At 35.9% G+C, this 252,045-nt stretch overlaps 9 protein-coding genes across 12 annotated transcripts; 6 read left to right on the top strand and 3 right to left on the bottom strand.

Annotated features, from left to right (window-relative positions):
• The first annotated feature begins 38,588 nt into the window (after positions 1-38,588).
• LOC120633667 (UDP-glucosyltransferase 2-like) lies at positions 38,589-47,636 on the top strand. Its single transcript, XM_039903973.1, has 9 exons — positions 38,589-38,799; positions 39,997-40,149; positions 41,290-41,380; positions 42,386-42,578; positions 43,703-43,900; positions 44,522-44,741; positions 44,974-45,193; positions 46,805-47,024; positions 47,372-47,636. Exons 1-9 carry the CDS (start codon positions 38,773-38,775, stop codon positions 47,634-47,636), a joined length of 1,587 nt encoding a protein of 528 aa, XP_039759907.1. The 5' UTR covers positions 38,589-38,772.
• Positions 47,637-49,262: 1,626 nt separating this feature from the next.
• On the top strand, positions 49,263-58,639 carry LOC120633742 (UDP-glucosyltransferase 2-like). 2 transcript variants are annotated; one of them, XM_039904072.1, is made up of 9 exons: positions 49,263-49,356; positions 50,931-51,083; positions 51,681-51,771; positions 54,061-54,253; positions 54,691-54,888; positions 56,403-56,622; positions 57,075-57,294; positions 57,843-58,062; positions 58,375-58,639. In XM_039904072.1, exons 2-9 carry the CDS (start codon positions 50,934-50,936, stop codon positions 58,637-58,639), a joined length of 1,557 nt encoding a protein of 518 aa, XP_039760006.1. In that variant the 5' UTR covers positions 49,263-49,356; positions 50,931-50,933. The 2 variants fall into 2 exon arrangements, with proteins under 2 accessions (XP_039760006.1, XP_039760007.1); XM_039904073.1 differs by having other exon boundaries at positions 49,263-49,352.
• Positions 58,640-60,955: 2,316 nt separating this feature from the next.
• Positions 60,956-91,655, top strand: LOC120633984. The gene is made up of 21 exons (XM_039904422.1): positions 60,956-61,144; positions 62,988-63,028; positions 63,728-63,811; positions 66,427-66,582; positions 67,388-67,478; positions 69,210-69,402; positions 69,794-69,994; positions 71,508-71,727; positions 72,424-72,643; positions 73,514-73,733; positions 74,089-74,347; positions 76,606-76,657; positions 81,576-81,694; positions 82,194-82,349; positions 83,288-83,375; positions 84,913-85,105; positions 86,091-86,288; positions 87,299-87,518; positions 88,285-88,504; positions 90,739-90,958; positions 91,391-91,655. Exons 4-21 carry the CDS (start codon positions 66,430-66,432, stop codon positions 91,653-91,655), a joined length of 3,288 nt encoding a protein of 1,095 aa, XP_039760356.1. The 5' UTR covers positions 60,956-61,144; positions 62,988-63,028; positions 63,728-63,811; positions 66,427-66,429.
• Positions 91,656-92,579: 924 nt separating this feature from the next.
• Positions 92,580-105,511, bottom strand: LOC120633744 (UDP-glucosyltransferase 2-like). Its single transcript, XM_039904074.1, has 8 exons — positions 105,318-105,511; positions 103,130-103,220; positions 101,089-101,278; positions 100,248-100,439; positions 98,113-98,329; positions 94,908-95,127; positions 93,824-94,043; positions 92,580-93,045 (listed from the first exon to the last, which is right to left on the bottom strand). Exons 1-8 carry the CDS (start codon positions 105,468-105,470, stop codon positions 92,775-92,777), a joined length of 1,554 nt encoding a protein of 517 aa, XP_039760008.1. The 5' UTR covers positions 105,471-105,511; the 3' UTR covers positions 92,580-92,774.
• A 10,260-nt stretch (positions 105,512-115,771) lies between these two features.
• LOC120633741 (UDP-glucosyltransferase 2-like) lies at positions 115,772-133,075 on the top strand. 2 transcript variants are annotated; one of them, XM_039904071.1, is made up of 9 exons: positions 115,772-115,785; positions 121,351-121,499; positions 122,753-122,859; positions 125,423-125,612; positions 126,784-126,978; positions 128,856-129,078; positions 129,553-129,772; positions 131,083-131,302; positions 132,081-133,075. In XM_039904071.1, exons 2-9 carry the CDS (start codon positions 121,351-121,353, stop codon positions 132,349-132,351), a joined length of 1,575 nt encoding a protein of 524 aa, XP_039760005.1. In that variant the 5' UTR covers positions 115,772-115,785; the 3' UTR covers positions 132,352-133,075. The 2 variants fall into 2 exon arrangements, with proteins under 2 accessions (XP_039760005.1, XP_039760004.1); XM_039904070.1 differs by lacking the exon at positions 115,772-115,785 and adding an exon at positions 119,059-119,166.
• Positions 133,076-136,534: 3,459 nt separating this feature from the next.
• LOC120633985 lies at positions 136,535-221,462 on the bottom strand. The gene is made up of 12 exons (XM_039904423.1): positions 221,211-221,462; positions 193,679-193,772; positions 150,321-150,467; positions 146,714-149,879; positions 146,491-146,551; positions 141,938-142,200; positions 140,977-141,145; positions 140,303-140,460; positions 139,472-139,568; positions 138,502-138,605; positions 137,189-137,247; positions 136,535-136,671 (listed from the first exon to the last, which is right to left on the bottom strand). The coding sequence occupies exons 3-12, from the start codon at positions 150,407-150,409 to the stop codon at positions 136,545-136,547; spliced, it is 4,293 nt and encodes a 1,430-aa protein (XP_039760357.1). The 5' UTR covers positions 150,410-150,467; positions 193,679-193,772; positions 221,211-221,462; the 3' UTR covers positions 136,535-136,544.
• On the top strand, positions 213,175-215,546 carry LOC120633787 (protein ALP1-like). 2 transcript variants are annotated; one of them, XM_039904136.1, is made up of 3 exons: positions 213,175-213,586; positions 214,428-214,826; positions 214,998-215,546. In XM_039904136.1, exons 1-3 carry the CDS (start codon positions 213,297-213,299, stop codon positions 215,308-215,310), a joined length of 1,002 nt encoding a protein of 333 aa, XP_039760070.1. In that variant the 5' UTR covers positions 213,175-213,296; the 3' UTR covers positions 215,311-215,546. The 2 variants fall into 2 exon arrangements, with proteins under 2 accessions (XP_039760070.1, XP_039760069.1); XM_039904135.1 differs by having other exon boundaries at positions 214,428-215,546.
• On the bottom strand, positions 213,577-215,940 carry LOC120633788. The gene is made up of 2 exons (XM_039904137.1): positions 215,546-215,940; positions 213,577-214,295 (listed from the first exon to the last, which is right to left on the bottom strand). The coding sequence occupies exons 1-2, from the start codon at positions 215,715-215,717 to the stop codon at positions 213,601-213,603; spliced, it is 867 nt and encodes a 288-aa protein (XP_039760071.1). The 5' UTR covers positions 215,718-215,940; the 3' UTR covers positions 213,577-213,600.
• Positions 221,463-231,885: 10,423 nt separating the features above from the next.
• Positions 231,886-236,470, top strand: LOC120633789. The gene is made up of 2 exons (XM_039904138.1): positions 231,886-232,451; positions 234,450-236,470. The coding sequence occupies exons 1-2, from the start codon at positions 232,250-232,252 to the stop codon at positions 235,076-235,078; spliced, it is 831 nt and encodes a 276-aa protein (XP_039760072.1). The 5' UTR covers positions 231,886-232,249; the 3' UTR covers positions 235,079-236,470.
• The last annotated feature ends 15,575 nt before the right edge of the window (positions 236,471-252,045 follow it).

Genomic DNA, 252,045 nt, shown 5'->3' on the forward strand with positions numbered 1-252,045 from the left:
TAACATTTTACAGAAATGTGTGATAATAAAGACGATTTTTCTTTCTTTCTTTGTTTTAAAGTAACATCAATATACTGAATGCCATTTCATGCCTTTGTCAAACAAGTGCCTGACATGAAAGGCCAATAGATCGTGCAAAAGGACACTTAACTGGAGTGCTCAAAAGAGTGAAAAGTGAAATGAAAAGTACATTAACTGGGAAATTTGCTCGGAACAGCTTTTGCCAATCAGTGCTGATTATTTCGGGTGATTGATTTTAAAGTGCTGCTACACACGTATCAATATATCACGCCTTATTATAAGCGAAATATTTATAATTATATTTATTTATTTAAAAATAATATAAAAAATGTTACTACTTGTACTATTGGTTTTTCATATTGAGACAAGAGCTGGCCTAACGTTAATAAAAAAAAAAAGTTGTAAATTAAATAAATAAAAAGTTAATGTTACCTTTATGTTAGACTGATGTGAACGGTATATACTAATTTCGGCATCGACGGTAGGAGAGCCGTACTTAATTGGAGAAAGCGTTCAGACCGCGATTGCCAGAGAGTCGCAGGTTCAAATTCTGTCGGTTCCGAAATTTTTTATATGCATTTTAAATTTATAAAATTGATAATTCCTTCACGTGTAGGTAAAAACATTAATAAAAATCATAAAAACTTTATGTTATAAATTTGAAAACTGACAGACTACAGATAGCATGTCTTCAAGGACAAAAGCCCGACCATAAACATTTTAGGGAAAAAAGTGCGATTTAATTTGTGAAAGAGAACGATTTCGGTTATGATTACGATTAAAATTGCGATTAAATCAAATATGGAGCATCAATTTCTCCTTAATCATCTGCTTTTTGTAATTAATTCTTCTGTTCGAATTTAAGAAGCCATATTTTAAAATATCAAACATAGATGTAGCAGAGAAAAAATATTTAAGAATATGTTATATTCTTATAAATCAATTTCAGGATTATCTGCAAAACTGGGCACCCAATTTTTTTGTCAGTGAAGTCGACAACCACCCAGATTTTTCGTACGGAAGTTGGCTCTTAACTTTTTCACAAATTATGTTTTTGATGGGATGTCTATTCCAAAACTTTCTGTATCCACTCGTATTACAACAGATACCAGTTACTTAATTAAAATACCTCCTAGTCATTTCGTTTATATAATTTAACTGATTGCCTCGTTGGCTTAGTTGTTAGTGGTTAGATCACGTGATCCTGGATTCTAATCCCGGGTTTGCTCTCCTGGTTAAAGAATTTTCAGTTCTAGCCCGGAGTTAGGAAGTTGCTCGTGTCAACCCCTGTGTCTCAAACAGCATGTTAAGCTTTCGGTTCCTATTATAATATTAAGGATTATTTAAATGATAAAAAAGCTTGGGTGTGAATTGCTCTAGCTTCATAGCTTAATATAAATTTACTGGAAGATGGTGATAACAAAAAAGCGTTTGGAACCCTCGTAGCTTTAGATTTAAGTTGGCGAAGTTATCACCATCTCGTTACAATTTTGTAAACAAATATGTATGAACGCTTCATAAGTGCCAATGATAGGCCTACATGAATAAAGAAATTTTCAATTTGAATTTGATTCCGGTAATTATCACTAAACAATCGTTAATGACATTTACAACTTTTTCAATAGCCATTAAAACCCACCAACTCGCTTTGAAGCAGCGTGGTGGCTCTACGAAGACCTGTGCTCGGCAATGGGACATTAATAGGCTAAGGTTTTAATGAAACAAGTAGGTACTCCTTTAAAAAATGAATTTAAATTAGCTCGTGACAGATCTCAAGGTTGTGAGAACACTCCAAGTTTGTTAAGGTCGTTACGTAGAGTGGCCCTCAAGACAAAGACCCTATTTTCGCTAAGTATTGTGCTTGTATTAGAATTGTTGGAACCACCCAACTATTTCGTTTATTAACAAAATGGAGTACCTACTTAGATAATTGAAATATATATATATTGTTTTTGTTATTTCTCATTTTCACATTTAATTTGTGCAATAAAGATCAAATCTATCTATCTATAATTCATAAAAGTGCTAGTGACTGTAAATGCATCTATAGAGAAGTTATACCAATACTATTTGGAAGGTAAATATGAAAGAAGACTCTTCCAGCTTCCATTTTCCCCAGTACTTTAAATATACTCATATTAAAAGGGGTGGGATATTGCATTCAGAGTGAATAGACATACATCAGCTCACTATCAGATATGATTTCAGCCAAGAACAAGTTATGTAATAAAATAAATAAATATACTACAACAATACACACATAGCCATCTAGCCCCAAAGTAAGGCGTAGCTTTTTTTATGGGTACTAATAAAGCTGATGAATATTTTTATGAATATAATACACATAAATACTTATAATATAGACATGAACACCCAGACACTGAAAAACATTCATGTTAATCTCACAAACATTTTCCAATTGGTGGGATCGAACCCATGGGCCTTGGACTCTTAAAGCAGGGTTTCTGCCTACTGCGCTAGTCGGCCGTCAATTATATTATATTAAAAAAAAATGATGAAAAATATGAGTTCCGAAGTACACAATAAAGAAGCGGTTGCCACAAACAAATCCTTCCTCCATATGTGCTTCGGATTCTAAAAAATCTGCGGAATAAATTTTTCTAGGTAAAAAGTATTCTCATGTCCGTTTCGGAATGCCAGATAAGCAAAATTAAGGCAACATCAGTTTTGCTACTAAGCGTTACATTGGTACCTTAAGATAAGTAAAATTCAAGAATAATATAAACCTTAAATTGTTGAATTCTTTAACGTACATTTTCAGTATTCAATCTATCCGTAATCTGTAGATTTATAGCTTGGCAACGTTGTTATTGTCAAAAAATATGCATAATATTCTTAATAAATAATAACTTCGCTAAGCGGCTTATCAACGGATTACGGATAGATTGAATATGGAAACCGAACGTAAGAAGACACCACAACCATTGATTTAATTAGTTCTGCGTTGTAGGCACAACATATGTCTGTTTTACTTATTTTTGTTTTGTTTTTTCTCTTACTTTCCTATATCTATCTATTACATAATTAAACTTATAAATATTTGTATTGATCTCATGTGTTACGCCTGTAATTGACACTCTTCTTTTCTTACGTTGAATTTTCTTCTCTAAAAGAAGAGACTGATTTAGAACGTTAACCCGGCGTACTGTGGGTGTTTATATGTATATTATAAGTATTTATGTATATTATTCATAAAAAATATTCATCAGTTATCTTAGTACCCATAACACAAGCTACGCTTACTGTGGGACTAGATGGCGATGTGTGTATTGTCGTAGTATATTTATTAAAAAAATATATATATGTTTTTTCGCTTACTTTCCTATCTTTATCTATTACATAATTAAGCTTATGTATATTTGTATTGGTCGTTTTTCACCTATAATTCTCAAACATACATTCTTGAATAAAGATATTTTTGACTTTGACTTTGACTTCTTCTCTTCTCTAAAAGAAGAGAGTGATTTAGAACGTTAACTGCTCCAATAATTGTTGCTTTTATAATATTTTAGTAATTGTAACCTGGATTGGCGATTAACGTGCTCTGTTAGGCACGGGTTCGGCAAAGCCAATTTCCTAATTCCAGTTAAAATAAAAGTTTTGCCGCTAAGCAGCATTGTTGCTGTGTTCCGGTCTGAAGGGCGTTGTTGTCGGTGTAATAACAGGCATATTATGTGGCTTAACACCTACGCCTCACATTGATGGACACAGGGCGGCATGTCGCAGGACGTGTTCCTTGCATGTCCTGTTAAGTACTGCTTTTTTATAGGCGATGGTCTTATACTTACCATCAGGTAGGGCATATGCTTGGTCCGTAAACAAAACTCTTAAAAAAACCCCCTAACCGATATTCGAGCCCGGGATGGCAATGTTCGAATGACATTTCCAATCTAAAATCTATAGATTTAGTATTGCTATTCTTTACCTTCTCGGCCTAAACAGTCGTCCAAAATTATCCATTTACTATTTATTGATTTTCATTTTTTTTTAAATTCTTATGCTAAATTAAAAAAAAAAGTACTAAAGATTTATAAAAAAAAAAAAATCCACCCTCCGCTTGCGGGGCTTTTGAATGCCCAAGAAACCGGCGGTCAGGGCTCCAGATTGAGGAACCTTCTCACAATACGCGCCGTTTCAAGGACTACTGCCTTCTGTATCCGACCCTTGATCCTACAACCAAGCGAAAGCTTCTTAAGATGTTGGTGCTTTTTATCCATTTTATTATTGTGTAGTCAGAATCAGCATGTTAGAATTATTCTACATTAATAGTGAAATTAAATTAAAGCATCAAAGATTTTCCTTTGTAGACAAATCAATTGAATTTTGCGTATGACAAAACTCGAAGTTGAAGGAAACACTTAAAGTCGTTTGGGTCGTTAAGCTGATTGGTCCTTCCGATATCGACCTTAATTCCTCTAACTTTTGTTTGATCACAACAAAATTATCTTCGAGATTAGCTCTTAAATAATTTTAAACCTACTTACTTTTACCATTTCTATATATTTTACTTCAAATTTGACACATACTTTTTTATTATTTCTACACTTTATTCGAACACCACCAAAAGAAAAAAAATAATGGACACTTAAAAAGTAGGACAAGACAAAAGGCGGCCTTATCGCTTACTAGCGATCTCTTCCAGGCAACCTTAGGATTAGGTAACCAAAAGAAACCGATTGGTGGGGTGTATTATTATTACATATATACTTACGAATAGTGACACACTAATCCCGATTACAAACATTAAATAATTCCTTCTGTATGCGACCCTTGATCCAACAACCAAGCGAAAGCTTCTTAAGATGTTGGGGTAGAAGCTTTTTGCGAGAAGACCATTGATTGAAACGACAATCGGAACAATAACGGTCGACTCAACATTCCACATGGCGGTAATCTCGTGAGCAAGGTGCAAGTATTTAGATACTTTTGCCTTTTAAGCTTATAGAAAAATAAAAAAAAATCTACTAATATATACTATAGCATACGATATATACTTTAATATTAGTAAGAATAAATCACCAAATCTTCATTGCTCAAGATAATGAGCTTTTTGTTGGTTCCTTATACTTTTTAACATCCATAACTTTAAATATATTACAGTCTTCTAACCCCGATTCAACTCCGATTTCCGTTATTTTTAATTCACCAACATTAAAAAGCGGAAGTTGAAAGGGCATTACAGATTTGAGTGCGTGCTAGACACAGGGAAGGAAATAAAAATTTTCGTAAGTACAGCTATGATATGAAAAACGTGACTGTATAGAACTTTCGGTGCTTCATGTTTTATCAGAGTAATGGTCAAGGAATCGTATATTTCTTGAACACACTTTCTATAATATATATTACTAATTGACTACCTCCTCCGCGCAACGGTGAGCGGACTGGGTTCGATTCCAGGCAGGGCCAATTTGGGAGTTTATAATATCTGAATTTTCTCTGGTCTGGTCTGGTAGGAGGCTTTGGCCGTGGCTAGTTACAAATCATCGACAAAGACGTGCCGCTAACCGATAGTGATATCACATCCATACTCCGCGGGTGTAAAGTGAGACGGACGCGGGGAGTTTTCATTGTTTTTGACCACAATACACTGCATGCAATAATGAGTGAATGTGGCTTCTGTATGTTCTTAATTCTGTGGTTTTCCTTTTATCATAATGAAAGCCATCTGTTTTGGCCGTCAATTAACACTATAACAAAAAACTAAATCGGCTGGCCATAGAACACACGGGAATCAAGTTTATACCCACTTTAAAATCCTTTTTACTACCAAAAGATAATAACGTTTCATATTTTTTATGATTGTACATTATGATGCTATTACGAAGACAGCAGTTAAATGTAAACCGAATGTTGCGTTTATTGCTCAATATAATATGTAGGTAGAGAGTAAAGTGGGAGACTGACAAATATAAATGGAACAAAAAGTCTTTCATGTCAATACAAAACTCATGTATTGCAAGTAGGCTTAATTTTGCACTTTTGACACGTCGAGTCTGTCAGTTTGTAGTGACTCTACCACTGGTTCGGAAGGTAGGTTCTACCGAGGAGGGCTAGCAAGAAACTCTAATTTATCCAACATCAACATTTAACAATCAATATTCTGTCTTGCGAGAGATTAAGCGGTGCGTTTCCAAGCTACTTTGTCATTATTTAGATTATTAAGAATAAGCTAACGTTCACGCCTAGAATCACTAGATAAAGTCTTGAAAATCCGCTGCTTTGTGTAGAATAGTTGTTACCTACAACAGTTTGGTTGGAAGTGCTGGCTTAGATATTTTTCGACTTCCGGTATGATAGGTAGTAAATTTTTTTTGTTATTTTCTCTTTCTTTGTTATGTAAGTATTTTTTTTTTTCATTTTCTTTTGTTTAGCGGCTAATATATCATAAAATTTGGTTGTAAACAAAGAGTGTCTTTTGTGTTATGCATGCAGAGTTAGCCTCTAAGTGAAGTGTACAGGATTAAAAAAAACAATTGTTAAATGTGTCCATATATTAAGATAGGTTGTATACACGTTGGCTTCCTAATAAATAAATAAATAATAATAAATCGTATATCTTTAAACGAGCAATTCTTGTATATATATGATTGGAATCTCGGAATCGGCTCAAACGATTTTCATGAAATTTAGTAAAACAGGGGGTTTCGTGGGCGATAAATCGATCTGGCTAGGATTCATTTTTAGAAAATGTCATTTTATTTGTGTTTTCCGGTAATAACCGATTTGGTGCAACGAAGTTGCACGGGTCAGCTAGTAAATAATAATTATAAGAAGTCTATAGTAGTACGTACTAACAATAATATAAACATAAAAGATTACTTAGGATACACTTTATAATATACCGCTCGCTTTTATATTACAGTAGCTAGGAGCTACCCAGTAATTTTTATTTTTTACATTTTTACAACACAAAAAAGATGTTGGAGAAAATATTTATTTCTGGCTTTTTAGTTGATATTTATTTCACTTATAACTAATGTTGGTTTATTTTTCTACGCAACTGAGCGATAGCATCGCTTGTAATATGCGAAAATAAACTTAAGTGATTCTAGGATTAGAGCCACCCGAGTATTCGGTTTCTACGAGGAATCCTAACAGAATCCTTAATTGTTTGGCGCTACGTCTCAACTAGAAGGGATGTAACTCACCCATGCTCAGGCTTTTCTGGCTGAGTAAAGAAAGTTCTAGAAAATGCATATGTTAGCTTTAGGTACTCTATTTTATACATTAGGTGATAGCCTAGTGGCATTGACTTCAGCTTCACTTTTGGGGCGCTGAGTTCGAATCCCAGCACCGACCTCTGACTTTAATAAGTTATGTGCATTTCAAGAAATTAAAATATTGCTTCCTTCAACGGTGAAGGAATACATCCTTGGGATGCCTGAGAGTTCTCTATAATGTTCTCTTAGGCGTATGGTGTCCACCAATCCGCACTGGGCCAGCATGGTGAACTACGGTCTGAACCTTTCTCATTGTGCGAGACCCGTGCCTTGTAGTGGATAGTACATGCAATAAATAGAGTCCAAATATAGTAAAAACGCCCCGCGCACATCTCTCTTCACCCCCGCGTAATGTTACTAGCTCACAAACTTTTCCTATACTTAATTTGCCTTTTTATATATTATACTAATTAAACTTATCTTTATCGGTATATAATTACTGCTAAGTGGAGTAAAGTGGCCGCCTTTTCGAGAAAGACTTCTAAAGTGGAGTGGTATTTGATGCTTCAATATTAGTCATGTACATGGATTCTGTACGTTCTTAATTCTGATTATGGACGGCGATAGACCTAACATAACGCTATCGGAGTTTAAGTTATAATTGATTTTATTTAACACCATCATTGGTGGAGAAGATTAAAAATATTCATCCCGAAAATTGCCATTGCAAAAGCTGTCCGTGTACAGTTACGTATTTGGCAAGCAGTTACAATTAATCTGGACATATTATCGCCGGTGCTACGTACTATTGGAATAATGCCAGCCCAACCAACGACGTTCGTACAGTGCCATTGTAGCTCGCATTATACTTTACCACGACGTGTTAAAGTGTCGATACACGTGGGAAAATATCCTAGGTACTTATGTACCTGCTCTATGATTACAATACAAAATAATAATAATAAGTAAATAATAAATATACTACTACAATACACACACCGCCATCTAAAGTATCATGTTGAATATTTTATGAATATAATACACATAAATACTTATAATATACACATAAACACCCAGACACTGAAAAAAAATCATGCTCATCACACAAACATTTTCCAGTTGTGGGAATCGAACCCACCGCCTTGGACTCAGAAAGCAAGATCGCTGCCCACTGCGCCAGTCGGCTGTCAAATCATATTCAATCACAACGTAAATTAAACCACAACATAAATTCGTCAACATATTCGTACGGTAATCAAGAAAACAGAGTCTCACCATCGTCTTCATCATCAGGTCAGAGGACGTCCACGTTTGGACTTTAGTGGGTTCTTTTGTAGCCCGGAGTTCCAAATGCCACAATCCAGCGGCTTCCTGGGATTTAGTTTTTGTACTAAACAGCGTCTAACCTAATATTATTATTATTCTATTATTCAATGTAAACGCAAAACGTAAACGCAAACGCAACGCAAACGCAAACGTAAGGGGAACCTTACCAAACAGAAAGGCTCCAGAAGATCGTGCTATCGAAGATTACTCAAATGAAGGTCTTATCCTATTAATATTATAATTTTAAAAGTGTGCATGTTTGTTACTCAATCACGCAAAAACGGCTTAACGGATTTGGATGAAATTTGGCATACATGCCTTTGACTTGGAAAAGAACATAAGTTATCTTTTATCTCGATTCCTTAAGTAGTACCTGATTGAAAATTGAAAGTTGTTTACGAGCTTAACCGCAGGCAGACAGCTTTGAAATTTGGTATGCATGTCACCTATGCTATGGAAAAGACATGTACTTTCTATATCAATCTCTCAAATTCACGTTGTAAGATTACTAATTCTTATCTAACTAAGCATTAGACCCAATTGAAACAGAAGTCCACGGAGGCAAAGTTGCGGGTAGAAGCTAGTTTTAAATAACTTTCAAAGCGCATCACCAGTTCTTAGGAAGATCTTCGCATTGATCTTCAGTCCAGCGCATCAGCATAACTCCCGAACATTGTTGACCCCGACGTGGTTATCGAAGCACCGCAACCTGCCCACACAACGGCCGCACGTTTTACGCACGTTTAACGCACGCAACGCACACACGCCCGACGCACGCATCGCACGCACGCACGCACACGCGTGGTCAAACAGAAGCACACTACGGCGGCAACTGTACATTGACGTAACGTCACTCGATCCTTGAAGCACATCGACGTTGCTCCACGACATTTTACCGTTGATGAGTAGATCAAAATGTACATGCAGAAAATTGCTATTGAAAGTATGCAGCAAACAGTTTTATTTAATTTGGATGTATTATTACCGCTGTTACCTTACCACGATGTTTATATACATAGATCAAAACATGTACATAATATGTTAAATAGAATATTCGTGCGGCAGATAAGAAAACAGCGTCTGGCCCGATTATTATTCAATTATTCAACGTTTTGCATTTTACCCGTTTGCGCAAGAGGTAATATTTTATACTGGCGACACTATGCTGAGAGGTAATTCTCGCTGTAAAACGTTTATTATGAACGTCTATTCTTTCCCTTAGGTCGAATGCACACTGTCACAATAATTTTACTTTTTTCGAATCTCGTAGCTAAGTGCCACCGAAATGGCACAATTTCAGAAAATATCAACCTTTCCCTCAAACGGTCGAACGTTACTTCCCACCAGATACACAGTTTGATAGTCATATTATGTAAATAGAAGTTCGTATGGTAGATAAGATAACAACCTCTAACCCCATGTATTATTCAACGTTTTGCATTTTAGCTGTTTACGGCTGGGGCAATATTTTATACTGGCGACACTATGCTGAGAGCTAATTCTCGCTGTAAAACGTTTATTTTTAAAGTGTTTCCTGTTACTTCGCTTTCTGAAAATTGCTATTAAAATTTCCCGCTTGTGTTAGAAACTTGTTTTTTTTTTTAAATCCATCCCATGGGTGAAAGTCGTAGTATAAATTTCAATCTCAAAGGTAATTAATAGGGATTTCAGGTTTATCAGTTAGAACATGCTAAGCTTTTATTCTTTTGAATTTGATAGCCTTATCTTTGAGGCAAGTTACAGGCTATTTTACCTCACGCTACGACTCTTAGGTATTATAACTCCACTATAAAAAAGGGGCGAGCGATGCAACTTGGTGGGTCGCAGATTATAAGTTTGTATGGGATAAATGAACTTAACAGAAGTTTAAGGTACCTGGATGAAGTCTGGAGAGACTAGCCCATTTATACAACGTGTAACCGAATTACGAAATAACGTTGAATAAATATTATATCAGAAGAAGCATTTATTTTTCAATGCATATGACAACCCTATTGAAGACAAAAGACCGACAAGCGCATAGTACCAGGACAGACTCACATGATTTTAATTTTGCATGTGATGACGGCTTTATCTGATTTCTTTCAGTATAAACTATGGTAGTGGTTTAATTTATTCTTTTATTAAATTAAATTTTTAAATATTTCTGTTTTTATTTACATGTTGTATATGATGGGTTCATGCCCGAATATATATTAAGAAAGCAACGAATTAATAACATCCTCCCTTTTAAAGTCGGTTAAAAAGATGAGAGATCGCTCTCTCGAAAACGACTGTCCGATTGCGAGCCTATAAATTTCATACTAAGGGTAGCAGAGTTAAACAATGCTCAATAATTAACCAACCGTCTAATAAAGTTTAGGGACAAACGTACTAAAAGGTCCTCAATCAAAGAAGTTTAATCCCGAGGGGGTTTGTAATAAAACAAAAACTTCCAACAGGTTCCAAGTGATTAATGGATTCTCAATTACTAGCTTTCTTAGAGGTCAATGAATTTTTAGGAGACGTTTTTGCAGAAAATGTTAGGTTTTCAAAGCATTCAGCTTCAAGTCTTTCAATAGTGCGTGTTGCTAGTGGCGACTTACGGATCTGAAACGTGGTCGCTTACTATGGGCCTACGAGTAAGTTTCTACTTCGCCTCTTAGCCTTCTGGCTAAGAGACATTCAGCGGGAAATGGAGAGATCTATGCTAGGTGTACGTGATCAAATCAGAAATGAGGAGATCCGTAGAATAACTAGATTTACCGACATAGCTCAACGATTCGCGAAGCTGAACTGGCAATGGGCGGAGAACATAGCTTGGCGAACCGAATTATAGTGGTCGGCCCGCAACGAGGTGGACAGACGACATTAAATAATAATAAATATACTACGGTAATACACACACCGCCATCTAGCCCCAAAGTAAGCGTAGTTTGTGTTATGGGTGCTAAGATGACTGATGAATATTTTTTTTATTATGAATAATATAGCTAAATACTTATAGAATACATATAAACACCCAGACACTGAAAAACATTCCTGTTCATCACACAAACGTTTTCCAGTAGTGGGAATCGAACCCACGGCCTTTTACCTAGAAAGCTGGGTCGCTGCACACTGCGCCAATCGGTCGTCAAATTAAATTAAATGAGTCGCTGCATTATATAAGCAAAAGTAGGTTTGTTGGTTTTTTGTTTCTCCTTCCTTCACGACCTAACTAAGCACCCAATCTTCTTGATTTTTGGCATAGAGTTAGCTGAAAAGACGATGAGTACCATAGGCTACAGTGTAAAGGATTATGTATACGATAAAAAAGCTTGGGTGTGAACAACTGCTCTAACCAGGTTGCTTCTTAAATATTTTAAAATGGCAATGTGAGATGGTGATAACAAAAAGAACACTCGGCTAGTTTGTTTTGCACTTATTCTTAGACCAGGGCGCGTCTGGAACCCTCGTAGCTTTAGTTTTAAGTTTACGAATGTAGTTATCGCCATCACTACTCACTGCTATGGACACATTTTATATATGATCAACGTCTTAAAAGTGCCATCTACGTGAATGAATGAATGAATGAATGAATGAATGAATGAATAAATGAATGTATGAATACACTTTTATTGTACACCACCGAGAAAATTTACAGAGATACAAATACAATAGCACAATAAGGTAGAACGTACAATTTGGCGGCATTATCGCTAAATAGCGATCTCTTACAGGCAACCAAAGGCATACAAGAAAATGCTGTACGAAATTAGTAGGTGGTACAACAATCATTAGTGAAATAATAGGATTATAAACTAAATTAACATAAAAAAAAACATAAAACATAGTAGGTACATATTAAACATAACATATTAAACTACAAAAATATAATATATATTCCATACAAGTATACAAACATATAAATACTCTTCTATAAATACATATTAAAAAAAATACTACGTGCCTATTTGAATAAAGAAATATTTGACTGAAGGCCAGCAGAATATGAAATTCTCAACTTAGTGTGTACTTTACGTATTTTTTTTATTGCAATTACATGTACAGATTTATTCAACGCAACACCGCGGGGCGCAGCTAGTGAAATGAATAAAGTTCTATTTATTTACTGGTTTATAAAAGGTGATGAAATGTTCACGTCCAGCTCATAAGTCAGTTTGCTCATAAGCGGCTTGCACAGCAATGTGTTATCAACTTTGAAGCTCTTTCTTTTATCAAGAAAATTCTGCCCAAACAAGATAAATAAATATCTTTTGTAACGAACTGGATGTTTAGATAGAATTGCCGTGTTCGCCTCAGTCAAAGTAAATTATGTTCCTTTAGTTCACTGTAATCAATAAAGGCGAAGCTCCCTCGTAATGAAGTTATTATTGTAGACTTTGGTAATATAATTTTGTTATTTCAATAATTCCAGCGCCTATTTCGTTACGGAGCTTCCACGAATCGATTTTCTACCGCATAGTGTTCAGCCTCAGAAGGTTCTGAGTCACTCAGCGGGCTATCGAAAGAGTTAGGAGTATCTCCAAGTCCCTAAGTCGCCACGTATGAGATCCGCGGGAAGAGGAAGGGTGGTGACAACTATGTCTTCCGTCACCACACGACCACACTACTTTACATTCATATATAAGAAAGATTTGTATTCAGCCCTTTCTAAGCATTTAACGTGGATATGTAATTTGTCAGCGGAAAACTGCCAACATAAGTTATGACCCTTGGGAGCCGATGATAAAAAGTCGTTCCGCGAGCATACTGTTATGCTATGTAATATTTTTTCCTTGCACGCATATTGGCAAATGTTTTTTAAGACATTTTAGTAGTTTTTTAAGGTATTTATTGAACAGTTAAAAAGTAATATATTCATAGCCGAAACTTAATACCGGGAGCATTTTCTACCAGTCTAACCTTTTAATAGTTATGCATATATAGAGAAGACTTCAAAGTTAAAGATGACAAAATAAAACTCAAGAGACATAAGACTTTGAGTTAAGTAAAAAAACAAAAAAGTATAAGAAAACATAATAATTCACTTTTTTATTTCACTTTCCACTTTTTTATCGGCTTCGTACGCTCAGGTTGCCTTTAAAAGATCACTTTTAGTGAAAAGACCGCCTTTGCACCCTAGCACTAAGTAGTATTACTGTTTTCTTTGTATTTTTCCTATTGTGTTGTGTTGCAATAAAGTTTTTCTATTCTATTCTATATTATTGAAATGAAATATTTATTTTGCTAAATATGGGTTAATTATTGGTGTTTTGGATATAAAGTTCCAACATATTCTGTAAATACATCAACATGCAATTTAGACATTAAGTCATATTAATAAAAATCTTATTTGTTATCTATTATATAAAATAATGTTCTGAGATTTATAGTGTCATATTAGATCATTGTATTAGTTATTTAATCCTAATTCTAAGTTTTATTTCATCAAATAAATCAGAAACGAAGTAAATATATGGCACTTTATATATTTACTGTGTCCATCGACCTGAGGACATCAACCTCATGTAATTACACCAGCTATCAATGCTGCTTGGCATCAGAAATAACAGTTCTGTCACAATAAGCTCTAATACTTCCAAAATCGTCACCATAACTAACCCATTGCCCAAAAGGGCCGCTTCCGAGGCATTAGCACTCAACAGAAAAAACCTATGCATCCTAGTGCGAGCGCTTACGTTGCACTGTGGGCTTAACAGGCACATGTTCAACCTAAAGCTGCAGGACACAGATCCATGTAGACTCTGTAAGGAGTCTGCGGACACGCCACTGCATTTGATCTGTTCCTGCCCCGCGCTGATGCATAAACGCAGCACTCTTTTGGGGAAGCACATAATGCAACCAGAGGATGCTAAATTTCTTCCAGCAAGGGAAGTGCTGCTTTTCCTGAAGGCGACTAATGCTTGGGAGATCTAGAAAGCGGCGTCACAATAGATCGTAGCCGGTCGACGTGACACCAGGGACCAGGCGAACCTGAGCCGCAAGCAGAAGAAGAAGAAGAACCCATTACCCGCTCATTTAATAGCACAGATCTTCTCTCGACAGGGCTAGCACAGACAGGAGACAAAAATTATATCCCCCGGTTATACCCCCTGACGGGGGATATAATTAACGTGTCCACCTGCCAAACAACGGGAACATGGAATGGAAAACAAATATATTATTTGGATATTATTTTCACTTGTGTTCAGTGCTCTGAGAGTTGATTAAGCTGTGGGAGAAGATAGGTTTCAAGACATTTATTACCATAAAAAGACCTGAATCACTTACATAGGAAACTTAATTATCGATAATAAATTAATACACTTCGCCATTAGACTAAGCTAAATTCAATTTTACTATTTTTTACTCATTCAATGTATTCGTCTTTAAATTTATTGGTATTACTTAATATATAAGAAACTAATTTAGTTTTGAATACATTGAATGAGTTTACATATTTTATAGGTACCTATAGGTATTTTATTATAAAATTTGGCGCCTTCAAAGGTAATGGAGTTTTTACCATAATTTGATCTAGTTCTAGGTAAGGTAAGGAAAATGTCTCGGCTAGTTTTATTTTTCTTTTTTGTGAATTAGGGAAGATAAATTTTTATTCCATTCCTGTCCATGCCTAGCCGTGCTGACTAAGAAGGATCTAGGCCGTAGTGCACCACGCCCAAGTGCGGATTCGTAGACTTCACTTTTGGATTTACAGGTATGCTTAAATGAATAAAAAAATAATTTTTAATTTCTTAAATGAATTAAAAACGCATAGATCTTCAACTAGCTAGAGATGCTGGGGATGAAACTTAAGCCCCGAGAGTGAAGTCGCAGCTCTAACCCCTAGGTTATCACCGTTTTTTGTACAAACAATAATCTTTATTAATATTATAAATACGAAAATGTGGTTACTTGTTTATTTGTTTTTAATTTTTCGCGCACTAACCTAGCAAAATTTTTTCATAGAATTAATTGAAAGAACGGAAGTAACATACGCTACTTTTTAATCCAGGATAACAAAGGCTTCCCGCGGAATTTTCACAACTAGTGTATAATTATAATATATATTATTCTACCAAAAAAACGTGAAATAAAATATTGGTTTGATCATCCCCCGATCTAATAGTCCTTCTATGGAGAAATGCATGGGACCTCGGATAAATAATGGCCTTCAGCCAACCGGTAAAAGGCAACAGTTCGTGCTAATAGCCTTTTGGCACTTTCGACTAAATTGCAGCTATCGCCTTCCAGTTGAGAGACTTATGGTTCCCCATCAATGTAAAATAGGGGTCAGGTTGGACTACAGAGGCCTAAATTAAGCTTTGCCTCGACCCTGTTGCCGAAACCACGCTGAACCTACGCTCCCCGTCATTACCATAAACAGCACTTTTTTTTATTCCTCAAGTTAGCCCCAGCACGGCTAGCATGGGCAGGCGACAATTATCTCCTCGGGAAAAGGACAAAAATTTATCTTCTCCGGCTGGATTCTCAGAGCAAATTCAAATTCAAATTCTTTTATTTGCATAAAACATTGTAGGTATACATGTTTAATCATAATATATGACATGCAAATCTTAATTTAAACAAATTCATTTATGTAATAACTAATGCCACGCCACAGGTCTGCAGCATTTCGTGGCAGTTTTAAATATCTTGCCACCAAATGCTGGAACGACATCACACCGCCTTTTAGAAATGCCAAATCAAAGTGTTGCTTTAAAAAATTATATCGCTATTATCTACTGAACATTCAAAAATCTAATGTGGCACTATCCTACAATAATAACTACTAAAAACTAAAAATTATTATCTGACTAACATACTTTTCCATTACTACTTAAATAAAAATGAATTTTCATCTCCTTTCCATTATGAAGTTTACTTTCTTTTATACAGTTTTATAAAGTGGGCTTGGAAATCAACCTAACAAAAACAAATGTCATGACGAACCATACTGAAAGACCAATATACCTGGAAAAATCACCCCTAACATATGTAAAAGCCTACATTTACCTGGGAAAGCAAATTTCATTTAGCCAAGAAAATAACGAACAAGAAGTAGAGAGAAGAGTCAACATCACATGGAAAAAGTTCTGGAGCTTCAAAGAAATACTCAAAAGTAAAATGTCCATACGAATGAAGACGAGAGTCATGAACACCTGCCTACTGCCCTCATTAACATACGCCTGCCAAACTTGGAAATTTACCAGAAAAGTAAAAAACAAAATTATATCCAGCCAAAGGAGTATGGAGAGGAGCATTATGAAAATAAGGAAAATCCAAAAGATCCGCCACACTCATATAAGACAGAAAACTCAAGCCATTGACGCTCTCAATTATTCACAAAAGCTCAAATGGCGATGGGCTGGTCACGTAGCGAGGCTAAGCGACGACAGATGGACAAGAAAGACAACACAATGGACAGGCCCACTAGGACAGAGAAAGAGAGGAAGACCAAATGCACGCTGGGTAGACGATATCATAAAAGTAGCAGGTCCTCATTGGTTACGAGCGGCAGAGAATAGAGAGTACTGGTCTTCTCTGGAGGAGGCCTTTACCTTTCATGGAGAGGGTTCTTGCCTAAAAAAACATTAAATTGATTACTGCGAAGATGTTATGCAAATTATAACACTAACTTAAATCGACAACTAATGAATTTACTTATACATTTTTAAATGAAACTACAAAAATAAAATGGATTTTAATATATTATTATTATATTGTAATTATTTGCTAATCATAATCACATTAATTTTAATTTATTTATTTCTAATCTATTCTATATGCACACTGTAAATGAAATTGTACTATGGAACGCAAGAAATAAAAGGCTTTTTATTTTATTTTATTTTATTTATTTATACAGTTTATATATTTTTTTGTTTTTATATGTGATTTCATAACTGGACTTCCCTCAACTAAATAGGTACTGAAAGAATACCAGCGTTGTGGGTACATTAGTAACCGGAACATTAAGCTGAGTCAGAACCTTTTTATTGGCACGACACATCATAGACTTAAGCTATTAATAATTAAGTACAAAATGTTTCAGTTACTCCGTATGTAAGTCTGTTTGTGTTGTTTTGGTAAATAAACAAATTCTATTCTATTCTCAATGAATTCGTAACTAAATGAATTTGCACTGTCGCACAAATGGAAATAATATCCAAATAATATATGTGTAATAATAAACGGGGGTAAACTACACTGAACCCACGTTCCCCGTCATTACCATAAACAGTACTTTTATTTTATTCCTCAACAAATTAGCCCCAGCACGGTTAGCATGGGCAGGGGCAATTATCTCCCCGGGGAAAGGACAAAAATGTATCTTCTCTCATAGGATCAACTCTCAGAGCACTACTGGTGCACAAGTGGAAAAAATATCCAAATAATACATGTGTAATAATAAAGGGGGGTAAACTTCTCGTATTCCGCGTTCCCGTGCTTTAGCAGGTGGACACGTTAATTATATCCCTTGTCGGGTGATATAATTTTGGTCTCCTGCCCATGCCTCCAACTATTGCTATGCTATTTAGTAAGGATGTAGTCTAAGATGGTATGTATGCCAGTTATATTAAACCTATACCCTAACTGGTACCCGACATAAGGAAAGAAAGGATAAATCACGTGGCGGCACGTCTTTGTCGGTAGGGTGGTAACTTGCCACGGCCGAAGCCACCAGACAAACCATCATCATTATCAAACCATTACCGGCCCACAACAGGCCACGGGTCTCTTCTCAAATATAGTCCACCACGCTATCAAGTTTGGATTGACGGACAACAATTATGGTAAACTCTTATGTATGCAGGTTTCCTCACGATGTAAAGCATCGTTTAAGCAATTTATATTTTAGGTAATTGCTTAAATTACAAACGCAATCCGAAAATTTGTTTTTTGTGTGCAATGAAAGTTTTTTTTATTCCACAGAATTAAGAACATACAGAAACCGTGTACACGACTAATATTAGAGCATCCAAAACACACCACTTTAGTAGTGGTTCTCGAACCAGCGGTTAGTAACTTCATTCCATTTTGCAGTTGACAGTAATTATTTTACCTCTAATGTTCTAAACGCTTACCATAGAATAACAAAAAAAAATTTGCGAGCTAGCAATATTCCGCGGTTTTGAAGACAGCCGTGCGTGGAGCGTTTTACCAATGCCCTATCTTGGGTGTCTAAATGAAACACGTCATAGCACTGGTATTGTTTATTGTGCGCACAATAACGACTGCACATGGTGGCGAGAACGGGTGAACTCCTCGTGTGTCGTCGTGCAATACATTTTGTAGTAATCAGCAAAATGCTCTGCACGCGCACATACTCGTATGTGTCGCTACATCAACCTCCCCCTTTTGAAAATCACTGTTTTTGAAAACAATGCACTTCATGCTATGTTGACTAAATGAGGATTCTGTATGTTATTCATTCTATGTTTCATTCCTTCGTTCACATATAAAAGAAATTACTACCAAATGTGTTCCGAAAGATATCACTTTAATTTACTTGCCAGATATTAAAGGGTGGCGCATTGTAGTTTTTCAGCCAATTCGACCTTTCGCAGCGACCCCTCGATAAAGACCGTCTGCGAGTACATTGAAGATCCCTTTTCAAGTTTAGGGGCTATTATTTACATACTAAGGAGGGTGAGACCTTCGCCCGCCTTATAATCTCTTATCCTTTAACCTTTTATAAACCTCTTTGGATGAAAACTAAGAATTATTGCGGCTTAGTTTTTCTTGCAATTTTTTTATTGAGATGTCACTTTTCTATAATAAGATTATAGAAAAGAATTAAAGAGTAGAATAGAAACATTTTCTAGAAGTGTTAGAAGTACCTAATATGATCATAAAAAGAGCAACCTGCTGAGTTTCTTGCTGGCTCTTCTCGGTAGAATCTGCCTTCCGAACCGGTGGTAGAATCACTACAAACAGATTGACTTGAAATAAAGGTATTTTGAATTTAAATTTTTTTTAGAATTTTGATATTCATGAAAACAATTGTGAAAGTGAATTTGAGACCAATGTCTTATTTCATCATCATCATCAACCCGTTATGGGTCTCCTCCCACAAAGATAAGGTGTTAAGGCCGTAGTCCACCATGCTGGCCCAGTGCGGATTGGTGGACCCCTATCTTATCAGGATAATAGCTGCAATTAACTTGAGTACCCGTTTTTTTTTTCACGTTATAACTCAGTAAAATCTTGAAAGCATTATTCACTCTTCAACATAAATTGAAAATTAATTACACACTTTATTGAAAATGGGGTTTCAATGAAGTGTACGTTAGTTTACTAGTCAAGCCCTTTCATTTGATAACCATGTTGAGGGACTTGTGAAAATAATTTAACTTGCCATTTTCTGATGGTATATTCGATTTGAAATGTTGTCAGTGTATAAGAATCTACTTCAAGCCCTGTCATTGGATTTCCATATTGAGGGTGTTGTGATCCGCCATTTTGAGGCGGCAGCCATCTTGGACAGATTTTCAATAAACACAGGTAAGAACACTCCCCACTGATTCAACTTTCAGGCATACGATGCCACTGACAAACACATACTGAAACAAATTTAAAATAACCCATCGCTTTACTGTAAATCTGCCCAATACTGCGTACAAAAATGGGAGACTACCATGGCTTGTATATTTGTTTTTGTCATGGCTTGTGTTTTTTTGTATTCCACTATAAGTTAGCCCTTGACTGCAATCAAACCAGATGGTTAGGGGTGCCAGTTATATATATATCATATCCCTAATCGGTTTGTATGCGTCATCGTACTATATGAAACGGCGGTAACTAGCCACAGCCGACGCATCCCGCCAGACCAGACCAGAGAAAATTCTGAAATTATAAATTACCAAATTGCCCCTGCTGGAAATCGAACCCGGAACCGCTCTCCGCTGCGCCAAAAAGGTCGTTGTATAAAAGCGGACGAAGAACGCATGTTGAAGATACTTCTTAAACCTACGAATATTCCACTCATTTTTTACATCACTTAACTAAAGCACCCTAGTAGCAGCGATAAGCTAAAAAAACTGCTTATTTGATTTCACCAGTTCAATTCTACCGAATGCGAGACATAAACGTTTGACATAACACTGAATTGCGGGTTACTTCCGCCTAATCGCCGGCTAAAGACGAGACCGGAAGTGGGTTGGAAATAAAACTTTATTTTTAAACTTGATTTTCTTATAACTTGTTATGGCAGTTTTTTTTTATTATTTATTTAACACACAAAACAGATCATGACAAAACATAAACATAAGAACAACGACCCATAAAAATAAAACTAGCCATTCTTCACAACATGCGTGTATAAATGTGTGTGTATAAATTCAAAATTGTTTTTATGACGTAAACGACCTTTTTAAATATGCTGCTAAGACCTCAATTACATGATATCTTAATTATTATTTCATCATCATCATCATCATATCAAGCGATAGACGTCCACTGCTGGACACAGGTCTTTTGTAGAGAGTTCCAAGTTCCACGGTTCCGAGCCGCTTGGATCCACCGGCTACCTGCGACGCGCTTAATGTCGTCTGTCCACCTCGTTGGGGGCCGACCAACGCTGCGCTTACAAGTTCGGGGCTGCCATTCCAGCACCTTGGGACCCCAACGGCTATTACGGTAATTATTAATTATCAATTATTAATAATAATGTGACATTAAATCCTTATTCCATAATTATTGTAAATCGAAATCTTATGTTTTAAAGTTGACAAATTTTAATATTTTGATTTTTTTAGTTTAATTTCTGTATTCTATCTGGTGAAAGCGCTCAGGCTGCGATTGCCAGGGAGTTGTAGCTTCAAATCCTGTCTTTTCCGAAAATTTTATATGCATGTTGAATTGATTAAGTAGACCAGATAAAATTAAGAAATTACTTTCCGTTTTGCCCGCTCCGGGAATCGGACCCAAGACTAGGAGGTCTTTCTGTGCAATTATTAACGAGCCTCTCGCATTAATTATTTACTATCGTGGAAATAATATGACGGGAAAAAATTGTGTTGGAAATAATGCTCAGGGAAAAAATTACAGCTTAAAACAATGCATAAATCCCACGAACTCCGGGCCACCAACAATATTATAAAACAGGATTCATGCAAATTTTAATTTTGCTCCAAATGCAGTAGAACAGTTCCCGTCTGCGCCACTCGCTCTAAATGAAAAAAGAAAGCGTAATATAAATGAAAAGTTATTGTGCCCGACAGTAAGCCAGTTGTCCCTAGAGAAAAGTCAGTGGACAAATGCTATTTTATAATAGCTTCCACTGTTCCGCTGAATCGTACTGGGACTAGATTTAAGTTTTAGACAATGGAAAATCTAAAAGTTCACGCATGATATTAAGATAACTAGCGGACCCGCGCGACTTCGTTCGCGAATGAGTCGGCTTAAAAAAATTGTCGTATGTTGTCGCGGACTGTTTTATAGAACTTTAAAGAAACAACAATTCCAATAATTCCGATACTTACTACATACTTCCGTCGTTTGGCGTTACGTTTACCGTTTACGCATCGCACGCATCAGAATCTCTCAAAAAGGATAGTCAAAGTCAAAGTCAAAAATATCTTTATTCAAGTAGGCATAGGTGGCACTTTTGATGCGTACATAAGAATTACACGGTAGTGAGATGATGGCGATAACCACATTCGTAAACTTAAAACTAAAGCTACGAGGGTTCCAAACGCGTCCTGGTCTAAGAAGAAGCCCACAACAAACTTAGCCGGGTGTTTTTTTTTGTTATCACCATCTCACAATGTCATTTTAAATTATTAGAAGAGCAACCTGGTTAGGTTAGGTTAGGATATTTTTTGCAGTTTTGCTATATTCCTCATTAATGATTATTTAGCCATTAGTCGTAGCGGGATATTATATCGCCATAATTGTTACTACCAATGCAAAAAAAAAAAAAAATCGAAACAGCATTTTCTGAGATTAGTGCGTTCAACCAAATAAAATTTTAAAAAATTATAACCTTTCAATTATGCTTTCTCCATTGCGTGGATTTTGAAAGACAAATGCGGAAAAATAGCGATGCTATCCTGTAGAAGCTGTTTGATTTTCCGGGACAGATAAGGATAAAGAAGCCTATGAGCTATTCCAGACTACTAGTCAAATCGATTAATTCGTTGTGGCGTTAAAGCGTAACAAACATCCATCCATCCATCTATAAATACATACATCCATCCATCCATACATCTATTCTCACAAACTTTCGCATTTATAATATTAGTAGGATGGTACGCATGTATTCGATCGTTGACAGCGACAGCGACAGCGAAAGCCTATATAGATATGCCTATCTAACAAACCTCCCTAAATCCGCGCAGCGAAGTTTTAGATTGACGTCAATCTAAAATTCCGCTCCGCGGATTTTGAAAGACAAATGCGGAAAAAATAGCGATGCTGTCCTGTAGAAGCTGTTTGCTTTTCTGTTTGTTTGCTTTAACAAACATCCATCCGTCTATTCATCAATACATACATCCATCCATCCGTACATCTTTTCTCGCAAACTTTCGCATTTAGTAGAATTGGTAATGTCATGGAATCAGGCGAATTAAAATAATATAATCCAGCGGCGTTCTGAAGCTATAAAATGGAATGGTCCTTATGATCGATGTCCTTATACATTCCGTTTGTTCAGCTAAATCGTCAACTTTTTAGATAGACATATACTTTTTTGTGTTATATATTAATAACTTAAAAGTTTTTTTTATATTTATTCATTCAAAATAAATATGCTCTAAACATTATATCGACTGTGCTATTGTATATTTGTAGCGTTCTTTACAGATAGATTTATTTTGGAAAGTAGATCTATGATCAGCTATTCTTCCATTTCTTCACGTGATTCCTACAAATAACCAGTTAGAATTCAGTATTATCTGGGGGTATAGGACTCGATTTTCGTCTAAATAAGATACGGCCTTACGTAAAGGCATACAGACATAACAAAACTAGATGCGTTCCTTCTTTGTTTATGGCACCTTGTAGGCACTGAGTCAGAATATCAATAGGAAATAGACAAAAACAGACAATGGCCCTGATTACTTTATCCTCAATTTGTGACGTATAAATTAACATGCACTTAGAACAATAAACATGGTTCTGAGGTTTTAATCTAGTCCTTCTATTAAAGTTGTCACAATTTACGTCACGATCGCGATCGCGATCAGGCAGAAATTGTTAAAAGATTTTCTCTTTCGCTTCTTCAGTGCTGAAGATTGAGGTATCGGTGTAATTGCAACCCCGTGCGGACCAGCCAGACCAGCTTCTATCAGAAGCCAGCCTAGAAATAGTGTAAATTTTGAACTTAGAGTCCCTCAGGTTGTGTGCCCATCTAGTTGGTGAATGAGCTCTCTTTCTCTTGCCTTCAATCTTTCCCTCATATTCCCACTTCGCATGATATGTTCCAAATAAGAGATCAGACATAAAAGCTATACTAAAAGTCTTAAGCTATACTAAAAGTCTAAAGGTTGCGCTAAAAGACTAGGCAAAAGCTATTACGCAAGCAAACTGTATCTGCCCGTAGTTATCTGCTGTAAACACTCGGTGAAGAGTCGTCCATCGTCCCGCGAATAATGGCGCCAAGCCAGCGGGGAATAGGCAACAGTTTGCTCTAATTGCCTATCAGCACTTTCGGCTAAATTGCCCCTATCGCCTTCAACTTGCGTGACTTATAGTTTCTGATTACAGTTTAAGATCCCGGGAGCATTCGAAATCTTTTTTTAATGTAACTCTTGTTGGATAATATAAATACTTTGAAATAAATATGGTAATTGAAGTGTACTCAATCGAAATTATTCGGTTTGCAAAGGATGTTCATATTAATTTGCTGGCTAAAATCTGGCTTATTCTAAAATCTATTTGATTAACCATAAACATATGATCATATCAACCCATCACCGCCTAGAAATAGTGTATGGACGTGTATGGTAATAGGGCGGTGATGGGTTGATATGATCATATGTTTCAACAATTAGAAGGGGTTAAGTTCATAGTCCACCACGTTGGCCCAGTGGGAATTGATGGACTCCACATACCTTTGAGAACATTATGTAGAACTCTCAGGCATGCAGGTTTCCTTACGATGTTTTCCTTCCCCGTTGAGGCAAGTGATATTTTAATAACTTAAATCGCACATAACTAGGAAAAGTTAGAGTGTGTAGTCGAGTCCTACCCAATGCGCTATCACCGCTTCAAATATTTTTTTAAATCTATCTTAATTCGTCGCACTGGTCAACGTGCTTATATCTCCTATCAGAGGAAAGGAAGCCGCGATAGCCCAAAGTTTAGAGCTCGACCTACCCTTCGGGTAGACCAAGGTCGATCTCTGGCACCTCTTTCTTTTCGGAGTTACTTTAACGGCAAAGGAAAACATTGTGAGGATACCTTCATACCTTAGAGATCCCTATAAAGTTCTCAATGGCTTGTGAAGTCTGGATCCGAATGGCAATCCGCCAGTGTGGTGGATTTAGGCCTAATAAGCCTTCTCAAATCACCCTATTAACTTATTTGTTAATAGTTTATATTAGTTAATAGTATGATGAGGATGATGATGAAAGTGAACCTTGTTCTCTTTCTTATGTCAAAACGGACGTTATTATACGCTATTTGGAACCATTAAGAACGTGAACAAAGTTTGGTTTTGAACTGACCTTACCTTTTTGATTACCTTTTTATCAAAACCGGTCTTTGTTATTAAGATAATGGCAATACGACTGACTGTACATGGAGTTCTACATAGTATTGCCTTGTTCAATTGAAAAACAATTTTGTGGCACCATTATGATGTGGCAATAAATTTGAACTTCGCAAGCTGAAATAGTACCTACTAGAAGCTTGAGTGAATTCACTGGTTTGTTCAACCGTAAACTTGGTTATGCTCGCGTCATTAGGACGACTGAATTCAGGTCGATTCGGTAATGCAATTATCTCTTCGATGAAACAATTTGCGGTTTGTTTTACTTTACGATTGCTATTTTGTGGACGAGGTTAGGATCCAACGTAGAACATACTACCGTGGAATGCCAGAACCATGTCGATTTCAAACATTATATTATAAGTATTTATGTTTCGTTTTCATAAAAATATCCATTAGTCATAAAGTCATTTGAATTTATATTATGTCTTAAAACTATATAACTACTCATATTATTACGTCTAGAGATCTCCCGTGGGTAGTTACTACCCTGATGACCAAGATGTGCTGTACCATTAGGCGAATTATTAGCACATTTGTATAAATGTTTATCAATGTCATAAAATATCTGGCACATAACAAATTTTATTTTATTTTTCTTTAACTTTTCTTTCATTGGAAAACCAACAGTTGTAATTAACAAATGGTGTGACTTAAAACTTTGACTTGACTTAAATCGTTGACTTTTAGTAGTGAAAACTTTTGTTATTTCCAACCCAAAAAAATGATAACGACACTTTCGTTTGTAGCTTGATCAATTAGAATGCGGCTTTTTTATCGGATTGGTATGTGTGAATATTTTTAGTGTTTAGCTTTTTAGTGCTGAATAATACAACTATAATATATGAATAATACAAAACATTTTTTTTTATCATTGCTTTATATACATATGTTTTTTTATATTTTCAACATTGTAAATTATAAAAGTAAAACAAAAACCACTATTAAATATTTATAAAAAAAAACACTCGGCTTTTGAGTACCCAAGCAACCAGCGGTCAGGGCTCCAGAGCGAGGAATCTCTTCACAATACGTGCCGTTTCAAGAATTACTGCTTTCTGTTTACGACCCTCGATCCAACAACCAAGCGAAAGTTTCTTAAGAAAACCATTGACTGAAACAACTATCGGAACAATAACTGTTGACTCCACATTCCACATGGCGGTAATCTCGTGAGCAAGGTGCAAGTATTTTGAGACTTTTTCCTTTTCAGCTTTCACTAAATTACCATCATGTGGAACAGTAATATCATTAGAAACCAACATACATATTATTATTATCATTATTATAAATACCCGTGTTTTACACGTGGTGCCAAATGAATATTTATAACAGAGATCAAGGAAAGCCTTCAATATACTATATTACGTTTGATGCCGGGATGAATCAAACGAGGCAAAAAGTAGTCATGAATATTCTATATTCGGGTGTTCAGAGATCACTCACATTGAATATCAAACGGATGTTAAATATCATTATAAAAAAAACATTTTCACGGAACGCCTATGATCAACAGATCGAAATTGTCTATATTAAGACTATTTTTAGTCAGCTATCGACTTTTATTTTTAAGTTTGATGTAATTTGTTGAAAGTGTTTTTTAAACTTGTCTATGTAACAAATAAGATTATTTTGCAGGGGAATGAGCACTTCCAAGACGTTTTCATACGGCCTAATCTAACCTGACGTCGCGCGTAGACATCACATAAGAGTTAATGAAACGTTTTTTTTCTCTAGGAATCACCTAGACCATTAGGTATCCGATCAAGGCAATCCCTAGGTTTTGTGAAATCGGGCATTATTCTCTTAGTCGCCCGTATGACACCCGTGGCAAGAGGGGTGGTGACAACTGTTTTTATTTATTTAAGTATTTATTTATCACTCTTTGCTTTGCGGCACAGCTTTCCCCGCAGGGTTTAAACTAGGCTCGGCAAAGCCTCTCACGAAATATTGTTTAGGTACTACATTAGATTCTAAAAAAAACAGACAGATCTATCAGCACTAAATTTTTGTTAACTTCTATTATAATTCAGACCATCTTTTCATTGATGATTTGAAAATATAATAAAACTAGTCATCCTCATCATATCAAACCTTTAACAGCCCACTTCAGAGAACTGGTCACCTCCAAGGTCATTCAAAGAAGAGTCACACTGACGCTACGCGTCCGAAAAAAAAAAGTGCGATAAAATAAATAAAAACACTATGTGGGTGTGTTTTTAATATTTTCTCAACAATTTAAAAATAAACTTAAGTAACAAAAAGGCATGTAGTATAAGACAATGAAAAATAAACTGTAGGTACTATAAAAAAAACCCTTCAGTTATTCTAATAGCAATGTTTCTTTGATACGTTTTATTGAAGAGGATAGTATAGGCGTTATATGTAAAAAAAAATACATTAAGAACGCAAAGATTACGTCTATGTTAAAATCTAGACCTAATCTTTTTTAAAAGTTTCATGCCTCTGGTAATTCGCCTTCGCCCTGTATTTAGTGTTATTTAACAAACAACATTATTGTCTATGCTTAGACACGTTCAAACTGTTGACTGTTGATTAGTACTCAACTTCGAATCTTAGCTACTAACGGAAAATGTAAAACTTGTAACATAATTGTGTTTCATATTCATAATAAACAGTTATTATGTATTATTACTAATGGGATTGTTATTGAGAGTTCCCCAAACCTAAAATAATCGAATTGGCACATTTTTGGATGAAAAAACAGGGGAATACGACACATGTTTTCAACTGTTTACAGATAAAATCTGTTATTTTTAGAACTTGACTGATGCAGTCTAACCTGTCGAAGCTTAGTGATACAACGAGAGCGCACCTAGGTGTACTAGATAATGCATTTTAACCACCAGACATAGAGTTCAAAATACATAAAGCCAGTAAAGGATAGGCTAGGCTAAACGGTTTAAATGGTTGCGAGCTAGCCCTTTAGATACGTATGGCAGTTATTTAAAGCACATACCCCTAATCGGTTTTTGCGTAACATTGTACCGGAACGCTGAATTGCCGCAATATTGTATAGAAACAGGCGTTACTTTGCGAAAATCTATAATATATTATGAAAAATAAGCTTAATTTGCTATACTCCGCGAACAGCAGGAGAATCTGTATGGTGTTATTTATATTTTATAATTACTTCAATCCGTATACTCCACACCAAACAGATCCTCGGCAATGTACCCTCTACGCACGTTTCGCTCCGAAACCGGAGCATCCTCAGGGGATGTTGACGAATGAATAATTGTTAATTGTTAACAATGATTCGCGGAGTATAACAAGTTAAGCTTAATTTTTATAAGAATTGCCGCAATCCAAAATATAAAAGCTTAGAGAAAATTGCAATTTTCGCAGTCCGTTTCAAGCCATTATCGTAAACGTAGTGAGAAAAACAAGCCAATAGTATTAGTAAAGCTTTTTGTAACAGAGCTCCTCAGGGGAAGTCCCTGGGGGAGGGGGAGCCCGCCATGCATATTTCTGCAGTAAAGCAGCATCGTTGCAATGCTGTGTTCCGGTCTGAAAGGCGGGTTTAATTACAAACACATAAGGTTGAACACCTAAAGACTTAAGGATTCGGCTTTCTTTTCGTGGAGAGCGAGTTCGAGCCTCGGCACACACCAATGACTTCCAGAGTTATTTATTTAGAATACTTTATTGCACAAACTTAGAAACACACAAGAAAAGAAAAAACAAAAAAATTAAATTTAAAATCAATAAAAAAAATGTTAAATACAGTTGTGTGCAAAGGCGGTCTTATTGCAAAAGCAATCTCTTTCAGACAACCCTTGGTATGTGCGTTTTTTAGTTTCAAAACTCTAAATGTCACTTGCTGTAAACGGTGAAGGAAAACATCGTGAGGAAACCTGCATGCCTGAGTTCTTCATATTGTTTTAGAAGGTGTGTGAAGTACGCCAACCCGCACTGGGCCAGCGTGGTGGACTACGCCTTGACCCCTTCTCATTGTGTTCATGATTTAAGGATTAAAACCTACTGCTCAGGTTTGTGTACACAACGCTGTACTTTGCAGAAATGTTCCTGGCATTATCTGTCAGTGAATAACTATAAAAAATCCGGGATCTTTATTTTTTTAGTACATATCTGTTAAATATTTAAATTAACCTTCTCGCGACAAATTTTATTTATTTAGTAATAAATATTGAACCCAGTGAACGCAGGGGAAACCGCGTTGAACAGCTAGTTAAATTACAAAATCCAACTATTGCTGCGTAATGCTGATGTCTGATGACTGGCAAAAAAGAACTTTAAAATAATAAATCGACGGTATCATGATGACGTCAACATTTTTAAAAAAATTTTTTCGCTACATGCTAGCCCTTGACAGCAATCTCACCTGGTCAATATGATGCATTTTATAATGGTAACGGGCTAAACTTATAACCTTACGGGGGTTTAATATAACTGCTATACACCCTAATGTGTTATATAAACCCCCAAACGGTTTCAACGCGACATCGCACCGGAACGCTAAATCGCTAAGTGTAACGTCTTTGTCGTTACAGCGCGGTGGTCCCACAAAACCAGACATGAGAAAATTAAGAAATTACAATTCCCAAATTGCCCCTGCCTAGGGATCGAGCCCGAAACCACCCACATTAAATCTACAACGCCCACTGCTGCGCAAGGTCGTTAAATACATTTTAAGATGTCAAAGTCAAAGTCAAAAATATCTTTATTCAAGTAGGCCCATAGGTGGCACTTTTGATGCGTACATAAGAATTACACGGTAGTGAGATGATGGCGATAACCACATTCGTAAACTTAAAACTAAAGCTACGAGGGTTCCAAACGCGCCCTGGTCTAAGAAGAAGTTAAGTTAAGTAATCTTTCCATCACGTACACGATGTTTTATGAGAAAACACCGCCATATCGCAATACTTGTTATGAATGAATGAATGAATACACTTTTATTGTTCACCACAGAGAAAATTTACAGAGATACAAATACAACAGCACAATAAGGTAGAACGTACAATTTGGCGGCCTTATCGCTAAAAAGCGATCTCTTCCATGCAACCAAAGGCATACAAGAAAATGCTATACGAAATTAGTAGGTGGTACAGCAAACATTAGTGAAATATTAGAATTTTAAACTAAATTAACATAAAATAAACATAAAACATAGTACATATTAAAGATATTTACAAAAATATAAAATATATTCCATACATCTATACAAACATATAAACATGTTATTGAACATTGTTATGTAAAAGAAAAATGTAAACCTTTCCATCGTGACAGTTTTGTGGCGCTGTCTTTCTGAGTACTTATCCTGAATTTTATCTAGGACTTCACGATGCTATCTTATCAGAAGGACAGGTGTTAACGAGGCAGCCCGTCTCGTTATGGACGCTTGCAACATTGCTTTTTATTATCGGTCAGCTACGGGGAATTTCACGTCCATTACGATGGGAATCTTCCTTCAAACAAATATATCGAGCTATTACCACTGACTTAGCGTAAGCGACAAAACTAACTCGAGGGCTTCCGGAAGAAATCTGTTGAGAGATGACCCTTGTGCACGTCCTTTTTTTTTCACGTTTAATTCAATAATCATCATCATATCGACGCATTACCGGCCCACTACAGAGCACGGGTCTCCTCCCACAGTGAGAAGGGGTTAAGGCCATTGTCCAAGCTAGCCCAGTGTGTATTGATAGACTCTACATACTTTTAAGAACATAATGGAGAACGCTCAGGCATGCAGATTTCCTAACGATGTTTTCCTTCACCGTTGATGCAAGTTATATTTTAATTATTGAAAAAGCAAATAACCAAAAAAAGTAAGAGGTGCGAGCTGGGATTCGAACTCGGCCCCCGAAAGTGAAGTCGAGTTCTTACCCAATGCGCTATCACTGCTAGTATGAAATACTTCATAGTGATTACCAACAAGGGCGTGCCGCTGTGCGATTTATTTTCCGATGCGTTGTTGCGTAGAAAACGATTAGGGGTATGACTAACATACTGCATCATCACTTACTACCTGGTGAGATTGCAGTCATGGGCTAACTTATAGTGGAATAAAAAATAAAAAAAAATTATAATCATAAATAATAAATAATAAATAAATATACTACGACAATACACACATCGCCATCAAGCCCCAAAGTAAGCGTAGCTTGTGTTATGGGTACTACGATGACTGATGAATATTTTTTATGAATAATATACATAAAATACTTATAATATACAGATAAACACCCAGACACTGAAAAATATTCATGTTCATCACACAAACATTTTCCAGTCGTGGGAATCGAACCCACGGCCTTTGACTCAGAAAGCAGGGTCGCTGCAAACTGCGCCAATGGGCCGTCAATCATGTTTCAAACAGCGTAACTCATGATAAACTGAAACATCATAAAACTATGTTAACATAACTCTTCTCATTTCCGTACATTTATGTAACATATTTATATATCTGTATTAAAAGTATAGTTTATTAGTTAGAGACAGACCGCCCTTGAGCTCAAGCTTAAGATACCAAAGATTACCGAGCAGTCACCTACAAATTCGATACTAATCAGTCAATGGATAGGTCTTTTATTACGAAAATACCTACGCGTTAAAGGCGAAACATTATTGTTAAATGTCGCGGGAATGACAATCCGGTGCTTTTTCGGGATAAAGGACAAGTCGTAGGATACTTTCCTACGACTTGTCCTTTGTCGGCTTCGGCCTTGGCTGGTTACCACCCTACCGACAAAGACGAGCGGCCAAGTTATTAAGGCTACTTGGACGATGTCGCTTAGAAATCGAATAAAGGTATGGGTTTCATAATATCTGAGATTACATCTTTACTTACCAGGTACTTTACTCAAATTGTAGTAAAAAAAAAAAATGTCCTGGCGAAGCTATCATCATCATATCAAATCATTAAGGGCCCACTAAAGGGCACGGGACTCCTCTAAAAATGAGAAGGCTATAGGCCGTGGTCCACCAAGCTGGCCTGGCTCAGTAAGGATTCGTGAACTATATGCAAGCTATATATTCGCCAAATTTGATAATCATATCGACCCATTACCGACCCACTACAGAGCACGGGTCTCCACAATGAGAAGGGGTTAAGGCCTTAGTCCACCACGCTGGCACAGTGCGGATTGGTGGACTGCACATACCTATGAGAACATAATGTAGAACTCTCAGGCATGCAGGTTTCCTTACGATGTTTTCCCTCAACGTCGAAGCAAGTGATATTTTGAATTACTTAAAACGCATAACTTAGAAAAGTTAGAGGTGCGTGCTGGGATTCGAACTCTGCCCGCCGAAAGTGAAGTCGAGCTTCTACCCACTGCGCTATCACCGCTTCCAAATCTGATAAAGATCGATGTAATAATATCTAATAATAATCAATCTTTTATTTGGGAAACAACTGACTATATATAAAGTACACATAACACTCAAGAATTACATAACAGAAGATCTTAAAATTCGGTACTAATATTATATTAAAATGAAATAAACCAAAAATAAATAAAACGCTTATGTAGGCAGGGACATAGTAAATAAATATGCCTTGTCATTTTATATTGACAAAGGCAATTATTATTGACGGAAGTGCAAGACTTTTTTGGCGGTTAGCGTCTAATATATAATAAGATTATTTTGGATCTTGCGGCAGTCTATTGTCGACCGTAGCCATGTTCATATAATAATATTAAAATTATAACAATTACCTATTGAGTTATATTGGGATTGAACTTAATAATAATTGTGCTAGTGACGCTGGGTCGTTGGACCGAGGTTAATTACGGGTGTTAAAGACTTTATTTTCCTCACGCTTTATGAACCATCTTTGACTTTTTGGAGCTTGAGTGTAGCTACACTTTTCCGGAAACGCTGGAATATACAGAGTAAGATACATGTGCGCTAAAACGGGTATAATAACGGGTATAAACGGGTCATAATAATTAGTATGTTTTATAGTCAAAGATGACGTCATTTCATATCATATTTCGTTCAGCGCTTTCGTTTATTTAGTGTTTAGTGATATGTATATGTTATGTCGCAGAGCAGATTTAAATCTTCGTGTTTTATTCGAAAAAATCTAAGACAATTTCAAAGGATCTGTTGACTGGAAACTAAGACAGTTGTATCATTTGACGGCCGATTGGCGCAGTGAGCAGCGACCCTGCTTTCTGAGTCCAGGGCCGTGGTTCGATTCCCACAACTGGACATTAATTTTCATTATTTGTGTGATGAACATTAATGTTTTTCAGTGTCTGGGTGTTTATCTATACATTTTAAGTATTTATGTATATTATTCCTAAAAATTATTCATCAGTTATCTTAGAACCCATAACACACTACGCTTACTTTTTGACTAGATGGCGATGTGTGTATTGTCGTAGTATATTTATTTATTTGTTAAAGCTCAGGTGATTAACTTTTAAAAATCAATGTTCTGACATAACCTCAGTTTTTATTAATGATAGAAGAGATGCGGAAATCGTTTTTGTTTTCCAAATATAAGGCAGGCATGCGACATGCGTATATCTCGCGATCACTGCTATCAAACGTCACTTTCGTAAATAAAAATTTCGTATACAAAAGTGAAGTTTGACAGCGGTGATCTGTCATAAGAAACGTAATCACCCTGGAGACCTTTACAATAATGATTTTAGCTAAGACTCGAGTTATCCATCTATCCAGAGACCTCTTTACATATTTTGCTAAATACTTTAAAAGCACTCAAAGTCAAAGTCAAAGTTAAAAATATCTTTGTTTAAGTAGGCCCATAGGTGGCGCTTTTGATGCGTACATTACATGAGAATTATATGGTAGTGAGATGATGGCGATAACCATATTCGTACGCTACGAGGGTTCCAAACGCGTCCTGATCTAAGAGCAAGCCCACAACAAACTTATCCGGGAGTTTTTTGTTGTTATTACCATCTCACATTGTCATTTAAAATTATTAACCTGGTTAGAGCAATAATTAACACCCGCCATCCACACCCAAAACCCACTAATAATGCAAACTACCCTTCGGATTTACACTAAAAACTAGGGTTTGCATTTGAAAGCCAATTATTTAAAAAAGTTAAAGGCGACGATTCAATCCTTAAGAGCGTATGAGCGATGCGACACGGTGGATCGTAGTATGAACATTCAGAAGTTGTATACGAATTAAGTCACGGGGAACTACTAGTGCCATATAAAATATTTCCGTTCCTACCCAATATGATACACGATTTTTTTCTATATTTTTTTTTCTATAAACAATACGATACAAAATCGTAGCCAAGTCAACCTTGGTTGCGTCATTATTTATAACTCTTGATTTTTTATCAGCTTCCGAGTGGGTTTATGATCACTAAAATTAATAGCAGAAAAATACTTTTAAAATACTTATATTAAATAAACAAAGTTTTGCATATAAATATTACCCTGAGAACATGCGAGATAAGACAAAGGTGATTTCCCACCAGTTTAAATCGCAATGAATTACACCATGCTGTGACTGAACTAAAAATATGTAAACCGGGCAACGTTTCATATAAGCTTTGAACTCATGGAGAGACACCTCACCAATTTCATCGGGTAATCATGTAATAGATAATTCCATTGTCACGAGGTTCATGAACTCCGAAAGTACTGATCCGAGTTTAACTTTTTGTAAGGATAGTTAATATGTCAGTATATAGTCGCAATACTTTTTTATTTACAATGATTTGTTTAGTACCTAAGAAAACGACAGCAATACCTAGTCGGGTCAGCTCGTTTGTTGTAAAATAATATACAATTTTTCGTGAATAAATTACCAATTTTATATGGCTGTCCGGTGGAATAGCAACTTTTGACGCTATAGTAGGTCTTCAACAAAAAAGATAACTGCATGCGTAAAAATTTTCTTGAGTAACGATGATACAGCGTATTTGTTGATAATAATAAGATAAGAGAAAAAAATATTTGATTACACAATAGAAGCGTTTTCACACGTCTTCGTTCACGTACAACTTCTGACGAACAACTTCTGTTTGTCGGCGACGGTTATCATCTTACCAACAGGAAGGCCAAGCTAGGTTCGTCGAATGTACGAGCAGTTCCTATTTTTAGGTTTTTCAGATAAACTGAAATCAAAATGCCTATTTTGATAAATTTGTTTAAATAAGGTTTATTGCTATGTGTATAAGGATGGAACACGTTTTTATTTTTGTGAGTCCCTCAGTATTTTAGCACACTTTTTTTTCTAAAATAAATCGCACTTCGAAATCCATGATATATAATGAAAATTAAGCTTCATTTGCTATATTCCGCGAAAAGCAGGAGAATCTGTTTTAATTTCTTCAATCTTTATACGCCACACTTGATTGATGACTTTACAATGATGATGCTCCGGTTTCGGTGCGAAACGTGCGTAGAGGGTAGGTACATTGCCGACGATCTGTTTGGTGTGGCGTATAAAGATTGAAGAAATTATAAATTACACCACACAGATTCTCCTGCTTTTCGCGGGATATAGCAAATTAAGCTTCATTTTCATAATAAATTGGAACTCTTAGTATTGGATTATCGGGCTAACTGATATAGCTCGTTAACTACTATCACTGACAGTACAAAAACAAAAAAGCATTTTTGAGCCAGTCTTCTTTTTAGCTTCGTCTATACTATCTAATCTTGGGTAGGAGACGAAAATTATATCCCCTGACATCAGATGTAATTAACGTGTCTACCTGCTAAAGCACGGGAACATGGAATAGGAGCAGTTTACCCCCGTTTATTTATATTACACATAAATTAATGTAATACAAAACACATTTGTTACAGCGAGGTTACTACACAATTGATGAATTTCTTAATGACAAGCTTGCTTGGAAGCATCCGGCGCCGCTTTCATCTCTCACAAGATAGAAAAATTAATGTTAAAATGTAAATTGTTGATGATGGAAAAGAGCAACTGCTGAGTTTCTTGCCGGCTTCTTCTCGGTAAAATCTGCCTTCCGAACCGGTGGTAGAACCACTACAAACAGACATACTTGACGTTTCAAAAGTGCTTTTGTTTTGAATTACTTGGATATTATTTCCACTTGTGCGCCAGTGCTCTGAGAGTCGATGAACCTGTGGGAGAAAAAGACGCGGGGGATCGTAAGTATAGATATCAAGCAGTATAACAATGTTTTATAAAAAAGCTATGATAATATTATGTGCTAAATATAATTTATTTAATAATTTTATCACTTTATTACTATGAAGACTAATAATCGAGTGTTATAACTAAACATTCAAGTATAATATTATCTATAGTATAGGAACTTAGGGTTTAAGTACCAGTACCCTTATGATTGTTATGATTGCCACTAACATATCAGCCGGTTATGTCTAGCATGAAAATTTGATACTTTCTTTACCATGGAGAAATATTAAAGAATGTTTTGACGACTTTGGCTTAGTGATAAGCAATGGAGTTTTATCAGTGAGAGGGCCGGGATTCGATCTCCGGATCGGCCCATAAGGGATTTAAAATTTAATTTTTATTCACGATCAATCCATTACCGGCCCACTACAGGGCACGGGTCCCCTCTCAGGATGATAAAGGTTTAGGCTGCTGTTCACCACGCTGGCCAAGAGATTTGGATACTTCACACGACCGGCCCTGGAGTACTGTATGGAAAACTATTGTTATATTTTTCTTCGCCGTTAAGGCAAGTAATCTTCTTCTTCTTCTTCTGGGCAGTTACCGCACGTAAGCGCTTCGCTTGTTGTACGTGAAATTTCCCATTGTTGCTCGCTACTCCAGCCATCCAAGCTCGTTCCAGAATCCCAGCATGCCGCCCAGGTTGCTGAGGACTTCTGGGATAGTGGCTGGTGATCCCAGGTAGATCTCGCGTTGCTCTGTCACGCCCGTGCACTCCAGCATCACGTGCGTAGGTGTTTCATTCTTCTCCATGCATGCTCTGCAAAGAGGGCTGTCGGTGACACCTATAATGGAAAGATGTCTGTTTAAGGAGCTATGTCCTGTTATGAGTCCCACCACCTTCCTAAGTTTGCTTCTATCCAGGCGGAGTAGTTTGTTAGTTAGATGTTGGTTTAGGTTAGGGAAAGCTATTTTGGTTTGTTTACAATCTTTTGCATTGGCCCAAAGTTGGGAATGCTCCCTTTGTGTTTGTTCATGTAGCCATGTTTTGTACTCACTGAACGGAATCGGCAAGGCAAGTAATATATAATTGCTTAAAACACGCGCATAACTCCGAAAAGTTAGATCTATACCTACGCGAGCATTGAACTCGGCCCCGAAACTGAAGCCGAATTACCAAGCAGGTTACTATCACTTATCATCTTTAAGCTTTATAATGTGGCAAAAACTTCGACTAATCGACGCTCATTTATAAAGTTACTAGCTGTCCCGGCGAACTTCGTACCGCGGATCATTTTTTCTTTTTTATGAATGTTATATTTTAATACTTATACGGATACTATTACGGTCTTATAGAAATCCAAAAAAAACAAATATCATAAAAATTGGTCCAGCCGTTCTTGAGTTATAAATGGTGTAACTAACACAACTGTCTTTTATATATATAAAACTCATAATGTAACAAATATGTTCACGGAGCCTACAATAATAACTGCCACTAGCGCTACATGTTTGGACAACATCCGTACCAATGTAATTCCCATAAGTAAAAATATAATTAGTTAATTAGATTCTGATCGTTGTGGTCAATTAATTCAATTTGGAAATGTCAAGAAAAATGTTTCTAAACGTAAAATAACTTTGATGAGATGCACGAGAGTTAAGACCAGTCAATGACTCCAAATGCAATGTACAGCTCCTTTTTCAATACCTTTAATAGACTTTTCATTCTACTAATGTGTACAATTAGTTTTTAGTAAGTAGGCTACAATTGGGCTACAATAAAATAGGCAATAGCTTTTTACGAATTGTATGTAGAACGTCAATGTAAATGTACTGATGATGAGATTACGGATTTGGGTTTTGGATTTTAACTTTGACTTTTACTTTATTGGCATCCAGGTGTATGAATTTAAAGTATACTTATAGACTTAATTTATGCAAAGATTATTATACAGACAGTCGGTCTAACGGACAGACGGATGGACAATGTGCAAGGTCACCGAATTACGTACTTAAATTTTACATATTTATCGAGATTTGAAGCAGATCTGTTTTGACGAATACATAAAGTTTCTTATCATTTTTTATCATCAAATACTTATTCATTTTTATTCAGTATTATTTCTGGGCGCAAGGCGAGAATTTTGATATTTTTCAATTAATCATATAATTTTTTTTTCTTACAAACTAGGTGTGTAATTCTTTTTTTATTGTCTACCCACAAAATTTGGAACCACTCCACTTTAGTAGTGTTACTCGAAGAGGTAGTTAGTCACTGTCCTCGATTTAGCAGCTGACAGTAATTATTTTACCGATATAAATGTTCTAAAGGAAAATGGGAAAAGTTTGTTAGCTAGCACCAATAGGCTGGTGTGGAGAAAGATGTGCATAGGGCTTTTTTTTACTGTTTTTGTACAAAATGCATGAATGCGAAATGAGGCGGCTAAATGAGTGTTCTGTATGTGCTTTATTCTGTAAGTTTACCTTGGAAATATTATGATATTTAAATGTAGGTAAAATTTACAACCTTTTTTGTTCTAGTCAAATCATAACAAAAGTTATTTTACCAACTAAAATGTTAAGATCAACGAGAGTTGTAGTTTTTAGTAACAAATATTTATTTCACGGTGTTCCAAATAATGTATAAAATAAGCAATTTCTGTGTTTCAATGAGTGCAGTGTTTAAAGAGTTGAAAGCGGACCAAAGCTACAAGAAGCAGCCCCCAACCTATTTTCACGTAACGCTTCTAGCGTGTTTCACACCCTTATATTTAATTCTTAATCGAAATAATAAATTTAATTAATTTGTACGGTAGGACATAGTTCGCTATAAGTTTTAAATATTTAACCATTTATGATCGTTATCATCATCAAATTAACCAACTGACGTCCACTGCTGGGCGTCCGTCTGGGCGGCGTCCCAAACTTCACGATTCTGAGCCAGCGGCTCTCCCGAGACTCGTTTGATGTCTTCGGTCTACCTGGTTGGGGGTCAACCAACACTGCGCTTACCACTCTAACACTTTGGAAACCCAACGTATGTCTGTTCTCCTAACTGTGTGCCCCGCCAATTGACACTTCAGCTTCACGACTCGTTGAGCTATGTCGGTAACTCTTGTTCTTCTACGGATCTCCTCATTTCTGATTTGATCACGTAGATATACTCCTCACATAGCTCTTCCATCTTCCGCTGAGTGACTCTGAACCTTCTTATGAGGCCCATATATATTTATGATAAAATAAAAGTTTTTTTTTATGTAAGACTAAATTTTTTCATGAAAATAGCATGAATTTAATAAATTAAGGTTGAATTCGATGTGGTTGAAAAAATTGTGCAAAACAACATTCGTGCTGCATGCTATCGTAAGAATTTTACAAAAATCAAATTACATTTTAATGAAAATCTAAGTATAGTAGCAAAATGTTAGGCAATAAATCCTACCTAATACTTTTAGGTTCAAAATGATACTATAATGTAATTAATTTTTGTGATAGGTATATCTTTAAACATCGGGGTACATTTGCGAAATATACCTACGCTGTTTGGAAGAATGCATTTTCCGAGATAAAAGTTGCCTATATCACTTTCGACCGACAAACAATTTGTTCTTCAAAAAAACATATGTAATATTAGAAATGAACAAGTAAATTAATATATTTTTACATTACAGAAGATGCATACATCGCTGACTTTTATTTTAATATTGGCTTTGTTGTACGGAATAAATGCCTACAAATATTTGGTTGTCAGTCCACTGCCGGGTAAAAGCCATGGAATTTTGGGAGAAGCAATGGTTACGCATTTAGCTAATGCTGGACACGAGGTAAGTGTTGCTTCTCAATTATACCGATTATTATGCTATGACCAAAAGTAAGTATAACCTCAAAGACAATCTGCAAGTTGTTGAAAAACCATCAACACGTACGAAGCGTTTTGCTTCTTCCTTTCTGTGAGCTAATGAACTACACGCAGACGGTGTTGCACCCATTTTCTCTGAATTTAATGCAAACAGCTATGAAAGAACCTCGACAAGGACGTTCCCAGAAAAAATAACGGTTAAAAAACCCAGAAAAATTGCAGACAGAAGTCACGGACATATGTAATATATAATAATACATAAAAGATACAATGCGAGATTTTATATCGATTCGATAAAAAAAAAGAATTTTCATCTATTCGATCGCGTGAAAGTTAACTGTGATTTGTATGGCGTTGAAAGAGCGCCATCTAGGGACCAGAGATGGCACTCTTTCAACGCCATACAAATCATTAACTTTTATGCGATGGAATGGATGAAAATCTCGCACTCAGCACTCTGATCCGCACTGAAAAGGGCTGGAATGCTCTCCCATCTTCCGTCTTCCCCGATACCTATAATATGGGTACTTTCAAATCAAGAGTGAATAGGCGTCTTCTAGGCAAACGCTATCTAAGGCTGCATCATCACTAACCATCAGGTGTGATTGCAGTCAAGCACTTTTCTAAACATTAAAAAAAACAGTCGTCACGGTTGAATATAACACAAAAAGCTACAAAAATCGCCCCTAAATATGGATATACAAATTCTACAGAACTAAAGCCATATCACCGATTTTTGGCCGATTCGGGCAGTGGGCAGCAACCCTGCTTTCTGAGGCCAAGGCCGTAGGTTCGATTCCCACAACTGAATAATGCGCAGAAATATTTTTCAGTGTCTGGTTGTTTATCTGCATGTTATAAGTTTTTATGTACATTATGTTCATCAGTCATCTTAAAATGCTCTCCGAGTCACTGGAGTGGGCACCGCCGATTTCCTAAGTCCGGGCTGTTACTGAAAATTCTTTAACAGAAAATACACAACACCTTATATACTTATTTCTGGCCCGACCCGGGTATCGAACCAAGGAGCCCGTGATCCGTAGTTGAACAGGCTAACCACTGAAACAACGAGGCAGTTATTTAACATATTAACGTTTTATTTCAGATAACTTATGTAACTGTGTTTCCGCCAAAGAAGCCAGTACCACGCGTAACTATTGTTGATCTAAGCGATAATCTGAAATATTTTCCATCAGGTACGGATTTACTTTAACAATATTTTGAACATATCTTCATTTAACTAATGCTTAACTTTTTAAGATCGTCTGTCTGTTAAGGACTCTTTATGTAACAACGGAACAACGGAGTGCATTACAAAAGTACCTACTTAGAGTTTTGATAAAAGAATATGTAGTGTTTTCATCATTCTAGACCGTTTACCGGGCCACTCCAATGAACGAGTCTCAGAGTGAGAAGGGTTTAAGTATAAGTTTAAGTATTTATGGTATGTTAAAGTATCTATTAGTATATTTATTTTTTATATTTATCAATAGTATTGTTGTATTTGTGTGAACTGGTTTATGTAGTAAGTAGTGATTCGTATGTATGTTTTTAGCAGTGTACCCCACCTTTTCGTTATTCTTTTTAGTTTTCCTAATCCTAAGGTTGCATGGCAGAGATCGCTACATAGCGATAAGGCTCTTTGTATCCTACTACATTCTTGAAGTGTTTGTCCTTTTTTTCTTGTTTTTCAAATACAGAGTATAAAGAAAGGGTTAAGGCTGTAGTCCAAGTGCGGATTGGTAGACTTCACACGCCTTTGATAACGTTATGGGAAACTCTCATGCTGCTTTCAATTTCGCTCGCCACATAACTCCGAAAAGTTAGAGGTGCGGGGCATTCAGCACGATCCCTAAAAATAGATCCGAAGCCCTAACCAATAGGGTAAAAAGGGAGAAATTTAGTAACTCTAAATAATTATGTTTTAGATATTATGAAAATTAAGCTCAATTTGCTATAGTCCGCGAAAAGCAGGAGAATCTGTAACTGGAGCGAAACGTGCGTAGAGAGTACATTGCCGAAGATCTGTTTGGTGTGTAGTATAAGGATTGAAGAAATTATAAATTACACCACATAGATTCTCCTGCTTTTCGCGGACTATATCAAATTAAGCTTAATTTTCATAATATATCATGGATTTCGGCAAAGTAGCGCCTGCAACACTGCCTGTAACATATTGAATAGAATTCAATATGTTTTAGATAGTGGCATGAATCTGAAGGTCGTTATGGATAACGCACACGATGGTAACAGTTTCTTAACTATAGTACCAAGTCTCATGAATATAAGCAGGAACACTCTGGAACACCCAAATTTACAAAAGTTAATAAGAGACAGAAATCAAAAGTTTGACGCTGTGATCACTGAATGGATGTTCAACGAAGTATATGCTGGGTGAATAACACTGTTTTATTATTATGATGCAATAAGTTTGGGCCTTGTGGTGACGGCAGAGTGTCACGGACGGAGTGCAGCGTACTGTACACAGTTGTACTGTGCTACTACTACCGTCTTTTTTTTTTTATTGTTATCGGGGGGAAAATCTTCAAAGATATCCGACCTCAGGGAAGATCGGGTTATGTGGGATTTTTACCCACTAAAACCCCCTCGGTGGCCATCCTCGGCACATAATTGGGAGGCTCCGGGATCTCCTAAGAACGCGCCGGTGCCTCCCTCGTACAGCGCATGAAGAGCTCGTCCCGGGAGAAAATATTCCCCCGACCTCATTTGCCTCGCTATCGCTACGGCAAGCTGTCCTACCCGGGTCGTGTAAATTGATATTAAACAGCAAGAGCCCCATCCTGTCCGATGCGACCCGATGTCCCTTCATCTGGGACTATTGATACCACCATCTACTGCAATCATCAACCTATCTGCCCAGCTTGTGGTTAAGGGCATTGGGAGTGGCCTTGTGCTGAGTGTCCTGCACTGGACTTATAAAGGCTATTGATGATAGTTGTGTTATTCTATCTATTGTAATCGTGTGTTATCATGTAATGTACACATCGTGTAACCAAATTACGAAATACAGTTGAAGGGTGCATTAGTAAATTTCATAAGGAATCACACTATAAAAATATAAAATCGAAAAAAGCATATTTATTATTCCATTCAAACTAATTCAAAACATTAATTGTTTACTTGTGACAACCCTATTGACGATAAAAGACCGACGCGCATAGTAGCTACGCAACGCGTACCCAATAAAGTGACAGGAGTCACTTGATTTTAATTTTGCATCTGATGTTAGGGATGTATCTGATTTCATTCATAAAAAATATGGCAGTGGTTTACCCAAAACCTATTAGCGTTTAAGTTTCACAGATAAGTCCCAGATACGGTAAATAATGGGCCCTCTAAAGCCTGTGAAGTATTATTTCGGTTTTCCTTTACACGTTGTTTAAATTGAGCAATAAAATAAAGAGAATGAATATATAAATAATGTAATAAAATTTTTGATAAATGGTACTAGTATTGGTAGCTGTTTCATTAAAATTTTATTTTATGATGAATTTCAGGTTTGCTGGAGTTTTTGACTGTCCTTTGATATGGTTCTCAACAGTACAACCTCACTGGATGGTTGTGCGACTGGTAGATGAGGTACCCAATCCAGCTTACACAGTAGACATTTTATCTGATAACATTCCACCTTTAACATTTCTGCAGCGAGTCGCAGAGTTGTTGTTACAAACGATGGGCAGGCTTATACAAACATTGTAAGCAATTTGTTGGTTAATGTTATATTTAATAACAAAATTTATCTTACTGTATAAATCGTAATCATCATATCAATTAATTACCGGCCCACTACAGGGCACGGGTCTCATCCTACAATGAAAAGGGGTTAAGGCCGCAGTGCAGATTGGTGAACTCCACACACCTTTGAGAACATTATGGAGAACTCTTAGGCATGCAGGTTTCCTCTCGACGTTTTCCTTCACCGTTGATTGAAGTTATATTTTAATTGCTTGAAACGCACATAACTTAGAAAAGTTAGAGGTGCGTGTTGACATTCGAACTCTGGATCCCGAAAGTAAAGTCGAAGTCCTACCCACTGGGCTATCACAACTACTATATAATTGAAATATTATTTTGATATAAAGTATATCATTCTTTGAAAGTAAAAGAACAGCACCATATCCTTCCGGACATGTTCCAAATGTGCTAGAACACTGACGTGCTACCGTTCTTGCATATTAATTAAAACACTTCATCTATATTGCTGTCAGTTCGTATCAAATGATCAAGCCAAGCCTCCACACCTATTTCTTAATCAACATTAGTTTCTAATTCAACATAAAAATGAAACTCTTCAAAAAGCTTTGTTTAACTTACAGTTGGGTATATGGCCTTGAAGAAGATATCTATAATGAATTTTTTGTACCGGTTATTCGTCATAGAAATAATACCGTACGATCTTTTGAAACACTGAGGTATAATGTTTCTTTAATTTTGAGCAACTCCCACGTTTCGATGGGTGTTCCAGCACGATTGCCATCTAATGTAATCTCAATTGGAGGGTATCATATTAGCCCAAAAGTGAAGCCATTACCTGAGGTAAGTTAAATTATTAATTTCTGAAATCAATTACAATATTTTTACGTATAATATGAATGCCGCGAAAAAGTACATTGATTTTATTAAAGAAACTGTTTTCCTTTTTTATTGTTAAATACATATTTTCTTTTTTGATTACTATTCATTTTCAATTTTCAATTTTAAAATTAATGAATCACGTAACAACTTTTTTTTTACTAAAGAATCGTTTATTTTTGTGTTTATGTTAAAGGATCTGCAAAAAGTTATGGACAATGCCAATCATGGCGTGATTTATTTTAGCATGGGTTCAAACTTAAGAAGCAATCAATTCCCAGAAGAGGTTAAAGCAGAGCTGATAAAAATGTTTGGTAAATTTAAGCAGACAGTGATATGGAAATTCGAAGAGGATTTACCCAATAGACCCAACAACGTTCATATTGTGCAGTGGGCACCACAACAAAGCATTTTAGGTAACCAAAGATTTTATATTTTAGAAATAATAGAATTATTTACATGGTGCAACATTGACTATAGTATTCAGACCATAAAAAATAATAGTTATTTATGTAACTGTTTAAGGGGTATTAAAACCCGAATGTGGGTTTATCACACGAGGCGATAATAATATCAAATTAGTGTTTTAATACCTAATTATCAGCAGTTGCATACAGAACTTTATCTACACCCATAATATGAATCCGATTTAAAAGAGTCTGAAACAGTTAGTTAGCTTACTAAAACAACCAGTCCTAGTAACCTTATATCATCCATTACTTTCTTGATTTCTCCGGTAGAAATTTGTTAGAATTTTGCAGCGTTTAAAATATCTAACGGTATACTGTCAACACTTGAATCGCTGATTGTTTTGTAAACAAAACAACAAAAAATCGAAGAAAAAAGGTATTCGAGTAACCTTTGTTTTACAGAGCTGGTAGTGAAGCCCTTAAATATGCGCCAACACTTTATATAAACAGGATTATTAAGCCTTAAGTTAGGGGTTTGCTGTTGTCTCCTGAGAAGTTCTGTCCTACATATCCATGAATGTGTTATTAATCAGATCCACACAAAATTTTGGAAAAGCTAAAGTGGTAATACAGCCCTTCCTTGAAAAATAGAAGCATTACAATCATTTCACATTTGACATAGTTATAGTAGTAAATCATCAAACTCTTTCATCCCCGCACCCAAGGGAACTGTGCTGAATTTCGGGATATAAAGTATCCTATGTCGTACCTCGTAGTATCAACTCAAAATATGCAAGTTTCATTTCAATTCAATAAGCAATCTCGGCATGTTGATGATCAGGATATAGACAGACAGACAGACTAATTGAAAAAAAATACTGTTTTGACTTCAGTAAATAATGTCTTCAGTAGGCAGAATTTGAACTGTTACAGTTTTATCATAAGTACCTACTAGCGATTCGATAGCTTTGGTTGCAATGTAGATACTAATGTGGGGCAATTTGGAGTGATTCATAATATTATGATATTGAAAGGATATCTCTATCATCATCATCACATCAACAGAGCACGTGTCTCCTCCCACACTAAAAAGGGGTAAGGGCGTAGTCTACTACGCTGGCCCCGTGCGGTGGACTCCTCACACTTTTGAGAACAATATGTAGAATTCCCAGGCATGCAAGTTTCTTCACGATGTTTTCCTTCACCAAGTTAAGTTAAGCAAGTGATATTTTAATTACTTAAAACGTACGGTGCGTACTGGGATTTGAACTCGCCCCCCCCGAAAGTGAAGTCGAGCTCGTACCCAATGCGCTATTACCGCTTCTCAATCTGTTTTCAATATATTCTATTTATATTGTACTAGCTAGTGAACACCGAAAGACGTTTGCGTTTGCCAACCGGGATGCACTTACGAGTCACCAGCCACTCTTCCCCCGCTTTTTAAATAACTCATATGGTCTAAGGTTCTCTGCAAATGCCTATTTTGATCTACATGAAATCCACAACGTATCTTATATATTTAGTTGGAAAAGTATTGTTTAGAATGGCTTTGTAAATAATCCATTTCTTTTTTGTAATATGTAAAATGTGATAATATTGTATCTAACGATTTTACAGAACACAAGAACTGTATTTTATTCATCACACACGGAGGTCTACTCTCAATAACCGAGTCGATGCATTATGGAGTACCCTTAATTGGAATACCAGTTTTTGCTGATCAATTTGTAAACGTAGCGCGAGCTGTTAAAAAAGGCTACGCGCTTAAAGTAGATTTATCTTATGTGATGGCTGCAGATATGGAAACAGCAATTAAAACAATAATTGATAATCCAAAGTAAGTTGCATTTTTCGGTGTTGCTGTATGTTTTGATTTTGTTAATATTATTTAAGTTAATGTTCATAGATTGTACAAAGTATATAAAATTATTTGAAACAGTGCAAAATAATAATGGTGGCATTTCTGTTGTAGATAAATCTCTCAACTAAAGTGACAAGTCAGAAAAATTGCATAATTTCTATCCTTTCCCACGGCAAACATTGTGAAAAGGATATCACTTCTTTTAGTTTTTACACAATAGAGTTGTGTACAACAGAATCGGCACCAGTGTCGATTAAAAAAAAACTTGTATTATAACTTGATGTCAGTTGGCAACCTTGCATAATCTGATTGTTTTCTTCAAGATATGCAGCGCGGGTGAAGGAATTGTCACAAATATACCACGACAGGCCCATACCACCGGCGAAGGAACTAGTTCATTGGGTAGACCATGTTGTAAGGACACAAGGCGCACCACATCTTCGCTCTCCAGCCTTCATGGTACCCTGGTACCAAAAGTTCTACTTAGATTTTATTTTAGCTTTAATAGTCCTCTTTTTTATTTTAAAACATGGTTCGAAATCGATAAAGAGTATGATATTAGAAAAAAGAAAAGAAAAAATTAACTAGTTATTATTTAATAATAAGTTTTATTTATTGTAAAATATAAAGATTTTAATTAAAACATGTGGTTTTGTTATTATTATTCTCCAAATAGAACAATAATAGATTGTGCTATCAAATTTAAAATCCTCGCCTAAAATCTTAACCTTCGGCTCGGGTGATAACGATCTCGGATTAAATAGGTTTTATGAACGAGTTATACAATGCTAAAGTTCTATTCCTGGGTTAGAGATAGGTTTATTATGTCTATTAACAAAAGTTAATATTTAAGTAAACGATATAATGGATTTTATGACCTTATTTAGCACTATTTTTTATTTCTTTCAATAAATTATTTCTAAATAGACCAAACAACTCGTAAAATATGGCGCATTTTTTTTTCTGTATCCCTTATACATTATATTTTACTTTAACTCAATGTTTAGTTATTATTTTAATGGTAAATAGTTACCTACTCGCACCAGAGTTGTTATTTTGAAAAGAATGTAATAACAAAGATTTCTCATGCAAAAATATCAACACACACCTGTAATAATACTAATAATTGGAATAGATTAAAAAAAACTACACCACAACTACATTAATTTTGTTCCTACGGTTACAACAACGGACGATACCTACGTTTTGATTTTTTGTTGTCACAGTCATTTATTTCATATATGTGGGTATTTGAAAAAGCAAGGAATAAATTAAAGAAAGTAAAAAGAACGTAGTAAATATCCTCACCTAGGTATGCCTTAGAATCAACAATACTTGAATCCGAAGCAAGAAAGTCAATTATAACTTGATATTTTATGCACAAGTGCAGAAAACTGAATTTTAGTCTGACTACACATACCCTAAAGTAAGACTTTAAGAGAAGTAAAAAAATAATCACCTCACTACAGTCTCACACTAACTTATTTGTACTTGGTTAAATTGGCACCTAATTTTTCTTAATAAGTATTACACCTCTTGTAATAAACTGCCTGGAATTAATATATAATCTTTATTTACAAATCAAATAATCTTTATCTGCCAAAGAAAAATGGAAAGGAGCATGTTAGGTTTAAGGGTAAAAGACCGAGTAAATAACAAGAAGATTAGAAAGAAAACCACTTCATCGCTTCATTCGTCGCCTGAACCGAGGTTCGGCAGTACACGAGACGTCCTCAGGCAACTCCTGCTAGCAAAGCGTCATTCCGAAACTCACCAATAAGCCCGCGTTACTCTGTTAAAATCATAAGGGTTAATCAGCAACAAACAAACCGGAAAAAACCTACATATAATATAAAAACTACATATTTGGAAATTGAATGTATGTTATTAAAAAAAATCTAAATTAAAGAAAAATGTGAGTGCAATAATTTGAAAATTAGAAATAAGAATAATTTGCATTGCATACAATTCTACAATAAACTACCCATTGACATCGTGAAGATGTCTGTTAAAAAGTTCAGTGTGTATTTAACATAAGCTTATATAAAATCCTATATATACGAACAGACAGACGTATATTTATTAACCTTTACAAATATATCGAGATTAGAAGCAGACCTGTTAACTATAATCAGTGTTTACGTATACAAACAGATTCTTATCATTTTAAGTATATCGAACTACTATATCATTCGTTCATTAGTACTACAGCTGTACACTCAATATTATTTCGTGCTGGATGCATGCAGTGTTTTTAATTAATTATATATAAGGTGTCTGGTGGATATAGTGTCTTGGAAATACGTGTGTAATTATTTTTGAATGGTTTAAATCGTAGATCTAATTATTTTGAATTATAATGGGAGTGAAATTTACGACTGGGTTATTACTAGAGTCGTTGCCGCAGTTGTTTAATAAACTTCGTTAAAATGATGATGTTAAATTATGGATCCTATTATAAACATCAGCCATATGTGTATCAAAATATGCATTGATTTAATCTATATAGCCGATTGGCGCAGTTTGCAGCGACCCTGCTTTCTGTGCCGGAGGCCGTGGGTTCGATTCCCACTACTGGAAATTGTTTGTGTGATGAGCATGAATGTTTTTCAGTGTCTGGGTGTTTATATGTATATTCTAAGTATTTATGTATATTATTCATAATAATATTCATCAGTCATCATAGGACCCATAACACAAGCTACGCTTACTTTGGGGCTAGATGGCGATGTGTGTATTGTCGTAATATATTTATTTATTTATATTTTTTGGAGAGCACTTTATTACCAGTACTAAGCCTAGAACTGTAATTTTTTTTCGTGTATGTCTGTCTTTATCTGGGTCAAGTATTACGCAGAAACTACTAAATGAATTCAAAAGAAAGTTTGCACAATTATAATTTATACTACGAGGTAGGGCATAGGATACTTTTTATTCCGATTCAGCTCAGTTCCTTTGGGAGAGGGGAATGAAAGTGTTTGACGATTTTACACCATAACTCCGCCAAATGTTAACCGATTTAAATATATCTTTTTCTACTGGATAGGTAGATGTATTTTTTCGTGTAGATCTGATAAATATGCAAAGTTAATTGCAAAAGTTTGTGCGTCTGTTTATTATCTGTGTTTGGAGCTACTATCGCAGACTTTATGTCCCGAAAATGCACAGGATTGGACAGTTTTAGGATGGTTAAAAAAAATTTCATTCTTGAAGGATAAAATTTCAATAGAACTGCTCCAGAATTGAGCAAATTGCATAATTTAAAGCCCGGGTAAAACTATAAGTAAAACATAAACAAACGATTCTTTTAAAACCGTGACAAGCGCGGACGTAGTCGCGGGCTAAAGCTAGTAAGTTAATAAAAATCTTAACTCAAAATAAGCGAATATTTTTTTTAAAAGTAACCAATGCCGACCAAAGTTTCAATGGTTTATTTATTTTTATTATTCTTTTAAAAATTTTGTTTAAACAAAAATATTTTATTGTTTTATAATTATAAAAAAAAAATAGAAAGGTACTTTTATCACAAAACGCTTCTAGGAATATCTTATCCTTTAATCATTATTTCAATAAGGGGCATGGCGATATTGATTATAAAATAAAATATAAGGAAGGTGCAGAGTCCGCTATTAGTTCTGATACAGATATAATTATAATTAACTACGATACAGAATAAAGGTATATACCTATTATTGAGGAAATGCTTGAGGGACTTGTTTAAAAACCCTCTAAAATCATTTTCTTTTTAACACATTAACTTAACTTTTTAATTATGAGAAGCTCTTAACGTTAAAAGCTAGCAACCCTAACTTCAATCAAACAAACACGTTTTATTCATATCAAATAAATAACTGAAAAAAAAATCTTTTTTTTTCATTGCAGAAGATGCATACATGGCTGCATTTCATGATATTATTGGCTTTGTTGTATGGAACAAATGCCTACAAATATTTGGTTGTTAGTCCAATACCGGGGAAAAGCCATGCAATTTTGGGAAGCGCCATGGTTACGCATTTAGCTAATGCTGGACACGAGGTAAATGAAAAAGTTGTGAACAAAATTTGTGAAATGTAGATTAATGTAATTCTCAAGTAAAACTTATAAAACCTTACACACACACAGCCATCAATACATACAACACACATATAAAAACTTATTTTGGCTTATTATGTATTTAATGTGAATGGTGACTTTAAGCCCTGCCACTGATACGTTGGTGACTTTAATACGAAATATATTTATACTAATAGTGATAAGTGAAGACATTAGTGGTCAAACTTCCTTGAAATTTTGTAATTTCTATGGAACAATAAATTATTTTATTATTATTATTTATTAATCAAACTATCAATGAAATGTTTACATACACAACATTTCTCCTAACTTGTCTTATAATGCACATTTTCTTTGATAACTTTTTTTATTTTTAACGTAACGTACTTAACGTTTACGTTTATTGATTAAGATCAATAAAAATAAACTTCAATCAATATATATATCAATAAAAATAAGATTTTCATTTATCTATTTCAATTTGTTTTTTTTATAGCTGTTTGTTTTCCAAAAATGACAACAATTTGTTTACTATGTATTTTTATGTATTATCTAAAATGTTACAATTTATTTCCTCAGGTGACTTATGTAACTGTGATTCTGCCAGAAAAGCCAATACCGAGAGTAACAGTTGTTGATCTAAGCGATAATCTGAAATATTTTCCTGCAGGTACGGATTTACTACATTAAATATTGCGGACATTATATTTACTTTAATACTATTAAACGATGGTAGATTCACAACAAACAGGCAGACGCGTCGTATCAAAACTTCTTGAATTCTCTTCAAGTCGACTTGAAATAAATGTATGTTCTTCTGATCGGCACTTTTGGTCCGGAAGTAATCAGGGGGTAGGGCTTTATTAATATATTGTCATGATGAATATTAATTTTAGATTAAAAAACAGAAGTATATTAAAGGTAGAGAAAACTAAATATGGCTTACTAAAATACTAAGTGAGCGAATTTATTGCGGCAACTTCAAATATTAGACACGGCCACTATTAATTATTTAATAAAATATTATTCCATGAATATTTATTTCCTAGACAACAAGATTAAGATGGGACAAAAACAATAATAGCTCATTTGATATAAAATTCGCCCACTCAGTATTTATTGTCACAAGTTTACTCAATTTTTCGCTAAACATAATTAAATTTCGCTTGGTTAAGTATTACAAAACCTTATTAGCTATGCAGCTTCTATATAACTTTTTATTCGTTCGATTTATAATAATCCATCTAAAAGGTAATCTATATATAGTCCGCTAGTAAAATATATAAAATACTAGCGGACCCCAGCGCCATCTGTCCGGCTAATTTCTGAATCTAAACCATCCAGGGTGCCACTTATATGGGATATATATAAAAGGCATGCCGTTTACATTCTTTAAATTATTCAAATTGGAACTATCGTTTAGAAGTTACGACGGGTATGGAAATGCTAAAAGCAAGAAAAATGCAGAGGGCCGCGTTGATATAGTTTGGAAACAAAACTTAAGATATTATAGCCGATTATAACCGATTTGAGTTGCGCGGGTCAGCTACTAGGAAATATGGTTAAAGCATAGAACCACCACTCTGTTATAATGTGGGTCGGTGAGTTTTAACGACTACTGTCACAAGTTAGTCATAATATTAAAATTATAAAATTTTTCACCACACACTCACAACAATTTTTCCTCACTCGTTTTTCTCGCACGTTCGAAGATTTGCTGGTCGAAAATGATTTAACATTGAGACCGACTTTTGTAAATCGTTGTTTTGGTTATGCAATAAGTTGCTCTTCGAGGCACGGGGGTTGAAACTGCCAATTTCCTAACTACATGCTAGGTACTGAAAATTCTTTAACAGAAAAAACACAGTTCTAAAATTTTCTGACCCGGGATTCAAACCCAGGAACTCTTGATCCGTCAATAAACATGCTAACCACTAGACTAACGAGGCAGTGAGTATTTCAGTTACCCTAATCAATAATGAATGAATGCTTGAATACACTATACACTACATATAGAAAAATTGTAAATATAAATTTAACGAAAAGTATACAATTTGGCGGCCTTATCGCTACATAGCGATCTCTTCCAGGCAACCAAAGGCATAAAACACAGCTCAAGAAGAGAGGTAGGTGGTGCATGTTCATCACCTCAACCAATTGACGTCTATTGCTGGACATAGGTCTTTTGTAGGGAGTTCCACAATACACGGTCCTGGACCGCTTGCCTCGAACGGCTCCCAGCTACTCGCCTGATGTCATCTGTCCACCTCGTTGGGGGCCGACCTACCGCATTTACCGGGGGTTTACCGCGCTGCGTTTACCGGTGCGAGATCGCAATTCCAGCACCTTAAGACCCCAACATCTATCGGTTCTCCGAGCTATGTTCCCCGCCCATTGCCACTTCAGCTTTGCGACTTGCTGAGCTATGTCGGTAACTCTAGTTCTTCTACGAATCTCCTCATCTCGGATTTGAGAGGATCACGTACAGGTGGAACTAGCAGACCCCAGCGCCATCCGTCGGGCTGATTTGTGAATCTAAGTCCAGCCATTTAGGAGGAGTTCAGTGACATACACACGCACACAAGAAATATATGTATATACTAGCTGTTGCCCGCGACTTCGTCTGCGTTTGATTTTGTTTTTAAAGTATTCAGTATCGCTAAGCCTTAAATGAGTACAGTAGTATATATATATAACATGTGAGTTGTGACTGTCAATTAATCATACACAAATAATTTGCAATAAAATAAAATTGCGACTATAAAGTGCTTATAATTAGGCCTACTTGAAATAAATGAATTAAAGACCTAAGCTATCCTATCTCTTAAGTTGGACCAGACTGCTCACGTTGTGCCAAATTAATTTAAAATCGGTTCAGTAGTTTAGGAGTCCATCGCGGACAAACATCGTGACAGGAGATTTATATATATTAAGATAATAATAAATAATAATGTTTTAGATGGAGCCATGAATCTAAAGGCAATTATGGATAATACGCATGAGGGTAATAGTTTATTAGCTTTCGTACCAATGACCATAAATATGAGCAGGAACACTCTGGAACACCCGAATTTACAAAAGTTAATAAGAGACAAAAATCAAAAATTTGATGCTGTGATAACTGAATGGCTTTTCCACGAAGTATTTACTGGGTAAATAACTAATTATTAATAAGTATGTTGACAGTAACAAAGAATTGCTCATGTATTATGAAAAAACGTATTTTTATTCATATTCCAAGTGAGATCTGTATTCATTTTCAATGAATATAATGTAATGTTGCTAAGTTTTTTGTTATCAACACCTAAATAAATAATCTTTAGTTATGGGACAAGGACTTACTTAACTCTAATTTACCTTTGCCATGATACCCAGCAAGCATTCGCGGAAAATATTATTTAAAATATATTTTGTATTCTATAATAATTTTCTGCACTTTTTATTTCCAAACATCATAGGGCAGTTTTTTAAAAGTAGGCATCATGCCTAATTTGACCTGAGACTTACTACTTATAAGACCCACAGCTCTTACCACTGCGCCACGGAAGTCTTCAATAAATTCATTGATAATAATTATGATAAATTTTAGATTTGCAGCAGTTTTTGACTGTCCTTTGATATGGTTCTCAACTGTACAACCTCACTGGATGGTTGTGCGACTGGTAGATGAGATCCCTAATCCAGCTTACACAGTGGACATCTTATCTGATAACGTTCCACCGTTAACGTTTAAGCAACGGGTCGAGGAACTATGTTTTCAGACGATGGGCAGGCTTTTACAAACTTTGTAAGTATATGCTTATTTAGACGAGGCTATTTTCTTGCACATACAAACGCAATCTTCTTAGGGTGCCGTCTACTTGCGGAAGTTGGCAATCATTAGGACTATCTCAACTGGAGACCGCTAAATAATGGTTTAGTGGCCTATCCATGATATTCTTCTACGGCTAGGCCTTTTTTACCCGCAACTTTACCTTGTATGATAAGTTTGAAGAAGGACATACTCGTACTTTTCGGTGTTTCGCATCGCAAAAGCAATATTTGAATTCGAAAAAAAACGTGCAATAATTATCCTTCAAGAATTAAAAGCTGATACACGCGGATGATAAGCATGAAATTGAACAGATTATCGATTATTTAATGAAAATGTTGACAGGAACGTTTGGAGTTTCGAGTTGTCTTTTGTTACACAAAGGGAATGGGGGTCCACGGACTGCAAAAGTAATCATAGAGGTTGCCACAAAGAGTTCGGCCATGTCAAATTCTAAAAACAACATTGTTTATTATGTTTCATTCGAATAATTTACATCGATAAACTGTTGGATTGTTTCGTGGATTGTAATTAAAGATAAAGTCAAAATCAAATGTTTCTTTATTCAAACAGGCACATAGATGGAACTTGTAATGCATTGATTACATACAAAATGTGTATATAGTAGTGAGTAGTGACGGAAGCCCTAAACAAACTTAGCCGTGTGTTCCGTTTTTATATCACCATCTAAAGTTGCCTTTTGAAAATATTTAAGAAGCAACCTGGTTAGATCAAAATTTGCGACTCAAGCTTTTTATCGTATACGTTATCCTTTATACTATAATAGGAATTTTCTATAAGCTTCCGCTGAATACAAACTTTGATCTTTTTTTGACACATCCCCAAGATATCAACTGGTAATTTATTATAAGATTGTATACAATTTCCTTTCAATGAATTGCTTATTTTGTGTACTCTAGTGTACACTACAAGTTTATTTTTGCTGCCTATGACTATCTCTCAATAATTTTATAAAAAGGATAGGATAAATAAAGCAAATAAAAATGTTTGACACCTCAAAGCCTGCAGAGTTTAAATTTTTAATCTTTGGTAGCCGTATAGCCCGCTCGCTTAATGGGCATCTGTTCGATAAACTTGCAGCGTGGATCCCCATTATGCTATTGCTCTCGAGTTTTGAGTTTCCATGAAAACATGAAATTTTATGTGAACGTCTTTCAACAAGCCGCATGAGCTGTTTGCAACAAGAACAGTTATTAATGGGAACTTGCGTCTATAGCAAGAATAGTACGTGATGTTTGGACTGCAAGATTGCAAGTCTTCTTCTTCTTTCACTTTTGTTCCTGGGCCGTCTCTGCACTAGGTTGGCCCTGAACCGTCCATTGTATATTGCATATCATTTATCACTCCAATGTTACTGTACTAACCAGGCATAATATGGGTCTTGTGTAAATGAGCCTTAATTGAAAACATCCTCAGTATTTATATCCCTTGAAAAAAAAGGTTATTTTAACATTTTGGTTTGTTTACAGTTGGGTATCTGGTCTTGAAGAAAATATCTATAATGAATTTTTTGTACCGGCTATTAGAGATAGACATAATACCGTACCATCTTTTGAAACACTAAGGTATAATGTTTCTTTAATTTTGAGCAACTCGCACGTATCTATGGGTGGTCCAGCAAGATTGCCAGCTAATATAATTCCTATAGGAGGATATCATATTAGTTCAACAGTGAAACCATTACCTGAGGTACGTTATTATTTATTTGCGAAATCAATTAAAATATTATGTATCCAAATATTTGAACTTTTTTCTTAATGTGGAATATCTCACGCGCCTTGGTAGTTAAATCGACACATTTTCCGTCACGCCAAACAAATTAAGCTCTCATATGCCTTGATAAAATATTTATCATGGAAAAATATATATATATTTTTTGTTTATTAACTAAATTACACATAATATAAATCACAGGTCATAATTTAAAGGTGTAAGCATAAAAAATTTTTTTTGCTTTGTTAGTCTAATAGATTAATATATTTGTTGTATATATTGAATTTTTTAGAATTCCCGCCATATTTTCTATTATTGTATATTGATTTTTATTTAAAAAAAGATCGGATATTCACTTAAAGCTAGCATGCAGCCCAGGATGACCAACTTTTTTTTATTAAAGAGATTTACTTATTTGTGATTTAAAGGATCTGCAAAAACTGATGGACAACGCAAAGCATGGCGTGATTTATTTTAGCATGGGTTCAAACTTAAGAAGCAAACAGTTCCCGGAAAAGGTCAAAGCAGAATTGCTACAAATGTTTGGTAAATTTAAGCAGACAGTGATATGGAAATTCGAAGAGAATTTACCCAATAGACCTAATAACGTTCATATTGTTCAGTGGGCACCACAACAAAGCATTTTAGGTAAAGATATTTTTTTTTTAATCAAAAAGAAGCGCAAATGTAACATAAAAAGGAACTCAACAAACTGGTTAACCAGATTTAAGAAAAATTTAACTTAAAACAACGAGAAAAAAAAAGAAAATTCTTAATAAGCATAAGTAATAATGCTTTTAATAAATAAGAACAAAAAAAGGCGTTAGAAAAGCAGTTAATATGGTCGATGATGGAACATCGGTAAAATTATCCATATTGGAAAACTCAGGTAATTTAGATTTAGAGAAGGTGAAGCTGTATTTTTTATAATCGAGGTTGTCTCAAAATAATATAAGGATAAAAATGTAATGTTTCTTTAATTATTAAACGTAAAACTAAAACATAATAGTCAAAACTATCTTTGCACTATTATACTGATTCATTATATCGTAAACAAATTTTTTTTTATTGAAATGTTAAATTAATACCACAAATATAATTTCTAATATTCAAAAGTTATACTAAACTATACTATACAGAAAAAGCAAAACAGTATACGAACGAGTTAATATAAATTAAATTGTATCATTTTACAGAACACAAGAATTGTATTTTATTCATCACACACGGAGGTCTGCTCTCAATAACTGAGTCGATACATTTCGGAGTACCCACAATTGGAATACCAGTTTTCGCCGATCAATTTGTAAACGTAGCGAGAGCTGTTAAAAACGGCTACGCGCAAAAAGTAGATTTATCATATTCGATGGCTGCAGACATAGAAAAAGCAATTAAAGAATTTCTTCATAATCCAAAGTAAGATAATATATTATATATTTTATATATTCATAGATTGTAAAAACTATATCTATTTAAATAAAGAGTGTTACCAATTCTGTTGAACATAAACCTATGTACTTAACTTAATTGACAAGTCTAATAATCGTCTCATATTATCTTAAAATTGTGAAAAAGATAACAAAGCAGGACTACTTTTAGACCATCGAGTTGACATACAACAGAATCAATAGAGACTATTAAAAATCTTAAAACTAGATACTTACTTGTATAATACATAATTATTTGACGACAGCTAGCAACCTCGCATAACCCGACTTTTTCTTTCAGGTACACAACGCGGGTAAAGGAATTGTCTCAAATATACCACGACAGGCCAATACCACCGGAGAAGGAACTAGTGCATTGGGTAGACCATGTTGTAAGGACACAAGGCGCACCGCATCTTCGCTCTCCAGCCTTCATGGTACCCTGGTACCAAAAGCTTTACTTAGATTTTATTTTAGTTTTGCTAGTCATTGTTTTAGTTTTAAAATATGTTTTGAAATTTATAAAGAGTTTAATCTTAGCAAAAAGAAAAGAAAAAATTAACTAGGGAGTTAGGTACTATTTTGTAAAACAAAAAATTTATACGTTTTTTTTGTTGTTTAAGGTGTTTTAATAAAACTTGAAGATATATATTTAAACGTGTCTTATTTTCATTATTCCCTAAAGTACAATTAAAATATTTTTGACATAATGTCAGGAGTTTCTTAGATAAGTGATCTGCATTATCGTATTATCGATTTATCAAATGTTCTGCAATTCTGAACTTATCACAATGCTTAAGTGCAGGTACAAATTACCTTTAATAATATGTACAAGTTAAGAACTTTAAAAAAATCGATAATACCTTTATCTAGATATAATTTTTAATCTCCACCACTGGAACTATTTCAGAGATCGAGAAAGTACATGTCCTTTTCCATAGCATAAGTGACATGTATACCATCAAAGGTGTCCGCCCGCGGCTTAGCTTGGAAACAATTTTATGTTTTCCCTCGGGAACTGCTTAAGGAATCGGGATAAATTGGCCTATGATTTTTCCATGTCAAAAGCTACATGCATGCCAAATTTCATCCAAACCCGTTCAGTCGTTTTTGCGTGATCATGGAACAAACATCCACACTTTCACATTTATAATATTGGTAGGATAAATAACTTTCTTTAAATGCTTAGGAAAACGTCGTGAAAAAACTAACTGCGTGCCTGAGAATGGTTAGTAATAATATTCTCAAAGGTGTGTGAAGTCTTACAATTTGTACTTGGCCAGCGTGGTGGACTACGGACTTATCCCTTCCCATATTATTATTCCACTACAAGTTAGCCCTAGACTGCAATATCATCTAGTGGCTGTCTAATATCATCATAATCATCATCATCATCTTCCTCTTCTTCTTCTTTATCATCATCGATATTGTACCAGAACGTTTACGCTTTGCGGGACGTCTTCTCAGTAGTTACTAACCGCAGCCGGAGCTTTCCACCAGACAAGAAACCGTGAACACCTCCACCAAAAAGAAGATTCCGGAATTATAATTCTCAAGAAATACATTATGCTTCTCAAGAAGATTTAAACGATAAAATAACAACTAAAATCTTTCCGTACGTGTGTTTGTAACACTTTAACCGACCGACCGACCGATCACGATGAAATTTTATGTGCATATGGCAATAGTTTTCTTGTTTAAAAGTTCAATTAGACCCGATAGGTGGCGCTGCTTTACCGGGCAAGATAATGTCTGCCAAGTCCACTAGGAATACCTACATAATAAACTACCAAATATTATTAGGAAAGTGACGTACATTTTTAGATAAAATCAAAGAATGGTTATTACGTTGCGATAATATCCAAGAATTTCTAATTTTATAGATTTCAACATCCCTAAATTTTTTTCTCAATTTTATATTATTGTAAAACGTATATAATAGCTATCATCATTTCTAAATAGATGATTAATATTTACGCATATTGTGTATGTTGTATAAATTTTGATAGTTGCATCAATTTCAATGCCATAACGTAGTAATCTTAAACATAACTTAATAACTTAACAGTTGACTGAGCAATTATTTAATTACTAGCTGTTGCCCGCGACTTCGTCTGCGTTTGATTTTGTTTTTTGATGTGGCATTAAATTTAGTTGTAGTTCAAAAAAAAATTAAAGAACTCAGTATCGCTAAGTCTTGAATGACGGGTTTGCTGCTGTCCGCTGAGGAGTTCTGTCCTCTATCTCCAACCACCGTAACTTCTATTACTTCTAACACTTCCAAGAATATGTGTACAAAGTTTCATGAGGATCGGTTAAGTAGTTTTTGCGTGAGAGCGTAACAAACAAACTTACATTCACATTTATAATATTAGTAGGGATAGGGATAGGGATAGGGATAGAGATAGGGATAGGGATTATATTAAAGTTGGACTTATTTATTTGACGATCTTTTAATAGTGACTAAATAATTACTCTGTCATGCATGAAATTGTATCCAGTAAGTGACAAATATTTTACCTTTAATCCTGAGACTGAAATCTTAATAAATAGGTTAGCCCGCTATCATCTTAGTAATTAAGCGGTGACAGCCCAGTAGGTACTACAGTAGCTACAGTAGGTACTCAGAGTAGGACTTCGACTTCACTTTCGGCCGACTTCGAATCCTAGCTCGCACCTTTAACTTTTCTTAGTAACGCTATAACATAGCATTTTAATAATAAAAATATCACTTGCCTCAACGGTGAAGGAAAACATCGTGATTCCTGAAACCTGACGCCTTTGAAAACATCGTTTTCAAAGGCGTCAGGTTTCCACCAATCTGCACTCGCACAAAAAAACCGCTATTCACTGAATTTTATCCGCCACACACGCGGGTACACACATAAAAATAATATTCAACTTCGGTGTCATTAAATGTCTTTCTGAATATTAGGCTTTTCGTGATGTGAAGTGAAGTTGTGACTTGTGAGCTGTGTAATATTTATTGTTTCAACTTCTTCTTTTGGCAGTAAGTGTAAACAAAGATATTTCGTGCTTATATTATAGATGTATTGTGTGCCAAATTAAAGGTAAGGAAAAAATTAATTTTTCTGCCTTTATAAAACGGGCGTAACTATCATATAAAACCTCGAAGTAAAAGTCCATTTGAATAACAAAAGTTTTTGGTTTTGACTTTTGGTTGAAAAATATCACAAAGAGAAACTCGTATTGATAACCTCTTCCGCTTCTCCTCCTCTTTTGGAAGTCGCAAGATAAATATTGAAGTATAAATAGCTTATCATATTTAGGGTACCTTAACGAAATTATTTTTTATAATAATTCGATTGTCGGTCTGCCTCTTATTTAAATTAATACGACGACTCACGGTTTTATTCATATTCATTTGGAGTGAAGTAGCGCTAATAGGTATTTTTCTTTTTTTTTTACTATAACTTACCATATATAAAGTGAAGATGCAGTTTAAGACGTCAACTTGTTTGAGGTGTGGCGATTATATGAAACCCACACGGTTTTTAGGCGACAACGTAACGAAATGCTAAATCGCTGGCGGCATGATCGCATCAGACTAAGACTTATAGTTTGAGCGTAACATTATGGCAACTAGGTAAACCAATAGAACTTTATGAATCTCGAAAACTACTTTTAGCCGCTTAATATACACATCATCTTCATCATCATAATATCAACCCATAACAGGCCCACTACAGCACGACTAGCATGGGCAGGTGACAATTAAGTCCCCGGGAAAAGGATAAAAAATTATCTTCTCCCACAGCTTTACCAACTCTCAGAGCACTGGCGCACAAGTCGAATATATATATTATTACACATATATCCAAATAATATATGTGTAATAATAAACGGAGGTAAAATTCTCCTTTTCCATATTCCCGTGCTTTAGCAGGTTTAATTATATGCCTTGTTAGAGGATATAATACGGGGATTTAGTTTTTATCCCTGCTAGCCCTGCTGGGCACCGCAGGGTGAAAACGTATTTTAAAGTTAGTTTGTCAGCCAACTAATGACAGGCCTAAGAAGGTGGCGTGCCGTGGAGCGCACGCCTCTCTGGAGGATTTGGCAGCGATCAGGCCATTTATGATAGGACCCACCATGCACTGGGGGGTCAAAACCTTGGCGAGAGTGCGGTGAATACGCAAGTGAACCACGTGCTCTCACTTATAGGTCTATCGAGGAACACACAGAGTTTTTAGTGGGTGCAAGTCCCACTACGTTTCCCCCAACGGAGTGCTATGCGTCAGGCATTTTCTCTGTATAAAAAAAAGGGTGAAAATGTATCTTGCGACAGGCGTAAATCTTGCAATCACTGCTGTCAAACGTCACTTTTGTTTATTTTTTGTATGGCAAAGTGGCGTTTGACAGCAGTAATTGCAAGAGCCTGTCGCGAGATACTTAATCACCCTGCGGGTCTCCTCCCACAATGAGAAGGCCCGTAGTCCACTATGAACTCTCAGGCACGCAGGTTTCCTCACGATGTTTTCCTTCACCGTTGAAGTAAGTGATGTTTTAAATGCTTAAAACGCACATAACTTAGATAAGTTAGATATGCGTGCTGGGATAACAACTCGGTCCACTGGTAGTGAAACCGAAGTCCTAACCACTGAGCTATCACCGCTATAATATACACATTATGACACCATATGCGGAAACTTATCCTAAGTGTATATTGTAAAATATATGTAATAAATAGAATAATAAAAATAAATAGAATATTTGACAGTATTCATAGACGCTGTCGGAGGTATACTCACTCGTCACTTCTCATAATTTGGTTGGTTATATTGGTTGGGTACCCGGCAGATGCCTTCAACTGCTTTTGTGAACACTGTCAACTAAGACTATTCAAAACCAAAATAAAATACTCAAATAAAAATGTTGCTTCTATCTTTTCAGGTCTTCAATGAACCCACCTTCTCTCACAGTCGGGTAAAAAGGTTATTTTAATAAACCATTATTTCATTCATATGTTCTATACAAAATTGTTGTGAAGTATCACACCTACCACTGGTCCCGTAGTGTACCCGAATTCTTATACCTAATATTGAACCAAATTTTTTAATTTTTATTCGTGTTTTTATAGTCGCTATAAGACTGATGTGAAAGGCATATACTAATTTTGCCATCGACGGTAGGAGAGCGGTAGCTTAATTGGAGAAAGCGCTCAGGCCGCGATTGCCAGAGAGTCGCAGGTTGAAATCCTGTCGGTTCCGAAAATTTTTATATGCATTTTAATTTTATAAAATTGAACCATATAATTATTTTAAGGAACCTTGTATACGCGAGTTTGTATCGCACTTGGCTCTTAAATGTTTGTTTGTTCGGTTATCATACAATAATATAACCCACACAGTCCACACACTCTACGTTAGTTATAATTGAAGTATTGTGTTAAATAATAAACTCCTTTGTGATATTAATATAGGCTTAATGCTAGGTATACAGAGGTCGTTAAAAATATTATTTTTTTTAACAGCAGAATAATATATAAAGTTTTTTTCTGCCAGTGTTAAGTAAACAAAGACTTGAAAATAGCTAGTGAGTGTAACCAACAATACAAATAATTGTGATAAAGTTAAAGTCTCGTTTACAGAACATTTTGATGTGTTACTAATAAACTAACTTCTTAATTACAGTGAAATAATGGTCATAACTAAATTCATTAACTTCACAATATTGACGTATTGAGAAATTCCTATATCGAAGAAAAAGGTCTAAAGGTATTTATTATATTATTTTTATGTATTTATTCTGTATTAGTATGTAGAATCTTGTTTTATTAAGTATATTGCGTATTTTTAGTAGTTATAATTTAGTATATTGTACTTTTTTTTGACTTATACCACAATAAAATCATCTTACTCACATCCTGTGGTAGCTCGAAGAGATCTCTTATAGAGATAAGCTTTCCTTTGTACACTTTTTCATATTTACACATTCACAATTTATGGTACATAACTACTACACTAGCTGACCCGTGCAACTTTGTTTGCAGCAAATCGGCTATTACCGGAAAACACGAATAATATGAAATTTTCTAAAATTGAATCATAGCTAGATCGATTTATTGCCCCCGAAACTTTCATGGAAATCATTGGAGCCGATTCCGAGATTCCAATTATATATATGTAAGAATTGCTCGTTTAAAGATATAAGATAAGGTTCCAAACCCACAGATCCACAAGAACAGAATACAGTTTCAACCTCGTCGTCCCATGGGTACGTTTACGTTTACTACCTACCTCGTGTACCTCGTACGAGGTGACAAAGACAATATAACAGCAGCGTTGTCAGTGCTAATCTCTCTCTACCATCCACTGCGATGACCTAGCGTGATGATTATGAGCAAAACCTCCCGTCACAAGAGGCCTCTAGTCCAGCAGTGCACTGTTATAACATGATGATACATATTTTTTACTCCAGTATCTCCAGTGTAGAAAACATTAGATAAAAATTAGATAAGTACGTAAATTGACTATGTGTGTATGTGTGTGCTAATACTCTACCATCTACTGCGATGACTAAGCGTGATGATCATGAGCAAAACCTCCCGTTAAAAGAGGCCAGCAGTACACTGTTATAACATGATGATACATATTTTTTACTTTTTACTCCAGTGTCTCCAGTGTAGAAAACATTAGATAAAAATTAGATAAGTACGAATATTGACTATGTGTGTATGTGTGTGCTAATCCTCTACCATCTACTGCGACGACTAAGCGTGATGATTATGAGCAAAACCTCCCGTTACAAGAGGCCAGTAGTACACTGTTATAACATGATGATACATATTTTTTACTTTTTACCCCAGTGTCTCTAGTGTAGAAAACATAAGGTAAAAATTAGATACGTACGTAAATTGACTATGTGTGTATGTGTGTGCTATTACTCTACCATCTACTGCGATGACTAAGCGTGATGATTATGAGCAAAACCTCCCGTTACAAAAGGCCAGTAGTACACTGTTATAACACGATGATACATATCTTTTTACTTTTTACTCCATTGTCTCCAGTGTAGAAAACATTAGGTAAAAATTAGATACGTACGTAAATTGACTATGTGTGTATGTGTGTGCTAATACTCTACCATCTACTGCGATGACTAAGCGTGATGATTATGAGCAAAACCTCCCGTTAAAAGAGGCCTCTAGTCCATCAGTACACTGTTATAACATTATGATATATATTTTTTACTTTTTACTCCAGTGTCTCCAGTGTAGAAAACATTAGATAAAAATTAGATAAGTACGTATATTGACTATGTGTGTATGTGTGTGCTAATACTCTACCATCTACTGCGATGACTAAGCGTGATGATTATGAGCAAAACCTCCCGTTACAAGAGGCCAGTAGTACACTTTTATAACATGATGATACATATTTTTTACTTTTTACTCCAGTGTCTCCAGTGTAGAAAACATTAGGTAAAAATTAGATAAGTACGTCAATTGACTATGTGTGTATGTGTGTGCTTATACTCTACCATCTACTGCAATGACTAAGCGTGATGATTATGAGCAAAACCTCCCGTTAAAAGAGGCCTCTAGTCCAGCAGTACACTGTTATAACAAGATGATACATATTTTAACTTTTTACTCCAGTGTCTCCAGTGTAAAAAACATTAGGTAAAAATTAGATACGTACGTAAATTGACTGTGTGTGTATATGTGTATTAGGATTATCATCATCATTACTACTTTACCGGCCGACTAGAGAGCACATATCTCCTCTCGGAATGAGAAACGTTCTTTGTCTTTCCTAACGTTAAAGGTTGTCTGAAAGAGATCGCTTTAGCGATAAGACCGCCTTTTCACTCCCCATTTTCTCTTCTGTTTGTTATGTACTATATGTGTTTACTTTATATAAAATGTGTGTGTGTGAATTTTTAAACAAACCAAAAAAAGGTTTAGATCGTTGTCCACCAAGCTGAATTGGTAGACTTCCACGCCTTTGAGAACAATAACAGTAGAACTTGCAGATATAGAGGTTTCCTCGAGATGTTTTACTTCGCCGTTAAAGCAAGTGATATTTTAATTGCATTTATTAAAACGCACATAAATTGGAAAAGTTAGAGGTGCGTGCCGGGGATCAAACTGGGTCTCCCCTGAATGAGTGGCTGAAGCTCTAACCACTAGGCTATCACCGCTTTATTAATTTTATTAAAATAATATTATATGTAAATAGCCTCCTGACACAGGTATTTTGATGCTCACTAGGAGGTCTCAAAATGTATTATTTATAATGTAAGAAACGAAATAAACGATTTTTATTTTATTTTTGTAAATTGGTAATATAATAAAATATGAAACCTAAATTACATTTTGCTATTACAGAAAATGTTGAAGAAAGTGCAGTGCTGGGTCTTGCTTTTAGCTTCACTCAGTGAAATAAATGCGTTTAAATATCTGGTTGTGAGTCCAATACCTACCAAAAGCCATGCAATTTTGGGTGATGCACTGGTCGAGCATATAGCTAATGCTGGACACGAGGTAAATGCGTACCTTAATCACAGAATTAAGAACATACAGAATACGACTAATATTGAAGCATCAAAACCAGTCCACTTTATTAGTCTTTCTCGAAGGCGGTTAGTTTTTAGAAGGCTTTCTCTTCATTCATTTAGTACTTGACGGTAATTATTTAACCTCTAATGTTCTAAACCATAAAATGAAAAAAATGGGATAATTTTGTGTGCTTGCAACATTCCGCGGGTGTGAGAGAGACGTGCTCCAGACGTATTCTCTGTTTTGGACACAATGCACTTCATGCAACGGCTGAATGAGGTATTCTGTTAGTTTTTAATCCTGTGACCTATATACAAAACATTAATATTACCTCTCAAATCAGGGGAACCGGTTTTTTTTCTGGCTAAAAGTAATCCTATCTCCTCGATAAGATTAAATCTATGTCTTTTTAAACATACAAAACTGTTTAATGGTTTATGTGTGAAAGATGTAACCTTTTACAAATATATATTCGAATATATGAATGGAGTTAAGGGTTTAAAATTGAAATACTTTTAATAATATAGGCGTCCTTACCGCTTGAAAGCTATCTGCGCCAGGTAGCTGCTGTTGGCTTCTTTTCGTTGGTTTGGAGTCTTCCAGTTCGAAGCTAAAAGACCCCAAACCCAAATAAAGCCCGCCAACCTGCATTGCAGGAGCATGATGGGTGAATGCTCTAAAACCTGCTCTAAATCTATAATATGATGGAGAATGCCTGTATATTGGGACATCAATAGGCTGATGATATTTTAACAATTAATTTATTTCATTCACGATTTTCGTTTTACAGGTAACCTATATAACGTCGTATGTACCAGAAAATGTATCACCTAAAGTAACCGTTGTATATACTGGTGAAAATATAAAGTGCTTTCCGTCAGGTATGACAAATAAACGTACAAATTTTATGTTTTAAAAATAAATAAATAATAAATAAATAAATAAATAAATATACTACGACAATACACACATCGCCATCTAGCCCCAAAATAAGCGAAGCTTGTGTTATGGGTACAACGATGACTGATGAATATTTTTATGAATAATATACATAAAATACTTATAATATACAGATAAACACCCAGATACTGAAAAACATTCATGATCATCACACAAACATTTTCCAGTCGTGGGAATCGAACCCACGAATAAAGCAGCTTTTAACAGAGTTTTTTGTGACAAAGCTCGTCCGGGAATTAGTAATGCCGTGCAAAAACTGCTGAACGGGAAATTTGGGATGGGGACAGATAAAACCCTAAATTAACACAAAGGTTACTTGATACCCATGAAAAATCAATGGTTTTCGCGCTATTATTGGGAATCTAAATTTCACGTGGAAGTTTACTATGACACACTGTATCTAAAGTTATACTAAATTTGTCGAAATACGATTTTAACTAGCTTCGCCCGCGGTATTTCTTGTGATAATCAAGACTGTAAATTCAATAAAAAATCATTATGTATGGACTTTAGCACGGGTAACACCGTGGAGCGCAGCAGGTTAATATTAAATGGATACATTTATATAGGTGTTTCGATTCATCATCACTTTTAGAAAGCGGTGATAGCCGTAGTAGTGGTAAGGGATTTGGGATCCCTTCCCGGGGGACCGATTCGAATCCCCGGCAAACACATCACCTTTTTTTTTCTTCCACTACAATTATGCCCCTGACTGCAATCTCACCTGGTAATTTGTTATGACGCAATCTAAGATGTTAACAGGACAACCTGTTAGGTAAGTTATATTAAGCAACTTAGGTCTTTGTCGGTAAGGTGGTATCTAGCCACGGCGGAAGCCTCTCACCTTTGACGGCCGACTGGCGCAGTGGGCAGCGACCCTGCTTTCTGAGTCCAAGGCCGTGGGTTCGATTCCCACAACTGGAAAATGTTTGTGTGATGAGCATAAGTGTTTTTCAGTGTCTGGGTGTGTATATGTATTTTCTAAGTATTTATGTATATATAATTCATTAAAATATTCATCAGTCATCTTTAGTACCCATAACACAAGCTACGCTTACTTTGGGGCTAGGTGGCGATGTGTGTATTGTCGTAGTATATTTATTTATTTACCAGACAAAAACCGGCCTTTAGGTTATGTGCGTTTTTATTACAATTTAATATGATTTGACGACCTCCCTGGCGCAATGGTGAGCGCTGTGAATTTAGGTAAGACGACCCAGGTTCGATTCCCGGAAGGGGCGATTTGGGAATTTATTATTTCTGTATTTTCTCTACGGTCTCGCCGGCAACACGTGCCGCTAAGCGACTTAGTGTAGCGGTGCGATGTCGTGTAGAAACTGATAAGGGGATTTGACTACCATAATCCCTAACAGGTTAGCCCGCTGCCATCTTAAACTGCATCGTCACTTACCACCAGGTGAGATTACACGAGGCTAACCTGTAGTTAAATAATAAAAAAAATGATTTAACGGTGAAGGAAACATCGAGAGGAAACTTACACACCTGGGAGTTCTCCGTAATGTACTCAAAGGCGTGTGAAGTCTACCGATTCACATTTGGCCAGCGTGGTGAACTACGGTCTAGGCCTATCTCATTCTGAACGGAGACCAGTGGACTGGTCATGGTTTTACAATGATGCTGGTCTTTTTTAGATGACAACTTCAATGTTAAGACTTCTTTGGATGGGACATTGAATAGCAATTCTTTCTCAACGTACGCACCTATGATGATGAACATCAGCAGAGCAACAATATCAGACCCAAAAGTACAAACACTAATGGCTGATAGAAGTCAACAGTTTGACGCCGTCATTGCAGAGTGGATGTACAACGAAGTATATGCTGGGTAATCGCATTTTTTTGAAGTTATGCTTCTTTGAGCGCGTTAGGAAAAAATTATGATAATAAATTTTGTCCCAAATATCGGCATCCTGAAGTTAACTATAAGGTTTGACAGTACACTTTGAATTGTCAAAGTCTGCGGACTTATTCCGGTCCGGAATTGATTCAATTGTTAGATCGGACAGTTGTCCGATTATGAGATTATTAATATTCATTGAATTATATTATCACTGTCTCTCTACGATATTATGCATATTTAATACATATAGAACTTTATCCTGAATCAATCTATCTATTTAAGAAAACCGCATCAAAATTCTTTGCGTAATTTAAAGATTTAAGCGTAGGGACAGCGGGAAGCATTGTTTTATACTATGTAGCGAAATCATTTTCAGGTTTGCGGGAGTTTTTAACTGCCCGTTAATTTGGTTCTCATCAGTGGAACCCCATTGGATGGTATTGCAGTTAGTAGATGAAATTCCGAATCCAGCGTATTCGGCAGACTTCCTTTCCGTCGACAGCGTACCTCCCCTGACACTGAAACAGCGGGTCATTGAAATTTATACACAGATTACGGGCAGGCTTCTCCAAATATTGTGAGTAATAAATCATTTGTTACGTGCTACCAAACCAAAGTACCCTACGTTGGTTTGGAATAAGAACATGATGACTCTTGTAAGACTTTAATCGTCCAAGCAGTATTAAGTTCGAGAACACACCGTCGTCCGGAATGGTAGCCGAGGTCACTATATTTTTAAATTAACACATCACTTCGATGTTAATTCTCTTCGCTCTCGGAGCAGACTCACTCAGTCGCGTCGAACATCAATCATCATCGTCATTGAGTTTTTATACCGCTTCAGAGGTACTCGGAAATCGTATGAAAATTAAGCTTCATTTGTTATACTCCGCGAGAAGCAGGAGAATCTGTATGGTGTAATTTATAATTTCTTCAATCCTTATATTCCACACCAAACAGATCTTCGGCAATATACCCTCTATGCACGTTTCGCTCCGAAACCGGAGAATCCTCAAGAGATGTTGACAATTATTCATTGTATTTCACCATACAGATTTTCATATCACGGTTTTCCGCAAAGGAACGCCTGCTTCTATCCAATACCGGAAATCGTAAAGAAGTAAACAAAAGGAACGTTCTAGAAACGTTTCGAAGTATACCTTTTTCGAAGTATGTATACCTTCTTTGCAAAAAATGTTCCAGAATCGATTCTTTTTGGCAACGATTACGTCGCTCTAATAATGAGATTCTCCTGGTAACGTACGAGCATTTAAATTTCGCCTTCTTCCGGCGTATGGGAAATAAACGTTTTTAGAATTATTTATCATTTATTAGAAAATTCGTAATTTTAACTTGAATTTTTTTTTTTATTTGGAATCTTAATTTGGTATTTTAAATTTTATGAATTTGATTTTATTTATATTTATTTTTGTTTAAATTTTTTCACATTGGATTTGGCCTGAAATAAAATCATTTATTATTATAATTTATTTTTTTGACATTAACACGTTTTAAAGTACCTACGTTCACGGGTGATTATAAACTTTACGCCCCTAGTAAACTTTTCTTCTTGTGTAAACTGCCGGTCGGAAAATAAACTGTTTACTTTTCCCAAAACAAGCCATAAAATACTTCATTACTGACACAAATATGCGGGTGGATATTTGTGTCGGTGATACACAATATTTCTGGGTTCTTGGTAATAAATTATACTAAAGGTTTATATTTTTTTATAGTAATATGTGACGGATCAAGCAGATGGCTAACTTGTTAGTATGTGGAAAGCCATCGCCTATATAAAAGAGTAAAGAGAGGTTTGAAGATCTTGTAAAAAAAAAAACAAAAGAAGTAAAATATTAAAAGAAAAACTCACACCCAAATTTGAAAATTTTTGTTTAACGGTTATTTTATTCCCTCGATAAACAATGTACCTACTTTAAGTTTCAGTAAAAGAGATTGCTTGCTGCAATAAGGCCGCTTTTGCATGCCTACAATGTGTTTTACTGTAAACTTCTCACTGTCTCTTTTCCTTTGTTTTGCGTGCAATAAAGTGTTTAACTTCAATTTCAACCTTTCTTATTTAATTACAGTTGGCTCTCCAAACTTGAGCAAGATCTATACGATGAATTATTCGTACCACATATTCGTCATAGACAAAACTCTGTACCATCTTTCGACACGCTAAGATATAATGGTTCTTTGATTTTAAGCAACTCACATGTATCTATGGGCATTCCCCTTAAGCTACCAGCTAATGTAATTCCTATAGGAGGATATCATATCAAACCTAATATAAAACCATTACCTAAGGTATGTTAAAATCTTGTCTTAGTTAGAAACTCGTAGCGTTTTTTTCTCTTATATAGGTGAAGGGTTGTATGTCATAAAATTCGAATTCAAATTAAATTCAAAATCCTATCATCAGTGCCTATCACAGGCACTTATGAAGCGTTTATACATATAATATGTTTACATAATTGTAAGGGGATGGTGATAACTTCGTTTGCTAACTTAAACCTGAAGCAACAAACTTAACCGGGTAAAATAAAACGCTTCACGCTGCTTCCATGCAGGTTGGTGGGAATTAACTTTCAGGATTTACGTGCTCTCCAAGATACTGGTTTGGTTCTGACAAAAAGTACTAACAGAAAAACATAGTACCTAAAATTTCTTTGCCTGACACGGGAATCGAACGCAAGATTTCGTAATCCATATTTAAACATGCTAACCACAACATAAACGAGGTAGTTATCCAATTTTTTTATTGGTTCACTACATGTTAGCCCTTAAATAAAATCTCACCTGGTGGTTAGTGATGATGCAGGCTAAGATGGTAGCGGGCTGTTAGGGGTAAAGCGGATATTAAACCCATACCTCTTGTTGGTTTCTACGCGGCATCGTACCGAAACGCTAAATCGCTTGGCGGCACGTCTATGTTAACAGGGTAGTAACTAGCCACGGCCGAAGCTACCAAACAAATTAACACTACTGATCTATTTATTTCAGGACCTCCAAGAGTTAATGGATAATGCCAAACACGGCGTGATTTACTTTAGCATGGGCTCACATTTAAGAAGTAAAAAGTTCCCAGATGAAGTCAAAGGAGATTTGCTAAGAATGTTTAGCAAACTTAAGCAAACAGTTATATGGAAATTCGAAGAGGACTTGTCTAATAGACCCAGTAACGTTCATATACTAAAATGGGCACCTCAGCAAAGCATTTTAGGTAACAACGGATTTGTAATTTTACAAATATTTAGTTTTAGGTTTAACAAATATATTTATGTCTTCTTAAACTTATGTTACAGTAAATTTATAAAGTGGGTAAATAATTAAACTTTTGATATTCATGACATTGAGTTGGTGGGTATTTTGAAATAAATTTGACTGCATTATCGATGCACCTCAGTTCTACATGGACTTGAACGATGCAAAGATACCTCCCGGTGTCTTAGTCGTTCATCACTAAAGAGCTACAAAGTGAAGCTCATGTCGGTGCAGCCTTTTCCAACCTTCTCCTCTCGGAGTCGTCCTCGGTGTCCCTGGAACTCAGGGTAACGGCTCAGGCCGCATTACAAACCTTTGAATCATACATATAAACCTTCTAGAAAAATATCCGTTGCATTGTTTAAAAGATCTAAGCGTGCCAGGGGCAGGAGTTACTTTATTGTGTAATATAGAATAAAATATGGAAGTACGGATTCGTACTCTACGTAGATATAGATAAACATCAGGCAAAATACAGGACATAAGTGTCAACAAAAACGACAGTCAAAAATATGCTTATTCAGTGACGTGGAATCAGTCATAAAAACCCGGATCGGAAAGGATGTGGCTTTACTATTGTATCCAAAGGTGGAATCAATTTAAGGTACAGAATGGAAAAAAGAGACAGCCCTAGATAATATTGTTAAAAAATAAAAGGTAGTAGAACGTCAAGGCATTGCTCTTTTAGGGTTTTCAATTTAATTTTAAGTATTTTATAACGGAAAAGTGAAATAAACACTGCTTGAATTTATTGATCGTGTTAGTCTTCTCAATTATTATGGTCTCCTAGTACTCCCTTTCTATGAATATGATTTTTTTTTTTTAACAGGACATAAGAACTGTATTTTATTCATCACACACGGAGGTCTACTCTCAACAACCGAGACGATGCATTATGGAGTACCCACAATTGGAATACCAGTTTTCGCTGATCAATTTGTAAACGTAGCGAGAGCTGTTAAAAAGGGCTACGCGCAAAAAGTAGATTTATCTTATTCGATGGCTGAAAATATAGAAACAGCAATTCAAGAAATACTCGATAATCCAAAGTAAGTTATAATATGCGACGTTGCTGTGAGATTTATTCGGTTTATTTTATTAAAATATTCATAGGATGTGAAAGCGTAGAATAAAGATACAGAGTATACAGTGTTACAGAGGTTCGGAAAGGAACAATACTATAGAGGCCAGTATGGGTCCTTATCTCGTCAAGAAGACTAGCTTAGATCAAGGCGCTAAACTATTTCATATAGCTCTTCTTTATAGCGTGGTACAAAAGTGTTTAAAATAAATTAAAAACAGTGTAAAATAAATTTAATCCCATAGTTAAACTTAGTAGATATTTATGTAGTTTATAATAATTTGTTGACAGTCGGCAACCTTGTATAACCCTAATATTTTTAGGTACACTACACGGGTAAAGGAGTTGTCTGAAATCTACCACGACAGGCCCGTACCGGCGGCTAAAGAACTAGTGCACTGGGTAGAACATGTTGTGAAGACGAATGGGGCAACACATTTGCGCTCTCCAGCATTCATGGTACCCTGGTACCAAAAGCTATACTTAGATGTTATTTTGGTTTTGCTAGTCACTGTTTTAGTTTTTAAATACGTATTTATATACACAAAGAAAACTTTATTCGAAAAAAGAAAAGAAAAATTCAATTAATTTAATTAAATATTAAAATCAGCTATTATTATTATTGTTAGTTATTTATTAAGCCAACTCATGTAACAAACACTTTAGCAAAATTATTAATAAATAACAAGTGTGTGATTTCTTGTTCATTATTTCTCACTTCTTTTACAATAAAAATTAATATATTAATACATTATAACCTTACTAAAAAAACTCTTATATATTCTTTATAAGTTCGGAATCTCAAATGTCTTTATTCAAGAAGATTCGATTAAATATTTGTTTATGTAGAATAATTAATTTTAATACCACCGAAATAAGACTTATTATAATCCTAACTAATAATTATAAATGCAAAAAAAAAATTGTTTGACTGTTTGTCCTTCCTTCATGCCCTAACTAAACAACTAATGGACTTGTTTTTTGGCATGGAGTTAGTTAAAAGGACGGAAAGTAACATACATTTTTTGTCCTGGAATCAATTTCCCAAAGGTGGTTTATATATTATTTGTATTATTGGAATATAATATACGATATTTATATATTATAGGAATAATCTTATTTATCTTACGAAAAATCGTCTTTCATTGACGTGCTAAGAAAATAACCAATCGATTTTATTTTTAGCATAGTTAAAACGGAGAGTAGCATAGGCTATTTTTTGTCCTTAAAATCTTATTTTTGTTTTATTGCGTGTACAGACTAATAATTTACCGAAGATAACGCGGTTCACAGCTACTGTAATATAAAAGTACCTAATAATGATACATGAGAATAGAAATTGAGAAAATAAACTCTAACTACATTTGGAAGTTGTAGCAAACTGTCATCTCGGGAACGCTAAATTAAATAAGAGTTTCTCGCTTCATAAACTTGAAACTTCCGACAATTCAAGTTGTCATTTTAATTTATAAATGTTCATTTAAGTTACAAACATTACTTAACTTTTCTTTGAAATAGAACGAGTTGTCATCTTGCCATCCGATTGTAAGAAGAACAATTAACTAGAAACTTCTATTTTATTGTTTTTTTTTTTCTTATCTTTGTAAGTTTTTTTAGTGCTACAGTTTTTTCATGTGAATGCTTTTGTTAACTATAACTGTAATTTTGTATATAGGGCAACGGTTGTCTGTATAGAGCGAAACTTTATGAATATAAATTCAATATATTCAAATAGTAAAAAAAATATGACTAAGTACGTCCTATGCTAAATTTTGTTCAAACAAATAGAAGTGTGTGAAAAAACATTCTGAGTCGTCATTATGTCACCATTGTATGTTCATAACCAATTAAGTATGCTTTTTGATTCCCTGCTACAGATGTTATTATTTAAAATATTATCTTAAACTACCTAACTTGTTTATGCGAGTTACGGAAGAATAAAATGTAACAGAATTATTGACATATGAATATTTTTGATGGTTCAGAGATGGCGTTATTGATTCGAAGCGAGTTTCAAAGTTCAACATCACTTATTGATTTAATATGTTTCTACACATAAACCATTCCCTTTAAATATTATGTACATTATTCTACTAGTCAAGCCTTTCATTTTATACCCCTTACATTGAGGGCGTTGTGAAAAGAAAATGTAATTAACCATTTTGTGGTTGCGGCCATCTTGGATTTAAAATTTATCATTGTGTATAGTATTGTAATAGTCAGGCCTTTTCGATAATATCTACCCATATTGAGAGAGAGGTAAAAAAGATGTAATTCACCATCTTGGAACGATTTTCTTCAAAGATTGTTAGCAATCTTAACATAGGATACTACATAATTCACCTTTCGCACAAAAGAAGGCTGCCACACAAACACCTATACACACACACACACACACACACCCACACACACACCCACCCACACACACACCCACCCACACACACACACACACACACACACGAACACACACAAACATACATACACACACACTCACGAACACAAGCACACACACATACATGCAAGTCCGACTACTAACAACCCGTCGTTTTTTCGTTTGGTGTTAAAAAACAAAATCTCTTTTTTCAAGTGGGCCTACCCTAGATTGGCAGATTCAAGCAAAGCCCGCTTTTGGCAACCAACCTTGCATCTACTATTTATACATGAAGTCATAGTAATTTTTTGTATAAGCGTTGCCACAGAATTCAAGATTTAAATTTTTATTTTTGTAACACGATGATAAATTTCAAGCCACGCCACGGGTTCCGCTAAAAGATAATTATAGTATTAGGTTTTTAAAAATGGCGCCATGACGAATAGGTCTATTTGCTCAGCACATCTAGATATTGGAGGTACTACACGTCAAACGTCGAGTAAACGTTAGCAACGGTTCATGTAAGGTAACTTAAACTTTTTACTTAATTTAACATACGCTTACTTTGATTTCATATATTTATCGTTGTTAAATAGTTAAACTGGTCTCAGTTTTCTACACAGTAGTTTTTTATCTTCGAACTGCGATAAAGAAAATAACTTCTAAAAAAAAAATTGTACTAAATAAAAATATTTAATGTGATAGATTTCCGATGTTTAAGCTATTACAATTTTACTGGTGATCTTCTGGCCTAAATAAATTTTTAGCTGAGTCAAACTTCTTAGGCTAGGACGCGTTTGGAACCCTCGTAGCTTTAGTTTTAAGTTTACGATTGTGGTTATCGCCGTCATCTCACTACCGTGTAATTCTCATGTACGCATCGAAAGTGCCACCTTTGGGCCTACTTGAATAAAGATATTTTAGACTTTGACTTTGACAAAGATTATGCCGACGGCTGAACGTGCTCTCAGAGGCATAGATACTCGTACTGTGATTAAATACTCAATTACCTGTAATTTACGGGGCTCGCCTATAATCGGGCCGTTATTAAGTTAGGTATCTACTTATATAGTTTCGGTGATTTCTCTGGCGCAATTATAAGCGCTGTAAGTAAGAAGTCTGGCAGGGGCAATATTGAATTAATAATTTTAGTATTTTCTCTGTTCTGCTTCGGTCGCGGCTAGTTACCACCCTACAGAAAAAAACATGCCGCCAAGATATTTAACGTTCCGGTGCGATGTCGCGTAGTAATCGATTAAATAATAAAATAAATAAATAAATATACTACGTATACACACATTGTCATCTAGCCCCGAAGTAAGCGTAGCTTGTGTTATGGATACTAGGGTAACCGAAGAATATTTTTGATCAACATAACACATCTAACATTTAGAGCAATAAAAAATATATGTGTTATAATAACTAAAACTTGGTTATTGAAGCAATACTTTTTTTGGCGCGTTAGGAAAAAATTATGAGAGTAAATTTTTTCGACGCGCGCTCATCGTCACAAAAACCGACACCCTGAAGTTAGTTACAGGGTTTTACAGTGTACACTTTTAATTGTCAAAGTCTGCTGGCTCATTCCGGTGCTTTAATTAAATATATAAATAAATAAATAAATATACTACGACAATACACACATCGCCATCTAGCCCCAAAGTAAGCGTAGCTTGTGTTATGGGTACTAAGATAGTTGTTGAATATTTTTATAAGTATTTATGTATTATAATACATAAATACGTATAATACATAAATACTTATATGAGTGTCTGGGTGTTCACCCAAACGCTGAAAAACATTCATGCTCATCACAAAAACATTTTCCAGTTGTGGGAATCGAAAGCAGGGTCGCTGCCCACTGCGCCAGTCGGCCGTCGTAATTGATTCAATTGTACACAAATCTCAAATTTTAATATGGAGTGAAACTTGATTTTCCGAATAAGTCTAATAGTATTCCAAATTTAATTATGTTTATTATGTCCATTTCTTTAATATGTAGAATTTTTTTTTGTGACATATTAATAAACTTAATTTAACTAGACAATTTGTTATAATAAAACTTTCAATGTATTAAATACCTTTTTTTCTATTGTAAGTGTTGTTTTTTCTACAAACGTAGAATAAGGCGAAAGATAAAATTTATGAATAATTTTTTTTGTCTTGTTATGCCAAAGAAGTACAAGTTCTAGCGTGTACATCAGAACACACGCGTTTTTTTATGACCTCTGTACCACAGCCGACATACATATGATTCTGTTCGAGTAACCACTTATAATCAATGGAAACTAACCTATCATTAAAAGCGGGGTTACTAAGGCCAAGCTTATAAAACCGGTGAAGTGCGTTTTAAAATTGCATAAGTAGGGTTCCATACCAAGAATTACTATACAACTAAAGATTTTGAACTACGATTTTCGTAGTTAATCTACATTTCTCAAATATAGTTAAACGGGTACAAACCACGATAATATTATGGGATTTGTCGATATTTCGACCCAATTGCGTGAATCGTGGTCACGACGGGCTGCGGAGGTAGGAGATGTAAAATCGGATGACACGTGCAGAATCTGACTACCCGTTTTCGTGTTCTTTTGTTGGTATTTTACGAACTGGTCTACATACTACATATGTTTTAAAATGAGAAGCTGTACGATGCTTTCTTACTTTGCATAATTCTAACAATGGATTCCACACACTTGCTAGTTTAAAACAGTCCTCACGATTGAAGTTTTTGTGCTTCCGAATTTCAATCGCTTCACGAACTAGTCTTGGTACATAGTGACGGTCGGTGGAGAGAACTTTAGGGTCATGTAACTCTATCCAGTGCTGGGTGTCTCCTTGGAGAATATGCTTCGCAATCCCTGACTTCTGTGCTTCATTGTCTCTAACCGTTTTTATATGTTCGTTGATACTTCGACCCAGTTGCACGGGTGTGTAACTGGTTCGAAATATCGACAAATCCCATAATATTATCGTGGTATTATTTCTTACATATAGTTCAACGGGTACATCCGTTGAACTATATGTAAGAAATAATACATAGAATTAAAATCATCTCTTTATTCTTATCTTACAGAGTTCAATCGTAAATCTCCAATTACAGTACAACTCATTATATAATCAAACATCGTAAAAACTAAATTGACTTTATCCTTCTCTTTTTCCGTCTGTACCTGCCTTTTTTTTCTGTCTGTGGATTCCTGTCATTCCATATTCCCACTCGAACTTATACCGATCACAGATAATGTATAATTTTGACCACACAGTTCATTTTTTTATTGAATAGATTCTAAGGCGTTTTGCTGGTATGAGTGGTAGTACCTATTAATATTATTAAGATCGACCAAAAAACCTAAAGAAACACGTTTGTTTTATGGGGAACTACTTGAACATTAATTTATTGTTTTTATTATTTGTTGCCAAATATACATCCAAAGTTAATGTCAAGTCTCGTGCTATTACAGTTCTGAGATTATGTCAAACAGATGGACAAATGGTCAGACGGATGGACGAAGAAACAGACAGTGATGGCTCAGATAATACATGTTATGTTGTCTTTTTTCCAAAAAAATAAAATTACAATAAAAAGGACAGGACGTGCATAAGGGCAACTTATCTCTAAAGATATTTCTTCTAGAAGCCCTCGAATGCGAGAAAAATTGAAGAGTAAAGCTGAGAAGGTACTTACTTATAGAAATGAAATGAAATTCAAATGAAAATTGAAATCATTCCTGATTAAAAGTTATCTTTGTTACCTTTCAGTAGGTACGGGTCAGTAGTTTTGAAAGTAACAAACAAACAGACACAGACAGGTTTGCATTTGAAATTTATCATCCGCAGCCTATTAACGTTCCACTGCTAGGCACAGACCTTTCTTGCAAAGGAAAGACAGTTTTGGAGCATAAGACCACCCCACTGCCCCAATGTGGCTTGGTGGGCTTATCGACTATTCTCACAGTTAAGTTATAATAACCGGGACCGATAGCTTAACGTACTCTCCGAGGCACGGGGATTGCCACCGCCAAATTCCTAACTCCGGGCTAGTTAGTACAGAAAATTCGAACCCAGGACTTAGTGATCCGTAATTGAACCTGCTAACCTCTAGACCAACAAGGCAGTTCAGTTGGTTTTGGTATTATCAATGTTATAACTGATTCGTCCTATACATTGTGCGCTTGGCCTTCTTCTGATTAGGCGATCCGCAAACGTAGTCACTTGTTTAACGACACGGGACACCCTCACATAAATATCATCATTTGACGGCCGATTTGCGCAGTTTGCAGCGACCCTGCTTTCTGAGTCCAAGGCCGTGTGTTCGATTCCCACTACTGGAAAATGTTTGTGTGAGCATGAATGGTCTTCAGTGTCTGGGTGTTTCTATTTATATTCTAAATATTTATGTATTTTATTTATAAAAAATATTCATCAGTCATCTTGGTAGGTACACAAGCTACGCTTAAATTGGGGCTAGATGGCGATGTGTGCATTGTCTTAGTATGCTCCAAAAAAAAAAAAATATCATATTCAAATTTCATTTATTTCAAGTAGGTCTGGTTTATAAGCACTTTTGAAACTTCAAGTCGGTCTGTTTGTAGTGTCTCTACCACCGGTTTGGAAGGCAGATTCCACTGGATATCAATCTATTTCCAGCCCCCTAAAAGGCACGGGCACTTCTCATAATGAGAAGGGTTTAGGCCGTAGTCCACCACACTGGCCAAGTGCGGATTCGCAAATACCACACGCCTTTGAGAACATTATAGAGAACTCTCAGGCATGCAGGTTTGCTCACAGTGTTTTCCTTCACCGAACAGTGATTCTTCTTCTTCTGTTCCTAGGCCTTTTCCGCACTTGGTTGGTCTGGGACCGTCCGTTGTACGTATCACCGAACGGTGATATACAAACATCGAGTGAATCGCATTCTATTCGACCAGAAAAGGCATAAAAAAAACAGATAATATATAAGAGTAGACTACACAAAGCTGTAGAATAGGTATTAATATTATATGACTTACTAGCTGACCCGCGCAACTTCGTCTGCACTAAATCGGTTATTAGAGGTTTTAATATCTTTAAAAAAACTAGAAACGAATTGCAGCGCTACTGTAGAAAGAGTTCTTTGCATGCCCTGCGAAATGTTGCTGTGTTTATAGTCCAGGGTTTTTTACTGCCCATCAGGAGGACCATCTGCTTGGTCCGTCAATGATAACTTAAAAAAAAAAACAGAAAAATCAGTGCATGTAGTCGCTATATCCTGTGTTGTTAGCAAAATGTGTCGACGTTTGCACAATTCCTATAATTATCTTTCGTTTATCATCAAAAATAAACACCCGTATTGTATTTGTATTAACTTTGCATTATAATATGTTATACATATTTTAAGTAATATTTTATATTGTTTATATACTTAAAACCAAAAAAGGCACATTGATGTTATAGATAGTTACAAGAAACATAAGTGGACAAGAAAACACTTATTAACACATTGTTCGAATCCAGTGGCCCGTTGCAGCGAAAAAGTTTCTAAAAGAAGAATTCTATTAGATAGCAGCAAGAAGGTAAATAAACTACAATCAAAACCATACATTGATTAAGACATTACCCTTCCGTAGTGGGTTAAAAAACATTAAGTACGCCTTTTAAAGCAATTCGTGAAGAAAATCCAATCAAACTCAAAACTCTGAAAGTCTTCGAACAGTGATGTTGCCATCGATGGGTGATGGAAGGAGCTCGGTGTGTCTCCACGTGATCAAATCATAAATGAGGAGACCCGTAGATAGATCCGACTTACCGACATAACTTAACAAGTCGGGCACATAGCTCGAAGAACCGATGCAAAAATGACAACCTCGAAACGGTAAACAAAGCGTTTCGTTGTGTACAGCAGCTTCCTGCGTTTCATTTGAGTTCATCTGTCCACCTCATCGAGGGTCTACCCCGACGAGGTGGACAGATTACCTCATGACCGTTGCATATCGGTTGATATATTCATGATAGTTATGTATCACAACTAACAAAAACGGCTAACATAATCATAAAATATAAGTTTTGTTACAGATAATGTGGAATCCGGTGCTGTTTTTACTGACAATACTCACAACGGTTTCCTTTTCAAATGCCTATAGAATTTTAGTTGTAGCACCTACTAACAGTAAAAGCCATGCTATTCTGAGTGAAGGATTAGTCAAACATTTGATCGAAGCTGGCCATGAGGTAAGGCGATACTTTTCAAGTTTTGCGTAACTGCTAATCTTAAAATGTTTAGCGCAGTGTTGGATTGGGGCGAGTGCATAAAAATCTGGTCTTAAATAAACTAAAGGAAACGTATGCCTGATAGATGCTAGATGCCTGAAAGTGTTCCTTGTTGATCGTTCACCCTACCTACTCCCAGAGCTTTTGAAGGTTCTCTGACGGGGTTTGGTTCTCACAGTGGATGGAGTGAAAGTATTCCGACACCCATATTTTGTTGATAGTAATAATTGACGGTCCAAGCCAATGGCCGCCAGATGACAAAGCATTTGTCATCTTGATTTTTTTGTTTTAAAGGTGAATTTTTTTGTAGTGTTCTTAGCTATGTTTGATGAAAATCGGTCCAAAATGGCCGCCACAAAATGGAGGTTTGCATATTTTTACACAACTCCATTAAGTAGAATGATGTACCTACTTAAATAGTGTAGGTACATTATTCTACTGGTCAAATAGAAAGTCGGGAGATTAATAAATTTGATATTTATCTAAGTAGATATATATAAAAGGGAAAGGTGAATGACTGACTGACTGACTGATCTATCAACGCACAGCTCTAACCACTTGACGGATCGGGCTGAAATTTTGCACACAGATAGCTATTACAACGTAGGCATCCGCTAAGCAAGGATTTTAGAAAATTCTTACCCTAAGACGGTTAAATGGGGGATGAAATTTTTTTTAAAATCCTTCATTTGTCATTTTATTTTTCAAGTTACATCCATGAAACTTTGATTCTAGGTTTTCTATTAAAAATAAAGGAAGACGTGTTAAAAAATAATTTAAAATATCAACTCCAAAAGTATCAAATAGGGGACGAAAATTTTAACCAAAACAAAAATCTAACTTAACGTGAGCAAAGTAAAAAAAAAGGGATTTTATTATTCTGATAATATTTGTTACAGATAACTTACATACCCGCCATTCCGCCAGATAAACCTTTGCCAAGAGTCACTGTAATCGATGTTAGTGATATTGTTTCTCCCCACCCAGGTATTTACTTACTAATTATCTATCACTAGTTGTTCCCCGCGGTTTTAAACGCTTAAACAAGGGTAACGCAACTGTTGTATTGGCCATGATCATCTTCATTATGGTCAACCTATTATCGGCCCACTACAGTACATGACTTTCTTCGCAGCATGAGAAAGGTTTAGTCCGTAGTCCACATAGCTAGTAGACGCTCAAACGCTTCAAACGCTCTTAAGAACAATATGGAGAACTCTCAGGCATGCAGATTTCCTTACCATGTATTTCCTTCACCGTTAAATAATAATAATAATTAGATTTATTGCATAATAACACGTAGATAATCAGATGTTACAAATTTAGCTTTTGTTGTTGAAACAGTGTATTACCATTAATTTGGTGTGCAACTTACAATCATATTATATGAAATAAAAACATAAAAGGAAAACATTACAAAAGAAATTACAACTACAATTTGGACGCAAAAATATTTAATTATAATATCGATAGTAAATATTATCTAATGAAATGGAAATAAGCCGTTAAGTCAAAATACAAGTATATTCTAATGAAATTAACAAAGTCATTCTTGAGTAATATCCATTATATTGTTGATAATACATGAATACAAAAATTATCACTTATATATAATACCACAAGAGCTTCAAAATTATCGGGTATTTCCCGATAGGTTCGTTGCAAACAAATGAAGGATTCAAGTTTTTGCTCTCAAAAACTTGACGACTTTATTTGTTTGCAGGGAACCTTGAGGGAAATGCCAGATAATTTTGAAGCTCGTGTGGTATTCGGGGGATTATTTTTCCGTCCCAAATGTCGGCCAATAGAATTGCACCATGAGACGAAATGTACAGTTAACAAATAAGAATTTCATAATGAATAAATATAGCAAAATATATATAGCAACTACCAGAGAAAATTTTCAAAAAATTATCATTATAATACCATGTAGGTTGTACCACGTGACGTCGAATGGTGCAATTCTATTGGTCGATATTTGGGTCGGAAAAATAATCGAGAATAATAATATTAAGTAAAGTCAAAAAATTCATTAAGAAATTACAACTACAATTTGGACGCAAAAATATTTAAATTATAATATCGATAGTAAATATCATCTAATGAAATGAAAATAAGCCGTTAAGTCAAAATACAAGTATATTCTAATGAAACAAATGATAATTTCATTGCTTAAACGCACATAACTTAGAAAAGTTAGAGATGCGTGCTGGAATTCGAACTCGCTCCCCCCCGAAAGTGAAGTCGAAGTCCTACCCACCGGGCTATCTTCCGCTTCTAGCTATATGTATACTGTGGATATATGTACATAGATTTAGTTTTCACTTCTATAAGCAGGTCCCAAAGACTACCCCGCATATTATCATCATGGCATTGTGGACTTTTATTAGATCAACTTCAGACATATATTTATATTACAACCCAGTATTCACGAATGACGAATTAGTAAGCGCATAAGTTAATAACCCACTCCCGTTAAGTCCTAAGTCCTTTTCTTCGCTCTATAAGTAATTTTTTTTTTCAGACGAATTTTTAAACGTAAAAGATTTTATGGACAGAAAGTTTGATCTTGATGTGGCAACCGGTTTTATTCCATACATTTTGGCGTTCAGTGAACAGCTTTTAGACCATCCTAATGTACAGAAATTCATGGCAGACAAAAGTCAACAATTTGATCTCGTTATTGTTGAGTTTTTATTTAATACCATACACGCCGGGTAAGTACGAATTCACCTTGTTTTGCATGAGTCTGACTGGCTAACCATGTATATATGATTGACTTAAAACAAATGAGAATCATCACCATCACCAGCTTATCTAAGGCACGGGTTTCCGCTACGAATAAGGAGGGCTTAATCCATATTCCACCAATCTTGACGGCTGACTGGCGCAGTGGGCAGCGACCCTGCTTTCTGAGTCCAAGGCCGTGAGTTCGATTCCCACAACTGAAAAATATTTATTTGATGAACATGAATGGTTTTCAGTGTCTGGGTGTTTATCTGTATATTATAAGTATTTGTGTATATTATTTATAGAAATATTCATCAGTCATCTTAGTACCCATAACACAAGCTACGCTTACTTTGGGGCGATGTGTGTATTGTCTTAGTATATATATATATATATATATATATAATATATATATATATATATATATAATATATATATATATATTATTGTAAAAAAAAAACTGGCGAATTGCGGAATTATGGACTTCACTTAAGAGAGCGTTATGAAGAACTCTCAGGCATGCAGGTTGTCTCAAGATGCCCCAACCTTCACTTTTAAAGCAAGTGAATTCCGAGAAGTTCAAGTGCGTGCCTCATACTCTGTCATTCTTAAACTGAGGACAAAGCTCTAAACACAAGGGTATATCACTGTTGATAATGAGAATATTGTAAAGATATTCGTCATCATCATCATATCAACAAATAGACTCCCAGTAAACTTCTAGACACAGGGCATCTGTAGGGAGCTCAAATACGGACCCAAACGGCACAATACCATGGTCTTGTGTCGTTTGGGTCCAGCTGCTCCAGAAGGTCCACCAACTAACCCAAACGTTCATCGGTTCTTTGAGCTATGTGCCCCGCCCATTGCCAATTTAGCTTCGCGAATCGTTGTGTGATGCAGGTAGCGTAGATCCTTTACGGGTCTTCTTATTCCTGAATTGATCACCAATAACATATTTTTTCTTTCCAGGTTTTCAGGGTTATATAACTGCCCACTGATCTGGTTTTCGCCAACACACCCTAACTGGATGGTATTTGAACTAATAGACGAGGCTACAAACCCTGCGTATAGCGTGGGTAGACTATCATCGAACGTTCCACCGCTGAATTTCAAAGAACGAGTATTAGAGTTAGGCAACTTTATCATGGAGAAGCTGATACAAATATTGTACGTATACCTCACAACCAACATCCAAACTAATCCATCCAGTATAATTGCGAAAGTATGTTTGTCTATTTGTTTGTTTGTCCTTACTTATCGGCCTTACTAAGCTATCCTTCAACTTTTTTTTCGTAGTTTCTCAAAAAGTCAGAGTAGGATAGGCTACTTTTATTTAAATGTAAACAAGCAGTTTTTACGGTATTTGTAGAAAACCGTTTTAAACCCCGACGAAGAACTTCAGTGTGTTTCATAGTCAGTTTTTTTTGTCCTTTCGTGACGCCTTATCCAAGCAACCCTTTGACTTTTGGCGTAGAGTTAGTTAGAAGGTCGCAGTAACGACGCATACTTTTAATCCAGGAAAAACATTGAATTCCTAAGACTGGTTTACAAGAACACAGAGGGGCACAGCTAGTAATGAAATATCTTAAAATAAAAATAGGTGTAGTTACTGTAAGCGCTGGTAGCCTAGTGGGTAAACTTCAGCCTTCCTTTCAACGAGAAGACCGAGTTCGATACCAAGCACGATTTCTTGGTTGTGTGCGCTTTCATTATCACTTATCTTAACGCTGAAGGAAAGCATCCTGAGAAATTCTAAATGACGGACACTTTACTAAACACTCATTTCCCATTCTGGTCGGTGTATTCCCGGCTATTTTCTAATCTACACTCATGGATACACTCATTTTTGTCATATTTCGGAAGGGCATTAGATGATTTTTATGATTTTTATGATGAGATTAGATGATCCGTAATAACCACCTTCAAGGTAACAGCGTCACCGGTAAGATGAAGCGAGCGCGAAAGCTCGCTATAAGAGTACCAGGGTTCTATGACATTGAGGGAAAAATTTGGCGTATTTATGCCTAATGGAAACCCGTTCCCTGTAGTTTGCGGGTTCATAATGATAATGATCCCTGACTCGTTCGTTTTATTATGAACAGAAAATATGGTAGCGGCGTTCTGTGGTTTTTGCCAGTGTGCAATCGAGGTTATCGACATTCTGTTTTACCTTTCAGCTGGATCTCAAAATCTGATAAGGAGTTGTACGAGAAAAATTTCGTACCGCTGATACGCGAGCGAAGAACTAGCGTGCCGTCTTTAGAGACCCTCGCTTATAACGGATCCCTAGTGTTCAGCAATTACCACCAATCCTTGAGCGTGGGCGTACGTGCTCCACCGAATCACATATCAATCGGAGGGTTTCATATAGACCAGAATGTCAAGCCTTTATCACAGGTAGGAATTTTTTACGAACTCCCTGGCGCAACGGTGAGCGCTGTGAATGTAAGTAGGATGTCCAGTTATTCCTGGTTCAATTTGGGTATGTATAATTTCTCTGGTCTGGTCTGGTTTGGCCGTGACTAAATTAGCGATTTATCTTTAGTTTAAGCATTGTGTGCAATCGAAGGTCGGTTTTGACTGACGATATTGTAACGACAGAGTAAATTGGAATTTATATCCCTTGTTTTAAAGTTAGAACTCTCGCACACTTTTATAACCAGCGCTCTTGGCATAAATATGAGAAACAGTTTTAGTCAATTTGCGACTCTGTAAAAAATAAAAAAGTAGTTTTTTCACGCTTTTTAGTGGACTTACAATCATATCTCAGTTACAATAGCCGAATGTCAACTGCTCCTAACCTTCAACAAATATTGCTTTTTTATTTCTGCCTAGTACCTCTTTTAGGTTTTATGTGCTTATTTTATTTATGCATATAAATAGCACTAGATTACATGGTGAGGGCACGCCTGAGAGTTTTTCATAAAGTTCTCAAAGGGGTGTGAGGTCTACGCACATGGCACAGCATGGACTATAAAGAAAATGATAGTGAGAATTTAGTTTACTTATTTATTACCTTTTTTTAAACCTTCTTAGTTGGTCTAATTGATTTGAATCTGGTTGGTGTATGCCCGACGGTTGTAAAAGGTCTTTAAATCACCCGGAGTTCGAAACTAGTCACCAGTTACCAGGTATACACCAACCAGACCTTTTTTGTAAACAGGATTTGCAAGAACTTATGGACGACGCCACGGACGGTGTGATTTACTTTAGTTTGGGTTCGAATATCAAAAGTAAGCATTTTCCAAGCGAAGTGAAAAGAGACATATTGGAGATGTTTGGTAAACTGAAGCAAACAGTTATATGGAAGTTTGAAGAGGATTTACCTAACCGTCCCAGCAATGTTCACATTTTGAAGTGGGCACCACAGCAAAGTATATTATGTAAGAACATTTTTTTAGCAGTAACACATTAAAGTATATATTATTCAATTGGCGGCGACCGTGATTTCTGAGTTAAAAGCTGCAGGCAGGAGATAAACATGAAGGTTTTTCGGTGTATGGGTTTTTCGATTATCTGTATATTATAATTATTTATCTTATCTTATATCTTTAAACGAGCAATTATTGTATATATATAATTGGAATCTCGGAATCGGCTCCAACGATTTTCATGAAATTAGTATGCAGGGGGTTACGGGGGCGATAAATCGAACTAGCTAGGATTCATTTATATTGGAATCTCGGAATTATTACTAATACTTAGTTTAGCTTCAGAAGCTTGTAGTAAAATAATTATTTAAGATTTTATGGATGCCCCATCCTATAAAATAAGAAAACGTTTTTACTATATTGTTTAGACTTAAGATTTTTGGAAATAAACATTATTTATTATTATTATTTATATTAGACATACGACTATTTTTTTAAGACGACTCATTCGCGGACGAAGTCGCGCGGATCTGCTAGTGTTTATTATATTCATAAATATTCGACAGCTTTCTAAGTACCCATAACACAAGCTACGCTTACTTTATGGCTAGATGGCGATGTTAGTATAAAAAAAACTATCTACTAGCAAAAAATGTATATATATAATAATGTATAATACTTTGCAGGAATGTACCATATTATAGTAATATTGTTTCTTTAAAATATAAATATAACCTAAAATAAACTATTTAAAACTAAATAAAATCTAAAACGTCTTCGAAACCACCGCAGCGAGGCACAGTTCCTAAGATGCTGGCAGCATTGCCTCTTTGGATGGCTAAACTAATTCGTTGGCCAAGGTAACTGCCCGCTCTAGGATCACCGGTAGACTCGATAATTCTTTGAAAAGGGCTCTTGCCTCCGGACCCCACGGTCCCAAAGTCTCTACTCCAAAAGGCACAAAAATGAAGCTGCTATCCAGGTTTTCATATTTACGCCTCTTGGCCTGCTCGGCATTGGAAGCAGCCGCACCTACCATTGACGAGGTGGCCTGGATGTGTGATGCAGCTAGGGTATCAACACAAGTTGCCTTCCAAGCCCACAGAAGTGACCTTCCAAGCCTCCAAGTTATGAGCGTCATACCATCAGGTCTCTTGCCATCGCTCAGCGCCAAACCAATAGGTTCTATTACAGCTGGTACGTTAGCGGTAGCAAGAGGTAGCATGTGTAATATATAATAATTATGGAAAAGCAGACGACATTAATTTTAAAAAATAATGCAAAGTGTCTTTGTCATATCAGCTAGAGATATTAAGTCCCTTCAATTAAATCAAATACGCACCGTTACATAGCAATATAGCTTACGTATTAATATTAATAATTACAAAGTATACAAGTATACGCCTTATTTTTATTTTATGCAGTTGAATATTTATCAAAGTAAATAATTATTTATTACGTAACACAACGGACGATCAATTCGCATCGTTTTCCTAATTGTATTGTGCCAGCGCTGTTTTTGTTGATGCCACGTCGAACCTGGAACTTCCACTTAAAACCACAGCGATTTCCACTGCCTCAAGGAAGTCGTCCAAAGTAGATCTGTTACTCCTACAGTGACTTTAATAGACCAATTAAGTAGTCAAGAATATTTTTGCGATAGTATTATCAAGGACGACTCGATGTGTGATCGTCAGCTAAGATCACCCAGCTGAGTATATCATAGTATTATGTGGAGTAAAGCTCACTCGAAATAAAACTTCAAAGCATAGCGATAATATCATCCATACAGCTATCACTTATGCACTTGCGTTGGGACCAAGCTTAATACACATTAATTAGTATTCTAAGGTAAGCAATGATCTATATCATTGTAATAAATACGTAAAAACATATTTATTAGTGGATAGCAACTGTATATACTTCTATCTATATATATAAAAGGAAGTTGTGTTAGATAAACAATTTATAACTCAAGAACGGCTGGACCAATTTTAATGATATTTGATTTTTTGGATTTCTCTTAGTCCGGAACGAATAGTAAGTATTAAAATATAACATTCATCAAAAAAAACAAGATCCGCGGTACGAAGTTCGCCGGGACAGCTAGTCCTCTAGTCTTTCAGGTCTTTAAAGTAGTAAGTATATATAACACATGGTAGCTGCGTCACCAGTTCCTTACTCTTAGCTGGCACGCCCCGCGTGTCTTGATATCAACGATCGCTCAAGATATTGTTTTGTTGCAGCATATAAGAACTGCATTATATTTATCACCCATGGAGGTCTTCTATCAACCACAGAATCAATACATTTCGGCGTACCTGTCATAGGAGTACCAGCTTTTTATGACCAGTTCTTAAACGTTGAAAGGGCCGTTAAAATGGGCTACGGGAGGAAAGTGGATCTATCTTATAAAATTGCAACAGGTTTGGATTTAGCGATCCAAGAAGTACTTGACGAACCCAAGTAAGTACCAATATTAGAATTTATTAGTTTAGTGTGCAATATTTGTATTTAAGTATGATTTTTTATTGTCGCACTAACCCGGTCCTTATAACAACTACTTTCGCCAAAGGTTGTCTGAGAGAGATCGCTTTAGCGATAAGACCGCCTTAGCACACCTAACCTAGTTTTTGTTATTTTATTTACTGTGTTTCTCTTTGTATATTGTTTTTGTGTGTGCAATAAAGTATTTTATAATATTAATAATGTTGTATTTTGGTACATAGGATACGTTAGGTTATGTTTGTTTATGCATTTAATTTAAGATTACAAATATAGAAATATATATATTTCTTTAAATGGGCACAATAAGATTAACATTATTTTCAAAAGAAATAGTATTTAGTGTATCAAATTTCATTTTTTAATTCCTCGTTTTTATTTTTGTTATTTTAGGTATACCGCTAAAGTACATGAATTATCAGAAATCTACCATGACAGACCAGTTCCTCCAGGAAAAGATGTAGTCTATTGGGTAGAGCACGTCATAAAAACGCGAGGAGCCCCGCATTTACGCTCGCCTGCATTTCTGACGCCCTGGTACCAAAAGTTATATCTAGATTTTGCCTTAGTGCTGTTAATCCTGGTTTTAGTGCTAAAATTTGCGTTTCGACATAAATTTAAAAAAAACGACCTTTGTAACGAAAGAAATCAAAAATAAATGAATACAATAAAACTTAAATTAGTTATTTCTAAACCTTTGTATGAAACCTTTCAGCAGAACGGAATACAATTGTCACCACCCCTCCTCTTGCCGAAAGTGCCATACGATACCCTCGTATGTCACTTTAGAAATATGGAATTAATTAGGAATAAGTATACTAAGGGAATATTACGGAGAGTACACTGCAGCGCCCTCTATAAACACCCCCGTTACGAGAGGACCTTAGTCCAACAATGGACTGCTATAGATATATTGATATTTATTGATGACGATGGTGTTAGAAACCATTCAACTGTTAAATTAAAAAGGTGCAAAAAAACAAATCAGTTTGTGGAAAAAGATAATAATACAGGTCTCATTACAAAATCTCTACTAACTTTAATCTCATATATATATTTTATATCTCTCTTCAACAACTGACAGGATTGAAGATAGTCTTTCGTACAGGAATCCGTAGGTTTTGATGTTTTGTCAGGTAGGCTATTACCCTTCCTGTTAGCAAACCAAACTGCATCAGCAGGGCTGGAGACAAAAATTATATCCCCCGATTATATCCCCTGCTAAAGCAAGGGAACATGGAATAGCAGAAGTTTCCCCCGTTTATTATTACAAATATATTATTTGAAAAATTCAAAATTCATTTATTTCAAGTACGCCTAATATAAGCACTTTTGAAACGTCAAGTCTGTCTGTTTGTAGTGACTCTACCACCGGTTCGGAAGGCAGATTCTACCGAGAAGAAGCCGGCAAGAAACTCTGCAGTTGCTCTTTTACATCAACAATTTACATTTTACATTTTAACATTAATTTTTCTATCTTGTGAGAGCTGAAAGCGGAGCCGGATTTTTCCAAGCAACCTTGTCAATTGAATATTATTTCCACTTATCTGAGCCAATGCTTCGAGAGTTGATAAAGCTGTGTGAGAAGATAAATTTGTATCCTTTCCCCGGGGAGATAATTGTCTCCTGCTCATGCTAACACTGCCGTAGGTAAAGTTTTTATTCAAAGCTTCGTGTTGTTTCGCTAACTTTATTCAACTACAAAACCCAAAATCTGTGTCACCAATTGTAATAAAATAACAATAATAAATTACTTATTATTTACACATACAATAAGTTAAGATTTTTTCTTCTTCTGACTGTCGTCTATTTTAATTAACATTAGCAGAGATTTACAAAGTTTAATGACTAAAATGAATCCTAATACAAAAACGAAGACTATATCTATGTGGAACTTTTTGTACCAGCTGGCAAGTATTGCTGGAGATCTAAGATGGACTGTTCCTTTAGTTTCAATCACGTATTCGACCCAGTAGGCCAGTTGCTGTCCCGGAGTAACAATATTGTTTTTGAAGATGGCAGAAAATTCCTTCGCGCGTTGTTTGTAGCTGGAAAAAGAACGGAGAGAGTATGATTAGTTGCCAGGGCTATTCTGTATCTCAGTTGACAACGAATTTAGCTAGGCGCTGTGGAGAGTTACCGTCAAATAACGCATTTACTATTATAATGCACTAGCGGTCCCTCGCGACTTTCTCCGTAGTCAACCTTAAAAGACAGACAGCTGTCCTGGACTTTTTTTTAATTTTAAAGCGTAACAACTTTGAGATACATGATTTTATCAAAACTTTAACCATTTACGCAGCGCACGCAGCAGAAGCTCTCAAAAGGAAAAAAATCCCGGTTTTGAAACATTATTTTTCTTTGCTATGCTCCTATTAGTCTTCACGTGATAATATATCGCTTATAGCCTTCCTCGATAAATGGGCTTTCCGACACTGAGAGAATTTTTTAAATCAGACCGGTAGTTCCTGAGATCGTCACGTTCAAACAAACAAACAAAATCATCAGCTTTACATTTTAGTAGAAGATATATTAGTGTAGATAAATTAAGTTTGAGATTACGTAATCGTATCTGCCAACCGAATTAAAATTAACTTAGTGGGAAACTTAGGTTTCAGAATAAAAATATGGATTAAACGGGTTATTTGGAGGCGTCTTACCATGGTGGCTACTGGCTAACTAAGCTAAGTGTTGACTGAGATACCTTATCGGCATTGTAACATTTGTAACGTGTAAACTTGATTAAAATAATGCGCATCTCGCAACGAGGGGCTTTAGTGTCTCAACTCTGTATCCCTATGACGTAAGTTACCATTTTGTATTTACCTAGGATTTTCCACCATCTCCTTTATAGCATCTCGCAGAAGATCGGGCGTCTTTTCATTAAAATCCATTGCCATTCCAAATCCTTTGGCAGCTGCTCTCTCGATATTAACATACTGATCAGCGAAGAATGGCATTCCGATTATGGGTATACCAGCGTTCAATGTCTCCATTATAGACAGAAGGCCCCCGTGCGTGATGAAGAGCACGCAGTTGGGATGTGCTGCAAGCAAAAAAAACATTTTTTGACGTGACAACGTCTTATAATTCGATCGTCATATAACACAAACATTTTCCAGTTGTGGGAATCGAACCCACGACCTTGAACTCAGAAAGCAGGGTCGCTGCCCACTGCGCCACTCGGCCATCAAAGTTGAAAAAAAAAAAAGTCAAGCTTCGAGCGTCAAGCGTCAAGCTAAAAAAAAGTTGTATATGCTTTTATTAACCTAAGACATACGATCCTTTCTAAGGTAAAAGTATGATTACTTCATCCACTTTTCCAACGTTATTTTACCTGCCCTTTGTTATTGCCACTAGCACTTTTTAATAACCGTATAACGCTGTTTTTGTACCGCTTTATGAGAAAAAGAAGTATCAACCCATTACCGGCCCACTACAGGGCACGGGTCCCCTCCCACAATGAGAAAGGGTTAAGGCCGTAGTCCACCACGCTGGCCCAGTACTGATTGGTGGACTCCACACACCTTTGAGAACATTATGTAGATCTTTCAGGCATGAAGATTTCCTCGCGATGTTTTCCTTCACCGTTAAAGCAAGTGATATTTTAATTACTTAAAACGCAAATACCTGAGAAAAGTTACAGGTACGTGCTTGGATTCGAACTCGGCCCTCGAAAGTGAAGTCGAGCACCTGCCCAATGCGCTATGACCGCTTTTTATGTTAATAATAATTAAACTTTTTTTTTTTATTTACTTCCATGATGTCATTTATCAACCAACAGCGGTCGATCAATAACATCAATTGCAAAGGCAGACTTGAGGCCCTAGACATTACGTTTCTTGATTAAATGCATATATTTAAGTAGGTAGGCCTTTTGATATAAGTACTTTTGATATTTGATACATACCCAATATACCTGGCTGTGGAGCCCAAGTGACAATATGCACATTTTCTGGTACATTCGGAATAACTTTTTCCAATTTCCAAATCACAGTTTGCTTCAGTTCGCTAAACATGTCCAGAAGTTTCCTCTTGGTTGCCTCCGGTATACCGCTGCCTTTCAGCATACTGCCCATGCTAAAGTAGATCACACCGTTCTTTGATTCATCCATCAGTTTTTGCAAATCCTACAAGTGAAATTTGCATATTTATAAGTTTCATTTTTGGAGTAAATCTTCTTTAGGCGCGACTAGGGAGTAACTCAGATGTTTTTCTGGCGGAAGTAACGCTTACGTCGGACGTCTGTGTAGTTTCCGCAATTTAAAAATAATAATTTGTATTGGTCGTAAGTATATGTCATATACTCCACGCTTCTTGACTTATACGCCAGCTAGTGGCAAATATCATAATCAATGAGGATTATTTATTACCAATATTTTCAAAGGGATCAAATGTGAATAGCAAAGTGAATAAAAATTCAACAGTTTTAAAAAAATATTTTAAATTGCAAAGTTTTTTGAAAATTTCTAAATAAAAGTTGTTTATTTATTACTTAATATTTTTTTAAACTACAAGTAAGCCCTTGTCTTCACTTGTTACAGGTATAGCAAATGCCAGTAATAAGCCATACCCCTAATCAGTGGCGTGCATAGAGGGTATGCACAGGGTATGCAGATTATATAAAATGAATTATATTAATCCAGTACGAGTTATAAAAACTTAAGGGTAGATTTTTTATAACTCTTACAATGCCAATCCCTAGGTTTTTTATAATTCGTACTGGAGAAATTTATCATTTTATATAATCTGCATAGTCTGTGCTTTCCCTATGCATAGAGATGCACGCCACCCTAATCGGTTTCTTCACGACATCGTACCAGAACCCTAGCAACATTAAATAAGTGACAGTGGGCGCGTGGACTGAGCGGACCGGCATCAGAATGATTACATACGACAGGCTTGCAACAGGCGTAAATCTCGCGATCTTTGTTGACAAACGACACTTTTGCTAACAACAAAATACAAAAGTTATGCTTCACAGCAAAGATGACAAGATAGCTACCATTGTTATAATATACCGACGTATCTTACATGATAAAAGTTTCGGTGTTTTAACCAATATAATTCTATTTCCGACAACACTGCTTCACGTAATTATTCGAATTTCTATAAATCTCATGACAAAATTGTTAGTCTCAAGGTGATCATGAAAACAAAAAAAAAACCAATAAGATATTTGAAAGGATAAATGCAGTGGAAAATTACAGGGACATACTTTTACCCTAAATGCTTTTGTGTTGGCTATGGAATTCCAGATAAGGCGTGCTCTGTCACTAGCAGCATGTAAACGACTACAGATAGCACACTTTTTACTCCCAAAACTATACTTTAACCCTTAATCCATTTATCCGTTTCTGTCGTGTTTAAACTATTCCAAATATATTTTCCTTGGCGCTTTAACCCGTCTTATCATCTGGTTTATTATATCATCATCATACCAACCAATTGCCGGCCCACTACAGGGCACGGGTCTCCTCCCACAATGAGAAGGGGTTAAGGCCGAAGTCCACCACACTAGCCCAATGCGGATTGGTGGACTTCACACACCCTTGAGAACATTATGGAGAACTCTAAGGTATGCAGGTTTCCTCACGATTTTTTCCTTCACCGTTAAAGCTAGTGATATTTTAATTGCTTAAAACGCGCATACGTTAGAAAAGGTGCCGAGATTCGAACTCCCTACACCGAAAGTGAAGTTAGAGTCCTACCCACTGGGCTATCACCGCTTCACACTTGCTCACTTTTGTATTATATATTTATATGTATGTAAGAATGTGTATATGTAAGGTTGTGAATCTGTATTAGTGTATATCTTAGTAGATAATTTTGTACCCTGTGGCTGGGTATCTGGAAAACCTACGCCTGGAGACAGAGTAACACTTTGCAGGGCATGCGAGGAACACGTCCTACAAAGGCGCGCTTTATATGCATGAACCTGAGGCTTGGATGTTAAGACTTATGTGCATGTTATTACACCTGCAACCACGCAGTTTAAACCGTATAGGCGGTTTAATACTGCTGTCAAACGACACTTTTCTATACCCACAACAAATAAACAAAAGTGACGTTGTTGCGACAGGCGTTAATCTTGCAATCAATCTTTTGTTTATTTATTGTACAGAAAAGTGACATTTTACAGCACTGATTGCAAAATTTACGCCTGTCGCAAGCTTGTCGCGGGATACGTAATCACCCTGCGGAAGAAAGCAATGCAGCTTAGCGGCAGAAATAAGCATTGCGGGAGACGAGCTCTGTTACAAATAACTCTGCTACTGCTAAAAATAACGTATTGTATGTGTTTATTGGTGCAGGTACAACACAGTATGCTTTCTTTATTACTTTCTTTAGTAATGTTGGTTTTTTAACACGGTTGTGAACGGGACGTTATTGATTAAAAACTTGAATTGATAGACGAGGGGAGATAACGTGGTAAATTGGCATACGATGTTATAATTTTATCACGTTATCACCGTATAATCTGATTGGCTATTATTAGCCGTTCATTTGTTAATAAGTGCTATTGGCTAACAATTATCTACTTAAAGGTCTATTATGTATTATAATATGTATTTATATTTTATCTTTGTTGGGCCAATATTTATATTTACTTCAAAAATTTAAAATATCAAAACTTCACTACCATGCACACCCATTATCTGTATCACAAATACCAGGTAAAAATGCCTCATGACATGCAGTTCTCCTTTGCACCTAGTTCTATTATGTTGATTTGAATGAATTAAAACAACAAACAAACAGCTCAGAATCGCTATAATTAAGGCATTCGTAAAATATTGTTCCTTTTATCTGGCTGCTATTCTAGCATCGCTCAAAGCAGTATTACTTTAAAATGACAGTTTATTTGACATACCTTGTTGATCTAAAAATAAAGGTAGATACTCGTAGATAGATAGATGAAAACTTTATAGCACACAAATTCACAGGAAAAAACACAAACAGTATTCAATATCATACATATATATATATGCAAAGGCGGCCTTATCGCTAAAGCAATCTCTAATAAGGATTATAATTTAACAAAACGTAAACAATATTAAAAAATATTTCTTTAAGCGACAGTACTAAGCTATTTGACATTGATCAAAGCCTACCTTTGGTAATGGTTCGGTGTCTTTGATATGGTAACCTCCAATATGTTTATAGTTTTCTGGTAAAGCGATGCCATCTCCCGTCACCGCATGAGAGTTACCAAGCATCATAGAGCCGTTATATCTGACGTCATCAAAATGTGGCAGCTGGTTGCCCCTCTTGATTGTTGCCTGCCCGAATATGTTCTTGAAATATTCATTGTATTCGTTGCGTTCTGACCTAGAAATAAGAATGTATCATCACTATCACATCAACCGATAACCAACTTATAAGGGGGCTGGCTGGAAAACCAGTGTCGCCCTTTTAAGTATGCAGCTACACTGAGCCAGCTCCTTTGTTACACATTTTTATTTTAAGCAAATTTATGACACAAATGTAACATTTTACATTTTATAAAGACGATTTTTCTTTCTTTCTTTCAACCCAATACATAGCACGCCACAGGTAATTACGTATCTCACAAAAGGCTTGCGTCTCTTCTTCTTTCTTTTTTTTTCGGATTGTGTGTTGTGTTATGACGCGGGCATGTTGGCGAGCTGCAAGAATCTTTCGTCTCGCGATCATTGCTGTCAAACGACACTTGCATACCTACCTACAAAAATACAAAAATGACATTTCACAGTAAAGATTGCAAGGTTTATTCCTCTTGCCTGCCACGAGATACGTAATCACCCTGCAGGGCATAGGCCGTAGTCTACCACGTTGGAAAATGGCGGATTGGTGGAATTATAAATTAATAAATATTATTCAATTATACACACTAGCCCCAAATTAAACGTAGCGTGAATAATTTTTATGAATACTTTAAAACATACAAACATACAAACATAAAAACCCAGACAATGAAAAACATGCATGTTCATAAGACAATTTTTTTTCCAGTTGTTGCAGTCGTTGGGGACACAGAATGCAGCGTAAATAAATGAAATCTGGTGGCGGACTGCGGCCTTAACCTCTTCTCATAATGTGAGGAGCCCGTACCCTGTAGTGGACCGATAAAGGGTGGGTAGCATAGATGACTGGCACTACCGTAATTAACTTCAATGTTATTAATATTTATTTTGTACAACCGTGACAATAACGTGTGACGTATTAATAGGTATTGATTTCAACCACTCGTTCAGTTGACGCATCTGTTTTCTAAATTGCTTTATCTTTGACCCAGTTTAAGTGTTTCGTATTTGTCGTAAAAGTTCACGTATAGATGGCGTTAGTTAATGTTATACCGCTATACCATTTTGTTAGTATGAAACAGTGTGTGTATAGTATTTAAATCGTTGTAGGAAAAGATGAAAGCCAAGGTGCCAATGTCTTAACCGTCTGCAGTCTGGACCACCATTAGAAACAGACAATCACACCATTACCGTTTTCGCAAATCGCCATTATTATAACTGTGTTTAGTTATGAACTACCAGCGGTATATATTTATACAGAAGGTCATTTGTGTCAACTCTAATAATATGTTACTTTAATAGCACGGTAATAGGCAATTTTGACGACCTCCCTGGTGCAGCAGTGAGTGCTATGCTCTAAAGTCCCGGGCCCCGGGGTTTGATTCCAGGTCTCATTAAATGTGAGTGGTATGGCAGTTTTATTAACCCAAACTTTCCATGCGGCATCGTACTAGAACGCCTTTTTTTAGTAGTAGTAGAGGATTTTTTTAGTAGTAGTAGATTGCAGGATGTATTCCTTGCATGACCTCAGAAGTGATTATCTGTTTATAGGTGGTGAAAAAAAAAAAGGATTAAAATTTATCTTTACCCCACAGCTTTATCAACTCTCAGAGCACTGAGAGTTGATAAAGCTTATATTATTTGGATATTATTTCCACCTGTGCGCAGGTGGAAATAATATCCAAATAATATAAGTGTATTAATAAACGGGGGTAAACTTCTCCTATTTCATGTTCCAGTGATTTAGCAGGTGGGCACGCAAATATATCCCTTGTCAGGGGATATAATCGGGGTATATAATTTTTATCCCCTGCCCGTGCTAGCCCTGCTGCGCTTACCATTGTGCCAGGGATCGTCAACCATATATTTACCTACACTGCTATAGTGCAAGCGAAACATAACTTTAACACCATAGGAAAAAGCTGTAAATTGCAAAATCAAACATAGTTGTTTCCGTAACTCACCATCTGTAATAACTAAGTTTAGCTATGAAGTACCAGTGCTGCAATCTGTCCCAGAAGGTCGTTGTGTAATGCCGAGATAAATGGTGTACGTTATAGGCTGGGTTCACGTGATCATCTATCAGAGAGAGTACTGCTGTGTGAGGAATCATTGATGACGACCAGATATACGGGCAGTTAAACACCGAGGAAAACCTGAAAATATTATAAAACCTTCATTATACCATCACTTTTAAAAAAAACACAAAATAATGGGGTGTTTTAAGTTGGACGTGTCTGTGTTTGTGTAGGTGTGTCTGTCAGGCAATCAGGTTTCTTTCCTTTGCAGTTGAAGCAAGTGATATTTTAATCGCTTAAACCCATCCAATTTCGGGGCTCGGCGTTTTCTTACTTGTCATAAAATGCAAACAATAATTTTGTTACTTTCAGGGTAAGGTTATTTTCAATTTGTTAAGATAAATTGATAAACCTTCTTAAAGAACATCTCATTTTATAGTTTTAGTTTTTATTTTATGGAATTTTTTCTTTAATATTTAATGAAAACATTGAATACATATTAAGACGAGTAAGTAAAATTTAGTGTAAGATGGTAGTAGGCTAACCTGCTAAAGATATAAATTGAAAAAATGATTTATTGTGGCAACATGATTACATATAGTAATACACAAACAAAAAGTATGGACGGTCTCTGCTGCCTAATTTAGGTAACCCTGTGCTATAGACATCAGCGATATAGCAGTTACAAGCAATATATAAATGGCGTCTGAATATTTCGTAGACGAAATACAGTTGTCACTAGTTTATTACCATTATTCAAGTAGGTAAGTCGATTTCGTATACGTACCCACTAGATAACTCTGAGTAAAGCCACTCAATCACTACAACATCGTACTGTTCCTTTGGGTCATTTATAAACTTCTGTATCACTGGCAGTTGATACGTTTTGTATAGCACACCGTGCATCACACCATGGAATAGGAAATAGTCCTGTAAATCTATTTCCTTGGTCATAAACTTCTCTACGTTGAAAATATCTGAAAAAAAAAACAAAAACTCTTTGAGTGCTAAGCGTATTTTAATAGGTCTGTGGTAATTACCTAACGGCTCGCTTACTATGTCGCTTACTGGTTCTCATAAGAAGAGTCAGATTCACTCAACGGGCAATGGAGAAGGTTGATAATATTGGTGGTATCTCTACGTGATCAAATAAGAAATGAGGACCAGTAGAAGAACCAGAGTTACCGACAGCGAGTCGCAAAACTTAAGTGGGAACCGAGACGTTTGGCATCCAAGGTGCTGGAATGGCAACCCTGCATAGGTATACGCTGCGTTGGTCGGCCCCTAACGATGTGGACAGACGACATCAAACCAGTCGCTGGGAGACGCTGGAAACAAGCGGCCCAGGACCGTGGATTTTGGAAATTCTACAAAGAGCTATGTCCACCGGGAAAGTGGACTTCAATCGGTTGAAGTGAGGATGATGCGGTCATTGGGATTACTCCATCCGGTCATTGATACTGAGATTTTTTGGGTCATCGGGCGAAATCCTTAATATCCTTACTAACTTTTTTTATAATTATTTATTAGTATTCTAACCTACACTTGGAGGAATTATCAATTTCATAAATTTAATATGCATATAAAAATTGTCGGAACCGACTCTCTGGCAATTACGGCCTGAGCGCTTTTTCCAATTAAGCTACGGTTCTCCTACCATCGATGCCGAAAATTACAGTCGCTATAAGACTGATGTAAAGGCAAATACTAATTTTCGGCATCGATATAGATATCGATACACTGTAACCCATTTTCTCAACTTGATATCCTGTGGTAGGTTGCCTGGTAGAGATCGCTGTATATAAATTATTCTTTTTAAAGTCAACGTAACGTGCGTAGAGGGTACATTGCCGAAGATCTGTTTAGTGTTGAGTATAAAGATTGAAGAAATTATAATAACTCTTGCTTTTCGCTGAGTATTGGAAATTAAGCTCAATTTCCATAATGTAACATGGAATCCCGCTAAGTAACGCCTGATTCTATCCAATATTGTGTTTTTTGATTGCTTTGTATATGGTTTAATAGGATTTGTTGTTGAAAAATTTACGTAAACGAGCCGGCAAAATGTTCAAGGATGTGGAAAAAAAAAATAGACAGTCGATTTGTTAAAGTATTCCACAGCATACTAGTAAACAGAGCAACAACGGTTTACATTGCATTTACTTTGGTAGGTAGGTAGTTGTAGCGTTTACCTTGGTATTCTAACCTTGAGAATACCTACATGTTAATAAAAAAAAATATTTAATGTAAATTGATGTCAATAAATTAAGGATAATCTTTTTTTAGGATAACAACGCACTTATCTTGAAATATAACTTAAACTTAACCTTTATTCTTAACCAATGAATAGGTATTACTACATTATTAGTTTTACGACCGGCTGGCGCAGTGGGCAGCGACCCTGCTTTCTGAGTCCAAGGCCGTGGGTTCGATTCCCACAACTGGAAAATGTTTGTGTTACGAACATAAGTCAAGTCAAACATGAATAAGATGTTTTTCAGGGTCTGGGTGTTTATCTGTATATTATAAGTATTTCTGTATATTATTCATAAGTATATTTATCATATATAACATATAGCACTACAATAAATATAGTAACAATTTGTGGAGACCTGCTAGTATGTGTAATATGTCGTTGTAAACAAATATAAAAATATGTAGGTACAATGTTTGAATAGTGTCTGGGTGTGTGAGTTTGTGCGTAAGTATGCGTGTGTGTCCATGCGATAGAGTTAGCCTATATAAATCAATAATCAACAAGTCGATTTGTATTGACCATGATCGTTTTAAGAAAAAGTCGGTGGTGGGTTTATTTTACTTAAACTCACCTGTAGGCATAAATTTAAAATTTTCCGATACATCCACTTGACGTAGCTTCGGGTGCGGCTCTTTCACAGGCAAAGGAGTTATGTAAGTCACCTGTAAACAACATAACAAATATTCTTATATAAATGGAAAAGGTGACTGACTAACTGACTCAAAACGACCGTTAATTATATCCCGTAGGCACCATTCCACGCAGGCATAACTCAGTAATTCGTTTGGTTATAAGGTTTATTGTAACATTATTCATAAAGAAATCCAGTCCAATAAGCTCTTTTGAAACGTCAGGTATATCTGTTTGTAGTGACTCTACCACCAGTTCGGAAGGCACATTCTACCGAGAAGAAGTCGCAAAATGAGCTATCTCGATGGTATAAATGAGACGCACTGGAAAGATAGCGGCCATTTTGTCACTAAGGCAAACGTCGTATACTTCTCTGGCAATCATGAAAGGCAGATGCCAGAGAAGAGTGGCGACAAAAAGTCAAGCGTGCCACACTACTTAAATAAATAAACTAAACTAAACACACATCGCCATCTAGCCCCAAAATAAGCGTAGCTTGTGTTATGGAAACTAAGATGACTGATGAATATTTTTATGAATAATATACATAAAATACTTATAATATACATATAAACACCCAGTTCATCACACAAACATTTTTTATGTGGGAATCGAACCCACGGCCTTAGACTCAGAAAACAGGGTTGTTGCCCACTGCGCCAATTGGCCTTCAAACCGTCCCGCGTCGTGACGACCACGACCGCTCTGAGCAGAGCGAACCGACTGAGAAGAAAAATCGTCTGAGAAGAAAATTCAGAAAGGATTTTTATAAATTCAACTCTTAGGGGGGGTGAAATAGGGATTTAAATATTTGACTTGACGCGGGCAAACATTAGATTGAAGTCAAATTTGGGTCAAAAGGGTATTCGTATAAAGCAAGATGTAAGCAAGATCTGTTATTGAAATCTATAGAAATAAATAAAAGCGGAGTATGTCTGTGTTTTAGAAATACCTTCCCACTATCATGTAATATTTGAGTTGCAATTACGGATAGGTACTGTAGTTTTTCACTGTACTTTAAGGAATGAAAGGTCAATAGCAATAATGACTGATTTTGAAATACTTCCATGATTTTCTGAAGAACATCATGGAAGTTTTTGACGGCCATACTTGACGGCCTACTTGAAATAAATGAATTTTTATTTTCTTTTTTTATTATAGACAAGGCGTGCGCCCAGCGACACGTTAGAAACTACAGCTGCAACTCGATGATAAAAAAAATAACATGACGGAACAACTTTTATTTACATTCATGAAAATAAAAGTTTACCTAAAACCAATTCATTAGATACGGCCCATACTCGCAATGACATTCGAATAATAAATGACATGTTTAACACAATTGTCTGTAGTGTAGTATTTACTATGATGTCACCAAAATCCAAGGTTTCTTTTTATTTCGTTGCCTAAAAACAGAGCAATACTTCGCAGGGCATGCAAGGAAAACGTCTAGGAAGATGCCACCCTGTGTCCATTAACCCGAGGCATGGGTATGTGCTGTAATTACACCGGCAACCATGCCCACAGACGAGAACACAGCAATGCTTCTTGGCGGCGGAAGTAGATACTTCCCTCGACGAGCTCCGTCACTATAATCTCTACTACTCTCTTCTCAGAATGAGAAGGGTCCACCACGATGGCCAAGTGCGGATTGGTAAACTTCACACGCCTTCCAGAACTTTATAGAGCACTCTCGTGCATACAAAATACCTCACGATGTTTTCCTTCACCGTTGAAGCAAGTGAAATTGTTATTTCATTAATTCAGAACGCACATAACTCACTCAACGAGTCGTGAAGCTGAAGTGGCAATGGGCACATAGATCAGATAAAGGATGGACGTTGGGGTCCCAAGGTGCTGGAATGGCAGCCCCGCAGTTGTAAGTGCAGGTGGGCGGACGACATCAAGCGTGTCCCAAGTAGCTGGATCTAAGCGGCACAAAATCGTGGAATTTGGACCTCCCTACAGCAGCGGACGTCTATCGGTTCATTTGATGAGGATGCACATAACTCCTATAATTTTTAGGCCGGGGTTTTAAATCGTTCCTCTCTGCTCTTCAGAGAGTAACGATTTAAAAGCTGAAGCCTTAGCGACTACTAGAGTATTGAAATGAATTTTATAATAATCACCTCATGTCCAGCTGCCAATAAATGCTTGACGTATCCCTCTCCGAGTATCGAATGACTCCTTCCAGGTATCGGGAACACCACAAGCACTTTATATCCATAGCAAAAATTCACAGCGACGGTCAGTAAAATAATTATTTTGCTATATACAAACATGATCGGCACTTGTTGTATCCACGTTATCTGCAGCCGACTGATCAGCGACGCTCGGGTATTATATTATATGCGAAAAAAATTACATTGTTTGAGAACAGATAAGGTCTCACTCATATATAAGAAACATTGAAATTCAAAATTGATTTATTTGTATAAAAACATAATATACGTGTTCTATACGTAATTATATTCTTATTTTTTTATTCCACTACGAGTTAGCCCTAACTCCTACCTACCTGTTTGTTAGTGATAAGGCAGTCTAAGATGATAGGGGCTAACCTGTTAGGGATACCGCAGTTATATTTGAACCCTTATCGATTATCAACATCATCAAACCGTTTACGGCCCAGTAAATCGCACGGTTTTCCTCCCACAATGAGAATATTGTAGGCCGTAGTAAGCCACGTTGGCCCAGTGCGGATTGGTGAACCAGTACAGGCAATTTTCAGATATTATATAGATTCCAAAATATCCCCTACCAGGGAACGAACCCAAGACTCCCGGTTATAAGACCACAGCGCCCACCACTAAGCCACAAGGTAGCCATTTGTGTGAATGCTACTTGTTCTTTCTTTGTACCTATTCTCCTCACCTCTCCGTCTCTCCGTAAGATGCCTGCTATATATCTCTTGAAGTATGTATGTTTTTGTTTAAGTCTGTCTGTTTGACTCAACCACCGGCCTGGAAGGTAGAATCTACCGAGAAGAAGCCGGCAAGAAACTAAGCAGTTGCCCTTTTCCAACTTAAAAAAAATTATTTTAAACATTCGTTTTTTTTAAACGAATGTTGAAAATAAAATTCGACGGCCGACTGGCGCAGTGGGCAGCGACCCTGCTTTCTGAGTCCAAGGCCGTGGGTTCGATTCCCACAACTGGAAAATGTTTGTGTGATGAGCATTAAGTGTTTTTCAGTGTCTGGGTGTTTATATGTATTTTCTAAGTATTTATGTATATATAATTCATAAAAATATTCATCAGTCATCTTAGTACCCATAACACAAGCTACGCTTACTTTGGGGCTAGGTGGCGATGTGTGTATTGTCGTAGTTTATTTATTTATTTATTTTAAAGAAAGAAATTCATTAATTGCATAGTTCGTTACGTGGCTGTAATAGACGGCTTTTAACACATTGTTCAAATTTATGCATTGGTAGGTGTACAAATACCTTGAGAAAAAAGCATATATTCGATGGTAAGCAAAGATGTTGGAGTATGCTGTATGGTAGTTAAATCAACTCATAATCCTAAACGGTTTTTACGCGACATCGTACCAGAACGCTAAGTCGCTTGGCAACACCTCTTTATCGGGAGGGAGGTAACTAACAACGGCCGAAGGCAAAATTCTATTGCGCACAAATTTTTAAACTGAAAAGTAAGTAGGTATAAGTGCTATCGTTCTCTACAAAGAACGAGATGAAAGGGATGACACTATTTTAAAATTTGAACCATGAGAAGGGGTTAAGGCCGTAGCCCACCACGCTCGTCCAGTTATTGGTGGACTCCACACGCCTTTAAGAACATTATGTAGAACTCTCAGACATGCAGGTTTCCTCACGGTGTTTTTCTACACCGTTGAACCAAGTGATATTTCTATTGCTTAAAATACGCACATAACTTAGAAGATAGAGGTGCTGGGATTCGAACTTGGCCCCCCCCGAAGAAAAAGACGAAGTCTTATCCACTGGGCTATCACCCATTCAAAATCTCTTGAATATACTTAAATATTAAAATATTCCACACTCCACTTCCACACGTAACTATTTGTAACTAAAGTGTATCATATCAATAATTATAATACTTTACTTTATATCCGTGTTCTGTATATAACTTAATTATTTATATATTATTCTATGTACAAAACTGATTGTAATTGAATAATTAAAAAATAATTTAACTTGAATGCCACACAATTTTTTTTCATTTTTTTTTTAGTTTACATTGCTGAGGACGTTTGCAAAAAACACACATACAATTTGGTATAATTAAGACTCAAGAGATTGAGACAGAATTGACATCATTTGAACTTATTAAGTGGCTCACAAATATCTAAATTAAAACTAATAGGTCTCAAAGAAGTGCTACCCAATGCCTAATATCGTTTGTGGTTAAACAAGGCACATTGTTTAGAGCTGTAATTCACGTGTAGTACCTATGTATTATGTACGTGAGGGCTGCATGGTAGACTATGGCCAGTGGCGTGCATATAGGGTATGCAGATGATATAAAATGATGAAAATCTCTGGTTCGTGTTAAAAATACTTAGGCTTAGGCTTTTAATAACACTTACAATGCCTATCCTTAAGTTTTTTATGATTCGTACTGGTGATTTTCTTCATTTTATATCATCTGCATACCCTATGCATACCCTCTATGCACGCCAATGCGTGAGTTCTACAATTAGTTAAGCATATACTACCATTGATGCCGATTACCGCACTAGGCCAGCGTGGTGGACTACGGCCTTAACCTCTTCTTATTGTAGGATAAGAACCATGCCCTGTAGAAGATATAAAGTGAAGAAAATCTCCAGTACGAGTTATAAAAACTTAAGGTTAGGCTTTTTATAACTCTTACAATGCTTGTCCTTAAGTTTTTTATCACTCGTAATAGATTTTTTTTTTCAAAGTCAAAGTCAAAGTCAAAAATATCTTTATTCAAGTAGGCCCACAGGTGGCACTTTTGATGCGTACATAAGAATTACACGGTAGTGAGATGATGGCGATAACCACATTCGTAAACTTAAAACTAAAGCTACGAGGGTTCCAAACGCGTCCCGGTCTAAGAAGAAGCCCACAACAAACTTAGCCGGGTGTTTTTTTTTTTTTTTTTTTGTTATCGCCATCTCACAATGTAATTTTAAATTATTAGAAGAGCAACCTGGTTAGAGCAATAATTTACACCCATGCTTTTTTATCGTTTACGTAGTCCTTTATACTATAATAGGACTTTTCTATAAGCTTACGTTTAATACAAACTTTGAACTTTTTAAGAGACATCTCCAAGATGTCAATTGGTAGTTTATTGTAGAATTGTATGCAATTTCCTTTAAACGAATTATGAATTTTATGTAACCTAGTATATTGCACTGTAAGTTTATTCTTACTTCTAATGTTTAAATTATTGCAGTCACATTTTTTCTTAAATTTAGAAATGTATGGACGTACATTAAATTTTCAAATATGTACTGACTATACACTGTCATTATTTTAAAATCTTTAAATTTATCTCTCAATGACTCTCTCGGACCCATTTTGTAGATAGAACGAACAGCCCTCTTCTGCAGCACGAAAATAGTGCTAATATCAGCAGCATTACCCCAAAGTAAAATTCCATATGACATAATGCTGTGAAAGTAACTAAAATATACCAGTCTAGCAGTTTCTACGTCGGTCATATGGCGTATCTTCTTTACCGCATAGGCAGCAGAACTAAGCCTGTTCGATAAATTATTTACATGAGGGCCCCATTGAAGTTTAGAATCTAACGTTATTCCTAGAAAAACTGTCGTATCCTCCAGTTTCAGTTCCTCATTATTAAGTAGTACAGTGGTTTTCACGTGTTTAACATTAGGTAAAGTGAATTTTATACACTTGGTTTTTTTTCCGTTAAGAACCAAATTATTAGCTTCAAACCACTGTACCACTTTAGCGAGAGAGTTGTTTACGTCGTCAAAAGCTAGTTCACGTCGATTTATTTTAAAAGTCAGTGATGTATCATCGGCAAACAGAACTATCCCGTGTTTATCCTTGGCAAGGTAAGGAAGGTCATTAATGTAAATAAGGAACAGAAATGGTCCTAATATAGACCCCTGTGGGACACCTATTTTCATAACTGATCCATTAGACCGTTTTCCATTTACGTCGACTTTCTGAATTCTATCGCGTAGATAGTTACTCATTAAGTCTAGAGCTACACCCTGAATTCCATAGTGGTGTAGTTTCCTAACTAACGTTTCGTGTTGAACACAATCAAACGCCTTAGATAAGTCACAGAACACACCAAGTGCATCACGTGACTCCTCCCAGGTTTCAAATATGTTTTGTATTAGCTCAACACCTGCGTCGATTGTTGAGCGACCCCGTGTGAAACCAAATTGCTTAATATGAAGTAAATTATACTTATGAAAATGGTAAAGTAATTGATTTAAAATGAGTTTTTCAAAGATTTTACTGAAAGTGGGTAGTACGGATACTGGTCTAAAGTTAGTGGGGTCAGAAGTACTACCCGATTTAAACAATGGAACTATTTTACTAAGTTTCATTAAGTCAGGAAACACACCACAATCTATACAATTATTAAATATTAAGGCTAAATCGGGTGCAACAATATCAATTAATGATTTGAAATGCCCCACAGATCATTTGTTTTTTTATTAATTAATAATTTAAAGGCTTTAATAACGTCAGAGCCACTAACATGCGTGAATTTAAAAGAATGGTTACACTCAGGCACATTTTCCTTTAATAGAGAGAGAGCCATATCTGGTGAAGAGTTTAATGATTCTGTTGTGGAGACGGGAATGTTGGTAAAGAAGGTTTCAAAAGCAGTAGCCACCTCGAAATCTGTTGTTAAGGCTTTATTATCTACATTAAGTTTAAAATTAATATTTCGTGGTGTTACTCTTCCCGTCTCCTCATTAATTATGTTCCAAGTAGTTTTGATTGCATTGCTGCTATTTTTAATTTTATTTTTGATGTATCGCGTCTTTTCTAAGTGGCAAGCTCGTTTAAAATTCTTGGAAAACAATTTAACATAATCCCCAAACTTATCACCAGTGTTAAATTGACGTTCAGCATACAATTCGTACAGCTTTTGCCTATTTTTATGAAGTTCAACTGTCGCCCACTCACTAAAATTTAATGTATCAGTAATCACAACCGACTTACTAGTAAATATAGAATGAAATAGTCTATTAAAGGTATTGAAAAAGGAGCTGTACATTGCATTTGGAGTCGCCCCTGAGGGTAGGAATGGGAGGTCATTTACTAGGCTATATCTCATTTTCTCTATGCGGTTGGATGTTACAGGAACAAATGTTATTTTACGTTTAGAAACATTTTTCTTCACATTTTCAAATTGAATAATTTGACCACAATGATCAGAGTCTAATTTACTAATAATATTTTTGCTTATAGGAATTATATTTGTAAAGATGTTATCCAAACAGGTGGCGCTAGTAGCAGTTATTCTTGTGGGCTCCATGAACATATTTGATAGATTGTAAGTTTTAAATAAATTCAATAACTTGATACTTAAAGAGTTATTTTCTAAAATGTTTACATTAAAATCTCCGCATATTATTAACTTTTTATTACACTTTGATATTTTAAATAACACTTCATCCATTACCTTTTCAAAAAGTTCAAAGTTTGACAAGGGTGGCCTATAAACAGTAACAATTATAAATTGCTCTAGTTCAACCGAGGCTAGCTCTATTGTCCGTTCAACAGAAAGGCTAACAATATCGTTTCTGTTTTTAAATTTTAAATTTTTATTTAATAAAATTAAAGAGCCTCCATGAATCGCTGTAACCCTGGTGAACGAACTACCAACCTGGTGGTTACCAAAATTAAACAAATATTCATGGGTTTTCAACCAGTGCTCAGTTATACATAAAATGCTAATGTTAAAATCATTTAAAAATAATTCAATCTCTAAGTCTTTTCCTCTAATACATTGAATATTTTGGTGAACCAAGTTGATATAATTAGAATTAGATTTTTTATTATATTTTTGGTTTAATAGTACATTGTGCGACCCCTTACTATATTTTTTTTCATATATGCCTGAGGGAGACTCAGTTGTCTGCTTTTCTAAGCAAGAGAAAGCCTCTGTTGTCTCCTTAACTAGTTTAAACTAAAATGACTTGGAATAATTTCCAAGGTTTTCATGTCAAAACTATTACACTGCTCAATAAAAGCAGCTGGTTTAGCCAAGTTCTTGGCTGTTATGGTAAAAAAATACGATAGCGAAACAGCTATCTGTTGTTTAAAATAGTGTGATAGGTAATATCTATCTCGGTACAAATTATAAGTAGGATTAGCACATTTGCTAAAGTCTATAACATGAAATTTCTTATTATATGTACATAAATTGTACAAAGTCATATTTAAATTATACCTAATAGTATTTTCTTGGTGTGGCAAGTTATGAAAATAAGGAAATGTGTATAATACAATACTATTTACATTTAATGTATTTAAAGAATCAATAAGTTTAATCAGCTCAGGTTTGTTAACATTCCCTCTATTTCCCATTATGATAATTAAATTAGTTTTACAGTCAAACATATTCCTATTTCTACAAATTGCAGCTACAATAGCTTTTAAATTTGAGTTGGGTAAACAGTAGTTCAAAACTGTGTGTCCATTCAACTGAGAGTTAAGATATAAGCCCATGTTACATCCAATTTCATCGCTGTACATAATTGTTTTTATTGAACTGCTACTATGAGCATTTGCTTCAATAAAGGAATTATTATTAATATTTATGTTTTGTGATTTTGAGTTACTTTAATTTTATAACATCTGCATACCAGTTATTTTAATCTATTAAGCAAAATGAATAGTGTCACGCAGATTAAACTTAACTGCATACTCAGGCTCAACCAACACACACACAACAGGCTGTGGCGTGCATCGCCTGTAGTGTAATGATGATGAAACATGTTATAAGATATATATTTAATAAAACAATAAATCTCTGCATTATGATCTCTTGATTAGAACCGTCTACCTACTAGTTAATACTGAGTATGCAGTTCAGTTTAATCTGCGTGACACTATTCATTTTGCTTGATAGATTAAAATAAACTGATAACCTACTCCACTATAAAGGGCGTTCTATCATCTATGTACGTATTCCAATTACATCATCAGCAGTGGCGTGTATAGACGATATACACGGAGTATACAGATGATATGATATCATAAAATGAAGAATATATAAAGTACGAGTTATAAAAAACTTAAGGATAGGCATTGTAAGAGTTATAAAAAACCCACCCTTAAGCATTTATAACTCGTACTGGAGATTTTCTTCACTTTATATCATCGGCATATATAGTTTTAAATGAATTGTGAGATGGTGATAACAAAAATAACAGCAGGCTAAGTTTGTTGTGGGCTTCTTCTTAGACCCTCGTAGCTTTAGTTTTAAGTTGACGAATTTAGTTATCGCCATCAACTTTGTTATATTTTACATGTAATGTACGCATCAAAAGTGCCATCTATGTGCCTATTTGATTAAAGAAATATCTATCTGACTTTGACTTTGCATACCGTGTGCATATGATATAAAGTGATATGCTATGCACGCCACTGATCATCAGTGAATATGTAACCACTGCTGACATGAGCTTCTTCCTGCAACTCTCAGTCTCTCGCAAGCAATCGTTGCCACTTTCAGATACTAGCCGATTTCGATTTTCGGATGGACACTTGCCGATAACCACCTGAGGGGTTGCTACGGCGTCACCGGGGGAGTGGGGCGTGCGCGAAAGCTCGCCGTGAGAAGAGCCGCAGGGCTCGACGACATCGGGGGGAGAGTGGGAGATGTCGACCCGAGGGTGCCTCCTGCGAGGGCTCGGACCTCGGCTCGGTTCGACGTTAATCTGAATTTTGGTGGACTTTTGGACTAATCATTGTTTAGTCCGAACGCCCCCGTGACCGTGGTAAGGATCCACGTCCAGATGACGTCAGAAATCGGGGCCCTCGTCTTCGCCGGTGAAGACGCTGTGTTGGTTGTGATACTAGCCGCTCCACCTGTAGCCATTAGAACAGCATTTGCTCGCTCGCAATCGAGGTGCTGTATTCGAGTATGGAATAGTTAAACATCGAAGTAAAATAGATTTTATTTTCATTGTGTTAAAGCTCAAACTTGCCTATAAATCGGGCTCGGGCCTTTGACAACGTTTGAAGAAGTTTTTTATTTAGACCAAGCTTATTGCCAAACTGATGGTTAGTGGAGAAACACGTCTCGCAACGTACCACCCTGTGGCCATCCATTTGAGCAGGCGGAATACAGCATTGCAACAAAGCTGCTTAGCGACACAAAAAGCTCTACGTACTACTACTTAACACAGGATAGTACAGGATCGACTCTAATACAAGTTATATTAGGTCCATTTTACTATAACGATACAGAGTTTTACACTCGAAAACGACTAATTGATTGCGAGCGAGAAAATCTTGTACCGGATTACTGTTTGCCCTACACACCGATTGTCGAGTTATGGTCTTCACCTGAGATCCTATCCACCTCAACGTTACCAGACCACATATTAAACTCCACGTAGGGCTGCCTGGATGCAGAAATTTTAATTTGTAACTTTTTTTTATATTGCATATTAATATTTTATGTAAGTTTTTTTTTATTTAGTTTAGTTTTTAATTATTCTATTTATGTTATGGTGTAGTGCGTAGTGATGGGTCATAGATACCAAATAAATAAATAGGCTACGTCGATTACTTTGGTTCTTTGGCAAATTATTTAATTCCGGATTTTGCAACTCAAAGAAATAGCAAGCATCCCTTTTTCTTTTACCAGCTGAGCGAATATTAAAGTGGCAGTGTGCAAGTTATTTAATTAAATTGCATCAATGCTCCTCAATCAATTACCGACCCATTACAGGGCACGGGTCTCCTTCCACAATGAGAATTGTTAAAAAAGAAATATACCACGACAACACAAGCATCACGGTCTAGCGCCAAAGTATAGGTCGTGTTATGTGAACTCAATGTACTGATGAATATTTTAAAGAATAATATACTCAGATAAACACCCAGACACTGAAAAACATTCATGTTCATCACACAAACGTGTACAAGTGGAATTCGAACCCACAGCCTTGGACTTAGAAAGCACGGTCGCTGCCTACTGCGCCAATCGGCCGTCCATTTATCCTATATTTGAGCAAAATGAAAAGATAAGTATAGCCTGAAAAATTTAAATAAAAAAGGTCAGTTTAGGTAATTCAATTATAATATGAATTTAACAATAATTGTTACATAGTATCACAAAAATTGGTCCTTACGTCTGGTGACCCAAGAGCTGGCGCTTATTTAGCCCAACGGCTAAGTCTAGCTATACAAAGGGGTAATAGCGCCAGCATTTTGGGTACCATGCCCATAAGTGAACAGTTAGACGGCTTATATTTATTATAAATATTAATTTTAGTTTGTAATTATTATTTCCATCTATATGTATTATTACTTAAACAAATAAATAAATAATACTTTGAAAAAAAAAAAAAAAAAAATATTGTTATCGACGTGAGTATATCTATCTGGAGATTTTTCAAAAGACACAGTTGGTACCACTAACAAAAGTGGCGACAGATCACATTTATTTACGTTGGTAACAAAATTACCCTTCTTCTGGTGCATCGTAACCTTTCGAGATTGAATATTGCCTAAATTTACATGACTTTGGAAAGAAGACCTGTCCCTACATATCTGTCAGTCTGTGGATAACTTTGACGGTATTCAAGTGCGAGAGAACAGGACAGAGATACTAAGTATCTTCCTGTTTTTTTCTCTCACACAAATAACGTCAAAGTGTATATTATTATCTATTTTCGTTGTCATTTGTTTATAAACAAGCATTCGAATAGTTATGTTTTAGTATCTCTATCATTTTGAAATAAGTAGGTACTTTTCATGTAACTACAAAAAACACTAATATTCACATATTAAACAGGCGTAAAAATAGCAAGAAATGACGGTCTTGAAGGCACGATCTTCAAGGTCAGCGCTAATTTCCTACCCGGGAATCGAACCCAGAACCTTTTAGCTCGACATTAGAGCAAAGAGGCAGATAGAAACAGTATGCGATGTCGCTGTTACAAAATAATATTATTATTCTTTAAACACAGTACTACTTTGTATGCAAGCTGTCTCTACTGATATAAATGATAGAGATATGCAAATAAGGCCAAATACCTATGTACTGTATGTGGTTATGACATTTCTTATCTCGACAAACTGTCATAAATATCTCCGACGATAAAAACTGCAGTTTTGCATTCATAATAACCTCGTTTAAACGTCTTGAGTTCATTTCCTGGATACGTGCATAAGATATTTGGTTTTTAGCCTAGAAATTCGATCATCGCTAGCATGGAATAGGCAGGTGATTAAAAATGTATCCACTGACAAGGGGTACAATTTCTTCTCCACCAGCCAAAGCACGGCAACCCGGAAAAGGAGAAGTTTACCCCGTTTGACGTATACTTTCCTACACGTTTTATCATAACCTTTAGTAACCCGCGGGTCTTCTTTCAGAATGAGAAGGATTTACGACGTAGTCCACCAAAGGTAGGTACCAGCCCTAACAGGTAAGCCCGTTGCCGATACAAGGTGAGATTGCAGTCACAGCTAACTTATAGAGGAATAAATTAAAAAAAAATAACCCACACAAGAAATCATGGCAAGCAATAAAACCCTACATTGTTACATACGTATATCCTCTTTGCCTCGAAGGAAAAGCCCTTCACACTTAGAATTACAGTCATAATTATTTTAACGATGTTTATTCACGGTTAATAAACAATAATATGTTACCTTTTAAGTGAGTTATTTACATAAATTAACTATGTCGTAATCGTTTCCGATAGAAGCAAAAAAATAGTTTAACAGCTGGGTATTTTTTAATTTATTAACATAATTTTTTTTTTGACAAACGCTGAGCATTTATTAATCATTCGCCATTTTCAATTATTTAACTAAAAGTTAGCATTTAACTGCAATCTCACCGGTTTCTAAGCGGCACTGTACTAGCACGGTGTAACGCTTAGCGGCACATCTTTGTCGGGAGAGTGGTAACTAGCCCGGCCGAAGTCTTCACGCAGACAAACACAATATCAGAAGACAAAGACACTGTTTATTTAACTTATTATATTGTAAAATCGTAAAATTTATCTGTTTAATTTATATAATAAAAGTACTTTTTTGTTTTTAAATAGTGCTTTCTGATATTAACCCAGATTTAAATAAAATTGATGACTTTCTTGTTTCTGTGCTTAAATCAGAAATTAGTAAAAGGGCATACGGACTTTGACATACGGACAGACGGACAGTTGGTCAAATTGCAATTACATTCAAAAAAATATTAGTATATCTACAAAAATCCACATTATAATAAATAAGGTGAAAACAAACCGTCTTCGTTCTACTATAGATTAAATTAAAATGAGACCTTAATGATTTATTTTATTTACGCGCCATCTTTCAGTGCCTACCGAAACTCTTTCACCAATCAAGACCAATTTGAAATGTTGCAAGGATGCACGCTCCATCTTGTAGACTTTCTGGGAACTACTTGCTTCGCGAATTGCTGATTTACAATTCTTGACATAGATGGCGCTTTTCTTTTAATATAAGCTTAAAAATATGAAAGTAACTTATTAATTTATTTCGTGAAAAAAACCTTGCACTGGAAACTTCTAGTAAGAATCATAGTTGTGGTTCAAACATTTCTCAAAATCATCTTTTGAAGTTGTTGCTTTAATGAGCAATGATTTGATATTTAATTATTAAGTCTTTGTAAATACGTGGGTACCTAGATCGAAGCTGTGAATAATTTCTATTATTTTCGACTAAATAATAAGAGCGGAGGCGAGAAAATAATAAATGAAACCCAAGGTAATTTAAATATTGAAATCTGAGCGAATACGATAATTTTATCGTTGTCAATTGTCGTAGTTTATTTTTTTAACTGTCTTATGATATAAACAATATTTTCATAACTTTAAGCCAATACCTCTAATCGGTTTATATGCGACATCGTACCGGAAAGCTAAATCGCTTAGCGGCACGTCTGCGTCGTAGGGTGGTAACTAACCGCAGCCGAAGCCTCCCACCAGTCCAAACCGGAGAAAACTCAGAAAGGCACCTAATCGTAAACCGCAGCACTCACCCCTTCGCCTGCGATCATGAAGGCCGTCAAAACACTTATATAAACATAGCCAAAACTCATTACTAACGTCTAGGCTACTCCAAACATGAGGGCAATGGCGTGCGATGGGTTTTATACCAGGGTATACAGCAAGAAAAACGCATAAAACGGCAAACATTGTCCCCCTATACGAGTTATATGTCAATTTTAGGGTAGGCAATGCATGTATGAAGTACACGCCACTGCTCGAGGGGAATAACAAGGTTTTCCTTATTCGATTGGAAATTACTCATAGGTCGAGGCAGGTACTGGAAATCAAGTACAAAGGTCTCCATACATCCGGCAATCCGTCTGTTTCATCATCATCCAAAGATAAAAAAATAGTTTTTTTCGGTTAACCTTTAGCATAAGAATAAAGTAACAATGCGATTCTTCCTTTAACGATTACTTACTATTATTTGGGAGCTGGGACTGATGGATACCAAATTATCTTTCAAATTTCCAAAGACGGGCACCCATCCATTTACTGCCTTGGGTCAACGTTGCTAACACACTGCTGTCAACAAATATGTAGTGCTTCTGTTAAGCCAAACATTATTATACAATCATTTACTTGGAACCCTCCTAGCTTTAGTTTTAAGTTAAGGAATGCCGTTATCACCATCACTAACATTAGTGTAACATGTTAAATGTATGAAAGTTTCATAAGTGCCTGTTATAAGGTCTACATGAATAAAACATTTTTAAATTTTAATTTGAATTTGATATAATTCAAGTTTTTGAATTTGTTTGGATAAATGCGCTCAGGAACTGCTGTTTAAAATTGGTTTCTTGTGTTGGTAGTATCAGCATCGTAGTGTACTTAATAAAACGACGGACTATCGCAGAATGGTTTATTGGTAGAACAAAATAATGAAGTGCGGGCTAATTATTAAACTACCTACATTACAGGCATAAGCCTATAAAGATATATAATCATCATAATAACATATCCTCACGCTATGACCAAAAGTTACCACGACCACGCTACGATTATCAATGAGAAATGTAGCAAAAACTGCAAAATATATCCTTTTTGAGAGATTCCGATGCGTGCGATGTGTAAACAGTAAACGTTACGCCAAAACAACGGAAGTATATCGGTTTTTTTTTTATTCGAATACAAATTAGCCCTTGACTGCAAACCTGGTGGTAAGTGATGAGGCAGGTATGGTAGCGTGTTAATCTGTTAGGGAGTACCCCTAATCCGTTTCTACGTGAAATCGCACCGGAGCACTAAATCGCTTCGCGGCACGTCTTTGTCGTTAGGGTGGTAACTAGCCGGCCCGGCCAAAGTCTTCCACCAGACCAGACCAGAGAAAATTCATAAATTATGAATTCCCAAATTGCCCTGGCCTGGAAACGAACCCGAGACCTCCTGCTTAAATTCAAGTCGTAATAAACGTCGGAATTGTTCCTTTAAAGTTCTAAAAAACAGTCCGCGACAACACAAGACTATTTTTAAAGGTTGACTCATACGCGGACGAAGTCGCGAGGGTACGCTAGTTATCAATATTTCTTTAGGTACCTACCTACTGTTGTAAGGAATGGATAGTATTTGGTTAGGTTATTTTGCGGATGATTGGACCATGCTATAAATATATCACCTAGGTACTTATATGTCTAGGTATGACTGTACTGAATCGTTCCGTGTTCAGACTGTGACGGGACACGGGAATGGATGTTTGTGTGATTACAAAGTGCATAAAAATATTATTGTAAAATAGTCCTACTAAGACATTTATATAGGTTAAATTTTAAAGGTAAGTGAGTCATAAACGACAAATAATAACTAAAGTTTAACAGTATAGTCCCGTTTAACTACTGCCGTTATACCTATACGTAGCGGGTTTTGTAACAGGAAAAATTAACAATGTTTCGACCTGATCTTAGCAATAGTGCAAATGTCAACATCTATGGATGCCCCGGTGTGGAAGAGAAACTCACGCAAAGGAATTCAAGGACTGTGTGATATGTATGGATCCTGTGTGGACAGTGTGAAGATCTGTATGAAAGATGGAAGAAATTATTAATTGCATTGATAATTTTTTCAGTCTTTCCTCCTTTATAGTCGTGCCGTTTTTTTATGACGACGTTCCTGGCGACGCGACGCGGTGAACGCTGCGGTTTTAGGTTCTATCCCCGGCACGGACAATATGGAATTTATAATTAATTCTTCTGTATTTTTCTGGTCTGACCTGCTTTTTACCACAATTAGCTTTCATTGCAAGTATAGTTTTACCACAGAGTAAGGATATGTCAGAGACAGAATAGAAGTAGGAAGGTGAGGTGAGAACGAGGTGGGTTAAGGAATCATACTGACCTAAGAAGAGCTGAAACGATGTCGGCATTTATCACGAGATCAAAGGAGTTGAACAACAGCAGCTATTTCTTAAAACTGCGTTGTTTCCTTTTACACTCGAGCAAAGCTACGGTCATTAATAGTGTGAATATTAAATTAACTTTGTAATATCCTCAACTCATAATATGAAAACAACAAAATAGTTATTAGATTATATTATATAATAGATACCTACGGAGTGTGTACACACTTGCGAAGAACGCTAACGTCTGACACCTTGCCTATAATTTTTAATTCCATAATCTATACTTCAATACTTAATATTATAAAGATGAAAGGTTTTTTGTACCTTACACAATAGGCTCCAAATCCACTGGACCGATTTTTACCATTTTTTTACCAATGAAAAAGCTAAACCAAAAAATATGTAAAATACCGATTGCCTATAAAATTCAATATGTGGCGTACGCTCCGTACTGTCGTACTGTCAGTCCCATGGGTGACTTTCAAGTACTGATGATACTCGTAAGTCATCCACGGGAAAAACGACAGTGCTCTCAAGATTTTGTATAAAACCGCAATAAACGCGGGCGTAGACACAGACCACCAGTAGTAAGGTTTATAGGTTGGCGCCATGTCTTTATTGGAATGTAAAAAGAAGAAGAAATATTATAGTTTCTTGCTCTTTGCACACGCGGAAGATCTACAGACATCTTTTTACCTGACTCGGTCTGTAACTTTTTTGTGTCTGTTGCTGTTCTCTTGTTTTGTTTTATGTTATTTTAATAAAAGATTATACAGAGGGTACAGATCTCATTTCAGGATGAGAAGAGTTTCAGGCCGTAGTCTACCGGGTCTTAAGGGAAGCCTTACCTACTAGGCTATCACCGCTTTAATTGTAATAATCGTAGCCAATAAAAGTTGTATTTATTAATAGCAAGTTAAAGTTAATTCATAGCAAATTAAGAGTAATGGCGACAATCGTGTCTTACGTGTGTAGTACTTTACAGATCAGCATTAGAATCTATCACGTACAATTATTAGCACTCGGCGACTTATCTGTGATATAAATAACAAACACTCAATTTATACTGGAAATTCCTGTGATAGAGTATTCTTCAATGCTTATAAAATAGTTTCCTTTACTTATAAAATAGTTTTATTTACTTTAAAATAATTAATAAAAAAAAAAATCACAACTCCACATCTGCCAAGCATTACCGAATTTTCATTTTTCATTAAAAAAAAAAACATTTAAGTTTACATTAAAAAACCTTTTTTATTTTAAGAAATTGTACTATTTTTCATACGAATAACGATAATACTACAACGGAAATCTAAATGCTATAGATTAGTCATCTATATTATCTGAATCTGAACTATCGAGTTAAAAAAAATCGTAGAACAAAAGTTGTTAGTTCTAATGTTCTAATGTAATTAGAAGCCAAGAGCTTTCTGGTATTTTTTATTTAACCCTGTATAAAAATAAGGATGTACGTATGTATAGTACTTGCCGAATATTTCAAGTAGCCGACGCCTGGCTTTTGGCATGTGCTTGGCTGCGTTCAAAGTTAACGAACTATCCTTATTATATTACAATTTTGATGGCGCCATAATTTTTAAACCTTAGTATAAATCTTTACAGATGGCGAAAAAGATCATCGCTTTCGCAGCCATAGCGTTGCTGGTGTCGTCCAGTGAAGCGTTAAGGATCCTAGTGTTCTTCCCGATGTATTCAAAGAGCCATAGCATACTGGGGCATGGCGTTGCTAACCGATTGCTAGAAGCCGGCCAGAAAATGATAATGTTTTGCAGGAATTAAAAAAAGATTAACGAATCATGAACTATGGCACTGTCTGCGATCAAAGTTGTCTGAATGGACGAAGGCCATACGCGAGTGTCTGGAGCTTTGTGAGAACTCGGTGTACCTAAATGTGTTTTTGTTTTTTTACAACTAATGTAATTCTTTTTATATTTTTTTTATTGTTTTTACTTTTTAATGAGAGTAAGTAGTTGGCCTTGCTCATTAAAAATAATAACAAATAATTTTTTTTTTTTTTTTAATAAATATACTACGACAATACACACATCGCCTTCTAGCCCCAAAGTAAGCGTAGCTTGTGTTATGGGTACTAAGATGACTGATGAATAGTTTTATGAATAATATACATAAATACTTAGAATATACGTATAAACACCCAGACACTGAAAACATTCATGCTCATCACACAAACATTTTCCAGTAGTGGGAATCGAACCCACGGCCTTGGGCTCAGAAAGCAGGGTCGCTGCAAACTGCGCCAATCGGCCGTCGAAATGGTTTTGGTATTGGTTTTGGTATCGGTTATGGTAAACTAAATATATGGTAATGGACTTATTAAGACCGTATTAATAAACTGACATCGAAGACTACGAACAAGTGTTCTGTCAAAAGCCCGAATTAAAGAACTTTAACATAATGGCAATAAGATCCATTTTACTCTGATGTTCAACTATTTCCATACTCGAAAACGATGGCGAACAAGCAAATCTGGTACTAAGGCTACAGTTTTTAGATCGATGCTGATTTTTTTGTACGGGAATTATGGCTGATTTGACCGTTCGCTTCGAAACCCAAGTTTAACATGCAGCTCACTTGATCACGTATAGTTTCATGGGTGAAATCAGGCTTTAGCCACGTAAGGGTACATTCCAGTAGAATGCTGGACATCTTCATAACATTGTTTATGTAGATATTCGTATGTATGTTCTAAATAGTGTACCCCGCCTATTCGTTTTTCTTTTGAGTTTTCCTTTTGTATCCTGCTTCATTCTTCATGTGTTTGTCCTTTTTTTTCTCGTTTTTCTGAGTGGTGTACAAATAAAGAGTATAAATAAAAATAAAAAAATTGTTTTTTAAATTATTATTAATAAAGAAGAATAATTGAATTAGTTGTTCTTGTCTTGTTCATTAATTCAAACCGCATTACAAACCATATACGATTAGATAATGGATTTCAGTACATCATTACAACCCAGCTAACCCTGTCAATCGTTTCTTTATGGTGTCAGGTTGTCCACGTAACTGGCTTCCCCCGAGAAAAACCAGCGGAGAATCTGACCGAAATAAGTCTTGAGGAGCCAGGGAAAAAGATGAAGGCTTCTATGGATAAAGGTAAATTATTTTTAACACCCGACGCAAAAACGACGGGGTGTTATAAGTTTGACGTGTCTCTTTGTGTGTCTGACTGTGGCATCGTAACTCCCGAATGGATGAACCGATTTTGGTGAATAAGGTGAATTAGTCTTGAGTGTTTTTAGCTATGTTTGAAAAAATGGGCTAATATGGTGACCGCAACAAAATGGCGGATTGCAGATTTCAAATCCCAACTATGGGTATGAAATGAAAGGACCTACCTAGTAGAAAGGGCCTAAATAAGTAGTAGAATACTTGAATTTACGATAAATTTCAAATCCAAGATGGCCGCTACCACAAATCGCAAATTTGAGAATAGACTTTCGGAGGAAGTGGCAGTTACCCATTATATGAAGACTGGGAGTAGAGAGAGTTTGCGATGCTCAAAAGAGGCCTATGTCCAGCAGTGGATGCATAATGGCTGATGATGATGATGATGATGATGATGATGATGATGAAAGGAAATGGCAACCTTCCTAGCGCAGTGATAAGAGCTAAATTGTTATTGGTATATAAATTTCACCTCCCCGGTCACCGGAGGTGAAATGAAATGAACAGAAATGAAAAATGAAAATACACTTTATTGTACACCTAACAGAGATTAAATTATAAACAAAAAACAACACAATAAAACACAGGTACAATGGGCGGCCATATCGCTAAAAATCGATCTCTGCCAGGCAACCCAATCAAGGAAAGGAAAAAAAAACACAGACTTAAGGGTTAGGTTGTACACAAGAGCAGAGCAGTTAACAAATTAAAAATAAATATATATATATATATATATCAATTATTATATCATACAAAGTACAAGCCAACAACACAAAGAAAAGTGGATTTGAAAAAGGTGATTTGGTAATTGATATTTAGTGGACGCCCGGTAGTCCGACAAACATTTTGCAGGGCAGTATCGAACTATCGAATTCGTCGGATTATAGAGTACTGCCTAAGACCCCCTATAGTCCGGATTTTTTTACAAAAGAGTACCTTGTAATCCGACCACAATAGTGATGGTGCGTACAAGTTGTAACTTGTTCAATCATGCTTAGCGAATACGTATTCAATAATAAATAATAGACCATGTCGAATTACAGGGGGCGCCGGATTAGACAGGGGCCGGACTACCGCGGGTCCACTGTATATTCCAAATTTTATCTTACCAGCATGGCTAGCATGGGCAGGACACAATTATATCCCCGGGGAAAGGATATAAATGTATCTTCTCCCACAGCTTTATCAACTGTCGGAGCACTGGCACATATTATGTGTATTAATAAACGGGGGTAAACTTCTCCTATTCCATGTTCCACTGATTTAGCAGGTGGGCATGTTAATTATATCCCTTGCCAGGGGATATAATCGGGGGATATAATTTTTATCTCCCGCCCGTGCTAGCCCTGCTGGGAAATTCAGCCGTGCCAAGTTACTAGCTATCGTTCGTAGATTTAGCTTTCCAGTACAATATCGGATAGAAACCAATGAGGGGAATTGTTCAATACAACTGCTGTAGCCGCATCATGTGACTGCATCATCACTAACCATCAGGTGGTATTGCAGTCAAGGGCTCGTTTGAATGGTTAAAAAAATTTAAAATTGTTCATGACGTGGCATCATCGTCATCAAAGCTCTATAGCAGTCAGACTTCAGACTTCAGAGGTCGGAAGCAGCTTCCTTCTAACTCCGAACTCCTAAAACCTTTCCTTCTCAACTTCATCACTCCACCGAACCCTAGGTCGTCATCGGTCTCTACGCCCCTCCAAGTTTCCCTCCAACTACCTCTTTAGAGTTCCCATGCCTTTTAGTGATTGCATCCTTTACAGTTTAACGGTTTTGACCACCTCTGGCTCTTTAAAAAGTTCGTATCGTTAAAGTTCGTTAAAGTGGTTGTATCGAATACCACTATGTTAATAACCTTTCCAGAGGAATAGGGTGGAGTTTTTTTTTTAATTAATGAATATATTCATTAATTATATTATGTATTATTTTATTTGTATAATCTTGTTCAAGTATCAGTATGTAGTTATTCGTATGTTTTTTTTAAATTATGCATAACCTGCAGTCTGTTATCCTCATGTTTTCCTTATCCTAAGGTTGCATGGCAGAGTTCGCTACTAAGCGATAAGGCGGCGTTTGTATACTCCTTCTGTCGGTATATTTTTTTTATCTTCTAGCTTTTTTTAACATGTAGTCTGCACATGGTCATATCAACAAATTACCAGCTTGCTACAGGGCACGGGTCTCCTCCCACAATGAGAAGGGGTTGAGGGTAGTCCACCACGCTGGCCCAGTGCGTATTGGTGGACTCCAAACACCTTTGAGAACATTATAGAGTACTCTCAAGCATGCAGGTTTTCGCACGATGTTTTCCTTCACCGTTGAAGCAAGTGATATATTAATTACTTACAACGCACACAACTTAGAAAAGTTAGAGGTGCGTGCTGGAATTCTCCCCCCTCGAGGTGAAGCGAGCTCCTACCCACTGGGCTATTACGGCTCAGTTTGCAAATAAAGAGTATATTTTTTTTTTATTTTTATGTTACAGATGAATCCTTCAAACTAAAAAACCTCGTCGGTAAAGGGAACTTCGGCGACTCGGTATTTTTTATGTACTTTACGTACAACATACACCGAAGTATCTTTGAAGCCGACGAACTGGTACAATTCCTTAGGGATCCCTTGCAGAAGTTTGACGCAGCTGTCGTTGAGTGGTTCTTCGCTGATGTCATTGCTGGGTTAGTGGTACCACCATCACGACCGTCAGTTCCGTGTGATGAAAGGCAGATCAGAATACAGTTGCCAGCACCCCTCCTCTACCGGCGGGCTGTCTTATGAGGCTACTTAGGGAGTATAACGGAAATCGGGCAGCAGCTTTCTCAGTACTACTATTATCTACGTACTGCTATCACCGACCTGTCAGCTTAACGTGGGCAAACCTCATTGGGAGAGGCCAGAGTCCAGCAGATGACAGATATAGTCCGGATTTATAGACTTCACACGATTGAAAATATCATGGAGAACTGTTAAGCATGCGGTTTTTCCTCACGATATTATCCGTTGGTATTAATGCAAGTGATATTTGCAATAAAAACGCACATAACTGCTAAAAGTTAGAGATGGTATCGAATTTGGTCCTTTAGAAAAGGGTGGTTGTTGAAGCCCTTACGACTAGGCTATCACTGCTTGTATATATAGTATACAACGTGTAATCTAATTGAGAAATAATTTTGAAGTGTGCATAATTGATAAAGAATCATCCTGTAAAAATATTAAATCAAAAGAAGCATTTAATTATTTTTCCATACAAACTATTTCATAACATAGTGTTTACTTGTGACAACCCTATTGGACATAAAAGGCCGACACGTGCATGGCACCTACGCTACGCGAAGCGTACCTAATAAAATTACAGGAGACACTCATTTTCAATTTAGCACGTGATGTTAGGGGCTATATCTGATTTCTTCCAATAAAAACGATGGCAGTGGTATACATAGTTTTCCGGTTTCACAGATAAGAGACAGTACATAATGTTCGTCTAAATCCTGTAATGTATTATTTCGGTTTTCATTTACACGTTGTATATAATACCTCGTACCATGCTATTGCTATAAATATTTAAAACATAAGTTTGTCATTTCAACTATGGTTTATCTAGTCGTTCCGGGAATTTGGTTGGGATCCGACAGGCTCAGCGCTACTATTATTGGCCAATTAGTTTTGCCATTCAAAGGCACAATGTTTTTTTTATTCCTTTTCAAGTTAGCCCTACATTACCGCCTAATTATAAGTGATGATGTAGTCTGAAAAGATAGCGGGCTAACCTGTTAGCATTTTATTCAGAAACTCACGTTGGTGGCCCACGTAAAAAAAATTTGAATCATTTTTTTGTTTTGTTTATTTCAGCATAGCCCCCGTATTCCAATGTCCGCTGATCTGGTTTGCGTCCACTGAAGCCCACTGGCAAGTCCTTAAACTCATCGATGAAGTACCGAACCCTGCTTTTAACGTAGACATTTTTTCCGTCAGTAGACCGCCTCTAGGGTTTTGGGAGCGGGTCGTCGAGATATATACAATGATCAAAAAGATGATTATAATGAGGTAAGTACGTGTAACAGCGCTCATTTTTTGTACGCGTAACATAAATAAAAATACACAACTAAAGTAGATATCCTGTATGTACATCCGAAGTTAATAACCGATCTAAGCCAAAATCTTCATTTGATTTACTACTTACTAGCAAATGCTCGGATAGCTCTACAAACTTCATTCTATGATTTGAAGACTTTATATTAAGAGTAAATTGACTGCGGAAATTAATTACGTTCGTTCACGTACGAGTAACTGTCAAGAGATTGCCATTGCCATCATAGGTTCCTTCAACAAACATAACATAACATAACATAACATATTAGGTTATTACAAACATAACATACCTAAAAAACGTGTCCGCGTAATTTATATTAACTGTCAATTTTAACATAGGTACCTACTTCTCGTTCCCAAAAACATTAAGAGTTAAAAATGTCGTATATTTTAAGAGGAATTTTTTACTAGATTTTTATACACAAATTTTACACCCACGCGCATTTCGTAGTCCTTGAATCATAATGGGATCTATTTTATATTCGTAATTAATTAGAAAATTCAACTAACAAAAATTTGAGAAATCGGTGTATCTATCTATATATACCTATATAAAAAAGAAAGTGTGTGGTTATGTTCCGTATAGGCTCCGAAACGGCTGGACCGATTTCAATGAAACTTTCAGGGAATCTCCGGATTGACCTGGCGAGTAATCCTGTAAAGTTTTGTGACGATCGGAGCACTCCTATTTTTGAACTGTCAAATACAGCTTTTATTTACTGTGATGATATTCTATTGTTGGGTGTACATGGGTGTAGATCTTCACCTGTTCGAGAAGAGAATAGAAGAGAATGAATACGGAGAGAAATTCAAAATTCATTTATTTCAAGTAGGCACTAATATAAGCACTTTTAAAACGTCAAGTCTGTCTGTGTGTATTGACTCTACCACCGGTTCGGAAGGCAGATTTTACCGTGAAGAAGCCGGCAAGAAACTCAGCAGTTGCTCTTTTCCAATATCAACAATTTACATTTTAATAACTAAAATAAACGATTTAATATATTATGAGACTTAAATTAAAAATTTAATGATGTAAGTTTATTGTTTAAATAAAATAAAGCAAAATCTAGCGAGTGGGTACGCTAGTAAATAATAAACAATCAATTTTTATTCAAACTGTATCGAAAGTATAGCTCTCAAAGAAATTGAGAAAAAAACTAATATCACAATGGAGGATTTTATAGTGCCCATTAATAATGTCATCATCATCATCGTCATCAACACATTTATCAGCCCACTAAAGGGCACGGGTGTCCTCTCACAATGAGAAGGGTTTAGGGTTTAGGTTAAGAAAATCACCAGTACAAATCATAAAAAACTTAAGGATAGGCATTGTAAGTGTTATAAAAAGCCTACCCACAAGTATTTTTAACACGAACTAGAGATTTTCATCATTTTATATCATCTGCATACCCTGTGCACTGTACCCTATATGCACGCCACTGGCCATAGTCTACCATGCTGGCAATGGCGTGCATAGAGGGTATGCACAGGGTATGCAGATTATATAAAATGATAAAAATCTCCAGTACGAGTTATATACACCTTAAGAATACGCATTGTAAGAGTAATAATACGCCAAATCTTAAGTTTTTATAACTCGTACTGTATTACTTTGACTATTTTATATCATCTGCATACCCTGTGCATACCCTCTATGCACGCCACTGTGATGCTGGCCATGTAAGGATTGGTAGACTTCACGCGCCGTTGAGAACATTGTCGAGAACTCTGAGGTATGCAGGTTTCCTCAAGATGTTTTTAACGTTTAAATCAAGTGATATTTAAATTTCCTAAATTTAACCGTACCTACATATTATTAATATTTTCAGTGTCATAATTAAGCCGTGGGAGAAAACACTGTACAATGAAGTATTTACAAGCATTGCTGCTGTAAAAGGGCTAACAATGCCTTCTTACGATGAAGCAGTGTACAATGGTTCTTTCATGTTGGTAAACTCCCATCCATCTATTGGAACTCCCTTTAGACTGCCACAGAGTGCTAAATATGTCGCGGGATACCATATCGATAGTAATGTTAGCCCCTTGTCACAGGTAAGCACAAAAAAACAAATGGATGGTCATTCTGCTAATTCACTCTTAAGTGCGCCTTTGGGTTCCTACTTGGAAACGTGTATGCGTCTGTACTTGGGATGAATAATCGGTATAAGAATGTGAATTGAATTTTTGGGACGCCCAAACACATGTTTCCGAGTAAACACCCTGGAATATTTAAGGGTTGATCATCGCGATAAACCTATAATGTTAGCTTGTTGTTAGTTAATTTGAGGAAGACAAACCAAAAAATTTTAGTTTAGCAATTTTGAATAGGATTAAATTATTGACTTAATATTGATTTCAGGTCACTTAAAAAATACAACTTAAAAATAAAAAAAAATTCAATACCTTAGAATGTGCCTGCAAAAATAAAATAGCAATATAGCACATACAATACTTGCTTGATAAATAGCGTAAGCATAAGTGCTCATAGAAAAATATCAAACAAACATATCTATAAAACCATTTCAGGATCTTCAGAAAGTTATGGACGGAGCAAAGTACGGTGTAATATACTTCAGTATGGGAAGTAACTGGAAAAGTGCAGATATGTCGGCCAACATGCAAAGTTCCCTACTCAACATGTTTGCCAAGTTGAAACAGACCGTAATATGGAAGTTCGAGGAAGATATGGATAAAGTTCCGGCTAATGTGCGATTGGTGAAGTGGGCACCACAACAGGCTATACTTGGTTAGTTATTTGTACTTTGTTCGCACCTTCGCATGTACTGAATCCCAATTTTATCGTCTCCTGCGTTATAACTTTTGACGATCTCCCTGGCGAGCGCTGTGGTCTAATAAATTGAGGATTCCCAGCTTGAGCTATTTGTAAATTTTTAATTTAAGAATTCCCTCTCAGGTTTAGAAGTCATCCGTGACCAGACGTGACAGTGCCAGGATTTTTTTTTGATTTCACTACAAGTTAGCCCTTGACTGCAATCTCACTTGTTTATAAGTTATGATGCAGTCTAAGTTGGTTAACCCATACTCCAAATCGATTTCCACTCGACATCGTACCGGAACGCTAAATCGCTTAGCGACTTGTCTTTGTCGGTAGGGTGGTGACTACCCACGGCAGAAGCCCCCTAGCCAGAAAAAAGAAATTTTCCAGTGATACTTTCATCAACCTTTATTAAAAACGTGAAATCAAATTACGAAATAATGTTGAAGGACGCATCAGTTCTTCATAAGGAAAAAATATTAAATCAAAATATTAAATCCCTGTAAAAATATTAAATCAAAGGAAGCATATTTCAAAGGAAAATAGTTATATTTATAGAGCTACTCAAAGCTATAATAATAATTACTCGGATTTAGATTTATTTAATCTTACTCTTGCTCAGTTAAAAAAACATCTTTATTCTAAATTCTTCTAATTCTTCTACGTAAAAGTACTACTTATGTTTTCAAATATCCACTTTGATGGATATTGTTAATAAGGGTCTTCCCTTATTTATATTATCTGTCAATAATATGTGTTTTTTTCTCTCGAGCCCATATTCTAAAGTTTCATAATTAAGTTATAAGTTTGCTGTCAATTTTAATGTATTCGTTAGATTTATTAGCGGCTACTTAATGTGTTATTTTCTTTGTACTAATTTTAAGTATTAAGTATACTGTTTGGGCCTTAATGAATAAAATAAAAAATAAAATATATTTATTTTTCCATATAAACGATATCAAAACATTCTAAGTGTTAACTTATGACTACCCTATTGAACATACGCGCATAGTACCTACATTACGCGACGCGTAGGTACCCAATAAAGTTACAGGAGTCACATGATTTTAAATTTTTCATGTGATTAGGGCTGTATCCTATTGTCTTCAGTACAAACTATGGCAGTGGTTTACTCAAAAACAATTAGATTTTCGGTTTCACAGATAAGTCTCAGAGTCAGCACATAATGTCCCTCTAAACCTGTAAAGAATTATTTCGGTTTTCATTCATATACCTACTACAGGTATAAATAAAGTTTTCAATTTATTCTATACTTCCAGCTCACCCGAATTTGAAGTTTTTCATCACCCACGGCGGTCAGCTGTCGACGACAGAAGCCATACACTTCGGAGTACCAGTCATCGGTATACCGATTGCTGGAGACCAGCACGTTAATATGCGCTCCGTGTCCAACAAGGGTTTCGGTATAACAGTTACATTGGCGGAAGACATGGCTGACCACATCTATGTTGCTATCCAGAAGATGCTGGGTAATCCAACGTGAGTAAATACTTCACATACAACTCTAAAGCTGTGATAGCGTAGAGGTTAGGTTAGGTTAGGTTCGATCTCTGATATGCACCAAGTTACGGAGTTATGTGCGTTTTAAATTTAAGTAATTAAAATATCACTTGAGAACTGAGAGAAGGAAATCATCGTGAGGAAAGGAGGCTAGATGAGAGTTCTCCATAACGTTCTCAAAGGCGTGTGAAGTCTACCTTTCTGGTCTGAAGGAAGGCCTCGGCCGTGGCTAGTTACCTCCCGACGGAGGTAACTAGCCACGGCCTCTCCTGTGAGAGGCCTGTGCCGAGAGCATATACCCACCACGCTGCTCCAATGCGGGTTGGTCGACTTTTACGACTATCTTCAAAAGTGGGGTGGGGTTTAGCACTATCTTGCGACGCGCGACGGCCAGTTGGCGCAGCAAGCAGCAACTCGGCTTTTTGAATCCAAGGATTCCCACAGCTGGAAAATGTTTGTGTTTTTCAGTGTCTGGGTGTTTATCTGTAGATTACAAGTATTTATGTAATTATTCATAAAAGTATCCAGCAGTCATCTTCGTGCCCATAAAACAAGCTACGCTTACTTTGGAGTTAGATGGCGATGTGTGTATTGTTGTAGTATAATTATTTATTATTGTATTGCACGCCTCATAAGTGAAGCGTTTAATCGACGCTCTCGATATATAAAAGTCAAGGACTTTTCGAAACTAAAAATGACTGGATTTATCTCACATTGCACTTACAGGATAATATTCTACATCCTTTTATTGTTACAGATACAAAATAAAGGCTAAGGAACTATCGTTTATCTACCACAACCGTAATCAGAAGCCAGGGGATGAACTAGTCTTCTGGATAGAACACGTAGTAGCCACTGGGGGTGCTCAACACTTGAGATCTCCAGCGTTATCTTTGCCGTTTTACCAGAAAATGTATTTAGATGTACTCCTTGTAATCATGTCAGTATTATTTATAGGTAAAAAGTTGGTAAAGAAGCTGATAAGAAATGAAAAGAACGAGAAAGGGAAAAAAGAGAAAACCAAATAGGTTCTCAGGTTTGTGATTCGCTGTTTTTAAGGCCCGTAACTGATCTCGAGCTAACAACAGGTTCTCAAGTATTTACCTTAGAAATTATTTATTCATGTCGGCGCAGGCACCTATGAACCGTTCATACGTATAAGACTCCTCAACGAAAGGTTGTCTCGAGGAGATCGCTTCAAGCGATAAGGCCTTATTTGCGCATAGTACCGTTTGTTTTGTTAACCTTTTAGAACTGAAATGATTTTCTATTATTTTTCTATAAGTTTCCATTATTGTGATGATGACATGCACATTCGTTAACTTAAAGCTTAAGCTAAGAGGGTTCCAAATGAGTCTTAGTCTATAAAGAGCCCACAACAAACTTAGCCTGGTATTTTTATGCTATTACCATCTTAAAATTAATTCAAAATTAGCTATGGAGTTAGAGCAATTCATACCGATCCGATCTTGACAGATCTTGATAACCTATTCATAGCTCGATATTGTTTTGTTTCAAGTTAAGACTGAGATCTTATTATTTATATTATTTTTTTTTTTATTTGATATTTATGTTTTTAGCTTTGCACTATCCCATTTTTTGTCAAACTAAACTTTAACAATATTGGTCTGTATGAGATCGCTTAACAATAAAACCGACTTGTATTACAGTTTCTACTAAAGCCTTTCTTCTGTGTATTTTTCCACTTAAATTGATGTGCAACAAAATTTAATAAAAGTATAATACTTTGAATTTTCTTATCTAAAATTAGTGTTAGAATGGGTAAGTCTGTTAACAGACACATAGCTTTGTCTGGTTTTAACTGATTGCAATGTCTGAGATATTCAAACAATTTATAAATTCTGAATTTTCTCTGGTCTGGTATGTTGGGAGGCTTTGGCCATCTCTTCTTACGCAGCCATACCGAAGAAGTTTTAAGACTTATAGAATATCTGAGTACAAGTAGGTAGTAAAATAAGTATTATTCCTTTCTTAAATTCCGCTAAAATTACTACGCGTTTTTATCGCCTTTAGTATTCTACTTCTATTTTTGTGTTTTTATTCTTCTTTAATGTGTAGGTCTGCAAAAAAAGACTATTAACAATAACAAATAATGGGAATACACGGGTGAAATAATAACTATAAGTACTTACCTATTTTAGTTTCTTGCCAAGATGCAAGCTGCTGTTTTTCTTCTATTCTCATATTATAGGTGAAGTTTTTCAATAATAGGTTTGAAAACTATATATGAAATATATAGCGATGGCAAGAGACCTGATGGTATGACGCTCATTCCTCGGAGGCTGGGAAGGTCACTTGTTTGGGATGCAACTTGTGTCGATACCCTAGCTGCATCATACATCCAGGCCACCTCGTCAATAGTGCGGCTGCTACCAGTGCCGAGCAGGCCAAGAGGCGTAAATATCAAAATCTGGATAGCAGTTCCATTTTTGTGCGTGCCTTTTGGAGTAGACACTTTGGGACCTTGTGGTCCGGAGGCACGAGCTCTTTTTAAAGAATTAATTATTAAGGTTTAATAAAGATTATCGAGTCTACCGGTGATCCAAGAGCGGGCAGTTACCTTGGCCAACGAATTAGTTTGGCCATCCAAAGGGGCAATGCTGCCAGCATCTTAGGTGCCTCGCTACGGTGGTTTCGAAGACGTTTTAGATTTCATTTAGTTTTACATAGTTTATTTTAGGTTATATTTATAAAACAGATGTGAAAGAAATAAATCAAAGATGTGTTTGTATGGAATATTAATAACTTGATAATTTATTGTATTTACGTACTCGTAACTTCAAAATCAAGTTAATTAGTAAACGAATTTTGTAAAAATAAAATACAGTATACAATTGAAAACAATATTATATTTGGTTAACATTTTTGTACTTAGGTACATAACATTATTTGAAATCACTACTTTCCTTACTAATTTAACTATGTATTTACCTACTCATTTTATACATAGGTATATTGTATATAGGTAGGTACTTGAGTTGATATAATATAACAACTTGAACACTATCAAACCTTATGAAAACTGATGACTGATGGTACTACTGGTAATGCTTGTTTAGGACTACGAAATTGAATTTTACTGATCTTGGAATTACTTGATGATAATTAGGTTGGGGCACGCGTGTCTAGAAGACATCTGATATAATTACATTAGTGCTCTATTTACATATAAAACTTAAGTGGCAGGAAAAACAGGTGATAAAAGGGCGTTTCACACCTTTATGCCTATATATTACCATGTTATGAGTATACAACGAATTAACTGGTTTGTATACTCATTGTGAGTATCGGCGCGCAAGCATAGATAAGAAGAGCCAGCATACAACTGGCGTCGCGGGTAGTGGGGGGATGATCTCCGCCCCGCACCCATTTTTTCCCATGTTCGGCGCCTTAGTCAACTCACTATGTATCTACTCAGTAGATCATGTGACTTTACAATACAGGGGGATTTATTAATCGCATAAATCAGTGTTATTATGAAATTACAGAAAAACATTTACTTCCCAAAAACAAGGATTACAATTCTGAAACAACAGCGTCAACTATAATTGTAGATTTTTGTACTCCCCAGATTGTATTTAAAGTCACAGTTCTGCTAAAATTATAAAATGGCAGACAATAAATGGGTCGAAATATTTGAGGCCCTTTAATAATACACGGGTGCCGATCCTGTAGCCCATACACCTGTAAACTGAACTAAATTCACAAGTCTAAAAATAGTGCTATATTTTTCCATAACAAACATAGTAAAAAGGAAGGCACTTATTTTTAGGCTAGCTACTTTTTAAAAATTTTTTTAGAGAGAAAACAGTGGCGTGCACTTTGTACATCCATAAAAGCACTGCCTTCCCTAAAATTGTGCCACATTGGAGATGTCTCTTAAAAAGTTCAAAGTTTGTATTAAATGTAAGCTGACAGAAAAGTCCTATTATAGTATAAAGGACTACGTAATCCATAAAAAAGCTTGGGTGTGAATTATTGCTCTAACCATTTACGAATTTTTAATAACAATGTGAGATGGTGATAACAAAAAAAAACATCCGGCTAAGTTTTTTGTGGGCTTCTTCTTAGACCAGGACGCGTTTGGAACCCCCGTAGCTTTAGTTTTAAGTATACGAATATGGTTATCGCCATCATCTCACTACCGTGTAATTCTCATATTCGCATCAAAAGTGCCACCTATAAAGGTACTTGAATAAAGATATTTTTGACTTTGACTTCGAAATGGATATATATATAACTCGATTTTGGATAGAAATTTGGCTTAACAATTATTCATTGTAAAGTCAACATCTCCTGAGGATCTGTGTGGTGTGGAGTATACGGATTGAAGAAATTATAACTAACACCATACAGATTCTCCTGCTGTTAGCGGAGTAGGATAGCAAATTGTGTTTAATTTTCATTATATATATATATAACTCGTATAGTAGGAGGATTTTTGTCAACCGACCCGCTGTAGGCATACCCTGGTAAGAAGCCGAGTGCACGCCACTGAGAGGTAAACCATCGTTATAAACAGTTTGCAGGGCATACATGAAACTCTCCTTACAAATTGCCGACCTGGGTTCATCAACATAAATAAATATACTACGACAATACACACATCGCCATCTAGCCCCAAAGTAAACGTAGCTTGTGTTATGGGTACTAAGATGACTGTTGAATATTTTTATCAATAATATACATAAATACTTATAATATACAGATAAACACCCAGACACTGAAAAACATTCATGTTCATCACACAAACATTTACCAGTTGTGGGAATCGAACCCACGGCCTTGGACTCAGAAAGCACGGTTGCTGCCCACTGCGCCACTCGGCCGTCAAACGTCAACATGAGCATAGGTGTTAATTAAAGCCTCATTTGTCTATAATAACACCGGCAATCACATTGTTCAGACACACTGCATTCAGTGGCGTGCACTTCATACATGCACAAAAGCACTGCTTACCCTAAATTGAAATATACCTCGTCTAGGAAGAGGATTTTTGCTATTTTATGCATTTTTCCCGCTGTATGCATACCCTGGTAAGAAACCCAGTGCACGCCACTGACTGCATTGCAACTATGCTGCTTACCAGAAATAAACATCAGTTATCTACTAAGTTCAGTTTAGAGATTCGTGTACAACAGAATTTACATCTCAATCTATCACTTCCTAAGGCAAACTTAGAATAAGGGTATGATATAATCTAGAAGAGATGTCGGAGGTGTCTGGAAAGGGGTCCACGGGTAAGGTCTCGTTCACTCATAGAAGGCACTCTCGGTTTTTGATGTGGCACGATAGCACTGCCCTCCACTGCAAGGCCGTTACGTGCTCTGAAAATACGGGTTAGTTATGGTATATCCAGTTTTATTTGGGTTGGTATAAGGTGATGAGCTCATATAAAAGCGGTGACGGTTTCACTTTCGAAGCGCCAAGTTCGAAACCCAGCACGCAACTCTAAATTTCTGAGTTATGTGCGTTTTCAGTAATAAAACCATCACTAGCTTTAAGGCTGAAGGAAGACATTGTGAGGAAACCTGCATGCCTGAGAGATCTCCATAATGTTATCAAAGGCATGTTAAGTCCACCAACCCACACTGGGCCAGCGTGGTGGGCACCGGCCTAAACCCTTCTCATTGCGGGAGGAGGTAATAGGTTCATATCATGATTATTTATTTATTTTGCTTTGCTCCCGACATGACATACAAAATTATTGCCGTAAAGCGCTTGTAATATTATCTATAATATTTTCTGTATCTTTGTCATTCGTAGCATCATTTTTATCATATTACAACTTTTCTTCGATCTATTGCTGCGTGTATGTGTGTGCGTATTTAATAAAATAATTACCTTATCGGCGTAGGTTCGTCTTCCGGTAGCCAACAGTGCAGGGAGTACCCTCGCCGCGTCTGAAACAACCGCCTTCTAACATTGGTAAACAATATCTTGAAACAAGTGTGTACAACACTATTTTGTGACACCAAAAAAGCTTAGAATTAGCAAATTATAATGACACATCTTTCCCCCTAATTAATAAACGTGGCGTAACGTCAGAATAGTTAAGCAGTGATGGAGAAAGCTATGTGTTAGGTAAAAATAAAGCCCTTTCAAATAATGTCACACTTGGCTGAGTACGGCCGTTATCGTATGGATCGTGTAAATATAGTAATATATAAATATGTAATAAATATTATATATGTAATAAACGTCAGTAAAAATATAAGTGCTACAAAAATAAATCACTAACGCCAGATACTACAATTTGCTACCTGCTTACGCGCGGTTTATGAGTCGTAGTAACTAGGGCTGGCTACCGCTCTTTAAAATATACAACGTGTAACCGAATTACGAAATACTGGTGAAGGGTACATAAGTATATTTCATAGTCAAAGTCAAAGTCAAATATTTCTTTATTCAAATAGGCACATAGCTCGCAGAGTGTGTTGATGGCGATAAATAAATTCGTCAACTTAAAACTAAAGCTGCGAGGGTTCCAAATCCATGCCCTGATCTAAGAAGAAGCCCACAACAAACTTAGCCGGTTGTTATTTTTTTTATCACTATCTCACATTGTCCTTTAAAAAATAATTAAAGAAGCAACCTGGTTAGAACAATAATTTACACCCAAGCATTCTTATCGTTGACGTAGTCCTTAATACTATAATAGGACTTTTCTATAAGCTTATGTTTAATACAAACTTTGAACTTTTTCAGAGACATCTCCAATATATCAATCAACTGGTAATTTATTGTAAAATTGTATACAATTTCCTTTAAATAAATTACTTATTTTATGTAGTCTAGTATATTGCACTGCAAGTTTATTTTTGCTTCTAATGATAAAAATAATTTGAATTACTGCAGTCACATTTTCTCTTAAATTTAGATATATTTTTGTGAACATACACATAAGGAATCACACCCTGTAAAAATTATTGAAACAAAAGAAGGGTACTTATTTTATTTTTCCTGTTTACTTATGACAACACTATTGAAGATAAAAGACCGACACGTGCATCTTACTTACGCTACGCAACGCGTACATAATAAACTGGCAGGAGTCAATTGTATCTGATTTCTTTCCATAAAAACTAGCCATGCCTTTGGTATATAGCGCATCGACTATACTGAGCATAACTTTATGAGCAGTTTAGAACTCCTACCTTGACGGAGCTTCGGGTTTTACTGCGCGAGGCGCGGTATGTATGCAAATCAGGTAGAAGATCCGATGACTTCTTGACACTCTTCGATGCAACGATTGAAGAGTCTGAAATAATAGAAAAATAGACTTATGCGATAAACAAAATTGTAATAGTAGTAGTTTTTATATCTTAAAATTTATGTTGAACTGAGTGCCCAGTGAGATATTGTCTTTCTATTGGAGCACGTGGAATTAACCACAATTTGTATGAAATGAAAGAGCGCCATCTAGTGAGAATAACTTCACGTCCTTTTCATATTTAGATATTTTACCTACATGAAAAATATGAATATTTTTTACTTTTCTATTGCCATTAGGAAATTTTGTTAAGGATTATTTTAGGTCGGGCCCTAATCTTCCTTTCAAAATTATCTTGTATATGTAAAAAATGGATTTAGGTCAGACACTCTTAATACTATATCATCAATCAATATATAGCCTATAACAGTCAAATGCTGGACTAAAGGCCTCTCTCAACGGAAGCGTTATCTTATAATCACAACATGGCAGTCGATGTAGTAGTTACACAGAGGACGCAGCTGCCCGTTCTCCGTTATATTCCCTTAGTCGCCTCGTACGACACCCGCGGGAAGACGAGTTGGCCACTTATTTTGATCTGCCTCGGCCAGATCTCGCATCTCGTTATCATGAGATATCTGCATGCTATTACTATCCCATGTGACAGCAAACTACTGTTACAGTAAATTTATAAAGTGGGTAAATAATTAAACTTTTGATATTCATGACATTGAGTTGGTGGGTATTTTAATATAAATATGACTGCATTATCGATGCACCTCAGTCCTGCATGGACTCGAACGATGCAAAGATCGTCGTTACCTCCCGGTGTTTTAGTCGTTTATCATCTCGCATCTCGTCATCATCAGATATCTGCACGTTATTACTATCTCATGTGACAGCAAACTACTGACCTGAAGCCTCCTTCTTCACGGTGAGAGTGAGTCTACTTGCGTCGTCCAAGACACGCCGAGTACGCCCTCCCTGCGAACACTGCGCACCGCATTCCACCTGCAACGTTATTCAAGTTGAACCATTCAAACGAATTTATAGACAGATGAAAACCTTACAGCACGACCAAAATACTCAGGAGATATTTACGTACAGCACGGCTTGCATGGGAAAGAGACATTTTTCTTCCAGTGGAAAGGACGAAATAATATCTTCACCCAGTGCTTCTCCCCCATTTTTTTCAATTCTTCGAGCATTGGCGTACAGAAGATCCGCTGTCATTTTATACTACAGAATGAGTCCGCTTAATGATAACCGGGAGAAATTTCTGCTTTTGCCAGGAGATGTTATTAATTTCCTTGTCAGGGGATATAATTTTTGTCTTCTGCCTACGTGCTGCTAAAGCACGGCAATAGAGAATAGCATAAGTTTACCCCCATTTATTATTACTCGTAGGTATTTATGTTATTTGGATATTATCTCCACGCATGCCGTAGTATAAAATAAAGTATGAAACCAGAAAAAAAATCTTCTCTTTTAATCTTATAAACTAGCGGTTTTAGCGGCCTGCAATTCTTCAATTTCAATTTTTTTTCACTTTCTGAAACTGTTGATGGAGAACACGGATTTTACGAGTTGCGATAACATTACTTGGCCAATTTGCAAATTGCCAAACAATATAAACGCCTCATTATATAGGAGCTGATGGTGAAGTATACGAAGAACACCTCAACAACGTCCCTGCATCGTTTACAAAAACTAAGACACCAAAAGTTATGGAGGTAGGTACTCACGGCGCGGGGGCAAGAAGGTGGTGGTGGTTGCGGCTTGGCCTGCGGGGTCAGCGTGGGCGCAGTAGACCGGCGATACGGGTCAGGGAAGCGCAGGCGCATCTCCACATCGTTGGGCAGCGCCGCTGGGCATGAACCCGCCACCGTTACTGCCCATTCCCCTGCGGTCACAACAACATCAAACCATTAACAAAGCACAGGTCTCCTTTCAGAATGAGAAGGGTTCAAGCCGTAGTCCACCACGCTGGCCAAGTGAAGATTGGTAGTTTTTTTTTTTTTATAGGATGGGGCATCTATGAAATCTATAATAATTTTTTTTTACAAGCTTCTGAAACTAAACTAAGAAACCTTGTATTTCAGCTTCAGTACCTTCACCCCGTCGGCTTTTTGATTATTTTTAGCTTAAATATTATACACACATGCAGTTGTAATTACTTAATAATAATAGGATATATAAGTATATATAGGGCTAATTAACTTTTTATTCTTTTTTTCACTTCATAGTCTCATGCCACGTGACCGTTTAAAGGTTAAAAATGTTTTTTTTACATAAGTTCTGTCGAAAGCCTTGGCTGTAATGCTTTGTAGGTTTTTATAGGATGGGGCATCCAAGAAATCTTAAATAATTATTTAACTACAAGCTTCTGAACCTTTTGTGAAAGAAGCCTGGTCCTCACCTGGCGGTGCGGCCCGTCGTCGCCTGCGTCGTGCAGTTAGCCACGCAGGCGCTAGAGAGCAAAGCAAGCTGCCACTGGACTCGCTTGAACTCCACATCTCTTCCGCCCCATCCTCCTCACTCCTCCCGTACGCGGCCTTCTGTACTCGCTCCTTCTTTTGCGACTCGACCTTGATATGTTTTATAAAGAACATTCCCTAAATGTGATTTGTTATGGTCCGCGTAAATCAGGTTCTTATCAATAGCCTGTTGAAGTTCACTGCTGGACTAAAGGCCTCTTACAACAAGACGGTTTGCCTAAAATCACCACGCTGTGGTTTGTGATCGCAGTAGTTTTCTGTTATAAACCTTAGTCGCCTTGTACGACACTTTCGGGAAGAGGAGGGTTGGTGACATCTGTATTCTGATCTACCGCACGGCAATTAATAATTTCTTCAATCTTAATACAACACACCACGCAGTTCTTTTGAAATGCACGTTTTTCTGCCAAACTGTAGCGTCCTAAGGAGATTCTGACTTTACAATGCACAATTTCTAGCTAAGCATTGAAGACGACAATTATACACTGTGAATTAACACTGAAATTGTACACTGTCATTTTCAGGAGATGTTGATCTCCTGAAAATGCCCAGGTGGTGAAGTGAAACGTGCGAGGAGTTATAAAAAAATACCCAAACCAGCGAGCTTACTTTGTCCACGTCATCCTTAGCTACAGTTTTTAGTTTCTCTCTCTTATAAGGGTAAAGTCCTGTTCCTAGCAGTAAGACATTTATAAATTAATAAGGCTTATACCTGATGATTAAAAAAGTTAAAAGGTAAGAGGCATTTAACTAATTTCTGTACGATTACAATACGTTAGTACTATTATCTATTATGTGCTATTAATCTGATTGCGACATTTGCTCCTGTTTTTTGAGAAGTTCAGTCTATGTTTCATCTATAAAAAGAAAAATGCTACTTACCTTAATTTCATGCTTGCCCCGTCTTCCTCCGAACACATCTTTGACTCTCGACCGCTCTTTCCTCCGATCTATGTCTCCAATGGAAGACACTTCCTCCGAAGAGCGTCTTTCAGAACCCACCAAGTTTGACCCAAGAAGTCCGTCCTGTTTCTTCCCACGTTTAAGCCGAAAGAGAGGATTCACTGTCTCACTCTCGCTGTAACCACCTCGCAGACGTCTAGTAGGCTCGTGCTGTGACGTTACTGATGAACGTCTTGTTGGACCTTGGGACATATAATAAGTATCTAATAGCACTTAGTGGCGTATCTGAAGATTTAGCCTGGTCCGATAAGGACGTAAAAATACCTAATGCATTAAATAAATAATAGTCAAAAGCTTGTTGATTACAATGATGATAATAATGAAAACAAAACTGATACATTTACACAATACTAGATGTGCACGTTCCTTTCTTCCTTCCCCACAGCCCACTAATGATGTAATTTACGAAACCACACTCTGGTTTCAATACTTCTTACTATATAACATTTACAAAAATAACTATTGTATCATGTTGTACTGAATTCCATTATTACACTGTTTTCATCATAACTCCGTCAAATGTTAACTGATTTAAATGATTATTTATGTACTGTTTAGGTTATACTATCAGTATAGTTTTGCCCAAATTTCGTGAAAATCTGATGAATGTTATTGGAGATATAGGACAAAACTCCTCAGCAGTCAGCAGCAAACCCTTAACAATGCATTAACAATACTGAATACCTAAAGAGTTGCCACATTTATGAGGACTCCAGTGCTAGGACTAAATAAAAAGTTTTAGAAACTGTCTTGGTTAACCTTAATACGGAGCAACAAACAATACGATTTCCACTCCTCCTGTAACGATTACTATTTGTTAGTGATACGTGCTACGACTGATGGATACCAAATTATCTTTCAAATTTCTAAGACCCATCCATTTCCTGACTTAGGTAAACGTTGCGTACCCAGCGCTATCAACTTATATATAGTGCTGCTGTTATGCATTATTTGCAGTCATTTGTTATAGAGAAATTAAAGTATTTTAAATAAGGCAAAGCGTGTTTACGTGATTGAAGAAGCAGATACACTTTTCACCCACACCTTAGTGGTTTCTTTAAACATGTTAAAATTCTATCTGTACTTAATATATTTTATCCAGTTCGATCGATAAAACTTTACGTTTGGTATTCAATTTATTGAGGTAGGAGTAGACTATGTAGCAGACCGCTGCGTTTCGTCATTTACGCGGGCGAGGCCGTAGGGCACATCTAGTAGAAAATAAAATTATCTTGTATTATTTACCCGGCTAAGTTTCATTTACCCGGCTAAGTTTTTTGTGGGCTCTTCTTAGACCAGGGTGCGTTTGGAACCCTCGTAGCTTTAGGTTTAAGTTGTTGAACGAAGTTATCACCATCCCCTTACAATGTAAACATATATGTATGAACGCTTCATAAGTGCCTGTGATAGGCCTACATGAATAAAGAAATTGAATTGAAATATTCCGCAGCTTACATACACACCTACGCATGGATCGGGACGTCCCAAAATTAAAGAACATTCAACATATTCCAGTGAATTTAAATAATTGCACTATACAAAATGTTAATTACTACTACAGTAAATATTTTTTTCATACACTCTTAATTTATTTGTATATACTCAGAAATGGATGATATAAGGTTACTGACTTACTAGGCAGTTTTAATGTTAACAGTAAGCTTACTGTTTCACAATCTTTTTTAGAGGATTCGTATTATGGATGTAAATAAAGTCTTCTATGCATATTCTGATAACTAGGAATTAAAACACCAATGTGATAGTATTCCAAGTTCCATCCCATATTGCTGTTTCAATACCCCTTTATTGTACAACAGTTGAATAAATAACTAAAATTTAGTTTTGGCCTCTCGTTTCTCTTGTTGATCGAAAAACATAACGTGTTAAATTAACAATTGTGAGTATAGATTCGGTTTTTAAAAGTAACTTAAGGCTTCCTTATGCCACAAACTGTTAAAATCTTACTGATTATTCTTTATCTTCTGTTTTGTAGTTAAAAAAGTAATATATATTTAAGACTGCTTCAAAACTTGACGGCCGACTGGCGCAGTGGGCAGCGACCCTGCTTTCTGAGTCCAAGGCCGTGGGTTCGATTCCCACAACTGGAAAATGTTTGTGTGATGAGCATTAAGTGTTTTTCAGTGTCTGGGTGTATATGTACTTTCTAAGTATTTATGTATATATAATTCATAAAAATATTCATCAGTCATCTTAGTACTCATAACACAAGCTACGCTTACTTTGGGGCTAGGTGGCGATGTGTGTATTGTCGTAGTATATTTAAAACTGAATAGGCTTTGGATATGCCACACTCTAAGTTTTTACCCGATTGCACTAAAAAGAAATAATAAGCAGAATGTTATTAGAAAAATGTAAATTGTCGGTGATCCTTAATATATAGTGGATGAAGAAAATCACTGCAAGCGTGCGGCATCAAAACTCATCACTAAAGTGAACTTGGGCTGCTTCAAATAAATAAAGCTGTTGCTAAAACTAATTTCATAAAATAAAAATATATTGAAAAAACTTTTCTTTTTTGTAGCTAAAAGGACCGTGACGTTTTGCGACCTAAATAACAGCTCAACCATAGACTTCTTTTTTTTTAAATTATAACGGAGCTTCAGGCCCTAATCTGAAGCAGATAAGATCAAGCATAGTTATTGCACAGCTGCGCAGTTTTCGATAGCATAATGTTATGGTTTTACCTGCACAAGTCACCCTATGTGGTAACTAGGGTTGCCAACCGTACTACAATAAATATATTTTTTTTTATTTACTTATATTTTATTTATTTATTGGGTCTATCTGCGATTTCACATAAATAAAAACAATATTAGTTATCATATATACATTACACAGAGTATGCAAAACCATTTTAAGGTAAACACTACATGCTAATTTCGCTTATGAACTAATAAATTGTGAAATTTGGCATTAGATATGCTTTATTTTTGGTCTGCGTAGTATAGTTTGTCATGTTGAAGACATTTTAGTACGCAATATAGGTACTTAAGATAAGTTGGATTGATCATTCTTTATTTAAAAAAAAAAAATAATAAACACTTTTATTTATAAAATACATATTTGTTTATTTCTTACTCTTTCCAAACATTTCTTTAAGGTGTTCCAAATTAAAAAATGTTACCGCAGAAATATTGGCAACCCTATTGGTAGTCCAAACACAGCCTTTGTCTAAAACGCTCTAAAAATAAAACAAAATAAAACTACAGTCTAATTTCCATAGATTTTTATTCAGACCACAAAAATATATTCTATTCTACAATAGTGCTTGCATGTGCCTCTTGAAATACTGTGACGTAACAATATAATAACTTTGGTGTTTGAAATCGTGATATACAGAGTGATTCATCGAAATGAAACAGTACTTAGTAACTTCGAATCGAATAACAAAACTGTTAAACTGTATTCGTTTTAATCGATTTTGTTAAGAGAAATGTTCATTTCTATTATCAGTACTTAAAATACTTTGCTCTTGTTAAATGCTTTAGTAATAAAGCACCAATCTAATACCTCACTCAAACAAAGCACCCTGTATTGCTATCTTACAAATACAATATGATATGGAACGTTACTACCGTTTGACGTAAGCGATGTTGCACGACGCGACGTAAAGAAATGCTCTAATTGCTGTTACAAGTGCAAGAATGCGGCAAGAACCGTGATTATATCGCGAACGAGAACGTTTTTGACATAGTAAGATTAAAGAGATGTGCACGTTCTCAATCGTCGAATCGTTTTCGAATAAGTAAACGCCGTAACAAAAGATTAAAATTGATATAGAAATATTTTATTATATATATATTTTAAATATAAATTTTTCGGAATCAGATTAAGTTCTCCTTATTATTAAACCAAACAGCTATTTCCGTGGTATATTTGAAAAATAAAAATCATTAATAAGACTTTCCACGTTCATTGTTCGTTATTCGAAAACGAGTCGACGATTACGGGCGTGCAAACCTCGTACTAAGTGTAAAGACTTGCGACCCACAAAAATTAAAACATTTTAAAAACCTTCTATAGATTAAAATTGTGCTGTCTTACTTGATTTATGTATAACACTGGATATTGATACATATTTAAATTTACTTGTTTAGCTAAAAGACAGCTTTCCGAAAACGAGACTATAAATTCAGTCTAAGAAACTGTTGTGTCAAAGATGGGGAATAATTTAAAATTTTCTTTACACACTAATTAACCTTGCTGATAAACTATAAATAGAGGTGAGTGACACAATGATTTGTCTTCTTCCGAATTTTTAATTATGGACTATTATAGAAAGAGAGATATAATTACTATTAAACTCCATTTTTATTAGTGCGGCCATAAGTATGTTTTAAATTGTCATAAAGAGCTAAAAGATCGGATATTTCAATGCTTGCTACATGTTACTGAAAAACAATTTAAATTTCAATAAATAATTAACTAAAGAAAAAAATGTGATGCATTACTAGACACCCTAAATCCATTGCGACTGATGCGGTGATATCTATCTCTTGCTATTCGCTCTAGCTAAAAACAATCGAATACGTTATAAATTCTATCATTTTTTCTCAACATAGGACAAGATTGTCTCCCTTTATGTAAAACTATGGGTTTATAGAACACTTTTAATAACTATAATGCCTAAGGGGTTTTATCAACGCTTTGATAAATTGGTCGAAATCATTCTACGGATATGGTGGAAGCTGTGCGGTGAGATAAGATCGGTGCGAGGGTGCGTGGGATACCTTCCTCCTCCCGTCTCTGCGGTGTCACGCGCTTGGCCTTCTGTTGCTGATGGCTAATCGGTGGCTGGTATTGAACTCGTTCTCTCGCTTCTGCACTGGATATCCGAATCGGACTGGTCCCAGCAGATTTTCGTATCGGAGACGTCATCGCACCTACACTAACTTGTGCCCGATAAGGATCGGTCATAGGAGACGTCCCCGTATTCCTCACATCAGGAACTCTAGACTCTTTCGATCGATATTGATCGGGTGGTCGGATTCTTCGCTCTTCTTGGTCAGTGGAATGTAATCCTTCACTCAAACTCGGAGCCGATGCTCTACGGTTATACGAATCGTCGGTTGATTCTATACTAAGACTACTCCGTTCTTCGGGTATTATGTCGAATACGTTTTTAAAACGTAGGGAGTTTGATCTGGCACGTGAATCACAAGGCACGGAAGCACGACGTACTGGCACGTCGTGGGTGGTATCATCATCTTCAAGAGCATCAAGAAGCATACTGGCTAGCAGCTGGCTCGACTTGCCGTTTCTCTCTCGTGAGAGGATCGGTGGAGTTATTCTGCTTCCATTAATCTTCTGGCTTCTTTGGGAACTGCCTTTATGTATCCTTTGAACTTTTTCATTAACAGGAACAGGAATTCTCGATTTCTTATTCCTTAAGCTCAAGTTATGATTTTCATCTGAATTGGTAGTGTCAGAGTTTTGGGAGCTGTTCACATATTCGAGAATTTCTAAAATTTCTATACATTTGTTCCCATCGCGTATCTCTGATTTCTGATAGATCCTTTTCGGAGGACTCTCATCTGTCGACGAATTCGATGTCTGTTGTGCTTGCGTAGAAAGTTTCCCTCGAATCAGACGTTCTCCTTTTCTATATTCCTTATCAAGGCTGTCCGAACATGAATGGGAAACCACAGTCTTGCCTAATTTGCGAGCGTTTCTATTGTTATTATTTTCAACGTCTTTCTTCCAATGTTTTCTTAATAGATTTTCATCTGACTTAGCTGCAACTAATTTATTTGACCGTTGACTTATACGCATACATTTATATTCATCTTGGGCAATTTTAGCAATTACATCGTCAATGAGAGCATTTATAATTAACATACATTCTTTTTCCATTTCTTTTTTTGATTTATACATTGCTTTTTGGTTTTGAAGATTTTCGTGTTCAAGGTCCCTTTTTAACTGTTTAACTTTACTTCGCCTCGCACATTCCATACGCATTTCTCTTTTTCTGTGTCTTTTAAATAATCTCTGTTTTATTGTTTCAGGCATATGATCAGCTACAATAATATTTTCCTTTTCGCAATCGCAATCATCATCTTTTATTCTTATGAAGAAGGCTTCGCCTTTTTCTTTTGGAGATATGCTGCCATTTTTATCTGCATTTTCTGGTAATAAATCTAAAACATCTATAGCTGAACGGACTAACTCATTTCTTTTGTTATTACTAATCGACCTTCGGAGAAGAATCGATCGTGGGGAATTTGGATCATCTAAGCTATCAACAAGACTTGTGCAATCAGATCCCAAAAGTTCAGCATCCTCGGATGATGAAGTATTTACTTCCATTGATTCCGTGTGCGGAAAAGCGGAAAACCTTGGAACAATAGCACTGTCGTCATTTTCTTCGTAATAATTTCCTGCACCAACACCACCCAGTACTTCGTATTCTGAGGAATTTCTTTGCGTTTGTACTTCAATTTCATCCGTGTTGGAGTAAAGACCACCGTTATTGTCTATGAATACATCAACATTTGAAATTTCGATATGTGATATACTCGGCATGGTACCATCTGGTGAGTTGATTTCAGGTTCCATACTATGAAGCTCCTCCTGAAAAAGTTTTTGAATCTGTTGTAAGACAGCTTTGTTCACTGTTTCACTTGGAATATTTAAAAACGACTCGGTTTTAGGCTGATTGGTAGGATGTGATGCATCATCAATTCTGAGGCTCTCCGCTGATGTAAAGTTGTTATTTGTTTCAATGCTAATTGCACTTTCACGTATATTGCTACTACAGACGTCCCGCGGATTGTTACAGCCATCACGTTTATTATCACTTTCATACAGTTCCTCGTTGCCAAAAATAATTTGATTGTTAGACGTCGGACTCAAGTGCACAATTGTGTTGACACCTGTATTCTGGAGCTTCACCTTTATTTCTTTTTCAACTATGCTCATTTTCCTATCGTTACCAATCGTTGCATTCATTGACTCCAACTGATCTGTCAATGAATTGAGGCTCTCTACCAATATGTTTGAAACGTACTCATCTAAGTCAATGTTTGGTAATTTCTTATAATTAATCTGTGGATTCAACACCGGATTCCTGATGATTTGTGGAGGTGATTTTTGAGGTGGAACATTTTTAATAGCTGGTGCTGCTGGTCGAATATCTAATGTTTCCGATACAACAATTTCTAAAATATCGTAGGGAGTCTCCAGAGTTAATGGTTTGGAATACGGCACAATGTTGCTTTCTTCATTCTCTGCACTAACTGATCTTTCACTCACTCGTCCGTCAATATAATCGCTTGTCGAAAGCAGAGCAAATGATTCCGACCCTTTGCGTCCAATTTCTTTCATAGTAGGCATCGATGTGGTTAAAGCATCCGAGGAGTCTGTAAAAGATCGATCGTCTATATGAAGTATCGGACTGTCAACTGGAGTGCGAACGATTCTCGTATCTGGTATATTACGTCTGGGTGATTCTACTCTGTGTAGTGAAACATCTGGTATTGGATCTGTGCAAGACGACGCAGCTCTCGCTGGAGAACCTGATGAGTCTGAATTACGGTCTCGGGATGTATCTAAGCGTAACCGGCGCGGTGAAGTATGCAGTTCAGAATGGGATGCGTCTAGAGAGCGTGTTCCACACGGAGCGCAAGGTACGCAAGGACAAGCGCGGGCAGGGGAAGCTCCTGCGCGTCCCCAGAGGCGTAGAAGCGCAGATTTGCGCATATGTTCTCTTTCCCGTCGTGCACCGCCGGCTCGAGCGCCGCACCATGCGCAAGATGCTCGCGTGCCTGATGATGCTCCCGTCGCACTCCATCTGCCGGTGTCTTCACCCTCACCTTCTGAGCGTTGCTGGGCTAACCGATATCTGGAATGCAAAAAAATTACTGTTAACATAATACAGTTTTTTTCATCTAATTTATAAAGAAATATAAGATCTTAAAATTAAAAGATCAAAGATTGACTTGTTGATAATGAATGTGATTTCGAAATTCGGTTTAAGTAATTTGTTTATTTGTTGCTATAATCCATGTAATTATATGAATACGACTAATTTTAATTACTCGTCGAGGCCATTTTGAATTTTAATGAATGTTCTGTTTTCTTACATTTTTAAGGGTTTTAGCGTAATCACCACGCTGTGCAGATGGGTTGGTTGGTGCTCCATTATATTTCTTTACCACCATCACCATCTCACCATCTCGCGTCTTAGGAGAGAAGGGGAGATAGTGACAAATGTATTCTGATCTACCTTCACCACACGACACACCATTGTCGTTTTTAAATATATGTCATAGATTATACGTACTTCCTCATGATGGTCTCGGGCATGGAGTACCTCCGCCGCAGGAGCCCTGGCGACGCAGAGGGCCTCGCTGGCACCTCGCCACTCCACATGTTGGCTCTCAGGCTTGCTTGCTCGCACGTTTCACAAGAATCCTCGCTCACCGCTTTCCTGAAATTAATATTAGGTTGTTTAGTTTGTTTGTTTAAATAATTTATTGCAATCACAAAATAGATAACAGACAATTTTTTTTTTAAAAACCCCGATTTTCAATATTGTGTACATTATTCTACTAGTCATTCCCTTATATTTGATAGTTAAACATTTTGAGGGAGTCTGGGAAAAAAAATAAGTTGCCATTTTGTGGTGGCGGCCATCTTGGATTTAAAATTGGATTTAAGATGGTAGTAGCACAGAGGACGCTGCTGACGTTCTCCGTTAGTCGCCTCGTACGACATCTGCGGGAAGAGGAGGGAGGAAACCATAATAACCTGATCTGCCGTCACCACAAAGCACAGCATCCAGATGATGAGAAAGAAATTTGTCTCTACGGCGCGAGGAGAATACGGATGGAGTTATTATGGCAAACAAAAAACCATCAGAAAGCTATCCGTTATACAGTTGACATACACACAGAGGGGTTAATATTAATGATGATGATTTGCGCCGCATATCGAATTCAGTCATTAACACCGCGGTAACTCAAACATTGCTTCCCCGATATGGGACGAGGTTAATGTGCCAAAGTAATTAGGGTCTATACTCGTTACCAGCGAACCGGTGCAAAACTATCTTTAGTCGTCAGATTGTCTCTTAACAATAGTAATATTACACACACACTACGACAATGCACACATCGCCATCTAGCCCCAAAGTAAGCGTAGCTTGTGTTATGGGTACTTAGATAACTGACGAATATTAAGATGAATAATATACATAAATACTTATACATATAATATAAACATGAGTGTTCATCACACAAACATTTTCCAGTTGTGGGAATCGAACCCACGGCCTTGGACTCAGAAAGCGGGGTCGCTGCACACTGCGCCAATCGGCCGTCAAATATTGAATGAACGAATGAGTACACTTTTATTGTACACCACATAAAAATACAGGAAGAAATATAAATAACTAGTATACACGATGTGTACAATTCGCTGGAATGGCAACTTCGCAGCGGGAAACGCAGCGTTGGACCCCCGACGAGGTGGACGGACGATATCAAGCAAGTCGCATACAGCCGCTGGACCCAAGCGGCACAAGTCCGTGGTATTTGGAACTCCCTACAAAATACCTATGTCCAGTGGACGTCACTTGGTTGACATGATGATATGATGCTATCAATGGTAGCCAAATTCGATATAATATACCTTCGAACTAATAAACGTAATAATAAATAGCTGGAACATCCTGTGTAAATTTTACTCAAACGATAAAGTGCGATATGTGGAACTGGTTGAAACGCGATCATTATTTTTTTTTTAGAACTACCCGTCATATTTTGTATGTAGCTTTAAAATACTTTAACTACTTATATTTCCGAGCGCTGAACGATGAATACCGGTGTACGGATTAACCCGATTGGGTTTTTGTTACGCCGTAACAGATAAATAAATATAAATAAATAAATATACTACGACAATACACACACAGCCATCTAGTCCCAAAGTAAGCGTAGCTAGTGTTATAGGTACTAAGATAACTAATGAATATTTTAATGAATAGTATACATAAATACTTATAATATACATATAAACACCCAGACACTGATAAACATTCATGTTCGTCACACAAACATTTACCGGTTGTGGGAATCGAACCCACGGCCTTGGACTCAGAAAGCAGGGTCGCTGCCCACTGCGCCAATCGGCCGTCAGATGTTATTATGTTAACATAAAAATGTATATTTTTCATTAAATAAATAAATAAACTATAGTTTAAAGTTTGCTTTTACTTTAAATAAATAATACTTTTAATAACAATTTTGCTAATCTCACTGCTAAACTCACTTAAAGAGGCCTTCGAAACCTTTCATTTACCAGGCGCTGACAGCTGTTTCCGATAGAAAACTGATTACAAATTACAATGATGTTCTAAACGGGTTTTCATGATTATACTTCGCGGCCTATCTAATGTTCTTATCATCTCTTTGGTAACTTTTTTGTTTTTTTATAGTGTTATAAAAAATAAAAATCTAACGACACGTTACACACACCATATAGCCTCAAAGTAAGCGTAGCTTGTGTTATAGGTGCTAAGATGACTGATGAATTATTTTATGAATAATACACATAAATACTTCTAAATACACCCAATTATATTCATGTTCATCACAGAAACATTTTCCAGTAGTGGGAATCGAACCCACGGCCTTGGACTCAGAAAGCAGGGTCGCTGCCCACTGCGCCAATCGGCCGTCATTGCATTATCATACTTAAGAACTTAAGGTTTGAGGTCCTTGTGTTTTTATAGTAATAATTGCCGGACCAAGCAGATGGCACATTTGATGTTAAGTGGAAACCCATTGCTTATAAATAGAGCAAAACTTTACACAGCTTTGTAGGCTGCCACGTCAAATATCGTTAAAATTGGTTCAACGGTTGATACTAGCATAGCTAACAAACAAAAGCATACGTCCTGCACAAGGGACGAGGTTTTATGTGACTTTGTCCTCATAAGGTTCGTCCTAATAAAATAAAAAAATTACATATTCACTTACAGTTAAATCATATTGATCTTATATTATTAGATTAGCAATCACTTATTATTAGGTTTACATATAAATTATTAAAAATCAACTCTCAGAAACTTCGATATCCGTATGTTGCGAAATGCGAAGTCGTTGCCATAGTGTAGTCATAAGCGGTATTAAAACATTACAACTGAGATAGATAGATAAATTTGACGTTTGCTAGTTGATATTTGATGAGTTCTCATATTTCATAAAAGCGTGCACAATCAGGCATGGGATATTAAACGTTCTACCGCGCGCTCCATTCTACCCGGGTTATTGGAAATTGTAATAATTTATGGAAACGCGATGGCGGAGGCCGGGGAAATGGAGCGTGGCAAAGAAAATATGCTGTCTATTTATAAAACTGGGAAAAGTGTTTCTGAATGCATAGGTTTCTAAATTACTTAGGAAAAAATTCCCATCGCGGCCTTTGATTTGGGGTTAGACGGCTGATTGGCGCCAAAGGCAGCGGCTCTCTAAGTCCAAGGCTGTGGGTTAGATTCCCACAACTGGATTTTTTTTGTGTGACGTGGATGAATGTTACTAGGGCTAGATGGCGATGTTTCGCCGCAGCATATTTATTTAATTTATATATTTTATTAAGAATTGCTGTAGCGGTGGGAATTGCGCTTGAATCCGCATATATCTGTCTTTAGCACACGTTAACATTTGATTTATCAGCCTTTTAACTGATGAAAAAAAAAAAGAATATACGTTTATATTGGTCCAATATCCGAATTTCCGAACTTAGGACTACAGAATTCCTATAAACAGACATTTAGGACACTAGGACCGACCCAGATATTAAACCTTAGTTAGAACCTGCTAACCAAAAAAATCTTATGAAATTTCTTTATCATGCTTACATTTCACAAAACTTTGCAATTAAGTACATTTATTTATTTATTGCTAAATTATATTTCGCAACGTAAGAATTAATGCAAATGCTAATGAATTTATTGCAATTTGCAACTAAATAACGATTACGCTTAAAAGCATTTTTTTAATAGTTTCGCTACTGTAATTCTTACTCAGCATAATGCCCTCCTTTCGTATTAAGAATTTATTGCTTTGTTTACAAAGACTGAAAAATAAAGGAGAATTCTCAGAATTTATGGCTGTCAACATAAAGATTGGGCCACGAACTTTTAGGGCCGCAAGCGATTTAAAGCTCAAAATATCATGTTTTTTAATTTTTTTATTCCACTATATGTTAGCCTTTGACTGCAATATCACCTGGTGGTAAGTAAAGACGCAGCATAAGATAGTAACAGGCTAGCCGGCTATGGGAGATTTATAAGGCTCATACCCCTATGGATTTCTACGCAGCATCGTACCGGAACTAACTAGCAGTGGCCGAAGCCTCCCACCAGACCAGGCCGGAAAAAGCATATTAACCTATTACCGGCCCACAGGGCACGGGGGACGAGTCCCACAATGAGAAGGGGTTAAGGCCGTAGTCCGCTGGCCCAGTGCGGATTGGTGTAGGTGAAGTTAGCAGAGCATTTGCCAGCAGATCAAAAATAAAACGGAGTTCTCTTCGCATGCAGCTGAGTTCTAGAGTTCCTGATGATTTTTACGAATAGTTCTGGCGTTTTTACCCCCAAAAAAAGGGTGTCAAAAAATGATCTGCTAACTTCCGATAGCAGATCATTTTCGAGCAAATCAAAATTTGATGCTTGTTCTGGACGCATGCAGCTTAGATCTATAGTTCCTGATACTTTTTAATAATAGTTCTGTCGTAAATACTGAAAAAAAAATACTTAAAGAAAATAACCCTAAACATCCTATCGTACACAAAGACCTTTGAATAAAACATTTTTTAGACCCGTACTCTCTCGAAACTCTTTTCTTTCTCACACATCAGTATATAAACTATAATAAAAAAATATTAAAGTTCTTATAAATCAAGTTTCAGAGTCACCACAACAAACATGAAAATTTATTTTCTTAAATAATTACATAAAATAATACAAAACATTTGTTTTTGAAAACCCTACCTATTAAAGGGGTAAGAACTCTTTTGTTTCTGTTGAAGCATCATAACGCCTGAAACATAACATAAAACCAAGCCTCAAACACTGTTATTCGAGACTGCATATCAGACGTCAATATTTTCAATCCAAAAGAATTATATGAGGAATAATTTTTTTGAAAACCCATTAAACCTCACAGCTAAGAACTCTTAAATTTCTGATAGAACGCTACTTACACTATAACACGATAAAAATTCAAGCCTAGAACACACGTACTTTAGACTGCATATCACACTTCAATATTTTAATGTCTAAAAAATTAAATAACAGAAAGTATAATTTTTTTTTGGCAACCCTATAGACCCGACAGCCTAGAACTCTTAAAATTCCGATAGATCACTACTAACACTAAAACATAATTAAAATTGAAGCCTAGAACACTCGTACTTTAGAGTACATATCACACGTCAACATTTTAATGTCTAAAAAATTAAATAACAGAAAGTATAATTTTTTTTGGCAACCCTATAGACCACACAGCCCAGAACTGTTTAATTACTGATAAAACACTTCATACACTATAATACAATTAAAATTCAAGCCTAGAACACACGTACTTTAAACTGCATATCACACGTCAATATTTTAATATCGAATAAATTACATAACAGAAAGTTTAATTATTTTTGGCAACCCTATATTTCACACAGCCTAGAACTCTTCTGTTTCCAATAGAACACTACTAACACTATAACATAATTAAAATTCAAGCCTAGAACACTCGTACTTTAGACTGCATATCACACGTCAATATTTTAATGTCTAAAAAATTAAATAAAAGAAAGTATAATTTTTTTTGGCAACCCTATATTCCACACAGCCTAGAACTCTTTTGTTTCCGATAGAACACTACTAACACTATAACATAATTAAAATTCAAGCCTAGAACACTCGTACTTTAGACTGCATATCACACGTCAATATTTTAATATCGAAAAAATTACATAACAGAAAGTTTAATTATTTTTGGCAACCCTATATTCCACACAGCCTAGAACTCTTTTGTTTCCGATAGAACACTATTTACACTATAACATAATTAAAATTCAAGCCTCGAACACTCGTACTTTAGACTGCATATCACACGTCAATATTTTAATATCGAAAAATTAGATTACTTGATTTGAATTTTTTTTAAGAAACCCATCCTACAGCCTAGAACTCTTTAAATTCCGATAGATCACTACTAACACTAAAACATAATTAAAATTGAAGCCTAGAACACTCGTACTTTAGACTGCATATCACACGTCAATATTTTAATGTCTAAAAAATTAAATAACAGAAAGTATAATTTTTTTTGGCAACCCTATAGACCACACAGCCTAGAACTCTTCAGTTTCCGATAGAACACTACTAACACTATAACATAATTAAAATTCAAGCCTAGAACACTCGTACTTTAGACTGCATATCACACGTCAATATTTTAATATCGAAAAATTAGATTACTTGAATTGTATTTTTTTTAAGAAACCCATCCTACAGCCTAGAACTCTTTTGTTTCCGATAGAACACTACTTACACTAAAACATAATTAAAATTGAAGCCTAGAACACTCGTACTTTAGACTGCATATCACACGTCAATATTTTAATATCGAATAAATTACATAACAGAAAGTTTAATTATTTTTGGCAACCCTATATTCCACACAGCCTAGAACTCTTCAGTTTCCAATAGAACACTACTAACACTATAACATAATTAAAATTCAAGCCTAGAACACTCGTACTTTAGACTGCATATCACACGTCAATATTTTAATATCGAAAAATTAGATTACTTGATTTGTATTTTTTTTAAGAAACCCATCCTACAGCCTAGAACTCTTTTGTTTCCGATAGAACACTACTTACACTAAAACATAATTAAAATTGAAGCCTAGAACACTCGTACTTTAGACTGCATATCACACGTCAATATTTTAATATCGAATAAATTACATAACAGAAAGTTTAATTATTTTTGGCAACCCTATATTCCACACAGCCTAGAACTCTTTTGTTTCCGATAGAACACTACTAACACTACAACACAATTAAAATTCAAGCCTAGAACACTCGTACTTTAGACTTAAAGCATATCACACGTCAATATTTAAATTTCAGAAAAATTTTATTACTTGAGTTGTATTTTTTTTCGAAACCTTTGACATACCACAGCCTAGAACTCTTTTGTTTCCGATAGAACACTACTAACAATATAACATAATTAAAATTCAAGCCTAGAACACTCGTACTTTTGACTGCATATCACACATCAATATTTAAATTTCAGAAAAAATGTATTACTTGAGTTATATTTTTTTTTAGAAACCCTTGACATACCACAGCCTAGAACTCTTTTGTTTCCGATAGAACACTACTAACACTATAACATAATTAAAATTCAAGCCTAGAACACTCGTACTTTAGACTGCATATCACACGTCAATATTTAAATATCGAAAAAATTACATAACAGACAGTTTAATTATTTTTGGCAACCCTATATTCCAAACAGCCTAGAACTCTTTTGTTTCCGATAGAACACTACTAACACTATAACATAATTAAAATACAAGCCTAGAACACTCGTTCTTTAGACTGCATATCACACGTCAATATTTTCATATCGAAAAAATTAAATAACAGAAAGTATAATTATTTTGGCAACCCTATAGACCACACAGCCTAGAACTCTTTAATTACTGATAGAACACTTCTTACACTATATCACAATTAAAATTCAAGCCTTGAACACACGTACTTTAGACTGCATATCACACGTCAATATTTTAATATCGAAAAAATTACATAACAGAAAGTTTAATTATTTTTGGCAACCCTATATTCCACACAGCCTAGAACTCTTTTATTTTTGATAAAACACTACTAACACTATAACATAATTAAAATTCAAGCCTAGAACTCTCGTACTTTAGACTGCATATCACATGTCAATATTTTAATATCGAAAAATTAGATTACTTGGTTTGTATTTTTTTTAAGAAACCCATCCTACAGCCTAAAACTCTTTTGTTTCCGATAGAACACTACTAACACTATAACATAATTAAAATTCAAGCCTAGAACACTCGTACTTTAGACTGCATATCACACGTCAATATTAAAATATCGAAAAAATTACATAACAGACAGTTTAATTATTTTTGGCAACCCTATATTCCACACAGCCTAGAACTCTTTTGTTTCCGATAGAACACTACTAACACTATAACATAATTAAAATACAAGCCTAGAACACTCGTTCTTTAGACTGCATATCACACGTCAATATTTTCATATCAAAAAAATTAAATAACAGAAAGTATAATTATTTTTGGCAACCCTATAGACCACACAGCCTAGAACTCTTTAATTACTGATAGAACACTTCTTACACTATATCACAATTAAAATTCAAGCCTAGAACACACGTACTTTAGACTGCATATCACACGTCAATATTTTAATATCGAAAAAATTACATAACAGAAAGTTTAATTATTTTTGGCAACCCTATATTCCACACAGCCTAGAACTCTTTAATTTTTGATAAAACACTACTAACACTAAAACATAATTAAAATTGAAGCCTAGAACACTCGTACTTTAGACTGCATATCACACGTAAATATTTTAATGTCTAAAAAATTAAATAACAGAGTGTATAATTTTTTTTGGCAACCCTATAGACCACACAGCCTAGAACTCTTTAATTTTTGATAAACCACTTCCTACACTATGACACAATTAAAATTCAAGCCTAGAACACTCGTACTTTAGACTGCATATCACACGTCAATATTTTAATATCGAATAAATTACATAACAGAAAGTTTAATTATTTTTGGCAACCCTATATTCCACACAGCCTAGAACTCTTTTGTTTCCGATAGAACACAACTTACACTATAATATAATTAAAATTCAAGCCTAGAACACTCGTACTTTAGACTGCATATCACACGTCAATATTTTAATATCGAAAAATTAAATTACTTGGTTTGTATTTTTTTTTAAGAAACCCATCCTACAGCCTAGAACTCTTTTGTTTCCGATAGAACACTACTTTCACTAAAACATAAATAAAATTGAAGCCTAGAACACTCGTACTTTAGACTGCATATCACACGTCAATATTTTAATATCGAATAAATTACATAACAGAAACTTTAATTATTTTTGGCAACCCTATAGACAACACAGCCTAGAACTCTTTAATTTTTGATAAAACACTTCTTACACTATAACACAATTAAAATTCAAGCCTAGAACACTTGTACTTTAGACTGCATATCACACGTCAATATTTTAATATCGAATAAATTACATAACAGAAAGTATAATTATTTTTGGCAACCCTATAGACCACACAGCCTAGAACTCTTTTATTTTTGATAAAACACTACTAACACTATAACATAATTAAAATTCAAGCCTAGAACTCTCGTACTTTAGACTGCATATCACATGTCAATATTTTAATATCGAAAAATTAGATTACTTGGTTTGTATTTTTTTTAAGAAACCCATCCTACAGCCTAAAACTCTTTTGTTTCCGATAGAACACTACTAACACTATAACATAATTAAAATTCAAGCCTAGAACACTCGTACTTTTGACTGCATATCACACGTCAATATTTAAATTTCAGAAAAAATTTATTACTTGAGTTATATTTTTTTTTAGAAACCCTTGACATACCACAGCCTAGAACTCTTTTGTTTCCGATAGAACACTACTAACACTATAACATAAATAAAATTCAAGCCTAGAACACTCGTACTTTAGACTGCATATCACACGTCAATATTTAAATATCGAAAAAATTACATAACAGACAGTTTAATTATTTTTGGCAACCCTATATTCCACACAGCCTAGAACTCTTTTGTTTCCGATAGAACACTACTAACACTATAACATAATTAAAATTCAAGCCTAGAACACTCGTACTTTAGACTGCATATCACACGTCAATATTTTAATATCGAATAAATTACATAACAGAAAGTTTAATTATTTTTGGCAACCCTATAGACAACACAGCCTAGAACTCTTTAATTTTTGATAAAACACTTCTTACACTATAACACAATTAAAATTCAAGCCTAGAACACTTGTACTTTAGACTGCATATCACCCGTCAATATTTTAATATCGAATAAATTACATAACAGAAAGTTTAATTATTTTTGGCAACCCTATATTCCACACAGCCTAGAACTCTTTAATTTTTGATAAAACACTACTAACACTACAACACAATTAAAATTCAAGTCTAGAACACTCGTACTTTAGACTGCATATCACACGTCAATATTTAAATTTCAGAAAAATTTTATTACTTGAGTTGTATTTTTTTTCGAAACCTTTGACATACCACAGCCTAGAACTCTTTTGTTTCCGATAGAACACTACTAACAATATAACATAATTAAAATTGAAGCCTAGAACACTCGTACTTTAGACTGCATATCACACGTCAATATTTTAATATCGAATAAATTACATAACAGAAAGTTTAATTATTTTTGGCAACCCTATAGACAACACAGCCTAGAACTCTTTAATTTTTGATAAAACACTTCTTACACTATAACACAATTAATATTCAAGCCTAGAACACTTGTACTTTAGACTGCATATCACACGTCAATATTTTAATATCGAATAAATTACATAACAGAAAGTTTAATTATTTTTGGCAACCCTATATTCCACACAGCCTAGAACTCTTTAATTTTTGATAAAACACTACTAACACTACAACACAATTAAAATTCAAGTCTAGAACACTCGTACTTTAGACTGCATATCACACGTCAATATTTAAATTTCAGAAAAATTTTATTACTTGAGTTGTATTTTTTTTCGAAACCTTTGACATACCACAGCCTAGAACTCTTTTGTTTCCGATAGAACACTACTAACAATATAACATAATTAAAATTCAAGCCTAGAACACTCGTACTTTTGACTGCATATCACACGTCAATATTTAAATTTCAGAAAAAATTTATTACTTGAGTTATATTTTTTTTTAGAAACCCTTGACATACCACAGCCTAGAACTCTTTTGTTTCCGATAGAACACTACTAACACTATAACATAATTAAAATTCAAGCCTAGAACACTCGTACTTTAGACTGCATATCACACGTCAATATTTAAATATCGAAAAAATTACATAACAGACAGTTTAATTATTTTTGGCAACCCTATATTCCACACAGCCTAGAACTCTTTTGTTTCCGATAGAACACTACTAACACTATAACATAATTAAAATTCAAGCCTAGAACACTCGTACTTTAGACTGAATATCACACGTCAATATTTAAATATCGAAAAAATTACATAACAGACAGTTTAATTATTTTTGGCAACCCTATATTCCACACAGCCTAGAACTCTTTTGTTTCCGATAGAACACTACTAACACTATAATATAATTAAAATTCAAGCCTAGAACACTCGTACTTTAGACTGCATATCACACGTCAATATTTTAATATCGAAAAATTAAATTACTTGGTTTGTATTTTTTTTTAAGAAACCCATCCTACAGCCTATAACTCTTTTGTTTCCGATAGAACACTACTTACACTAAAACATAATTTAAATTGAAGCCTAGAACACTCGTACTTTAGACTGCATATCACACGTCAATATTTTAATATCGAAAAAATTAAATAACAGAAAGTATAATTATTTTTGGCAACCCTATAGACCACACAGCCTAGAACTCTTTAATTACTGATAGAACACTTCTTACACTATATCACAATTAAAATTCAAGCCTAGAACACACGTACTTTAGACTGCATATCACACGTCAATATTTTAATATCGAAAAAATTACATAACAGAAAGTTTAATTATTTTTGGCAACCCTATATTCCACACAGCCTAGAACTCTTTAATTTTTGATAAAACACTACTAACACTATAACATAATTAAAATTCAAGCCTAGAACTCTCGTACTTTAGACTGCATATCACATGTCAATATTTTAATATCGAAAAATTAGATTACTTGGTTTGTTTTTTTTTTAAGAAACCCATCTTACAGCCTAAAACTCTTTTGTTTCCGATAGAACACTACTTACACTAAAACATAATTAAAATTGAAGCCTAGAACACTCGTACTTTAGACTGCATATCACACGTAAATATTTTAATGTCTAAAAAATTAAATTACAGAGTGTATAATTTTATTTGGCAACCCTATAGACCACACAGCCTAGAACTCTTTAATTTTTGATAAACCACTTCCTACACTATGACACAATTAAAATTCAAGCCTAGAACACTCGTACTTTAGACTGCATATCACACGTCAATATTACATAATACACGTCGCACTAGCCGGCGAGTTCTGGTATAAGTATGATGGCCTCAGAAGCAAACGCGAATCCGCCACTTCAAGAACTAAAATAACACCCCATCTTATTATATACACAACATGTGGTACCAGAAATGCCCAATAATAATTTACATGAAGCCATAGTCATGCCATCTGAGCCGAAAAGCTGGACAAAAAAAAAACAGAAAATTGATAATTAAATAAGCTTACCTGTAAGTGAAATTCAATCATAATTATACGAAGGGGATTAGTTAACCTAACTTATATATACTTATATAGATGTAGTCTCACATTTGAGTCGCTACTGCTGAACACTATTTTTGAGAAAACATTTCATATATGTGTGCAGATATTTTTTAATTTTCTTTGTGGGTAGGAAGTACTTTTGCTTGTCGGTCCACCTTTGGGACAACTTATTCCTTTTAGAGTTATGTATCAATATTTTCGGAACCTCTCTAGGGTATAATACCCTGGGTGGGAGGAAATAACTAATCCCCTTCGGACAAGGCACCTTCGTATAATTATGATTGAATTTCACTAACAGGTAAGCTCATTTAATCATCAATTATATATCAGTGCCTTGTCCTTATGGATTAGTTAACCTAACTTATATATACTTATATGTATACTTTTGGAGCAAGTTCCGAAAATAATTACTTACAACTAGGCTACGTTAATGTTGTACTCAACCAGCCTGGATAAGTTACTTATGTAGTCCAAGAAAGTAAGAAAAATTAAACTTAAGTGACTGTATTTATGATAATAAAATATAATAATCTTTAGTTCCTCCTATAATAATTTTATTATTATGAATAAACCTTATTATAAAAAACAAGGTTCAACAATGAATCGATAGCAAAGTATTTAATTTTATTATTAAATTAAGTTCTCTTTTAATCGTTGTTAACTACATGTATTTTTAATGTGTTAGTAGTGTTCTATCGGAAACAAAAGAGTTCTAGGCTGTGTGGAATATAGGGTTGCCAAAAATAATTAAACTTTCTGTTATGTAATTTTTTCGATATTAAAATATTGACGTGTGATATGCAGTCTAAAGTACGAGTGTTCTAGGCTTGAATTTTAAATATGTTATAGTGTTAGTAGTGTTCTATCGGAAACTGAAGAGTTCTAGGCTGTGTGGAATATCGGGTTGCCAAAAATAAATAAACTTTCTGTTATGTAATTTTTTCGATATTAAAATATTGACGTGTGATATGCAGTCTAAAGTATGTGTGTTCTAGGCTTCAATTTTAATTGTGTTATAGTGTAAGAAGTGTTCTATCAGTAATTAAAGAGTTCTAGGCTGTGTGGAATATAGGGTTGCCAAAAATAATTAAACTTTCTATTATGTAATTTTTTCGATATTAAAATATTGACGTGTGATATGCAGTCTAAAGTACGAGTGTTCTAGGCTTGAATTTTAATTATGTTATAGTGTTAGTAGTGTTTTATCAAAAATTAAAGAGTTCTAGGCTGTGTGGAATATAGGGTTGCCAAAAATAATTAAACTTTCTGTTATGTAATTTTTTCGATATTAAAATATTGACGTGTGATATGCAGTCTAAAGTACGTGTGTTCTAGGCTTGAATTTTAATTATGTTTTAGTGTAAGTAGTGTTCTATCGGAAACGAAAGAGTTTTAGGCTGTAGGATGGGTTTCTTAAAAAAAATACAAACCAAGTAATCTAATTTTTCGATATTAAAATATTGACATGTGATATGCAGTCTAAAGTACGAGAGTTCTAGGCTTGAATTTTAATTATGTTATAGTGTTAGTAGTGTTTTATCAAAAATTAAAGAGTTCTAGGCTGTGTGGAATATAGGGTTGCCAAAAATAATTAAACTTTCTGTTATGTAATTTTTTCGATATTAAAATATTGACGTGTGATATGCAGTCTAAAGTACGTGTGTTCTAGGCTTGAATTTTAATTGTGATATAGTGTAAGAAGTGTTCTATCAGTAATTAAAGAGTTCTAGGCTGTGTGGTCTATAGGGTTGCCAAAAATAATTATACTTTCTGTTATTTAATTTTTTCGATATGAAAATATTGACGTGTGATATGCAGTCTAAAGAACGAGTGTTCTAGGCTTGTATTTTAATTATGTTATAGTGTTAGTAGTGTTCTATCGGAAACAAAAGAGTTCTAGGCTGTGTGGAATATAGGGTTGCCAAAAATAATTAAACTGTCTGTTATGTAATTTTTTCGATATTTAAATATTGACGTGTGATATGCAGTCTAAAGTACGAGTGTTCTAGGCTTGAATTTTAATTATGTTATAGTGTTAGTAGTGTTCTATCGGAAACAAAAGAGTTCTAGGCTGTGGTATGTCAAGGGTTTCTAAAAAAAAATATAACTCAAGTAATAAATTTTTTCTGAAATTTAAATATTGACGTGTGATATGCAGTCAAAAGTACGAGTGTTCTAGGCTTGAATTTTAATTATGTTATATTGTTAGTAGTGTTCTATCGGAAACAAAAGAGTTCTAGGCTGTGGTATGTCAAAGGTTTCAAAAAAAATACAACTCAAGTAATAAAATTTTTCTGAAATTTAAATATTGACGTGTGATATGCAGTCTAAAGTACGAGTGTTCTAAACTTGAATTTTAATTGTGTTGTAGTGTTAGTAGTGTTTTATCAAAAATTAAAGAGTTCTAGGCTGTGTGGAATATAGGGTTGCCAAAAATAATTAAACTTTCTGTTATGTAATTTATTCGATATTAAAATATTGACGTGTGATATGCAGTCTAAAGTACAAGTGTTCTAGGCTTGAATTTTAATTGTGTTATAGTGTAAGAAGTGTTTTATCAAAAATTAAAGAGTTCTAGGCTGTGTTGTCTATAGGGTTGCCAAAAATAATTAAACTTTCTGTTATGTAATTTATTCGATATTAAAATATTGACGTGTGATATGCAGTCTAAAGTACGAGTGTTCTAGGCTTCAATTTTAATTATGTTTTAGTGTAAGTAGTGTTCTATCGGAAACAAAAGAGTTCTAGGCTGTAGGATGGGTTTCTTTAAAAAAAATACAAACCAAGTAATTTAATTTTTCGATATTAAAATATTGACGTGTGATATGCAGTCTAAAGTACGAGTGTTCTAGGCTTGAATTTTAATTATATTATAGTGTTAGTAGTGTTCTATCGGAAACAAAAGAGTTCTAGGCTGTGTGGAATATAGGGTTGCCAAAAATAATTAAACTTTCTGTTATGTAATTTATTCGATATTAAAATATTGACGTGTGCTATGCAGTCTAAAGTACGAGTGTTCTAGGCTTGAATTTTAATTGTGTTATAGTGTTAGTAGTGTTCTATCGGAAACAAAAGAGTTCTAGGCTGTGGTATGTCAAGGGTTTCTAAAAAAAAATATAACTCAAGTAATACATATTTTCTGAAATTTAAATATTGACGTGTGATATGCAGTCTAAAGTACGAGTGTTCTAGGCTTGAATTTTAATTGTGTCATAGTGTAGGAAGTGGTTTATCAAAAATTAAAGAGTTCTAGGCTGTGTGGTCTATAGGGTTGCCAAAAAAAATTATACACTCTGTTATTTAATTTTTTAGACATTAAAATATTTACGTGTGATATGCAGTCTAAAGTACGAGTGTTCTAGGCTTCAATTTTAATTTTGTTTTAGTGTTAGTAGTGATCTATCGGAATTTAAAGAGTTCTAGGCTGTAGGATGGGTTTCTTAAAAAAAATACAAATCAAGTAATCTAATTTTTCGATATTAAAATATTGACGTGTGATATGCAGTCTAAAGTACGAGTGTTCTAGGCTTGAATTTTAATTATGTTATAGTGTTAGTAGTGTTCTATCGGAAACTGAAGAGTTCTAGGCTGTGTGGAATATAGGGTTGCCAAAAATAATTAAACTTTCTGTTATGTAATTTTTTCGATATTAAAATATTGACGTGTGATATGCAGTCTAAAGTATGTGTGTTCTAGGCTTCAATTTTAATTGTGTTATAGTGTAAGAAGTGTTCTATCAGTAATTAAAGAGTTCTAGGCTGTGTGGTCTATAGGATTGCCAAAAAAAATTATACTTTCTGTTATTTAATTTTTTAGACATTAAAATATTGACGTGTGATATGCAGTCTAAAGTACGAGTGTTCTAGGCTTGAATTTTAATTATGTTATAGTGTAAATAGTGTTCTATCGGAAACAAAAGAGTTCTAGGCTGTGTGGAATATAGGGTTGCCAAAAATAATTAAACTTTCTGTTATGTAATTTTTTCGATGTTAAAATATTGACGTGTGATATGCAGTCTAAAGTACGAGTGTTCTAGGCTTGAATTTTAATTATGTTATAGTGTTAGTAATGTTCTATCGGAAACAAAAGAGTTCTAGGCTGTGTGGAATATAGGGTTGCCAAAAAAAATTATACTTTCTTTTATTTAATTTTTTAGACATTAAAATATTGACGTGTGATATGCAGTCTAAAGTACGAGTGTTCTAGGCTTGAATTTTAATTATGTTATAGTGTTAGTAGTGTTCTATCGGAAACAGAAGAGTTCTAGGCTGTGTGAAATATAGGGTTGCCAAAAATAATTAAACTTTCTGTTATGTAATTTATTCGATATTAAAATATTGACGTGTGATATGCAGTTTAAAGTACGTGTGTTCTAGGCTTGAATTTTAATTGTATTATAGTGTATGAAGTGTTTTATCAGTAATTAAACAGTTCTAGGCTGTGTGGTCTATAGGGTTGCCAAAAAAAATTATACTTTCTGTTATTTAATTTTTTAGACATTAAAATGTTGACGTGTGATATGTACTCTAAAGTACGAGTGTTCTAGGCTTCAATTTTAATTATGTTTTAGTGTTAGTAGTGATCTATCGGAATTTTAAGAGTTCTAGGCTGTCGGGTCTATAGGGTTGCCAAAAAAAAATTATACTTTCTGTTATTTAATTTTTTAGACATTAAAATATTGAAGTGTGATATGCAGTCTAAAGTACGTGTGTTCTAGGCTTGAATTTTTATCGTGTTATAGTGTAAGTAGCGTTCTATCAGAAATTTAAGAGTTTTTAGCTGTGAGGTTTAATGGGTTTTCAAAAAAATTATTCCTCATATAATTCTTTTGGATTGAAAATATTGACGTCTGATATGCAGTCTCGAATAACAGTGTTTGAGGCTTGGTTTTATGTTATGTTTCAGGCGTTATGATGCTTCAACAGAAACAAAAGAGTTCTTACCCCTTTAATAGGTAGGGTTTTCAAAAACAAATGTTTTGTATTATTTTATGTAATTATTTAAGAAAATAAATTTTCATGTTTGTTGTGGTGACTCTGAAACTTGATTTATAAGAACTTTAATATTTTTTTATTATAGTTTATATACTGATGTGTGAGAAAGAAAAGAGTTTCGAGAGAGTACGGGTCTAAAAAATGTTTTATTCAAAGGTCTTTGTGTACGATAGGATGTTTAGGGTTATTTTCTTTAAGTATTTTTTTTTCAGTATTTACGACAGAACTATTATTAAAAAGTATCAGGAACTATAGATCTAAGCTGCATGCGTCCAGAACAAGCATCAAATTTTGATTTGCTCGAAAATGATCTGCTATCGGAAGTTAGCAGATCATTTTTTGACACCCTTTTTTTGGGGGTAAAAACGCCAGAACTATTCGTAAAAATCATCAGGAACTCTAGAACTCAGCTGCATGCGAAGAGAACTCCGTTTTATTTTTGATCTGCTGGCAAATGCTCTGCTAACTTCACCTACACTGCGGATTGGTGGTTCGTTGGTTTCGTGGTTTATCAACACTTCTTTAAAATTGGTTCAACGGGTACATACCACGATAATACCCACTTGCATGGATCGTGGTCAGAATCTAACTACCCAACTATACCCAGAACACGAAAGCGGGTATGAATGAATGAATGAATACTTTCATTGCACACCACAAAAAGTACATAAAAAGAAAAGTATAACAAAACAACGTATACAATTTTAGGTAGCGGTAATTCTAGGAAGCGGGTAGTTAGATTCTGCCCGTGACATCCAACTTGACATCTCGCACCTCCGCAATCCCGTCGTGACCACGATCCATGCCACCGAGTCGAATTATCGACAAAGCCCATAATATTAATTATTATAGTAATATGTACTTCTATAGTTTTAATTAAGGTGGATAATTGTATGACAATTAAGTTTTTTTTTTTTTTATTTTTTTTATCTGTAAGACAATTCATTCTTTTTTAATAAACCAACGAAAAATGTATGTATGTACAATAAATGTGTATAGTAAATGTATATTCAAAAATCAAATTAAAAATTCAAAATTCATTTATTATAAGTAGGCCTAATTAATAAGCACTTTTGAAACGTCAAGTCAGTCTGTTTGTCGTGACTCTACCACCGGTTCGGAAGGCAGATTCCACTGAGAAGAGCCGGCAAGAACCCCAGCAGATTACTCTTTTCCATTGAACTATTTTTAAGAACCCTTGGTAGTATATTTTTATTTATTTATTCGGTTGTCTCGTGGCCCTACACTAAGGGCGCCCTTAATCCCAGCCACGCCGGGAATAGAAGTGGCATCCCAACAAAAGTATACCGGGATCCATCGGGCGTGCAGCCGAAGCTCAGTGACTCATGCAAAAGCAAAGTTTAAATATTCGTAGACAGATTTTGCCTTCGGTTAGCCAACTTTTTATCCCGGTAAAGTAAAGAGCGGTGATAGCCCAGTGGGTAGGATCTCGACTTCACTTCCGGGGGGCCGAGTTTGAATCCCACCCCTAACTTTTACAAGTTATATGCGTTTTAAGTAATTAAAATATCGTTTTCTTCAACGGGGAAGGAAAACATCGTGATGAAACTTGCATGCCTGAGAGTTCTACATAATGTTCTCAAAGGTGTGGAGTCCACCATTCCGCACTGGGCCAGCGTGGTGGACTACCACCACATATGCGCATATGTTCCTTTTTTTATACTGCAGATTTTCTTCATTTTATATCATCTGCATACCCTGTGCATACCCTCTATGCACGGGACTCCTCTTTTAAATTATCAAGCGGCCCACTTACATATCTGAATCTAGTAAAAAGGCGTCCCCCGAGCGTGGAAAATACTCAATCTACGTACATGGGCTCTAAGACTGCAGACGGAAACGCTAAGTCCAGACTAAAATAGTTGACTATATTAGTACCTACTAGTACCAGACGTCGGCCTAGCAGGAATCTGATGTTCCACGCAGTTTTATTAGTCCTTGGAATGTTGGATCATGGATGTTTATAAATATCTATCCAAGCCGCGCTGTTGCCTTACCTACAATCCACAGTTACGTTTAAGTGCAAAGTTTTTACTTGTAATATCTGAGTGCCAAGTTCAAAAATTCAAAATTCGTTTATTCAAGTAGGCCCAGTTTATAAGCGCTTTTGAAACGTCAAATTAGTCTGTTTATAGTGACTCTGCCACCGGTTCGGAAGGCAAGTTCCTCCTTGAAGAGCCGGCAAGAAACTCAGCAGATTGCTCTTTTTCAACATCATTTTAGAGTTCACAATCTTTTAAATTTCCTATCTTGTGATAGAAAAGAGCGCAGCCTGCTTCTTAGCAGCCTTGCCGTTAAGAAATTCATCAATCGACCCACGATTTATTAAATATGTTAAAAACTTAAAACACGTTCTTCAAACTTATGCATATAAAAATTTTCGGAACCGACAGGATTTGAACCTGCGACTCTCGGGCAATCGCGGTCTGAGTGTAAGTAAAAACACTAATAAAAAATATAAAAATTTAATAAGACTCGACTAAGAATAAGAAGGTTTTAGGCCGTAGTCCACCACGCTGGTCCAGTTCGGATTGGTGGACTCCATACGCTTTTGAGAACATTATGGAGAACTGACAGGCATACAGGTGTCCTCGCGATGTTTTCCTTCACCGTTGAAGAAAGTGATATTTAAGTTGAATAAAAATGCTTTACCGTAGGGTCTTACCTTTAGATCTTATCTTATCTTATCTTTAGAAACAGTTTTCCTACGTTTCAAATGTAGATCCCTAGATATGAGGTCCCACCTCCTAACATAAATAAAATAAAATCAAGCCGACATGCAGTTCAAAGTTTTATTTCTGTAAAAAATCTACCTAATTTTTACGTAACTTCCGTAACTATTTACTTATTTACAGGAGAAACTAAGAATCGAGTATTTTCTTAGTATCAAAGACCGAAGTCTGGAAGATGTCCAGGTTAAACAGCGCCCGGCCCAGCTTCCGGTATTCCCTGAATCATCGCCAAATTGCGAATAACTGTACTTTTATCCTATTGTTGGTTAACTGGTTAAAGCCACATTGAAATGGCAGATTGCCAAATGCCAATGAAATAGTGTTTAGGAAGGTTACGTTCCGTTTACATTCACGGTAATTCCAGCTTACAATAAATCAGAAAGTCCTGTTTCAGTTCAAAATTGAGATAAATCTTTGTATGGGATTAAATGCAATGACAACTGCTATCCGAAAGTTTTCTACGCAAAGCAAATTTGAATACCCAAAAATGATAAAATTTGTAAATGATGTCATCATATCAACCAAATATGATGACATCATTTACAAATTACAAAAGTTTGACGGCCGATTAGCGCAGTGGGCAACGACCCTGCTTTCTGGGTCCAAGGCCGTGGGTTCGATTCCCACAACTGGAAAATGTTTTTGTGATGAACATGAATGTTTTTCAGTGTCTGGGTGTTTATATGTATATTATAAGTATTTATGGGTTATTATTTTATTCATGAAAATATTATTCAGCTATTTAGTACCTATAATACACACACATTTTCCAGTTGTGGGAGTCGAATCCACAGCCTTGAACGCAAAAAGCAGGGTCGCCCACTGCGCCAGTCAGCCGTCAAAGATAGTTATCCCTGAAAAACCTACGATTCTGGCCGGGATTTGCGAAATCCCGTAAGAAACGCGGACGAAGAACGCACGCAACAACTAGTAATAAGATAAAGAGAAGATAAAAATGTGTTATGATTTAAAAGTAGGTATGTGGTATCTGATGAGATGCAGTTTCCAGCCGAGCGAAGCCCGATAAGTATTAACCGTTGGCTCCGGAGCCGTTCAAGTGTGAACGGAAACAATTTCACCGCATAGCTAATCACTGCCGGAGCCTCATTATATCTCTGTATAATGAAGTATTCTCCACGGCGTGTCTGCCACATTATAATATAAGTCAGGCATTGTGGCCTTACTAATATTGAAAAGTCTTGCCCTGTGGCCTTGTGCCGTGTGGTGACGGCAGATCAGGATACAATGGTCACTATCCCTCTTCTTCCTGCGAGTGTCGTACGAGGCGACTAAGGGAATATATAGGGGGAGCGGCCAGCAGCGTCCTCTGCCCAGCGTGGTGATTATGGGAAAATCCTTCAGTCGGGAGAGGCCTATAGTCGAGCAGTGGACTGTTATAGGCTGTTGATGATGGTGGAGGCCTTATTTGTGAGGCCAAAAGCGCTGGTCTTCATTATTCATCAGTCTTTTAGTATACCCAACAGTTTGGTATAGGCCTCTGTATAGCACAGGCAGAAGACAAAATTTATATCCCCCGCTTATATCCCCGGACAGGGGATATAAATAACGTGTCCACCTGCGAAAGCATGGAAACAGGGAACAGCAGAAGTTTACCCTCGTTTATTGTTACACATATATTATTTGGATATTATTTACACTTGGGCGCCAATGCTCGGAGAGTGGATAAAGCTGTGGGAGAAGATAAATTTTTATCCTTTCCCCGGGGAGAAAATTGTCTCCTGCCCATGCTAGCCGTGCTGGTAGTTTTTAAGGAATCAGGACAAAAGGTAGCCTATGTCCTTTTCCATGTCAAAGGCTACATGCATGCCAAATTTCGTTCAAATCCGTTCAGCCGTTTTTGCGTGATTGAGTAACAAACATCGATACTTTCACATTTGCAATATTAACTAGCTGTTGCCCGCGACTACGTCTGCGTTTGTTTTTTGAGAGAAATGTGGCATTCATTTTAGGTGAAGTTCTTCATCACTTTTGACTTTACCTGGTTACAGTAGGGCTGGCTCATTTTTTGGGCAAAGTATCAGACTGGCTGTTCAGTGCGGAAATGCACCCTTTACAGTAATAAGTTTAGTTGTAAGTTTTATTGTAACATTTACAATAAAAAAAACTTGTCAGATGAATTTGCTAATTTTATCTGACAAGTTTTCTTGATTTCTTCATCATTGGCCACTGCTCAAAATCTCATCAAATCCCACAATTGGGCACAGCCCTTCTCTCTTAGAGGGATATGGTTTTAGAGCATAAACCCACCATACTGCTCCAATTTTTAACGTTAGTGATAGTTGCCCGTTACTACGTCTGCGTTTGTTTTTTGAGAGAAATGTGGCATTCATTTTAAGTGAAGTTCTAATGAAATTTTTAAGTTTTGTGTACTTAAAAAAAATACTGATGTAATTTTTAAAAATGTTTTTTTTTATTTACATAGTAAACAATATCTAAAAAGAATTGTCTGACAAAATAAACAGATATTATAACCTCTATAGTACAAAAATAATAATTTAAATCGGTTATCATTAGACGAAGTTATGGTGTACAATCGTCAAACACTTTCATCCCCTCTCCCAAAGGAACTGAGCTTAATGCCGAGATAAGAAGTATCCTAAGTTACTTCTAATACTTCTAAAAATATGTGTACAAAGTTTCATGGTGATCGATTAAGTAGTTTTTGCTTGAAAGCGTAACAAACAAACTTACATCGACATTTATAATATACTAGATGTGCCCTGCGGCTTCGCCCGCGTAATTTTGGGAGGCAGCGTACTGCCACATAGTCTACACCTATAATATATGAGATTTTTAGTTTTTTTTACAAACATTTCGTTATCTTACGTAAGTTTTTTTTCCAATGAAAAGTATAGGTACTATATTATTTCTAATACCTCCAAGGATATGTATTAAAAGTTTCATGAGGATCGGTTCAGTAGTTTTCGCTTGAAAGCGTAACAAACAAACTTACATTCACATTTATAATATTAGTAGGGATAGGGATAAGATAAGAATAAGATAAGATATATTATCTATATATACAATAAAGATTAAGTAAATCTATAGATTAGCCTGCCTATTCTCAGCGTATACTTATTCCGAATCAAAGACTCTTTAAGATCTAAGTCTCAAGATATCGGTAATTAATAGGATATGGGTAATCTCACAGTTCAAAGTGTCACCCACTGTGAACTCGGAGCGAACCGGTCTTCTAATTTAAGCGACTATTAGGCACATGGTACGTATGAATCACGCAACGCCTAAATTGGATACAACAGCTCATGCAAACTGTGAAACTTAGAGTTTTTTGACCACGACACGCTAACCTAATCTTATTTCACAGCTAAGTGTGTTAAAGCTTTTTTTTTTTACTACAAGTTAGCCGTTGACTGCAAGCTCGCCTGGTGGTAAGTGATGATGCAGATGGTAGCGGTCTAACCTGTTAGGGAGTATAGCCATACCCCTTTTTTTTTGGTTAAGAGGAAAAGCTTGCTACCTCCAACCCTTGAGCAGGACGAAAGTTGTGTACTCTCCTCTCTAAAGGGGGTGTAACTAAACTAAAAACCACCACAGCATATCCTTCTTGTTGGCTTTTTTAGACGCCCGGGTAACTAGTAGTCATACCCCTAATAGGTTTCTAAGCGACATCGCACCGGAACGCTAAATCGCTAAGCCGCATGTCTTTGTCGGTAGGTTGGTAACCAGCCACGGCCAAAGCCTCCCACCAGACCAGACCAGAGAAATTTCAGAAATTATAAATTTCTAAATTGCCTCCTACTTAAATTTTTTCTACTTAATTATTGTTTACGTACAACATTTGATACGAACTTTCAACCTAGTGAGCTAATAGTAGTGTAACGGCTTTAAGTTATTGCTATAACCTCACAATAAGGAAATTAAAATATGTATGACCGCTTCATACTGACTTCAGGCCTCGGATATTGCCTGATTATTAATATAGTGTACAAAACACTGCGCCAGTCGGCCGTTAAATTAAATAGTAAAATATCGGCTTTCTGAATAACACAAAGTACTTGCATGGAATAAAATAACTTAGATTAGAAAAAAACTTTTGGTCCCACCTAATAATCGAACCCCGGACCTCGTGATTCGCAGTTAAACCACTAGACCGAGATAGTTAAATTAAACAACAACACCAAACTTAACCCATCATTCGACGCATAGCTCAAATAAGCGATCGGCGATTAATAACAAACATGAAGGGAACAGATATATTTAAGTCGAATAGAAATTTCCAAACTTTTCCAAAGAGGATGCAAACAGTGGGTGCAACAAGTGATACTTCTTAAGAATCGTCGTGATTTGAAACTCGCTGAAACGAAAATGCGTCACGATAATGAAACAGACAAATATATAGTATTAAGTCGGCTAGAAAATGAAATAGATTACACATTTTGGTCTAATTACCATGACGTTATATTTTAAGCATGTTTTGAATACGAAAATGTTCCCTTTATTATATTTTTAATATAAGCCGTATGCAGCAAACGACGCTGGCTGTAAAACGGTTTACCTTGAAGAATTAATTACTTATTAATTAATTAATTACCATGGAAACTAAATAATATGTAATATAAAATTTTACATTATAATATGAAATAATATTCAACCTTGGTAAAAAATAATCCTAATACTCCTAGTGCTCCATTTACATCTTAATCTCTCGTAGGCTAATTTTCAGAAGTTTCTCTTCTGCCGTGTACAGGAACTGTACAGGATTGTTTTTTTCAGTCACAAGTCTGGAGCACCATCTAGTATTTATTGATTTTGTGCAACGGCTATTTGTGGGCAATAATTCATTCAAGGGCAATTGTATATTATTTTATAACAAATTACCAAATGAAATCTTTGAGATGTCTCTCAATAAGTTCAAAGATTATATAAAACGTAAGCTTACAGAAAAATCCTATTATAATATTAAGGATTATTTAAACTATAAAAAAGCTTGGGTGTGAATTGCTCTAGCTTCGTAGCTTAATTTTAATTTACTGGAAGATGGTGATAACAAAAAAATAAATTTACCCGGCTAAGTTTGTTTTGGGCTCTTCTTAGACCAGGGCGCGTTTGGAACCCTCGTAGCTTTAGATTTAAGTTGGCGAACGAAGTTATCACCATCCCGTTACAATTATGTAAACAAATATGTATGAACGCTTCATAAGTGCCTGTGATAGGCCTACATGAATAAAGAAATTTTGAATTTGAATTTGAATTTGTGTTGTGACAGTGAAAAGTGAATATTCATCAGTCATCTTTAACATATTAATGTCGCACTACTAACTGCGAACCGAGGTAAATTCATAATATTATGCAGTGGCGTGCACAGAGTTTTGACCGAGTATGCAAAAAGAAGAAAGGCGCCATAAAATGGAGAAAACCTTCGCACTTGTGAGTTATACAAAAATTTTAGGGCATGCAGCTTTTACGCATGTATAAAGTGCACGCCACTGATATTATGTCTACCAATTATTTCGTCTTGTTTAATACAAATATGACGAGAAAATCGTTAACATAAAATTGGCCGTTGGTCACGCAGTGGCGTGCATAAAGGGTATGCACAGGGTATGCAGATGATATAAAATGAAGACAATCTCCAGTACGAGATATAAATACTGAAGGGACGGCTTTTTATAACTCTTACAATGCCTATCCTTCTGTTTTTTATAACTGGTACCGGAGATTTTCATCATTTTATATCGTCTGCATACCCTTTGCATACCCTCTATGCACGCTGCTGCCGTGGTGCATATGTTAGCATTACTGGGCATACATCTAGTATCTCTCTACATAGGAGAGAGGAATTAGAGCTTTGACTTTCCAAGCAGTTATGCGGATTGGTAGGCAAAATAATCAACTTGTAGCAAAAGCTACAAAACACCCTTTGTTTGAGAAGCCAACAGCAAACTCCGCTTTCAAAACCCGGTGCATTTGCTTACCTAATTGGAAATTTCTATACGGCTGTAGCATAATAACTCTCACCTTTCAACGTCTAGTAATAAAGCATCCGTGGTGTTACATTTTCAAAAGGTTCTATTTAAGTCACACACTAAACTTATTAAGCACATGTTCGTTCGTAGTTTTATTTTATTTTGTTTTTCGTACAAGAGCCCACACGTCCGCACGGTGGGAGAGTAAGTTCATTACTGAAGTCTGGTCTGGTTTTATGAAGGCATTAGTGTTCCATTCATGAATAATAAATATTTGGAGCACAGGTTAAACTAAAATTATAACTGAACTGTTCAATGCAAATAAAATATCTCCCGTTACTTTACGAATACGAGTGGGTACCTATTGTACATGTCACGCAAAAAGAGCGCCTAAGTCTACAATTCACTTTACTTTTGACTTCATCTGGTTACAGCAGGGCTGGCTCATTTTTTGCGCAAAGAATCAGACTGGCTGTTTGGTGCACCCAGCCACCCAAATGCACCCTTTACAGTAATTAGTTTAGTTGTAAGTTTTATTGTAACATTTACAATAAAAAAAACTTGTCAGATGAATTTGCTAATTTTATCTGACAAGTTTTCTTGATATCTTCATCATTGGCCACTGCTCAAAATTTCATCAAATCCCACAATTGGGCACAGCCCTTCTCTCTTAGAGGGATATGGTTTTAGAGCATAAACCCACCATACTGCTCCAATTTTTAACGTTAGTGATATTAACTGGAAGTTGTGGCTAAACGAACTACCCGAGTCATGAGCTCGACATCGCCACTTTCTTAACAAAAACCACATATTAACATTAAAAAAACATTACAACCCATCGTGATCCGTAATTCGACATCGTACCTGAACGCTTAATCTTCTCTTAAGTCTTTTTCGATAACTAGCCACGACCGAAGCCTCCCACAAGACCAGAGAAAATTCATAAATAATAAGTTCCCAAATTGCCCTTTTCGGAGATCGAATCCGGAACCTCCCACTTATAAGCACTGTGCCGGGGAGGTTTCAAAAATGCCTTAAGGTTTCATTTAATTAGTACTAGGGAAGTAGGTACCTATAGGAAGTAAAGAAGATAAAAACAAGATGACTCAGACATGAGTTAATGACACCTATAGCCGATTGTCCGAACAATACCCAATAGTCAGACATACTTTCCTATTAGAAGCGTTATAGCATAGTGGTTAGGACTGGGTGGCCTCCATTTTGGAGGGACTAGATTTGATTCCCGGCACGCACCTCTACCTTTTCGGAGTAATGTGCGTTTTAAGTAAACTAGCGGACCTGCGCGACTTCGTCCGCGAATGAGTCGACTTAAAAAAATAGTCGGTGTCCAATATAAATCCGAGATTCCAATATAAACGAATCCTAGCTTGATCAATTTATCGCCCCCGAAACCCCCTGTACACTAAATTTCATGAAAATCGTTGGAGCGGATTCCGAGATTCCATTTATAGTCAAAGTCAAAGTCAAAAATATCTTTATTCAAGTAGGCCCACAGGTGGCCCTTTTGATGCGTACATAAGAACCACACGGTAGTGAGATGATGGCGATAACCACATTCGTAAACTTAAAACTAAAGCTACGAGGGTTCCAAACGCGTCCTGGTCTAAGAAGAAGCCCACAACAAACTTAGCCGCGTGTTTTTTTTTTTTTTTTGTAATCACCATCTCACAATGTCATTTTAAATTATTAGAAGAGCAACCTGGTTAGAGCAATAATTTACACCCAAGCTTTTTTATCGTTTACGTAGTCCTTTATACTATAATAGGACTTTTCTATAAGCTTACGTTTAATACAAACTTTGAACTTTTTAAGAGACATCTCCAAGATGACAATTGGTAGTTTATTGTAGAATTGTATGCAATTTCCTTTAAACGAATTATGAATTTTATGTAACTTAGCACTGTAAGTTTATTCTTACTTCTAATGTTTAAATTATTGCAGTCACATTTTTTCTTAAATTTAGAAATGTTTTTATGAACGTACATAAACATTTTCAAATATGTACTGACTATATATTTATATATACAAGAATTGCTCGTTTAAAGATATAAGATAAGATAGATATAACTTGCTTTAACGGTGAAAGAAAACATCGTGAAGAAGCCTGAGAGTTCTCCTTAAAGTTCACAAATGCGCTTTCCGCAAATGGCCAGCGTAGTGGTCTCCCAGCCTGCATTGGGGCAGCATAGTGAGTCCATGGTCTGACCATGAGAGTCCTACTCTCATTTCTATGAGAGAGGACGTTACTACCAGTTGCGTGCACTTCATACTTGCACAAAAGCACTGCCTACCCTGAAATTTAAATATAACTCGTATAAGAGGAGTATTTTTGCCGTTCTATGCAACTTGCTTGCATACAGCAAGCAAGTTAATACAATACAGCAAGTGCATACCCTGGTAAGAAACCCAGTTACTACCCTAATGTCCGTTTTGACTAACAACGAACAAGACAATGGTTAAATAGGTAACGCCTGACCTAAGGAGACTCCTAGGCGTATATCAATCAACCGTTCACCAGCTAAGAGTTGAAACGTTTTTTACTATAGACATCGTTTAATTAGGCGTTGCCTAGATTTAGTGAAAACGTACGAACGAACGAACGTACGAACGTAACGTAACGTAAAGTAACGTAGTATGTAAGTTTAAACGAATTAAAAAAGTGAAGAATAACCCAGCCACGTGATCAGATTCATTAAAACCAAGTACTTAATTAAGAGCGTGACGTGACCTGATTTGCGATATGCGTTGCGATTTGCAAATTTTTTATGCAATTTTTATATTATTATTTCTACGAGTCGTCGAGTTTAGTAGAAATAATATTTTTATAGTTTTATTTAAGTGTTTTTAATTACCTAGGATGAAATACTCAGCAATGTCTTCACATACCTATAATATTTTTTTATAACAAAATTTTAAAAAATAATAAAGAAAACGGTAATTACGTTACTTGCGTTACGTTTGATATTTATTTTATGATGACATTTTTTTTCCAAGAAACTTTTAATGAAACGATTCATATAAAGTAATTAAAGCAGATACTTAGCTGTTTAGGCAGAAATATGGCAACGCATAACATATTCTAGTTTCGCTGTAAAGAACTTAACAGAGTATTTATTAATAGTTCCGTTAACCTCGTTAAGCAGCAGTCAGCACCTTAAGCAAATTAGGCAATCGTTTACGGTGATAACGCACAAACAGTATGTAGTTTACTAAAATATTATGACTCAGGCGGTAAGCTTAATTGCGTGCTTGCTAATTAATATTACAGTCGGTCAACCGCATTAAGTATGTGTCATCTTCTTATCTTTTCTGATTCCCTAATACAATATTTCTACACATACATACAAATATAATTGATGTGTCTGTATGTAGTGTTGAAATAACTGCCTTTAGTAATATAAAGTTTTTTAACTATAGTAAAAACATAACACGAACGATTTTTAGGTTGTTTATTTGTCTGCCTGTTTGTTTGTCCGTGTTACATTGATTTTGAAGGGACTTTTACAGGCGGATAGATTTTTGACCTGCCTTTACAGAATGTGCCACGGGCGAGATTTTTATTTCCGAAATCCTAAGAGGTTTAGGTTTAAAGACATTTATTCTCAAAGGAAACAAGCTTAACCTAACGAGAAATTAAAATGAACATAAAGAAATGGTAATAAATTATCGAGTTAGTGTGATACAAAACTAGCAGCTTAAACTAATAACAGCTTTTAGTAGTGATATAAATTTAAAATATGTGTCTTTTAGTATTCTTAGTAACCACAACTAAAACCTCCTTCCAGCCACTTTTAAATCATCAATTAACAAAGTAATCTAGAAATGATTATACAAAGTATCAATCTACTGAAATCAGTTTAAAAATAACTGCCTCATAATTTCAACTGTAAAACTATCATGGTTCATGATATACAGCCTGGTGATAGACTAACGGACAGTAAAGTCTGAATAACAGGGTCCCGTTCTACCTTTTGGGTACGGAACTCTTAAAATCTAGGCTACTATAAAAAAACTGTATAAGGTTTCGGAGGAGGCAATTTTCAATCCTCTATGGTTTTGGGCCTGTTTAATACCTTTTTCGTGGTAAAAGGGTAAATTTTTTATTCATAATTTTATTCATATAAATAGTTTATTTCTGTTGCCTCTATAACAGCAAATACTAAAAAAGTCAGATTAACAATTAATATATAAGGGGGCTCTCATAAAACAGACATGATTGTTTTGCTGTTTTTATAAAAAACAGCCGAACATTTTTCTTTTCTCCCGAGGTATAAAAATAGAGTGTATGCTGTATGTATACCATCGTTACGCTCGGTAACTAAGACTTATTCAACAACTACTATTTCATACCGCGGGAATCAGGAATATAGATATTCCGTGCAACTGTCACGGTTAACTACTAGGAACTAATAAGCGTTAAGAAGGTAACAAACAGCTGTTTATGAGCAATAAACGGAGCCCATATTGCGCCCAGCGCGATAGGGTTTCCATTGGATTGCGTGACATTTAATACGTATGGATTAGTTGGTTTAAGTCGACATAATGCAGTTATGCAACTGTGAACAGTAAAAACAAATGCGGGGCAGTCTTTGGGGACGGCGATAGTGGTAAAAATCGATGTAACTACACATATGTAACACAGTATTCATATAGATCATGGTGAGATGTCAAGATTCTTGTTAATCCAAAAAGTTCTCAACGCGCCTTAAGAAGTTTTAACTTAACAATTATTCATTGTAAAATCAACATCTCCTGAGGATGCTCCGGTTTCGGAGCAAAACATGCGTAGAGGGTACTTTATAAATAAATAAATAAATATATTACGACAGTACACACATCGCCACCTAGCCCCAAAGTAAGCGTAGCTTGTGTTATGGGAACTAAGACAGCTGATGAATATTGTTATGAATATAATACACAGAAATACTTATAATAAACAGATAAACACCCGGACACTGAAAAACATTCATGTTCATCACACAAACAATTTCCAGTTGTGGGAATCGAACCCACGGCCACGACTCAGAAAGCAGGTTCGCTGCCCACTGCGCCAGTCGGCCGTTGCCGAAGATCTGTTTGTTTGAATGATTTAGTAATGGTAAGGAAATTTTTTAAATCGCTCCAGTAGTTTCAATTCCTATTCAGCACAAACAAACAAAAAAATCTGCCCTCTGTAAAATATAGTATAGGCAAATACTGTTCCCATACATCACAATCGCAAACCGAAGCACCAAAAGCCATTGATTAAACCGCATTGTTCCAGAATTGTGTTAAGAGTTCACAATTGTGTTGTGTGCATTTCGCGGTAAGCAATTAGTGGGATGTGTCCGCTACGTGACGCCTGTATCCAGGTTACGTTGATTATGGCATACGAAAAGTAGAAATTTCCTCGAATGTCTACTGTTCCGTATATTTCACTAGCTAATGCCAGCGTTCTTCGTCTTTCTTATTAATAATTTTACAATCCCGAGGAGCCGTTTGTTAAAGTCAAAGTCAAAGTCAAATATTTCTTAATTAAAATAGGCACGTATATGGCACTTGTGATGCGTAAGTTACATTACATGTAAAATATAACATAGAAGTGAGTTGATGGCGATAACTAAATTCGTCAACTTAAAACTAAAGCTACGAGAGTTCCAAACGCGCCCTGGTCTAAGAAGAAGCCCGCAACAAACTTTGTCGGTGGTTTTTTTTATAACTATTAAAGAAGCAACCTGGTTAAAGCAATAATTTACACCCAAGCATTTTTATCGTTGACGTAGTCCTTAATAGTATATAATAAGACATTTCTATAAGCTTACGTTTAACACAAACTTTGAACTTTTTCAGAGACATCTCCAAGATATCAACTGGTAGTTTATTTTCAAATCGTGTACAATTTCCTTTAAATGATTTACTTATTTTACGTAGTCCAGTATATTGCACTATGTTTCGTATCCTTTCAATCAACTCTATGCCAAAAATAGTGTTTATTGGTAGCTTGGTCAGCGAAGGAAGGACAAACAAACAAATAAACAAACACGCTTTCCTATAAAAACTTTTTTTTTGTTATCACCATCGCACAGGAAATTAATATTAAGTTATGAAGTGAAGTTAGAGCACTTCACAGCCAAGCTTTTTATCGTTTAAGTAATGATTAACATTGTAATAGGGATCAAAATCGAATCATCAAAATAATCATCAAAAACTACGCCACTTTGGATTGGTTTCTCGAACAAACGGTTAGTCACTTCAAATCATTTAGCAGATGCCAGTAATTATTTTACCTCTAATGTTCTTAGCGTTCACCATAAAATGGGAAAACGGGAAAAAAATTGTGACCTAGCAATATTCCATCAGTATAAAGTGTGACATGCGCGGCGCGTTTTTACTGTTTTTTGACACAACGCACTGCATACAATAATGGCTGATGGATGCCAGCACCTTGGGACCCCATTGTCCACCAATCCAAGCTGTTTCCCGCAAATTGCGACTTCAGCTACACGTTGAGCTATATCGGTAACTCTGGTTCTTCTACAGATCTCCTCATTCCTGAATCAAATCCGTAGAGACATTCCAACGCCCGCACTCTCCATCGCCGTCCGTCGACCGCGATAGAGGGATGCCGCAGTGGCAGGTTCTGTGGTCTTTTACAATGGAGGTCTCAGGGTGGGGGGCAGTTTGGGAATTTATAATTTCTAAATTCTCTATGGTATGGTCTGGTGACTTGTAGAGGAATGAAATAAAAAATGTTACCCCAACTCTTTCTCCTAAGCTCTCTTACTTTTCTCTCTCTCATGTAACAACCTGTGCCTAAATATGACCTTGAAATTACACATTCGAAATTTAACTTAAACATTAAAAAAAATATTTGTTTGTTAACGTAGGCATTTTGAGGTCGAGCGGTCGTGAATTAATAAATAAATTATTTAATACCAGCGACCCGGCCCAGCTTCGTACAGGTGCATAATAGGTACTATGTTGGGCAGTTCGGAGTGACAAAACATTATTCAGTAATACTCGAATTTAATCGATCTCGTATAGTAAACGCTACAAAAATACGTTTGTTATCTTATTACAAATCATTAAATTTCTTTGTTTTTCTCTATCCAATATGCATGTTTACTATATATAAACCTTTCTCATCGATCGCTTTATCAAAGTTAGCTCAAAGTTGCATTGAAATCCGTTCAGTATTTTAAAAGATCTAAGCGCACAAACAGCTGGAATGACTTTATTTTATATTGTATAGAGATATTTCCATAATTATAGCAGACTACACTTTATATTTGATTCTGAGGTCGCTCTTTGGAGGTCACAGATTAGACAATCGTACCTAAACTACTGAGGTCTCGTTTCACAATTTAATACCTTATTCCGTCGTTTCTTAAGCCAGCATAATTTCAAAATAAGTAGGCACCTACTTGTAGATTTTTTTTTATATTAATAGCGGGCAAACAAGCAAGTGGGTCGCCTGATGTTGAGTGATCACCGCCGCCAATAAACATCGTCAACGCCAGAGGAGCCACTGATGCGTTGCCGGCTTTTAAGGAATTTGTTTATCCGCCATCCATCCGATTATATATATATCATTATTGTTTATGCTATCCGGTAGCATTCATCATATTGCAAAAGAAATGTTTGTATTTTATTCCACTACAAGTTAGCCCGTGACTGCAATCTCAACTGGTAAGTGATGATACAGTCTAAGATGGTAGCGGGATAACCGGATAGGGAGTATGGTAGTCATACCCCTAATTGGTTTCTACGCGACATCGCACTGGAACACTGAATCGCTTAGCGTACGGTTTACTCGGAACATAAAATTATTGTAGGTAGGTACCTACAGATTCCAGACACGCTTAGGTAGCAGTATAAGATGGCAAATACAAACTATATAATGAAAAAGGTTAGTTCGGAAAAGGTTGCCAAGCCAAGGAATCAGTAAGCAGATGAAACCAAACTTCTTTTTTATTTTACGAAAACGGACGATTTTACGAAACCTCCAGCTTAAAATCTCTGTCAGGGAGGCTTTCACAGAGACAAGGGAGGTTGGGGGAAAGGTACCTTTATTATTAAACTCTTTATTTGTATACCACAACATTAACATATTTAAAATATAACAAAAACAGAAACATATCGAAAGAAGTAGTAATACAAAAGGCGGCCTTATCGCTTAATAGCGATCTCTGCCAGGCAACCTTAGAATTAGAAAAAAAAAAGAAGAGGAGAATAGACTGCTGGTGGTACAAATATTAAAATACATACATGCCTTTACCTAAGAAAGGGTTGTGTTTACTTATAACAGACCTATTGAAGATACAAGACCGACACGCGCATAGTACCTACCTTCGCTACGCGACGCTTAACTAACAAAGTGACAGGAGTCACATGATTTTAGTTTTACATTTGATGATACCAAACTAAAACTATTAGCGTTCCGGTTTCACGTAATTAACAGTAAATAATGCCTAAAGCCTGTGAACTAATATTTCGGTTTTCATTTACACACTTGTATAATTATATACTAAAACTATCAACGTTTAAAACGAATAATAAAGAATATATAAATTAAAAATGCATTTAAAAAAAATTGGATACAGCAGGATTTCTCTCCAGCAATCGAACCTGTGGTCAATTAAGCCACATGCCGATATAATTATAACTTAAACTCATATCTATTATAGATTTTATTTACAATTTATTTATAATTTTTATTAATACATAACTATAACCTAAAATAAACTATTTAAAAACTAAATAAAATCTAAAACGTCCTCGAAACCACCGCAGCGAGGCACAGTTCCTAAGATGCTGGCAGCATTTCCCCTCTGGATGGCCAAACTAATTCGTTGGCCAAGGTAACTGCCCGCTCTAGGATCACCGGTAGACTCGATAACCCTTTTCGATAATTCTTTGAAAAGGGCTCTTGCCTCCGGACCCCACGGTCCCAAAGTCTCTACACCAAAAGGCACAAAAATGAAGCTGCTATCCAGGTTTTCATATTTACGCCTCTTGGCCTGCTCGGCACTGGAAGCAAAACGAAAACGGGAAGCCGTGAGAGCCAGCTATTGTTCCAGAACTAGGACACGATCGTATCCGCGAAGTTTAAGAACTTTTAATTCCAATAAAGATCGGATTAACTCTTAAAAGTCAAGTACAAACTTTGCGAACTAAGAAAATTATATTTATTGCTTCACAATAAAACTTAACCGTAGAGCAACTTTGTACGGCAATTTTCTTTTCGAGAAAACTTTGTTGGAACAAAGTTTTTTTAATCTGTATATAATATCTAACAAAGATCGGGTTTAATTTTTAAAGCATCAAAATATCTTCATACTCTGTTTACCAAGGAAAATATTTTTATTTCTCAACAATATAACTTAACTGTACAACAACTATGAATGCCAATTCTCTTTTCGAGTGCAAGAATAACGATAAAACATTCGTGCTCAACATTTTTGCCCAATTACGGAATGATTTTACGGGTTGTGATTTTATGATAATTGTAAAATGTTACTTTGTTTGTTCATTTAAATGTACACGTGCGTATGAAATAATGAGAGGTATGGTATGCTCTGAGAATCTTTATGTGATGAAATCATACATGAGGAGCTCTCGATGTTCAAAGATAAAAAAACGACGACATGTAAGTGTTTTTCTTTCTAAGCAAAGTAGGTAAGTTTGCTAGAAAAACCATTTATAATTCAGAACAGTTAGCTGTAGAACATTACTTTGAGTGGCAATTCTCTTTTCGAGCGTAAAATTGCTCATTTTTTGCCCGAATGCGGAAAGATTTTACACGTTTATAAAACAACATTTTATGAAATTTCTAATAGGTACCTTACTTTGTTTGTTTATTTAATGTGCACGTATCACGCAATGGAGAGAGTTATCCTCGGAGTTTACTCATCAGGATAAATAAAAAAGGAGTTAAGAAAATGACGCAATTTTGTCTGGCGTGCGCCTTTGAGCATGGCTAGTTACCACCCCATCGACAAAACCGTGCCACCAAGCATTTTGGCGTTCCTGAACAATGTCGCGTAGAAACCGTTTACGGGTATCAGTGCAGCTGCACGTAAGGGTATTGCAGTTTGTTAAGCATGCAGTTTAGCTAACAGCAATACCCTTTACAGGTTAGCCCGCTAGCTAACATTTAGACTGCATTATCATTTGACAAAAGGAGAGATAACAGTCAAGGTCTTCTTCAATATATAAACCCATTACCGGCCAACAACAGGGGGCTAAGGACGCAGTCCACCTTGCCTACCAGGCCTAGTGCGGATTGGTGGACTTACACCTTTGACAACATGGAGAACTCTTAGGCATGCAGGTTTCCTCACGATATTTTCTTTACCGTTGAAGTGAGAGATAAAACGCTTATAACTAAGAAAAGTTAGTCGACTCTCTGACGCAACGGTGAGTGTTGTGCATTTAAGTAGGAGGTCCCGGGTTTGACTCCCAGCAGGGGCAATTTGGGAATTTATAATTTCTGAATTTTCTCTGGTCAGGTCTGGTGGAAGGATTTTGAATAGTTACCACCCTACCGACAAAGACGTGCCGCTAAGCTATTAAGTGTTCCGGTGCGATGTCTCGTAATATCTATAATCGGAATCCCTAATAGGTTAGCCCGGTACCATCTCAGACTGCATCATCTCTTACCACCAGGTGTGATTGCAGTCAAGGGCTAACTTGTAGAGGAATAAAAAAAAAGAGAGGTGCGTGTGCTGGGATTCGAACTGACCCGGGAAATACACGGGGCAAATGAGAGCGACTTGCTAGCAGTAACGCTGGGCGCTGGGTTCCCAAGGTCAGCAACTTTCAGTCACCACCGTGAATTTAAACACAAGTTATAATTGAAGGCCGATTGGCGCAGTGGGCAGCGACCCTGCTTTCTGAGTCCTAGGCCGTGGGTTAAATTCCCACGACTGGAAAATGTTTGTGTGATGAACATGGTTGTTTTTCAGTGTCTGGGCGTTTATCTGTATATTATAAGTATTTATGTGTATTATATTCATAAAAATATCATACAGCTATCTTAGTACCCATAACACAAGCTTCGCTTACTTTGGGGCTAGATGGCGATGTGTGCATTGTCGTAGTATATTTATTTATTTATTTATTTATTTATTTATTTATTTATTTATTTATAACACAAGCTACGCTTACTTTGGGGCTAGATGACGATGTGTGTATTGTCATAGTATATTTATTTATTTATAAGTGAGTTCAAGGTATGTTATGAACATTGAGCTTTATTTCCTATACTCCGCGAAAACAATTTTTGTTTCTTTTCGCGGAGTAGGTATAGCAAATTAAGCTTAATTTCTATAATATATCATGAGATTCTTTAAAGTAACGCCTGCTTCTATACAATGAGTTTATGGTGCCTTGCGTTCGATTTTCAATCTACGTCGATAAAGCAGGAGAAATTGAAGGGTCTAATTTATAATTTCTTTAATCTTTATACTCCACACCAAATACATCTTCAGCAATGCACTCTCTTCACACCTTTTGTTCCCACACCGGAGCTTCCAATGAATAATTTTTAAGTCAACCATTATTTATTTATAAGTTAACAATTATTCATTGTAAAGTCAACGTCTCCTGAAGAAAAGCAAACAGAAAGTTATGTCAATATCATGACATGAGTCAAACTTTTTGTCCACTTTCTATAAATATAACTAACTGCGGTACTCTAAAACTATAGCAAGCCACCCGCGTGGCAAAATTACACCGTGCCCTTCTCCTTGTTTTTATTGCAAAGTAGGTAAGAAAAAAATATGTATGTTATTGACGATTTAATATTTAAAGATATAATGTAAAAGGCAAAAAAAAACTGATCCGAAAAACCAAAAATAAAATTAAAATATTATTAGACAGTAGGTAATCTAAGATATTAATTATATGTTTTGTTTTTATTATTATTTTGAATTTGAAGTTTTGGTTATTGTTATTATTATTGCTATTATTGTTTTTTTTCTTTTAAATTCTTATTTAATTTAAGTTGTTGTAATTATTACTCGTTCATACATTCTTTTAATAGCCCCGGGGGAGGCGAATTGGGCAACTGTAAGTCTTTATGGGGTGCGTTGCTAAATAAATAAATAAAATTTTGTAAGCTAAGTAAATGCACGGAAATCAAAACCATTTGGACAAGAAGATTATCTGCATATAACGTGTTTCATCTAACTCAGAAATCAATGTAAATTTAATACTTAACGTTTATATTCGTGATTTGTATAGAAATAAATGGCTTTTTTATTTGATTTAGCTGCGACCTGCAGTTTCAGCCGCGTGAACACACATGAACTATGTAACGCAGCGTATTGCTACATAGTTTTAAACCTTCCTCAATAAATCAGCTACCTATGTAGTAAATGGTAGTAGAGTTTTGTGACAGAGCTCGTCCGGGGAAGTACTACCGCCATGAAATGGTTGCCGGTGTAATTACAGGATTAACACTTTCGCCTCAGGTAATGGACACACGGTGGGACCTCTCGCTGCCCAGCGTAGTGCTTGACATGATGAGCAGCGAGAGCTCTTGGGAAGACGTGATTCCGCAGAAGGAGGCCGCGAAGCTGGTGCGTGAAGAGGCTCCAGACGCGCATCCGCTCCGGTGTAGACGAGTGGGAAGAAGATGGCGGCAAATTACCGCTCGCCAGCTTCTCTTGGGAGGCGGCGGGTAGCTATTGGGCTAGCTCAGTCACTATACAAGCCTCTGTACGGTCTCAGGGAGGGGTCAAGCTGTCCTGAACCCCTCCTCGTTAGCGCGGGAGCCCCAACAATCGGTTGGAGTGGTTTGTAGACGTCCGGGAGGTATAAAACGGGTACCCCGGGCGTCTAACAAAGCCAGCAAGAGGGACATGCTGTGGTGTTTTTTAGTTTTTGAATACCCCCCTTAGAGGGGGGAGTCCCACATAACCTCCGTCCTGCCCAAGGGTCGGAGGTAGCTTTTCCACCACGCCAAAAAAAAAAAACCACTTAACATCAGGTGGACCATCTGCTTGGTCCGTCAATCATTAAAAAATACCTAAATCCTTCTGGTCCCCCCCCAAACCCACAGACAAACTGATTTGTGATAAGAACAGATAGCGATGCAACTTCTTATGAATGAATGAATATATTTTTATAGCACACAAAAACATAAGAAAAGTATAACAAAACAACGTATACAATTTTGCGGCCTTTATCGCTTCATAGCGATTTATTCGAGGCAACCAATGGCTATTAAAACAAATACAGAAAATTGGTAGGTGGTGAATATAGGTACATATACCCGTAAAAATATTTAATTACTTAAATAAATATATAAATAAATACAATATATTTCAAACAAACGTCCGAGGTGGGCGCAAATAATTAAACTATTCTTAGTGTTAAAGTTTCAATCACACACTATTTGATGGCTATTATTTATGGTAGGTAGTATTTATGAAAGATAATGAAAATTTGTTAGGTTAGGTTAGGTTATAGAAACATGTTGCGGTTGTGTGCGAAAGCGTTCCCATCCCCAGGCGATGAGTTTGAACACCGTGGGGCTTTAGTTGGTAAAAGTCCGGCATAACCACTAGATATCCCCACGAGAAAAAAAAAAGGCCATTGAAACATTTTGATGTGCCGGACGAAGTCGCAGAGAACCGCTATATACATGGTTAGTTATAGTTATACAATATTCTACGACACAGCGTAGACGGGTAGTCTATAAATAAACTAAAGAAAGGAAGTAATTGCATCGATCGGTAGTTATCTTAATGCACATGTTCGCATACGCTGGAGAGGCTGAATTGATGTTTTGCATCTCAACTCAAAATAGACACGCCTTGTTTAGCTTTGGCATTGGTATTTATTAACAAAACGTAAGTGGAAAACAAATTTATGACCGCCGATTGGCGCGGTGGGCAGCGACCCCGCTTTCTGAGCCAAGGCCGTGGGTTTGATTCCCACAACTGGACAATGTTTGTGTGATGAACATGAATGTTTTTCAGCGTCTGGGTATTTATCTATATATTTTAGGTATTTATGTATATTATTCATATTATAATTATTTATCAGTCATCTTAGTACCCATAACACAAGCTACGCTTACTTTGGGGCTAGATAGCGATGTGTGTATTGTCGTAGTATATTTATTTATTTATTAATTTAACAGGCATATGCATGTTAAATGAAGACCCCTCAGTCGTTTTATGTGTAGCTTTGTTCGTTTAGAAAATATTTATAAAATGTGAAAGTGATATTAATGAATAATTTTAAATAAAAAAATTGGTTGCCTGTAAAGTCGGTATACGGGCGAAAGTTTTACGTGACAACGACTTTGAGTGGTAAAATAATTTGAATGTGAATATTCATTCGTATAGTAGGAAGAAGGATGAAATAATAGTAACAATTTAAAACATTCATTTATACAAAGAATTATATTTAAAACATTAATTTATACAAAGAATCTCGCACTGAATTTCATATTAACAAAATTTTATTTTTACCTTTACACATACATACGTATTTATATACAAATATACATACAATAACTTGCAATACATTTGCGTACAATGAAACAGCGTTTACTACAAAGGGACGCGTGCTTTTCACTTTTTATGTCTGTCTCTCTCGCTCTTAGGCGGGCGCGTGCCTCTCACTCGCTCTCATTGTGAGCGCATAACGTGAGCGGAGCGTAACGCAGTTTCTTGAAGTGTCACCCGGCAAACCAATTTATAAGACGTTGTCACGTTAATACAAAATTAAATAGTGAATATTAAATGAAATGGCGGAGTACCAGGAACATTTTACTTTTTCATCAATATATATATTTTTTTAATCCTTATTGTAATCCTAAATCTGTATAGTGTTACATTACGTAACTACATACAGTACTAGTGCTACATACAGCAGTAGCCAGGACTGTCATTGAGAGAGAAATTGTTATGTCTCTTCTCGATACCAATCCCAACCAATCGCAACAGTTTTCTTGCTGTCATTGAATGTGGGTAGGCCTGCACAATGTTAAAATATGCAACGGAGCTTAAAATCAGCTCTCCCTATCTCTTTCCTATCCCTATCCTATCCCTACTAATATTATAAACGTCAATGTATGTTTGTTTGTTACGCTTTCACGCAAAAACTACTTAATCGATCCTCATGAAACTTTGTACACATACACTATAGTGCTAGAAGTAATATAGGATACTTTTTATCCCGACAGTAAACTCGGTTCCTTTGGGAGAGGGGATCAAAGTGTTTGACGATTTTACATCATAACTCCGACGAAATAATTATTTTTGCTGTATAAAATGGAATAAATATTTTTAATTTTTTTTTTTTTTTAATTTTTGTACTATAGAGGTTGTAATATTTGCTTAATTTTGTCCAATCTTTGTGTAGATCTAATGAATGTGGTCTGAGATAGAGGACAGAACTCCTCAGCGGAGATCAGGAAACCCCTCATTTAAGGCTTAGCGATACTGAATACTTTAGAACTACAACTAAATTGAATGCCACATCAAAAAACAAAATCAAACGCAGACGAAGTCGCGGGCAACAGCTAGTATAGAATAAAAGTTTTACTAAAAATGCGCGTAAAGCTACACGCACTCACATTTTTTAATTATCTTTTAGTTATATATAGAAATAATGTATTTTTAATAACAAAAAATATGAGCCTTGATGCCTGAAATAAAAATTAATATGCTTCTACCAAAAATCGTTTAACGCGGCTAAAGAAGTTTTCACGTATAAAAAAAATCCACCGCCTAAAAATAATTCCACAGCAATAAAACGTAACGCCCGCACTTCTCCGAAAGTAATACTAACCCGATATACCTTTGCGTAGTTCGGTTTCTTATATAAGTTTGTAACGGCACCCGGAGGGTTTGCCTCGTATTAAGTTACCTACTCAGTATAATATGTGGTTACTTTCGTGATTTTTCATTTTCTTAGCCCTTTGTTTATTCAAGAGGTTCTGTTTCGGCTGTAACGTTGCCTCTTAGCTAATTATGAAAACATTCAGAATAAAACGGCTGAGCCCGGCGATAGTGCTAATTTACTCGAGTGTCGATTACTCACGGTGACGTACGTTTCTTGAAGTTCACTATCCCTATTTATATATGTTAATATTAAAAAGATTTATATATGCTAATTTTAAAAAGGGAAAGTATTTTTTTGTTTGTTTGTTCCCAATAGGCTCCAAAAGTACTACAACGATTTGGACCATTTCTTCGCGAAAAGAAAGCTAAACTACAAAAAGTAACATAGGCTACAGTTCATTTAAAAAAAAATTGGAGATCCTTCAGAAAATTGCAATAATGTAACCCAAAGTAGCAAAACTTCTCCAATTAAATTCATTATTTGGCATGCGCTGAGAAAACTATTGATGATACTTAATAATTTTGTACTCATTATCAAGTACCTACTCATTATTACTTACAAAAAAGTCAGCGTTATATCCAATGCGACTTTTGTGTTCCAAAATTTTATTAAATGGCCGGTAGAAACAAAAGTACGTTTTATTGGTATCGCAGTATTAATTCTTATTCAAATAAAAACTTTTATCATAAAGGTTATTTAATTTATTCTAATCGGACACTTATGTCGAAGTTATCGCGGACAACACCTCAACAAAACTTAATTATAAAAAAACCAGATGTTTTTTGACAAGAATACACATCTTAAAATTTTGCTTTAAAAAAAAAGGCAGACGCAGTCGCGGGGAACAGCTATTGTTTTATAAATTTCCACTTATTTTTGCAAGTTTTAGAATACCTAAATAAAATTATACATACTACCTAAATAAACTCGCCCCCCAAAAGTGAAGTCTAATTCCCACCCACTTGACTATCACTCTTCAAATAAACAGTAGGTAATCCTTATATACATATAACTATATAATATAATTTTAATTTTATACCAACATTTTATTAAATAACTAACAAACCTTACTGCTTTGTGTTCAAGGTTACTTTGCCATTTTTTTCTCTCGTGAGAACAGTGCGTGTATAATCATTTAGTTAGGAATATGGACGAGAATAACATTCTTTTTTCGCTATTAAAAAATGTTGTGTGAAGTAAAACTATTTATTTATTCTTTAAAATAATTGTTTTAAAAATATAACCTAAAATAAACTATTAATAACTAAATAAAATCTAAAACGTCCTCGAAACCACCGCAGCGAGGCACAGTTCCTAAGATGCTGGCAGCATTGCCCCTATGGATGGCCAAACTAATTGGTTGAAAGACTCGATGTGTCAAGTTAATTATGGAACTACCAGTATTCTAAGAATAATCTTATAATAAATGGTTATAAATTGACTTACCAGCGGTCTCTGAGCGCTCTGGGTTCTGTCCACGCCTCTCGCAGTACCCTCAAAGCTTCGCGAAGAGCTGGTGATGCGTGCCTTGCCCTTCCACCTGAAAATACCAATAAAAATCGTTATTATGGTTCGATATTTAAAACGGCCACTAACCCGCCTCGCCTAGCAGCATGGTGGAATGACGAGAGGCCAGTGCCCAGCTGTGGGATGCTAAAAGGCTGCGGATGATTTAAAACGTGACAGTGCTTCAGCAGGTGGACACGTTATTTATATCCCCTGTCGGGGATATTTTTACACTGGGGGCACTGAACATGGAATAGGAGAAGTTTACCCCCGTTTATTATTTCACATATATATATTTGGATATTATTTCCACCTGTCCGCCAGTGCTCTGAGAGTTGATAAAGCTGTGGGAGAAAATAAATTAATATCTTTTCCCCAGCACGGCTAGCATGGGCAGTGGACAATTATTTCCCGGGGAAGGATATAAATGTATCTTCTCCCACAGCCTTATCAACTCCCAGAGCACTGGCGCACAAGTGGAAATAATATCCAAATAATATTAATTGACGGCCGATTGGCGCAGTGGGCAGCGACCCTGCTTGCCGAGCAAAGGCCGTGGGTTCGATTCCCACAACTGGACAATGTTTGTGTGTTGAACATAAATGTTTTTCAGTGTCTGGGTGTTTATCTATATATTATAAGTATTTATGTTTATTATTCATATAATTGTTCATCAGTCATCTTAGTACCCATAACACAAGCTATGCTTACTTTGGGGCTAGATGGCGATGTGTGTATTTATTTTTAATACATATATGTGTAACAATAAACGGCGGTAAACTTCTCCTATTCTATATTATCTTATTTATTATATCCCTTTATTTATATCCCTTGTCAGGGGATATAATTGGGGGATATAATTTTTGTCTCCTGCCCGTGCTAGCACTGCTGGGATACAATTGTCTCCTGCCAGCCGGCAGTATAATAAGTAGCCTATGTTACGCCCCGTAAACCTACCCATTAACCCAGGTTAATTGGTAGGTTAATTTTCGCGAGAAGGAAGGACAAACAAAGATACAAACAAACACTTTCGCATTTATAATACTAGTTATGACTCTATGGTAGGCCTCAATTTACATACGCCAAAAGTACCTACTTAGGTTTAGAGGATGGTCGTATAGTTTATAAGCCGAGTTTGTAAGTATGCTCCTTCGCGTTGATACCACTAGAAATAATGAATATCCAGTGGTTCTAGAAGAGACAAAAACGGAATATTTTTCCATTTTGGGAATTGAAAATGTTTTCATATTTTCTTTTTGGACGAAACCAGCCAGTACTGCAATAATGCAGATTAAAAATAGAAGTAGAATCGTTTTGTATTTCAAATCAATTGCAAATATTTTATGTAACAAAAACCTCACAGAAAGATCAATAAGTATTGAAACTTGAAAGGTACTGGGAGTATGAAAGCTTAATTAACTTTTTACCTGTGTAAAGTAGATAATATTAATATATAGATACATTTAAATAGTAAAATGCACCAAATACGTTTTATTTATCTTGTTGATTTAATGGTTATTTTTGTATGACTACAGTTCAAGAGGTCTTGCGTTCAATAAAAAAAAAAAAAATGTACTACGACAATATACACATCGCCATCTAGCCCCAAAGTAAGCGTAGCTTGTGTTATGGGTACTAAGATGACTGATGAATATTTTTTTGATTATAATACACATAAATACACTGTGTTTAACGCCTTTGGTTGCCTGGAAGAGATCGCTCTGTAGCGATAACGCAAAATTGAATACTTTTTGTTAAATTTTATATTTATAATTTTTCTATATGTGGTGTACAATAAAAGTGTATTCATTTATTCATTAATACTTATAATATACAGATAAACACCCAGCACTGAAACATTCACGTTAATCACACATTTTTCAAGTTGTGGAAATCGAACTCACGGCCTTAGGCGCAAAAAGCAGGGTCGCTGCCCACTGCGCCAACCGGCTGTCTTATGCGTAAGCTATCGAGTTCTTAATATCAGCATAGAGTCAGGAAATTGACGTTGTCCACCCCCGTTTCTCAGTGAGCACGCTAAGCCTTTAAGCCCATTTTTTATTACTAGTTAATGAAGAAAATAGTTCAAGCCCGCAAATCCGCATTGCAGCAGCGTAGTGGGTCTATGCTTTAAGTAACCTGCTCCGATATGAGAGGACATGTGCCTAACAGTGAGGATGACGATAAAAAACCCAAAAAACGAATATAAACCATATTTCAGTAGTCAGCTTTCCTCAACAATGTACATAGAATATAGGTCTTAATTACAGGTGTCCTAGGTCATTGACACGAGACCTACATTTAGGTCATTCGCGCCGGCCACTGAATACCACCAACTTGAATTATGTTATGGCGAGCTTATTTTTTTTTTAAATAAAATGCTGTTTAATTAATTCAGAGACCCGTTCAATTAGTAATTACTATTTAGATATATCAAGGAAGTAGCAAATTTATTACTGTATTGAATGTTCTTATAACATGCTAGTGTTTCCCCGCGACTTCGTCCCCGTTCATTTATAAGAAAATATTATCGATACAAATTTGAATACGCTATATATCTAACCTTCTTTAAGAATTGAAATCCAATCCTGAATTGAATCTATCCAATGCATGAAAGTTTTTTCAATTCAGACAAGTTCCACAGTTTAGCTCGTTCACAGAAACATAATCCGGATTGATTTGGCTTTATCGATTATTATTTCATGACAGGGACAATAATAGGGCATGTATAGGCTTAAAGTGCTCTCCGAATTAAGGGGTGGACACTAATAATTTACTAACTCCGAACAGGGTATTATATAAAAACTAGCTGACCCGTGCAACTTCGTTGCACCAAATCGGTTATTACCGGTAAACACAAATAAAGTTACATTTTCTAAAAATGAATCCTAGCTAGATCTATTTACCGCCCCGAAACCCCCTGTATACTAAATTTAATGAAAATCGTTGAAGCCGATTCCGAGATTCCAATTATATATATACAAGAATTGCTCGTTTTTAAAGATATAAGATTCTTGGTCCGACCCGGGAATCCAACCCGTTCTGGTAAACGCTACCAACCAACCTATACCGGGCGCACCAAGCTACTGATGGAGGCGCCACTGACGCGCGCACTCCGTACCCTCAATGTGATAGCCGAGAAGACGGATTTATTTTGTTGCACTCTGAGTGAACTCACAAATATAGCGATTTGGATTTTATCATATACACTATAGTTATATATATTATTAAAATTTACATAACATGCTGCATTGTCGTATTAGGATAACTTTTTCTTGTAATGACAAAAATGTAAGATGGGAATAAATAAATAAATAATTAACATAAAATTGAACTCAGTTTTTCGGTTGACAACGCCCTACGCCCTTCTTATTTGGAGAAGAGGCCCGTAGCCTGTAGCCTGTAACACATTACCGTCTCATTACAATGAGACGGTAATGTGTCCACAATGATGATGAAAAACGGAATGCCTCTAATCACAAGAACAAAAACATGGAGACAAGTTCGGTCAACAATATCGGTTCAAGTGTCAAGATTAAAAACTGCTTTATAAACGTAGATAAGGGCTTAAAGCACATTCCGTTACGACCTTCAGTTAAAGCGGGTAAAACCGCGGGGACCAGCCAAACTTTTAACCAATTTCTTAAGTTAACCGGGTGAAGCCGCTAGTTGTTGATTTGTTGAAGAAATCGCTCCAAAGTAAGAAGGTACGTAGTTTGGTCAATTTATTTACCTAGAACGGCTCCTTTTAGAGCGCAAACACTTTTATTGCTCTATTTGCATGCGACATTGGGGCTTACGAGTATGAGGGCATGACTCATACCAAGCTTTTCAGGGTTGCCACTTGGTGTATTATTTAATAATTAAGTATCTTACTATTAAAGTAGCAGGTCCCCGCGGTTTCACCCGCTTTAACTAGAAGTCGTAGCGCACTGTGGCTTTATGACCGCAAAATTATTTTTAATCTTGAACACTTGGACCAATCTGGCATAAAGATAGCTTTCATCCTAATCCGTCCCGGAACAAAAATAGGATTATATTTATCCTGGGAATACTGACGCGGGATTTAAAAAAACCAAAAAACGGGGTTGAACTCGTGCAGTTTTGTGCATCAACAGTTTTGTTCAGCACACACCAAATTATGGATTTTATTTATTTAGTTGAATTGTGGATTTTCATAATTGAAATTTAAGGATTTCATAATTGAAATTTAAGGATTTCATGTGAAAATATATCATAATTTAACTTTTTATTAGTGATAAATGGTTATTATTCTACTATTCGTTACAAACAAACTAACATCTTTTCTCTATATAATATAAGAATAGCTGAAGAGTATTGCTTCAAAGAGACAAACTAAATTGACGTTTCAAAAGTGCTCATAAATTAGGCCTGCATGATATAAACGAATTTTGAATATTTTGATATAATGAGTACCCTACCGACAAAGACGTGCCTTAGTAATTGGGTTACATATAAATGGTTAAATTGAACTCTCTAACAGGGTTACCCGCTACCATCTTAGACTGGATCGTCTGTTACAACCAGGTGTTATTGCATACAAGGGCTAATTTATAGGGAAAGAAAAAAAACATAAAATTGACATAACGGAACTGCTTTTTGGTACAACCCTAAAAATGACGCAGGATTGCGACGCGTCTGGCCGGCGCGCGGCGTTCGGCCACAGCCTATTTATTTAAGCGGGCTTTCGCAGAACGAGTTACGGCAATAGATTATTCACGTAAACACTAACATAACTAACTTACTCATGCCTTTAGAGCTGAGTTTTCAGTCGATTATTTTATTTATACTCTTTATTTGCACACTAAAAGTAAAAAAAAAACAAAAGATTAATAAAAAAACTGAGACAGAAGCAGAATACAAATGGCGGCCTTATCGCTTAGTAGCGATCTCCGCCAGGCAACTTAGGATAAGGTAACAAGACGATAAAAGACTGCAGGTTGTACAGTTAAAAAAAAAATACATACGAATAACTACATACTAATACTTGAACTAGGTTACAAAAAAAAATATAATAAATAAACTAACATACAATAAATACATAAATGACAGTAAATACTATTACATGTCGTCTTTGAATGTAAACTTTAGTGATTTTTGACAACTTTTTTAAATATATTTTGTGATTTAGACTGCCGTATGTCGATTGTGAGCGCATTCCACAGCTCAATGGCTTGCACTGTAAACGAGTGCTTGTAGAACTTAGTTCTATGAAAAGCCATATTAAGTCAACGCACGACACGATCTTAAATCGGATTGCACTCCCAGAAAAGTGAACTCCTCCTTAATTTAAGAAGGAGTTAATGAGAGTTAAGGGAAAGAGGAGATAATAAGAGTTTGAAAAATCTTAAGGATGGTTTACACTAGATCGTGGAGGGAACGAGCCGTGACGAGACAGGGATCCAAATTGTTTTATACATCTTATAACTCTTTATATGAAGCGCCAAGTTTTATAGTACCTAGTCACCTGTTACAGCCGAGTATAGAACTTGGCGGATAATGCTACTCTTTTTAGAATCGTTCCAAGTAAATCCTGTATATCTGATTTTTGTTATACAAACGTTCGCGTTCGGTCAAAAGCCCGAGCTAAAGGATCGTAGACAAATTTGAGCTCTAATTCGATGTTTGTAAGATCCATTTTACTCCGATGTTCTAGTATTTCCATACTCGAAAAAGACTCTTCGATTGCTAGCGAGCAAACTTGTATTAAGAAACGCAACACGGTGCAGCATAAATATTAACATGTCGCTTGTTTTAACGGTAATGAAAAAAAATGTTGAGGAAACCTTCATGCCTGAGAGTTCTCCATAATGTTTTCAAAGGCGAGTAAAGCCCACCGATCCACACTGGATCGGTGGATATGATGATGACGATGATAAAGCTATCATCGCAATCCACAAGTAAAGAATGCTTATTAAAATAAGTATGATTAAAGAAGTTTGAAAACTTAGGTAGGTAAGGTACGCTAGGTCGAAGGAGATTCGTTATGACTGTAATGATATCTTACAATGTCAGGGGCGACCACTAGTCGCTTCGTCATTTACGCTGGCCTTCTTAGGTAATTGTGCGCAGACCGGTTTGTTATATGATAATTTTCCATCTTAGTTTAGTCATGTCATCTACTCGTATATCTATACAGAACTCAATGTTTTTGGATGAACGCTCTAATCTCAGGAACCCTCGTTATTTGCTGACCTAGGAGGCGCAGTGGTCAGCGCTGTAGTCTCTTAAGAAGGAGAAGAATTTCCATTTTCTAAAATTTCTCTAGTGGGATGCTTTGGTCGTGGCTAATAACCACGCTACCATCAAAGACGTGCCGTCAAGCGATTTAGCGTTCCGGTACTATACCAAACCGTTAAGGGGTGTGACATGCACCTAACAGTTTAGAAACTACCATCTCAGTATGCATTCTCACTTACCAATATTATGAATATGTAAAATTTATAACAGTCGCGATCATAAACGATTGAAAGTTGTTAAAACTACGGCCTCGCTTTCTGGGCGATTAAATAAATAAATAAGTTTGTCGCAACGGTGAGCGCTGTGAATATAAGTAGGAGGTCCCGAGTTCGATTTCCGGTAGGGGCAATTTAGGTTTTTATAATTTCTGAATTTTCTCTGGTCTGGTGGGAGTCTTTGGCTGTGGCTCGTTGCCATCCTACTGACAAAGACGTGCCGCTAAGCGATTTAGTGTTCTGACGTTATGTCGCGTGAAAACCGATTAAGGGTATGACTACACTCCCTAACAGGTTAGCCTGCTACCATCTTAGGCTGCATCATCACTTACCACCAGGTGAGATTGCAGTCAAGGACTAACTTGTATAAACAAAATACACTAAGACAATACACACATCCTAATCTAGCCCCAAAGTAAGCGTAGCTTGTGTTATGGGTAATAAGATGACTGATTAATATTTTTATTAATAATATACATTTATTCTTCTCATATACAGACAAACACCCAGACACTGAAAAACATTCATGCTCATCACACACATTGACCAGTAGTGGGAATCGAACCCACGGCCTTGGACTCAGAAAGCAGGGTCGCTGCCCACTGCGCCAATCGGCCGTCAATGTTTGCCGTTTTGGTTAAATATAACTGCTATGCCTCTAACAGATAAGCCTGTTACATCTTAGACTGCTATCCAATATCTTAGACTGCATCCAGTGGCGTGCATTGGGTTTCTTACCAGGGTATGCATACAGCATAAAAATGGCATAAAATGGAAAAAATCCTCCTCTTATACGGGCTATGTTTCAATTTTAGGGTATGCAGTGCTTTTGTGCGTGTATCAAGTGCACGCCACTGACTGCATCATCACTTACCAGCAGGTGAGATTGCAGTCAAGGGCTAGATTGTAGTGGAATTAAAAAAACGTACTAACTAGACTAACGAGGCAAACACCCCTTCCACTAAACACATACCAAAGGTTTATCATCCCTGTACAAGATTAAGATAACAAACCGTTAGTTTAATATTTTTCATACCCAAAATTTCACAGCTTTGCTTACATTGTGTATATTATCTGAGTATCTGATTAAGCGTGGGATGATCTAAAGACCCCATTAGTTGAGTCCCGTTATAATAACACACCTTATTGTAGCTTATGATGTATGTATGGCACTATTTCTTCTCACCTACTATTTCAATGGATTTTAAAAGTATATATACCTAAACATGGTTAACTCAAATTCAAATATTGTTTGAGTTTCTCAGTGATTCTCTCTGTCGCTCTCTCCGTTCTGAAGATAATCTTATCCTTCCCATAGTACTTCTTTCTATTCATAATCATTTTCAGTTGAAGCTGTTCGGCTAAGGAACTCTCTCCCCTTACAAATTAGGCGCGCGCAGTCACTACCGATTTTCAAGAGACTCCTTTAAAACATATTATGCCACCCTAATTAGTTATTTATTGCACGCCTCATAAGCGAAGCGTTGAGGTTGTGCTCTACTCTCGTAAAAAAAGCAGTTTTCTCGAAACTGAAATTGATTTTTTGTTATTTATATTGCACTTACAGGTTAATTTGAGTACACTAATATCAAGTCAAATAATTTGTCAGGCACATAAAATACATTTCAATAACAATTTTTTGTTTAACATAGTAAATAATAACATTAAACATAATCTTTTCTGGACGTCCGTGTATGGACGGGTGTATGTGGCATCAAAATTGGTCGAAAAAATTATCGTATCGGAATAATTTTTTTTTAATTATCTAAAGTAACACACGACATAATTTCTTAGTTAATATGAGCGTTCAATTCACTGTCGTTAAATTTCCATGTAATTATTCTAGCTAATATTAATTGTAACTTTCAATGTGCAATCATTATGACATTCCCGTGTCTTGTTTACAAAAAATGAATAATAATTAATACGAAAAAAAAATTATTAAATATTTTTTTTGCTTCTGAGTCACTTTTCTTTGTGTTGTAGGCTTGTCCTTTGTATGATATAATAATTGATATATATTTATTTTTAATTTCTTAACTGCTCTGCTCTTGTGTGCAACCTAACCCTTAAGTCTGTGTTTTTTTTTCCCTTTCCTTTGTCGGGTTGCCTGCTTTTTAGCGATAAGGCCGCCCATTGTGCCTGTGTTTTTTGTGTTTATAATTTAATTTCTGTTAGGTGTACAATAAAGTGTATTTTCATTTGATTCATTTCAAATTCAAAATTCATTTATTCCAATAAAAGCACTTTTGAAACGTCAATTCTGTCTGTTTGCAGTGACTCTTCTACCGGTTCGGAAGGCAGATTCTACCGAGAAGACGCCGGCTACAAACTCAGCAGTTGCATATAATACAACGATGCATTTGTGTATAATAGTTTATGTATTAGTATTTAGTAATTCGTATGTATGTATTTTATGTTTTGTTCCACCTGCAGTTAGTTTTCCTTTTTTTTATTAATCCTAAGGTTGCCTGGCAGAGATCGCTAGTAAGCGATAAGGCCGCCTTTTTTATTCTGCTTAAATTTTTATGTTTCTTTTTTTCTTTTATAATTCTTTTACTTTGTGGTCTACTGTTTTTTTTTGTAATAAAACAATTTTGGTTGCCGCTCAGAAATTTAGCCGACCTAGTGATACGTATTCTAATATGATAAGTACTATACGAACTTTTTTTTATTCCACTACACTTGAGTACAGACGAGATTTTACTTGAGTGCAATCTCATCTGATGGTAAGCGATGATGCAGCCTAAGGTGGAGCGCGCTTGCCTATAAGATGCCTATTCACTCTTGATTTGAAGGTACTCATATTGTAGGTACTGGGGAAAATGGAAGCTGGAAGGGCATTCCAGATCCTAGCGGTGCGGATTAGAAACGAAGATGCAAAGCGCTTCGTTAGAAAATTGGTGCGGTTCACTGCCGTGCCGCAAAGAACAGCACGGAATGCAGAACATAACAATTAGGTATCTTATGCGTCATTAAAATATCCGCCATTTTGAAAAATTACGGCCACCCGCGCCGCAACACCTATGTTGGCCTTCAGCCCAGAGGTCAAATAAGTCGAAACGAAGCTGATATTATCGAAACAAATTCGTTGGCGTCAAGTGCGAAAGCAAATTATAACAGCGGCGCATTGGACAGACAGAAAAAAAATTACCTCATTATATATCTACTGAAAACGTCAGTGCTGTAATATTTTCGTTTTTCGTATTTGTAATATAACCCCCGACGGGCTGGATAAGTTTGACGTGTATGTGTGTGCGTGCGTTTGTGTGCGCGTGTGTGTGTGAGTGCAGGTGTGTGTCTGTCTGTGGGTCATCGAAGCGAACAGATGAACCGATTTTTATTTAGTCATATTTATTTGAATGGCGAATTAATCGGAAGTGTTTTTTTATTGTGATTAGCTATGTAACTATGTTAGATGAAATTAGGACCGAGGTGACCGCCGCTACATAATCGTGGATAACATATTTTTTCTCAACTCCCCCAGTATGGGTATGGGTTTTTTGCGTGTGCCAATTGATTTTCATCAAACATAGCAAAGAACACTTCCGACGGCTCACCTTCATCCTTTTGGGTAATAATATAACACACTTATGTGACACACACACAAACACACAAAAACTCACACATGCACGCACCTACGCAAGCACGCACGCACACACACACACAAAGCGTGGAACAAATCAAAAGAAGCGTCTGTCCGAGTAAGAGTCTTGTCATTGGTCGCACGCAGGACGCAAACTTTGACGCAATTTTGACGCCGCTTTTTGGCTTTCCCTTTAGACCAACTACACGTTGTAAAATACGCATTTATCGAAGTTGACCTTATATAGCTGTTACAAACATAATATGCCAATTGGAAATATTAAAATTGCAATGTTGGTCGCAGAATATACTTATCTACAAAAATACGTGCTTTAGTTTCGAAAATATTATGTTCGTTTCGCAAGCATTGCAAAATACTATGTTTAATAAAAAGTTTCGAATAATCACGTCTTTACAGTTCACAGTAATAAAATCGCAATTATCGAATACCGCAATTATTAATAACATTATTTAAAAAAAGGAAACTGGTCGGCCACGCTTCGTAAACTACATTCATCACTTTATATTACACTAGCTTTGCAAAAAATTATATTGATGCCTTGTTCTGTGTAAAAGCCAAATAATTCTATCCCACGGGAACCGTACATTTTTAAAGCATAAAATATAGCCTATGTTAAATATATCTCAGTGCGAAATTTTATCCAGAATCGTTCAGCATTTCTGACTTGATTGAGTAACCAACATCAATCCAAACTTTCGCATTACAAACGAACTAAGATGATATATTGACCGCCGATTGGGCAGCGACCTTGCTTTCTGAGTCGAAGTCTGTAGATTCGATTCCCGCAACTGGAAAATGTTTGTGTGATGAAGATGAATGTTTTTCATTGTCAAGGCGTTTATCTGTATAATATGAGTATTGATGTATATTATTCATAAAATATTCATCAGTCATCTTAGTTAACGCAACGTAAGCATAACGCAAGCTATTGCTTACTTTGGAGCTAGATGGCAATGTTTGTATGGTCGTAGTATATTTATTTATTTATTGATCACATTTCAATGAAAAATATTATGAATATTGAATATTAAGTGTTTGTTGTTTGTACGAGCTTATCTCCGGCACTACTAATCGGATTTCAATCTTTTCTGTATTTTATAGCACAGTTCGAGGAACGTTATTTGGAAGATGAAATTTTGTATGGAAGTTATATCGAATAAATTAGTATTTGTAGGTTGACATTATTAATATAACAAAAATACTCGTTTCAGAATTTATACTCCAACCCCCAAGATCGTTTAAAAGGGGATGAAAGTTTATAGAATTTGATACGGTCGATTAAAAAAATCTTTTCAGCATTTTATAACCCAATTCATTACGAAGAAAAGCGAGGCTACGCGGTGGGTCACGGTATATGATGTTAGATATCGGAAGAATGTCGTCTTGTAAACGAAGTTTCCCACACAAACTTTACAAGTACGCGGACGAAGTCGCGTGGGACCACTATTAGGTAATTAATATGCTAAGAGTTTCGTTGCTCTATGCACCACTACTTTTAACTGCATATATTCCCAAAGAAGGTTATTTTTAATGGCGCCTCAGTAAATCACTTCTACTGCATACTTTATACCTATCATTTTCTACGCTGGCCTCTTTTTATCGCTTACTCAGCATTATTAGTATTAAAAATTCAACACGGTTCAACTGTGTAGCTGTCTTCTTTATTTATAGCCATAAGTAATCACGTAATCAATCTTTTTTTTTTTAAATTAGTTATAATTGACGGCCCAAGCAGTTTGTAAGTGGAAAACGATTGTCTATGATATAGACAATCGTAGTAGTAGTATTTTGTGGAGGTTTTTGTTTTAAAGGGCTCACATAGCATTATATATGTACTATTATTAAATATTAAAATAATAAACTAATATTATAATATTTACTTTATTTTTAAGGTTACTTAGTCAACAAGGCACCTTAAAAAAACTGTAACAGCACACGTGTTGTAATGCGGTCATTACAGCACGCACCAGTGAACCATTAGCACTGAACAGCGCCATTGAGAAGTTATCTCCCCATCAAATAAAGTTCATGGGAAGACCGGCTCGAAAGCTCTCGAGGTTGTTAACATTTGCCACGGGAATGAATTGCAATGTTAAGCATAGGGTACACTTTGAACTGACAGAGTAACAAAAATACTTAAGTAATACAATTACTTGAGTAACAAAGCGATTAGGTACCAACAAAATTTGTGTTGTAGCGATACCACAAATTTGTAAGGCATATTCTACAGTGTAAAGCAAGCAAGAAAAGTTGAGAATTTAGGCAACAAAAAATTTTGTGTTGTAGCGATTAACCAAAATTTGTAAGACAGATTCCACTGAGAAAAGCAAGCAAGATAAAGCAGTTATCCAATTGGACGAAAACCATGTACAAAAGATGAATTTAATACTAAGCATTCTCTACCAGTCTACCTTTGTTCATGCAAACATTATGTCAGCATCTATACCTTTGTATGTACGTTTGGTTAAACGGAAGAAAGGTTCGTTCAGACTGGTCAAAATTGTGCATAATCTGTGGTCGATATAAGTTGTTGTAGGAATTCAAAATTGTCATTTTCAACCGAAAGATCCGCAAAGCGAGCCGCAACGTCTTCATCTTCATCTCGTCTTCAGCGTTCCGGTACGATGACGCGTAGAAACCGTTTAGGGGTATAAGTTTTAATATAACTGCAATATCCGTAACAGGTTAGACTGTTACCATCTTAGAGTGCATCACCACTGGTGAGATTGTAGTCTTCTAAAGGGCCAACTTGTAGTGGAATAAAAAACCATAAAGGTTTAATTTCACCTACTGTACAAGGAACGTGTGGGTTTAATGTATCAGATTTCTTGTGTTACAAGCCATACGCCAAATTGGAGTTGTCGCCTCAAGCTTCGGAGAGCATGTGAAGCTTTTGAGAGCTCGTGAAGCTTTTGGCCTAGGTTAACATTCTACTATAGAGTAGAGTCATTTTTGACGCTGTTAGATTGGATATTGATGAACCGATTACTAAAATAACTTGGCTCAGATAGTCTTATACCGCTTTACTATTATTTTTAAATATCTTGCAATTTTTCTTAGCGAGTTGGAGCACGAGAAAAATATCTGCAGTTTTTTTTTTCTTTTCTAACTCATTATTATTTTTTCCTAAACACAAGTGCGTTAAAAAATCTGCAGATATTTTAAAACAGACGCCGCCAATTGACTTAGATAAGTACATTTATTAATAATTTGGGTTAATATTTTTGGTAGTTGGCTACCATCTGTTCCTGATCATTCATTGTCTTATTCTTTAATTATGTTACGACGACATAGATTGTTGAAAAAAAAACTGTTACCATGTCGAGCCTGGTACGAAGAAGAGGGGTATAGACCTTTCTTTTAGGGAGTGTAGTACGAGGCGACTATGGAAATATAACAATGAACGGACACCATCATACTCTCCTACTACTACCTTCTACTGAGATTACGGACACAGGCTCCTCTATCATAACAGCTGTAGCTCTAACCGGTGTAATTACAAGCGCATCAGGCTTGTAAGGCAGGTTGATGGAAACAGGCCAACACTTTGCATGATTTATACCTTGCATGCCCTGCGAAGTGTTGGTTGGATTATAGGCGATGGTTTTTCACTTTCCATCAGCATGGCTAGCATTAGTAGGAGACAATTATATCCTTCTTCTTCATTAGGTGCCTCTCCAAGTAGTGAAGGTTGGCCGTCAGTTTTTGATCATTTTCCTTTTCTCTCGCGAGGCTGAACATCTGGGCGGTACTTGCGATCCCAGTCCACTCCCTAATGTTGTGCAGCCAAGACTTTTTCTTTCGACCGATGCGTCTCTTTTCAGCAACTTTGCCCATCATTATCAGTTGCAGTAGCCTGTATCTGTCAATTATATCCTAGGAAAGGATAAAAATGTATGTTTTCCCACAACTTTATCAACTCTCAGAGCCCTGGCACACAAGTGGAAATAATAACCATCCAATATATGTGTAAATTGTAACAAACACGTTCGTTTGTTACAAAAATATTCGTGGCGTGCACTTCATACATGCACAAAAGCACTGCCTACCCTAAAATTGATATATAACTCGTATAGGAGGAAGATTTTTGCCGATTTATGCAGTTTTCCTGCTGTATGCATACCCTCGTAAGAAACCCAGTGCACGCCACTGGGTAAACTCCTCCTATTCCACGTAGCCGTGCTTTAATAGGTGGACACCTTAATTATACCCCTTGTGAAGAGATATCGGGAATCGGGGGATATAATTTATGTCCTAGGCGACGAAAAGGCACGGGAGGCCAGAAGAGATTGATTGAGGGCAAATTAGAGGGGTATAGAGGCCGAGGACGACCTAGAGGGCGATAGAGTGATGGAGTTGAGCGGGATATGAAGGTTTTGGGAGTTCGGAGCTGGAATAAAGCAGCTTCTGACCGCCTAAAATGGAGAACTTTGCTTGGCCAAGCCAAAGCCCACCCAGGGCTGTAGAGTTTTGATGATAATGATGATCACCTGCCCTAGCCTAGCCCTGCTGGTGGGCTACCTGCTGATCCATCAATTGGACAGTAATAAGATGAGAGGTTTCTTATGAACTAACAGTCGTCAAACATGCCCGTATGTGTGAACTAGCTTTATGTCGATTTCGATCTTGCCTGCATCCGGTCTGTATTACTCATACTTCACTGAATTGATACACTTTAAAGTTAATACCAAGGATAAACAAATCTATACAAATAAATAATATCCAAGTGTCTGTCTGTGTTTACGGAATAGCTGTGTAATTTTGTAAGAAAGCATAACCCAAACAAACGTTTAATTTGCCTGCGTGTTGATTCAAGCTAATTTTTCTAACGACTGATACGATGTTATAAAGTTTTACACAGACAGGTGGATTCCACAGTAAAACTTTTCAATATCCACTCATGAGCGGGTGAAACAGGGGTTGTAAGAATCAAAAACTATAAGCGTTTTGGTGTCACAGATAAGTCTCTGAGACAGTAAATATTATACCTCAGAAGCCTGTGAAGTCAAAAGAATACCCGTGCCCTGTACTGCAGGGTTAGCACTAGTGTTGCCCAAATGCAAGAACAAGACGAGACTTAGCCAGTCTTGGTCTTGGTCTTGCGACAATACACCTGGTCTTGGTCTTGGTCTTGGTCTTGCGCTCCCAGTCTTGGTCTTGGTCTTGCAGCAAGAGTCTTGCAAGTCTTGCAATTACCTATTAGTCTATTACTATTTATTAAAGTTTACTTTAAATCTTAGAAAAACGTATTAGAATTGGAACATTGTGAGCTTGAATTAACATAGCCATAGTAAAGATCAAGCAGATTAATAAATAACTGAAGATTTGATAAGAAATTCGAAAAATCAACTGACCTATATGTCGTTTTCCATGGAAGTAACTGTTTCTTAATAAACATTTATGATTTATAAGCTTACATTTGCTAAAACAACTTGTAAAAACTTAAGAAATATAATGACTAAATGTACAATAATAGTACCTAAGTAATTAGTTTAAAACCATATAAGTAATCAATATTATAATTACTTACTAGAATGAATTATTATGACATCTACTACCTATCCTCACCATTTTATCCTAATCATAATACTACTTGCGTGATCAGTATAATGTATTCATTTTCATTCTAAGCACTCTGAAACTTATTTATTCTTTGGAACACCTGTAGGTACTCTTAAAATTCGAAATTATTTTGCATGAATAGTGTCAAATGTTATGATTTCGGCGCGGCGGCAACGATTGTTTTAGATTTCAAAAGAAGCCGCCGGCGCGTGTATCATAACCATGTACTTCCGAAAAGCGGCAAATTTCTTTGAGAAGTAAGTACAAAACCTTTGATGCCGCATTATCAAAGTGCCGATGGTTAAAACATAACTATGCATGCACTCAGTTTGATTTTAATAGATATTTTTTTATTCGCTATGTTTATGGTATTAGTCGTAATGCGCACAGGTCCAGTTTTTCATATTCTTTGATATAGTTTTTTGCGTCTCATAGAATTCCTAAGCGTACCTACCTACCTATACACCGAACTGTTACACCTAACTACTCCGTGAAATAGCGCTAAGTCCTAGCTGCAAGACGCAAGAGTCTTGCAGGCTATGTCTTGTTCTTGCTCAAGTCTTGCACGGTCAGTCTTGGTCTTGGTCTTGCTAAAAATACGCGGTCTTGTTCTTGGTCTTGGTCTTGCAAAAACGCAAGAACAAGACCAAGACTGCAAGACCAAGACTGAATTTGGGCAACACTAGTTAGCACGGGCAGGAGACAAAAATTATATCCCCCAATTATATCCTTTGATAAGGCATATAATAATCGTGTCCACCTGCTAAAGTACGGGAATATAGGATAGGAGATGTTTACCCCCGTTTATTGTTACACATATATTATTTGGATATTATTTCCACTTGTTCGCCAGTGCTCTGAGAGTTATTAAAGCTGTGGGAGAAGATACATTTATATCCTTTCCCCGGGGATATAATTGTCCACTGTCCATGCTAGCCGTGCTGTAGGGCTAGCAGCAGTAGACAAAAATGATATCCCCCGATTGTATCCCCTGAATTCACGTGTCCACCTGCTAAAACGTAATCGATTTGTTGTAGCAAAACCTCTTCGCACCAGAACTGTTTTTGCGCGAAATCAATATTTCTCGCAATCAAATTATTTATATAACACGATTAACAGAAAACTTAAAATATATCCGCGAAAATTGCATGCATGCAAAGAAATATTAAATAAATTTCTATTAACATTAAATTATAATGAAGTGGAATCGCTATTAAAACGCATAATTTAATATTAAGTACAATTATAGAGGTTAAAACACACACACACACGCACGCACACGCACACACACACCCACCCACACGCATACTCACACCCTCACGCATACTCACAAACACGCACGCGAATTACTTTACACTTTAAATATATTGTAATGTCATTTTTCTTTAATGTTCATTTTTTAGTTACTTAATTTCTTCTGTTAAGATGTCTATTATTTTTAATATCAACACAAATATTTTTGTTTGTATACCTACCCTCGTTTTTATGTTTATTTCTTGTTATGGAAGAGCGGTGTCTTCTGACACAGGGGTAGTAATACTACCCTTAAAAGAAGGCTCCAGCCATTAGTGTTTAAAGTAATTTTATTTACCCAAATAAACTATTTTTATTTTTATTTTATTTTTTTAAGGCACGGGAACATCCCATGTTCCCGTGCTTTAGGAGAAGTTTACCCCCGTTTATTATTAGACATATATATTATTTCCACTTGAAAAAGCTGTGGGAGAAGAGATTTTTTTTTCCTTTCCCGGGGATATAATTGTCTCCTGCCCATGCTAGCCGTGCTGGGCCGGTAAGGGATTGGTATGATGATTTTATAAATTTTTTAAAAGCATTTAAAAAATTTCGGAATTGACAGGATAATGAAATTTTAATAAATCTGTTATTTTTTCTTGCAGCCCTTATATATTTTCCATAGGTGAAGAATAAATGATTAAAGACTGTACATAAATGTATGTTACTAAATAATTGTACAACTGCTGGTTTTGAGTAAACTTATTGTATTATAATAAATGAATGAATATACTTTTAACGTACACCATATAAAAATACAGGATTTTTTGTTTTAATGGTATACATTTTGGCGGTCTGATTGCCACATAGCGGACTCTTCGAGCCAATGGTAATCCTATTCTTCGATAATCCCGAACGAAAGGAAGGCAGTTATTATTATATTGTAAGAAAGATAAGCCTAATTTACACCTTAATCTATGCTAATGTAGCGTGTAAGAACACGGTTTGGCGGCTTAGTGTTTGAGCTATCGATTTTTCATGGCAACTGAGTTAACTTAAGGAGTACACAGGGCAATCTGTCGATAGGCAGTGGCGTACACTTCATACATGCACAAAAGAACTGCACACCCCAATATTTTCATATAACTGGCCACAGAGGAGGATTTTGACATTTTATGCCATTTTAATCCTTTATGTCCAAATTCCTTTGCACGCCACAACTCCTCAGCGGACGGCAGCCAACCCGTCATTAGAGGCTTAGCAATCCTAAATACATAAAGTGCGTAGAATTACACCTATATCGAACTCCACATGCCTTTCGAAAAACAAAAACAAACGCAGACGAAGTCGCGGGCAACAGCTAGTAATAGATAAAACAAAAATATATATATTAAATTAATTACAATGTTTTAAGTACTTTGTAGTGTGTGTGTGTTTAAAGAGTTCATAATATACTAATCTTAATATATAAAAATCTCCTGTCACGTTGTTTGTCCGCGATGGACTCCTAAACTACTTAACCGATTTTAAATTAAATTGGCACACCGTGAGCAGTCTGGTCCAACTTAAGAGATAGGATAGCTTAGATCTTTAATTATAGTCACAATTGTATTTTATTGCAAATTTTTGTCTATAATTAATTGACAGTCACATGTTATATATATATATATATATATATATATATATATATATATACTACTATACTCATTTAAGGCTTAGCGATACTGAATACTTTAAAAACAAGATCAAACGCAGACGAAGTCGCGGGCAACATCTAGTTATTTTATAATTTTAAGTAGCTCCTCTTTTCCTGCTTTCTTGTATGTCAAAGTTTTTAACCAAGAAGTAAGTAAATTTATTATAACATTATAACACTCCTTTATATTCTACTAACTAAACCCTTATCTTTGCAGAAGTATACCCGTGCCCTGTACTGAGCCAGTAAGGGGTTAATAAGATGAAGGTAGTTATCACCATCATCTCATTCCCAGGTACACAATTATATGTAGAAGTCTTTAACTTTATATAATACTCTAGCTATTGCCCGCGACTTCGTGTGCGTTTGATTTTGTTTTTTTTTTATGTGGCATTCAATGTAGTTCTAGTTCTAAAATAATTTAAAGTATTCAGTATCGCTAAGTCTTAATGGAGGGGTTTGCTGCTGTCCGCTGAGTTGTTCTGTCCTCTATCTCCAACCACATTCATCAGATCTACACAAAGTTTGGGTAAAATTAAACGCATACTATAACCTCTATAGTACACAAATAATTATATAAATCGGTTATAATTTGTCGGAGTTATGGTGTAAAATGGTCAAACACTTTCATCACCTCTCTCAATGGAACCGAGTTTAATGTCGGGATAAAAGTATCCTATATTACTTCTAACACTTCCAAGAAAATGTGTACAATGATTCATGAGGATCGGTTAAGTAGTTTTTGCGTGAAAGCGTAACAAACAAACTTACATTGACTTTTATAATATTAGTAGGGATAGGGATTATTTGCTAATTCTTAATAAGCGTAATAAACTACTTGATTTACCTACTAGAGATTTAGAGCTAGTTCAGACATGGCGGATTCCGCGCGGATGCAAATCGCGCGGTTCTAAACGCAAGTGTTCAGACAGGCGCGGATGTACATGCGGAGTGCCGTTATTCGCATAGGGTGACAGTCCAATCATGGAAGTCGAAGAAGCAATATGTGTGTACTTGTTGCTCCGTAAAAAAGAAAGAAAGAAGAAACGGCAGTATTGGGTGCATCCAATATTACGCGATCGGTTTACTCATGGTCAGTTTCAGACTTTATATCCAAAATTAAGAAGTTTTGAACCAAAATTCTTCAATTATTTGAGAATGTCGATAAATTCATTTGATGAATTATTAGAAATGATGAGTAAACAAATTGAATCTAATGATACCCATATGAGGTCAAGCGTGTCCCCAGAAGAAAAACTCGTGATCACATTAAGGTAAGATATTTATTTTATACGTCAGAATATATATTTTGTACTATAGAAGACTGTGAATCGTCAGTGCTATTGCATGATAAAGGCGATGGAGACTCTCCTGGTACTATTGTAGAATATCCAGTGAAATATCCTTGTGGGTTTGAATATTGTTGGTTTTGCCAAAATACTGCATTAGGCGTGTTTTGCTGGCTCGTGATATGAATAGGCGATGGTAATTTCTGCCCTTTCTGTATTACCTGGAGCAATTCAATTTTAGTAGCCAATCGTTTATTTTCTGGAACTTTCTTTAACTCTTTATACAATGACATGCAAAAAAGTTTATCATCATCATCTTGCTTTGACATACTTTCTTGTATTTGTCTTTGTATTTTATCTCTTGATTCAATACTATTTTCTAATATGTTAGCCAATCGCTCTTCTGAAGTAATTTTAGTTTTCTTCCTTTTATTGGGTACCGGTTGTATTTCACGTGCATTTACAAAATTATCTAGCTTTTGGTCAATGTTCCGAATTTCTTCATTTTTGGCTTCATCTATGTTTGTGATAGTTTCTTTGTTTTCTATCGTCTTCTGAAGAAAAGAAAGCCGGTCGAAATACATGTATTTTGAACCTTTACATGCACCAGAACCAGAAGGAATTGATTTGCCTTTCTTGAATTCCTTATTATAAGCATCACGGATGTTCTTCCATTTTTTTTGTAATGATACACCTGGAACAGAAATCACTATCTTTAACAAATATAAATACAGTAGCGGTTAGGTAATTCAAGACACTCATTATGCTTTAACTAGCGGACCCGGCAGACTTTCAAAACGATACAGATTAATATTTTATTTTTCAGATATCTGGGTACTGGTTGTTCCTTTGGAGAACTACATTACAACTTTCGTCTTGGCAAATCTACAATCACAGGAATTGTCCGTGAAGTATGTGAAACTCTGTGGGAAAAAGTCACAAAAAACGTCATGCCTGAACCCAGCGAAGATATATGGAAGAAAATAGCTAAAGATTTTGAAAAATATGCAAATTTTCCCAATTGCATAGGCGCCATAGATGGCAAGCATATAAGGATTACAAAACCCAAAGATTCGGGTTCTTTGTATTATAATTACAAAACTTTTTTTTCCATAGTACTGTTGGCACTTTGTGATAGTAACTATTGTTTTACTTTCATAGATATCGGATCTTACGGAAAAAGTAGTGATTCTGCAATTTTTAAAAATTCAGCATTTTATAAAAGGTTAATAGAAAAGTCATTACACATACCAAAACCTAAACCAATATCTGAAACAGATCCTAAACCATTGCCATACGTCATAGTTGGCGATGAAGCGTTTGGTTTATCCGAAAATGTAATGCGACCCTATGCAGGTAAAGGGCTATCATATGAAAAAAAAATATTTAATTACAGGTTATCAAGAGCTCGACGTTTTATTGAATGCACTTTCGGAATTCTGGCAAACAAGTGGCGCATTTTTCATAGGCCTATAAACGTGAATATAGACTTTGCCGAAGACATAATAAAGGCCTGTTGCGTGCTACACAATTTTGTTAGAACTAGAGATGGTATACAGTATGAAGATACTTTACATACTGCGCCAATGAGTAATCTTATTACATTACATGCAGGAAGGGGTACACCATCATCATTAAACATTAGAGACAAATATGCTAATTACTTTGTGAATGAGGGTCGTGTAGAATGGCAAGACACGAAAATATGAAATTAAAATTGTTACAGTTCGCGCCAAATAACTAAACTCAAGATGGCGCGTCGCGTTGGTGGGTTGTACATATTACAGTTAATAGCTATACGTTACTGTGGTAACGTGATAGTTTTCCCGCGCTCGTTACGTACCGCCAAACAACGTTATACACATTTCAGTTATTTGGGGTGGACTGTCTATTACAAAACATGTAAACTACCCTGGTAAAATGTATAATTAAATGTCTACTGACCAAAAAGAACCTTCTTTTCCAAAGAATCCTCATTTTCTCCAAAAATCTCCACCAGCTCCTGCCAAGCTCCGTTTTTAATCGTTTTGTTAGAATATTCTGCACATTGGATGTTCCACAAAGCAGGTCTTTTTTCCACCTCATCGATGAATAGCTCGGTGTCGAAGCGATCCATTGTCACCGTCCGATACGCGCGGCTTCCGCGGAGCAACTGAACGCCCTCTAGGTACGTCAAGTAAATAAAACCGAGCGGCGACCGCGCGAATTCATTTTCTCGGTTGAGCCGCGCGGATTGTCAATCCGTGCGGACAGGTATGAACGATTTGTAAGGCGCTAATGTAATTAGGATCCGCGCGGTTCAACCGCGCGATTTGCATCCGCGCGGAATCCGCCATGTCTGAACTAGCTCTTAGGAAGGAACACGTTTTATGACTTAGAAATATGAGACCGTTTGTCACCCTATTATAATATATATGTAAAATACAGGTTTACTAACGTACCTACACTCGCGTTACGGAACACGGATAATTCGACGCGATATGCGTGTAAAATCTTTAATTGTGGGTTTCATCGAGATTTTATTATTATCGTCGAATAAGTAGGTACCCGCGGCTGCATGCCTGAGAGTTCTCCGCAATGTTGTCAAAGGTGTGTGGAGTCCACCAATCCGAACAGGGCCAGCGTGGTGGACATGTATAATATTTCAGCTAAAAATAATCAACAACCCGAAGGGGTGAAGGCACTGAAGCTGAAATACAAGATTTCTTAGTTTAGCTTCAGAAATTTGTAGTAAAATCATTATTTAAGATTTCATTTATGCCCAATGCTATAAAATAAGAATAGCTTTTACTATGTTGTTAAGACTTAATTAAACATTATTAATGGTTTGATATGATGATGACAATGTTATAAATTCCATAATATCTAAAACGTTAACAAAGAACGGTATGCCATAACATGCCCGCCAAAAGAATAACACGTGACGAATCCATATTTCATTACCTAGGTGGGTTTCCAACACGTGCAAAGTGCTTATAGGCAGGAATTAAAAGTACCTACTTAAGAGTAAACTGGATAATTTTAATTCTATAAACATTATGGTCAAGCGGTGATAGCCCAGTGGGTAGGACTTCGACTTCACTTCGCGGTCTGAGATCGAATCCCAGTTTTTCTTTGTGTTTTTTTTTTTTTAATTTGTTTTTTTATTTTGGCAAAAACAGTCATTAAATGGAAATAATTTAATACATATATAAATAAATAAATAAATATACTACGGCAATACACACATCGCCATCTAGCCCCACAGTAAGCGTAGCTTGTGTTATGGGTACTAAGATGACTGATGAATATTTTTTTATGAATAACATACATAAATACTTAGAAATAAACACACAGTCACTGAAAAACATTAATGCTCATCACAAAGACATTTTCCAGTAGTGGGAATCGAACCCACGGCCTTGGGCTCAGAAAGCAGGGTCGCTGCAAACTGCGCCAATCGGCCGTCAATAACAATCTTATAACATGGACCTGTTTCGTGTTTTCTATTATTACTTTCACCAAGGGTTGTCTGTAAGAGATTGCTTTTGCAATAAGACCGCCTTTGCACACAACTGTATATAGCTTTTTTATTGTTTTTAATTATTGTAGAAAATATTTCATAAGAATATCTAATTTAAATAAAACAAATTACAAATTAAACACAAACACACACGCATATAAACACGCGCACACACACACGCTTACAAACACGCGCACACCCACAAACAAATCAAATGTACCTACCTAAGCACCCGCCTCACAAATGTATATAATTCTTTTTATTTTTTTTTCATTTATTTATTTCTTTATTTTCCTTTATATAATTTTCCCTGTAAAATTGTCAAACTTTTGTTAATAAGACCATAGATATAGGGAAGACACTGTCTCCTGTAACACAGTTTTAACTACCGCAGGAGACAGGGCTCCACACTCATGAAATGAATACGTTTATTTTGATAAAATAAAGATATTATTATTATTGTTTCTAAGTTTGTGCAATAAAGTATTCAAAATAATTTACAATATTAGAAAATTTTAAAAGCATTGAGCAGAGCAGTAAGACAATAAGTGGTGGGACAAAAAAAAGTATAGGTACATGATTAATTGAGCTAATGTTATGAGCGTTTTAAGCAATCAAAATATCACTTGTATCAACGGTGAAGGAAAACATCGTGAGGACTGCTGACTACGGCCTTAACCCCTTCTCATTGTGGGGGGAGACCCGTGCCCTGAAGTGGGTTCTTAATGGGTTGATATGATGATGATAATTTAAGAGAAATGTGCAGTTCTAAGATAAGTTCAGAAGACTTAAGACTGAAGAAGACTTACAACGTATTGTGAAGATTAAACTATTAAGTATGACGCAATATCATAGCAAAATGGTTCCCTTTCTACCTGTACAAAGAGAATTGATAGATGCCCAATTCCTATTATAAAAAGTAGTTTTGCACGTAAACACTATAACTTCCTTGCACCCTGCCTATACAAACTTTTAAAAAAAGGTACCTTAAAAGACATGACCAATAGAGAAATTAAGACATACATTAAATCTTGGCTAAAATATTACGATTACGAGGGTAAAGAGACAGTATTTCATAAGAATATAAATTTAAATAAAACAAATTACAAATTAAAATTGAAACAAAAAAAAAAAAAAAATTAATTAAAAAATTACACAGAAACACACGCACACACATGCACACACACGCATATAAACACGCGCACACCCACAAACAAGTCAAATGTACCTAAGCACCCGCCTCAAAAATTTATATAATTCTCTTTTTTTTTTTTCATTTACCTACTTATTTTTTTTTATTTTTATATATTTTTTCCCTGTAAAATTGTCAAACGTTTATTATGAAGACACTGTCTCCTGTAACACAGTTTAAACTACCGCAAGCAGACCGCAAGAGACAGGGCTTCACACTCATGAAATGTATACGTTTATTTTGACAAAATAAAGATATTATTATTATAACTATTATTACTATTATTTTTTTATTTTTTATTTATACTTTGTATAAATAAAAAAAAAATTAAATTGTTACAATATGTAAACGAACTAACACCGACCGGACTATAAATGTAACAAAAAGTCAGCAGTAAGTTGAAACAAACAACCTACCTACCCATTCCTTTTTTTTTTATTCCACTACAAATTAGCCCTTGACAATCTCACCCGGTAGTATGTGATGATGCAGTCTAAGATGGTAGTCAGCTAACCTGTTAGGGAGTCATACCCCTAATCGGATTCTACGCGACATCGCACTGGAACACTAAATAGCTGAGCGGCACGTCTTTGTCTGTAAGCTGGTAACTAGCCACGGCCAAGGCCTCCCACCAGACCAGCAGTGGCGTGCATAGAGGGTATGCACAGGGTATGCAGATAATATAAAATTAAAAAAATCTCCAGTAGGAGTTTTAAAAAAAATAAGATTGTAATAGTTTTAGAAAGCCTACCCTCTAGTATTTATAACTCATACTGGACCTTTTCTTCAGTTTATATCATCTTCTTTCCCTGTGTATACCCTCTATATGCACGCCACAGCAGACCAGAACTGAGAAAATTCAGAAATTATAAATTCCCAAATTTCCTCTGCCGGGAATCGAACCTGGGACCTCCTACTTAAATTCACAGCGCTCACCGTTGCGCCAGGGAGGTCGTCCAAAGGTTATCAAGTTATAAAATTACTGAATAATATCATTATTTTCTCATAAACCTGAAAGGCAAAAGGGCAGCCTACCTTGGTAAGCTCGTATAATACTTAAGTAAACCCTATACCATTTATTTTTAAGGAACCAACGAAAAATATATTTTTCTAGGGAAATAATAATTACAAACTAAAATTAATATTAACAATAACACTTATGAGCATGGTACCCAAAATGCTGGCGCTATTGACCCTTTGAATTGCTAGTATATATACTAGCTGAGCCGTGCAACTTCGTTGCATCAAATCGGTTATTACCGGAAAACACAAAAAAAAATGACATTTTCTAAAAATGAATCCTAGCTAGATCGATTTATCGCCCCCGAAACCCCCTGAATACTAAATTTCATGAAAATCGTCGGAGCCGATTCCGAGATTCCAATTATATATATACATGAATTGCTTGAATTGCTCGTTTAAAGATATAAGATAGTAATATATTATATATCCTACTAATATTATAAATGCGAAAGTGCGGATGTTTGTTACTCAATCACGCAAAAACGGATTTGGATGAAATTTGGCATACATGCAGCCTTTGACATGGAAAAGAACAAAGGCTACCCTATCCCGATTCCTTAAGTAGTTCCCGGGGGAAAATTGAAAATTGTTTGCGACTTGCGAGCTAAGCCGCGGGCAGACTGCTTTGAAATTTGGTATGCCTGACACCTATGCTATGGAAAAGGACATGTACTTTCTATACTGGTCTCTCAAATAGTTTTCGTAGTAAGATTAAAAATTATTAAAGAGCGAAGCTTTAGACCCAATTCTGAAGTCCACCCAGACGAAGTCGCGGGCAGAAGCTAGTAAAACATAATAAAACCTGTTTTGTAGCCTTCAGCTGACACGAGGGATTATAAAAAAAAGAGTCTTGTCTGATTAAAGTGTACTTTAATTCCCATTGGTCAAAAATTCTCGATAAAAGGAAATTTTGCAAGTTGTAACGAGATTATTGTTTGTTGTGTAGCACGTTTTGCATATTCATTTAATTATTTAATTTACGTGATTTCGTATCAATCACAATCGCATTCTTGATGGAATTTATACACAATCCCAATATTGTTAAGATAAACCTCCTTAATATACAATAAATCCTCCTTAATAAACGATAAAGTACTTTATGCCATTATTGTCACTTCATAACACTTCTAGTCTAACTCGATATTATATACGAGTAGTCCATGTCTACATTATTTATTATCTTTACATACTTCCACCGAAGTACGTAAAAGTACCTCTTGCTTAAATAATAATACTTAAACCCATCATGTTGTTTCTGTAGTGATTGGTGGAACTTACCTACTATGCAAAATACATACAGTGCCCGTTACTTTACGGCTGAAAAGCAGTGAGACGTAAATGCATCTAGAGGGATGAGCACATCGCTTGACCATTAATATCAAACATCACCGTCCCTACCCATTCTTAAAATTTATTTTAAACTGATTAAAATAATTATTATGATTATTTTATTGATTGATTATTTTGGTATCAGTTGAGGTGTGTCAATATTTGGAATAAGTTAAAATAAAAAGACCCATATTGATGCACTTGAGACATTGAGGGCCTATAAAAAAGAAGCATAACTTCGCAATTGCTATGCATTATTGTGCCACACTTCAACTGACAGCACCTTTCAAAGGTCAAAGCGGGAAATGCGTTGGATCCTTTTCGTTTAAATATGTCTATTTAATAAATGAAGGTAATCAATAGTTTTATATGCGATAATGGTTGAATTATCCATCCAAAATCATTGCGATTGTTGCGACGTATATAGACAATAGTCCCACCGCCGGACTCATGAACAATGCGGACTCTAGAAATAATAACATCTCACTGATAGTAGGCTTAACTTCAGCAAAAGCTTTAAGTGGTGCAGGGCATTAACATTACAAATAAAAATCGATACTAACTTCATACAACGGACGGCGAGCGGTGACCACTTTCACAGTTGACCACTCGATTTATAAAATCAAAAACAATAATTTAAAAATAAAATAAAAATCGGTACCGCGTTCAACACCCTTCAGGGATTATAGATACGCGATGCCTATTCGTTCTTTTTTCGAAATGTATTTTTTTTATTTCGTTCAAGACGTACGCTCGATTCAGTTCAGCCCAGTGGGCTCTAACTGATTGCGCGATACACGTGCGGCCTGCTTTAGCGGCCGGCTGACACTGGTAGATGGGCTTTTCGTTTCTTGAATCTTTGCCGTGTGTTGCTGTTTCGAGAGTCGGAAGTTCCCAAAAATTTAATACTACCTATTAGATGACCAAATTAAGTGAACAATTAGTTCACCGTTTATCTCGGAAATATGAAATAAACTTACTTTGCCGAAGCCTGCGAGAACCAAAGAAATAAAAAGTCAAAGTCAAAGTAAAAAATATCTTTATTCAAGTAGACCATAGGAGCCACTTTTGATGGGTACATTAAATGAGAAGTACACGGTAGTAAGATGATGGCGATAACCATATTCGTAAACTTAAAACTAAAGCTACGTGGGTTCCAAATGCGTCCTGGTCCAAGCAGAAGCCCTCAGAAAACTTAGCCGAGTGTATATTATGTGATAATTACTTTTATCGTCAATCGATTGACGTCTGCTTCTGAACATAGATATTTTGTAGTGAGTTCTAAAATCCACGGTTCTTTAGTTTTCAGCAGCTCCCGGTGACTAGCTCGATATCGGTTATACACCTTGTTGGGGTCGACCAACGCTGTGTTGTGACGCCAACACACCAAGTGCGGGTGGAATACGGGGTCGCCATTCCAGCATCTTGGGACCCCAACGTCCATCGGTTGTCCGTGCTATGTGCCCAACCCACTGCTACTTCAGCATCGCGACTCATTGAGCTTTATCGGTAAATCTATTATTCTGCGGATGTTTTCATTCGATATTTATTTTTCCTATGCTTTATAGGATCGTCAAGTTCAGTGTATAACTAAGTGATGCTGTATACATTTACGGCTTAATTCGCTTTGATTCGCTCCTACCAGGCGTATATAATAATTATAATTATAAACATCAATCAATTAATCAAGGCATATATAAAATAACCTTTGTATATTTTTACATTTGATAATCCAATGCTTTGAAAAGAATATAGTTAGGCCATATTATCATAATAATAAACCGGCTACCGGCCCACCACAGGGCATGGGTCATAGAATGAGAAGGGTGTAGGTAGAACTTGGCAGACTTCACACGGTCTTGAGAACATTATGGAGAACTCTCAGGCATGTTGGTTTCCTCACGATTTTTCTTCATCGTTAAAGCAAGTTATATTTAATTGCATAAAAGCAAGTGATATTTAATTTGCAAACGTACATAACACTAAAAAGTTAGAGTTGCGTGTGCTGAAAAGTAAGAGTTGCTGTTATGGCCACAAGGCTATTACCGCTTTTAGGTAGACTAAGATATTCCAGTACAAAAAGGTTTTTCAAATCCCGACTGTTCATTCCACGGGTTAGCACATTCCAACAAACAAACTCTTCATCTTTATTATCAGTATATATTTATTTAACACAGTATTATAATCCATTTATATTAAGTAACTGATAACTGCTTATCGCAGCCATCAAACGTATCTATGCATTAATTTAGATAGATAACTTTTACCCTTTACACAGATAAAATGTTTTGTTAGTGATTACAATGTTTGCGAATGCTTTTTTGTGAAAAAAAATATATTGATTTAGTTTATAGTTCCTATAAATACTGCTGAGTGGTTACGGCAGATCAAAATACAGTTGTCACCACCCAGAGTGTATTTTCTCTGTTTCTTTCTTCTTTCTTTACTACTTCTTTACTTCTAAATACAACGAAGAACGGGCAGCAGCGTCCTCTGTGCTACTACTACCATATTTCAATCACCAAATCGTCTTCCGTGTAGTGATTATGGACAAACCCTCCCGTTGCGAGGGGCCCTTAGTACAGCCAGTTATTACTAGCGGACCCCAGCGCCATTTGTCGGGCTGATTTGTGAATCTTAACCATCCAGGGTGCTACCCAAACGCATAGGTACCAAACAATTCATTCACATCGGTCCAGCCGTTTAGGAGGAGTTCAGTGACATACACACGCACACAAGAAATATATATATGTATAAAGATAAAGATTGCAGTCAAGGACTAACTTGTAGTGAAATAAAAAAAAAACATTGTCCATGTAAAATGCTGAACAGTGTATCCCACCGTTTCCTTTTTCTTTTTAGTTTTCCTAATCCTAAGGTTGCCGGGCAGAGATCGCTACTTAGCGATAAGGCCGCCTTTTGTAACCTGCTATATTATTTAAGTGTTTGTTCTTTTTTTTGTTCTTCTGAATGGTATGGTGTAGAAATAAAGAGAATAAATAAATAAATCATTTCCTTCCCATCGCATTACACGACCATACAGTCGTTACATCTCGTTTTTTGATGACAGTTCTATTTTTAAACTACTCTATGAATAGATTATAAGAAAAATAGAAAGAAAGTAAAATAATCTTTATTGTACACATTTGTGTAAAATTTTACATATGAGTCATAAATTTGTTAAAATATAAAAAAAAATGTGTGACAGGCTGTGAGCTGGCTCAGTATAGCTGCATAATAATAAGCGCAGCACTGGTTTTCAGCCAGCCCTCGCATAAAACAATTCTGTTTCAGTTTATTATTCCTCATTTTTTATGCTTCTATGCTTAAGTTAAGATCAGCAAACTTTACCCTGACTTCTGGTTTGACATCATTTATGCAACTCATTTGAATATGGCAACACCGCATGCTACGATGCGGCGAGCTGCGACCTCAGAGCGAGGTCCCACGGAAGGAAGTAGGCACTCACGGGACAATAAAACTTATTGGGCAAACAAGTAGGCTATTATAGTCTAATTAAAAGAAATTTTAGTTTCTCGGTGACCTCCCTGGTCTTGTGAGGCTGTAGTTACTCGTAACTTTAAACCTGCTTTGTCACACTGCATTTTTTTATTCCACTATAAAGTGGCCCTTGACTGCATGTTAGGGGTACGGCAGTTAAATAAATAAATAAATAAATATACTACGACCATACACACATCGCCATCTAGCCCCAAAGTAAGCGTAGCTTGTGTTATGGGTACTAAGATGACTGATGAATATTTTTATGAATAATATACATAAATACCTATAACATACGGATAAACACCCATACACTGATAAACATTTATATTCATAACACAAACATTTTCCAGTTGTGGAAATCGAACCCACGGCCATGGACTCAGAAAGCAGGGTCGCTGCCCACTGCGCCAGTCAGCCGTCAAAATCACACCTGGCGACGCGTCTTTGTCGGCTTGATGGAATCCAGCCACGACCAGACCAGACAAAGTTCAGAAATTATAAATTATGTTAATTGCCTTCGTCGGGGAACCCGAACTCCGAACCTGGGACTTCTGCTTAGAAGGCACCACCCCTGCTCTTTCCGCGGGTTACGAGTCGAATAAGGCAATGTAACAGATAACAGTCTAGAGCGGCGTCTGTGCTAGTACTACCAGCTACTGCGATCACCAAACCTGCCCAACGTGGTGACTTTCGGAAAACGCTCCCGTTCATAGAAGCTTTTAGTCCAGTCCAGTAACTTGGACTCTTAGGCCAATGAAAAAAACGATATAAAAGCTAGGGTGTGAATTGCTCTAGCTTCATAGCTTAATAAACTGTAGATGGTAATATCAAAAAAAAATACCCGGCCAAGTTTGTTGTGCCGTAGCCTTAGGTTTAAGTTGGTGAACGAAGTTATCACCATCCGCTTACAATTATGTAAACATATATGTTATGAACGCTTCATAAGTGCCTGTGATAGGCCTACACGAATAAAGAAAATTTAAATTTGAATTTTGAATTTGAAATGGGACCGACTAGATGTAAAATTATTTGTAGGTAAATAACAACCGTAAATCTTTAATATTTCGATGGGGACACCAACCTTATGGGAAAAGTTGATAATTTAATGGGAAAAATATCCTCAAAATCAGCTTAAATTCCATGGAGGAATTGGAGTTCCAGAAATAGTAAAGTTGAATCGATTACCTCGGTTTGGATATAGGTTTAAACGTAATGATGAACGAAAAAGATGTTTAAAAATGTATAAATAACGATATTTTAAATATACGTAGGTACTCGATATTTCATAATTAACCTTAATGAGCGATACAGCCTTTTTATTGTAAACGCCGAATTAACTCTTCAAGATTTAATACATAGTAATTTTTATTTATAGGGTCAGCATACGTCAGCATTTTCCCAAAATTTCCCGACAGCCACCAAATAGGTTTTCATTTAGCAATATAACTCGTAAGTTATTTAGTGAATAAAACTAACGGCAATGTTAGTTTTAAAATTAGTACATTACTTTTTTTAAATCAGTTTTAGAGCTACCGACATAATGAAATGTATTTTGGATTTTAAAAAAATGTCTAAGTTTTGCTAAATTATGTACGAAAACTTATTATAAAGCCATTTAATAACGAAAAGATAAAAGTAAGACATAGAATAAACAAGTAACCAATATTATAAATTCACGAGCAGTCGTTCTTCAGAAACGTTTTAAAGATCCTGTCTAAGAATTTTTCTAGTTTCTCATGAAACAAATTGATACACTCACTTGTAGCGCTAAATTTCCCGCAGAATCTACTTAGCCTAGGTAGTTTATTATATTTCTTAGAGCAAAATCAAAGGGTCGTTAAAACGAGACCATAATAAAACTTTACAGTTTAATAAAATTAGCACGAATGAATGTGGTTGCGGTGTTTAACCTGGCAAAATACCTGTACATACATTTTACTTTGTAGTTGATTTTAGGATTCTCTTATATTTAAACTTACACCTGCACGTTTTATCTTACACCTATGTATTTACAAATAATTATAATAACAGAAGGAAGTCCCCGGAAAATAAAGATAAAAAGGGTAGCCAATAAATAAAAATTATAAACTAAAAACGGAGTGCCAATCTCTCCGAATTTAGGAATGCCTTATTTTTTTTAGTCCTTTTTATTTTATTAAGAGCTTTGAGCGTATTTGCATATTTATGGTTACCCTAATTATCTGCCAAAATAAAACCTTTTATGTTAAACTGATAACAGTCTACTTAAATTAATACAGACTACTTATTACTTTAAAGAATTATTTAATTACTTACTGAAAATTATAAGCACTCACTGAATTGACTGTTGGCCTCATTAATGAGTGCTGCACTTTTTAATTAAGATAAAATTTTAAGTTAATACCAGTTCTTGTCCCTACCCGCGCTGACTGAACGGTAGATGTAGAATGATTCTTTTATCAATAAAATATAAGAATTAATTTATATTATGAAAATTAAGCTTCATTTGCTATTCTCCGCGAAAAGCATGAGAATTTGTATGGTGTTATTTATAATTTCTTCAATCCTACACATCAACATTGACTTTACAATTAATAATTGTTAAATCTCAAAAATTATTGTAAAGGCAACATCTCTTTATGATGCTTTGATTTCGGAGCGAAACATGCGTAGAGGGTCATTGCCGAAAGTCTGTTTTGTGTTGAGTATAAATTGAAGAAATTATAAAAGACATCATATCATCGCTTGCTTTTCGCGTAGGATAGCAAATTAAGCTTAATTTTCATAATATATCATGGAATTCCAGTGATGAATTACGGAACTGAGACATGCTCATAAAAAGGATCAAAGTCACTCAGCGGGCGATGGAGAGACTCTCTACGTGATAAAATCAGAAATGAAGACCCGTAGAAGAACTAGAGTTACCATGTAGTAAGCATGGCGGGGCCTGGCGAAAATTGTTAAGTTCAGTTTTTCTTTAAACATTTTATCTTCTATGAGAAAAATCTCAACCTCACGCAGGTATTAAGATTTCTTGAGATGTACCACTACTGTGGCTCGGAGAGCACTGCAACGTAAGCAATCGTTTTTTTTTTAAATTCCGCTACAAGGTGACCCTTGATCTTAACCTTTTAAGATGATAACAGACTAACCTCTTAGAGGTGTGGCAATTATATTAAATCCAAACTCCTAATTAGTTTCTAGGCGACATCGCACCAACACTTCTTTTGTTGGTAGTACCACCCTACCAACAAAAGAAGTGTTGGAACTAGCCGTTGCCGAAGCATCTTAAAAGGCCAGATTTAGAGAAAATTCAGAAATCATAGTTGCACTCAAGGGCTAACTTTTAACGGAAAAAAAATCAACTTGCCATGTGTAGAATATCTTATATATATATAATGAAAATGGTGTTCCTTTGAGGCTCAATCACGCTTAAACCACTGATCGTATCGACATGAAACTACCACCATTCGATGCGAAATTTTTCCTAGATGGTTTATGGCTATTTATTTTTCGAATTCTAACGTTCCTTCATTTTTTTATTGCTGTTTTACTTTTATGAACATTTATCCCGCTAATAAAAACGTTTTCTCTTGATTCTTTTGTTTTCATGGATTTCAACGGAGTTTACTGAACGGATAATGTTCTTTTACATTCAGCTAAGAATCTACTCACGGTAGTGGAGAACGGCTGGACCAATTGGGCTTTTTTTTATCTTCAGAATTGTCTGGAGAAAGTTTTGTATGTAAGAAAATTTTAAAAAAGCCCGATAAAAAGTTAAAAATTTCGATGATAATCGAAGAATTCCCATCTATATACTCACTCACCACGAAATCTCGGGAACCATAAGACTTAGAAACGTGAAACTTGGTAGGAATATTACTTTTGCTATGTAGAGGTCAGCTATGAATAGATTTTAAGAAATTCATTCCCCAAAGGGGATTGCGGGGGCGTTAACAATGAACAATTCCCGTTTTTAAACTATAGCTTCTATAGACTTCAAATTTGGTAGGAATCTTCTGTAAGAGGTGTAGAAATAGGCTATGAACGAATTTTACGATAGCTCACCCCACAGGGGGTTGCAGGGGTGGGTATTAACAATTAATATTTTTAATTTTCCAGCTAAAGCTCCTACAAGCTCCAAATTTTGTAGGAATTTTCTATAAGTGATGTAAAAATGATTTATGAACAAATTTTACGATATCCCACCCCAAAGAAGATTGCGGGGGTGTTAACAATAAAAAAATTCAATCTTCTTCTATCTTCTTCTTTTTTTATATATATATAATCAAAATGGTCTTCGTTTGAGGCTCAATCACGCCTAAACCACTGATCGTATCGACATGAAACTACCACCATTCGATGCGAAATTTTTCCTAGATGGTTTATGGCTATCTATTTTTTGAATTCCAACATTCCTTCATTTTTTTATTGCTGTTTTACTTTTATGAACATTTATCCCGCTAATAAAAACAAAAGATAAGCATTTTCTCTTGATTCTTTTGTTTTCATGGATTTCAACAGAGTGTATTAACGGATTATGGTTTTTTACATTCAGCTAAGAATCTACTCACGGTAGTGGAGAACGGCTGGACCAATTGGGCTTTTTTTTATCTTCAGAATTGTCAGGAGAAAGTTTTGTATGTAAGAAAATTTTAAAAAAGCCCGATAAAAAGTTAAAAATTTCGATGATAATCGAAGAATTCCCATCTATATAGTCACTCACCACGAAATCTCGGGAACCATAAGACTTAGAAACGTGAACTTGGTAGGAATATTACTTTTGCTATGTAGAGGTCAGCTATGAATAGATTTTAAGAAATTCATTCCCCAAAGGGGATTGCGGGGGCGTTAACAATGAACAATTCCCGTTTTTAAACTATAGCTTCTATAGACTTCAAATTTGGTAGGAATCTTCTGTAAGAGGTGTAGAAATAGGCTATGAACGAATTTTACGATAGCTCACCCCACAGGGGGTTGCGGGGGTGGGTATTAACAATTAATATTTTTAATTTTCCAGCTAAAGCTCCTACAAGCTCCAAATTTTGTAGGAATTTTCTATAAGTGATGTAAAAATGATTTATGAACAAATTTTACGATATCCCACCCCAAAAAAGATTGCGGGGGCATTAACAATGAAAATTTTCAATTTCCAAGCGATAGCTCCTATAGACTCCAAATTTAGTGAGAGTGTTCTATATGTAATATAAAAATGATCTTCGAGCGGATTTTACAATGAATCACCTCCAATAAGGTTCGCGGGGGTGGGTGCTAACGATAAAAAAATTCAATCTTCTTCTATCTTCTTCTTTTTTATATATATATAATCAAAATGGTCTTCGTTTGAGGCTCAATCACGCCTAAACCACTAATCGTATCGACATGAAACTACCACCATTCCATGCGAACTTTTTCCTAGATGGAAGGTATTAATTCTATTAACTTTAACGCGGACGTAACGTGTCGATATTCGCATTCCAATTTCATACAGTATTGATGAGTATACCAACTTGGACTGTAAAACAATGGGAATAAATGTTAAATGAATCGCAGTTAACTTTAGCGCTATAGAATAAGTAAATAAGCTTGTGTTATGGGTACTAAGTTACTTGTTGAATATTTTTATGAATAATAATACATAAATACTTATAATATACATATAAACACCCAGACACTGAAAAACATTCATGTTGTTCACACAAACATTTTCCAGTTGTGGGAATCGAACCCACGGCCTTAGACTCAGAAAGCAGGGTCGCTGCCCACTGCGCCAATCGGCCGTCAAATTTAGAAAATCACGTGAAATTTAACTACGATTTATATGGTATCGAGGAAGCGCCATCTAGTGACTTTATATATATATATATATATATATATAAAGATAGAGAAGTGCTTGACTGCAATCACACTTGATGGTAAGTGATGATGTAGTACCCAGATTATAGGTATCGGGGAAGACGGAATATGAGAGGGCATTCCAGGCTTTTGCGGTGCGGATCAGAAAGGAAGAAGCAAAACGCTTCGTACGAGTTGATGGTATTTTAACAACGTAACGTTCGATGGTAGATAGGAGATGGTTTAAATCCAATACTGACATTACTGAAAAACTGTCACTAAATGGCGCTTTTCCAAGCCATCAAATCGTAGTTAACTTTCACGCGTTCGAATAAATAAACGTAGCTAGCGAATTTCATACTTGGCACTCAGATGTCATGCTAAGGGCAGTGTATTCGTCTCGTGTCAATTGGCGATTATAATGACATAGTGTCACGTCTCGCTTCCAAATCCAGAGCGAAGGCAGGATGGGCTTATCAACTCTTAAGTGGCTAACTGGTTATAGGTATGAGCCACTTACCGTTTATTTAGTGCTCTGTGATATAATTACTCTGTGACATGTCCTAACATGTAAACAAAAACTGTGGGAAATGGTGTAAAGACCGGCGAGGCGCAGTACAACTATGCCGGCATGACCAGAGACATTTTATCCACAGGAAAAGTTATGATTTTACTAATGCATAATGTACCAAATGTGTACGTACTTTGCTTCGTCTGAAATTTGAAAAATCCACCTTCAGAACCCGCATCTCTCATCATCTCCTTTTTTATTCTTTCAAAGAAAGAAAAGAAAGATAAAAAGATTCCTCCACAAGTATCTTAGCCTTTGACTGGAATCTCAAGGGTCACAGTGATGCTGCAGCCTAAGATTGCAGCGGTCTAAACTTTAACCTCCGTAGAAAGTATAATGAAATACCTATTTATTGTTATTGATTATGTTTGCTAAAATGTATTTAAACATGTTTTGCAAATCCCAAAATTAATTCTGTACCTTATGTATTTAATTAGAGCACAGATAAGGGTTTGCTGTAATTATCTGTGTTGTTTAGAGTATTTTTATTTAAAAAATTTATATGTATAGATTGTTACACAATATTGTTTAACAGCGCCATCTATTATTGTGTGCGGAACTAATGAACCGCGCTTAGAAATATCTTTATACAGCGACAGATGGCGCGTGTAAATAATTCATATTGATATATATTATATATTTCTCTATAAAACTTATAAACGTTCGAAATAAACATTTTTTTAAATTTATTTTGATTAATGTTGTAGGTATTTGAACTATCGGAGTTAACAAGTAATAAATTAATTATAACAATTTATAAACTTATTTAGTAAGCTTTCGACTTTCCACCTTCATGCAGCCTACCTACCTACTTCCCTACTATTAAATAAACGTGAAAGTCTGTGGGGGATGTATAGATGTATGGATGTTTGTTACTCTTTCACGCAATATCTCCTGAATAGATTTTGATAAAATGCAGTTCTAAAGCTTATATTTAAGTACATCTAAAGTGTCTATTAGGCTATAATTTGTAAATATACTACTATACTATTTCATAAATTAGAAAAACGTTTAAAATATATTTTGTAAATTAACCGAAACATTACAAAATAATGTTAGGCAAGTCAAAATTTAGTTTTGACATCTGAGAGCTAGGTATCTTAGCGTGCGTTTCCATTGATTTAATATGTTACCTACTTAAGCACAATGTGCGTTTAAAAAAAACACCTTTTTACAAGAAATCAATCCCATAAAATTGGAAAAAATTATGAATTATGATAGCCGATAGATATTAAACAAAGGCATTTCGCATCGGTCGATTGCGGACGGATGCGAGGGGCAACAGGCATGGGGGGAATGCGGGGTAACCTCGCCCCGCTTCGCGTCGCATGTCATCGCACCGTCTCGTCACGTGCGGACGCTAACCGACCAAGCTCATATACTGACGTAATAACTAATACTAGTTAATCAAAGTGTTTTCTGGCGATATTTAACGTTTAATATCTGTGTTTCTAACAAAAAAAGTTATAATCCGTAACTATCATATGAAAATGCATTCGAAATTTGAACAAAATTGTTTGTTTATTACGAAGAGGTTTCATTGTACATGTTCGTAAATATTCGCCTGCGTTCGGTGTGACTCGTTTGCGGTGTGACTGTGGTACTTTGTGACAATTTGTTTGTATCTCGCTCTTTCTTCATCAAACCCGTTTATGAAGAAAAGAATACCGTATCTAAGCCCGCGTCTTTAGAAATAACCGAACTAAAATAACGATGGGGACAAAATGTAAAAAGATTTTAGAGGAAATTCACCCGCTAAGTATTATACGGGAAGTGCAGAAATGGCCAGTTTTGTATGTGAAAGACAATCCAGAGCGTGCAAACTTGCACTTTAAAAACAAAGTTTGGAATGAAATAGCGAAGGCTTTGTTTACGGACTGGGAAACTTACACTGATTGGGAAAAGGAATCTAAAGGTAAGATCTACTTATCCGAGGGTAAGATCCAACGTTAAGATCCAATTGGATCTAATGTTGGGGATCATACAATAATCGTAGTGTAGGTACCTACTACATTGCATAATATTCTACTTACTTCATTGTAGGTAGGTTGGTATGTACTTAATATTTTCACGCTGAAGAGTTTTATTTTCGTGATAGAGATATTGTATCGAGTTCATGGTTCGAGTACTTACGAGTAATACAGATCGCAAGCGTCTTTTATGCAAGTTTAGTAGGTTTCGTATACAGGTCGCAAGTGTCTTTTATGCAGATTTAGTACGTCTCGTATGCAAGTCACTAGTGTATTTTATGCAAGTTCAATGCATGTTGTATACAGATCGCAAGCGTCTTTTATGCAAGTTTATTACCTACATCTCGTATATAGAAAGTAGGTAAGTGTCGTTTATGCAAGTTTAGTACGTCCGTAGACAGAAAGAAAGTGTCGTTTATGCAAGTTTAGTACGTTTCGTATACAGGTCGCTAATGTCTTTTATGCAAGTTTAGTACGTCCGTAGACAGAAAGAAAGTGTCGTTTATGCAAGTTTAGTACGTTTCGTACCTATACAGGTCGCTAATGTCTTTTATGCAAGTTTAGTACGTTCGTAGACAGAAAGAAAGTGTCGTTTATGCAAGTTTAGTACGTTTCGTATACAGGTCGCTAATGTCTTTTATGCAAGTTTAGTACCTACGTCCGTAGACAGAAAGCAAGTGTCGTTTATGCAAGTTTAGTACGTTTCGTATACAGGTCGCTAATGTCTTTTATGCAAGTTTAGTACGTCCGTAGACAGAAAGCAAGTGTCGTTAATGCGAGTTTAGTACGTCTCGTATTCAGGAAGCAAGTGTCGTTTATCACGTTTTGTAAGTCTCCTATACAGGTCGCTAGTGTCTTTTGATGCAAGTATAGTACCTAGTAGGTATGTCTGGTATAGAGCTTTCAACAGTGGCGTGCACAGGGTTTTTGTTTAATTATGCACGAAGAAAGAAGAACTGTTTTGTCTAATAAGGTAAAACAGATCCTATTATGGCAGCTGAAAATTAATGTCTATAAATTAAATAATAAAAAAAAGATCCTTTTGTGTTAAAGAGTTGCTTTAATTAAATAGAAAACCTGATGAGTTTGTGTACAATCCACCATTCTATGTGTCTCGTGGTTAACTCGGCATTAACAGATTAATTCGGCCGAGTAAGAGTAAATAAAAAACTGCCGAGTTAGTAGGTATGCCGAGTACCGAATAAAAAAGGAGTAGGTACTCGACCCATCACTAGTTTGTGCCTATTTAATTAAATACAAGGGCCATTTATATATTTAACCTATTCTGTAATTTAATATATCAGTTAATTTTAATGACTTAAAATGGAAAGTTATTAATACCTACCGCTTATTTAACTTTATTGCTACTAAAAAAAACACAAACTTATTTTCATTGCAATAGATGCCCCTATTTAGAAGGGGGCGTCGAGATTCTAAAGTGGGGTTACTAGGTCAAGTGGGATACCAACTGAAGGGCTACATTTGAATATTTAGCAAAAGGCAATTATTTTCTTTCGCTGTCTTTTTAAGTTATTTATTAAATTAGAGAAAAATGCCAAATTTCTTACTTTGCTCGCTTCCTTTTTCTTTTGTCACTTTCTAGAAATAATAAATTTCCTTTTTCCCCACCAGAAAAATGCGAGTCATCAAAATGCAGATATGCCAGTTACCTCACGTCCCGCATTTAGCAGTGCCCATAAATATCTATCAAGCTATTAACAGCATAATTAGCTGACAAAGCTTTAGTCTGGTAGGTGGCTTCGGCAGCGGCTAGTCAACACCTTATCGAACGCTAAGCGATTTAGCATTCCGGTGCAGTTGCGTTGAGTGCAAAACTGATTAGAGATACGGGTTGAATATAACGTCTAAATCCCTTACAGGTTTGCCCACTACACTACCATCTCAGACAATTATACAAAATAATCACTTAACTTTTCGTACAGTTACAGATTTGATGAAGAAATGGCGTAACTTACGCGACACGTTCAAACGACAATTAGAAGCGGAGAAGAAGATCAGAGAAGGCCACAACATAAAGAAGAAAACGTACGTTTACTTCAAACACATGCTTTACCTCTTGCCACACATTGCACCTTCCGAGAACGGAACATCCGACCCTGTAGTCGAGCCTAAACTCAATGAGTTCTTCACGAGACAAGCCAAGAGGAAAGGATCAGAGAAAAAGAAGAGTCTAAAGAAAAAGAAGCGTCTAGACAAACACGCGACTATAAAATCCGTTATAATTCCAGACCTTCCCTCGAAATCTACAGATAAAGAAGAAATGATAGACGAAGACAAACATTTCCTAATGTCACTAGTACCGTCATTCAAAAGGATGAGTGATGATGAGAAGCTTGAAGCGAAAGTGGAAATCCTCAAAGTCATTAAAGGTATACGAAGGAAGACGTTAGAGACGGCTGTAGAGTCAAGCTCTGTAGCAGATTCATTGTCATATAATTTAGAGGAAACTGACTTAAGTGAAGTGAAAATAGAGATGATTTCTGGCGAGGCTGATGATTGTGAGAGTCAGTCGAATAGCTCTGAGTCTGGAGATAGTGAAAATTCTGAGTAGATTGATAAATTACTAGAAATGACTCCACATTCCAGCTCTCTAGCAGATTCATTGTCCTATAATTTGGAGGAAATTGATTTAAGTGAAGTTGAAATTGAGATGATTTCTGGCGAGGCTGATGATTGTGAGAGTCAGTCGAATAGCTCTGAGTCTGGAGATAGTGAACATTCTGAGTTATATGTTAGACACTATCAGAGGGACACCATGTTCAGTAATAATTAAGATGAATTTACTTATTTATTTGTACACTAAAAAGAAAGAGATATGGACAGAAAGAGAAGAAACTTAAAAGTTCTCCATAATGTTCTCAAAGGCTTGTGACGCCCACTAATACCGGGCCAGTGTGGTCGACTACGGCCTAAACCCTGAACATTGTTGGAGTAGATCTGCTGTCATCTTCATCATCATCACATCAACCTATTACCGGCCCACTACACAGCACGTCTTCCCCCACAATGAGAAGGGGTTAAGGCCGTAGTCCACCACGCTGGCCCAGTGCGGATTGGTTCAGAACATTATGGAGAACTCTCAGGGATGCTGGTTTCCTCACGATGTTTTTCTTCACCAGCTAGTGGTATTTTCATTAGTTAAAATCTGCTGTATTGAGCCGCTAATAGGTTGATATGATGATGATAATGAGCTAGAAGGATTTTATTTATTGTATGTTATTTTAAGTTGATCCAAAATAGATTCGTTTGAGGTGAAGCAGTGATTTTGAGAAACAGTAAAGAACTTTTGAATCTGGTGTCAGTGAACACTTTGCATATATTGACAGATAAATTGAAGATAAGTATTGTTTTAAGTCGTAATGAACGGATCATTTTTGCTAAAGTTGCCTATCTATAAAAAGTTGAAAGGAAAAGTCTAATAATAAGCAGAAACTAATTTAACTAATTCTATTTATTTTTGCATATAGCCTGGTGTTTTATAATTGAACGTAAATATACAATCTAAGAAGTTTTTATTAGTATGTACTTAAATGTCAATAAAAATATTTTATTAATGACAAACATAACAAAGTATTAAATTCCTATGAAATTTTATAATCATGTTAGCAAATCTGCCTTTGTATGTACATTTAGTAAAAGATGAAAAAATATCTTTGTTCAGATTGGGCAAAATTATGCATAATCTGTGGTCAGTATAAGTTGGAGTAGGAATTAAAAATGACAGGAACCCAGATCAAAAATCTTCCAGGTCATATAAATGGCGGTAAAAAAAGAGGTACAGAAGAGTACTTATAGACAGGAGTGTCAAGAGAAGATTGAAGAAGTTATCTCTTTGTAGTTAATAAAAATTGTGCTATAAGTTCAGATTGATTGATATTTGGGTTTATAATATGCTATGCTGTAATAAGAGATACTAAAACGATTAAACGTTGTAAGATATGAATATGGGGTTTTCTTTTAATCGTATGTTCACATTCGGTATAAATTATATCAGGTTTTTTTTTTCCAAAAATACAAATTTTCTCAAATAATTTAAATATTTTATAATTATACACTTTTAACCTAATTTTTCGTAAATGTTCGTTGTTGGAATCTGTAATCTTTGATATCTATATTTTTAACTAGGGCATACAGTGGCAAACTCTTATATTATCGTACCTACACAGTTTACGCATTAAATGAATAATGATTTATTTATAATACAAAATTAAAGAAGTTGTTCAGTTTCACGACGATAATAATTTTGTTCATGTAACAAAGTTAATACTTGTAACTGTTGAAGACTTTTATATTTAATATAATGATTCAATATTACTTATGTTGCTTAATTTTTTGCAGTAATGTCGAAAACCTGCAGATTATCCGGATTTATCCGGATAGCGACCTGGAAGTATCCGAAATATCCAAATAGTTAAATGGAGCGAATGGTTGCATGCCCTACATTTCACATACCATGGAACATTTTTGTTCTATGGGGCATACGTTACGCTTCGTGTGCAAAAATGAATGTTAGAAATTTAATACGATGAGCACCGACGCAGCTAGCTTGTAAACTCGTTTGCACAACGTCGCAGTATTTTCTTACAACGTAATATTAATTTATTATTAATATTCTGTCTGTTGGGAGGCTTTGGCCGTGGCTAGTTACCACGCTACCGAAGACGTTCTGCGTGCGAATTAGTGTTCCGGTGCGATGTCGCGAAGAAACCGATTAGGATATGACTAGCATACTCCCTAACCGGTTAGCCCGCTACCTCATTTCAGCTACGCTTATCCTCATCTTAGACTGCATAGTTACTTACCACCAGGTGAGTTTGCAGTCAAGGGCTAACTTATAATGGAATAAAAAAATATTAGGTAGCTGTTGCCCGCGATTTCGTCTGCGTTTATTTCGGTTTGACGGCCGACTGGCGCAGTGGGCAGCGACCCTGCTTTCTGAGTCCAAGGCCGTGGGTTCGATTCCCACAACTGGAAAATGTTTGTGTGATGAGCATAAGTGTTTTTCAGTGTCTGGGTGTTTATAAGTATTTTCTAAGTATTTATGTATATATAATTCATAAAAATATTCATCAGTCATCTTAGTACCCATAACACAAGCTAAGCTTACTTTGGGGCTAGGTGGCGATGTGTGTATTGTCGTAGTATATTTATTTTATTTATTTTAATGATTTAAGAGCCTTGTATTTATCTGATGAAGGGCTGTCTCCAGGATGTAAAAAATGTATATGCAAAATTTTACTGTTATAAGTTAAGCGGTCAAGCCATGCAAGTAAAAAACAAACAAACTGACAGACATACTTTCGCATTTATAGTATTAGTATAAATATAAGTACCATTACAATATCAGTATGTAAGTACGTGTAAAAAATGTAAACGTATACCTATTGTGGTTATTAAATTGTCACTGCCTGTAAATTTGTAAACCAAATCATGCTATATGCAACACGAATATGTTAACTAAAATATAAAATTTAAATTATTCTGAACTGGAAGACTCAAGAAATAAAGAAAAATTGCAGTAAAAAAATATTGCAAATTGCAAGGTCGCATACCGAAATCGAATCCAATCATTTTAGGGGTTTGTGTGCATCTAAATAATTAGTAAGATCGTGTTATGTATTTCGCCAAACTTTATGTAACAATACAACTTTTGAAACTAGACAAAAGTTTAGATTAAATCGTTTAATGTAAGTAATACCACTGTGGATGCCAATAAATCTAGTTAGACAGAAAACCAGATTGTCTTATAGTAAAATATTTATATAAATAAAATCCTAAACTTTAACATCAAGGGAGAAAAAATATTGGATAGAAGCAGGCGTTACTTTGAGGAAATCCATGATATATTATGAAAATTAAGCTTAATTTGCTATACTCCGCGAAAAGCAAAATCTAAATCGAAATCTGTATGGTGTAATTTGTAAGTTCTTCAATCCATATACTCAACACTCCACAAAAGTGACTTAACAATTATTTATTGTAAAGTCAACATCTCCTGAGGATGCTTCGGTATTCGGAGCGAAACGTTCGTAGAGGGTACATTGCCGAAGATCTGTTTGTTGTGGATTATAAGGATTGAAGAAATTATAAATTACACCATACAAATTCTCCTGCTTTTGGCGGAAAATTAAGCTTAATTTTCATGATATATCAAGGGAGAGTCATTCTGTAGTTTGCGACGATAACAGCGAAATACAACGATATCAAAGTTATGATCATCATTGCGAAGAGGAAGAGACACGCGAACAAAATTTTATTACCAATTATAGCAGCACACGCAACAGCTATCCCAGCTATGATCAAAGCTGTTAAATAAATCACCAGAAACCATATGTACAGTTCACATAACGCGTCACTTTCATATACAGCGGCTATGATCAAAAGTGCATGAACAACGCATAGGAGCACACCAAATATACCGTGGAAGTAGCGCATTGGCTTCGAAAATGAGCTCGGCATGCCCATGTCCTCAAGTAAGTCGGCTCCGGAAGACGTGAAGAAGTAGATATATAGTGCTGCCCTCAATAAACCGAAGGTGGATATTATGATTGCTGCAGTTCTTAGTGGTATACTGAAGCAGCAGCTGTTTACTGTTGGGCAGTCATCAAGGATGTAACTCATGGTCATTTGTGCTGATATTAACAGACTTTAAGTTACAGACATGACTTTTATCTAAATGTCTCCTCATATATATGTACATTTATTCGATAAATTGCTAAACGTTTTTATTTATCTCTGGAATTGCGTTATTATAATTAATTCTGTTTCTTGTTTTGCTTTTCTTGCTTATTATATAAATGTAAACAAATCGAAGTCAGACATACATGATGTGTCAGTTAAGGACAATTATTAAATGACGAATTGTGACAATACAGTGCCGTTTAGTATTCAAAGAGAATTTAATCATTATTGTTTTGTACTCCGGCCTCCGAAAACTTACATTAGATGGGCACCTAGTATGTTTAAATAGAGTAGTATCATGTAGGGCAATTTTGTGAAAGTAAAGTGGACCTGGAAAATTACTTGTAGAGTCGCTAATCTTGCCAGCTCTGCCCAGAGAGCTTTCTGAATTAGTGTAGACGAATTTGTGCTTTAACTCGAAGTTGATAAGTTCCATATGACTCTGTCATTACAGAGCTACGATACTCGAAAACGTCTATACGGTTACGAGCGTTTAAATCTTATGCATACGGAAAAGCAACTCCCTCAGTCTGAAATCCTAAGAGTCCTCTTAGGAAGCCCCCCTAAAATTGAGGTCCACTTTTCCCACCGATGTCATCCAGCCCTGTTGCTCAACTCATGGCGAGCTTTACCGTTCGCCCAGAATCCCCGGCGATAACCCTTATAGTTTATAAAATAAAGCAATTCTAGAGCGAAATAAGGCGGTCCATTATTATTGATTTATCTTTCTGCCTGAGACAATGTCCAAAAATTACAAACTTTACCTGAACAGTGAATTTGTTTTGATAGCTATTCGTAAATAATCTTAATTCTCCAAAACTTATTTACTCTGTAATAAGAACCGCCTGATTTCATTTCAAACATACCTCTTATGTTACGCTGGATAAGGTAAGTGATCATTCTCCTGACACTGCCAGCCCGGGTTCTCCTTCTCTGTTTCCTTACACCGAAAACACGTCGATGTCTCTTAAATGTTTCACTATCACACACTGACACTTTGTCGTCGAAATAATCTCCGCTCACACAACTCGTGGTTAAGTCGATTGGGGGCAACGAGAACTTTCCAGTATTCAAACACTTTTTTGGCCAAACATCGTCTGAACTGTCGAAATCTAACGGCAAATCTCGCGGAGTGGGAAGGTCGAGGGGTGGCAGTATTCTATTGTAAGGGACAACGCGTCTCTCGCACCCAAACCTTGAACTGGCGCTTGAACTAAACCACATGTCACTCGAAAATAGAGACGAGGATACGGAATCTCTTCTGAACTCCAGTTCATAGTTCCGGACAAGATTTATTGGATTTCTGTGAACTGTCGCATTCCCAAGATCGTAGCTTGGACGTGTTGACGTGGTATCATATCCAGGGGAAGATGATGATGTCCAGAAAGGCGGAACTGGTTCCATGTTGACGTAGGTACGCGCGATGTTTTGTGGTGCCACGGTAACCGTGGGCGGCTCTGGAGAAAGCACCCCGAATGGATGTGTGAAGTAAAACAGACAGAGTGGCCGTCCCTGAAAAAACATTATTCAGAGTTACACACACTGATCTCCATATTTAAAGTAACTTAATTTGTGACCGTTATATAGCTCTATATAAAACGCTCTTATGATCTAAACTCAGATAACTGCCCAAGAAGATGTTTAATGATTCCCTTGTTTGTTTCATCAATAATGTGGCAGGGCACTCATTCAAAGCAGGGAAATGTTATCTGCACATTAATGTATGTAAATGTATTTTGTGACGTTAATTAGGAAACATCTGTATACAAGGACTACTAGTTTTTGTTAGAAACTTTTTTCTAGCAGTGTCTTACGGTTATTATTAATTAAAGTATAAGTCTTATAAGAGTCAACTTATTTTTAATCTCCATGTGAAAATAACGGATTCAGCATCAATTAATTACAGTAAATTCCTAATTCAAGAAAACCAGTTTAGTACATACCTTTACATCTTCAGTAGAAGTCGATGCATCAGCTCTACCCCCATTCATGTTAAATTATACTTAATTAAAATCTTCTTAATAACAAACAAATACAATCTCTACGTAAATCCAACACTATGAGAGATAGATCCATTCTTGAAGATCATAAACAGGAATTTTATACACCAAAAAAAGGCATTATTTCATATATCAAACATTAAAAATGGTACTATAATTTGCTAGACTCAGTGCAATTTAAATTTTATTATATTAAAATTTGAGTAGGTTCTAATTTTAATAAAAAAGATAGTAAGATTTTGAACTATAAAAAGGAGCAAATGGAATAATTCGTCCTGGCACTAAAAATTGAATTTATCAGTTTCAATTAGTATACCTAAAGAGTTGATTGTAACTTGGAAGATAATGCCTACATGGGGCAATACTTAACAAAGTAAATTATTTGTTAATTTTTAATTTTAACATACTTTTTAAAACACTTGCACTATAGATTTTTCGAAGAGGTAAGAGGTTTTTAACTTGGGTGCTGGTTAAAGTTTTCAGAGGCACTGAAACGGGACTGAAGGTTTGTTTAGCTCACGATCCACGAGGTACGACGTTCGGTATCAGGCACGCGTCGCGCACGCCCTATACAGCCTACCAGTCATGGGGCGGACTGGTTATTGGTTTGTTTAATCGAACTTCTATTACTTTTTTTAAGCTTAAACTCTTTCTGAAGCTCAATGACTTTGATATTTATTCGATTCTTGTGAGGAACGCCCTTGGCAATATTATAATCAAAGTAAACAATGTAAATACAAAATATTGTAGTTTTTATAAAGGTAATATACTAAAGTATTAAACTACTACTTTTAGATGAAATACTTAGCTGCTATAACAACATATCATATAAAGGTCAGAATATTTTCTATTTAAAAATAGTTGTTAAAATTTGTGCTGTTATGTTTTGCATTTCTTAAACTTTTTAATTTTAATAATAAATAAATATACTACGACAATACACAAGTCGCCATCTAGCCCCAAAGTAAGCGTAGCTTGTGTTATGGGTACTAAGATAACTGTTGAATATTTTTATTAATAATATACATAAATACTTATAATATAAAAATAAACACCCAGACACTGAAAAACATTCATGTTTCATCACACGAACATTTTCCATTAGTGGGAATCGAACCCACGGCCTCGACTCAGAAAGCAGGTTCGCTGCCCACTGCGCCAATCGTTCAGTTTTAATAATGCCATTGGGATATAAAAATCTCTTTCTCGCATCCATTCGAAGAAATTCATGAGATCATGAGCTGATTATGATTAATAACTAGGCGAATACCTAGTTAGACGTACTAGTATCTAGAACTTATCATCACTGCAGGGCGCGGGTCCACTCCTATAATGAGGCCGTAGTCCACCACGTTGGCCAAGAGCATGTTGGTAGACTTATCACGCCTAGCCTTTGAGAACATAATGGGGAACTCTCAGGCGTTCAGGATTCCTTACGATGTCTTCCTTCACCGTTAAAAAAGTTACGTTAATTGTTTAAATTTTTTTTATCATGACATTCATTAATATTTCGTACATTGCAGCTGTATTTTAATCCAATTCATAGAATATTTTTTTCTAATATTTGGTAATTGATGTAACAAATTATGTGGACTTTTAAGCTTCCATTCGAGGTCTTAGTCGCATTCAAAATTCTAATTCAAGAAGGTTCTATTCATGTAGACCTATCACAGGCACTTATGAAGCGTTCACACACATCAGTTCACCATTATTGGGAGAGCCCACACTAAACTTAGCCGGGTTTATTGTGAACCACTAGTAGTATGAGGTACGTAACTAACCAAACTTATTCTTATCTTAGAAGATATAACTTATAAGATCTCTCCGTAAGGTTTCATAATTTTAATATTACTGGCACTTGATCATCCAGAGGCAAAGACCCCAACCTTGTTGTCCCATAATAACCCAAGACTTTTAGAGCGTCAGAACGTCACTTAAAATTATTGTTTATTTAGCGTGTAGGGTAGATTCGTTACAGGTGTGATAACAAAAGCATAAACCCTTTCGCAGAAACGGGCCTGCTCCAATAAAGGCTTTCCATTCAGTACATTATTTCAGGAATTCAGCGCTACATCGATAGGCTTGTGTCCCACCACCACCAGGAAATTATAAGCTATTTTAAGACTTAAAGGATCCGGTTGCCACAGAATTAAGAACATACAGAATCCGTGTAAACGACTAATATTGAACCATCAAAAACCACTCCACTTTAGTAGCGTTTCTCGAACAGGCGCTTAGACACTTCATTCCATTTACCAGTTGACAGTAACTATTTTATTTCTAATGTTCTAAACGTTTACTAAAATAGGGGAAATAAGAAAAAGTATGTGAACTAGCAACATTCTGCTGGTGTGAAGTCAGACGTGTGCTTGGCGTTTTCACTGTCGTCCAACAATGAAGTCATCTTAGTACCCATAATACAAGCTACGCTTACTTTGGGGCTAGATGGCGATGTGTGTATTGTCGTAGTATATTTATTTATTTATTTATTCTAATCGCTCCGCGTCTTCTTCTCGCCCATCGCCGGCGGTAAGACAGGCGGTTAAAACCATAATGAGGCGGTGCAAGGCAGCGACGTCGTCATGGGCTACCTAATTCATCGGCCTCACGTCGGCCTTTCTTCCCCCTCACACCCCGAGCCCCTGTCTTCAGACAACTAACACTTTCAGACCAATAATAGGAGATGCTATTTAACTTTGTTTTTTTTTGTACGCTTGGCACGCGGGTTGGCGATCGCAGTGCTGCCCTTTTACACTGATAACGCTGCTGCCCGTTACCGGTCAGCGGATTTTGGCCCAGCTGTTGTAAAATGGTCATACCGCTATAATGGTTATATTACTAATCTGTCGTCAGAGCCTCGTTAGTAAGTCAGCAGGGACGCGTAACATTTTTACTGCCTATCATAAGAGAACACAATATTATATATATAAATGCGAAAGTGTGTTTGTTTGTTTGTCCATCTTTCACGCCCTAATTAAGCAACCAATCTACCTGGTTTTTTGATTGAGTAACAACGCTAAGCTAATTTTTATTCCTTCCAGTTCCCACGGGATTTTTAAAGAAACCGTTATAAACTGGACGAACGGGGGCAAAAACTAGTTTACGAATAAATACTATATTATTTCGTACGATTTCGTCCGTCCGTCCCCGTGGCTGTCCATAAAATCAGTACGGGGCGAACGCTCAAGGACAAGCCTTAAACCATACCTATATATCCAATAGCCTGTATAAAACTCATTTTGGTAACCTTGCATGAATGAATACAACCCCCCATTTTGCTAGATTGCGCCCGACGAGAGGCTTACTACACATTATCTCGTCAACCTCTATAGAAAAAATACGAGTAACGGGTAGAGATAACTATCTCGTGGTGCACATGTTAGCCCTACAGGTCGCAAGGGGAATCCTATTAACAGTCTAACTAACCCCCCTCACGGGATTACGTTAGAAACCATCTCGGTAGGAACTAAGAATTACCAATAACCAACTCCTTCAATTTTATAGACAAGCTCTTTCATCCTTACAAAATAATATTATAACGATGCCGATAAACATACTGGTAGCGTAGACATTTGTACAAGTTACATAGGACGATAGATAGGTTTCTTGTTCCTATGTAATAAGGAGTTTCTAATAGGATTTTAAATTCTGTACATTCAACATTTGGGAACCTTACAAATTGTTTAAACGGGTACCGCGGTGTACGAACACCTCTTACTGTTGTTTGATAACAGCGCCATCTATGTGAAAGTGAGAGCAACCGGTACAACTAGCGCTAAGTTACAAAAGTGAAGTTATAAGTTCTTCTTCAGAATTTGAAATACATTAAGTCGTCGCTAGATGGTGCGACCATCGAATATGAAACCTAAAAAAGGATTTGCTAGAAATTGCGAAAGGTCAGAAAATACAAATATTATAAATTATAGAAATATAATATCTTATTAAAATTTTAGTTAAGTTTACAGCAGGTAAGTATTTAAATTTTTGTTCTGGGCTAGTCGAGTGCTGCATACCTACGGATATGGTACCTATTCGGAATGAAGAGAACTCAAAGTCAATTTAAGTCAATCTGATACGATCGGCATTCCAAACAAATCATAGATTAATCAGTGAGCTTACAAATCTATATATATAAAAGAGAAAGTGTGTGGGTATGTTCCGTATAGGCCCCGAAACGGCTGGACCGATTTCAATGAAACTTTTAGGGAATCTCCGGATTGACCTGGCGAGTAATCCTGTAAAGTTTGGTGACGATCGGAGCACTCCTATTTTTGAACTGTCAAATACAGCTTTTATTTACTGTGATGATATTCTATTGTTGGGTGTAGATAATGATCTTCACCCGCTCGAGAAGAGAATAGAAGAGGAAGAATACGGAGAGAAATAAATGATTTATTATATTATGAGACTTAAATTAAAAATTTAATGATGTAAGTTTATTGTTTAAATAATATAAAAAAAATCTAGCACGGCGAAGCGGGCTGGGTACGCTAGAAGGTAGTTTAATAATTACAACCAGTGAGGTATTACTGTTGGTAGGAATTACTCATAGGAATTGCTTGTTATTCGAATTCCAGCGGAAAATTTTGAAAAATTGTTTTGTGCCAAGCAGTCCGTGGCAGGCACTGATGGAAAATCGTAACGAAGCCAAATAATTATTGCCCTTGTTCATATAAATATAATGTAACTAATATTTTTGGGTTGTTTTATCTTTTTTTTATACTAGATAGACTAGTGCTTGACTATCAAGCAATAATGCGGTCTAAGTTGGGGTCTTGCCTTGAAGGCATTCAAGTTGTATGAATCAGGCAACACCGAAGCCGGAAGAGCGTTCACAACTTAAGCAGTCCATCAGATACGTAGATGAAAAGCGCATCGTGCGTGTTGCCCGTATGTCAACCACATAAGGATGCCACCGTTCACAGCGTCTCGCTGTTCTGCGGAAGAATGTTGCCGGAGAAAAAAGATAATGAAGTTCCCGATCTGTGGTGGTTGTTAAAAAACCTCCCCGGTGGTAGATCTGTGGTCTTATAAATAAGATTCCTCCCTATTCCCAGCATTTGGAAATTTTGATTTACTCTGGTCTAGCCCGGTCGTTCCAAGCCTGCAAGGTTTGGCGTCGTTTATCGTCCACGTGCTGTCCTCAAATACAAATTCTTTCAACTCTTATGAATATTAAATAATATTAGAACAATGGTATCTCTAGGTACAAGGGTTGCCTCTCTTACCCTGGTTGAAGTACCTAATGTTACTCTTACTGGAAAAAGGCAGGTAGATGATATAAAAAGCGGTTATAGCACTGAGGTGTGCACGGGAGAGTTTTGGTTAAAATGACACACGTCTTTACTTTACGACGACTTTATTACGACTCTCTCCAGTCAGAGCTTAATGCTAAATATTAATACTAATTCGCACTACATTAAGGTTACTCTACACCGCACCATCGGGGTGCGAGAAAAAAAATTAAATTTTTCATTTCAAAACATTTTTTTTCTTACAATTAAAAGTAACAAATAAAATGAAATATCAAAAAAAAATGTCATTCCTTACAATTTTTTTTTATATTTCACATTTTTGTTCTATTCTTAAGAACCATTTCTATTTTAATGATAATTATTTATCTCTTTCAGAGGGACCGGCACGCACCACAGCTGTTATCAGAGTTGTGACCGTGAGTATCGTTAGGAAACCAGTATTCCTGAGAATTCTCCATAATGTTCACAAAAGCGTGTCAAGTCTACCAATCCGAACTTCGCCAGCGCGCTGGCTTAAACCCTTTTCATTATTAGAGGATACCCGTGCCATGAAGCGGTGATACTCTAGTGAGTAAGGCAGCATTCCTTTCGTGGAGACCAAGTTCGAGTCACGCGTTTTTAATTTAAGCTATTAAAAAAAATATTTTTTATTTTATTTATACACTTTATTTGTACACCACAAATATAATGGACACAACAAAAATAAATTTAAAAAGTAGAATACAAGGGCGGCCTTATCGCTTAGTAGCGATTTCTTCCAGGCAACCTTAGCACTTAACAAAAATCACTTGCGTTGCGTTGGTAAAGGAAAACATCGTGAGGAAACCTGCATGCCTAAGGGTTCTCCATAATGTTCTCAACAGACTAGACTACTGTGGTAGACTACTGCCTAAACCCTTCTAATTCTGGGAGGAGACCAGTGCCCCGTAGTCGGCAGGTAATGGGTTGTTAACATAAACTTAGAAAATTCTTGAAAAATATCCTTCTATGTCTTCCTTTCTTTTGCTTTTTGGCTGTTAGGTGAGATCAGCATTAAAAACATCAAGCTTCGGAATTATAACAAAGAAATAATGTTTGTATACTCTTTGAATTATGTATTTAGTTGGCAGCCCTGAATATTCTGTTCAACATCGAAGTATCTCGGTCAGATATTAATTTATGCGTGATCATAATACGTTACCACAGCTCACTAAGGACCTGTTGGGCAATGCGCGACGCGGAACAATTAGATCGCGGTCGGAATTATTTTCGATAATTAATTTATGCGTGATCATAATACGTTACCACAGCTCACTAAGGACCTGTTGGGCAATGCGCGACGCGGAACAATTAGATCGCGGTCGGAATTATTTTCGATAATAGTGCACGCATTGTATAAAGCAACTTCTCCGCCTCGGCCGCGATTGGCCATATAGATTGGTTGTAATAAGGGCAAACGACAGTTCAAGAAGTGATAGATTTACATCAAATCTTACTAATATACAAATCTGAAGAGTTTGTTTTTTTACTTGAACGCGATGATCACAGAAACCAGTGGTTTCTGTGATGTGATTTAAAAAAATATTTCAGTTTCGGATAGCCCATTTATCGAGGAAGTCTATATATAATTACGCTAATACCAATAGGAAATGAAAAATAAAAAAAAAGAAGCACCAATGAAGATTAAAAAAAAATTTAAAAGACAACGACAACGAAAACATCACCATCTAGCCTCAAAGTAAGCGTAGCTTGTTTTATGGGTACTAAGATGACTGATGAATATTGTTATAAATAATATACATAAATACTTATAATATACAGATAAACATCCAGACACTGAAAAATATTCATGTTCATCACACAAACATTTCCCCGTTGGGGGAATTGAACCCACGGCCTTGGATTCACAAAGCAGGGACGTTGCCCACTGCGCATTTCGGCCATCAGAATGTTTCAAGATCGGTTAGTTACCCTTTTGAGAGCTTCCGCTGTTAGAGTTTCAATAAAATCATGTTTGACAAAGTTATTCCCCTTGAAAAGTTCTTAACTAAGTCCGCGACACCATAATATATAGTTTTTTTCGTGGCACGAAAAGAAGCACGTCTTTGTAGGAAGAGTGGTAACTATCATCCACGGTTTAAAGCCCCCACCAGTGCAGATCAGATAAAATTCAGAAATTTCCAAATTTCTCTTGCCTGATATCGGATCCGGGACTTCACACTTACAACACAGCGCTCACAGGATATATAGGCTGAATTGAAGGTATTCCAAATAAAGTTCACTATAAAATTTGAGGGTGACAACATATTTTATAAACATGTCTATTGCACATGTACAGCATCCCATTGGAACGCACATGTTATCTCCGAACTTCAGGCGGTCGTTGACCCGACCGCTTATTAATTTAGCGGCTTTGTCAACCGCATCACTTGCTGTCACTGCTAGTATCCTAGTACTTTGAAACTGAGCCAGAAAATTAATCTTTCACTGACACTTTAAAATTCAGTATGTCTGTGCGTTCTAGCTTCTTTATATGTTACCTATCTTTTTTTAAAGTAATAATTGTCGTACCAAGCAGGTGGCCCACCTCATGGCAAGTGGAAACCATCGAGTTTAAATAGAGCAACACTTCACAGGGCAAAATAAAAATAGTTATTTCTCTACATAAAAATTACATGTGTATTGTCTATTTTTTTTATCATACCTTGTATTCTATTCACGTGTTATAGGAACTAAATACTCAGACTTAATTCGGAGGTCGCATTATTTTTATCATTATCTCACTTTTTACACGCTTTATATTAGCTTCACTTGTATGTTTGTTTGTAACCGACTTCTTTGGGCGCGATTTTGACCCACTTTAAACGGTCAGATTTCTTTCAAACTTTGTAGACATATCGAGGACCGATGACAATACACTAATCTGAAAAGATTATTCCAATTTTCACTATAAAAAATAAGATTTTATACTAATTACTACAGCGCCATCTAGACCCAAATGTAAAAAACCTATGGCGTTCGCGTACCTAACAAATTCCACAGAAAACATTAAGCTACTAGATGGTAGAGGGCGTTAGCTATTACTTTTTAATGGCCTGTTTTAAATAATAATTAGAACTTGCATTTCGAGAGACGGGCACACTGAATAAAAAAAAAAAATTTATCTCTTTAATGGTGGATGGGTTACCGATTAATTTTGCTCTAATAAAAATAATAGATCAAGAAAAACTAAAAAAAATCGCTATTATGAATAAACTAAAAGAAAGAAATTAGTTTAGTTTTTTATTCCAAGCGTGTTTTTTTAGTTTGTTTGAACTATTTAATTTATTATCACACCGCACTCGTATCTCAGTGAAGTGCATCGACCTGTCAATTCGGATTATGTAATAAAATGGTGAAGCGGTGATAGCGCATTGGTTACGAGCTCGACTTCAATTTCGGGGGGCCGAGTTCGATTCCCAGAACTTTTCTAAGTTATATGCGTTTTAGTAATTAAAATACCACTTACACGGTGAAGGAAAACATCGACACAACCTGCATGACTGAGAGTTAAACATAATGTTCTCAAATTGGTGGAGTCCACCAATCCGCACCTGGCCAACGTGGTGGACTACGGCCTTAACCCCTTGTCATTGTGGCAGGAGACTGGTGCTTTGTAGTGGGCCGGTAATATGTTGATGTGATGACTAAAATGTTTATAGTGGTGATAGCCTGTGATTGATGAGTGGTGATTTCAGGGGGGGCAGGGTTCCCCGACCTTTAACTTTACGCGTTTAATTATGAATGAACAAATGAATGAAAACACTTTTATTGTACACTACATAAACATATAGTAAAATTATAAAAAAAAAATTAACAAAAAGTATACAATTTGGCGGCCTTATCGCTACATAGCGATCTCTTCCAGGCAACCAAAGGCGTTAAACACAGCTCAAGAAGAGAGGTGGTGCATGTAAATAAACATATATATTTGCATATATACCTTAATATCCATATATAATGTATACATATAATAAACTTACAATAAAATATATAGGTACTGATAATTAATATATACCTATATAATTTATATCAATAATACATAAATATATACAATATCGTCAAACCCCAAATAAAACAGAAGGGAATAGGCATGTTAAAGTTCCGAAGATTATATACATTCATAACTCAAGAGTCAAAATTCGCTTATTTCAAGTATGCCCAGTTAATAAGCGGTTTACAAGCAAGAAACGTCATGTCAGTCTGTTTGTAGTGACTCTACCACCGGTTCGAAAGACAGGTTCCACCGAGAAGAGCCGGCAAGAAGCTCAGCAGATTGCTCAGAATGATTATCAGCTTACAATCAAAACATATATATATATATATATATATATATATATAATAAATTTTGTATCTTGTGAGAGATGAGAGGTATAGTTATATATATATACTAGCGGACCCCAGCGCCATCTGTTGGGCTGATTTGTGAATCTAAACCATCCAGGGTGTCGTCCCCCAAAGGTATTCTAAAAGATTCATTCAAATCGGTCCAGCCGTTTAGGAGGAGTTCAGTGACATACACACGCACACAAGAAATATATATATAAAGATAAAGATAATATGTATATATATCTTGTGCGTATCGCGTACGAAGTCGCGCGGGTATTTATATATATACTAGCGGACCCGCGCGACTTCGTACGCGAATGAGTTAACTTCAAAAAGTAGTCGTATGTTCACACGCTCTCAAAAAAGATATTTATTGCAGTTTTTGCATCATTTCTCATTAAAAAAATTATTATTTAGGTATTTATTAGGAAGCCAACGTGTACACAACCTATATTAATATATGGACACATTTTACAATTATTAAACTCAGCCAGCATAACACAAAAGACACTCTTTGTTTACCATCAAATTGTGTGATATTAAGCCGCTAAACAAAAGAAATTTAAAATGAAAAAGAGAAAAAAAAAATAAACCCTAAAATAGGTACATACATAACCAAGAAAAAATAAATAACTTAAAAAAATAAATAAATGACTAACAATCTTGCCGTACTTTTAAAAGTATTTTGACTTCATTTTTGAATCAAGTGGAGTGTCGAAAAATATCCAAGCCAGCACCAACCAATTTGTATTGTCCCAAAGCATATGTGGACGCCATGTTGAACAAGTTTAAATACAAGATTTCACCATATCGATGTCTCGCAGTCACGGGTCCACAAACGGGAAGCAATAAATGATGCGATTACTTAATGGGACGTCCGAATTAATTACTGTTTTTCTTCTTAAACAACATTTTGACATTTGCCGCTATATTCCGAGAAAAGTATTTAGTGTTCAGTGTCGATTTTTTTTTTAATTTTACTACAAGTTAGCCCTTGACTGCAGTCTCACCTGATGGTAAACGATGATGCAGTCTAAGATGGTAGCGGGCTAACCTGTAAGGGAGTATGGTAGTCATAAGTAGGTTTCTAGGCGACAGCGCAACGGAACACTAAATCGTAGGGTGATAACTAGCCACGGCCAAAGCCTCCCACCAGAGCAGACCAGAGAAGATACAGAAATTATAAATGCCCAAATTGCCCCTGCTGGGAATCGAAACCGGGACCTCCTACTTAA

The sequence above is a fragment of the Pararge aegeria genome, chromosome 22, assembly GCF_905163445.1.
Source record: "Pararge aegeria chromosome 22, ilParAegt1.1, whole genome shotgun sequence".
In the NCBI taxonomy this organism is placed as follows: Eukaryota; Metazoa; Arthropoda; class Insecta; order Lepidoptera; family Nymphalidae; genus Pararge; species Pararge aegeria.

What these genes read in the sequence shown, in the direction of transcription:
- LOC120633667 (XM_039903973.1), top strand. Translation starts at nt 38,773, where the DNA reads ATGAGTGTTCTGTATGTGCTTTATTCT. An exon ending in TTCTGTATGTGCTTTATTCT is followed by an intron (nt 38,800 to 39,996) that starts GTAAGTTTACCT and finishes TTTACATTACAG; the next exon opens with AAGATGCATACATCGCTGAC. An exon ending in GGCAGGCTTATACAAACATT is followed by an intron (nt 43,901 to 44,521) that starts GTAAGCAATTTG and finishes TTTAACTTACAG; the next exon opens with TTGGGTATATGGCCTTGAAG.
- LOC120633742 (XM_039904072.1), top strand. Translation starts at nt 50,934, where the DNA reads ATGCATACATGGCTGCATTTCATGATATTATTGGCTTTGTTGTATGGA. An exon ending in TAGCTAATGCTGGACACGAG is followed by an intron (nt 51,084 to 51,680) that starts GTAAATGAAAAA and finishes TTATTTCCTCAG; the next exon opens with GTGACTTATGTAACTGTGAT. An exon ending in TCTGAAATATTTTCCTGCAG is followed by an intron (nt 51,772 to 54,060) that starts GTACGGATTTAC and finishes ATAATGTTTTAG; the next exon opens with ATGGAGCCATGAATCTAAAG.
- LOC120633984 (XM_039904422.1), top strand. Translation starts at nt 66,430, where the DNA reads ATGTTGAAGAAAGTGCAGTGCTGGGTCTTGCTTTTAGCTTCACTCAGT. An exon ending in GAAATACTCGATAATCCAAA is followed by an intron (nt 73,734 to 74,088) that starts GTAAGTTATAAT and finishes TAATATTTTTAG; the next exon opens with GTACACTACACGGGTAAAGG. An exon ending in ACCACAGCAAAGTATATTAT is followed by an intron (nt 88,505 to 90,738) that starts GTAAGAACATTT and finishes GTTTTGTTGCAG; the next exon opens with CATATAAGAACTGCATTATA.
- LOC120633744 (XM_039904074.1), bottom strand. Translation starts at nt 105,470, where the DNA reads ATGTTTGTATATAGCAAAATAATTATTTTACTGACCGTCGCTGTGAAT. An exon ending in TTTTAAATTTATGCCTACAG is followed by an intron (nt 101,279 to 103,129) that starts GTGAGTTTAAGT and finishes TTTTTTTTTCAG; the next exon opens with ATATTTTCAACGTAGAGAAG. An exon ending in AAACTTAGTTATTACAGATG is followed by an intron (nt 98,330 to 100,247) that starts GTGAGTTACGGA and finishes TCTTATTTCTAG; the next exon opens with GTCAGAACGCAACGAATACA.
- LOC120633741 (XM_039904071.1), top strand. Translation starts at nt 121,351, where the DNA reads ATGGCGAAAAAGATCATCGCTTTCGCAGCCATAGCGTTGCTGGTGTCG. An exon ending in TTCGCTGATGTCATTGCTGG is followed by an intron (nt 125,613 to 126,783) that starts GTTAGTGGTACC and finishes TGTTTATTTCAG; the next exon opens with CATAGCCCCCGTATTCCAAT. An exon ending in AAGATGCTGGGTAATCCAAC is followed by an intron (nt 131,303 to 132,080) that starts GTGAGTAAATAC and finishes TTATTGTTACAG; the next exon opens with ATACAAAATAAAGGCTAAGG.
- LOC120633985 (XM_039904423.1), bottom strand. Translation starts at nt 150,409, where the DNA reads ATGTGGAGTGGCGAGGTGCCAGCGAGGCCCTCTGCGTCGCCAGGGCTC. An exon ending in AAACCCGAAGCTCCGTCAAG is followed by an intron (nt 137,248 to 138,501) that starts GTAGGAGTTCTA and finishes CGGTTGTTTCAG; the next exon opens with ACGCGGCGAGGGTACTCCCT. An exon ending in GACGAACCTACGCCGATAAG is followed by an intron (nt 136,672 to 137,188) that starts GTAATTATTTTA and finishes CCGTATTTTCAG; the next exon opens with AGCACGTAACGGCCTTGCAG.
- LOC120633787 (XM_039904135.1), top strand. Translation starts at nt 213,297, where the DNA reads ATGGAAGTCGAAGAAGCAATATGTGTGTACTTGTTGCTCCGTAAAAAA. An exon ending in AAACTCGTGATCACATTAAG is followed by an intron (nt 213,587 to 214,427) that starts GTAAGATATTTA and finishes TTTATTTTTCAG; the next exon opens with ATATCTGGGTACTGGTTGTT.
- LOC120633788 (XM_039904137.1), bottom strand. Translation starts at nt 215,717, where the DNA reads ATGGATCGCTTCGACACCGAGCTATTCATCGATGAGGTGGAAAAAAGA. An exon ending in GGAAAAGAAGGTTCTTTTTG is followed by an intron (nt 214,296 to 215,545) that starts GTCAGTAGACAT and finishes TTTCTGTTCCAG; the next exon opens with GTGTATCATTACAAAAAAAA.
- LOC120633789 (XM_039904138.1), top strand. Translation starts at nt 232,250, where the DNA reads ATGGGGACAAAATGTAAAAAGATTTTAGAGGAAATTCACCCGCTAAGT. An exon ending in TTGGGAAAAGGAATCTAAAG is followed by an intron (nt 232,452 to 234,449) that starts GTAAGATCTACT and finishes CTTTTCGTACAG; the next exon opens with TTACAGATTTGATGAAGAAA.